At 41.2% G+C, this 288,358-nt stretch overlaps 1 protein-coding gene and 1 long non-coding RNA gene across 11 annotated transcripts; both read right to left on the bottom strand.

Annotated features, from left to right (window-relative positions):
• Nucleotides 1–13,104: 13,104 nt before the first annotated feature.
• SATB2 (SATB homeobox 2) lies at nt 13,105–211,735 on the bottom strand. 9 transcript variants are annotated; one of them, XM_032354415.1, is made up of 12 exons: nt 211,629–211,735; nt 200,802–200,883; nt 196,219–196,446; nt 174,270–174,446; nt 121,522–121,648; nt 120,214–120,337; nt 108,921–109,023; nt 87,151–87,623; nt 68,915–69,127; nt 64,533–64,688; nt 49,423–49,620; nt 13,105–16,291 (listed from the first exon to the last, which is right to left on the bottom strand). In XM_032354415.1, the coding sequence occupies exons 3-12, from the start codon at nt 196,385–196,387 to the stop codon at nt 15,830–15,832; spliced, it is 2,202 nt and encodes a 733-aa protein (XP_032210306.1). In that variant the 5' UTR covers nt 196,388–196,446; nt 200,802–200,883; nt 211,629–211,735; the 3' UTR covers nt 13,105–15,829. The 9 variants fall into 9 exon arrangements, with proteins under 9 accessions (XP_032210306.1, XP_032210304.1, XP_032210305.1 ...); XM_032354413.1 differs by lacking the exon at nt 211,629–211,735 and adding an exon at nt 206,977–207,050; XM_032354414.1 differs by lacking the exon at nt 211,629–211,735 and adding an exon at nt 205,265–205,311.
• A 57,548-nt stretch (nt 211,736–269,283) lies between these two features.
• On the bottom strand, nt 269,284–276,739 carry LOC116597137. Of its 2 annotated transcripts, none has more exons than XR_004288463.1 (3): nt 276,596–276,739; nt 275,353–275,538; nt 269,284–269,332 (listed from the first exon to the last, which is right to left on the bottom strand). It is a non-coding gene; the product is annotated as an uncharacterized LOC116597137 (long non-coding RNA). The 2 variants fall into 2 exon arrangements; XR_004288464.1 differs by having other exon boundaries at nt 276,569–276,739.
• Between the last annotated feature and the right edge of the window lie 11,619 nt (nt 276,740–288,358).

A 288,358-nucleotide genomic window follows, 5' to 3' on the forward strand; every position in this document is an offset into this window, starting at 1 on the left:
AAGAGTCTAGGTAATGCTGGAAAATAATTATGTAGTGGTACATCTTGAGGATCACCTTTATTTTAATAAAAATTCATTTTATCGTAAGTTTATGCAATTTAATTGTTAATAATGGCTGTGTTTAGCCATTAGCTCACAACATTCTCAAAAATGAAACAACCGGGCACCTGGGTGGCTCAGTGGGTTAAGCCGCTGCCTTCGGCTCAGGTCATGATCTCAGGGTCCTGGGATCGAGTCCCGCATCGGGCTCTCTGCTCAGCAGGGAGCCTGCTTCCCTTCCTCTCTCTCTGCCTGCCTCTCCGTCTACTTGTGATTTCTCTCTGTCAAATAAATGAATAAAATCTTTAAAAAAAAAAAAAAAAAAAAAAAAAATGAAACAACCGCTAAGCTGGCTTGAGTAGGCTCCAGCATGCTCTTAAAAGGCAGTGTGGGAGAGGCATGGAACCAGCATTGCAGTAAGCAGGGCCCTAGATTGTAGCCAAGAGACAGTAGATGACCTGCTTAACTTCCCTTCTAGTGGCTAGAATAGGTAGTCTCTTAAAATACATCCATTCTAGCTGTGGAACTCTAAGAGTTTGCCATTACCACCTCAAAGAACTCTACGTTGCTACCCTTTGTGCTTTAGACTTTAAAGTTCTTTTCTACCAAAATGCAAATGAGAAAAGTGAATAATAATTTTCAATAATAATAGCTACAATTTATTGAGCATATACTATGTGCCAGAAATATATTAATTTGCTAATTCCTTAGAACTCAGTGAGATTGACACTATGATTCTGACGGTTATAAAGAAGAGTAAATGCATTGAGAGGTTAAATAAATTGCTAAAGTTACCACATCCTGACCTCTTTGCATTCAAGGATTGCACTCTAGATAAATACACATAATATTCCATTACGGAAGGGTCTTCTTAGGACTATCCAGAGTATGATTTCTAAAGGAAAATACGATAAAACAAGAAGTGTGTCTCTGGGAGCAGATAGACGAAAGAAATGTCTTCTTTTTTCAGAGTAATTTTTTTTTTAATGGCTCAAATTTTGCAAAGTTTATTCATCATGGTTCATGGCGCCTTTCTTCTTTCATCAACTCTCTATAGTACTTCCTCACAAAGGGAAGAAGTCTGTTGATTTTTTAAAATACTCCCCTGCTGTCCGTGAGAAAGATGGCAGCGCCGAGTGATACAAACTTCCATAAACAAATTAGATATTCCTTTACCCCCAATAAAATGTTATAAGAAACCACCAATTACTGTGAGAATTATCTTCATTTTAACCATGTGGTTCTTCTGAATAGAGAGTGCATGAGCCTGAGAACAAGACCGAGGACTGTTGCTATCTTGATCTATTGCAACATGTGAAAATAATTGCTTGTAGTGCGGTTGATACTCCTATCACACACAACACAACTTTAGGGCAAAATTCTTGTCTGTGGTCCACATAAATAATTTGACTCCAACAGTCAACACTCCTTCTAGGTACAAAACTGACTAGACATCCTAAGACTGACTTAATTTTGCATAAAACTTTCGAAACTAACTCAGTGATGCAAACTCATACGCAAGAATAGGGACTTCATTTATTTATTTCCATAATATTCACAAACATGAGACTTGAGTCTCAAGGAAAGGATAAAGTATGTGTACTACCCGTGCTGGCTGTTCTCTCTCTTCCCCTCAGATCTGTCCCTCACCCTCTGTCGCGCTGCTCTGTGCCAGGAGCATGACCTCCATTGTTCCCATCACGTGGACCACTCTGGCCACTGGCTTCAGGTTGGCTTGGGCCAATGGGAGGAAACGAAACATGGAAGAGGAAAAAAGGTTTTATGGACACCCTTCCCCCCGCCCCTCCCCCCCACTCCATGCCTTGCTGTGGTCTTCGGTGTCTGAGGCCAACGATCTAGCCACCCAGCGCCTCTTAACCCTCCTCCTCCTCCTCCTGGACTCTATTTAATACCTATGCGTGGTAGCAGCTGCCCCTGTTGCTCTTCCCTTGGGTGTCCAGCATCCCTTCTTGGTTCTTTTAACACTAACCACACCTCTATAAACAGGCCCTTCATTAACCTCATTTTAGTTAAACACTTTGCATGTGCCATCTGTTCTCTGCCCAGATATTCATGGAAACACCATACTTCAAAGAAATTAGATATGCATATCAGAAATGTTTGAAATGATGAGGTTGATGATTTGTTATATATGATAACTTGTCATTTATATGTGTGTGTATGTATGTGTCTGTGTGTGTGTGTCTGTGTGTGTGTGTGTGTGTACACACATAGATACACATAGTTTCTCGTTTCAGCATTCCTTTAAACAGAGCACAGATCCTGAGTTCTTTGACTCGGGTAAAACTGACTTAAAGCAACTTTTCAGGAGACACACTTGTTGCATACATTGAGGCAACCTGAAAATTTCATTGTAGTTAGATGCTAAAGAAGAAAATGTTTAAAGCTGCATCCTGGTCTCCAGCCCTAGGTCTTGGCTACTAAATGGTGAAAGCCTAGAGTCCGGAAGAAATCAGGATTCGCTGTATTCCATGTTATAAGACTTTGATTTTATGGTTTTCCATAACCACCTCAAAGAACTTTCCTTGCTGTCTTTTGCCCTGCCTATCAATGGACTCCTTTCTAGTCAAACACAAGTAAAATGAATTAATACTAATTTTCAATAAAAATAATAGTAACATTTATGGAGCCAAATATTTCAGGGCATGCAAGTATTGCATATGTACTAAAAATTATTTGTTGTTGATCTGAAATCAAGATTTAACAATATATCCTTTAAAATCGTCTTTTGTTTTTGCTAAATCTAGCAACGCTACGCACGTGTGAGGGGCTACCACAGTAGACAACACAGATGGAGAACACTTCCATCCCTGGGGACTTCTGTTCTTGATTGTCGTGAGTTCGGTTCACATTATGTGTTTATTAATACAAATCAACAACAATGCCATGCATCATCCTTTCGCCATCTGAAGAGCAACACATTTTGATAAAAGCAGACATCCGTGTAGTTGAAATCTTGAATAATTACACTTACTCTATTTGTTTTGGAGTGAAAGAGAGACTGTGCCTGCTGACCACCAACTTTGAAGTGAACACTTTAGGGAGCTGGATAACCCTTCCCCCCCCCCCAAATTAACCTTTTGAGATAGTCTTCCTTTCAATATCACACAAGGCATTTTTTAAAAATTTTATTGCAGAATAATCTCCATACAGAAATGTATTTAGCCCATTATTTGTATAGTTTCAAAAATATCATAAAAGTCTTGAGATTCCTTTGTGGTGTGTTCGAGGCTGGTTGCTCCTATGGGATCGATTCCAAATTCATCCCTTGTGATTTTCTAAATTTGGCCAGAAATATTTTTCTTCTGTTTTAAATTCCCCTTCAATCAGCACCTCGTAAATACGTTGTTAGGATCCTCAATAAATTTTTCAGAAACTAAAGAAATAGATTGTACGAAAGGAAGGTATTAAGAAAATTGACCTCTGTTTCTCGAATAAAAGCGGGAGAGACAGGATCTTTTCACCCAATCGATGCCATTAATTGGTTATTGGAGCAAACGAATGATTCTCTTTACCTGTTCTCCCCCAAGTTGAAGAGGAACTAATCTGCTCAATTAACCTTTGCCATCATGGATTGGAAGCAATTTGGAAGAATGCTATTTTTCATTCCCCTGGGCTATTCTTGTGTCCCATGCACTTTAAGAGAAAACTCTATCCAAGACCTTCCAACAGATCCAGAAGGAAAAATTCTGATTCCCCTGATGCTTGAGAAGTGAGAATCACAAGCAGGCCTTGGGCCTTTATTTCTGGAGGGAGACAGCCGGAGCAAGCTCCCTCTGAGGGGCTAAGAGCATCTTGCTCTTTATTCGGCTTTCTCTGATCAGGCCTTCAGTTGGGCATCAGTTTACCCATTGGTAAATGGAGTTGAATAATATATACTTACCACTCCATAGTAAATGAATATTGAAGATCTTTGGCTAAAGAGGGCTATGAATATGTAAAAGCACTGTGAATACAAATCAGGAATTCATGACTTAGTAAAAGCTCAATATGTTGATAAATCTTGAATTTTTGCAAATGCTGAGATGTTTCACTTTTATTCAGAATATATAATAGTTAGGGATTGAGGTTTAGCCAGAGAGGCTTTATGCAAAGGACACATATGTAACTACATACAGTAAAAAGCTGTACATCTGGCATGTTGGGGGAAATTGGAGGCACCAATCAGTCAAAAGTTCTGACTAACAATTTTTTGTTGCTTTTGGTAGCTCTCTTGTTTCTTGCCTTGGCCTTCCTGCTAAAACTTAGAGGCGGAAACAACGGCGTTGATTCCACTGAGGCAAAGCTCTGTTGTCGCCCGACGTCCACTGAGGCCGAGATGCAGCTTGGCCTCACTCCCCGGTAAAGCCCATGACAGCCCAGGAGAGCACCCTGGGTTCACAGATCACAAGACCTTTAGGTGTGGGATTCTGATGTCAGAGGAGCAGATGCTGAAATAGGATAGGCACAAGCGAACGGATTTGTGCATGAGCGTGGGCGGGGACGGTCCTGGCGCATTCTGCACCTCGGTGCTAATCAGAGAAAAGGGCCTCCTTCTCTGGACAGAAGCAGACCCCACACTGAAGCACGGGATTTGCTGAGCCTCCACTGCCTCTTGGCCTGGACCCAGCACCCCTGTGCTGGGGACAACCTGCACGGTCATAGAAAGTTTCCAGAATATGAACTCGGGGGAGTTCTTTGGTCCCTTCAGATGGATGGATTTAAAAGGATTAATTTTTTAATGACTTGCTGCTAAATCTCTGAACTCTCTAAGCTCAGTTTTCTGGGTAATTTCAGGTGTCACCTGTTTCCTGTTTAGAAATACAGGGTTCATTCTGCAGCTGTGAGTAACATTAGAGTTGACTCTGAGCTTCCTAGTAGCTGGGGCAAAAAAGGCAACTCAAAAAGTTCAACTGTTCCCATTATCAGCAAAAGAAAACAACATACCTGTTCTCCTGGAGAGACAATGAAAGTAAAAAATTACTTTCAACTCTAAATTTCTCAAGTGGAAGTTGACTTGGGAGCCAGTGACAGACTTTATAGCAACAGCTGCATCATTATAGGCAACAGCAAAACAATGGTAAGAGGGCGCCTGGGCGGCTCAGTCGGTTAAGTGTCTGCCTTCGGCTCAGGTCATGATCTCAGGGCCTGGGACTGAGCCCCGCATCAGGCTCTCTGCTCAGCGGGGAGCCTGCTTCTCCCTCTTCCTCTGCTGCTTCCCCTGCGTGTGCTCTCTCTCTGTCAAATAAATAAAATATTTTTTAAAAAGGAAATGGTAAGGTCCACATGGCAGCAGTTTCCTATAACAAACCTTGATAGCAGCAAAGCACAGTTGAATCTATTCTTTGTAGGCTGAGCTCATTTCAGTTTCAGAGTGGGTCTCCTGGCGCCTGACTTAATCAGAAGGTAGAGTATCTGGGGAAGTAAATACCCAGTGTATTCCTCAGACCAGCGGTTCTCAAATGTCATATGGAGTCAGCTTCTGAGCTGTGGTAGAGTTTTCTCTGCCTCCCGCCCCCAACCCGACAACGGAGAAAAAGAAGACCAAGACATATACATTTCATGGCAGACTGGTTAACTTCCCTCAGACTTTAGTCTAAGATTATGCATGCCCCCCATGGCTTCGGTAGGGGTTAAAAGTCCTTTCTCTGATGTAAGGTTGGTACAGCAGATGCCATTTTATATTTAGTACTTTTTATTGAACGTTTTATTTGCCAATATCAAACTTGACAACTCTCTGTGGGTGCCCAAGTCTCGTGGGGTTAGATATTACTGGTCCATCAAATCCAAATGTCTGGCAATGACACCATGGACTATCGTCTCCAAAAGAGCATTTTCCAAAGTAGCAGATAGTTGAGAGCCATCCTTGATGACGAAGGCTTGGCAGAAGTGCTTCAATTCTATGCGGATGCTGAAGATTGCAGAGTCTTCCTGCTGTTCCCAAAGCAAAAGCCCTCCTCACTAGCACTAGAATTGGGCCTCAAGACTACCTGCGGGAAGCAACTTTGATTACGTGTAAGTATTTTGACCCATAAGTGGTTGGAAGCCCGTTGTTCCAGTTTGAGTCTGGAGCCTTTCCACGCAGGGCTATCTGTGAGCAGTCTTTGATGTAGAGAAAGTTTTCTTATGTCTTGATGGTCCTTCTGATGCTCAAGCATCCAAATTTGATGCCTTGTCCATCCTGGAATTAGTTATAAAATGTGTTCCCAGATAATCTAATGAGTCGGCCTACCACTGGGAAACTTTTAGTAATATCCCATCGAATACAAAAATGAAGAACGACTGATGACTTTTACCCTTGACCAAGTTCACACTCAGCCACTCGGAGTCAAATATCAGGACTAAGTATAACTTGAGGCCACTCCTAGTTTCTACTCATAAAAACAGACATCAGCACCTTGGAGGACACTGACCCTCCCATCCACAGTGGAGTTAGGGTTTTTTCCCCTGGAATTTTAGTATTTTGAGGTTTACATGTTACCTGCTCACTGACATTTTTCTTGAAGGCAAATACCATGATTTCCATAAACATTCTCACATTTTAAATAATTGAACATTACACCAAGCCCCATCCTTGGCCGTCGGAATATGAAGATACTGAGAGAAATCAATCATTTGCAGGCAGGCACTATGTTTTAGATGCTTTTAACATGATTCTCATACACAAAAATACTGCAAGATAGGTATGATTTTTCATGTTTTTATCAAGGTGAAAACTGAGATCCAGCTTAAATAATAGCCCAAAGTCATAGAAAACTCAGAAGTGGAGTAGTCAGGACTCATACCAGATCTTTCTTATTTCAAACCAAACACCATGTTGTTTGAGTAAGACACAGGTTCTTTCCTCAAAGAGCTCACAGTCTAGCAATCCCGTTCGGCATGCTGTTCAGCCTGAGTACGTCTGACCAAGTTCCCACCTATGAACTAGTATTTCCCCAAGGTGGAAGATAGAAATTCACATTCTTAACCTTCCCTGCACATGACTTAGATGGCTCCGATCAGTCACACCTGCAGGACACTTTGATTTGGAGAGCAGTGGAACAAGGGAAAGTAAGCTATGTGGATTCCCTTCTGTTAGGGGCAGTAACAGAGCCATGCAGACTTCAGAAGCATGAGAGGCAGACATTCTGCAGGTGGTACCCTTGCCCAAGACCACAGAACCAAGTTCTGACATCTGTGCCCCATGGGGAAGGGGGCAGCAGTGTGGTTTCCAGCAGAGTAGTCTGGGACATTGACTCTAACCTCTAACCCTGATTTTCTGACTCTCCCCAGACTTCAGCGAGCACTCTTTGGTCTGCTAGCAAATTCCTTCTGCTTCTGTGGCTCAAGTGAGTTCTACTGTTGTCAGTTAAAGATCCAGACTTTGTTTCCCTCAGAGTGACTTCAACATAATAGACATTTCATACATTTGGTTTGTTGGTTGATGAATAAGAAAGTCACAGGATAGAATAAGTTAATAGAAAGTAAGCTTTCAAGGCCCTTCACCATCCTGGCTACTTCCTGTCCTCTGACTAGACATCGATTTACCAATATTTTTCCAGAACATGTCATCCAGAACTGAGAATAATGCTGTAATGTGGCCTGATTTGTTTGAAGAGGGTGGGATGATCCCTTTCCTGGATCTCAGCTGTATTCATACAGTTGAAACCACATAGGCTTCCCTGTATCTATATCACACAGTTAATACAAGAAGCCTAAGAGCTTCAGGGAGTTTGCTCCGGCGTGAGCTCACATATGTGAGGTGGTTACTAGAAGAGCAAATGCTGCCTAGGATGGCGCCAGTGGTACCTCAGGGACAGCAGCAGGCCCCGGCAAAGGTGGAATGGGCTGGTTTCCAAAGTCATAAGCTCCTAGTCATGGAGGGACTAGGCTGCATGGCCTCCAGCCAAGAAGGCCTCCAACCCGAGAAGGGATTTCTGTTTGAGTGAGGGGATGTGCTAGACAACAAAATCTGTGGCTCAGCGATTATGTCTTCAACGAAAGCAGAGAATCACAGACCCGAATGAATGACCCAGACGTGGGCTTACAAACATCGGCCTGAGCGGCTGCTGAGGCATCAGGGGCCTTGGTTATGCATCAAAGAAATAGTCAGATGAGGTTCATCTCTATAATGTAATTTAAATTCAAATCCCTAATCCTGGCTGAAGTTGAAAATCGAAAAATCCAACTAGATAAAAACTATGAAAGTTACCCCACTTAAGCGTTTATTGGCTAAAAAAAAAAAACAACCAAACAAACAAAAAACCCAGGCTTTGTGCCTTCCTGGTGTGTTTCACTGGATGGTGAGGGAACTGACAAGTAAACAAAAACCATGAAAAATAAGTAAATTATAGCTTATGTTAAAAGCTAGAGAAAAAACTCAGGTAGGATAAGATAAAAGGGATCCACCAGCAGGAGTGGGGTTGGTTTGCAATTTCCAATAAGCTAGTCCGAGTCTTCCTCCCTGAAGAGCTGATGTCTGAGCGGACTAGAAGGGGTGGAGGGGCGGGACCCGGCTATGGCGGAGGGGACACGGGCTGCTCTCCTAGCAAAGCCAAGAGGTAGAAGGAGAGCAAAGGTGTGAGGGGGCCTGTGTATTGTGGGGAACCTGCAGACTGATGCGGTGGGAGCCCAGAGTGTGGGGGGAGATTGGAAGGGAAGGAGGTCAGGAAGGGTTCGATCCAGGAAGAGGATGTGGCTCCGACCCCGCTGGGAGCCTAACGAAGCGGGGAGCTTGTCCGATTGTGGATGTACTTGGAAAGCAACCTGATGGAACTTTGCTGACGGAAAAGAAACAGAATAAAGAATAAATCCACGGTTTGAGGTCGGAGGAATTGGAAGGTTTGAGTGGCCATCAGCCCAGGGGGGCACATGTGGGAAGAAGACAAGGGGGTCAGTTAGAGCCGCGTAAAGTGGATGTGCTAGGTGGGCAGGAGAACCGAACAGTCCGGAGACCCGGAGTGGACACGGGGGGGTGGTCAGCGCGCGGGCAGGGTCTCAAGACAGTGAATGAGGAAAGAGCAGATCCAGGAAGAGGAGGACCAGAGAAGGAAGCCTGCAGCTCTGCCCGCATCCCCGCCACCCCCACGAAGACCCCAGAGAGAAAAGAAAGGATCCGCAAACATGCACAAAACAAGCAGCGATGAAGCATGAGGGAAAACGAGAGCTCAGTGCCATCCATGTTTCAACAACTCCCTTGGACGATTCCAGAAGGCTACTAAAACATTGCGATCATTTTCTTTCTCCTTGAGAAAGAAAACCACATTTTGGCTCTCAAAGGGAGAAGGGAAGCAAAGAAGTGGGGGGGGAGGAGATGTAATAAGGGAGAATGGGAGAGAGAGGGAGGGAGCGGAGGCACAAAGAAGGGACTAGAACACATGCACATCAGCTTTATTGTTGTTGTAGTTGTGGTTGCTTAAGATTTATTTATTTTGGAAAGAGAGAGCCTGAGTGAATGCCCATGGGGGGATGGGGCCGGGGGAGAGGGCGAGTCTCCAGCAGACCCTGCACCCAGTGAGGAGCCAGATGTGGGGCTCCGTCCCACCGCCCTGAGATCATGACCTGAACCCAAATCAAGAGCGAGACGCTTAACTGACTGAGCCACCCAGGCACCTCTAGGCACAAGAGCTTGAAATCCTCTAAGGTGACTTTTGGAAAACATCAGACTTGATCCTACTTTAAAACTCATGTGAATTATTTTTAAGTCATTTCTAACATTTTATTATATCCTGCATCTCTTTCTTTCTTGGAAGATTGGAGGAAGTCAAGGAAGCGGTTGTTCTAGGTGCTTCTACATATTTAATAATAACAATTCTGAGATATATGAGTTATCAGCTTCATTTCCCACAGAGGAAACTGTGGGTCTGAACACTAATTTAAGCTGCAAAACTATTGAGAACTGGTACTAGGATAAATCTCCGCCTCTTCACAGTCACCTGGAGACAGACTGAAATTGTAACGACTTTTCTCCTTACCTCCTTTTTAAGGTGAGGAAGGGTCCCTAGGAATGCTCAGTCCAAAGCTGTCACCGAGCCGCCCAGAACTCCTTTCCTCTCTGATGTTTTAATGGGATTATGCCTGTTAATGGATAGTGAATAAATTATAGTTCTCTTTAATTAATCATTGCTCTGCACTGTTTATTACAGTGTTAATGGAATATTTTTGTAATTATTTCTCCATATGTGAAGGTAACACTTTCAACCTTTTAGAATGTCACTGAAGAAGCTACTTCTAGATTCTTCTGGGACAGTTTTACTAGCAGAGCATGGTGTTTTTTTGAAAAATAGGCTTTGCTTTCAGAACAAAATTCCATCAGAAATGTCAGACTCAGATAAGATTATGAAAAAGTGTGTTAAGAGAAGTCAAAAGGTCATCTTATATAAAGTATGCCGGCCCATAAATTGATGTTCAGTTCATAGGGTCTCTTTAGAACATTCTAGGACATGAACAAAAAGAGGTGGTGCGATACTAGGTTGAAAGTGCCAGCTGTGGAGGTGCGCAGACCCGCTTTCCAGCCCTGGCTCCACCACATCCTGGCGACAATGGACTGGCAGTGTTGGAAATCACCCGAACCTCACTGCACAGGTTCAGTCTTCATTTCTGTCTCTGACTCCGCGTGCCAGGCCCTGGGTCGTCCTGGGGGCAAGCTCATCCCGAGAAACACTGTCCCTCCTCTCTCCACAGGACCTGTGTCACCTCCCCTGCCTACCCCTGTCCTCTGCATGGACAAATGCAAAGAAAGACTCCACACCAACCACAGCAACCACAATGTGCCACAGGTCCTGTGACAGTCCTGTGACGGTGGGACACCTGGGCGCAGTATGAGCATAGAAGGATGTGTGAGCACACTGGCCCAGCAGTTTAAGAAGGGCTTCCTGGAAGAAGTGACACCTGGGCTGATCCTCAGATTTGGCCGGGGTAAGAGCTCTGGGTCCTGAAGAGAAGGTACAAGGTACAGGGAGTAACAGCAGAGCAAACGTGCCTTTCCCTTATCATCTTCCTATCAGTTACGTTCAACATCCTTCCCTAGATCCTCTGTGGGAGAGGCTGTTAGGTGCCTACCCAATATCCACACTGCTCCTTCTCTCTGGAGTTAATGCAGCAGCTAGAAACGCTTACAAGTCTCCCTTGCATTCAGGTGTACAGCTTGAAGAAGTCTCCACAAAAGAAAAGGAGCAGGGCGTTCTTTACTCCTCCTCCCATCTCCGTGTCTGGAAGGTGGGTGTGATGGTGAGAGCTCTAGCAGTCTCTTTGGACCATGAGAAAGAAGGAACGTGGGCACACCAGTAAAAGCGAAGCTGGGTGTGTGGGAGTCCCTGACAACTTCATGAAGCCAGCTGACCTCAGCAATTACTTTCTTGTAAGAAGCAGGTAAATTTTTACCTTGTCTGCATCATAATTACTTTGCCCCCTTATTATATGCAGCCAGTGCTAAGTGATCCGCCTTTCAAGACCACCCCAGCTCCCAAATAATTATCATTTCTTTCTCCAAATTCATAGCACATGTTTGTACCATTCACCAAACAAATACCTCTCTGTCTGGAGACAACCACTGTATGACTAGTTCACTTTTCCTGGATTATATTAAACCTTTCCAACAAGTTATAAGTTCTCCTTGAAGGGAGAACATCAAGTCATATATTTTCCCCTTGTCACCTCAGTTCCTAGCAAATCATCTGACACAGAGTACATGTTTAATAAACGTTTACTGTTTCATTGTGCCATGATGGGCCTTTAGAAAAAAATGTAGGGACTTTTAAATCTTTGTTTAAATCTTTATAGAAAGGGAAACAACGGTGTAAAGGAAAAGATCTCCTCTAAGAAAAACTTTAAAAAGACAAAAACTCAACCAACGGAGTGATGGCTCTCAGATGTTAACAGGAGAACTTAACACAGAGTCAAGAAACCTCTCACTCCTTGGAAATGGAAGTTGCTCGCACAGAGACGGCCTTCTGGCAGAAGCCCTTCTGGCACAACCCGTCTGTGGGCAGAGCCTCGCACTCTTGACTTTGTCACCTGTGGTGAAGCAGGACCCGTAAAAACACAGCCTCGTGCGTGTAGAAGTTATTTGTGCTAAAAGTCGGTTATCTTACACAAGGCATTCTTCCCAAGTCTTTAACCCCAACGCAGAATTCATTTACATCTGCATAAATACTGTGTTTTGCTTTGTCTTGAGCCTCTAATTTTTCCTTAAAAACCTTCAGAACTCTGTGCTTTGAGGCCATCTGCTTTCCTGGAAATATCCAGGATTCACAAACTGTCCTTAAAACCTATCTACATGGTCTGTGAGCTGTTAACTAAAAAAAAAGGCAAGTCAAACTAAGGAAGAAAGGAAAGAAAAATCACATCTGTATGTCAAGCAAATGCAAAACACACACACACACACACACACACACACACACGCAAGACAATTTACAATATCAAAAGAAAATAAAATCACTTTTTAATTGACTTTCTCTTTGCCAGTTCTGAAGCTAAGCACTAGCTCCTTCCTTATTAACTTTAGTCTTTTGAGCAATTTTTTCCATTGTAAGCACTTTCTAAAAAATCATTTTCACACATTTCTCAGATACATCAATCCTCCCGGCATTCCTCTATGCACACATGATGGTACCCCAGCTCTAAATATAAAAGACTTTTATTATGTCCATTAACCATGGACATATGTGCTCCAAAAGTTTCCTGACACGCAGTCATTTGTGGGTTTTTAATTATAAACAGAAAATATTCACTAGAAAAATAAAGAAGCAAGCCCATAAATATATCTTTATACATTTGAGTTTTGTTTGTATACGACAAAACGTTGGCGCAATGGCTTTCCGGGTTGCCAGCTCCAGAATGTGAGCACGCGTGCGTTTCCAAACACACAGGGATGCACACGCATTCACACGTACAATTAACTCCATGCCTCGTACAGGACGCAAACATCTGTAATTGTGGGTGCTGCTCCCTTATTTCTAAAATAAGGGAGCAGGCAGGCTCTTTCTGACAATCACCGGGTCTCACTCCACATGAAAAATTAAATGGGAAAGAAAGCAATGCCCAGTAAAATACTTGACAAACGAAGTCATATTTATTGAATGCGTTTTATTTTAACAACCAAAAAATTCTAACAGCCTAACAATGCACATAAGTTAAAAATTAATTATCACTTAGTGATAACAAAGATAGTTGATTTACATGGAAAAAAGAACATTTACAATATGTTAATCCTTATTCACATTGTTGATACCGCAATAAAACACAATTTGTTTTTTTCATTTCACAAAAAAAAAAAAAAAGGCGGGAAATTGTGCTTTGTCAAGAGGCACTACAAGAGAAAGTTTCTTCTTCCAAATAGATATTATATGACAGATATTGAATAAATAGACATATATGCATTGTAATTCGCAAAGATCTGGCAAGACCACAGGCTAAAATGCCCACAGATTCACTTAGAATCACTGCAAACTCGGCAGTGAAATTAAAAAATAAAAGGCAAGACTTAGCATTGAAAAATACCTAATAAATTTTTGGTTGAAGTGTAAAAGATACCAAATGCGGATGCCATCGATAGATGAACCACCTTGTAAGAGCTTGGCAAAATCAGTTTCCATTACGTGTACAGAGTGACCTTCAGCAACAGTGTAAGAAGACAATTTGGAAAGAGTAACTCGGAGATCAGCAAGCAGCAAGCGTGGACTTTCGGATTAAAGCTGCAGCATACTACAGAAGCAGAAGGACGGGCCCAGGCCTTAACTGCAAACCACCATCCTTTTGCAAAGGTACGTGACGCTCGCGTCAAGAGAATGTTTCGACATCGTTATCTGAAAAAGTACAGGAAAATGTCCCTTTCAAACCTCCAGAGGTTACTGAGCAGCTAGAATTAGCTTGTATTGCAACATGTCTTCTCCCTGTATAGTGTAAGTTCTGAGTTAATATCTACACATAGAGGTTTTTTTTTTTAACTCCTACCTTTTATACCTTTCAAATATATAAATAGTATTAACAGTTATATTACAATGTTTGTGTAGTAAACAGAAAATAACTTTCAAAGTGATATTGCATGAGGTCTTTGACAAGGTTGCATGAGAGCACAACTCCAAAAAAATCCAACCGGATGGGACTGTTTGATGGCCGCGCGAAGCAGGGATCGGGTCCCGAAGGTGAGGTCACCTCTTGCAATTACTCTAAGGAGAAGTGGGAAGTAATGCTATTGATGCTTCTGAGAGGAAGCCGCAGGAGGTCTGGAGACCCATAGCAGACTGCGGCTTTAATGCTCGTTCCGCTGCACAGCCAGTCGGTATTAGTTCTGCTTTACGTAAGGTCATCGCTATGTAGGTAACTGAGAAGATGTTTTCGTTTATGACGAGCAGGTGATTCCAACTGAAATCGCTTCGCTTACTCTACTGCCTGGAGCTGCACAATGATTCGAAAACGGGTTCTTGTTCAGGCTGCCATACTGGGGAAGGGAGGAGGCATGACAGCAGGGACCACAGACGTTTGGTGAGATGGATGGAATGTGTACGAAGAAGAGGAAGCCCCAAGTGAAAGAGAAATTAAGAAACATCTTTTGGGAGACGGAAGGATGGAGGTTTATGGGAGAGGGAACCCCTTTAAGTGGGCAGCGACTTCTTTTCTAACTTAACATTACATTGAACTATTTTCTATTTAAAAAAAAAAAAAGAGAGAGAGAAAGAAAGAAAAAAAAAGAGAAAACAGCAACAACAAACAACTTTAAAATGAGCAGGCTTATTCATTTTAAAATCTGAAGCCACGGACAGGTAAATAAGTTTCACAATAAAACGTGGCTTGTACTATGAATTCCATACGTCCAACGTCAAAATGTCATTTTATCAAGACTGCACTTAAAGGACAAGTTTTCTCTGTACTGAATTACAGTTTTATTCATTTGGAATTCCACAGAAATGCATCTGTTCACTACAGGAATGACAAGTTGAGTAACGGAACATATCGAGTCATTTTAAGTGTGCATTGTGTCTTATAAGAGCAATTTGACTTGTATCATTTTAAGGTGCCCTGATTTCTTTTCCACTTTACTTTCTTCTTTCTTTTTGGCAGTGTTGATTTATTTTGTTAAATACATACCTCAAAAATTACCCATCAAGCTGCCAGATAGGAAGCCATAGAATTAAAAAAAAAAAAAAATCAGGGACGAACACAGAAAATAAATAGGAATTCAAAAATAGTCACCCCACCCTGAGAGCAGGCCGCAGTTTATCAAAAAGCCAAAGCGACTCACTGTGAAGTGGTTTTTTTTTTTTTTTTTTTTTTTTTTTTTTTAATACATAAACAAGTCTCTTCTTTAAGAACTCATTTCACAGTCTATTCTTTCGGATTGTAAAGTTCTCTGTCCCATGCAATTTAATATATATATGTAAATATATAGATATATACATATACATATACACACACACTTGTAGCTTCCTTCATTTATTTCGTAGATCTTCTCATCCTGGAACTTGCCTGATGTCACTTCCCTAAGTGCAAGGATAATGAAGGCAGAGTCTCCTGTGATTATAATTATTATGATCCAGTCAATTGTAAAAGTGTAACACTTGAGTGTCTTTGCCAAGGCGATGTCTGATTCGGAAATACTGAACTTATTCAGTCTATAGGTGTATCCTGTGCAACAAAAGAAATGTCAAAAAAGGTAAGAAAAACAAAACACACAAAAAAAAAAAAAAAAAAAGACAAAAATAAGATAAAATAAACCAAAAAAAAAAAAAAAAAAAGGAAGAAAATGTTTTTAAAGAAATTAAAACAGAAAATCCTTGGACCGACGTCTTGCTTGGCCTGGTAGGAGTTCACATTATCTCTGGTCAATTTCAGCAGGCGCGGCCTTGCTCTTTTCGGCATTTTCCTCCTCGGCCTCCACTTTGTACATCTCCTCTGAGCCTTCCTCGCTGTCGTTCTCCTCGGACTCCGTCAGCAGCTCCTCGTCCTTATACTCGGCCACGTCCACCGCGGAGCCCAGGTGCTCCTTGAGCTTCCCGTGATGCTTCACGTGATACCGCTGGTTCTGGAAGAACTTGATGATGGTGTGCTTGGGGAGATCCAGCTGCGCAGAAAGCGTGTGGATGGCTTCCTGATCAGGGTACAGGCCCACATCATGGATAAAGCTTTGGAGGATCCCCAGGGCTTCCAGGGAGATCTTTGTGCGAGAACGGGGCTTTTTGGCACAACTGTCTTCCGTGGGAGGAGGTGGGGGAGGAGCTTCTTCTCTGGGCGGGGAGCTCTCCTTGGCCGGCTGAGACTGCTGTCGGTGCAGGACCTGATCATTAAAATTAAGAAGAAAAAAAAATTGAACATTCGACTCAGGATTTCACCTTTCAGAAGCCGTCATCCCTCTGAAGCCTGTGTGGCCTGTCTACCTTCGGACTGCAGTGCTGTAGTCATTTGTAAATTCAGGTCTCTGGCAAACTTGAAAGAATTTCTGGAGATTCAGAATCTCATTTACAAAACCAGAGGTTAATAACAGTAAGGTGCGCGGACATTTATATCCTGAGGCACAAAGAAGTTAAGTTTGTTGTCCCCGGTCATTGGCGTTCAGTCTGGCTCCAGAGCCTTCCCCAGGGTTAACCAGGGTGATCACACCACCTCTCTAAAGCCTGAGTGCAAAGAAATGGAACTCACAGTGAAGGCTCTACAATCAGACCTCACGGGTTCAAGTCCAGAATCTTCCACTTAATTGCGAGTCCCTGTATCAGGCACTAACATCTTTAAACCTCAATTTCATCATCTATAAAAGAAGGATAAGACACTGACTTCCTAGAGATGTTGTAAGAATTAAGTAACATAGTATATGCAATGAATAGTGCTTACCTTAAATCAGAGGTTGACAAACTTTCTCAGTAAAAGGCCATATAGTAAATATTGTAGGTTTTGCAGGGCCATACCGTCTCTGTTGCAATGACTCAACTCTCTTTTTGTAGTGTGAAAGCAGCCATAAGTAATATATAAGCAAATGAGCGTGGCTGTGTTCCAATAAAACTTTATTTACAAAAACAGGTGGTGGATTGGATTTGGCCATGGGCCATAGTTTATCCACCTCAAGCTTAGGGCTAACATCCAAGAAATGATAGTAATTATTACCATCAGCCTCATAATTACCCTTAAGAGTGGAACAGAGAATTAGTTGGTATTCCAGTCAGAAAATCAATACTTCATAAAATTAGGAAGAACTTTTATTTTCTTTCAGCCCTGATATTGATCCTTCAATAATGTTTTTTTTAAAATACATAGATTTCCAAATTAATTTAAAGATATAACATTTTTCTTAAATGAAAAATTTTAAATGGCTATTTTAAACTCACATAGGTGGACCTCAATATCACCACAAACTATTAATATTCTGTTTTGCACACACTCCCTAATTTCTGTTTTTTAATCCTTAATTGTTCAAGTTTTCTAGTTGTTGTAATTAACTTAAATTTCTTTTTTAGCCCTACATATTCCCCACTTACTAAAAAAGGAAAACTAAACAAAACAGAAAAAGCCTCTAGTGTTTACATAAATTTCTAGACCCAAGACAGAGCTGCTCTTACCCATGGCACCGTATCAGCAGGCTGAACTTTCCAGTTCCTGTAATGGCACCCCTTGACCAGAAGCACAGGACTTCCTGTCAGCCAATCCCCAAACACCAAGCCAGTTCAGGGCTCCACACCTTCTTGTTCTTTGACCTTTCTAAATAAGGTCAGGTGTGCAACCCTGGCCACCTGTGCCCTGTTTGTGTTGTCACTTGTAATGATCCATGAAACCTGATCTTGCCCCAAGTCCTTCAGGCATAGTGTTCCACTGTTTGTGAGGTGCCACATCCTCCCAACTCCGGACTGTCTTCCTTGAATAAAGGACACCAAACCCGTAACTGAACTGTTTCCATTTCTGTCAGGCGACCCTAGTTGGGCAAGCTTATGCTTGGTCTTCATTAAATGCTTCTTCAACATCATCTCTCTGCAGGAAGTAATTTCCCATTTTAATATTTATTTAAGAGCCTCTTCAATTTGATGAGAGAGAGAAAGCTCTCTGGAGGAGACTGTCCTAACAGCTTGCTCCTGCTCCCATCATGGGCCTACGTGAGCTGGTCTTCATGGTGAGGAGAGAGGATCCCGGAAAGGAGCCTCAGCCACTAGTCACACTTTACAAAACCAGCAGCAATAGTACATAATTAAAAGGTTTCTGTGATGGTCCATAGTAAATAGCATTATGTCAACTCCAAAGACAAGGACCACATTTCCTAGTCTCACATCAGTGCCTTACTTTTTGGGTCCTCCCAGAGCCTTTAAGCATAGTTGAGTTCACATTTTAAAAAACCTACATTTCTCTTTTTACCATTCTCTCCTATTTTATGCAGTCTCTTTCATGTTAGAGCAACAAAGCACACATCTTCCAGAGTCCAGGGGGAAATCGATCCCACTGGTACAGAAGAAAACACATCTATTTACATTACAGAGTCAATGGTGTGTCCCCATTCCCATCCCTATAACGACCACCATCACACGCTACCCACAAGACCCATTTTCTCTTTTTGGCTGTGAAATAGCAACATCAAAGCAAGCATCTAAGAAAAAAAAATTCCGCCACCTCTTCCAGTCTCAGGGACCATCTGATGAGAATACAATTCCTTACCAATGTGAAAACGTCAGTCTGTTATATGGAATTTAGAAAATATTAGGGCACATGAGATCGTTACCTAAATAAAGTAAGAACAAGCAGAAGAGGACGAAACTTTTCAAATGATAATTAGCAATCACGTAACAATCAAAATAATAATACAAAGAATAATCAAGTGCGAATAAGAATATCTATCATAATGAGCTGAAGGCGGTGGCGGAAAGAAATGTGAAACACAGGGCCATCAAACAGGGGCACTAAAGGTCCATATACTGTTGACCAATTAAAGTGAATGTTCTTGGCATTTTCTTTACTACTTTCAACTAAGAGTAAATTCATGTGGTCTGCTGTGGTAAGCTGGCATCAGCAAAAATCTGAGAGCTCTGTTACTTCAACATCCTAATTATAGCCGGAAGGGAACGTAGAGTTGTGCTACGGGCCTGTTCAGGGCACTTTGATGGCAGAAGATATTTGCTCTGAGGTCATAATCTGGGCAGCCTGACCATTGTAATAAATGAATCCCTATGTCAACAGGTGAGGATTTTGTTTTTTTGGTGAGAAAGAGAGAGAGGCACTGAAATTATATATGAAATATGTACTCAAAGAACCTATATACTCAAGCACGAGTACCTCCTATTAGAGCAATTGCGTTAATTGGAAAACAAAAGAGAATTAAAATGCCCCATTTTCTAAATTATGCTTGCCTTCTGTAGTAAAAGTCAGCATAATGGTTCCATTTAGTTAAATAATTAGATTGGTTCTTTAGGGGTTTTCCATTTTGCACTGGTTAGATTTAAAGAGATTTTCCAAAACTAGACTTTGAAGTTACTATAATCTTTCTGCATGATAGGGTTTGTTCTTCTCCTAGGTCCAACCAACTGGCCGCCCTCACCTTTCCTTTCACAGACTCTTGCTTTGCCAACACACGGAAGCAGGGAAGCCACACATGAAACAGCAGGGCAACAACAGTAAGAACGGCCACTTACTGGACGCTTACGCTGGGCCAGGCCTGGCTAACAACTTTACCCAGACTGGTTTACTCAATCCTCATGGTTCCTCAGTAAGGTGGTATTTGGATCAAGAATACTCTGGAGGGCACCTGGGTGGCTCAGTTGGCTAAATATCTGCCCTCCACTCAGGTCATGATCCCAGAGTCCTGGGATTGCGTCCCGCATCAGGCTCCCTGCTTAGCATGGAGTCTGCTTGTCCCTCTCCCTCTGCCCTCCCCCTGCTCATGCGTTCTCTCAAATAAATAAACAAAATCTTAAAAAGAGAGAGAGAGAGAGAGAGAGAGGGAACCTGGAATAGGCAGCACCTCAAGAAAACCCTTTACCTTGGAAATTATAAACACGGTGACCTGTCAGTGTGAGAAAGTGGGTTTCCGAGGGACAGTAATGTCACCGCCCATCACAGAAGAGGAGATGGTTCTCGGAAAACCAAGAGCAACAGAAACGATCTACAAAGAGAAATGTTTTATTTCTGGTCAGATGATATTGTACAGTGAGTTGGGTGGCATGACAATATTTATAGGAAGAAGCGTAAGTGACATTTTGAGCATCTTCAAGCCGATAAGTAGAGAGCCGTCAAAATCGAGAATGACAAAACAGGCAGCTCTAAAGTGAAACCGCCTTACAAGTCTGCAAAAGGGCCTGAGTTTTTTCAGTCACATGGACACACTGGCTGTCATTCCCTTTCAACTACAATAGGCGTTTAAGACCTGAAACCAAAAGGTGCCCTAAGTTCTGTCCCAGCTAGCTTCATTCCCTCCAAGGTCTTTTCTTTTTTCTTTTTCTTTTATTTTTTTAAGATTATATTTTTTTTATTCGAGAAAGAGTGAAAGCAAGAGAGATCCCAGAGGGAGGGGAGAAGCAAACTTGCCATTGAAGGGAGAGCTCAATGCAGGGCTCCATCCCAGGACCCTGAGATCATGACCTGAACCAAAGGCAGACACTTAACCGGCTGAGCCACCCAGGCAGAAAGTTGTTTATCGTCTGTTGACAATTTTTAAGAAAGAAAGAAAAAAAAAAGGGAAAAAAATCACGACATAGATTTTCTCACTAACCAACTGCAGTGGCTTTTTATTATGACAATCAAGGAATTATAGAGTAAAGCCTAATGCTTATAAAACCATCTTTCTGAGAAAGGATGATCAATGCAACCCCGTCTTAAAACCCTCCCGTCTAAATGGCAGGAACTTTTCTTCATTTTCTTATATCTTGAATATATAATGTCAACTCTTCTAGCCTCATCTTCATAGGACAGGTTTCTGAACTCCCATTTAACTGAATTCTAGTTTTTCTGTTTGAATTTCTCAGAGATGCTCAAATTTCTTGTTGGTTCACTAGATGAATCAAGTCTGCTTCCTGTCCCCTCCACATTCCCTGAGTAACTTAAGTGAGAGGCCAGGCCATTGATTCCTGCTGGATGGGCCAAGAGGTCGTCCTGTTCCTCAGCTCATGTGATAATTCAGACATCTATTTTGTGGCTGATTTTTTTTTTCTTTAAACCAAAAAATTTACAATTACTTCAACCAAGACAGAGAATGATCTGCCAAATGAATCGAGATACATGTTCTTTTCTAATGAGTTCTTTCTTCACACAACTAGATTTACTGTTTTCTGGGACTTTTCTTGAGTTAAGATTGTGAACAGAGCATCTTCCCAGATATTGAAGTAAAAGAAACTGCCCAAGTCCACAAACTTTCCAGCTTCATCCTTTCCCCTCTTTTTTCAAAACGGACCCAGTAGTTGACCCTTTCTATTCCTAACGCCCACCATCTCTCTTCACGTGATTTCCCCAAATGATGGAATATATCCTTCTGTAAAGATAGCCATCCATCCCTTCACTTTTGACCTTTGCAAACAAGCCTGATCATTCATTCTAGCTCTATTTTGGTATAGATTTTTCTTCCATCACAACTGAACTTAAATTAGTTAACTATTCATCTCTGGTAATTTCTACAGAGAGTTCTATTTCATAGCTTCTCTTGTCGATTTTTCAATATGACAATCAGTGTTCATAGCACAGGAATAGCTGAGGATCTTCGAGAATAACAGCAGTGGTAGGAGCAATAGAAGGTAGATGGTAGCATTTGTGTGAAGTTCATGAGCTGAACACTGGCCTAACTGCTAAAAATACATTAATTTTACCTAATTTTATTTATTTTCACAGTAATCCTGCAGGCAGATTATTTTTGCCCTATTTTATGATGAGAAAACTGGAGTTCAGAGAGGGTAGAGGTAATCTGTATGAGGCCATATAGCTTAAAAGTAGAACTAGTTTCCAAAACATGTCTGTCTGATTTGAAATCCCATGCCCTTGAGCATTCATGTTCCCCTGCCTTCTGTTAGTGAGATTACATAAGAAAACTGAACAAACTCTCTAGACTTTGAGATGACAGACATAAATTAAATGCCAAGTAGTAATAAATACTATAAGCAAAAAATTGAGTAACGCAAAAGGAGGGGAACTGGGGAGAGTGAAATTCACTTTAGATACGGTGACTCAAGGAAGGCTCCTTAAGGAGGCTGCACGTGAGCAAAGGTCTGAAGGAAGCCAGGGACAAGCCATGAAGAAGAACATTCCAGGCAAAGGAAACCGTAGCACGGTAGGGAGGAATATATTCGATATATTTGAAGAACATCAAGGAAGGCGGCACGTTGAGGTGCTACAGCCACTAGGCACGTGGGGCTACTTGCATTTTGTTAAATTAATTAAAACTAGAAGCAAAACAAGCCACATTTCATGTGCTCGATTGCCACACTGTGCAATACCATATGGGACAGCACATTTTCACCATGACAGGAAGTAGTGGGGAACAGCCCTGTGCCAGAGAGAAATGATGAGTGGAAGGTCGCCAGGGCCAGACCCTGGCGTTCTACTGTCAAGGTGATAGAAAGCCTTCAGTGAACTGCAATCATATTCTGATTTAGCCACAAATGTAGTAGGGCTTGAAACCACCACTATTGCTAAAGAGAAGAGAGATGTTCATATAGCCACATACTAAGTAAGAAAAACTCAATATATTACTGGATTTTCAAGAGACCGTCCCAAAGAGCAACACTATTATAACAACAACCAGTGCAGAAGAATGCACTGATACTTCTATCCTCAAGAGAACAGTTAATTTACATTTAACTGATGGCTGCCTTCTTCATCAGACGTGCTTATCATGTCTGAAAGGAAATATGTTGAAGACAATCAACCCTAGTTAAAGGAGAAAAAGAACTGTCGGTTTATCAAATATTTATGGAGTTTCTATTATAACGGGACCTATTAATTTACAAAGGTTTCTAATAAGTAGTCTTATCACCAACAATTAAATGTTGATAAATAAGTTATGGATAGGACATCAACAAATAGAAAGTTAAAAGTCTAATAAATTCCTTATTTACTTGCTGAAATCTCTTTGGGCCAAAATATGATATTTAAATATATAAAAGGACATAACAACAGTGACAAAGAAATAAGAGTCGTAAATATATTCAAAAGACGCATCAACTTCAAAACAAAACCTCAAACTTCCTTGCCCGGTGACAAAGCACAGCCATAATACGGGCCCATGCTGTTTCTCTGCCTTCAAAACTGGACATTTTTTGAAAACACAAGGACAAAATGGTACCATGACAAAAGTCGACTAAGAAAGATAAAGCAGCTCTTCTTAAACCTCTCAGGGTTCAAATAGATTTTGAAGGCCTCAATGAAAACCAGCTGGGAGCCATGTGTAAAGTGTAATGGTTTTTGCCTGCAGGGGAGGAAGCGAGATCTTGAATGATTAAGTTCAGGAAAGTATATAATTCACTGTATCATTATGGGGTGAACTGGATTACTTATAATAAGCCAAGACTTTGTGGTCTATTTTATACAGAGAAAATGAGAAATTATTAGAAAGGTGACTGTAGAGGGTGCCTGATCCAGTAATAGGTTAAAACAAAAGTTTTCCCAGGTGGACGCATCCACATCTCTGTGACAAGCCTAACCCAGAGGACGGAGCTTCACCCAGAGCTTCGGGTCCTGAACCGGTGCCACTCACCAGCCAGCGATGAGAACATGGACAAGATGACCTTTGTCTGCCTTTATTTTGCATTAATACTGGAATTATTTTTACTTGTTTAATTTACCTCATCTACAACAACAGAATGTAAAAGAGTTGATCCACAAAAGAAAAGCATTCTTCAGCTAAGAGTCCTGAGAAAATATATTTAACAGGCAATGAGAACAATTGGTTGGAACAACCGAAGAGCCCCTGTGTATAATTCAGTGAGACTTTGTTAAATAAATAAATGAGTGAATGGTGCCATTTAAAAATACATTCTATATAAAATATCATGTAACTGAGATATTTAGGTTTTAGCAATCTAGTTCTACCCCCAATATTCCGTTTTCCACCAAATCAGCATTTAAGACAATTAATTTGGGCTCAAAATTCAGTGGGAAGAACTTCGCATTAATGGTTGCTAATTGATATAAATATTAAGGTAACCATTATATATCGATCTCACTCACTGGACTGCGAGCTGCGTACTGGCACACCATATGTCTGGCACACAGTAAGTGGTCAGTACGTCTTTGTTCTGCTCTACTGGATTAATTCCATATTCTTTCTTCTGTATTTTCAGTCCAGTTATTACGCTTGTTTTGCACAACTTGTTATTATTACATTTTAGTAAAACTATGTTTAAAAAGTAAATAAACTGTCACTCATAGGAACGTATATCTACTGGATATCTGAAAGCAAATATGATTTTTTTAATCATTTATTTTTAAAAAACTAAGGGCACCATATAACCCATATATTAACGGCACGGCATGTAAGCTATGAGGAGTTTTGGGGTCACAGAATTTTGGCTTCGAGTCCAGTCTCCACCCTGAAAAGCACATCTGCTTACTAGCCTTGCAATTCTGAGCTAGCTACTTTGAGCCACAGAGCTTGTTAATCCGTAAAATCTTCCTTCCAGTCCGATGAGGATCCCGTGAGATACTGCAAGCTCAGGACTTAGGAGAGTTCTCCTCATAAGCAAGACTTCTGTAAGTAATAACTACCGTGAAAAAACGCAACGAGGATTTAAGAATCGGTAGTATAATGCCTCCTGTATTTTTCTATCAGTTAGGCTTATTACAAAAATTAGCAACAAATTCAGAGATCTGTTTTTCTTTTCTACTCCAAAGATGGGGAGGTCTACCAGTAAGTTTCCCTATTCCTTTCACTCGTACGCTACATACATCTTTGTTCTTTAACATGGCCCCTAACACAGAGAAGTTGCCTTTTAAGCATCTGTCACATGGAATTATATCTCATAGTCATAGACCCGTTCAAGGTGACACCTTCTATATGCGCAGCCTGGGATCCTTTTAGCAACACACACTTTATCAGTGGTTCTCGAAATGCGGTCCATGGACCCCCATGGAAACCCTGATTCCCTGTCAAGAGCTCTAGAACACCAAAACTATTTTCACGGCAAAACTAAGACAGTATTTGCCTTTTGGGCCATGCTGAAATGTATACCGATGGCACAGAAGCAACGGTGGGAAAACCGCTGGCCTGTGAAAATAAATGAAGTCAGTGGCACCAAACCGCGCTGGTAGCTGTACTCTTCACGGCCACGTGCGCCCAGTAAAAATGCCACTTTCATTCAAGACTGTCCTTGACGATGCAGTAATAGATGATTAATTATATTAAACTCAACCCTTGAGTATACCTCTTTTTAAAAGTCTGTGAGGAAATGGGAAGTGCACATAAAGCCCCTGCATGGGATGCTGCGGGAGATGGCGGTCCTGAGACGCGTGCTTGTGTGATTCTCTGATCTGCAAGCTGATCTAGCCACCTTCGTCATGGAATCTCATTTTTACTTGAAAGAACAACTAACAGACAAACAAATTATGGTTATTTGGACTTAGATATCCGACAGACATTTTCATAAAAGTGAAGTGAGTCTGCCACTCCGAAGAAAATAATCTGAGAGTATTTTTGCCAATGATAAAATTTGATCCTCCCAGTGAAAAATTAAAATTTTGAAAAACATGGAGGTGCTGCTATGTGCTTAACAGCTCCCCAATACTTAAAAGACTCTCCTGATGATAATGGTGGTTAATTTAACAAAAAAAAAATTTTTTTTTCATCTTTTAAATTATTTATTTATTTATATTTTAAGATTTTATTCATTTATTTGACAGAGAGAGAGAGAGCGCGCGTGCGTGCACCAGCAGGGGAGCAGCAGGCAAAAGGAGAGGGAGAAGCAGGCTTCCCACTAAGCAGGGAGCCCGATGTGGGTCTCAAACCCAGGACCTTGAGATCATGACCTGGGCCAGGTGCCCCCAAATTTTTAAATATGTCATACAATGGGGGTGCCTGGGTGGCTCAGTCGTTGAGGGTCGACTCTTGATTTTGGCTCGGGTCAAGATCTAAGGGTCCTGAGACTGAGTCCTGTGTCAGGCTCTGTGCTCAGTGGGGAGTCTGCTTGAGATTCTCTCTCTCTCTCCCCCCGTCTGCCCTTCCCCCTGCTTGTACCCTCTCTCAAATAAATAAATCTTTAAAATAATAAATGAATGAATGAAGTCATACAATGAAATGTGTTAGCATTTGGAAGATCCACATCACTCAGTAAATCAGTATTTTCCAAATGACCAATGCATGATATTACAAAATTACGTATAGGTAAAAGATCCATTCAAAGTGCAAGGCAGACCAATGAATTATAAAGCATGCAAGTTTATCAGTACGACTTTGATTCCACTTTGCAACTAACTTTTACGAAACTACTATTTGCAAGGTTCTTCTGTAGTAATAAAGAAAAATATCACAATTACCTGGAAAGGCTATTAAAATATTCCTCCCTTTCCTAATCACTTGTCTATGTGAGACTTGAATTTCTTTTACTCCAACCAAAGCCACATATTGTATCAGATTACATGCAGAAGCGATTATGAGAATCTAGTTCTCATCCATTAAGCCAAATATTTAAAATATTTGCAAGAATATATATATAAAAAATGGTAACTCTTCTCATTTTTTTTGTTTTGGAAATACAGTTATTTTTCATAAAGATGTAATATTTACATATGTTATTTGCAATTATTTTAAAAATTAATAAACATTTAAAACATTCTCATAATTAATTTTTAATGTGGCCAATATTGATAGATACATTATTACTGGAGTCCTCAATAGTAAGACTGAAAGGGGATAGTGAGACCAAAAAGTTTGAAAACTCTCCACTACATGAATTATGCTCAATAGATAACTCTGTCTTTCTCCTAATGAAAACAAAACATTTAATAGAAAATGCAGAATGCCCCCTCAGTTAAAAAATCCTTACTTGTGCCAAATCACCAAGGAAGGTCTTGGAGAATGAACATAAGAAAAATTAAATGTGCATTATGATTGATCTCTTGAATTTTCGTAGGCAAAACATTCTCCTAGATAAACAACTCAGCACTGTTTCTAACTTCAAATGATGTTACTTGAGTTGACTCTTAACAGATGTAATTTCACATCCTAACTCTATTATAAGACTTATTAAAAACCCTGGTTTAGTTTCGTTGCTTTTTTTGGATTATACAGTATCCTAAGGTCAAAACTCAGGAAATCTGTTATTAAAAACAAACAAACAAAAAAAAAAACACCAAAACAAACAAACAACAACAACAAAAAACAAGTATCCATGAAGCAATGACAAATTGCACTCTACAGGTGTTAGATTACATTTTGACTCCAGGCAGGTTTAATATAAGTTGGTCTCCTTTTACAATTGCTCTTAGCACATACAGTTCTAGGAAGGGGATTTAAAAGAAAAAAAGAGAGAGAGAGAGAGAGAGAGGGAGAATAAGAAAAAAATTAAAAAAGAGTAGTGCTCAATAAAAGAAGAGCATGTCAGGAGAAATCAATACAAACAAGCAAAATGGTAGGAAGTCTGACATGGAAATATGTGTTCAATTTCATCCAGCCTTCGTCTTGAGTTTCCTTTAATATTGTAACCAAGATGGTATTGGAACATCGTGTATGTTTTTAATGCAGTTTAATAATTGTTTCTCAAAATAAACACTTTGGTCAAAGATAAAAGCATAAAAACACTGTGACACAATAATCTGTTAAAATAAACTTAGGGGATGGAGGAAGCATAGTTCTTAAAACAGCCTTTGGCTTATATCATTTCCTCTTTGGTAACAAATTGAGAACAACTATACCAACAACTTTGGTACGGTGTGGAGGGCAAAAAAAGAATGTTGTGGTCATTAATCCGACTATTGGGTGTGGCAAGAATCTGCAAACACTGTGGACGGGGGTGGCTGGGTGAGCTGCTTTTCCGATATAAGGAGATGAGCTGACCAACGGGAAATTAAGCAGGTTCAAGATGACTGTGTCTCATTCAAACAGGTACCATGCCACATTAAAAAACAAATAGAACAAAACAAAACAAAACAAAATCTCTCCTGGCAGAATCCAAGAAAGACAAAACATGGACATATCTGGAACCTAATGGTAATTATACCTTTCCCTCCATCAGCATCATCTGTTAAATTAATGTATTTGACCATCAAGGGCCTAACATGACCAAAAACATTCCACAAATGTGACAGACATAATCCATGAGAGAATCCAGGGAAAATAAACTCTTCAGGATGGTCCAGGCCATGACCATGTGTCCTTCTGCCTGGGAAACCATCTCCCAAACCCCACTCTCATTTGCCTGACCCCCCGAGCATTCATTTCTTCCCTGTTCCCATACACCTCCACTGCCTTTCCCAATGTCTTCTCAAATCACAAAGTTAAGCTGAAAAATTCACGGAGTAAGGCCCAGATTCAAGGTACAGGTATTATCAAAATGTCTTTAGGGACCTTTCCCAATGTCTTCTCAAATCACAAAGTTAAGCTGAAAAATTCACGGAGTAAGGCCCAGATTCAAGGTACAGGTATTATCAAAATGTCTTTAGGGACCTTATATTTGAGTTAAAGTGAGATAAGAGTAAGACAGACATGACCAGATCCGGGATTCTGGTTTTTAAATGAACACATGATTTGTCTCATTGGTATAATCAAGAAAAGAGTGGCTTTTGCACCAGCATGAATGAAAGAAAAGCTCTTAAAACACCTGAAAGACACCAGGGTAACTGAATGAAAAGGGTAAAAAGTTAGGATGCCTTGAGTACCAGGAATTCATAATGGTATTAAAAGAACCAACCAAGCTTAAAAGAAAAGAATACAGCAACTACTTCTGATAAATAAATATCATCCAATAGGTTTAACCAGGGCAGAGTTTTGATTCCTTTTAAGTGAAAACATGTTAAGTTAAACGGAAGTAAGAGAACAGATACATTTTGTAAGAACAGACATCATGTGGCCAGCCAAGAACTGTGTCCATGAAGACTTCCGTCATGATTCCTAAGGTAAAGCTCCAGAGTGATTCAAGCTGCTTCTACAGCAGTGAAATAAACCCTTACTCTCCCCGATTTATACACAGATCGTCTAATGTGCCTTGGTAGTCCTATGTCAAAGTTCTCTAGTTCTTTAACTCCTATAATTAGGGTATCATCAAAGCGCTTCCTACCCTTTGGACTTCTTGTTTCTTAAAAACAATAACAAACTAGTCTCACAATGCCAAAGGCCGCCAGTGCATTTATTTGTCAGAGGAGGAAGTGAATCTATGAGATTGAGCTCTGACCCCCGAATCATACACCCGAGACTAACACGTCACAAACATGCTTACCGCTGTTTAGCTGGTAAATGGGGAAAAATACAAAAATATGTTCTGTTTCAATGTAAGTTTAAAACACACATTCATGTTCATGTGAATGAACATCTAATTAAAATATAAAAATGACACTAAGAACGTCAGAGGATGCTATTCAGTGTTTCAAGTGTAGAGACGAAAGTGAAGACGAAGAAGTTAGGGAAGATCCGGATGCATCATGGAGAAGTTCCTCTCCTAAATATTAATTCTGAGTGGGTTATAAAGGGATTCTTCCTTTTTCTATCTTTGTGTACCATTTTTAAAAAGCAAATACCCAATCTTGTCAAAAATTGCTGGTATACAAAAGAGATACTCTTCCTGATAAAGTTCAGCCAAGACTCAGTTTAACATAAAAAAAAAAAAATCCCCATAATTGTGATAGTATTTATGTGTTAACACAACTAGTGCCACTGCAGTTATGTTGTTTTCCAAGTTCCTTAAAGAAGTGGGTTTAGATTACTAATGGAGAAAGGGGGTATGGATTATATTCTCTACTTGGGCGGAGAAAGAAGAGAGAAGGTAACCCATGGGCTTGAGGCCTGACATGGGCTATTCAGAATCCCAGGATAGGCCACATTTTCTGTATAATTTTTACAGTTGGGGCACTCAGAAGTCAGAACAATCTGACAGTTATGGTTAGTGAAAATATTAGATGCTCGCCAATAAAATACTACCTCAGCATATTTTTCCCTTTCTGGACGTAACCACTTAATAACAGGACTTGAGAAAACTGTACTGTGAGAATCAAACACATAAAAGTACAAATATTCCTTTTATAGAAAGCAAATCTTAAGCAGTGCATTATAATCAACTATTCTGGTAAAAGACAAAATATCTAGGATTACCACACCACTGACATATTATGGTTTATTATACCCTGACGTCCCAACTGGGTAAACAAAGTCAAATGATCAAAGAGGGGTTTTCTCCTCAGACTGTGAGGTAGAGGCCACTGATCTCTAGGGAAGATTCCTAGTGGTTTACCAATGAAAAGGTGTCAAGTGAGAGCATGTCGAACGTAACCGTTACTTTTCAACTTCATTTAATTTCATCAGAGACTGGCTTGCCTTGGTATCATTTTCTTTCAAAAGAAGGAGAATATGGAAAAATTTAATGATGTGAGGTAAAACTCCCCAAAGGTTAATTCTAGAATACCCTTTTAAACTCTAAACCACTTCTGGTTCATTATGTGGACACAGGTTTTGCATCCTCCACATTAATGACCTTACTAACTGAAACCAGGTATGGGGAAACCTTAGCTTCTGAACTCTGCGGTAAGTACACAGGGTGAGAGCTGGAAAGCCAATGGGACCAGGCTCGCTTATTTAGACAGTGCTTTCCTCAAGAAAACAAATCTGCTCCCTGAGTACCAGGGATGGTCACTGGGAAGAGAAATCTCAGTTCCTAATTCTCTGGGATGAGGTAACTAGATTGGCAACTCCGTTCCCCTCAAGAAAGATTCCAGTCTCCAAGCTGTGAACGAACTGTTTTATTTCCAGGAGGCCAGTCATGTGACATCCTTATCTACCCAGAGTCACAAAGCAAGTCCAGTTTTGTCTGTGGCTTTTCTAAACACATTTTTCTTGGATTAATTTTCCCTTCTTCCTATATACCCCATTACTGTTATTCTGTTCATGATAATCTCTCTTGTCTGAATTACTACAACTTCCTCCCAACAGGCCTCTGCCATGGCCAACAGAGCATCTTGCCAAAGGCCTTCAGTGGCCTTAAGATGGGCCGAGGCCTCTCTCATACCCAAGAAGACCCTGAGACCTGACTCGAGCTTTTGTCCCTGTGCTTGTTCTCCAACCCCTGCCTTCTGGGCAGTGCTCTAAAGCTGGAGCCCTACTCTCCGGCTGTTTTGTCCCTCTGACCTCTGTGCCCTCACTTCTGCTGTCTCCTGGACCCAGGAAGCTCCTCTACTGAGGAATTCTGCAAGGGACCCTGAGCAGCACCACTTCCTGGAAGTCTTCCAGGTTCTCCTGCTCACCAGGTCGTGGGCAAACATGTCCCTCATTTGTGTTTCTCTGCGTCTGCACTTACATCCTGTACAGCAGTCGCCTGTCCTCATACCTGTTTCTCCATGAATCCGTGTGCTTCTCAGGAGTAGTTTCTTTTTTTTTTTTTTAATTTTTATTTTTATTTGACAGAGAGATATCACAAGCAGGCAGAGAGGCTAGCAGAGAGAGAGAGGAGGAAGCAGGCTCCCTGCCAAGCAGAGAGCCCAATGTGGGGCTCGATCCCAGGACCATGGGATCATGACCTGAGCTGAAGGCAGAGCTTTAACCCACTGAGCCACCCAGGTGCCCTCAGGAGTAGTTTCTGTGTTACCTTCATCTCCACACAGCACAGGGTTCGGGCACTATGTTTTGAGAGAGCAGTTTATCCTAAAATTTCCAGAATTCTTCTGTATTGGTAGTAGTTATATGCTACAAACCCAAAGACTTCTTAATATTCAGAACACATCTAATAGCTCTAAAGGGAAAAGTGGAAAGTTCACGTAGGTGCTTCTTACAAAATACACTTGTTACTGAACAGAGTTGAATTATAACGGTTTGTAGTAACATGTTAAATTCACACATACACTTTCCTAACAATACCATACCGGGGCTTACACAGTTCTTAATTCCCCCCAAATCCTCCGACGTTCAGAGATATACCATTAGGGGGTTACTGTTCTCAGGGATAAAAACTGACACATTCATCAGTTTGCTTTGCTCTCCCCGTCCCCAGTTGGTTGAAATATTTCTACCCTCAACAGAGCTCAAAAGGCCTACGCAGTTTCTAGAACAAAAAGAAAAGTTGCTGCAGGCAAAATAGAAAAACAGCAAATAACAATGACAGAATCCACATAAGACAAAGAAAGGGACCCTTTAAAAAAAGAATATACAAAAACTAGATACATTTGCTTCAAAATGGATCACCTGTGTCACAAGAAAAGCCTGAGACAAAATGGCTCCCAACTGAGTGAAATGTGAAAGACTGTGGTCTCTCTACAAAATGCTATCTACAAAGCACTATAGGCCTTTTCTAAAACAAATATTAAACACCAAAATTGTTTCTCTTTGGAGTATAATGAATGACATTAACCCACGCATGCAGAAACCTGCCAAAAAAGGAAAGTAACAAAATTAATTCAAAGTCTTTATTTTTTGTCCCCACTTTGATTCAATCTCTGTAGTTCCAACACCACACAATCCAAAAGAATGCAAAATGGTTTAAAGGTAAGGCCACGAATTGCCTTTGCTATTTCCTGTCTGCATTGGTAGCTCATTTAGACTTGGTTAAAATTTGTTTTTAAGAATATTCAACTAGGGGGACGCCTGGGTGGCTCAGTTGGTCGGACGACTGCCTTTGGCTCAGGTCATGATCCCAGAGTCCCGGGATCGAGTCCCGCATCGGGCTCCCAGCTCCATGGGGTGTCTGCTTCTCTCTCTGACCTTCTCCTCATTCTCTCTCTCATATAAATAAATAAAATCTTAAAAAAAAAATAATATTCAACTAGGGACACCTGAGTGGCTCAGTTGGTTAAGCCACTGCCTTCGGCTCAGGTCATGATCCTGGAGTCCAGGGATCGAGTCCCACATTGGGCTCCCAGCAACACGGGGAGTCTGCTTCTCCCTCTGACCTTCTCCCCTCTCATGCTCTCTCTCACTCTCTCAAATAAATAAATAAAATCTTTAAAAAAAAAAAAAGATTAAGAATATGCAACTAAAACTAAATAAACCATGGAAATACAGAAAATCTAGAAGCTAAATATAAGCCATTGCACTGACACTTAAGGAGACCAACAAGCATGTGGCATTAAAGAACGTTTCTGTTGTCAGGTATAGTGTGTGTGTGTGTGTATGTGTGTGTGTAAGGTATTATAGGACCACCCCTACTAAAAGTATCGCTTGTTAGCTTTGTCAGGTTCTCTGTTGGAACTGTAATGCCAGACTGAACAAAAAATTGTATGAAAATTCTATTATCATATTAAAACACTTGATCATGTGTTCCCTCAAGATTCCCAACTTTCTATTTCTGAGAAGAGAACAGATTTAATGAGGTATTTTCAAAGTGGAGCTGGTAAAGGGAATATTTGTGAAAAGCACTGCCAAAAAGACAATTCATTTGGTAGACCCAGAAAAGGCAAAATTTACCACATATACTGGAGCAACGGGTATTAAATAATCATCTCTGAATAAACTCTACAAATCAATATGGTCCTTTTGGTCTAAACTACAGACGGCACTGCCTAAAGGAAATCTCTAAGGTCAACCAGCAATTAACTGAAAGGTTTTGATTGAAAATGGTATTGACTGCTTTCATATCAGACAGCTTCCTGGTTATTATACTGCATGGGCTAAGTAGGTGCCAAGACATTAAACTGTCAATAATCTATTAATACTGGAGTGTTACGCTCACTCCCCCTGAATCTGCAGGCAAAGATACTGAAGCCAAGTACCTGCTTAGAACTCATGCAAATTCCCCAACCCTGATAGGAAAATCGTATCTTTATTACGTCCCAGCTTAAACACCTTGGAGCGTTGACAGACTATAAGAAAAATATTCAGATAATAAATGCTTATTCAGATGCGTTAAGCTAACATTTATTTTTCCAAGAACTGCTAAAGGGATGGCGACCATGTCCTAGAATCTGACTTTCTTTCTAAGCCATATTTAACAGTTTCTAAATTGAATGTAATAAACACTTTACAAAGAGAAATGAGAAGTTATTTAAAGTGGGGCTCATAGGTCCCTGCCACTCAGCATCTGGAAAGCAGTTATACACGGGGGCGGGGGTGGGGGACTTTTAATGAATTTAATAGAGAAAAGCACTTTAATTAAATGCTGTCAAAGTGGATTGTATTAATGACTGCACACAGAGGAATTTAAAGCAAGCCAAGTTTATTTAGCAAATAGAAACTGGGCGCTCGAGGCCTGCGAGTATTTATGTTTCCGTGGTTGCCGTACATCTAGGAGATGATGATGGTGCCAAATGAAACCATTGAGTTATTAGATATGATTTTTATTTATTGTGTATTATTAAAGTTTCAAAGGCCTCGGGGGAATTAACTTCATTTTCAAAATGAAATACCACACTTGATCAGAAAGGGTTAAGAAAATATTGTCCCCCAATTTTTTCTGGGCTCTGGAATTTTGATGCAGCCGAGTGGCTGACAGGGACGACCTTTTCCAGGGTTACCCCGTCAGAATCCACTCCACTGCAGAGCAGCGGCAAAGAAATCGATGACAGTATTTCTTCTATGACTTTTTTTCTGTTTTTTTTTTTCTTCCTTTCAGTGATTTGTCACTAAACATAATTCATTCTATTACACATAGCAATAAGCTGAAAAATGACCAAAGCTCCTAAAAATCTCCATGAAAATTTGGTTGCCATAACTTTCTTAATGAAAAACATGAGTAGCACAAACTTCTACAAAGGAAAAGGTATCAAATGTTTGGCTTGGGGCAATAGGGGAAAAGGGGTCTTCCTCAGTGTCTTCTACTCGGAGGCTGACCACAGAACCAACCTATTATTAATGATAATATTTTAAAAATAAACAAAGAAAATATGAGCCTTAATGCATGAAAGCTGTAAAAGATTGAAAAGCTGGTCTGGCTGGAAAATACTATGTGTGTGTCAAAATGATTTTCTCTACCGTTTGTAAAAATGTAATTATCCATGATATGCTATTATCCATGATACGCTACAAGGTGAGGGATTTCAAGTAAATCCATTGGAAGCCGAGGATTCGCCTTTGGTCTTTAGTTCCTGACACCACCATGTCTGTGAGATCCCAGCCCCCTGCCATGATTTACCACATCTTTCTCGCAGTTTTATATACACCCTCTCAGCCGTCTTTGGATTTTAATTCAAAACATGAGGAAGAGGGAGAAGGGAAACGTGAGGATAGGAGAAAAAAACAAAACACAAAACCCAGCACCTATTTCCTTTCAAGAACAGAGTAATGATCACAAATGAAGACTTTCAACTTTCTAAATAAATAATCTAATTTTTTACCCCCGGCGCCCCCTCCCCAATCCAAGCTATTTATTAATATCATATGTTAGATCTGTGTCTTTGTAGTTCTGGAGCTTATAAAGCAACTCTGCTTTTCCCATCTGTGCCAAGATGTTTCAGACTAGTCTTTGAAATGCTGCAAATGCAGAGGAGGACGCCTAAGATGGGAGCTCAGTCCGCACACGTTCTGTAAGTCACGGCGACACAGAACGCAGATGCCCGTGCATGTTGGCAGTGTCCTGCACAGCCCTGCTTCATATACACAAGTGTGTAGAGATCATCCCAGCACAGCATGCTATCTCTAATGTGTCTGCTCTGGGAGCTTGAAAGAAATGGGTTCGTTCCTTGCAAATAAAATGGCAAGAAAACTTCTCCCCTGGTACATGAGTCGCTCTAATGTGAAGATACAGCAAAAAGAGTCATCGACAGCGCACTCTGGCGCATCTCATCCAGAGTATGTCTTACAAGCCAAAGAATTCATCCATTTGCTTCTCTCCTTTCATTACTAAGTAAGTGCTGTATTCATGTAGAGCACACCCATTTAACTGTTTTAGTTCTACCTCTTTGCGAGGCTTTCGTGTCCCATGCACAAGCTCCAATGAGGATTTCTCTTAGAAGGATATCTTTCAGTCGTGCCTTACGTGGAAATAGTGACACCGGCCCACAAGCCCTTTCGACTCTTCCATTACCACACTATTGAGTACACTGTTGACATGAATTGTCCAAAAACTAAAATGAGGAAAACTTTATTTGAAAAATCATTTGCATTTAGATTTCGTATCTATATAGTATGTGCTCACGTCAGCATATTCTGTTCATTTAGATCACAAAAGAAATAAGAAGATCTCTCCATAGCCACATGTATTTCTTTAGGAATACACGTCATAGGTTTTTGCTCCCTGAGATTAGAATACCTTTTAAAAAAACAAGTGACTTCTTACTGTGGAATAAAGGATTCAGTTTATCATAGCTAAGAAAGTAACCATGTTAAAGTAACTTGTCCTTTTTCCTACCTCAAACCTGTAGGGTGTTCAGCACCAGGAAATCAGACTAGGGATTCATTGTGCTGCGTGGTTTTGATTCTGCAAAATGAGTCTAACAAGATATTCCAGTTAGTCTCAACTATTATATATTCACGAAGAAAAATAAGCTTCCTTGAATACGAAAAAATAAATTTAAACTAAGGAAGAATATGAAGGGGAGAGAGTAGAAGCAAGGACTGCTTAAATGAACTATTTTCTGAAAAAAAAAAAAAAAATGATAAACTACTTCCTGTGTCTGGGTGATCAGGCGAGCTACATACAACCAACCAGCCATTCAGTTCTAGAAACACCTTTCTTTTCCTACAATTGTTTTTGGCATGTCTTTATGAGAAATAAGTATATGGATATCCACAGGGCTTGGGAAAAAAAGTTACCTGGAGTCTTTTCAGTGTTGAGCCTGGTAAATGCGCAACAACTGATTCTCTAGAGAAAAAAGCCCCGAATGGATCATTTGCAATTTTTGTAGTGTGAATACTCCCACCACGGCCAGTGCCATTCTACTGAGGGTTTAACAACTGCCTTTCAAAATTCCTGAAAATTGAACAATCAGTGCCTGTGAGCCAGTTTAAGTTTTATCCCGCGCACCCCAAGTCTGCTATGGAACGCGACACCCATCTGCCTCCTGCCACCCAGACTTGCTCAGTGGAATTCATTTGCCTGGCCCGACTTACCTGTCACTTTCCGAACCCCAAAGTGATTAGGATGACCCTGATGCGATACACAATTCGACAAAAGACTCCATATCAAAAGGTGGAGGGCTGTATGACTTGCAGTGAATTAGATCTAGAAACAACTTGTGAGGAAATTGAACTTATGACCTTAGAACTGTCAAATCTATCCAGTTTGCTTGATCTCCCATTTCTAGGGTTAAACTGAGTAATCATAAAATAAATGAATTTCAGAACTTTGGCAGTTTTCCTTTAATTGAAAGTGTGCTTTTCTATCATTACAAGGGGAAGTTCCAGACTTCGACTTAATAAAAATCAGCGGTAGTTTTCAGCCACATTAGATTTCCACACTAAACAGAAACAGCTGAGAAGCCACAGTAGGTAGGTTTGGTTACAACAGTTTGAAACTCAGTGGCTGGCTTTCTCTTGCAATTGTCATAACTATGAATCATAAGAAAATCAACTGGAACTTTCTGAGCTGATAAAAGGTGTGCATCTTCTGTTATTTTGTTGTTAATTTGTTTTCCCAACATCCATTTGAACCTCTCAGAAGCAATGTGGTTTGGTTTTGTTTTCTACATTTTCATTAAAATACTCAAATGGGAATTGGAAATAAATAAACCAATTCACAGAATGAGTGTTTAAGCTACAAAGAGTCTTCGGGATCCTCCAACCCATGTTATAACAATTTACAAAAAGTGGAAGGAAACTAAGGAATAAAACTCATCATCCACAGTAACATGCTCAGTTCTCATGACTAGAGTCTATGTCACTTTCAGGGCCATTTTCTTTATTGCATCTTCTTTTTTTCTCATTTTATCAGAGTGGTTGTTGGAAAATAGAGACAGAAAGTAGTGGTTTATTCTTTACGAGACAATCGAGCTCCTGAAATAACGACTAGAAAGTTTTGGGGGGAGGGTAACAAACATATACAGTAAAATTTTAAGTATTTGAGAACTTTTTACTTTAATGCCATACTACACTTGAATTTAAGCAAATCCTAAGCATTTATTTTGAGTGTGTTTTTAAAAACTATAACCAGAAGGCCTTCCTTTAAAAAAAAAAAAAAGGCATTTATGTTTGTTTCTACCATGATGTAAGCAAGACATCACCATTTTCCAAAATTAAAATCAAATGGTTGTACTTTTTATCAAGTTCTTAACCCTGTGGCTTTCAGTCACGCAGCCATCACTTAGACGTCTATTGTGACCTGCACTTCAGTTTGTTACCATCAGCAGGAAAAATTTGCAAGTGTTTTACTTTTTTCTTTTGGTAAATCAAAGCAGATTCTATACCCCTTCTACAATGACACTATTCAACGTATACTTGCCTTCTTGTTTACTTGCACACGAGGGAAAGAGGGAGACGTCCAGGCAGTGATGCCAGGAACTGAGTCGCTTATACGAAAACCACCCCTTAACATTTGCTCTATGAGGACCCACGAAAGAGTGAGCTGAGATCTTAGTAAATTTCACATCTTTGCTCAACACATCACTACGCAGCCTGCTCTGTAAAAGCCTGTACTCATTTGCCTGTGGGCCTCCAAGCAACTCAAGACCAGAGACCAGTTATTTCCCCGGTGTTGAGTCCATCGGAGGCCAGTACAGAGCTGCCGAAGTGGCAGACACTCTCCGAACCCTCCGCTAAAGAAACTCCAACGTCATCAGTGCATGGCACCCTCACAGCACTGAGGATTCTAATGCGTTGCATAAAGGATGGCAGAACTCACAGGGATTATACAGAAGGTAAGAGGTCTTCCTGCCTTTTTAAGCTTAAAAAAAAAAAAGTACCAATTTACCTTTAAAATATCCAGTGGCATTTTTTATGCCCTAGAGGGATTTTATTCAGAGCTGAGAAGAAAAGGGTCTCACTTGCTTTCAAGGAACTTATACTTTTTGTTGTTGTTGTTTTAATAATTTTTGATGCGCAGCGAGCAGGGGACACCTCAGCCTCTGCCCTTACCAGGTGGCATCGCTCGCATCATCCCCCACGGTGCAGAGGGCGTCCTCCTGCCCTGGCTCTGGGGGGTAGCAGCTGACGCGGCCACTCCTCTATAATAGTAACTTTTAAAAGAGCTTGGAAATGTAGAAAGATCAGATAAAACCACACAGCTCAGAGTTTCTCAATCTGTCCCAAAACAAGTACATAACATGCACACAACAGAGGCAAGGCACACTCTCACATTTTTCTGTAGAATTCTACATGACACTATCCCTGGTTTCACTCCGAACTCCTCGGAGTAGAATTATTTCACTGAGTAGTATTTTTCATACTCCTAGAGCTCAGATACCACTATTATTTCTCAGGCGCAATCACATTCTCATGTAAGCCTCAAATGATCCTGAAGATGTGAAGTTTTCCAGAAAACTTAAGTGGCCTCTGCAAGACCCAAGACCTCCAAGTCCAGTGGTGGCCCTGGAATTCACCCCAGACCTTCTGAGGATCCAGTCCCCCTCTCCTCTTCGGCCATGCTCTTAAAGACAGAGCTACTGTTTTGATAAGGAACATGACAATTTATATCACTTATATGTAAAAAAGGAAGAAGAGGAGGTTAAAAGAAACCTAACTTTCATTTGAATATTTTACTTTCTCTAGAAATATTTTTTAATCAGACAGTTCAAAATCTCATAAACATGGCTGCATGAGGATGTATCTGTGAGTCAAGTTTGTCAGTTCCATCTGCTTCCCAGCATGAAGCCTCTTACCTCTTAAGAAGGCAACTGGCACTGGGCTTTCCAAGCCCCCTGCCTACCCTGTTTCAGCTGCAACCATCCCCCAGATTTGCAAACTTGTTTGAGTGACTAGGCCCAAATCAAAGGATGTGAAGTTAGTACCCTCACTCTGACCCGTCAAATGAAGAGCATTTCATCCACCGGAGAAGTCTCTCTCTAAGATGTGCACACCCGTTTCCTCTGTGAAGATGAGGAATGCCTTTCAATGACAAATGCTCTGGGAGAAAATTTAAGGAGAAAATGTGAAACAGGCTTCCATGGTCCTAGAACAGCATTTGTTTTTCTGTCACAATAGTCCATTGTTAAGAGACACCTGACCCTCCAAGGACCACAGCTTTATCAACACATGACCAGTGAGCCAGGTAGGTTCACTGAAGGACTCAGTTCAAGTACAACAATGAATTAGCCTATAACCAGCCATGAAGGAATAGGGTTGCTACTTGGAGAAGTCATCCTGGGTGGAGAGAATGAACATGGTCAGGGCAAAAAAAAAAATGAGGGTCTGTGTGGTCAGGGAGAAATTAAGGTGGAGTGGACACACTTATTACCCATTTTTTTCTTTCTTTCTTTCTTTCTTTCTTTTCTTTCTTTCTTTCTTTCTTTCTTTCTTTCTTTCTTTCTTTCTTTCTTTCTTCCTTTCTTTCTTTCTTCCTTTCTTTCTTTCTTCCTTTCTTTTAACCAAAACCACATTTTAAAATGCCATTCGATCAGTAATCTACACAGGTAATTCTTTCTAGAACTGTGTAGATCACTTCAGACTCTAGAGAATAGATTCAGAAAGTCTGTTTTGATACTTTCAAAAAGTCATTTTTTAAAGGTAATATCATCTCTCTGAGAAGCTCAACATGTTTTAAAGATATTATCTGGTATATTCGAGAAACAGTTTGAAAAACCAAAGAGATGGCGTCCCAAGTCAGCTTCAGAGAAAGAAACAGAGCGTATAGATTCCACTAAATCATAGTCTGAGTTCTAGATTACGGTAAGGTAGCCAGAGGGAAAATGAAATCTGTTTTAAAAAATGCAACTTTGCGGCGCCTGGGTGGCTCAGTGGGGTAAGCTGCTGCCTTCGGCTCAGGTCATGATCTCAGGGTCCTGGGATCGAGTCCCGCATTGGGCTCTCTGCTCAGCAGGGAGCCTGCTTCCCTCTCTCTCTCTCTCTGCCTGCCTCTCCATCTGCTTGTGATATCTCTCTGTCAAATAAATAAATAAAATCTTTAAAAAAAAATGCAACTGAGTGGAGGAAAATACTGCTCAATATATGTGTGAAATTTTGTATGTTTCCTTCACTATTGTACACGTGGCACCTAGAATTAATACCTGGGACGTTGATGGAGCTAAACAAATAATTGTTGAATAAATAAGTGAAAATACGAGAATATAAATAGCTAAGCTTCTCAATCATGTCTGTAACTTGAGGCCTAAAAACAGTCTTATTAATCAATTTTAATCAACTTTACCAAAAGGCAGACTTGGCTTGATATCTATACAAGTATAAAGGAATGTATTTTCCTTTTCACAGAGGAAGTTTAACAAGGCCCTTGATTAGAACAATGACACATCAATACCCACAAATGTCTTCATATTAGCTTAAGTTTGTTGTTGTTGTTTTTTGTGGGGTGGGGAGAAAGGCTGCATTTAATGCACTATCTTAATCTATTTGTTTTGTCTCTTTTTTCCATTTGCTCCACACTGCTTGGATTCAAACAGTTTGCCCCTACACAAAATTAGCCATTGCCGGGGCGCATGGGTGGCTCAGTGGGTTAAGCCTCTGCCTTCGGCTCTGGTCATGATCTCAGGGTCCTGGGATCGAGCCCCACATGGGGCTCTCTGCTCAGCAGGGAGCCTGCTTCCCCCTCTCTCTGCCTCAGTCTCTGCCTACTTGTGATCTATCTCTCTCTATCAAATAAATAAACAAAATCTTTAAGAAAAAAATATTAGCCATTGCCTTCCCGTTCTTTCAGATTAAAAGAAAAAAGCATTTCAGATTATTGAAAATTAAAAAAAAAAAAAAAAAAAGGAGGGTAGGAAGGAAAAGAGGAGGGAGGAAAAACAGCCCCACCGAGTCGGCTAGTAGACGAGCAAAAACAACCCCTAACAAATTCCACAGCAATATTTTTTAAAAAGATAACTAAGCTTTACGTTCAAACATAGAATCTTTAGTTTTCTTTTCCTAACAGAAACTTTTAAAAGGTAAGCAAGCAACTCGCCTAAACTTTTCCTAACAGAAAAGAAAAGGCCACGGTGCTAAAGATTTTGTCTTATACCTCGTTTCATTTAATAACAGCAGAAGGAGAAAGACTACAACAATGTGTACAAGGAGAAGCCTTCTGCCCTCACACCTTCAACAAACAGACACAAAGGAAGTAACTTATATTAGTGATTTTAGTGGTTTCTGAGCACCGGGCCCTGCAGACACTTGTATCCACTAGGAGCATTTGTACCAATGGAAATGACACAGCTAATCCCTTCTCTTCCCTTTATCCAGCAGTGTTAGGCAAAGTGCCTTCTATTCCGTTTTAGGATCTAAAAAAAATGAGGAGTGTATCAGTAACCGACAGCATGAGCTAAAGAGACTGTGTTGCCTCTCAAAAATGCAAAATATCAAAATTAGGCTATTATTTAAAGAAACATAGCAATTATAGAACAGCAAGCTACCAAAGAAACCAAGGTTCTCTGTGTTCCCACAGGGCAGGAAAAGACTGGAAGAAGTGGAACCCAGCTGTTTGAAAGTTCACTTCCAACCAGAAGCTAACCCTGAACACTTAATTTGGAACATGGTGTGTTATTAACATTTGGGCACTCATAGGGAGAGATCTGCTTGGCAAAAACACTAGGACAACCCTACGAAGAATGAGAAGCAGTAAGCTAACTCTAATTATTAAAATCATAAGCCTACTAAATTGTTGAACCCACTTTAAAGAAATAAATAGGCAGACCCAGGTTACTATAAAATTCTAAGTTTAATTTCTATCAGTAACTATAGCATGGTGCCTAAACACATGGAAGGAAGCACATGATAAATGTAAGAAAAACGGCCATAAAATAAAAAGGCATAATACTTCGGGTATCTAGAGAACTTAAAATCAATCTTTGGCATTTGTTTCCTACCCCTTACATGTCTATAGCATTTCACATTAAAAAAGTCATATAAATCTCCTTTGATATAAGAATTGTATATGAGATTTGTTAATCATTCCTGCAACCATCTACCCTGATAAATGCGGGGTCATAGGAGTCATGATCTACTAAAAGGCTCTAACTTTCCGGCCCAAGGGTAACCCATTCATAAGTTACCTACAGATGGTCTGTAGCCAGTTAGCTTTCTACTTCCCTTTCCTCTGGAGTTGATCCTAACATTATCCCCAACAGAGCTCTTCTTTTAAAATGCAGTGCCTTCTAAAGTAAGCATTCAATGCTGGAACACCAGAAAGAAATAAAATAAAATGGAAAAATACACAAAAAATAAAATAAAGTAAGCATTCACGTTACTGTTTGGAAATTAAATGTCAAGACAGTTTGCCTTCATGAGGATAAGGTGGACCAGTCAGTTTCCCTGTTATAAAAATTCCAATTAGTAGTAAATACAGAGTGGGCAAAAGGAGCTGGGTTTGAGAAAGGCACAGAAAAGAAGTCCTGAAGTAGAGCAGAGGTCATGGGCAGGTCAAGGTTTTGAGGGGGAAGGATTATAATCCAATAAAAATCACAAGTAGTAAACATAAGTTATATGATAGACAAAGATATAAATGATAAATTAGGTGATGATGGGGAAAAAAGTTTGCTACCAGAAGGAATCTGACATGGGTTAGAGCTAAGTTACATCAAGGTTAGCAAACGAGAGGAAGAACCCATGAATTTCCATGAATGCTGACCTCCCAGTTCCAGGTTCAGAGAAACCTAACCATATTCATAGTCCTACATCTGAATTTTCAGAGGTTTTATCACTCTCAATTTCCCCTAATGTATCTCTCATAATTAAGCTGGAATTCCTGTCTTGCAATAACAAAATAAAATAAAACAAAACAAACCCCCTCCCAAAACTTGAAGAAACTTTTAAAAGGTAAGCAAGCAACTCGCCTAAATCTCTAGAAAAGAACAAAGCCACAGCTAATGGCTAATCTACTAGTTCAGGTGTTCTTAATGAGCTCCTTCAACTTTCTGACAGCATCACTGAAAATAACCTTTCTACTCTATTTTGGAAGAAATGGTCCCAAGATGGAAATGTTTTTTTTTCTAGGGAAAAAAAAAAAGAAAAGAAGGTTGCAAATGACCTCCACACTTCTTTATTCCTGAATGACAAATTAAATCTGAACATGGTGAAAGCTGACTGAGAATAGCAGAAATGCAGAATGTTCTTCAAGTTGAATAAAAACACACAGGATGACATAATGTTAACATGAAAAAGAGCTGGCGTGGCTCCTCATGGACAGTCAGGGACTCTCAAAGTATTCCCAAGTAAGGACAGGTCACTTTTTAGGGGGCTGTCCTGGACACGGCAGCCCACCCGGCAGCACCCCTGGCCCCTGCCCTGTAGATACCAGCAGCACCTCCAAGTTATAGTAACTGGAAATGTCCGCAGACACTGCCAGATAGCCCACGAAGGGCTAAGTCACCCCTGGTTGAGAACCACTGGCTAATGCCAGTGACAGGGAATTGTTGGCTTTGAAAGTAGTTAGAACTCCCTGGAGTGGGCAGCGGTCCAGACGAGCGGAGGTACGACGCTGGTGTCAGCGGTCCCCCACCAGGTCTCACATTCTTCCTCAGTGTATGGCATGGAATTTTAAAACAAGTACGCGTCAGGAAACCACACGGCAGCAAGCTCAGAATTCCTGAACTTACGAAAGAAGCCATGGAAACACTGTGGTGGAAATATAATAAAGCAATAAAGCACAAACGACACAGACAGGAACAATTTGGCGAACGCTCCCCAATCAGCCCCACTCGCTGACCTAGTCAGGGTATGAGCAATGTCCTTTCTTCTCGCTGCATTAAAAGGGGAGTGTGGTCAGAGGAAACACTGGATGCCAAACACGCCTGTGTTTTCATTCAGCTGGTGATTCTGGCTTCAAGCAAGGCTCAGTGTCTCTGCTCCAGTCTTTCCAACTATAAAATGGTAATAATGAATACCCTGACTTAACTAGTTTTTGATTCTAAGTTGAGGATATCCATTCACCATAGGGCCTCAGGTCATCATAACCACTAGGGGGGAAAAATCACTATAACCACGAGAAATAATTTTGTGTCTGACTTTCTGGCAGGACAAAGTGGGATTATTTCATCTTTTTCATGGACTGTTTTAGTTTCCCATGTCATCTCACCTATATTGGTCTTCTTTGTGGTATCTATACAAGGACTAAACCATATGTGTATCAGTATTTTTCTTTTCATTACCAACCCCTGAAGGAAACTTTTTAGACATTCCTCCCCCTACCCCATAGTCATTTCCCCTCTTTGTTAAATCTTAATACCAGAGATACTGAATATCTCTTCAGGTACCATGTCCCTTTGAAAGGCCACAAACCACTATAAAGTGAAGATGTCTATGTTCACCAAGAATCCATTTTTACTCCCTACAGCAATATTACCCCCACTGAGGGTCATGGTAAGGATGGATCTAGTTTGTAATGTGTGTTCAGCCTGGAAAGTTACCTTCTACATAACAGGGATTTTTTTTTTTTTTAAATAATCTCTATACCCACCCTGGGGCTCGAACTCATCACCCTGAGATCAAGAGTCACATGCTCCAGATGGGGCCAGCCAGGCATCCCTACACAGCAGGGATTTCAGTGACAGTTTCTAAGGAGACGGAGTCCTGGAGAGCAAACTGGAGAGAGCAGGCAACTCAGTTATAACAGCACAGCTGGACCTCACCTGGGGGAGTCTGGACTCCCCATGGGGGAAACGCCTCACTCTTCTAGGACCACAGGGCTCTGGGGCGCACAGCACCTCTTGGTGGCCCCAGCCTAACTCTGTCTCAACTATAACCCAGCTTCATCTCTGAAGGGACAGTCCATCAAACACGCATTTCTTGGCAAGCGTGTAAAAAGCTTCTGCTAGGTGTTAGAATTATAAAAATAAATGGCACATAATGGGGACCATGGAAGAAATCAGAATCATGGGCAAAGGCACCTTGGGGTGTAGAGCTGGAGTCACAGGGGCAAGGCAGCCTTTCAGGGGCAGAGCGACATGATAGGGTCTGAAGGAATGACGCGGACAGGATGTGTGTGCGCATGTGCAGGGGGGACAGTGGGGCTCCATCTCACCACAGGATGGTGAGTCCTGAGGGTCAGCTCCAGCCACGGGGCCCAGCGGGTCAGATCTGATTTTCTGCACTGTTACACAAAATTGGGATTGGATGTCAGATCTCCTCATTTTGAAGGGTGGGCTTAAATTTTTAAAACCTTCTGTGGCTCAGAAAAAGAAACACAACCGCAGGCAATGTCACACTATCAATATGTAAACTGTCTGCCAACAAATGGCAGGAAAAATGTCCCGTCTTCCTTACGGGAAGAGGCTGGGATTCTGAGGGACTTCTCACATCACAAAAAACACCCAATGGGGCAAGGGTGATACGATCAATGGGGGCCTAATTCAACAGACAATCTGGTGCACAGTTCAGCATGACAGCTCCTATCTTTACTGTTGAAGAAAACCCAGGAATGGTATACACCAGCTACTTAAAGAAATTTAAATGGCACCCTTCCGTAAGCACAAGTGCAGTGGACGTCTGCATGATTTTCACTATGCCCTATGTATCAAAAGATCTCCGTAAGCATCAATGACACTTCTGCTTAGCAACTAGACAACAGCGCATTTTCTGCCTCACTAGACAAAATGCAACAACACCAAACTAGTATCACCCCACATCTAATTCCTACAACATGTCAATAATTGCATCTCCCTAAAATTTTGTTGATACAAGGGCACGAACGAAGCCTAACCCTGAGTCCAGTGGCTTAACTTCCACACAATTAGACATTTTTTAGTAGTTTGGGATCTTTTATTAAAATGCAGTCATCCCTAAGTCACAGAGGCTGTGCCCACTGCATTCTCCAATCTCAAGAGCTCTGCCACCTAGTCCCATTTATTTTCTTCATTTTTCATATCGTGACTATAATATAAAATTAACCCGAAGTCTTGTGTTTTGCTGACAAACAAATGCAGCATTTCAAACCAGTGTCACTTGAGAAACCGGCAAAACGTAAAAATAAATAAATAAGTAACATATTGAAGAATTTCACAGTAGTTACGGGATCAAGGTCAATGGCTAAGGCAAAGTCAATGTAGAGAAAATTACCTTATTTGTAAACTCTTTGGCTAAGACCTGAGTGATAGGAATAACCTTTTATAAAATAAGTGAATTCTCTTAGTGATATCAGAAGTTCATGCTAATAGCCACGAAGTGCTTAAAACTGAAAAAGGAAAATTACAGGGTGACTCTTTCTTAGCCATTAAATATTGTTAGCACACTCTAGTTTTGACATACCAACATAAAAGATAATAAAACTCATAAATCAATTGGCGGTCTGCTTCTCTGATTTACTTTACTCAAGCTGGTCAGTTAGAATATTATATATTGAATATCTTCTTAGCTCCCTAAACATAGGGATCTCAGAGAGATGAGAACTTCTGGACAAAAAAATGGAGAAAGAAATACATAGGAACCATCACCCAAATGAAGGGAGGTCCTTAATTATAATGGTTTTAGGATTTTATCTCAAACTTCCCTACATTTCCAGCTTTGTCATCATCTTACGATAAAAACTGGACACTCTAAATGTCCACAATGAATCAGTTTTTCACTCCCGTTCTATTTCCACTTCACCTGGGCTGAACTAAGATGGACCCTGAATGAGAAGTCCATACAAAGTTGGTGGTTCCCTGAAGCTAGTCCTCGGCCTGTGTTGGTTCAACACAGAAGTTTTGACTAGTTCACATCAAAACAAGAGAAGCAAAGGTGACAGTGAGTTTTTCACATGACTGACTATGATCTCATAGTTGAGAACTTTTGTCTGAGGCTATTCTTTTCATTAACTTAGTGATAATAAAGAGTATTTTATTTTATGAAATGATACAGATAATAAATTGGAGTACCCCTTCAATTTTTCAAATCAATGAATCCTCCAAAAGAAAAGGTCAATGAACCTATATTAGCACCCTCTTTAATTTCTACCGAATCTCAAAAGCTGAAAAACACGGCTCTTAGCATGTTTGTTTAATTATCTGTAGGAAGGTGTCCTGGTGTTTGCATGAGGCCCCCGCCAGGGAAGAACAGGAGAGGGAAAGGGGAAGGTGCGTCATGAAAGGAAAGCCCTGGGGCTCACCTCAGGGGAAGGGGTTGCCCCTACCACGAGTCCAGGCCCGGAACAGGGGCTGCAACGCTGAGCTGTGTACTATCACCACCCACCTGCTCTCAGTTCACTGCGACTGTTTTAAGAGATTGCTTCTAGCTGTATGAACTCATGAGTCTAATCATTTGGGCAATTCACTCTGTGACTTTGGAAACTGACCAATGACAGCATGAAGGCTCTGACTGAGATGTCAGTATTTGGATGATAAGTGATAGAATGGACCCATTGACTTCTGGCTTCTCCCCCAGGCTCGTGGGAGATCGAAGAGAAAGGAGGCAAGGAAACCTCAGGGTAGAACGTTTTGCCAAGTCCTTCACCGCCTCTCCTTTGACATCTTGATCCAGGAAGGCAGCCCGCCCCGCCCTCCCTTCGCCCTCCCTTCGCCCTCCTCCTGTTCTCTCCCATCTTCACACACACGCACACAAGCATGCATTCCTGCTTCCTCTCGCTAACCAAAGGAGGCTCAGGCAGGAGCCCTGCAGGGGCCTCTTCGGGGGTAGCTGGGACTGCCGGTACTGGACAGTAGGACAAATCTCAAAAGCTCTCCAAAAATTTGTGGGCAAACTCTAAGGGGTCAAAATTTGGGGTATTAGCCTAGTTAATATTTCTTCCTGAAAGTCACTGATTTTTAGACTGCAGCAAGTCTCAGGAACTAAACTCAATTGTTTTCAGAAAGAAATACCATTTCTCTCAAAGAGAGCAAATACTAACTGAACAAAACATGCAACACAAACGAACACAGATTTCCAAAGGAGACGAAACCCAAAACAGCAAACACTCATCTTAAAATTCTGAGAATCTATCATAATTTCGGTCAAAGGTTCGGTTGAGTTCAATGGTATTCTCTCGCTCATGTGCCTATTTCTGTCCCTCAGCCTAGCCAAACTTTCCTTGAGGGATTTTAGATTAATTTATTAGCTACTTCGGAGTTCTTTCTTTAGAAAACACTGGGAACTATGAACTGTGTTTTCTGACTGGGAGATTTAATTCTCCACGAGTGCTCTGGCTTCAGAGTCCCCCACAAGTAAAACCCGTTCAGGAAAGTAGCTGCCTTCGGATTCGACTTCTCACTCAGGTTTCTCCACATGGGCATGCGCGGACACAAACACACACGCGCGCACCTCGTACCCCCCACCCCTAGGAGAACAGGGTCCTCTGTCCTTGGAGACACCTTTCAGTGGGAGGAGGTGTGCTGTGCCCCTCTGACCCTTGACAGCTGCTGCCACCAACCGCCCTGCTCAGGTTAGGGGAAGGAGGGGACGCTGACCTGCACTGGCTCGGGGGGGAGCTGGACCACGTGCTGCATGCGCTCACTGTGGTGATGTCTCGACTCTTCCTCGTAGATCACATCCCTCTCGTGCTGGGGAAGGTTCAGGAAGCGGCGGATGGTACAGAGGTTCTCCCAGAGCGTGCGGTTCTCTGGGCTGGGGTTCTCCTTCCAGCGGAGCAGTTCGCACAACCAGCCCTAGGGAAAGAGAGACAGAGACAAGGTCCCCTGGGTTAATCTGTAGGATGCAGAGCAGCAGAGAATGGCTGGACTGCGGGGCAGTGCTGTCCCAGTGTAGCATGGTTTTCTGTCACAACTGTTCCTCCCGACCCAGGAGGACACTGCAACAGCCTGACAACTCTGAAAAACCAACCAGCGACCACGGAGCTGGTTACCCCGATGCCCCAGAGTCTTCGTGCTTGTTAATTACCTTATCCCCTTCCCACTGAATATACTCTCAATGAATTTACAGGCCCTTTGTAAAAGACACTCAAGCAAGGGGACAGTTACCCAATTCTCTGGGGAAAAAAAAAAGTAATTCATGTTGCTCAGCTACAGTTTTTAAAAATTACACAGCTGGATAGTTTCCATCCTAGAAAAAGAGTGGAAATGAATATACACGTACTACAACATAGTGAATTCTAAAGAAGAGAACATGTCTGAGTGTAAATGGCACTGAACTCTCTAGAAAGGAAACAGTCTTAGAATTATCAGTAACTCCACAAAATAAAATCACCACCTTAGCTAGAAAGAAAAAACCGTATTTTTGCTCCATCTCTGAATGCCTTGGGCTCTAGGCCCCCTACCAATCCCTTCCCGCCACAGCCACACCTGCAGGAAGGTAGGCAGTTGGCCGGGTCACACCTGCAAATGTGTCTCCCAATTCTGGCATCCGGATGTTCTCTCGCTTGAAACTGCACGAGAAAGAAAATGTAATGCAAATAATGATGGATTATATGAAAATAATACAGAGGATGCTGTCAACATCGCTCACTGACTCATGTCAAAATATTTTACCCAGTAGCTTTCTAACCCATCACTTCCAAGCTCCATCGCTAATTTTAAAAACAAGAACTGTCCCACATCACGCCTCTTGCAAAAGAGTCAGAATTTTTCTAAAAAGGTGCCTAAATAAACACAAATAACTTTGCAAAAATTAAATCCCAAATCTCCACAAATTTTGTATCCTAACCTGTAAGCCAGCGAAAGTTCCTGACATGCATTATAAAAACCCCATATAATATCATAAGCCGTTGTTTGTCTAACTCTCCACTGTGTCTTCTGCCTTTACCCAAAAAAAGGCAAGATTTGATTATCTCCGCTGCATCAGCCAAGACAGCAACACCAGCTGTTCTCATTGTGCAGCCTCTTCCTCGCGGCCTCCATGTTAATAACCTGATCATTCCATTTTCTCCTTCAACCGCCGGCTGCAGCACCGCAAAGAGACAAAAACCCAGGCCCATCTGCAGCAGCTGTAAGCATTGAACTGTGAAGCCACTGGGGATTTATAAACTAATCTGTAACACAACACTGCCTTGTTTTTACAAGTGAGAGGCCACATTTGCGCAGACCTGATCTTTTCTTGCAATAAACTGGGAGCTGGGGAGAGTTAGAGGGTTAGGAAGAATGAAAACAAGATATCGAATCATTTGCTTGGAAATGTTTTTCCAAGTATTTTCATAGATTTTTTTTTTTTCCAAGTCAGTTGAGAGACAGGTAAATGCTAATTTTCAAGGTGCAACATATATGAAGGTTGAAGACAATTCCATGTGTTAGCGCTATCAGAAAATAAATTATATTAAAAAAAAATCTCCTAGTCCCATAGTGTTTCCTCAAGGGTTTCTCTGTACAAAGGAAAGAATTCTTGAAATGGAAAATAAACCATCTGTGGAAAAATAAGCTCCTCTTTCTCTGTCTTTTCACAGATCTGAATAAGTCTCCAACTGAACTCTTTCAAATGTTCCAAACAGGTATGTTTAACATCTCCCAGGGGAAGCTATAGCACAGAGACCCATCATTTAACAGAAAATAAAAACAAAAACCTACATCTGGTAAAAGATGAAGTTCTGAGATACCCAGACCTTCAGGAGGACGGCACCTGCTGTTCCGCCTGAGGAGTGAACTGCATTGTGGGAAGCTGCAGCTTGAAAGGGGACAGGTGACAGCTGAGTGGTATCTCCACTTACGATACATGGAATGTCTCACACAACATTCATTGCCGCATTTGATTTATATGCGCTGTTCTAATCTGCACTCATTACAATCACTTAGGACGAACTACAGGCCTCGTTATGGACTGTGCGCTGTCTGCCATCAGTCTTTAAGAAGTGTGGTGCTCAATTTGCCCACTGACATGCAAGGTCCTGACCTTGAAGCTATTAGGGAGCAGATTAGACACAAGTGTGATCATGTGTGCAGACATAAGCAAACCAAATTAATTTCTGGCACAGGGAGGTAGCCAACAAGACCCTGTTCTTCGGGCACCAGAGAACTTCCTCAAATCCCTGATGGAGATGAGCTAATAGCATGTTTAAGGGAACCGGGTTTTGAAGATGAAGCACATTCATGGTATTTAGAGGGTTATTAATCTAGTTTCCCCACAAAGTGTTTGCTTGGCTGATCAGATTAAGGGATGGAGCCTTCAACGGCGCACCCCCACCACAGCAGGCCCCAAGAAATCTGTGATACTTCACAGCCTTGGACATATTGCACCATGTGTACCCAGCTGCTTCAATAATTAGCTTATGAATGTATCAGCTGGTTCTGTGATTTTTATAAATAATAACTAACCTACGGAGCAGAAAGAGTGTCAAGAGCTTTAGAGTAGCACAAAATCGCAAGGCGCTCCTAACTCTAACTCGCTCTTCCTCTAAAGGCCGATGTTCCCCACGAGTGGCGCTCCCATGATGCCATTTCTAAACCTTTATTTTGCACTGGAGATGGCAATGTCGGTTTGTCAGCTTTCTTCATGGCAGCCACAATACACGTTCCTTTGGCTCCGACTTAGGGCTCGTACCCACGTTCTCTGTAGGCTCACCTTCTGGAAATCCATTCTTCCACCCCACTTCCTGTCTCGCCCTCCATCTTTTGTTCACGAGATCCTTCCACCAGCCCATTTGGGATGCTTATCCCTGTTTTCTCAACGGGGTCTCTTATTAGCTTGTTTGGTAGCTAATGAATGTGTGAGAAAGTGCGAAGCGGCTGCGTGAGCACACACGTATGTAGCTGGGAGCGAACCCACCACAGAAGACACAGAGTCCCCACGCTGGGATTTTTTTCATTTATATAATTTTTGCATGCCGTCCAAGAAAGTTTTGCAGTATCAGGAAAAAAAAAGTGTAAATGTCAAATAAAACAGTGACAGATGACAGTATTCTCTATTGAATAGCACTGTTTCTGTCGTGCATGTTCAATGGGAACTCATGAATTATTAATAAACAAATCTCCTTTTTCTGTTAAAAATCTCAAGTAGGTTTTTTGTTGTTGTTCCCTGTGTGTTATGTGGAGAATTCCAGGAGAATTATTATCGTTTCAGAAATGCTGATATAGAAGTTTATCTGATTTCCAGGCTCGGTCAGCTCTGTGAGCAGGCGGCATGAACCGTGGGTGTAAACCGCTCTGTCATTTCTCTCGTAGGCTGGCTGTAAGTTGCGACCAAAGGTTAGCGGAACATTCATATAGTCAGTCCAGTCTTTCTAGTACGGTAAAACTGAGGCTAAGTGAATTACATCTGGGAAGCCCAGAGAATTCAGATTGGAGCCCTGAAACCCAAGTTCCTGCTCTGACATTAAGTGACTGGGTTACGTTTAGGCGAGTGGTTACCCTCTTACGGCTTCTGGAATTTAACTGTAAAAGGAGGGGTTTACAAAAGATGGCCTCTAAGTTTCCTTTCCAGCTCCACATTCCATGATCTGTTACCTTGTTATTTGTCAGAAATAGCAGATAATAATTAGCCATCAGGGTTAAAGTACAAAGAAGAAACCACCCTGGCCAAGGGATTAAGGGCAGCATCACCAGTGATAACATATGCACATCATGAAGCCTGTGGTATGAGGCACCGCAAAGAACACAGCCCAGCATCTGCAGGAGTCTTGCCAAAAGTGCCTAACCTCAGCTGAATCAGGACAAACCCAAACTGAGAGATGTTTAGCAAAATAATGTATCGGTATTCTTCAAAAGTGGCACTGTCATTAAAAAAAAGAAGGAGAAGGAGAAGAAGAAGAAAGGGAAAAGGAAGAACCAGTTAAGAAAAATAATAATTAAATGCAGGATGATCTCTGGATGGGATCATGGCACAGAAAACGCTCATTAGTGGAAAAACTACTGAAATTGGAATGAACTTTTTAGTGTAGATTAAGAGTATTAAAACAACATTAATCTCCTGGTTTTGATAACTGCACTATGGTGATGTAAGGTGCTAACATTAGAAGAAGTTAGGTGAGGCATATATGGAAACTGTACTATTTTGCAACACTTCCGTGAGTCTGAAATTTGTTAAAAATGAAAAATGTTAAAAAATACAAAAACACCTAAACTTACATAGAAAAACATACGTGGTGTTTAAGTGTCATGACGTCAAGGAATTTAGGGCTAAAACAAAAAAATTAGGGTTAAAATATTTAGGGTTAAAACTTCAAAATCTGAACCCAGAGAAGGAATGTAAGTTTAAAGGCTACACCTTTGCAATCAGTGGTTAAACAGTTCCCAAGCATTCAGTGCGTAAGTAAATAATATCTATAAACATCTTATTTTAGCCATCTAATCAGCCTTCTAAACAAATATGTTTCTTTCAGTCAAAAAAACAACTCTGACCACCCTTTCCAACGATGCAGGTGAGGCAACACTCACACAATCCGTGTGTTCCTGAAAAGTTGCATGTCAATCTAAATTTACAAAACAAATCAGGTGCAAATGTATTGGGACTCTTTATGACTTGAAGCCATGTGCCATTATTTGTTTTTAAAAGCTCAATGATAATCCCATAGTTGATCTTTTAGTAAATTGATAGTTTATTACAGATTTACCCAAAAATCTGTTAAGGATTTTTGGGTAAATCTTTAATAAAAATCTTTTAAAGATTTACCTAAAAATCTACCTAAAAATCTAAAAAATGAGAGGTACCCCTCATTCCCAAGTGGAAAGCGTTAATAAGGCAACAATAAGAACCACAAGTTGCTCCTGTGTCTCCCATCAGTTCTTCTATTGACTTTGTGCTCCAGCCGTGCTGAATTACTCACAGACTATGACTATGGCTGGTATTTCCATCCCCATGTATGAGATGATTTCTCTTTAGTTTTAACCAAAGGCAGGTCAAATATTCTTATGGTCAGTTTAACTTTCTTAGTTTAGGAGAATGGAAGCCAAGTGAAGTACAAGGGTTTGAGCACAACTGATACCGCTCATGTTACTCCCTTCGCTGGAAGGTCTCACACTCGACCTTCCATCCCTCGTGAGAAGCTGTATTCCAACGCTCAGCTGACATGGTCTCAGCTGATGTGTAAGAACTGTGTGCTCACTCCTGTAGGACTCCAGAGCATTTCGCTCATACTCTTCTACAACTTGATGATTATTACAGGTGGGATACGTGCATCCCCATCAGCTTCTTGATGGGGGTGGGGGGAAAGGGTTGGTTTCCCACTCATTTTAGCATTTTCACAGTAGCGTGGCTCCTTACACGTCAAAGATGCTTAATAGTGCCCGCCTGTACAGCGTATATACTAAAGAGATTCTTGATAAATGTTCATTGGATTGAACTGAAATTATCTGAGTGCACAGAAATTAGCCTACTGGAATGTTACAGTTGGAGAGGAGCCCTGCTTCTCAGAAGGAACCTGTCCATGTTCTGAGGTTTGTTTTCCTATCTCTAAAGCATAAATATGATAAAGAAAATGGGGTGACCCAATTTACATTATATATTCATGCATTTTATATATAACATATAAATGCAAACAGTGACGGATCTCTCAGAATATTAATTCAAATTGTCCGTAATCTTGTATTGAGCACCTATCTACTACGTGCCATGCAATGTGCTGGTATGTTACATGTATCATTTGTCTTGACTATTTTTCTTAACAAAGTTGAGATCATCAGCAAGGAATATATTCTGACTATGAAGCTCAGGAAAAATATCATCATAGAGAATGACATGTAAAGTGGATCTTGACAGTAAAGCTGGGTTCACTAGGTGGGGAAGTCACTAGGTAGGGAAGGGAAGTGATCAGTAGCACATTCCAAGCAGAGAAAGCACTATCAGCAAATGCGGAGATTTAGAAAATTATCACATCCCAGGAATGTGAAGCAACTTTGTGGGGCTAACACAGTCTAAAAACAGAAATGGGGTCAGATTTTAAAGAATAATATGCAAAGAAATTTCATCTTAATCCTATGGGCTATAGGAGCTATAGAAGGCTTCAAAAATGATATGATAGAGGATTAAATTTCTTTCTTTTTTTCTTTGTTCTGTTTTCCCTTCCGACCAAGAAGTCCTTAGGGAAAAGAATATGTTAAAGTCAAGAACACCACTTATCCTAGCCTAGATCTTTTTTTCCTTTTACAGCATAATCAGGACCCACAATGGCCTGGTAATGGGAAAGCACACACTTGATATGCTTCACCCAATAGGAGTTTCCATTCTAACAAAAAAATGACATATATTGTAAACACCAAGCTATATCAATCATTTAAAAAAAATCTGTTCTCATCATTTTAACTCTTTTCTTTTCTGTGTGTGTTTGTTGTTCTGTTATTCATATGACAAATATTTTTACAGCTTTCCTGGATTAAAAGTGAATCAGTTAGGGTAGTATCTTATTATTTCAGTTATAAAAAATGTTATAGGTTTAAAATTTTCGAGTAGACAATAACTAAATGACATTCTCCAAACTATATGCTAAAGGCTGAGAATGTCCAAATTACCAGGAAGGTCTTTCACAAAACAATAATAAGACCAGTGTTTGAGTTTGGACCCCAACAGAAATGACTTTGAATCCCATAAACTCCAAACCTCACCGGTACGTGATGGGGGAGGGGAAGCAAACGGGAAGACAAAGGCTCCTGTCCGTGGTACTGAAATGTCACTGTGTTCTAAGTTACTTGTATTCCTACCCCAGGACACCAGTAATGACTCCAACTTCTCCCAGGTCCCATGTTTTTTCCCTTAAAAAAAATTAAGTTTTATGTTGGTGACAAATTTCCTGGTTTTTCTAATATTTCAGAATAAATCCAAACCAGAATTTGCTTAGCAACAAGCACAAGTTTACGGCTTAGTCTGATCTACAAAGAGACAGAATACGTAACTGTTCCTGTTAGGTAATTTTTGTACTTGCCTTGGAAGCAAGGCCTGTCACAGTCGCTATGTTGTTATGTTGTAGTACTGTGCTGCTCCAAGTGCCTACCACAGAGCTGCTAAGGGAACTCAGTCTACAAGTAGTAAGTACCCTCCACCCTCTCTGCCCCTCTAGGAACTCCAATGAATGAATAAGTCAGCAAATGAACAGTTCTTCAGGAGACTGACTCAAAGCTTCTTGCACAGAAATGGAAAAGGCCATTTACTCACCCACGTCCTCAATACAGAAAATGTCAGCATATGTAACCAAAAGGAAATGTTTTCTGAGCGTCTCAGAAGAAAACTCACATTATTAACCACAGACAGTCGCTTTCTAAATGGAAGCACATAAAGTCCCCAAACAAACTTTGGTAACTGTGAAAGGATTTCTCTTCCACTGGTTGAGACTCTTCTGAAGTGTGAAATGAGCCAGATAATATTCAGCTCTTGTTTCCTAGTCACCAAATTCTCTTTTCATGAATCCAATAAGTGTCTATTAAAATAAATAAACCCCCTAATGATTCAAGATAACCTAATCAAGAACACTGAAATGGATAAAAGGCAAACTGCAAGGGAGACTTGTCAAGGGCTTCAGGGACTCCCTGACGAGGAGGTCATCTAACCCCGAAAAAGGTTTGTACCAAGCATTTGGTTACAGTTCAAGGTTAATTATTTTATACCTTGAATGTGATAAGTAAAAATGATCTGCTTCTTTTTGTGTTTTTCAAACTATACACCAAGTTCTAAACTATTTTCATGGGGACCAATTTTCAGCTGTCTCTGGGCATGTCACTCACATTTCTATGGATGTGTTTGTAAAGATTGAATCTGTAATTGAGAGTAATGAAAATTTTATTTCAGAGCAACTCCTTAACTTCTGTTATGGAAGTCTTAAGACAAGAGGAGATTTCATAAAATCTTGTTATCCTCCTTACCAAAGATCTATGGGATAAACACAGCTATATAATAATGTAGAAAGTTGGTATGATTTTATACAAATATGTACACAGTTACATACATGCACACATGGGAACATGCACCTGAAAAAGCCATTCATATTTGCCAAAAAGATGAATGAGTCTCAAATCTTGTACTTCCCCACTTAAATACTAGAAAGGTATTAATGGCAGAACGTGTTAGGCTGGACCACCAAGCAGAAAACAACCAAATATTTCCAGTTTCTGACTTCAGGTCCAAATTCTGCATACCTGTGATGTCATACTATATATTTTGCAAACTGCCTCAAGAACTTGTAAGTGCATGAGGGAAAAAAAAAAACCAGACATGGCAGAAAACTTTGAGTGAGAATTTTTTTTTTTTTGAAAGATCAGAGCTGAGACCATAGTGAGGCAAGCAAACAATTAATGGGCAAAACTTAAGGAATGTGGCTCTGAAAGCGTGTGCCTCCTTAAAATCCAAACCAGCTTGCCTCCCCCTGGTCTTGTCCCTGTGAAAGGAACATGATTCAAAGCTTCTACAGCAAAGTGGTAGGAACTCTTCATAGGCACCAACATTCTCCAGTTGTAAGAACATGTTTAACCCCTTGTGCTCTTTGTAAGAGGCCTGGGAGAGTTTGAGAAAGCAGTTTTAATATGTCAACCTGATTTGCTTCACACGCAAGTTTCCAAAGGTGCCGTGTCATCAACTGGCCAAGTAACGTAATTCAAGGATTTCTGCAGTGGCTTGATGTGCTGAACAGCTGTACAAAACCATGAGCGACTGGTAGAGGTATCTGATGGTTTCAGAACTGCATATGGACTCCGTGATTAATCTTTACTGATATCTAATTAAGGGTTTCCTTAATAGTCATCTTAGGGCATGAAACATTAACATAATTAATTGTAGGGATAGTAAAAAGAACCAAATTCTCACTCTAAGGTTGATATAAATATGGAGATCTTGAGGCAATTTCTGCTCATAATCTCTTAACAGAATGTAATCTTTTCAGATTATCCTGAGGGGAAAAAAAAAGCCAAGAGGGTGAAGGGCTCCATTTGATACTTAAACATCATTGTGTTGACCGCCTACTGTTTTAGCATTTGGGGATGTTGAGAAATCTAATTTCTTCAATACTTGGCATAGTAACTTTTTTTCAAATGGTAACTGTAGTGCAAATACATTAATTTTTTTTATTTGCATTTGGTGGATAGCCCTGACATTGGAGTAAACATACCCCAAAGGACAAAAGTAGAAACTGCTCCTTGATGGGCTGTCAGTGTGATTAGATTACTAAGGAACCGGCCCAGCAGGGAAGGGACAGCGCCTCCACTAGGCTGCAGACCGCCTCATTTTAACCTGCCTTATGTGCTGAATAGGACATAGCAAAAGCGAGATCATCACGAGTGAGACTGAGACCACTGACTCATTTTACACAGGGTATCGTGGGGCTATTACTTCCTGTCACTCTTTATACCAGAGAGATGGGGCAGCCAAACATCTTCTTCCAACAGCCTGCGCTATCCCAGCTCCAATAAAGCCATTTCCATAAAGGGCACATAATCAGAGAAATGTCAAACATCTTTCTGAGCGAAGTGGCAAAACTCTGATCTTTGTGCGGTATTTTCTAAAGGCTGAGAAACTAGTAAGGAGATAAAAGGTAATATTTTATACTTCGTAACTCTACTCTCCTAAATGAGAAGTTGGCCTTAAAAAAAAAAAAAGAATTACAGTTTTAACTTGTCACATAACAATGTGTTGTACAGTATGATCTCGATTAGGACATAAACATGCATGTCCATATCCACGCACACACTACGCATTAGTAGGATTCTACAACGTGAATAGTAACTGTGCAATGTCGAATTACAGGTGATTCATGTTTTCACCTTTATACTTTTCTTCATTTTCTAAATTTTTTAAAATGGGGATGCTATTACTTAGTTAATCATAAAATAGAGGTTATTTCTTTAAAAAAGAAATATGTACAACCAAATTGTGCTTGGCACATTTTTAAGAAACGCAAAAGCAAAGATGACTCTGGTAACCCTTGACCAAATGCAGGAAACATGTTAACACACACACTGAATGTCATTAAAAACTCCAAAAGCAAAGAGCAATAAAGCAATAAAAGAAACAAACCAGATACTACACCCATGGTTTTTCTTTATGTAAACTTGTGTCTTTCCTTTGTTTTGGCTTTATTTTCAAAGGACCTGCCATGAAGAGCTGCATATTTGAAATCATTCAGCCTGTTAAGCAAATGAGACCATTATAAGGAGAGATTTTATGATAGGGAAAAAAATTCCTAAAATCTAAGTTTGTAATCTGCATCTAAAGCAAAGTAGCCTTCTACTTAGGAACACAATCTATCAAGTCAGTAGAAATATGGAACACTTTTTTTTTTTGATAGAAACTAAGTGATAAGGAAGGAATAAAGGTCGGTACACAGAATCTACTTAATCCTAATGTACATGAACCACAGAACATACTGAACCCCCGTCACGACGGTGAACACAGCTTCTATGGGGAATGGCTTTCAGAATTGTGTCCTGAAGGCCAGAGGCTCATCTTCCCCAGCTGCAGGGGGATCATGATGATGGCTCCCTCTCTAACTCCGTGCGGGAGAAAGAAGGACTCTCCTATCCCTGATTCCAGGGCTAGCTCCTGCAGCTCGTGGGACTAGGAAAGTGTGTGTGGCAGGGAGGGGAAATGCAAGGTCTTTAAATCTTGGTGGGGAGAAGGACATGCTGGTCACCTCATCAGAGAGCTCCCTGGGTCCCTGTTTGTTTCCAGATGACTCCGTCGGCCGCTGGCCTTGTCATCACCAGCATCTGAGAGATCTCACAGCCAGGTCACGCATCTCTCCTTGCAGTGCGGTAGCCTTCCCCTGCTGTCTTCATGCAGAAAGCAACCCCCCATCACCATCACCAAAAAAAAGGGAAGCAAACCCAGTGCCCCTTTAAAGCTTTAGCTTGTAGGTCTTTTTTTTTTTATTTTTTTTTTTTTAATGGGGACAAAGGAGGACAGAAATTGAAACAAGCCCCTCCTAGTCCTTCTACCTCATCCATCCTCACCCAAGCACAGTAGGGAAAGGCAGTTACCTCTGCAGAGTGGTGTCTGAGTACACAAATAATAAAGATTTACTCTCCCTGCAAACAAAACAAAACAAAACCAGGACACCGACTTTAGATCATCACCAACATTCTATGGGCTGACGTACTACAGACTATAAAAAGGAGAAGAGGTCAGTATAAGAGAGAAACGGTGAATTTGTTTCTGGGGAGAGGAGCAGGAGGTGTCAAGGGAAAGGAATGTGGTTGGAGATGCTGGCACAGAGCACACGGCCAGCGTGGAGGGCTGCGGCGGGCCACGGAGCTTCCCCTCTCTGGACTGCCGCTTCCCAGCTCGTGCGTGATAAGCTGCAGCTGGGAAGGAAGGGGGCGAGCCACCCCATCGAGCGTCAGAGAACAGGGAGGTGACAGGAGCTCCTGCAGCCACGCAGGCCGTGCTCCGGGGCCCTCGCTCCCTACTGGCCCGTTATAGGTAAGGGTCCTACCGAAGTGGTCAGAAAATGTCCTGTAGGATTTTAAATGATGCCTCCTACTAAGGATCCCTCCTATGAAAGTCTTATATTTCACAAAAAATAATCACTGATTACAGTGTATTCTCTCTCATGAAGACCATCAGCAATGTGACCATTTTGAAGAAAGGGGAAAAAAAGATAATCCTCCGAACTCACACATAACACACGCTCATCCTAAATTGAAATGAAGGAAAAGTTAAAGGTGAGAAAAACCTCTATGCACATAGCATACCTTTTCCTGTTCCTGTTTTCTTCCCCTTCCCCTTCTTTGGCTCCTTCTCTTGATGGGAGAGAAAGGCAAGGGCAGACAGACCCATTCGGAGGAACGGGATGACGGACCGCAATACAGAACAAAGGAGCTGGAGCTGAGCGGGACAAAGTGGCCTACAGAGGCATCTAGAGGTGAGCCACACACTAAGGCAACACACACACACTCCAGTAATAAATATATTGTCACCAATGGGACCACAGACAAAACTACACTAGGTTGTCACCTTCGCAACCCCTTTTCTGAAGCCCTCATGCCATTGTGTCCCTAGACACTACAGCCCTCAGGGATCATCTTGGCTCGCGACCTGCATCGCTCTAAATTCTTCCTTTCCTTTTTCCTTCTAACTCATTCGAAGCTTGCCTAACACACAGTTACCGGTGTTATTCTTAATAGTTGATGACAGCAATTCACACCAAAGGGTGGATAAGTTTTAATGGAGGGTTTGTTTTTATTTTAAAAGAAAGGTAAAATGGAAGGGAAGGGGTTGCTGCGCATGTTTGAACTGGACATTCAAGGTTCCAAACCTACTCCAGGTCACAAGAGTTCCTAATTCAAGGTTCTTCTAATTTCACCGCCAAGAGGAGAGAGAGCCCCCGCTAGTCTTTGGCTTCACTCCCAAGAACTTCTGATTCCTCCAAAGAAACAGAGAGAGGGAAGAAAGAAAATGCAGGAGAGGAAGAGAGTATCTTTGTACTCCCCATTCTCACAACCCAATAAAGACGGTGTGGCCACTTCCCACCACAGCTTGGAGAAGATAAGTACTTTGGTCAAAGTTCCACTATTAGTCACACACGGAAACACACACACACACAGAAACACACCTTATGAATATACACCAAATATGTGTGCAAGGTACCAAACTGTACAATTAATTTCACGAAATAAGCTCTTTATGAAATAAATGCTGGTATGTACAAAAGGGAGTAAATATCTTATGTTAAGTTGCCTTTGAAGCTATCAGGTAAGTTCACTTTGTTGGGGGGGAACCATTTTTTAAAAATATTAACATCTGATTTGCCAATCTCATTAGCTACCTATCTTACAATAAGGTTCCCCATTCACAAATGAGAATGAGGTCGCTGTCCCGATGACAAAAGGTAAAAGCTTAAAGCACCTTTTCCCCACTGAGGCTCCCTCTCACCCTTCCTCGTATTAATTCCCAGAACTACATTTTCCTCCGGGTTCCACAAAAGCAGGGCTCCTGAATTCTTCGGGAGGGATCACAAATTTGGCGAGCCAAGCTCACGGCAACAGGCAGATACAGCTTTTAATCACCACCTGAATTATTCTGGGAGGCTGGAGGCATCACCATTTCCAGACGCCATGGTGCCAAGTCAACAGAAAGATCACAGGCAGTTTGAACGACGCTCGAGACGATGCGCTTCCGTTTTTCTTCCACGCTGCTTATGAAAGAAGGACTGAGCAAAACTTCGATATTTACGTCAAGTCACGACGAAGGGGCAGGTTTGCAAAATCAATTGTGTAGCTTTTATACTCACTGCACATTTACCACATATGTCCTTTATTACACAGTGGAAAACCATTAAATGCACAGTAGTTTTGCCAAGTGGCAGTATGCATTTAACAGCTTTATTCGCTTAACAGCTCCAGCTCTCATTATATTCTGCCATGTGGTACACGGGATTTTATGCATTTAACAGTTTAAGAAGGCTCTATGGTGTTTTCTTTTCATGTATTTCATACTATGGTTGGACATCGTATCTTAGCAAACTGGATTTCAGTGATTTCACTGATGAGGGAGGCGTAAGAATGACCTGGAAAAATTGCTACATTGAAATTAAAAAGGGAAAAAGAGTATTTCAAATCTCTCCAAAATGCCTTGATACTCTACGCCTTCTTCTTTATCAACATCTGAAAAATGACTTAAGTAAGGTTACTGCAAAACTATAGGTAAAAAAAAGGCTAATCCCGAAATAATATAATGAGTGTAAATACAATATTTAGCTATCATTTTTTAAATGATAATTTAATTTGCATTGAAAACCTTCCTGCTTAATAGAAATACAATATTCAGTAACTCCCTTTCTTTTCAGCACACAACAGAAGATCTGTTAAGGAGATGCTGGACCATTTCACCATTTACATATGTGGGATGAAAACATTTGTCATGCAAGGCCACAGAGGAAATCAAGCTCAGAATCAAAGGACTCTCAAAATTATGCTTCAGCTAACTTTTGTTTCCTCCACCCTGCACTGGATAATTATTCATCCTCAGGATAAATAACCAAGCTCCTCACCCTAACCCCTTTTAGGATAGGGTCATAGTTATCCCTTTAAACAAACTGAGACGGATAGTGGATCCCATCAACTGTTGCTGTTTTCAGAAATAAAAAACCTAAGCATCTGCTTACCCTTTTCCCAGGAGTGTTCCATTCCCCACGATCCCAGCACTAAGAAACCGTACTGGATAAGCTTCTGTGTTTTCCTGTTATAAATTTTAGCACTCATTCTGGGACCCTCCCCCCTGCCAGATGTGTTTTCTCCTGGAAAAAACAACTGTATTCTACACATAAAAGAAACACCTGACATGGCAAGGTGTCTCTGGGGCTGGAGAAAAGAGGTTATTATAACAAAGTCAGCAGTTGCCCTGGTGGGAATACGAGAGGGGATGAGACAAGGAAGATGCTATTCGGTACACGCTAAGTCTCGCTCATTTATTGAGAGAGAGAAGGGATATATAGCCATGCTTAGAATTATGAGAGAAAGCAGTCAAGGCTGATGCTTTTTAGAAAAAAAAAAAAAAAAAAAAAAAACTTTAAAAGAAAAAAAAATCTGGGTTTTAACTTAGTCTCTATTTTGAACTCCAGTGGGCATAAAAGCAAACCGTAGAGCAAAAGGCAGAACATGACAGGTTCCCTAGGGATTATTATTGTTATTATTATTATAGGAACAGATGTATTTTTATTGGTGGGAGGCGGAGAACGGTCTAATTCCGACCCTCGCTTTCGCTCGTTTAAAAAACCACTCACCTGACTTTTATTTGCGGCCACTTTGGCAAACAGGGCTTGAGACACCTTGGCCCTTTTCATCTCCTGTTGGATCTCGTCATAAATGGCAGCTGTGATGTTGACGTTGGCGCCGTCCACCTTAATGGGGAGGTCTGTTGTCGGTGTCGAGGTTTTGGCCTACCAAGAGACCATGAAAATAATAATTTAAAAAGTGCTGCATTCAGCCCAGCCATCTGTGCTGAAATTATCAAAGGATTTCAGTCAGCTGATGCCAAACTGCGTTAGCTACAAAGGGACACTTCCTGTCCATTATTCTAATCAGGTTAATTGTGATTGGAAATAATTGCAGTGCATTCCTATAGCACAGGCAGAGTCCTGTCGACCCTGCTCCTTTCCTCACGGTGTCCCAGACACAGCCCAGGTAGGAAGGCTACTCTGGGCCCCAAACTGGGAGAGATGACCTAACTGTCAAACACGTGCATGCAGAACACACACACAGTAACGTTTCCCTTTCTAGAAATGGCACACCTTGGAGAAAGAGCCAATTCTTCCAGAAAAAATGAGTAAATGGGTAGAGGTCTCTAAATAATAAATTATTACTCAATTTAATGCACTCCCCTGAGTCTCTCTCATTCTTTATTAAAGCTTTACATATGTCATTCGAGTATGTATGGCTGCCCGTCATTATCATCATTATGCTACCCAGACAGTCACCTAATTTCACCTAGGAAATCAGTGGAAATGAAACAAAATTTCATTTCATAAAACTAGGCTTCAGAATGCCTTTGATGTGCCGTTTTCATTTCCTTAAACTCATATTGTGGTTTTATGTATTCTGCCGTGCTCGTTTTAATTGAATGATTTCCCATCAGCTTCGGAGACAAATGAAGGACAATACAGAAGGTGTCTGTACTTCTTGGGGTTAAGATCAACCTAAAACATTTGCGTCTCCATGATCCAGAAGACCGTCAGGAGCATTTACTCTGGTGTGTAACGGGAAGGGCTGGGAAGGCCTCTCAGAACCCCTGACCGCAGGACTGCAAGAAAAGTCACCCCTGAGTTTTGGTTCCTGAGCACACCTGGCTGATTGGAACTAAACTGTGTATTTTTCTGTCTCCACTTACCCTAGAATCCCAAACCAATCGTTACTTTTTCTCTACAGATGTCCTGAGCTATTCCCCTACTGAATACGCAGCACAAAGATTTCGAGAAAGACACAGCATGCAGTCTGGACACTGTAGGATATGCTCTGTATCATCTTGAGGCCGGCCTGCATGTCCCCAGGTCTCTGTGAAGGCTTTCATCCCTAACGGTGCTCACTCACTTTTGCATTCTCCTCTCTCCCCGCCTCTGACTATTTTCTAATTACCACAAAGTAATAAAAACTACAATGTATGCGGTACTTTTCATTGGCTGGGTCACTCCAGAAAGTATCTTACTTTTGTTATTTCATTTAATTCTTTGAGGACCCCGGTAAGTTGGACTTTATTATTTTTATTTTACTGAGGAAGAAACTGAAAAGAAAAGAGGATACTTCACTTGCTGGAGGGACATGCAGCACCAAGTCAAGGAACTGGGATCTGAACGCAAGTGTCTCGGGCTCCAGACCACAGGCTCAGGACACTGTGCTGGCCCACCTCCAAAATCTCCAGCGGTTTAGGCTGGGGGCTGTTTTAACATCTTCTTGCCTTCTAGTTTGGGGTCTTACCATAGTAATCCAATTTTCTTTCCATTCTTTCTTTTTTTTTAAAGAAATTCCTTCTTCTGCTCAAAATTTCTAGTTAATCCACAGTTCTTTTCCTGTTAAATGCATATTTTAGCATATCAATCCTGCCTTTCTGAACTGAAATTTCTTCATTAGCCTCACTGGTTATCTCATCTTACTTGACTGGTCAAATTGTCTCTAGAAGCCTCAGGGTTAAAACAAAACCCCTCAAGGCACTATAATATCCGGCTAGGAGCTCATGCCTTGCAATCAAAATTACCAGGGTTCAAATCCCAGCTCTACCACTCAGTCATGCAACTTTACACAAATTATTTAACCCATCAAAACCTCAGTTTTCTCATCTGTAAAATGGGAATAACAACACAAAATAGTGAGGACTGAATTCATGCAAAACGCTCACAGCACCAGATAATTCAGCAAGTGCTCAATAAATGTTCACTCATCTTTATATTGTTTTATCATTAAGTACATCAAGAAATACTGGCTAACTCAAAGATTATAAGAAGGGACTCTTAAGGTTTAATTTAACATTCTAAATTTCTTCCATTTGTTTTAAATCAATAATAAAGTGTTGATGGGGTCTGGGAAATATTCTCCATCAACCCACGTAGGCTGCCTGGGTGTTCTAGAATGCTGCCTCCGACTAAAGGCTTCATCAGTGGATGCTCCTCTAACATCTGTTCTCACAACGAAAGCTTTACTAAGCATCTTTACTACTGAGATATGTATGTAAAGAAGTTGGAGAAAGTAGGTAATCAGAAAATGTTTTAAAAGACTTTAATAACTTCCTTTTCTCGATGTTTAAGAGAAAAAGAAGAAAGTTCCAGAGAATATACCAATGCCAGTGCCATGACTGCATTCTAAAAAATATTTTGAGAAAAAAGATTTTATATGTATTCTCAGAAATCTCAAAACTGTGAAATTAAATGATCAATTTCCCTGTTATTCTTGTCCGTAAAGGGCACTTCTACCTAGGAATTTTCTAGATGAGATTTTTCTGTTCTTCAATAAAGCAAAATATTGACCCTGATTGTTTTCCCTGGTAAAATGGTCTGACCCTGAAATCTATCAGGTCTTTGGAAAGACGTCTAAGAAATAATCTCACTAGAAAAATACTACAAAGAATAAACTACCCAGACTTGAGTTATTTTTTAACAAGTAAAAGTGACTTTCTGAGTTAGTTAAATGGCCGTGAAGCATGGCTGGACTCTCTATCATGATTTATTGGGCTTCAAAAGTGGCAAAATTATTGGTGAATTTAACAGAAGTAAATATTAGTGCAAATTAACAATTCGTCCAACTCAATAGCTCAATATGTACACCCCAAGATTTAAAAAAAATAAAAAGAAATAAGCTTGGTTACATTCATCCAAAGTAAGCAGTCAAGAGACTTATTTTTGGTTTAACAGTAACTAAAACCCATAATTCACCAAAGACTAAAGTGTAAGTATCACAATTTGGCACTGCATGATAGAAAATGATCTTCAATTAAAAATCTATTGCAGAGCGGAAAAAAAATGATGATGTGTGAAAAAAGTGGATATACTTGATAAAGCTCAAATATTTCTACTAGAATAAAATTCTGTTTCTATGTTGAATCAGTTCCTTGGAACCTACTAGAAAACACTCATAACACCAAAATCATAGTATCTATGCAAAAAAGCAAAACAAAACAAAAAACAAAACAAACCAAAAAACCAAACCCAGACAAACCTTTGGTTTCAAACTACCCATTTTTTTCTGATTTGTATAAATGTGTACCTGTTAAATATTGGTTTTGAGATAGAACTTGCAGCTATCCTAGCAACAGTGAATGAGATGGCTTTATCATAAATCCATTGACCAGTAAAAGTCTGGGGGAAATAGAAAGCAGGTTACAAATGAATGGGCTCCCATGTGAACTGGAAAGACTGCTTGGCTGACTGGAGACCTTGACCCCTTAATAAAATTACGATCCCTGAAGCACACAGCATCTCTAGATGCACGCATTTGTAGGAAGACCAGATCAGAAGGCTTATAAAGTATGCAAAAAGGAGGGAAGGAGAGCTGAGTCACTGAGTTCCGCCGGGAGGATCAGCCTAGGAAGGAAAACCATGAAGGCCTACCTTCCACTGCTGTGTTCAGCACTCACTGAAGGATCCCCCAAACATTCTGATCTAGCCACTGCGTACGCAGGCTTACACCACACACAGAGTTCTCCCCCATTCTGTCTTTCTTCAGATTGCATAAAGAGGAGTTTGGACTACTCTACTTGTCCCCTGTCCCCAACCCTAACCAACATCCCCCAACCCCCGCTGCCCTCCCCCCACCCCCACTCAGTATCCAAATAAATATACAGTTTAAGGAAAAGCAGTGTTCTTGCTATGCAAACTCAGCCTCAACTCGAATCCCCTGGCCCCATCTTAGTTAACTAAGCAGCCGTGTGGAAACATTTTGGAGCCGACCCTTCCACCCGTGCTTGTCCCTTCTATGGGGAAGAATGGTGTTTTTCTAAAGGGACAGGAACACCACAGGACACAGGAAAGGATAAACCCTATGACATGACCCGGAGCAACATGATCAGTGAGTCAAGAAATCCTCAAATTAAGTCTCTCGGTTTTTGAGAGCAACCCCGTATCAGTGAAGGCAACATGTTTCCAAGGCCCAGAGGGAAAAGTCAGCGGAGCAAATATCTCACCTGAGGGGTTCGGGAGGAGCTGGGACTGCTAGAGGCTGACGAGACCATGCTCACATTGGGGTTCATGCTCCGCTCTCTCTCGTCCTGGTATATGCGGTCCCGCTCCACTTCCGGCAGATTGAGGAAATTCTGCATGGCCCTCAAGTTTACTAAGAGAGACTGAGAGGCTGTCCGAGGGTCTTCTTCCTTACGCAAAATCTCAGACAACAATCCCTGATTACACGGAAGACAAAAAAACAAGAGAACAGGCCAAGTCATATCTGCAGGTGTGTGCGCGGTTTCCGGCGCCTGCCCCCCCCCCCCCGCCCCCTTTATTTGTTCGGTGTAACCAGCTGGCGGTGATGTCAAGAACCTCGGTCTCATTGCCGAGGGTTCTCCAGCAGGGAGATTTTGTGGGAATGTGCTTGCCTTCCAGGGCTGTGCCTTATTCTGGACTGTTCTATTCTGACACTTTATCATCGCTGTAATAATCGTCAGCACACGGAGATGCTAGCTAGCAAGGTAGGCGCTCGGAAGGCTTGTGGGGCTGCAGCTACCACCAGGTGCCTCCTACAAGTATTTCAGGAACTGTTAGAACTCTCTCTGCTTGAAACTGGGAACACTTGGCAGTCCTGCTCGGCTTTACAAATCTGCCAAGTTTGGTAAATTTAGTTCCGACATTTAAACAGCATGGGAGATTTACATCGACTTAAAAAAATAAAAAAAAGTTTGGCTGAATTTCTGTGTGACCGGCCACTGTTTTCAATATAGACGTTTCTCATGGCAAAAAAAAAAAAAAAAAAGACACAAAGCAAATGGCCATTACTTGTGGTAACCCTCTGAAAGCTTCCCAAACCACACATGCAATCGGTACCCTTGTAGATGTACCTGGTGGCACCCAAACCTTTTTTCCCCCCAGGACAGGGAACAGCTGATCCCACCATTAAGGCCATGGAAATACAGTCACATCTGGTGAGGGATCAGAGCACACATCAGAGAATGCCACATATAAGCCAAGATAATTTCTGAATCTGTGACTCATCCATATAGAAAGCTTTAAATAGGAATCTACTGTGTTCATGTGCTCTGATGGCAGGGAACTCGCAAAGAAAAGGAAAACGCTGACGCATCTGGAGAAAAGTAGTATGCACTCAAGAAAATGGCTGGAACACAGAAGTCATTCGGGCAAAAGCTAAAACACGTCTATTCTGCACTCGTGTTAGATGATCACCCAGAGGCGTCCCTTTACACTTCCAACCAGGCCAACTCTTCTGGGAGGAGCACGAGACCAGAGTCTAGGATTATCCTTCCAGGAAGAGCTAAAACGTTCACGTCTGTATCTTGGAACACATGGGGCAACTCCAAATCGTGAAAAGTAGATGCGAAAGACAGTTCCACCGAGGGGAATGTTAATGCAAAGAAAACACTATCAGGTTTGTAAAATATGGCTGCAAGATAAAAAGGTGTTGGAAGCAAGAAGAATATACAAGTTCTGGTTGGGCAGACATCTTCAGGATAAGAGGGACAATTTTTTAAAATAAGTAATGCATTATAATGTAGTCAAGCAAATGTCACTAGAATGTGCATCACACAACGATCAGCACTCCAAGGAGGTAACCAACACTCAAAATACCATGTAAGACAATTTAGAAGGAATGGGCAAGCGGTATGCCACATGATAGTTCTGCAACATGGGTGTTACGTTGCTTTGATTAGAGAAGTCTTTGCAAATAAGAATAAAATATGCCATACAACGAAGCTAGCAGGTATGTTCATAAGCTGTGTCTGTGGGCACGCATGCCCAAAGAAAGGAAAAGGTAGGACATATATGTGAATATACCATTATCGGTAAAATGATTGTAAGAAAATCCAGATTTCTTATCATGCTTTAAGAAGCAAGAGACGTCTGTCTTCCAGAAAATGTTATACAATCGAGGAATGGATTCGTTTTTGATATTAAAAGTCAGTTCGGCCTTAAGTTATCCTACTTTCCACTTGCATTAAGCAACTTGAAATATTAATTATGAATTTGTCCTAAGATGAAAACAATTTCCCAATTAATATGTAGAAGGGCAAGAGGGAAATGGATTTAAAATCAATACCAATAAGACACTGAGACGGATGTTTTCTGAGCTTTCTTTAGTAATGAACTCTGCACAAACAGGATGAGTTGGTCCTTGGTCCCTCCTCCTCCTGTCCCTTTCTCTCTCTCTAGCATAAGCAACTTGAGCGTTTTAATAAATCTCAGGCTATGATATTTGGAGGAATTTTAGGGTCTGCCTGGATATATTCTTTATGCTTATTTGACAATTATAGTTATGGTATCTCAAGGGCAAAATTTGTAAAAGTATTCTTCTGTGAAATTATTTTTGCAAGGGGAAGGAGAGATCTTAACATACAAAATGGTGAAATAACAAAAACTATTATTATTATTGTTATTAACTTATCATTATTGTTCAAAATAGCAAGTTTCTTCACGCCTAATCAATAAAAAAATTATTCCGAGGTCTTTTACTCGTTTCTTGTTTGGCTTGGTTGACTTTATTTTTCCCTCACACAGAAATTGTGGAGTTCCTTCCCTTAATTTTTTTTTTTACACGTTGGACAACCTTACAGGGAAATAAATCCATCTCTAAGAAAAGTCAAGACAAAGCATCCTTGTAAATGATTTTGCTCATCAGCATCATTTCCGAAGTGAATGAGACACAATGTTTGTATTTTGAAGGCCTGGGGGAATATACTATTGCCTCTGTTTCATTTGCCTAATTGAAGATAAAGTCTCAAACCAACAAGGTGGCCAGTGCTGCCTCCATGGACTGCCCCAGAGAAGGAGAACACTGTTCTAAATTATTTACTTAAAGTCTCATCTGTGTAGCCCTGGTCCCAAAGCAGATTTTTTTTTACCTCAGACATTTTCAATAACAAGTGGCTCACTGGTGAGCACAAAAAGAGTTTTAGTTGTTTTGTTGAGTCTTTTTCATTTTGGTTATTTATATGCTCTTCACTCCTTCAACTGGAATTTTTAAAAATATAGTCCAAGTTCCACGGGCTCATGAATGTAGAGTGAGTTTATTTAGTTAGCTGAAAATCGTCACGGGGGAAAAAAAGAATCAGAAGAAAATCTGTGGCATAATTTATAGCGCAAACCACCTTATCTAATTATCAGGGTAAGTAAATGTTTATCATATTGAAACTGTCTTGAATTGAACATGAATTAATAATGTATCTCACATAAATATTCCTAAAGCCCTTGCCACTATGTTGTCTGGCATTTTAATGACCAACCGGCCAGGCAGGAGGTGTCACTTGAACATTCCCATTACCCAGCCCGAGAATCAGAGAATGCGACATGGCACCTGGGCGCTGGGAAAAAAAGGATGTACCTTGATGAACAGAAAGGTCATGAATATTGAGAATGTGAAAATTGAGGGAAATTAATAAATTAACCAGGATATTGCTTATTACATTTTCATATCAGTAATCATATTAAAACATATTGCAAGTCTTGAGTAAAGTGGTCATTAAGAATTTTCCTCATTGTAGGCAATGGAGCCTTCTCGAGGGAAAGATTATAACAATTCCCAGCACGGTGTTAGCTGAGGTTATGTAAGACCAGGAAACATGTTGACTGCAAAGGAGTAGAGGGAGCATCTACACAGGGAAGAAAGACACCTTGCACAATAGCTGGTGGGTTACAAGCCACTGAAAAAAGAAGCGAGTCAGGCAAAAAGAACCTCAAATTGGCCTTCTCCTTCGCCTTTTAATGGGGGATTTTGTAAGTTTTATATTATTTCCAGTACCCACAAAGAATATATGACGTTGGCAGAAAATTCAATAAAAACAAAATAATTAAAAGCACAAGAGATAATATAATGCCATCTAGCTCGGGGGCTAATATAGGCTATCTCCACTCCACAAACAAAACAAAGAATTAGGGCACATTTTTAAAATGAAAAATTGATGTACTTATTATTTCTAGTATTTTTTTTTTTTTTTAAGAGACACAGAAGGAGGCAGAGCGAGAAGCAAGCTCCAGATGGAGCCAGGAGCCCGATGTAGCACTCGATCCCAGGACCCTGGAATCATGACTTGAGCTAAAGGAAGATGCTTAATTAACTGAGCCACCCAGGCGCCCTCTAGTATTTTAAATAATATTTATTTGCAACAAACTAAATGACCTCATAGTTTCTGAATCTGCAGTTTCTGTTGATGAGCTTTTTTGTTTATGGTATTATGATTTCCATATTTCCTCAACATTTTATATAGTTTGCCCCAGATTATTAGTGTGTAAAATCCATGCTGATATTGAGAAATGCTTGGGAAACATTACCACGACTGGCTCTATAAAGTTTAGTTCTAAGTTTCTGCACTAGCCCTTGAGGCCTTATCTGAAACAGGTGAGAAATTGCTTATGATGGGCCCTTAATTCTTTTTTTTTTTTTTTTAAGATTTTATTTATTTATTTGACAGATCACAAGTAGGCAGAGAGGCAGGCAGAGAGAGAGGAGGAAGCAGGCTCCCTGCTGAGCAGAGAGCCCGATGTGGGACTCGATCCCAGGACCCCGGGAACATGACCTGAGCCAAAGGCAGAGGCTTTAACCCACTGAGCCACCCAGGCGCCCCGGCCCTAATTCTTTAATGGAGCAGAAGAGAACCAGAGCCTGGACTGGGTTCTAGGAATACTGAGCACAAGCCTCTCAGGCCTTCCCAAGACTGGCAGGAACAGTTGAGGTCATAACTGCCTAGATTTTAACAAGACACTCATTCTTCACATCTCCCAGACTCCTGGTAATTTTGTAGGCTCTATCTCCCAATGATTATCTAGGGAACCCCCAAACTCTATGTACCTTTTACCAAAAAATGACAGACCAGTCTATTAATTCATTTCTTATTTATGATTTGGTATGAACCTCAGAAAGGGATGAGGATATTAGAAAGTCACAGATTCCACTGCCAAGGAATTCACTGTATGTTGGTTTATAGAAACACAACGTAGAAGTTGACATGTGTCATAAATTCCAGAGAGAATGAGTGCCGGCTCCGTTCACAAGAGAGTAGAAGTACTGCCAAGTGCAGGACTCGGGGAAAACATTCGGAAGAAGTGGGACTTAACCCGGCTGGAATCTGAAATACACATAGAACATGGATATAGCAGAGATAATGAGGAGACGAGGCCAAGGCGGAGAAGCAAGGGAGAAACAGGCCTGTGTTGAAACACTGTTAGAAACAGAAAGAGCATGACTGGTCCAGAATGCCAAGAGAAGTTTCTGTTTCTTTAAAAGCTTTAAAAAAAAAAAAACAAACAGTACAAAAAACTGATAGAGCAGTAGAAGATATTTTGAAGTGAAAATACTAGAGTCCACATTAATATAATTCTGAACTACTGGAGTATACGCAAAATAACCAGCAAACATTACCCCCAAAATGAAGTGATATTAGATAATCTGTTCAGCCTTTTTGTCACCTGCAACAAATTAGGCTTTCAATATGCAAAACATCTTCCTTCCAGAAAAACAAATGATCATGATTCCATTTAATTGTAATTTAATGAGGCATAATTTATTTTTTAAAGTGATATACACCAGGTGTGTACTGAGGAAACTGGCCCAGCAAACCCCAGAGCTCCCCCTTGGAAAAAGCCTCAAGCTAGCTGGAGACTGTTTTCATTTCTGTAAATTACATTTCTGTTTGTGGCAGTTGAAGAGGGAGGTATAAAGGGTAACTTGCAATGTTCACATATTTATGGTAACATATACCTTTAAAGTAACTCAACGAAAGAATACTCATTTATCATATAAGCAAACAGTTCGAAAGCACTGAGTTCCAATCTGAACAAAGATCAATTTTAGAGAACATAAACCCCATCTCCTAATAATATATCTTAATTATTTATTGTTAGATGTATTAACAAAGTATAAAAGCGATTTAAGGATCTTCAGAAATCAACTTACAACTTTTCAAGGATGTATGAGGTGAAACATATGTATCACGTGGTAGTGAGTCGGAAAATATAATTAGTTCATATGTCTATACTGCTTTAAACAAATGATGTCGTAACCAATAAGCAGGTTGAAAGATACACATATCCCATTCCCTGCCCATTTCACAGATTAAAATAGAGAGAGTGGAAGGTGGAAGGGGCCTTGTCACTCATCTCGGCCAATGCTTCATCCTGTCCTGAGCATGATCTGTCTTCATGCACTTCCCTTGAATTACAAAACAAACAAGCAAACAAACAAACAAACAAAAACCCTAATAGCTTTCACAGACACTCTTCCCATCTTACTCATCATGTCACCACTCTTCACGTTTACATGCTTTTTGTTAGCCTTACTTTTCACACACAGTTCTGAAATGTCTGGTTCCAGCTGATGGGAGAGCCAAAAACTGGTATTCTTTTGTGTAAATCAAATAATAACCAAATTCTGAGCCTGATCATACAAAGTGAGCTCTTTCTTACACCTTGGTGGTTAATGCGCAGTTATCGAAGCTATAAAATCAGCTGCATGGCTGTAGAAAGTATTGACATCTTACCATCTGAAAGCTGACCTAACAAAATTGGTCCTTTCCTAATCTCCAATCTCATTTCCTTCTAGACGCTCCTGAGAGGCATTTCCCCCCTACCCCTGCTCACGAATATAAACAGGTTTCCCTGGGTTCCATATTCATAATCTACAACCCCACTATGAAGCTAAATGCTGAAATTCATTTGTGTAATGCTGAAAATACTCACCCCCCCTTCACCCCCCAGAGTACTGCTTAGCCATGAAGCCAGAGTACTTAGGCTGATTTGAATAAAAGGTATACAGGGCACAACAATGACAATTTGATTTTTATTATTAAAAATGATGTGTTAAATCCTTAAAGAAAATGTCGTTATTGCATTAGTTTAATAAAACCTCTCCTTATTACAATATCTCTTTATTAGGAAAGACAGCCTATGCATGTCACATTTTTGTAGGATGGGGGTGGATAGAATTGAGCATCTAAAGGGAATTAATGTACTCCGCAAATATAAATGCTATATACAAAAGTAACATTTGCAGACAAATGTTGTTGCTGTAGAAATGTGTACTGTAATGCACTAAAATGTATATATATGTATTTCTACTGCAGTTGGCAATAGTTTCTCCCTCCTTTGAACTGAGATGGCAGTAGTTCTACCTCCTATTTATGGCACTGTTAACCATCTTTCACATTGTGCTACTATAAATCCTCTTCTTCCCATCATACAGTAAATTCCTTGGGAGCAGAATCTGTACACTTTGTGCTTAGTTGGGAACATACACGAACACAGGGCTCTAAGAATGCACCAAATGCGTTTTTTTTTCCATTTTTCTGAACAGCCAGCAACAGACCCTGGTGGACCACATATTGCACTCGAGATCTTTTCATTCCATCGCCTCTAAACACGAAGATAATGGAAACTGAAATTTTGGGCCACGCAGACTCCACTTCAGAACAAATACTTTATGTACTCTAAATCTGCAATTTACTGAATGAAACACTTCCCTCCAAGACACCTTTCTTCCTGACATACGTAGTAAAACTTCACTTGTGCCCCCCGACACATCAGAATGCAGTAAGCACGCGACGAATGGGTACAGCAAAACCATTCGCAAAACCAAAACTGTCTGGCTCTCTTAACCGCAACCCCCTTGTCCAAGCCACTCTTGAGCACATACAAAGGAGGAACTTAGCCAAAAAGAGACTTCTGGCAACTTTCTTATTTTTACCTACCTACTCAATGCAAAGATAGATGCAATGAGATAAATGTCCCCCCTCCCCTTCTTGTCTTTAGAAAATCTTGGGTACCAGAATGGGGGGCTCTGCGCAATCTAAATCAAAATTTTTTAAACACACTAGTACCCAAGAAGCAAAAGCCAATAGAGAAATGAACAGGTTCCCTTTGAAAACATTTACCAGCGGTGTCCTCAGCTCTGGGCACATACGTGGTTTCTACTAACATCTCAAGCACCTGGCACATGACTATTGCATTCACAAAGTTCTGGGCCCTGGTTATTTCTAGTTTCTATGTGTATTGTGTGAAACAACTGTTGGCGAACTGCCCACAAAATTTACTAGCTTTGGCTACTTTGTCAAAACATTGGCAAAAATAGTGCTTTCCAAAAACAAAACAAAACAAACCAAAAACATACATTCAGTGAATATTTATATCTCAAATGTATCAAATGCATTCAGATATAAAAAGTAAAGCAGTCTGTTAATATATGAGTGGTCTCTGTCCCTCAAACAGTTGAAAAACACTTTTTCCCCTAATGAAATATTTCTGCATTAACTCCAATCACCTGCAAGGTCAAAAACATCTTTTCTCATGCAGCGCAGGCAACACGTCCCAGTACTTATTACGCCACGGTGGGATTACTGGTTTGAAAGCTTGTTTACCCCTCGTACCTCCTTGAAGAGGGGACTGTGTCTTTCATCTTCTGCCCTATGATAACAGAAATAATTAAGACTAAAGTGGTTGTGAATGTGAGTTCTGAGGTCAAAATTGCTGAGCTCAAAACCGGGCTTCAACTGGATAAGGATTAATTAATCTCCTGTGGCACAGTTTCCTCACCGGTAAAACTGATAGAGTAATAGTACTTCCCACATAGGATTCCCTAGAGCTTGCCACTGTACCTGATACACGCGTTCAATAAATGTTAGCCTCCATTATAATGCCTACCACAGTCTCTGAATGCTTAACAAATATTTGTTAAATGAATGAATTAATAAATACAGAACTAATACCAAAATACAATTCTTATTCTGAATTTGCGACTTCAAGTTTTCAAGGCCCTCCACTTACATTTCACTGAAACCTTCCCATACAGAAGGCAGAAAATGTAAAGAATACATTTCAGAAAGGAGAATATTTAAAATTATTTGGGACTGAAGATAATATAAAGAAAAATTTAATTGATTATATAAAGTGGAAGGACCACATGGATATCCAGCATATCACTAAACCAAGATATTCATTTTATACTTCAGGAAAGTAAAACAACTTTTCTTCTTTAAGTAACTCTGTAGTCATTTAAAGAAAAGCCTTCATTTGCATTTTTGTTTAAATAAGGGTCACAATTATCAGTGGATGACAGAATTATTTCAATACATCATAACTATTTTTATAATGAAATACAGTTAAATAGATTGGAAATTACCAGAGTACTTCACACATGATACAAGTATTATTTGATGAAGGCTTTTTTTTTTCCCTTCAAGAAGACTTTGCCTTGGAAACATATAGATAAATAAATGGTGAAAATGAAATGGAGCTCAAGATAGACACACATACGTATGAGCACATGTGTGAGTGTCTGTACCAGCTCGTGATGTACAAAGTACTTCTCATTGGGTACTGCAGTCAGAGAAGTCTGACAGTAAATGCTGTAGTCTACAATGATAATTTTAGGTACAAATCTTGTAGACAGAATGTAAACAACCTTGTAATCTCCAAGTGACTTCAAATTGACTCAGTTATATTTTTCTCACAGCATTTCTGGCCTTTAAATTTAATTTGCTTTATTTGAACAAACATGCACTTAACCCCAGGCCAAATGGTCATCATTTCAATCAATGACCATGAAAGGAACACTCCTTGTATGTTTTTTTATTACTTTAAATAAACAATGGTGAAAAAGTATATAAATAATGGGATGTAAAGCTAGTGGTCCTTGTATTTCTTCTAGAAAAATTCTACTTTAATTGCAAACATCACCTAGGACCAAAGGAGACTAGTTAAACACTAAAATAGGCCTTTACACTTAAAATACAGGTCTATATTGAGATACACTCACTGGAGATAAAAGAAAGTCCTTATTGAAGAGAGAGATTCCACATCTGTATGAAATGAGTCGATCACTCCTTGTTAGAAAATACTGACAAAAACTTATAAAACCATCCCCAGAAGGCAGCCTTTTTTTTTTTTTTTAAGCTAACATGGAGAAACTAGAGTTTTTCTATAATTATTTCAGTAACTAATTTTTAAGAACTTTGCACACTGGTCAGGGATAGGACTAGACAGAACATCGTACTATCATCTTTGTTTCCTGACTCTTCGGTGCCACTTTTGTGAAGAGGGGAGTGTCTTTATATATTCTTTTACACAAAACTCTCCTTCCAAGTAGATTTAGGAACAAGGAGAGGGTTACAGATGTTCGACAGTTACTGAGTCAACCTACTCTCTACCCAGAACACAAAGCCAGTATCTCCTCCATCCTTCTCCATTGGAATTGTCCAAAAGGTGCTAATTAATGATAGCTCTTATATGTACAACAGGAACTACTGTGAGACCACTAGCTAGGGGCCATCCTTAAGCCATCCAAGAACTCTGAGACACTGCTATCCTGAGAGATATTAATATTATTCCAATCTTTAAATCTTCGAATTCCCGCCAGTGGCTCTGAAATGAAAGAGCGCCTGTTTTATGAAGCAAGCGGGCCATCGTTTCCTACTTTATTAATTTAATGTTGAAATCAAAAGAGGTTGTATTATTTGCTTCAAAACCCAATAACATGTTCATGCCTGATCTGCGGCATTTCATATTTAAAGGCCATCTTTCAGTGGATGGACTTCCTTTTTCTCACAGGTTTCCTTGTCATTTTATAACCAGCTCACTGGACCATGGAGTCAAGACCCCTGGGTTTACATTGTGTTCTATTCCTGGATGACTGGCTCAGCGCCCGTATCTCTACTGCATAGTAAGAAATAATGATGGCTGGGACGAGAGGTTGGCCGAGAAATAATTCTGAATATCTTAAAGGTCAAGTTTTCTACAAACATAAACTGTACGTGTAATTAAATCAAGCCTATCTTTGGCCAACAATATGTATAAATCAAACACAAGACTTTCTTCTCCCCCAAATTGACTGGTAATGCACTTAAGTTTAGATTTCCAAATATTTTGGTTGCTAAAATGTTCACACTGTTGCTACATATCTCTTCCTAACTGTGCCACTTCAAAATATAGTGCTTAGCAAGTCCTTAGACACTTTTGACCTTAATAATATAGGCATGCATTTATTATAAACATGGTGCCAATAAAGCCTAAAAGCAAAATCCATGTCATTTCACACAGACATGTACATTTCTAGCCATTGACCTCACTGCCAACTTTCCTGATACAATATTCAATCTAATTTTCCAATCTGTTCAAAACATTCTCCAGTTGCTGAGTCACTTCATAAAATTGTATTTATGACCCTGGCCTTAAAGTTTCTTCAGATGATGTGGCTTTGATGAGTAAACAGCAGATTCTTTACAAAGTCTCATAAAAAATAAAAAATAGTCCCATAAGGACAGGTCAACCAAATGATTTCCCAAAGGATTTTTAAAATCCTTTTCTCTATGAGATAAGACCACGATGAGGAATTATCTCAAGCAAGGTGTCTGACAAAAGCTTGCAAACTGTGTAACTTGGTGACTTTTGCATCAAACTGAAGAAGGAGCAAGATACAAAATTAGGGGCCTACAGTTACAGAATAGCACATTGTGTGAAACACATCTGTGCTTCTGCTGAAACCATGTTTCTAAGAATTGGCTCAGGAGAACTACCTGAAACAGAAAATGGACCTGAACTTTCTGAGTTATGATGTAATCTGCCAGAGGAAAAAGAAAAATAACTCTACGCTATGAATAATGAATGTGGCAAAAGTCTGATTTTCAAACTGTAGAAAGTTCTTACTGCTGATTCCTTGTATAAGGGGATTTCCTGACCTCTACTGTCAAGGAAAGGGGATAGTAACACAGAGATGGGACGTGTCACACCCAATTTCCCTTTTCTGACATTCTAATGCTCCCATTCACGTGGGGCAGGGCATCCGTTCCAATGGATTTAGCCTCGTTTGGATCAAAGCTTCCTCTACTTCATTTAACAGATTTACTCAGATGGAAGGTCTCGGAGGAGAAACTATGTTAGTAAATGGGGGATTTCTGAGCATGTGAATATGTAGGTCATTGGATTTTTAAATAAATTAGAGAATAGTTAATCTATTAAGGAAGAGTCAGTGTACATATTTTATGAAACCATCCTTGTTATAGGTCAGTGGGCATCCCACAACCATTCCTTGCTAATAGTAAGTCTTTTAAAATACGGTCATAAACCTTTTCATAGTGTCACAAGCCTCTGATTTTTTTTTTTTTAAGTCCACAAAATGCCACAGGGCAAAACAACATTCAAAGTTAGGATTCATAATCAAACTGTCAAAAAGCACAAATGGAAACACAGTGAATAGACAAGCAACATATTTAATGTCCATAAGCCTAGTAAGTGAGAGTAGGCCAACTCTAAATAAATTAAGGAAATAAGCACGAGAAAATGAATCACAAAAGAAAGGAAGGTAAAAATCTTTAAAAAAAAAAAAAAGGAAGGAAGGAGAGAGAGAGGGAGAAAGAGAAGAAAGGGAAAAAGAAAAAAGAAACTAGATAGAGCACGGGTCCTATTATTTCTAGAAATTATTAGTCCTACAAACACCATGTGCATCACTGACAGAGCACTGAAGACAGGAAGGGCAAGGGAGCAAAGCTACTCAGAAACTCACATGCATCACGAAATTCAGACTCAGACTCAGGAAGGGTAGTTTTAGTTTAAGTTTGGAAGATTTCACAGGGCTTCAAATCCAGTGTCTGTTTCAGTCTCATTCCCTCTTTTTCTCTTTCTTTTTTTCTCCCTCACATTCACTATCTGTAAGTAAATCTAGACAATATCAGTATCAGTCCACTGAATTATGTTTAAAATAAGAATAGTGACAATATTTTCAAGAGAAAGTAGGCCAGTAAAACATCTGTACTGTTCCCACAGTGCCGTGTGACTTTAGATTTGGAAGGTAGGAGGCATAATATTGAAGGTCAGTTTCATTCAACCTCCTACCCCACGATAGGCCCCAAAGCCGATTTAGACTCGCAGTGGCCTGATCCATGATCTGGGATAAGAAGCACATCCTGAGGGAGATCCCTGTGCAAGGGATTTATTAAGGAAGTGTTTCGGAGGGAAACTGATGAGGGCATGGGAGGGGCAGGGAAGGAGGAAGACCAGGCAGTCCCCGCCTCAGCCTCTCCGCAGACAGCTCTGGAAGAGAAGCCACACTTCCGGGCTGTCCCTACTGCTGCCTGTCCCCAGGCAGGGGAGCTGGACGTTCGTCCTCCTGCACCTGTCAGACACTGGGTAAGTATTTCCAGCTGTCTGTCAGTGTGAGGAAAGCAAAATCCAGTAGCCTGAGGAAAGTCCTTTGAATGAAAAGCTGAGTAGCAGTTGCTAGCTTCTAGGAGTAAATGTACGGGGACAGAAGGTAGGAATTAGAAAGCCAAAAAGAGAGCAGGCATGTCATCTGCCTCAGCCTCCTCAGGTGTACTGACCACACCACCTCACTCTGTGACCACACGTAACAGAAGCGCTTAGAAATAGACCACAGGACTGCCTGAAATGACCAGGTCAGAACACATCTTATGTCTCATTTGTCATAAAATCCTCAGAGACCCAAAAAGTGGGGTTAACCTCTTCCTCCAAAAGACTAATAAAGAAGAAAGGGATGGTGCTCAGAATATATTTTACGTAAGGTCCTAATGACAAGAACAGGCTTCTAGCATCTGGTCGGCACAGTCAATGAAGCTCTGCTATACCCTGCATCTAGAACTCCCTCATCTCGAGCCCAAGCCGAAGACGTGCTATCCTAGTGCCGCAGGATCTCAGGACACACTGATTAACATAAAAATGTATTAAAGCAAGCTCTTGGAAATATAGCGCTATTCCCTCAGTTGTGCTATTTTCTATCACCAGATGATATCCTCACAGGGGCAAAGGATCAGATAGAAACAGTCATTAATAGTTTCTCTTTGGAAAAGTGGCATTTTCAAATGCTGTTTATTATGAATTTGAGCTCTTCATCGGGAAGTTTCAAACATGACAAACTAGGCTGATGCTTTATTTTTTATTTGTTTAAGATTTTATTCTTTTATTTGACAGAGAGAGACACAGTGAAAGAGGGAACACAAGCAGGGGGAGTGGGAGAAGAAGGAGAAGCAGGCTTGCCGCAGAGTGGGGAGCCCGATGCGGGGCTCCATCCGAGGACCCTGGGATCATGACCTAAGCCAAAGGCAGATGCTTAACGACTGAAACACCCAGGTGTCCTGATGTCTATTTTTTTTAGCTTTAGCTTCATTTATGAATGTTATACATGTGATTTTTTTCTATACACAGACACTTTCCCTCTCTAATTACTGGTTATTACTAGTCCAATCATTAAGCACAAAACAAGGAATGTGAACTATAGGGTGACAAATAGAGTTGCTTCTTCTTGAATTTGGTAATAAATGAGTAATAGAGATCATAAACTATTAGAAAATATTCAGTGGGGGAGCCCTGGGGACTTAGTTGGTTAAGCATCTGCCTTCAGCTCAGGTCATGATCTCGAGGTCCTAGAATCAAGCCCCTCATAAGGTTTCCCATTCAGAGGGGAATCTGCTTCTTCCTCTGCCTCTCTGTCTCAAATAAATAAATAAAATCTTAAAAAAAAAAAGAAAATATTCAGTGGACTAAAGATATATGACCTATCAGTAAAGCAACTAAATATAAGACAGATCCTTGGGTATCCATCTAAAAGAAGAGGTTCTAATCCTGTTTGCTTTGAGGAAAAAAAAATGTTGAAATTCTTTTCTAGCCAAAGATTAACTGTTCATTTATGTTCTATAAATGAAGTTAATTTGTGTTTATTATAGCTAGCAAATCATTATATCACCCATCAATGTCTGATTCCACTCAAAAAAGCCTAACTTTTGGAAAATCCATGGTTGGTTTCATGGAGCATAATACACCATATTTTCCATTTAATGATTCTGCTGGTGAAACCCAGCTGTCCAACCTTGATGTTAGTGACTACAGTATATGCAGCAAAAACAATCTGCCTCCTGACCTCCAGCTTAAGTTCAAACTATGTCATTCTGTCAATACCATCTACCTTGATTAGGTTGGGCTTTATACACAACAGGTTATGATCCCAGAGGGATGAAAAGCTTTCCCAAATTAAAAGCAGAATTTTAAAAGGAAATACTCATACATTCCTATGCAGTTTCCATTTGATATCCTCAAGGCTGGCCCATGAACTCAAACTCATGTTGATTGAAAGTGAATGTTCCTTTCTGGGTGTAGCCATCTTACAAATTTAATGGCAGGAGGAAAATAATAAAATGTGTTCCATGCTTCAATTAGACCTTTTATAACTTGGCACTTGAACGATGGCACTGCCAAAGAAAAATCATTAATCCATAAAAATAGACAAAAAGGACTGTGCAGGACAAGACAGACCTCCAAGATCAGAGGGCCTTGGCAGAGCAGGCCCCCACATCAGCATGGTCTGTCTTCTATCTAGTCTCTCTGTGAGTCCTCTCTGAGGCTTCGTGCTATGTGGATGAAATGTATACTGTATTTGATTCTAAAATCCAACCATGCTTTCAGTTTTATCCTTAGCCAAACTGCATATATAACCAGGCAATAAAATGTTGGCTGGCTATGAAATGCCCATTCATGCACATGAATGATAGATGAAAGCGCACACACACACACACACACACACACACACACACACAATGCAAAATAAAGACTAAAAGATGCACCCTTCCACTTTGTATTTAGCAATAACATGCAACAGACTGGTTCAAAAGAACCGGAGATTTTCATAACACGAGTTCAGATAACTGCGGACGCGCACAAATGCTGCTCGAGTGCTTTCGGTCAAAAAAAGAAGTCACAGGGTGCTATCTGGAACATGTGCAGACCTCTGTGAACCTCCAAACACGTTTTTTTTAAAGATGTCAACTGAGTCTGTCAATAATAGAATGTATAAATTAGCTAAGAGTCAAGGGAGCAAGAGATTTCCCCCTCTTGGTCTCCTGCCATACCTAATCTGTCAGCACCAAACCTCACACAGCCCCACTGTGCTTCTTCCCTTCTCCCAGTCCCCTGGTTCCGACATTCCTGGAGTCTCTTACCAAACCACAGTGCTTGGTTCCATCACTAGTTCATGCCTGTTAACTTAAGCCGAGTCCCCAAACTACTGGGTAATTCCTTCGATCTCGGATTGAAGCCCCATCACATTCAAACTGTCAACACACTTCTGGCCTCCTTTTCAATGCCAGCTCCTGGAAAGAGTAATTTTGCAGCCCTTGCTTCTGTATCGTCAATGGTTAGTCACTCCTTAACTCCTAAGTTCTGGCTCCTGCCTTCTCCACTCTAATGAAATTATACTCTCAGTTTGCCAAAGATCTCTCCCAACCAATCGGCAAGTTTCATGGCAGGGTTCAAGCTTCTTGGTCCCAGATGTCTTAGTCTTGCACACATGGACAAGTCTCCCGGAAACTCTGCTCATGTTCTCTGTGCTCTCACTACTACCTCCTTAACCTTCCGTCCACACCTGCTCCCACCTTTACCAGCATTTCTTCTGTCTCTTTTCCAGGGCAGAGGAGTAGTGATGGTTTTTTCTCCTCCCTTTCCCAACTCTCTAAATCTCAGGCTCTGTCAATAAATTTCTAATCTCTTTCTCCAGCCCTGAAAACTCTTTTTAGCACCAAACTCATATTTTCAATGACTTCTGCATCCCTTCATTTAAGAAATCGGCCAGCCCTTCAGGGTCAAAACAGCCTAATCCACAATAATCACTCAAAACTTATTCCAACCATCTCTTTCAATGTTCTCGATACTTGAAGTAATTATGATTTATTCTCCGTCACGAGGCTCAAACCTTGGCATTATGGTGGTTATACTTTCTGTCAACTTTATTTGCACAGTGCTTCCTGACTCTGTACTCTATTTTTACCACCACCAGCCTCGTTCAAAACTTCTACACATTTCAGCTGGACACAGGGCTGCTTTCTAAATGGTATTGCTACCCTCTTGCTATCATGAGATCCGATTCTGATTACTGGATCACAGCATATTCCTACATAAGACCTCCAGTGGTTTCCAGTGCCCTATTAAAGTTCAAAGTTCCTAGCATGGCCCTAAGACATTTTTTGATCTGTTTCCACCTTTTAAGTTTTATTATCTGACTTTGCTATCGACTACCAACTATTCCCAAACGTGCCTGACTTGGCACTTTTCTCATTAATTCCTTTAGCCTAAAATACCCTTCTTTTCCATCTTTTCCTGTTAAATTCCATTTATCCTTCAAGGTCTAACTTTCCAGCATCTTAATACTGAAGTCAGGTGTTTACAAATGCGTTGGCCCCACTCTTTTTCATCTCTACATCTGCATAAAGCTTAGCTTCTTGCCTTGCAATTAGGAGGGTGACAAACTTCAACCTACTGTCCTCTTGAAAGCACTATATTCATCCTCCTGTAAGGATTCCCTGCCCCCAGTTCCTCATGGAGCTATAACGCACTACAACCACAGTTCTTCTCCTACACTATTCACATTACTTCTCATTTTACTTTCGTTATCCAAATACATTTTTTTTTAATTACCAGGTCATTAGCTCCTTGAGATTAGCATTTTAATTTTTTTGTTATTCATATAAGGACTAAATTAGTGGTTTTCAAAGTATGACTCCCAGGCCAGTGGTATCAGAATCATCTGGGACTTGGATACAAATGCACGTTTCCAGGTACTACCCCGGACTATGGAATCAGAAACTCTTTAGATGAGGGGCTCAATAAAACAAGATATACATAAATAAACTGTTTATCTTTTTTTTATCCTTTAGTATTACATTAACATGTAATACTCCCAAAACATCAAAAAATATGAGTAAACTATCCATTACCATTTTATCAATATCTTAACTTTAACTTATATATTCTGAAAGTTTTTTTTTAATTATAGAAATTATGACATTAATGATACTCTTTTTATGAAGTTAAAAAATGAGGCAAATAATAGACTGCATATGCATAAATAGTTTTAGAGCTAGTTTTTAAAACACAAGTGAATGATAACCACAAAATTCAAGATGGGGGTTGCACCTGGGGAAAAGCCAATGGAGAAGATAAAAGAAGAGAGAAGCACATAGGCCCAAGTCACGGGTAACACTGGGTCCTGCGTTGGGCGACAGGTTCACAGATGTTCATTACCCTACTGAAATTAGTTAATTATGGTCATATATGGATCAATGATGACAGTATTTCCCAAACTAAGGATGATTAGTTAATCCTGAGTGCTCTGAGATCCATAAATACTTTTTTGAAAGGGATAAAAAAGATGTCACAATTCTGTCCTCAGTATTACTCTTAAACCACCAATTACCAAGTTCAAAGCTAATCATACCTGTGTGCGGTTGAATGCCACTCTTGCAAAGACAGCTTGGGACACACTTGCCCTCTTCAGCTCATCTCTGACTTGCTGGTAGATATCTGGAGACACTTCTACGGAAGAGTTGGTTGGCTCTGGCTTAACTGCTCTGGGAATGGGTGGATGGTTCAGGAACTGCTGGTTGATGGCTTGAGGATGCTGGTGAGCCAGGAGCCGGCTAACAGCAATCTGTTGGTTTATCAGATGGGCCATGGCTATTTGTTGCCTAACAAGTTGTGGACTGAGCTGGGGAGAAAGAAGACCAGGGCTCATGATGGGCTGTAATGCGGGCACTTGGTTTCGGATTGGAGTACTGTGGTGGATTTGGCTATGAGGAGACTGTTCGTTGGTTTTCCCCAAGGATGCCAGCTGGTTCATATTTGGTAAATGCATTGGACGCTGGCCCAGAACACAATAGTCTGAAAGGTTTTCTCGTTCCACTCTTTCAACTGTTAAGAGATAAAAATGATAATTCATCATTATTTTCATTGGTACTATACCAATTTATTGCTACTATACATAGTACTGAATTATCCTATATTTGGTATATTAATGACGTAAGCTTTTTTCATGCAAAGCTGGAAGCCCCAGAGTAAAAGTGAGTTATCCCTCCCTGCAAAATATGTCAATACTAGATTTTTTCATAGGTGATATGAAAATAATAATATTTACTTCATTTTTCTTAAATTCTTAAAAGTGGGCATTATATTGAATAACCAAGACAGAAACCATTAAGCATGATAAATTCTAATCCTCTCATATTCCCAAGCTCTCTCATCTCCCTCATCACCCTCTGTGATAAAAACACCAGCTGTTCTCATCTTCTGCAGTTTGTGGTTAATGGTGTAGTTCATGGTTATCAGGAAATGACAAGGACAACATCTCCTGCCAAATTAACTGCCACCTCCTAATAAAATCTCACATAGTAAGTATTATACAACCATGGGAACATTCATAGAAAATGTGTACCGTGTAGTATATCCTTTTATCTACTCACTTGTTATCTTTGTTACAGGAATATTTCTTTAAGAAATAGGTATGTTAATAATAGTGATATGCACTAGGATAAGAAAAAAAATCTCATAATATTAATAACATTGCCTTGACTTTCCATTAAGTAAGATCTCCCCCTCCCCTCCCCCAGGATATCTTCCTTATTACATTTTATTGTACTTTACTAGTAAAGATTTAAGGAATAACCTGGAAAAGCAGAAGAAAAAGAAAGTGAGTACCTTATATGTTCAAAAATGAGGCACATGTTTTTCCACTCCCAAGAATATTTCCCAGAGAAGAGCAAATCACCTCACAGTCAAATTTCATTCTCTTTTAAGATTTTGTTTATAAATTTCAGAGAGAGAGAACAAGCATGCGCAGCTTGCTGCCAGTGAGGGGCAGAGGGAGAAGCCAACTCCCTGCCAAGCATGGAGCTGATGCGGGGCTCGATCCCAGGACCCTGGGATCAGGACCCAAGCCGAAGGCAGATGCTTAACTGACCGAGCCACTCAGGTGCCCCTCATAATCATATTTTTATCTAAATCTCAGTATCACATTATTATGTAAAACAAAGGTTGGCTTGGAGAAAATGTACTAGGCTGAAATAACCTTCATCATTACTAGTTTTAAACCCTTACAGATGAAATTTAACAAACTCTGGTATTTTTTTTTTAAGTTTTATTTATTTATTTGACAGACAGAGATCACAAGTAGGCAGCGAGGCAGGCAGAGAGAGAGAGAGAGAGAGAGGGAAGCAGGCTCCCTGCTGAGCAGAGAGCCCGATGCGGGACTCGATCCCACGACCCTGAGATCATGACCTGAGCCGAAGGCAGCAGCTTAACCCACTGAGCCACCCAGGCGCCCGCCAAACTCTGGTATTTTAAAAAACATTTATTTATTTGAGAGAGAGAGAGAGAGAAAGAGTGAGAGTAGGGAGCGGCAGAGGGAGAAGGAAAGGATTCTTAAGCAGACTGAGCTGAGCACAGAGCCTGATGCTGGACCCGGGGCTCCGTCTCACGACCCTGAGATCATGACCCGAGCTGAAATCAGGAATCTGACCCATAACCAACTGAACCACCCAGGTGTCCCAACAAAATCTGCTCTTTTGAGCAAAAATTTCAAACAGATTTAGTAATTATTTCTTACAATTGCAAATGCTGGATATAATCATGTAAAAGCCTATTAAGATTAAAGAACAAGAGATCAAAAGTAGTCACCTATATAGCATAAATTTTACGAATAGCTGTCCCACTATTGTGCAAATGATCCCGTAGCTTGGCATAATGTTTACAATGGCAGAATCATATTTGTATCAAAAGTTCAAAGTCTCAAAAACAACTTGAGAAGAAATGGTGTGTCCTAGAAAACTGGGTGAATGACTCAAAACATGTAATGACAGACACCAGTGAAGAATTTGAATAAAATCAGTCAATGAACTTTAAAAGCAGAAAAAAATAGTATTTCTAATTAATATTTTATGTACTATATGATTTTAAAATACATATGTAGACATCAATTAATTATTAATTAAAATGTTGGTAAATATCTGATCATTTTATCCAAATGTTTTTGGGTTTTACATATTTAAAACTTCTGACTGGGAAAATAAGTGTTAGTGTCTTGGGATCACCTTAGATTCAGACATACACGATATTTATTCCTACTTTGCTTAAAAAAAAACCAAAATGAATGATTAACTTTCCTATGAACCCCCAAATAAGTAAAGTTTATCTTAGACTTGTTTAAAGGCTCAATTTCTAATTTAATCCCTTCAATGTAATTTGTTTAGTAGTATTCACCTTTCTTCCACAAGGTTCAAGGAGAACAAATCATTTTAATCTTATCCTCTAAATGCAAACATTTCTCAGTCATTGTATTAATTAAACTTTAAGGTATACAGTCTTAAAACTAAACCAAGCAAATGGTTGAGAGGCTTCAAAAGGTGATGTAACACAGTTTCCATATGACAGGATTCACTACTATGATTCCCTTACGAAGGAAGGAGAGGAGCCACGCACTGTGTCTGGAGTAAAGTTGTACTTTATAGACAGAAGTACTTGGCATCTATTAGACACTTGGTTCACTTTTGCTTAATTCCTTTTTAAATCAGCCAAAATAAAGGCAAATTCAAATATTAAATTGTGTTTTCAAGTACTTAAGAAGTAAAAGTTTATCCCTTTCTTTTTCTACTTAAAAAAAAAAAATAGAACCATACATTTACAGCATGCACACTTTGATCGAAAGCTAACTTCCCAAAATTTTGGTATTTACATTCTTTGGTGGTTTAATTACACTTTCTTGAAATATATCTAAATATGGTTACCTGGGGGGCTCTGTCAGTTAAACATCTGACTTTGGTTCAGGTCATGATCAGGGTCCTGGGATCAACCATGCCTGCCCCCTGTACCCCGTCAGTCTCCCTGCTCAGCGGGGAGTCTGCTTGTCCCTCTGCCCCTCCCAGATGCTTATGCCTCTCTCCATCTAATAAATAAATAAAATCTTTTTTTTTTAAAGACTTTATTTATTTATTTGACAGAGAAAGAGAGAGGGGGAGAGAGAGAGCACAGCAGGGGGAGAGGCAGAGGGAGAGGGAGAAGCAGGCTCCCTGCTGAGCAGGAACCCAAACGTGGGGCTCCATCCCAGGACCCTGGGATCATGACCTGAGCCAAAGGCAAGCATTTAACCGACTCAGCCACCCAGGTGCCCCCAAATAAAATCCTTTAAAAAATACAAAAAAGAAATAGATCTACATCACATCATTAATAAGAAAACTATGCACAGATCCAGTCATAATTATGCACACAATTAAGCGTTGTCAGAGCTCCAAAAAACTACATGAGTTGGTGCAGTAAGAATCAGCATAATGTCACTTCATCTTCCTTTAAGATTGTACATAGTATGTCCTTTTTCATATGCGTTCTCAGATCCTTATATATTTAAAAACAGGGACTGTGGAAGTTTCCTTAAGGACATGCAGTGACACCATGAAGTACCAATTCCTTAGAAAACCATAACCATAATGAAGCAATTGCAAAGGCAACTGCCTACACCTCCAGGTAGAGAACAAAAGGCAGAGAAGCCAACTGCAGAGATACAGGGGAGTGAGAGAAATCCTGCCAGTCTAAAGGAAGTGGCCGCTACCTCGCCTTGTCCAGTTTTTGTCTTTCTCATGTTGTCATTTCTTCAGATGTTTTCTCAAAAAAATGAAAAATCTGGATTACTACATGATAGTGCCTGTTTTTGAAGGATTGGCAATTAATTCCATTTGCAAAGCACAACAATTGCCAAACAAAGCCTATCTGAAAACCAGATACAGTCTGTAGGCTACCTCTAGGACTAAAGACACCCCTGAAGTTGTTAAAGAAAAAGATACTCAACAACACTCTTTGAAGACGGTAAGACAGATCTTAGACCTTATCCAGGACCAATCGCAATAAGCATAGGGACCCCCACAATGGGATTTTATGACAGGGGAGAGAGACCGGACTCCACCCCAAATACCAAATCAACACATGGGAACACCCTGCCAACGAGCAGGGTGGGGGTCAGTAGACAGAAAATCACTAAGAGGAAACATCAGGAATAAGGGCGGTTCTGGCTAAACTGACCTAACAGGGTTCTTTATGAAGACAGGCCAGGGCGATCAGACATCACCTGGGTGGGGGGGGGGGGGGTGTGGAAGATGGGGAACCCGACCAGATATTGAGGGGTGATCAGATATGGGGGGGTTCAGGTTAAACTGACCTAGCAATGTTCTTTTACAAGGAAGTGCACAGATGGGCCATGGAGAAAATTTAGAAGACTGATTAAAAAATTTGGTCAAATGAAGAAACCTTGTCACTATTTTTCAGTGTCTCTCTAACCTAAAAGCCAAGTTTTTTTACTTCCTAAGAATGAAGAAAGATTTAAAAAAAAAACATCATCCTGACTTTTTTTTTTTAAAGATGTTATTTATTTATTTGACAGAGATCACAAGTAGGCAGAGAGGCAGGGAGAGAGAGAGGAGGAAGCAGGCTCCCTGCTGAGCAGAGATCCCGATGCGGGTCTCGATCCCAGAACCCTGAGATCATGACCTGGGCCAAAGGCAGAGGCTTAAACCACTGAGCCACCCAGGCGCCCCTCATTGTCCTTTTAAGAACTGTCCCTCGTTGACTTTTAAGAATGCTTAACAATCAAATGCTGACCAATATGCTGCCACCTCCACGGACCAGAACAGTATATGGTTTCAGTAACAATTTGTACAGATTTTGCCAAACGTGAAAATCTTCATTTTTTTTCTGCTACCACTCTCACAAAAAATATCAGAACACTATTTTAGCCTCTAAAGTCACAGCAGGTCAAAGACAAATGCTTTAAGAAAAGGTCAGAGGAACATCTCAACTAGTGTACCAGACTCCAACTGAAAATTGAGATTGTATGTTCATTATTTTTCTTTTTTCCCTTCTTCCTTCTTTCTTTCCTTCCTCCTTCCCTCTCTGCCTCTCTTTCTTTCTTTTTAAATGTATTTGAAAATAATCACAATAGCTGAAACGCAGATCTAACAGCAGTGCCTGATTTTGTGCTTTGCTTTGTCCCTCTAATGGAAAACATAACAAGTCTATCTTAAACTAAACCAAGTCCAAAGACAACACCTTGGCTCTGAGGGTCCATTTTATCTCTGCAATATTTGGCTGTGAAAAAGAAATCCTGGAAAAAAGGGGAAGGATAAACTGTAGTCCCATTCTGATGATGAAAGCAATGTCCACAGTCACAACCAAAATTGTTCTCAATAAAGCCAAGACGTTTACTTATTAAAGAGACATAAAAAACACAACTACTTCCAGGGCTTTGAATCAGAGCTGCAATTTAATTCACACTGAATTTGATTCTACTGTTGCTGAAGTCCTGAAGGGGATCTGTGGGGTTGGGAAGTGCCTGGGAAGGAATGATGCCTCCAGCTTCAAGTCTGAATCCCAAATGGGATGTGGCTTGAGGAAATGTCAAGGCAAGAGGGGCTGAAATGGGCTGAAACATTTCTCTGCCTCATAGCTGAGAGGCCTTCTGTAGCTCTCCTAACCCCCGGGAAAGGATCTCAGAGTAGGGGCCTTGCAAGGTGAGCAGGTCAGATCTGGAGTCTGCTCAGGTTTCTGAGAAACTCAGAGTTCCAGGATACCTTACAGATTCCTCTGAACTTTCTGGGAATGAGTGAAAACTTCAGGAAATGGGAAACCATTATCTAACTGCTCTCTGAGTGGTTCTGGGATTCTATTTAACTCCAAAGTAGGAGAGCCCTTTGTAGCCCTGCATTAGAATTGCAGGAGCTTCTAGAGCCTTCCCAAGTTCACAGAGTTGATGCTCTAACCAAAAGCAGACTATGACCATTAGCTATTTAGTGGCTATCGTTGCTGGTTAGGGCTGGTGGTTCATAGACGAGAAAGTCACACTCCTCCCCAGGAACTAATCTGCATTATAATTAAAAGATATTTGGCGCAAGAATCTCATTTTATGTAAGCAATTTTACCGTATACCCAGGAAGTTAAGTATTTATCTTAATTATCACAAGTCCCTGATAGATACTTATATTTCGTGTACATTGTACATTTCAGGTACTATTCAGAAGTACAGTCTTTGAAACATCAAAATCCATATCACCTGGAAGACTGTTAGAAATACAAATTCATGGGCTCCAAATCAGAATCTTAGACTTCTTATGTACACTAAGATTCCAATGATTCTTATGTACACTAAAGTTTGCGCATCAACATCTCTGTCATCTGTGTATTATTGGCTTTTGGAATTCTACCAGATAGCTACCAGGTAATTTTTATGTACACTAAAGTTTGTGAATCACTCTTCTATCTTGTCTTTACATTGTTGTCTCTTTTTTTTTTAAGAATTTATTTATTTGAGGGGCGTCTGGGTGGCTCAGTGGGTTAAAGCTTCTGCCTTCGGCTCAGGTTGTGATCCCAGGGTTCTGGGATCAAGCCCCGCATAGGGTTCTTTGCTCAGTGGGGAGCCTGCTTCCCCACCCCCACCCCTGCCCCGCTCTGCCTGCCTCTCTGCCTACTTGTGATCTCTGTCTGTCAAATAAATAAATAAAATCTTAAAAAAAAAAAGAAGATTTTATTTATTTGAGAGAGAGAGAGAGAGAGAGGATACGCAGGGAGAGGAGCTGAGGGAGGGGGAAAGAGAGAATACCAAGCGGCCTCCATGCTGAGGGAGTGTGGAGCCCCATGTGGGGCTGGAACTCACAACCACAAGGTCATGACCTGAGCCCAAAACAAGAGTCAGACATTTAACCAAGGGAGCCACCCAGGTGCTCCTCATGCTGTTGTCTTTTGAGACTATACCAGACACTTACTTATTCACTGTCAAAGTCTGTTGTCTGTTCTTTTCTCTAATCTCACGTAACATTCACTACATTATACATGTATAACCATTTTTAAAAATTATGTGATAGGGGCACCCGGGTGGCTGAGTCATTAAGCATCTGCCTTCGGCTCAGGTCATGATCCCAGGGTCCTCGGATCGAGCCCCGCGTCGGGCACCCTGCTTGGCGGGATGCCTGCTTCTCCCTCTCCTATTCCCCCTGCTTGTGTTCCCTCTCTCACTGTGTCTCTCTCTGTCAAATAAATAAATAAAATCTTTTAAAAAAAGCATATGTGATAAGTCCTCAGCTTTTGCTGATGGTCACATTATACTAAAGAAGCACTGACTGGACACGGTATTAGAACCTGTACCCAAACCTGCATTCTACGACTTATTAGCTGTGGGGCTTCCTTGAGCAAGCTGGAGGTTCTCCGGCCCTCAGTCTTGCTGTAGGGAAAATATATATTATCTCAGAATTGTATGACCAAAGTTTAGATGATGAGTATCTATGTGAAAGATCTTTGTCAGAGCACTATTGTAAATTTCAGAAAATATCTGTATAATTATGATTAACAGATTAGGCTTCCCATTTCAAAACTTCCTGATTAAGATACTCTGACAAACGTCTGCTGTTTCTCAAAGGTCACCTAAGAAACTGCAGTCTTTTTTTTTTTCAAGTAACTATGCCGTGGCACATCACAGCACTTTTAAAAATAAATCCTATACTTTAGAAAGACTCATTATCAGTATAGAATCGCACACCTCACGGTATACACAGGAAGGTACTGCTATTCAGTTTCTCCAGATCAGGCTTAATAGTGCATATGCTGACCTGCAAATCAGGACGCAGGATATATGGGATATAAAATGATACATCTCACAACTTTTGAAATTAAATTTATAGAACTGCTACACAAATAGTGCTTTAAGCTTCAAAAGTTAATGTGAATAAAAACAAAACAAACAAACCCCTAAGGAATAAAATCCACTGTGAGTATATACATGTTACATTTACATCAACCAAAAGAAAGAAGGAAAATATTCTACTTTTTTTTTAAAGCAAATGTTTAATGTCTTATTTTTATTTCCCAGGGAAATGAGTAGGCATCGAAATGTCCACACTTTAAAAAAAAAAACAAAAACATAGTTTTTCCTCTTTAGTTCAGTTCTTTTCTCAGTTGGATTTCATTCTTTTTATTATGTCTATTTGCTGTAGATGCTATGTAAAGTAAACCTACTAAAATTTCAATACTCAAAATATAGTCCAATGACTAAATGTCCCAAAATATACTTGCTGAGAATTTAAAAGCAAAAGGAGACGTGTCTGAGGGGCACACATCAGATGCCTGACAATCACAGTGAGACGACAAACGACGGATAGAAAGAACAAACAAGGGATGTTTAGGGCCTGGGTTCTAACTTCCGGGGTGATTTGGGAATTACCTGTAAAACAGGGAGGATTATGTGTATATTGGTTTGAATGCAACCTTCCAGGTGACTTACCTAATAGTAACTGCTGCTAGGATTTTCAGAAACAATTCCCTCTCTCAGAATATCTGCTTCTGCTTCTAGACTCTTCGGCAAGAATTTAAGACTTTCCTAAGGTATGTCTCTTTGCAAAACTCCCCGATTGCAACGAGAATAATAGTAGTTTATGTAGTGACACTCACTGTAGATGTAGGATCGCTCCTGCAGGTTTATCTAACAATGCTACTTAAAAGACTGATAAAATTTCCAGAACCATGAACCTCGTGTTTTAATGCAAACCTTAACACAGTTGTTTTGTGAAATAACCCTGGGGGTCTGTCCATACTTAGAAAGCGGTGGAAAGAAATGAACTGGGTAAAAGGCTTTGCACTGAGAAATTTCTGGAATTTCTGGCCTATGGATTTTTCCTAAAACCATTAAGATGCTTATGTAAATGTAAGTGGATTAGCATGAATGAGTGCTAATGGATTCCTTAATAAGATAACAGTCCAGTATTCCCTAGAACATCTCCTGGAAACCCAGGGTAGAAGAATAGAAGCGGGGGAAGAAAGGGGGAGGAGGATGCAGAATTTCCCTGCGACTCCTTCAACTCAAAACGTACTCTGCAAGTGATATTACAAGGGCATGACACAGGTTTGCCTCTGGCACTCTTGGTAGAAAAGTTGCCAATCAAATTGATAATTTCAAATTGACACCCAAACCTTGGAGTATAGACAAAAGATACTCCTGAGTATATCAGTGCCTTGGACCTTCATACCTCCACCCCAAATTCCTTGCTCCCCAACCTTTAGGTCCAAAACCTTGGAGTCCAACTTTAAAGACAACGATCCCATCTAATACCAGAGAGGTCAGATAATTTGTGCAAGGTCAAACAGCTGTCCAAATGCAGATAAATATTTAGGAATATTCAAAATGATTACGGCTCCTGGCACAAGGCCTCATAACCATGATAAACCACAGAACCAGTAAAAACTCGGGTTTTTTCTTCTCTTTCTCTGCGTTACTCAAAGTTAACTTCTCAGAGCCTACAGATGTCACAAATACTTCCTAATGAATTTTCTTTAGAGAAAAATGTGCATTTTAAGTGCAGAAATTCTCCTAACTGTCTTGCTCATATGCCTCTTCTAAAACACATTGGCATTTCCAGGAACATGAAAGCCTACAGTTGGTACAGCAGTTGAGGCACTGAGCTAAACTCCATACAAATCATTGTCATTGAACTCTCACAACAGTATGACAGCGATATTATTATGACCACTTTCCTGAAGACCGTGAAGCTCACAAAAAATAATGTCACATACCTATTCAAGGAAGAGTCACACTCAAACCTACATCTTTAGGACCTTAAAATTTTGTTCCACGGCTTAGGCGAAAAGGCCCAACTGGGGGCATGTGGTTATTATTAATTTTAGGATTTGAGTCAGGACTCATCTCCTTTGCTACAGAAAAGTCCTGCCTTCTATTTGATGCCCGTGCACGCAGCCAGGAGGCATGTATGCCCATCGGTGACATGAGGAGGGATGGGCTCTCTGAACGGCGAAGGTACAACCTGATGCCTTCCCCGTATGATTGTAAACCTTTCTGAGGTGACCCATTGAAAAAGCTAGTCAGTTCTACAAAGAGATTAAATCACTGATTCCTCAACGATGGAATTAGCAAATCACTAAAACAGGATTATCCCCGTTTGTTATTTTAATTCCTATAACAAGTATTTATTAATCAACTATTATGTGCCAGAAATGATGCTAGCCCCTAGAGATACAGTAGTGGGTACTATTAGTTTCATACTCCGCTCTGATTTGCTTCAGACGTTTTAACTCTTTGCTACACATAGATGGGCTTGTAACACCTGCCTATATATATATATATATATATATATATATATATATATATATATTTTATTTCTTTTCAGTGTAACAGTATTCATTGTTTTTGTACCACACCCAGTGCTCCACGCAATCCATATCCTCCCTAATACCCACCACCTGATTCCCCCAACCTCCCACCCCCCACCCCTTCAAAACCCTCAGATTGTTTTTCAGAGTCCATAGTCTCTCATCACCTGCCTATAATTTAAAATGCATTTCTATTTGATGATAATACATAGTTCCTTGCACCCCAATTCTGTTCATTATTAGCAATTTATTCTAGTCATGTATAATATAAATTCACACTCATTATATTTATTTTCATGATTCTCCCCCATTCTTTTTTCTTTTTTTTTTTTAATTTTATTTATTCATTTATTTGACACAGAGAGAGAGACACAGAGAGAGAGGGAACACAGGCGGGGGTTGGGAGAGGGAGAAGCAGGCTCCCTGCTGACCAGGGAGCCTAATGAGGGGCTCGATTCTGGGACCCCGAGATCATGACCTGAGCCAAAGGCAGACGCCCACCAACTGAGCCCGCAGGTGCCCGTCTTTTATTTTTCTTGCAGCCAAAAAAGCTTTGTTCCAAAGTGCGCGTCATCAGCACGAACTCCCACCTGACTGATGAAAAGACTCGAATCACACGACGGAGAGCTCAGGCAGATACCCTTTATAAACTGTCAATATGAAGTGTTTCTTTGAAACATATAAATAATAAGAAATAAAAAGTGGTACGTACACTCACGTAAGAAGGTAATAACCATAAATTCCGGTATGACTGAACCATATGAAATTGGCAATACATAATTTTAAACTACAAAAATGGCAATTTCATATGCTTCAACCTGATATTTACTTTGACTCTTCTCCCTGAACCGGGTTACATACTATCACTAAACAACCAGAGTGTCCACCCAAAGTCTTTCACTGAGTAAAATTCTTTTTCAAAGGTATCATAACACTAACTTCTCTGACAAACCCTAACAGCATCCCACATGCTAATTCTGAATACGCCCCATCACTGAAAAGATTTCTGATTTATTCTGTCCTGGTCGATAACTGAAGTACAAAGTCAATCTGTACAAACTGAGGTACAAAATCCATTTTCTGTTAACATGATTTGAGAGCTAAAGCTAATATTCCGTATATATCAAATATAAATCCCACACCATTAAAAGGAAAAAAAAAAAAACTATAACCAGAAGAGCTCACTAAATATAATTAAAGAAAAATATTAGGAGTCTGAAAGGGCTGAAGGGCAAAAGGAAAAAAACAAAAAGCTAAGTCTTTTAGGACTACAAAAGTTAAAGATTTGTTTTTCTCTAAATTTGTTAAAGACAATCTGTCTCTGGGTTGAGAACTTGCTTGCAAAGTCTCTGCCTAGAGCAAGATATTCAGAGCCAACTTGTTAACTCCTAATAAAACAAGGCTTGGAAGGAAAATGCTTCCAGCCCCATAAGCAAAGTGTACCAGCCAGCCCTGTGATAATACCATACGACTGGTTTTCTTAGGTGTATTTTCCCCTTATTATCAACTTCCTTTTTCCATCATATAAGATCCACAAAAATATATACATCTACCATAAAGCACTTGAAGCTGGACACCTCTGTGCTTTGGCAAAAAAAGCTCAGAGGACCTATTATGTTCCATGGAAAAAGTGTTATTCACTTTCACCCTTATTATAATCTCAGCCCTCCCCATCTGAACACCACTGTCCCTTTGGTTTGATAACGTTGACCATTTCAAGTATTCCTGGAGCTTTCTGTATAGGTTAAAGCTAATTACATCTAATAATATCTTTGTTTTTATTCTTTATTTTAATCTGAAACTGTAATTTCAGAGGTGAGTTCAGCACAAGAGAAAAAAAAAACAGCATTTCAGAAACTTAATATTATTGTTTAGGAGCATTCTACCTTTGCCAGTTGGCATTCTGTGTGTATTAATTCTTTAATTCAACCAATTAAAGAAAAGTTAATCAAAGAAAAAATAAACCCATAATTCACTCTTTTCCATTGGCCTTTCTCTTTGCTTTTTACAGGACTTAAATATTTCAGGCCATTATTTCAAGGAAAATATTCAATAAACTAGCTGGAAAAACCTCAAAGGGATGCTTTTTGTAGGCTACATATATGGTCCCTAATTTTTACTTAACAAAGGTGTTACTGTCTTTTTCAGTGGAATTGACTATTGCTAAATCTTTAGCTCAATAATAACTAATAGAAAAAAAGAATGATTTTAACCCATTACTAATTTGCTAAGGACATTTGTAATATGAATTAAACAAGCAAAGATTGTCTTTTTTCTCTCAACTGAGACATCGGATAGCAAATAAGATTAGTCATAATATCATATGTGTACAAATAAAACTGTCTTAAATGCATATGTTCAAATAAGTTCATATATTCAATTCAATTCGATTACTATTTACTAAAATAAGTCCTTACAATGTTCAAAGTCCTATGTTCATAGGAATCTGAGGAGAGCACAAAATGGATGTGTCCCTAAGATGTTCTTTGAAAAAACCTGCAGTCTAGTAGTGGGATTATTCAAAACTAAGTCAAGGGGTGCCACGGTGGCTCAGTCCTTTAAAGGTCTGGCTCTTGGTTTCAGCTCAGGGTTGTGGGACGGAGCCCAGGGTCAGAATCTGCACTCAGGGGAAGTCTGGTTTAGATTCTCCCTCTAGCTCTTCCCCTCCCTCCCCCACCCCTACATGCACAAATTCTCTCTCTCTCTCTCAAATAAATAAATCTTTAAAAAAAAAAAAAATAAGTCAGGCACCTGGGTGGCTCAGCAGATTAAGCCTCTGCCTTCGGCTCAGGTCATGATCTCAGGGTCCTGGGATCGAGTCCCGCATCGGGCTCTCTGCTCTGCAGGGAGCCTGCTTCCCTCTCTGTCTCTGCCTGCCTCTCTGTCTACTTGTGATCTGTCTCTGTCAAATAAATAAATAAAATCTTTTTTAAAAAAAATGAGTCAAGGTTACTATAGAACATGGAACTTAGAAAGGTGACAGCTTGAAAGGCCTGACGTTAGAACTCATCGCCTGACTTAAATTCTATAGGAGTCCAGATTCATCTACTTCCTTAGGAATTCGGGATTCCTAAATCAGATCATCTCAAATTCCTGCAAAAGGTGAAATGAAGGCCTATCACCAGTCAGGTGAATGACGAGTTCAACCGTGTCGAGCACAGGCAATTCTCACGTTCATCCTATAGCTTCTTACATAGCATTTGTACTTAGCTTTGAGCACCCTGTGAATTTCAGTGCTTTTCAGCTTTTAACTGTAAATCATCGAAGAAAAAATAAAAAATTTTTATTTAATTGATCAGAAAGCTAGAGAATTCTCTGACTCTAACCCACTGATTTTCCCAAAATAAGATGATGTCACCACAATCATACTAGATTTTTAACAAGCCGGACATCTCCTGGTCTACCTAAAAACTCATTTCACAACTCTGTAGGTTCTTCATCTGGGCAGGACAAATGGAAATCTGAAACTCTGAGAACTCTAAAGCACACTGTAAGAAAAAGCTAAGAACTAAAGAGACCTGAACCTCCATAAAGCCCTAACTGTGTCACCTCCTTCAGTTCCCTATGCTCCCACTGTGACCCAAATACGGTTGGTCCAGAATCTGTCTCAGGCATTCTCCTCACCAAACCCCATCCCAACCATTCTCTCTCACTGCAGATAATCACAACAGCCCCCTACAGTGTAAGACGCCCCATTCTTCACCCTTCCCTCCATCTTCAAAACCTGTCTCCTCGTCCATCTTCTTCCCTTTAGGTTCTAAAGACAACATGGCTATTTCTCTTTCCCTTAAAGGCCAAGCATCTTCTGTGCCTCAGATCCCACTTTCCTTGTTTGTGAGCTCCTGCTTGTCACCCGTCTCCCTCTCCCGAGCCTTTGCCTCCACCGGCTCCACTGTCTCTCTCTTGAATATGGGGGACAGGGCAGGGAGTATGTGTTAAACTTAATCCTAATGCTGCAGTTAGCTGTTTTATATCCTTTCCTGACTAAGCCAGTGTCTTCTCTCCTCATTGCCATGCCACCTTCCCTTCTTAGCTGCATATATGCTCCCTTTGTTGTCACACTATGAAGAAACAGCTCCCTCCAATGTAATCATGGTCCCCTTTTTGCCAAAGCTAAGAACCTCCAAATATCTCTTCCCCTTCTCCTCCTCTTGGCACCCTTGATAACATTTCTCCAGTAGTAACCCATCTTGCCTGGCCTCCATGAAATCTCACTTTCTTCCTAACCATATCTTCTTAACCCATGGCCCTTTTCTTCTCAAAGCTTCCAATCTCCTCCTGTGCTCATCTTCTTCTTTTAGCGAATGCTCTTTGGGTGGGATTTTAACTATCATGTCAAAAACACTGACTCCAAAATTCATTCTCTAGTCCTGTCCAATGGTCAGCTAGTTCCACATCTTGAATGGCCCAGTGGATATCTCTACCTAGTTCCCCAACTCTCAATAAGTTATAAGCAATGGATCAATTTATATTGTCCTATCTCTGTCAAAACTATGAAGAGTCACTTAAGCTCAAAACCTTGAATTCTACTTTGATTTATTTTTCTCGCTCCCACACATATCTGGCACTGGCCGTTTCTCTTTCTCACTGCTGCCATCAAAAGCCAAGGCCTCCCTTTCCTATCTTTACTTGCACAGATGGCCGCAATAGATTCTATTTTGCCGACTTCCTCCCAGGTGCACCTACTGCCCTATCCCTCCCACCTGCCTCCTCCCTGCCATACACACTCACCCCCACACACAGAGGACTGCTAAAGAAATTTCTTTTTTATATCACCATTTACATGGTATTACTCCCTTGCTGAAAAACTTTCACCAATTCTCAATATACCTCAACCGCTTTCAGAGTTCCCCAAGGTAAGGTCCCAACCTTATTTTTTCATCATTAGAACACCAATATTACCCCCAGCCAGATGCCCCAAAAATCTCAGCTCCTTTACCAACGTTTGATGCTATCAACCCCACCCCTAGCTTTTCAGTTTCACCAATTAAAATGTTAGCCACCCCGGGCATCACAGGATAGTGCTGCGATAAAGGTACTGTCATTCTAGACAGAGTGAACAACCACCGATATTTTCTAGACATTCATGCTCTTTTGCACCTCTGCCTCTATACCGATGAACTTGGCAACTGCCTGAAGTGTTCTTCCTTCTCCTTCTCTCCTGGCAGAACTCGACTGTCCTTAAGGTGTAACTCATGCGCTGCTTTTCAAATTACCCTCCTCTCCGACCTAACACTTGTTAGGTAAAACTTACGGACCATTCTCTGTGCTACTATAACACAAGTTTATACTACTGCTCTACATTCGCCAGATGGAGGGCTGCCTCCCCTGCTAGGTTGACAGCGACCTAACTAGAGGCTGGAACCACATCTTATGTGCTCCTGGATGTTTCTCACTGCTTTTCGCCGTGAAAATGGCCTGTAGTAGAAACACTCACTAAACATTTAATTAAAATGAGTTCTGTAACTGTGACTAATTATTTCGCAAGGAGGGACTATGCAACGTTCCCTACTTAGAATCCTGCCAGGTATATAAAGTTGATGCTCAAACTAATTTTACAGATGCTGGCTTTTTGAAACCAAGAGCTGTGTCTTAAACTTCTTTCAAATAGTAATTATCTATGATAGATGAATGGATGGACAGAGGAGTAAGGAAAAAACATCATTTTCCCCTTTCCGTCCTTTCAAAGCGGCATCATAAATAGTATAAATATAAGGAGATAGCAAGTTCCTTTTTTTTCACCTACAAATCGTATTGTTGACAAAAGAATGCTTCACATGTTAACACTTATGCCCATTAATGAACAAACAAAGTTCAGGCCAAAGAAGGAGCTGTCAGGACAGCCAGAATGAGCTTCGTAAGATCCAAGCAAGGAACCGACCCGTGGCTCGGGGCCCTGGCATTTCCCCACACGCCAATCTTCCACTCCCGACACTACCAACGTGTTTCTAATCGGGAGGCCAAACAGGCTAATGTGAGTGACGAATGAACACCAGTGACTCTCACAGTAAAAAAAGCACAAGGCTCTTCCAATAACATGGAAAGCGGCTGGGAGTGATGTTTCTATTTCCACAAATATTTGTGTAAAATTTGTCTAAGTTCAAGGGTTTCTGCAGAAGCCAAGGACTTGACGTTGGCCTTACTTCAGGCAAGATACGGTACAGGCAGAGGGACCAAGTTCCTTGCCGCACACCTTTATTTCCATCCAAAGCTGAAAGAAAATCTCTCTCATGACTCAGAAAAATTAGGTAGACAGAAGTAAGTTGCTTTTACCTCATCAGAGCTAAACAACAGCAGAGGGAGAAGTCCCGGCCGTTGATTAAAGACATTGTCGTGACCACCGATACCGCCGTGGCTAAGCGGGGACTGCCTCGTGGAACCAGGTCAGGGGACATGGATTCTTCTATTCAACTCGGAGGCACCACTTTGTAAATGACACAATCATTTTTGGGTACAAGAGGTGCTTTAAATGTGGTAACATTATATCATTTCAGCTATAATGATCATAATTACTTATTTCTTTTAATCACAACCCACTTAACCACTTTAGTACAGAGGACTAGTTCAAGGAGTTTAATTTTCATTCAACATCTAATCTTTGTGTTTACTGAAACCCTTCACGGGCTTTGTTTACTGTCTGCTTGCTGGCCTGGACGTTTGATCTTGCAAGACTAGATCAGACAGGGTCAGATAAAATACTGATTACTAGAATAAACCAGGCTTGGAAAAGTAACACTGGTTTTTACAAATCCTCATGTCTTCCAGCTCTTTAATATTTTGCAAAATAAGTTCAAATAAATAAAATTAAGACAACTAACAATCAGGGGGTTCTTGAGCAATGATTGAGAAAAGAAAAGTGATGAGGATAATTTTGCTTTCTGGCCAAAATAGGGGGTTTGGTTAGGTCCGTTCATTGTAGTGGTGTTATTTTATGACACAAATAATTTTACAATATCCACGAGTATTTGTGTGAACTTGCAATGACCCCTTAATTCTTGTGACCAATGAAATAGTTGAGACTGACCTGACCAAAGATGACACTTCATTTGGCTTTTGGTGTCAGATGAAAAACACTTTAGATATGACATTATTTTAACTTATTAATTTTTAATTAGGAGACATTTAAAATATATGAGTCCTTCTTTGTTGAGGCACTTTTTTATTCTTAGAAGATGCCCTGCAGAAGCAGATTGACAGAGAGTATCATTTCCGATGGTACTTCATACATAATTGCCACTTAGTCTCATAAAAATGATGAGGCAACTTCATATCTACATAGTTAATAGAAAAGAGGTTAAAAAAATAAGTGTTTCATTAAAGTGTGCAGAACTTATGAAAGAAAAACTGATGGGGTAAATTCAACATAATCCCAAGAATTTTTGAAAATCATTTTGTAGCAGCATGAACGTTTCCAGGTCCCTGTGGATTATCCTTGTGTCCAACATTGAAACTCCTAAACATTAAACAACTGTTAATACTGGTCTTTTTTACCCCCTGCTTTTACACAGAATGTAGATTTTCTTTTCCTCATACTTGGGAGCTTATGAGCTCTACACGGTAAAATCGAGGCAAGAAGCAATTACAGTATGAGATGAACAGCAATATAAAATACTGTCTAAACCAACCTACTACCCTATCTACCCACCAAAAATTCCTGGTTCTGGATGTTAAATTCATAGTTCTGGATGTTAAAAGCAGAGGATGCCAGCCGTCTCTCCCCATCCATCCCGAGTTAACACTAACGATAACTCAAAAATGTCTGTGTCAACCATGATTGTCTTTGAAATTAAAGAAAAAAGGTAAACACAATGTACTCTGCTGTGATCACTGGGGAAAATAAAGTTAACAGGCTAAGCCAAACTAACTTAGGACATTTTAAAGAATAAGTGTAAATAGTTTAGCTGTAATAACAACAAATTCAAAAAATGCGCATTAAAATGTTTACTTCCAAATTCAGACAATTCCATTTGTATATCGTTTTTACATCTGTTTTTAATGATATCAAATTATTGATTGTTCATTTTTCTCATATTTATTTAAGCATTAACTATAGAATTTGCAATCTGATCCCTTTTTTTAATCCTACTGTAGACTTTTATTTTTGCCAGGTTTTAGTCGTATTTACTTTGATCTTTCCGAGTATATAATTATTTTACTGTTTATTTATTTCTATGAGAAGAGAAAAAAATTTTGACCTAGGAGATCTATATGTGGCAATTTGTAACAGAATCGCATAGCTTATGTTAGGAAATCATGGTTTTGATTAAGAAGCAACCATTTAGTTCCCACTGTTTTATTAAAACAGACATTAGCAGATAATAGGAAACATATTTAACAATGAATGTAGTTGCATTTAGTTTGGGACATTAGTAAGTTAGCATGAGATTTTCTTCTATACGTTGTATCAGCCAGGCTACATGTAAATTGGTAATTTGGGGGTCGAAACGGGGGAGGTAGGGGGGCAAGGAAGGACACGACACTCCAACTGCCAGGTTCGCAGGAAGAGCCCTAAGGTAGAATGCTGCTTTTGCTATTACTCATTCCCAGATCTGAAACTCATTCCTTGTCTTTCTCATTTTGAAAATGGATGGACACAAACAGAAATGTTACAAACAAAATCATTCCTTTCCCATGAGAAGTGGATTCTACTCGATGGGAACTCCCACGGTGACATCTATTCATAGCACAAAGCTTCTTTCAGATGAAATGTGCCTGGATAGGTCCGACACTGCCTTTTCCCTGAGGGTCGAAAGTTAATAAAATATACTTCTCTGGGTGTTTATTTTCTGTACACCATTATACCTGCCACGAATTCTTTGTTTTTCCTCCCACTCCCTTGGTTGATGAATCAACACCACTTGAACTGTTTTACGGCAGCTTGTGTTTACTTCACACATACCTTAACCTTCCCTTTTCTCCTCCTACTGACACACACACACATGCACACACACACTTCTCAACAGCAATGACTGGCTCCATCTCCTTGAACAGCAAGTGCACAGAGTGTCTGGCAGCCTCTTCAGGTGTGGGTCCTTGACCTCCTGATTGAAATCAAGGTCTCAGTCCGCTTTTATGACACTTAAGATTTAACTGTGCATTTACTATCTTGGGGAAAAAAAGAGCTTAAAGAATTGAATCTCTAAGAGAGAAAAAAAAGTAGAAGATATAAGTGTTCGTGTATGTGTGTGTCGCATGCGCGTGTGCTCGCGCGCGCACACACACACACACACACACACACGGGTTCTGTAGTGGCAATTCTGAAAACACTAGAGTGGAGAGCTTCTGAATCTGGAATTACACTCCAGCCTATTACAAGACGGCTCTCTCTTCCTTTCCTCTTCCGACAGCAAGTAAATGGGATCTAACAAATGACCTTGACGCTGCAGGATTCTTTTGATTTTTAGCCAAAGAGGATATGTTCAAACACTTCAACAGTCTTACTTTAAAAGAAAAACTTGGAGACAACACTTAGAGAAAAGAAACCCTTCTGAACTACACAATCTCGTCTTATAATGAGGAGATATTCATCTTATCCTGTCTGAGAGTTAATATTAGTAATATTGTAAAGCAAGTGCCTAAAGTAGAACCTTCATGCTTCTAAGAATTTTAGGATGCTGAAGAGAAATGGATCTTAATTCAATTTTCAGTGCACTTTAACTCCTCCTGGGTAGTTCAACATCTTGACTTTCCTTATAAACTGGATATTTGGAATAAAATGCTCTCAGTCTTTTGTAATCAGAAATGTGCTGCCGATGCATGTAAAGTTCACGCCCTCAAAAGGTAACCCAGGAAACAGGATCCCAAACACTAAATGGCCAACAAGCGTTACTTCAATCCCACCTCCCTGGAGGACACCGGCGGGTAGTAAAACAAATAATTCATCTTTTACTTTTACCTGCCCACCGTAAATGGTCATCTGAACCTCGGATGGGGGCAGGGAACTTTCAGCAAGGCTGTGAATACCTATAGTAGGGCTTGATGGATGACGTTATAACCATGAGAAAACAGGGCCGGACCCTCGACCATCCAAGAGTCCCAAAGTCCGCTCAGGGGCTGGTGGCATCTGCATTTGAATAGCATCTGAGTTGGGTTGGAACCTCAGAATGTTTCCAACATTGACATATTTGCACAGAAAAAAGATCACTGGTACATTTGAAGGGCTGGATGGTGTAAACAGCACACCACGTATCATACAGGACACTGTATTTTCAGGACCAGATACATCTCCACATTTACCATATTACTGCTAGTACTACCGTTACTATTAATTATTATTTTAGCATTCTAGTGTTACAGATATTATTTATTAAGAGGTTTCTTTATGCCAGTATTAACCTAATTAGTCCTCACAGCTAGTGAATGATTCAGATACTTTCATTGTTTCAATTTTCAGATGAGGAGACTGAATCTTGGTGAAGGTAAATAACTTGCTGAAACACACACTAGCAAAAGGGAGAACAGAAATTTGAACACAAGGCTGCTTTACAACAGAGTCCCTTTGACAGAGCCGAGACCACTGTTCTGGAACTGTCACCAAATAAACACATCAAAACTCCATTTCTAACCAAAGATTTCCTGATACCACAGCCAGCAGTCATTTCAATTTGTTAATTGGTACTTGAACTATCAAGTGCAGATTAATCCACAATGACTGCTTTTGAATTTCCATTAATCTATTAATGGAAATGATTTATTGTTTGAGCTTTTTAAATAGACATGCCTATCTGAAATAAACCATTTCAAATATTTCTAAAAATCTTGGCCTTGCACATGCATCGCTTACGAAAATGGTCAACTTCACGTATTAGGCATCAAATTTTACTTTAGTTCTAATACCATCTTAGTTTTAAGGGAGCTAATTAGGATCTCCTATAGGAAATATTAAGAAACTTACCTTGGTAAAAATTATACATATAATTTTATAAAAGTGTATACAGATAATTAGCATAAACTCCAAAGAACCAATACTTCATTGACCTAAGAAACTAAAAATAGGCTTTAAAAACAAAAATGTCAGTTTACCTTTAATCTTCTTATACTTCTTATACCATCTCCCAAACTCCTGGCACTTGGTTGCTGACACGTTGGCATAATATGTGCTATTTACAATGGATGAAATCATACTCTGAAAAGAAACAGGAAATAGTAGTTATGTTTTCCACCATCAAGTACTTCTTTTTAGGGGTAAGAAGTCTCGCCCACACCTACCTCCGTTGTCTTTTAAATCTGAAGTAGTCATCCTCCTGCAAACTAAACTATCAAACATCAAACACGATTACCAAAATTTACTCTTTCTTTAACTTCTACTTGTATGATGACAGTGTTTTCTCCAAAAAGCCAACCTTGGGGCAATCAATGTCAAAGATGGAGGAGGCAGGACATCTGTACAGATTAGATACAAAGGGAGAGAACAGTTGTGACTTAGGAGCAGAGTAAAAGGTGAGATCAGATGCTCCAGCACTGGTAATTCAAATAATGCCTTTCAGATGTTTCTGTTCTGCTTCCAACTGCAACAAGCTTACACAGCCAAGAATCTGAGAACATCCGTGCTACACACTGCAGAACAACATTTAGGGAAATAAGTTAAATTAATATAATTTATAGAAACGTGTGATTAGCACTTGTGTGAAAATGCACCAAATGAAAAAATTAACAGTGCTATTTTAGAGCAGGAGAAACTAAACATAACACTTGTACTGTGTTTCACCCAAAAATGAATCAAAGCTCAAACTCTCTGAGTGCTTAAGTACCTCATTCCTTCTTGCTTTTCATCCCTTCTCCCTCCTCAGCTCTAGCCTTGAGCTGATTTGTTGGTAAATGGGACGGACAGGAAAGAGAAGAGTATAACCCGACTTGGCACTAAAATATTAAATTATAATTGCACACCTTGAATGCAATTTCCTACAGGTATGTTTTCAGTCAATACGGCATGTTTGGACCAACATTTGTAACAGATGTTAATTTATATACCTGAACTGACTGTGATAATACAGTCACAAATTTATACAGAGATTTTTACTTCACAAACTCTATCTAAAAACAAATGGACATAAACTCAAGAGATCCAAATGGCTTCTGTAAGGTCTTATATCTTGCCTTTGAAATTTCACCGTTCTTCAAAAAGGTATCTCCAGATAAGGATGGAACAGCTGTGTAAAATCTCAAAACTTCGAATGGTATTTCTTCAGAGTAGTCACAATAAAGAAGATAACCATAAATCAAGCCAACAGCAAGTTATTTAGTGAGAGGTTCAAACACCAGCAAATAGTACTGCATAGACTCCCATTTAAAACAGTTCCCTCACTGAGCCCATAAAGTCCCTCTTTTTCAAAAATCACTATGCAGTGCTGGTGGGGGAGGGGAGTTCTAATTCAATTCACAGAAACCTCTTTGGCCCTTTCTACATAGCAGATGGCTAACCTCCCCCGGTTGCTGGTCTCTAAATGACAATTCTGTTCTCTAAGGGGAGATAGTAAGAATCTTTTTAATCTGAGGATCTGAACACAGTCCTGGGAACACAAAGATCCGGTATCACCTGACTGTATCACCAAACTTCCAGATCCTTCTGCACTGACTTAGAGGATCAGTGGACTCCTAATCTTCCTGAGGCAGGTTCTGCTTTGTGTGTTACTAACAAAGAAGTAAAGAAGTTTCTTGGCTCGCTGGGCTAGTTCCCTCTCTGGGCTGAGTTTTTCTCTGTCTTAATCTGCGAAACCCTTGAGGACAGTGACTGTGTCTGTTTCATTCCCCCCCCAACCCCCGCCAAGTCTAACACACTTCTGATGTGGGACATCTGAGTCACTGAAATATAACAAATGAAAAGGGACAGAGATGAAATTTTAAAATGCCAAACTGAAATGTCATAATAATGAACATTTTAACATGAAAGTGGCCTAATAATAGATACCCCAGCTATGCTGGTGTATATGGATAATTGCGGATGTACTTGTCATCTCTGTCTGTTGTTTGTATGAATGTTATCCTCTGGAGAGGCACAGGACAGGTGGTCATTACAGGAAATCGAGGTAAGCCTCCTATTGCAAAGTCGGTCTGAGAGACAGACTAAAGTGTCTCAATTACTACCTGCAGCTGTCTAGCAACTCTTCCTCGCCCCTACCACCAGGCCACCAACCCATGTCATTGTGGCCCCAGATGATCCACATTTCCCACATTCTCTAACCTCCCTATTTTGTCCTTGTTCCTGATGTGTCTTCACTGCACAAAGCCAGTGTCCATCTCTGTGGAAAGGTACTTAATATCTGGGCTTCCATGGTCTCCATCACCAGATCTTTTTTTTTTTTTTTAAGATTTTATTTATTTGACAGAGAGAGAGAGAGCAAAAATAGGCAGAGAGGCAGGCAGAGAAAGAGGGGGAAGCAGCTTCCCTGCTGAGCAGAGAGCCTGATGTGGGGCTCAATCCCAGGACCCCGAGATCATGACCCAAGCCGAAGGCAGAGGCTTAACCCACTGAGCCACCCAGGCGCCCCTCCATCACCAGATCTTATACTAGAATCAGGTTCACACAACTCATTTAAAAAAGAAGTTGACTCCCCACAGACTCAATCAGATTTGCTCTCTTCCGCAGATAATTATAACTGAGTTTCTATCTCTACTGGCCATGGCAGCGGTTGGGGGGGGGGCGGGGTGTAGATTTGAACTAGGAGTTTAGCAAAGGAATTAGGTAGCAGATAAAGAAAATTTCCTAGATAATGAGAATCTTTAGTCCCTCAAAGGCCTCTCTGAGTTTGTGGCACATTTTATTCATATTAATTCCCCGCAGGTCTTTACATCTAGTTGACACTCAAACTAGTTCTACTGATAAGAATTTTCATAATTCATCTTCAGAGAGCTTTAAAAGCAGAAGAGGTACATCTGGGGCATATTTCAGATGAAAGGTCATGTTATGTCTTATTATTCAAGCTTCAAACATGAATATTCTCTAACCCTAAATTAGACTGTTACATTCTCATAGCCTGAGTTCGAACTTCTGGGCCTCACTGGCACACATACACAAGGACATCTAAATGTTAGTGTCAATTTGTTTTTAAAAATATCAAAGTTACTTCACTATAAACAACACTGAAAGGAGCTAATATGGGCCCAGCATATACTGACTTTGCTCTACTTGGAATAAAGTTTTCCAGAGGTCCTGGGGAATAGACAATCTGCATTTACCACATTTCATCCATTTTACAGCCACATTTTTTAAATACTTTAATGTCACCGAAACTGGAACGCATCTTACAATCAGGAGCATCTCAGACCTGATGAGATACAGTTGCTGCAAAAACAGCATGAGTAATGATTAAAATCTCTCCCACCAACCACTCTGCCAAAAAAACCCTAATTTCCATTTACTGCTTTTTTAAAGTATGTACATAGTTTTTTACTTTATACTGCTCTTTTACGTTTTCCAGGGATGCTAGAGCAACCACACAATTGGACTTTTAAGATCTCCACATTTTTTTGACAAATGAAGATTTGAGTGGGCTTTTTTAATCCAGACCACAACCAACTTCTGAGCCTCCATGTTGCATAAAAACAATGTTGATACAAATAAGCCAAAAGAGATGTGTGTTATTTCTAACACTTGAAGGGATAATGTTTCACTGAGTCTCATATGAAAATGACTTTGCACTTATGAAGTAAGCTTAATGGCACGGTGGTGGGCAAAGACAAGGAAAGTAGAGGGCACACACACACACACACACACACTGGGCAATCAGACCGACCCTTCAGGTACTTAGTCACAGCCATCAGCACCAAGGAATAGTAAGTGTAGATAAAACTGTGCTATGAAAAATATTATGTTTTAAAATAAATAGGAAGGTTTAACACATCTTCCCAACTACAGAAACTTTTGGAAAATTTCAGACTTCTTTGTAATTCATCATTACATCTTAAATACAAAGATTTTAAATGAGGAATAAAATCCAGACTTCCTCATTTGCATTCACTCTGACACATAGTTTGCTGGCTGTATTTGAAAATTATTTAAAATAATAATAATAGTTATTATTATTATTATGTATTTGAGGGTTTAAAATATAGCAGAATCAAAATTTACTAGCTGATCTGAATTTGCACCAAGCCAAATTGCAAGAGATTATACTGTTTTAAATATATATTGTTTGGACAATAAAATATATTGTTTTAGTATTTGCTACAGTTAAATAGATGCCCTTATCTAAAAATAGATTTCCTTTCAGGCTCCTGCGACAAATTTTAAATTCACTTGTTTGTTTTTGAGGAGCTCAGAGACTAGATGTCACCTGTGATATGGCTGCATTTTTCTAAATGAGAGCCAGGAAGCTCAGAATGAAGCATCTTGTCCAAAGTCAAATGGCAGTGGAAAGCCCCATAAAAAGACACTAGTACCAGGCCACATTATTTCATGGGTCTCTTACAAAGGGAAAGCAAATTTTCACCACCACCTCCATCAGCTGGTACAAACTCAACAGCGGATATTGCAAACAATTCTTCAGACCAAGAAGATACAAGGTGTGACCAAAGCAAAACATCAAGTTTTGACCTTGGGCCCCTACAGGAGTTAATTAAGGAGTTCAGAAAACTAAGGAAACTAGAGACAGTTTAAGCCTTAATAGGAAGAGCAAAACAATAAACACAGGTTAAGACGATTGGTACAATACATGTGAAAGACAGAGACCTCAGCACTCCCTCCTCCTCCCCAAGAAAAGGAGAAAATAACTGGATATCCTTTACCACACTCTCCTTGGCTTAGCGGGATTTATTTGTCTGAAAAGCAGTGTTCTACTAAGAGTAGCTAAGCTGCAGATACATAATACACTTGCTATAAAAAAGAACATTTTAAAACCAAAGTGAATGGTTACACTTTCTGTCAGTAGGAACGCCCTGTCTCAGCAAGAAGAGCGTCAGGGTGGGGAGAGAAGCTGGCATCTCGTAGCATGTCTACGGGGGAGAGAGCGTGATGCAGGCCATGAATAATATATGCATTTTTTTGCTCGTTTTCAGCCTTTTTATTCTGCTTTGCGGTATGCTAAATTACATATTAAACATGAGATTATAATGATACGTCCATCAAGTACAGTAAAGGGAAAAACCTGATCTGGAGAAATTACTTTGTCATGAAAAATTCAGTTAATGGTACTTGGCAGCCTTCTGCTCTCCCTTTCTGTCCCCATTTCTGAGCTATACGATCAGAATTGAAAACTTGGCCATTCTAGCTGGAGGAAACACTTTTGCTGGGCTCCGAGTGCGGCGGGACGACATCTGAGAGCTCCTCCCTACGGTGCTGCTGGAGGCTCCCTCGTCTGTGAAAGTGGATGTCACTACCTGCCTCAGAGGCTGGGACGATTCAGGGAGATCATTTGTCTAAGAGGACTGGCACAAGACGTGGGGTCCGTGAGCGTCTGCTCTCTCCCCTCTACACCATCACTTCACATGTTCACGGCCATGACCCAGGCAGAGATTCCTTTCAAGCTGTCAGCTGCAAACCTCCTTCAACAAGAGTCATGAGGTTGGGCCCTGAACAGAAACAAGCTCACATGACAATGACTGGAAGGGACGGCTGGCAACCGGTTAACACAAGACAGGACGCATCCCCGCTACGTGCGTGAATTTAAGACAAAATGGAACAGACAGTCGGCAACTAGTTAACGACAACACTGGTCCACACGGTTATCAGCCTCTTGTCTATACATGAGCACATGGTCAATTTGTTTCTTCTACCAACCCAACCGGCTGCTTGAGTTCAGGGCCTGATTATTTCAGCATATTGTACATTCAAGTTGGTCTTTTAAGGGTCCCTCAAGTGAGCAAGGCTTGCTCGGGATGGCAGAAATAATTATCCTACAGTCTATGTCTTTAAAAGACTGTGAAAACACCACATCACTATCATACTGGAAATTCTGTAACGTTTTCCCGGTTCAGTAACTACTGCCAGTCATTTTGTTCCTCAAATATTTGGCAATAAAACCTCCAGTAAGGGCATGGGACAGAGCTGCTTTAAAAACATATCTATATGTTAAATGATATAAGTCAGATAAAAAAAACAAATATTCCATGATTCTACTTTTGAGGCATCTGGAACAACTAAATTCATAGAGTCAGAGAATACAACAGAGGTCACCTGGGGTTGGGGGTGGGCAGAGGGGAATGGGGAGTTTACTACATAATGGTGGTGGACTTTCTGTTTGCGGTGGTAAAGAGTTTCTGGAAAAAGATAGGGGTGATGGCTGTAAAACATTCTGAATGTAATTAATGCCACCAAACTGCAAACTCAAACATGGTTAGAATGATACACTTCATGTTATGTATTTTTACCACGAAAATAAACTTTAAAAAAACCTATCTAGAGTCACAGAAAACCTGTTCTGTCACAGGGGCTGCAGGGAAACCCTGGAAGGGGTGTGCCTTTGCAAATTACTTGTTCTTTCATCTCAATTTTGAGTTAACAAGACTGTCTCTTGAGTCTTTCCATTTGATCATCAAATAACCAATGAGGTAGACAAGGAGGTAGTTAGCTCTGCTTATGTCAATGGATCAAAACCTAGAGGACCTAGGATTCTGTCTTTTAAACCTTCCTTGAGTAAAAAATAAGTAAGCAGGGGCGCCTGGGTGGCTCAGTGGGTTAAGCCTCTGCCTCTGGCTCAGGTCAAGATCTCCGGGGTCCTGGGATCGAGCCCGTCATTAGGCTCTCGGCTCAGCAGGGCACCTGCTTCCACCACCGCCGCCTACTTGTGATCTCTGTCTGTCAAATAAATAAATAAAATCTTTAAAAAAATATAAGTAAGCCACAGAAAGATGTGTTCATAACATTTCCAAATTGGAATAGTCAGTTAGAGGAGACTATTTAATAAGAGACCTAAGACTAAGGTTAGGAGGCTTGGCACAGACTATACGGCTGGAGGGAGAGGCTGGAAGTGGTGACTCAAACGAAAACAAACTCATATGAAATGTGAGGGGGACATCAGAGGAAAAGGAAGAGGCCATGAGCACTAAAACACATCTGGAAAGGTGAAATCAAAAATAAATACATAGACACACAAATACAACCTATACTTTCCAAGCACCTGGCTAGACAGAGAATAGCAAAATCATGACTTCTCTCCCTTTAAATATATATGCCTCAGCCTGCAATTGTTGCCCTTTTACGGACTTTTCCACTTTTCTTCTGCCTTCAAAGGCTGCTCTTTTGAACTGTAGAACACTGGGATGTTGGACAAAATATATACTGGCCATTGAATCATCATTCCTTTATGTAATCACCACACTTGAGTAAGGAAATACCTCGTATGGTTTGGTTTGGAGAGAAAAAGGAAGAACTGTTTCAAAACAGTTTGTTTACTCCTGAACGGTGTCTATCTTACATAGTCCAATAAGTTACTTTTCCTTTTTTTTTTTAAGATTTTATTTATTTATTTGAGAGAGAGAGAGTGAGAGAGAGCACGAGAAGGGAGAAGGTCAGAGGGAGAAGCAGACGCCCCCCCCATAGAGCTGGGAGCCCAATGCGGGACTCGATCCCAGGACTCCGGGATCATGACCTGAGCCGCAGTCGCTTAACCAACTGAGTGAGCCACCCAGGTGCCTGCTACTTCCCCTGCTGAAGTAAGTAGTACTCTTCTTCCTAGGCTGAAAGCTGCACTCCTCTCTCATCATCCCCATGGCAAAACGCCTGACTCCTAACTGGGACCCTGCTGATGTTGGTGGAATACATTGTGCAAGTACTATTTCACCGTTTCAGCACAAAAGTGCATTCCTTTTCACATTATGTAGGTTGAACCTAAAAAATGCATGCCCCTGGCCTATGACAACCACAAACAAAATAGGTGAACTTATCCCCACAGTGAAATGCAATCTAGTTATGCGACTGAAGGGACTAATCGAGAACGTGTAGGGGTAATAGCTGTAGGATTAATGCTGGGACCCACAGGACATGTCCATGCTCACTGAGGACTACCCCGCTAAGATTTTCCATAATCACACAGCACACCAGAATTGAAGTAATAGGACTGAGCCCCGTTTGATTGAAAATGTAACAGGCTTCGACCACCAAATTACTGTATTCACTGTTTCTAGTTCAAAACATTCTAGGGCTGCCAAGAAGCCATAAACATAATAAAACTTTACAGTTTATAGCACTTTCTAAAACATTTTTAGACTTAATTCATTAAACATATTACCATGGTGGTTCTCGACCAAGAGTGATTTACTCCCCTCCTAGGACATTTGGCAATGTGTGGAGACATTCTGGTTGTCACAGCTGGGGCACAAGGGGGATGGTAGCATGCTACTGGCATCCAGTGGGTAGAGGCCCGGGACCTGCTACATATCCTACAATACCCAGGACAGCCCTCCGGCACCTCCAATCTGCACCATCAGACTATCTGATTCCCAAGAGATAAATAAGGCCAAGCTGAGCAACTCCTGCATCAGAGTAACAATGACTTCCAAGACATACACGGTGCCGCATGCTGACAAAGTAACGATCGAGTGGTGGCCGATCGAGTGAGGAGAACTCGCAGGAGCACTGACAATGGGCTGTGAGATGCGCTACGACAGGGGTGTGTACGAGAGGCTCCCAAGGGCAGAAGCAGCAACTGCTTAGACCAGGAGGCCAGGGTATGTCCCCAGCAGTGACTTGCCAACTGGAATGTGCAAGACAACTTTATCAAGCAGAAGCTACCCCTGCATGCTGGCCATGAGAAATCGCAAATGCAAAAGCAAGCGTCAGTCACCGGCATTGTACACGGGGCTACGGAAGCCGGAGAGGAACACGGTGTGTCTCCCTGGAAGGCCAGTCTCATATGAACAGGAGGAGAAGTTAACAGGTAGAGTAATTTCTTTGGCATTTTTTAAAAATATCAAAAATACAGGTATATGGAGTAGAATATAAATTTTGCACAATTTTTAAAAAATAACACAATAAGTTGCGTTGTTAGACTTCTAATGCTGAAGGAACCAGTTAGGTTGCTCCCACCCTCAGGAATATTTTGGTGACATCTGAGCAATGGCAAATGTTCCAAAATAATTAACTCCATGTGTCTGGAGCACATAGAGGATGCAGGAAAAAGGAAGAAGGTGGTGGCTCTGGTGAGAAATCAGGCTGGACAGTATCATCTTAACAATTCTTAGAGGCCGTGTCAGCAGTGGGCACCTCCTTCTGGCTGGGCAGGAGCCGTCACTGGAAGCTTGGAGAGAAGGAAATGGCAAGATCTTGGTGTTGGGAAAGCCAGAGACAGGAGAAAGGTTAGGGTTATGCAGATACAAAGACAGAATCCACAGGATCAAACTTGGTAGTGATGGAAAAGAAACATTTTTAGGCTGAGCAGCCAGGGGAGCCAGTAATGAGAATAGAAAATGGGGGAGAAAGAGGTTTTTATAGTAGGGGTAAAGGTAATCCCATTCAAGCCTCAAGACAACCCTGAAAATTATATGAAACATGTACAGTCATGCCCAGTTTCCAGAGGAATTCAGTAAGGCCCCAGAAGTAGATGGGCTTGCCTGGCATCACACATCCAACAAAAGAGAAGAAAGATGGCGGCCGGGGCTCTCAGCTCCTGATCTGGGTTCTTTCCACTAATGTCGTCTCTAGCCGCATTTTACGGTTGTAACTAACACTGATGATCACAATAGATCAGTTGTGACCAAATTCTCATTGGCTGTAAGAGCGCTGGATACAGTTCCAAATTGGTGATATTAAGTTAGGAGCATGTCTACTTCCAAGCAAAGCCCATTTTGACTTCTGGGTAAATCCAAGAGACAATTACTTGTGACTAACTGTGAAATTCAGGACAAATGATTTAATTTTTTTCCCCTAAACTGTTCTTTATCAATCCCTGCATATGATCGGAATAACTTAAAAATCTTATTTTTATAACTTCAAAAGCAATCGCCCTGGAAGAAATCAAAATCTAGCAACAGGTGTTAGCACCTACACACCCACCTACACAGAGGAACTGAAATGGCCCATGTGCAAGCTGTATGATCAACAGCAGGGCCCCGACTGATGGCCAAAAGACACCTGTGTTCCTTCCTAACCAGCTACCACTACGTGAGCGCATGCCTTCTTGACTATTTGGGAGCAAAAACATTAATAGCATGCTTTATCTCAGAGGATTTTAAAGTCCAAAACATGCTCCACGACACACATCAGAAATACTCAGTTCACACCAACAATATCGTGTCTCTGTATTAATAGCTGATACTATTAATGGAGCGTCATTGTATGCCAGGCACCAGACCAAGAACTTATGTGATTTATCTCATTTACTCCTCCTATTACTCTCCTGGTTTTACTGACAAAGAACAAGGCTCGTAGAAGTGAGGTCATGGAGGCCTGAAAGCCATATCTAACTGATTCCAGAATTCATGCTCTTAACCACCAGGCTTCCTGCTTCCCCCAAAGACTCTATTATCCTAGAACATAGCTCAGGGCACATCGGGTTTCTATGGTTCTTGTCACCTTCCCTTGAACTTGACAGACATGTAATTAGTCCATTGTCTTAAATCAAGTGTAGCAACTCACAGAGGAAGTGGATTTCCATTCATAGCTTGAAACAATGTCAACCTGAGTTCATGTCCTAGCGGTCCTAAGCCACTGACCCTAGCCACCAAAATATTACCTCCTCATTAGAAAAAGTGGATCCCTCACCCATGAACACAAATGGAAAAGGCAGCCCTTTCCCACTCTTATTTTCCTGTCTACCTCTTCTTTTTGTGGCTTGTATGAGTTTCTCACGAGTTCATTAAAAATGGAGTATCGCTTCTTCTCAGGATCAACTTTCACACACAGTATACCCACTGCAGAATTTATACAAATGTCGACGATGTAAAGATCCTGTCTCCTTGCTGGCAAGGGAAACGTTCGATAAACAAGTAAAAAATAATTAAGATGGGCCTGACACGGTTGACTCCTCCCACTGACCATGTAAAGGGATGGTATGGAGCCTGAGACTTTGCCGGGGAGATCCGAATCTCAACTTGCCCCGGAGCCTCCTGAGTAAGCTTAGGATGGTAAAGTGCTTCCCTGAGTCCTGATTTCTTTATCTGTAAAATGGAGACCCTGGAGCCTACCTCCTGTGGTATACATGAGAGGTTAAGGACTGCAAATGTGAAACGTTTTAATACCTGCTCATGACATCAAAGCCCTCGGTAAGTGAGAACTTCCACTCCACGACAGAAAGCACCACAACCTCTGCATTTCTCCCCGCTGAAGTGTGGTGTAACTAAACTAAAAGACAGAAGACAGCTCTCTGAGCAGGACCGCCCCTCCTCCCTCACCGCCCACCAGCGGCTTTCTAGGTTCCCCCGAACCCCACTCGGGTATACTGACCTGGGAGAGAGGGCATTCTTTGGCTAATGTGCTCTGGTTCATCTCTTTGAGCAGTTCCTTTAAGGCATTGCGGACTGTGGCGTGGTTCCACTGCTCCGCAGGCAAGTCTTCCAGCTTCGAACAACTGGGAAAACAGGACAAGAATGAACAAGGCGCAAAGCTGAACGGAGGGCCCTGGCTGCAGAGGGTACAGAGCGCGACCGTCACGCCGGCCCCTCTGCCAGCAGGGGGACAACTGCTGAAGTTCCGGCTCCAGGGCAGGCCCTGGATGAGGGAAAGGGAGCGAAACTGCTTCTCCAGGATGCACCCAGAGCTCAACTCGGCTCCTTTAAGATTGTTTTCACACTCGCCGAAGAATAGTCACTTCAGATGGGAAGAATTGCTAATAATTTAAAATATGGTTTTTCCAGTTTGTTGATGAAAATACCAAGGCAATGTGATTATAAACTTCCACTGTATGAGTTTAATTACTGGACACCCCTAAGGTTTAATGCAGACAAGCGGTCCATTAAAATTCAAGGCATGAAGGTCTACTCTTCACTCTCCCAGAACAATTCGGAGCATTGTCTTCCTAACCCAGAGTAACTTTTGGGAGAGGACACTAAAGCCTTCCTAGACAAGGATGGGGACGTTGGGGGCCTACGAAGGTGCCAATTCTCCAATATGAGCGAATTCAAAACCCTAACACTAAGGAAAAGCATTTCTTAAATCCCATGACTTACAGGCACTTTACACTTTACACAAGACACTGCAGAGAACTAGATGCTTTGGAAGCATAACTTGTCCTGGATGCTGTACCTGAAAAGAATCATGTCCAGAACCTCTGCAGGCCACACAGTGTGCTCCTCTAAGGCAGCCACCAGAAAGGGAAGAAAAAGATGCCCGGTGCCAGCACCTTCCCGGTAAGCCTGCTACCCAGGGACAGAACTCAGCCCTCAAAACACACACCTGAAAACAGCAGAAGTGTTTATTCTTCCAATAGTATGTTAAGCATTTAAACAGAGAACCCATTAAATTAGGGGCTGTGGAAAGTTCCCCTTTAAGGGCCACAGATTTTTAATGATTTATCAAGCTCCCCCCTAGGTTCCCACTTCACTGCTTCTGAAAACAAAACATAAAACAGTTGGAATGTGGACGGCAAAGATGCCTGGTGAAGTGTCCCTCCTTGCCTGCTCTCTCTCCCCTGTTTTTTTGCTTTTTCATCTCATCCAACGTCTAGAAAACAAAGGACATGCCAGTGTCGGCAGCAACTCTGACGGACGGAGTAGCTGGGCGCGTAAGGAAGGGCCTAGGTCCAGAGACACCCACCTTTGTAACTGGATTTTCAGTGTCACAACATGGTAGACGTCCTGCAGCATGTCGGCCACGGTGGCGTCGGGCGCGTCTGTCACATAGCTGAGGGGGAGAGGGTTCCACCTGCCCAGCTTGATGATTCCTGCAGCGAGAAGAAAAACACCGTCAACACATTTCTGCTATTTATTAAACTCTCTCCTTGTTTGCTCAGTGTTCAGGAGGTCATTCAATAGTCAACATTCAAGGCCCACTCAGAAAATATTTTACAACCCAGTGCAATAACCTATTTCTTTCTGGCTGACAGCTGAGTTAACGATACAGGAAGATGGGAATGAAAGGGATGAGGTTTAATCACGGACAATCAGTTCTTTTATGTTTTCCTGTTTCTTAAATTACTTAGAAAACCATACGGATACTTCCTTCCCCCAAAGTCTTGTTTCACATTCTAACTTAAGACTGATGCTAAATATACTGGACTGCTGATTTCATAGATTAAAAAAAAAAAAAAAAAAGCAAGCCTTAAGTAAATATAAGATTTGGTTTTGAATTGTACAAGAAAATTCCTGTGTGTGGGCTCAGCACACACACAGTCACATCCTGACTGTGGTGTGATCCCCAGTGCAAACAGCATTTGGAGCTGATGAAGCCGTTCGAGTTCATTTCCAGATTCGTGTTTCACAAGGCAGGGGGGTTATTTTCCAATGGCACAATGACTGACCACAGATCAGAAATAGCAGAGATGCCTTCGACTTCCTTTTTTAAATTGTATTCCTCTGCTCTTTTTAGAGAGACAATGGCACCATTTCGCTGTGGGTTTCCTGCTGCACATGGTAAACGTGCATGACAACGGAGAGAATAAAAATCCTGGTCAAACTTGGGCTACGAAGAGCAGTGACTTTAGGAATACCCCTGTGACAAGCAGATTTGTGAGACAGTTTCAGCAACACATGCTGAAAGTGCGAACTTGTTCATAAGATGAACCCATCTTATCTGGCGCATAAGGGCACATTTAACATTGATGAAGAAGAAGAAAGAAAAACCCATTCGAAAACACACTGTAACACCATTTTTATTCATAGGTAATGAAAAACCCAACGGTCCCCAAGATGGCCGAAACTGTCACACCTAAGAAACAGATGTTTTAGTGAAAAGAAAAGGAACAGAATCTCTTTTTTGACGATACAGTTGAGTCCAACCGCACTGTTCTTTCAAAATATTTTTTATCATCAAAGAGAGAGAACACCTGTACACCCAAGTGAACTTCTAAAAGCTTTGCAAAATAATGCCTTGTGGCCGTGGAGTAGAACTCCAGTAACAGGAAATGAACTTTCTGGTCAGGGCACGTCCTGTCCAAGATGAAATAAATGAATGCGCAATGCTTGACATAATGCTTGAAAACAGGGAATAAACAGAACAAAAATATTAAAATGATGCACTGTTTCAGTATTAAGATCTAACAATCTGGTGCTGAATATGCCGCAGTATAAATAGCGCCTGGACCCCGATCCAGTAAAGCAAAAACAGCTCTCATTCATAGCACCGTATGTCTCCAGCTCGGGCTCCGTAAGTCACATTCCACTTGCCAAGAAAAGCTGTTTTCTTGTGGGGATAGTTTTGCTAACGTTCTCTCTCATGACAATGAAAAGTGCACAGCAACGCGGCATAAAGTAGCCAGGAAATGAGCATCCAGGGCCCACCGGGCAGCCGCCGTGAGACGCCGGGTCAGCGGCTTGGCGTCTTTGACTCCTCCCGACATTTCAAAATTACTTAAAAAGATGACATATAACGTGTCTAACGTATTTCCTTTTTTTTTTTTTTAAATCACTACATAATTTTAAATTCCTTCTAAAAAATCACTATCCCGATAGCCTGTAAGTTGAGTATCAATCGACCATATTCTAAAGACGTGGTATATTTCATTGTAAGAGATTGGAAAGAGGGGAAAATGGAGTCAGCAATGGCCCCCTGTGACAGTCAAGGAGAAGAAGCCGACTGTGTGGGTCGTTCTGGTGACTAAGAACACAAAGGTGGGGGCACCTGGTGGCTCAGTGGGTTAAGCCTTAGTCTTTGGCTCGGGTCATGATCTCAGGGTCCTGGGACCAAGCCCGGCATCGGGCTCTCTGCTCAGCAGGGAGCCTGCTTCCCCATCTCTCTCTGCCTGCCTCTCTGCCTACTTGTGACCTCTCTCTCTGACAAATAAATAAATAAAATCTTTAAAAGAAAACAAAACCAAAAAAAAAAAAAGAACACAAAGGTGACATGAAGCCCACGATTCGGGCCGACGGCTGAGCACAAAGCTAGAGAAGGTTCCTCCATGCTGCTGTGAGTGTGTCACTGTTCATTCCTTTTTATTGCTGAGTAGTGCTCCGCTGTGAGAACAGACACAACGGAGTCACACACAAGAGAATATCTCTGTATGACACAAGATACAAGAACAGGCAAGACTACAGGGCTAATCTATGGGGACTGAAGTCAGAAAGTGGTTACCTCCAGGCAGCAGGGGCAACTGACTAGAAAGAAACATAAGAAGATTTTCTTGCTTTGGCTGCTGGTTGCATGGGCATAACAACTGTCAAGTTCATCAGATGCAACACTTAATATGCACACATTTTACTGTGCAAAAATTGTACCTCAATACAAAAAAGGGTTTGGGGGAGGGAACTCTGCAGGAAATGGCAAACAAATCACTCGACTGGAAATAGTAATCTCCACTTGGAAAATTCTCTCCCCACCTTGATGAGCTTGAAGGAGACTTGTCTGGGCCGGAATGAGACACACACAGGTGTCCTCACAACACTTCATACCTCCACAGGGAGCAGCTGCTACAGGTTGGTTTCTCCATCTTGGAAGAGAGCTGCTGACACGTGCTATTTTCAGGCGATGGGAAGCAGCGTGTGCTTTTTCTTTTTCACACCATATTGAATAACCTGCATGGTCCTGGGAGTCACTTTCTTTGCTCGACACTCTCCCAGGCTCTGAGTGCAGGATTTGCTAGCACAGCTATGTCTAGAAGGCCGCTCTCCTCCAGCAGGCAGGGACGTGGCATAACTCTTTCTTAAAAACCTGTCCTTCCAAACAGGGTCTTTGTCTAAAGTATGAACCCTCCTTTGGAAATACATCCCTTGGGATCAGTCTTCCTTTCCCAACACCAAATAGACAGAAATATTACTCTGGTTAAAAATCAAATGTTAACTGAGGAGATCAAGCTGGGAAGCACTATCACACGGTGACTAAGAACGCAGGCTTCCAAGTGACACTGCTCTGTTCACACCCTGGTTCCTCCGCCTACTGTGGCAGGTCCTGGATCTCTCCATACCTCAATCCTTTCTCTATAAAATGGAACAATAAGTATTGACCTCATTGGAATACTGTGCAGAGTAAGTGTAAAGCCCTTAGTACAGAGCCTGGATATAATGAATCTCAACAATTAGCTGTTTACAGCAATAATTTGACATTCTTAATGCTTCTTTATAAAAAGACATAGTCGACTTATGACTCGATTTTTTTTTTTTTTATGACTTCATTATCTTTTGATCTTTAATTGGGTCATGTGCCTGTAAAAGGCCTTCCTTATTTTAAATCAGAAAGGCAGACTGAGCCTCAGTCAGTCCCTCCCCCCCCCCCGCCTCCTCCCCACTCATCTCGTCCATCCTTGCCCCCCGGTGTCCCCTCTCCTCTCACCTACAAGTGGGTTCAGATCTCCCCTACTTTAAAGGAACAAAAACATGACAACAGTCTCGCTCCCTTCAGTCTCGCATGCTCCTGCACCACCAGAGGTATACCAGAAGTTCATGCCCAATTCTCCATCAGACTTTCACCACTTAGATATTTATTTTTCAACTCTTTCCAAGAGGAAATGGAGGTTCAGAAAGGTTGCCTTGCCTTGAGTGGTCCTACCAAGGCGATGACTAAACCCAGACTCACTTCAAATACTACGCCCTCGGTCTTCTCAGTACCCCGTCAGTCACAGGGGTTCAAGTGAGAAGCACAGAAGACTGGAAAAGAGCCTGACTCCATCTCTGGGAGGCCCTGAACGCCCGACTCAGAAGCACACCGGGTCAGAGGGGAGGGGCGAGGCCTGGAGTCAAAGAGCAGCCTTCTCTGCTTGTTAGCTGCCAGACTTTGACGGAATTGCGTCTCTCTCCAAGTCTCTGTTTCCATTATCTGTATGATGGGGATAAAAGCAATGTCTACCCTGGGCGGGGGGGTCATGAGGCTTTGAATGAGAATGAGAATCGAATGCTAGAACTGACCCACAGTGACTGCTCAGTAAACACTGGGGGGAAGTAGGTCCTTGGGAGTGTTTTAGTGTAGACGTAACACCACCAAAGCAAAGTGATAGGAAGGTTCATCGACAGCAAATACAGGTGTATTAAACGAAGGCAACCGTCTAAGGGGGCGATAGAGCTGAGCAATCCAGATGGATGTGTCTAAATACAACTATTAATGGCCTCTTCCATGCTCCCTCCATGGAAGGATAGAGACCCCACCCGATGCTACAGTGTGGTCAAGGAGCACGAAGAAAGAATAGGCTATGGGCCTGCTGGGGATATCTGACTTGCTGTGCTGGAGAAACCTCAATGAAAACAGCCTATCTGTAAGTATGCGCACAGAATTTTCAGCCCTCACACTTTGTGAGTAGGCTTTACAACCCCTATGTGAAAAGTGAAAACTAATCATTACATTAGGTAGTACTACATACACACACACACCCCTCCAGCCCAGCCAGGCACACAGTAAATGCTCAATAAATGACAGTTCCTATTTCTTCCCTGAATACACTTCACACTCTTACTGTGAAGCACTGATGCCCAACATTCATTTCTAGAAATAGTACACATTCTTCAAATTCTCCCTGAAAATAATTCCAACACTGATCAGCCCAGCCTTTTCTCTCCATGGCATCACAGCAAATATTCTTGGTCAGTCTGTGTATCTTACAAAGAACTTGCTTTATCACAATACGCTTTTATGTTACTTTACAGTTTGTGAAGCGTTTTTTGGTTTTTTGTGGGTTTTTTTCCCCCAAAGCATTGGCTCATCCTCAGGAGGACAGCAAGGGGTCAGTATTATACCTGGAAGCGAGCTGAAGCCCTTTCAAGAACATCAGATGACGAAAGCCAGGCAAGTCTTCTAGCTACTGGACCAAAAACTCTCCTCAGCTCTGCTCATGTGCCAGTGCTCAACCACACGATGGGCCTCTGGAGAGCTTGGTCACGGTTCATCCACAGTCACACATCAGACAAGGTCTTGATATTTAAACAACGAAATATACGAGACCGAACAGGTGACAGGCCCAAGAGACTGAAAAGCCAGCTACACTTGAGACTTCTCGAGAAAAAAATGATCTCTCACAACAGTGCCATTTCAGACATAAACATTTCCCAAATCGTCTTCCCTCTTTCCAAGGAAATTATCATCTGCAAACATTTACAAAACGCCTTGTGCTGAGGATTATTACAGATGCAGTTTCAAGGTCTCTGAGTCACAAATTATGGGACTTTATTTGGGGTTTTAAATTCATAAAAATGTTAACATGATTGAATCGAGCACAATATAAATAAAATTGTTTCTATCCAGACAAATCTGTTTGCTAAAATACAAAGGACCTATATGCATTCTTTGTGTAATGCCTTTAGACCAAATAACAAAATGTGATTGTAGGTAAATTCCTCATTACTGACATAAAATTAGGTTGGGAGTGGAGGCAATTTTCGTCTAAAGTTAAAAAGACACAGTAATGGAAACCAGTTTTTTACTCTCTCAATGCAGTATTCTGCCAGAGTCAAAGAGTTGATATATCACAAAAAGAAATCTCAAGAAAGAGGTTTGTGTTCATGTTTGTTATTTCTAATCGTTTGTAACCTATCTCAAGGAAATCAAATATTCTTCTCAGTAGATATATAATTCATATCATTAGTATTATTTACCTCTATTTAGTATAATTAACCTCTCATGAAATTGAGAGAGGTGATAATGCATAGTATAGTTCATCAATATTTGATTCAAGTTTTTAGAAAGCCAATCACTTTTGGGGATAAAATAAAATGTGATAATACAATATAATCAATAAAGTAGGAAGACTGTATTAAGCACTAATAATCCATTCGTTCAACAAATTTTTCTTTTGTTTCTCTAGCACAATTCACTAAGATGCAAAGAAAACCCTTAGACACACTCTCCCTTGTAATTATGGAGCTCACAAACGAGTAGAGAAGCTTATTACTAATATATATATCTACATAGCTAAGTAAAACCACTCCTAAAAGAAACCAAAATGACAGCATTTACCCCCTGTGCCTCAAAAATGAGAAATGTTTTCTTCACGAAGACCTGCAACAGACGGCCTGGGAAGTATGTGAGAATAATTCTCACTGTTTGCCGAGGCATATAGATACATACTGATAAAATAGGTATAATACTGGGTGTACTATAGAATAAAGCCCACAAATCAATCTGTAAGACAGATACAGGAAGCTAGCAAGATATCAGCAGTACTCTTACAACACAGCTCAATAAATAATTTTCTTTTATTCCAGGTGCAGTTCTACATTAATTTTCAAAGCAAAGTGAAAACCTAGCCTGGGTGAGGGGGAACCGGGACAAAGGCCGGGGTTTATATACCTCATAACTCCCTGCAAAAGATCTTAGCAAAGGAGTATCAATAAAAACCCCAACCTCAGAACTAAGCCTTGGGGCTTCTGGTTCACAGTATTATTTCTGCAATACACCAAGTGCTGACGGGGCCCCTCGCAGAAACGGGAGAACTCATGACGTTGATTGCATCAGTTTATCCTCCTCAGTGGCCGCGTCCCTACGGGATAGCATATAATTTTCTGTTGTTCAGCTATGCTTTGTTAAAGAAATTAAAAACTGTCTGTCCCATATAATAAGAACATAGAATTATTTATCCATAAATCAGTTCACATGAAATCACTACCCAGCAGTACATAATAACTCAGCCTGGGTTTCTAACCTGGGCCTGACTGTGGCCCAGTTGGTATATGTGGTATATCATCAAACTGTAGCAGCATAAAGGCATAAATTGTAGTTATTATTGTTAAACCGGGGTGGGAGTGACTTCTCGATGAGGGAAGAGAAAAGAAACCAAACAGAGATGGTTTCTGAAGTATCCCGGTCTTCCTCAATGCGCCGCTCACCCATACCCCAAGAACACTTCATGAGACTCTCCCACACCTGCTTTGATTTTAAAGACTGTGTTTCAAATGTTTTGCGTTGGGGTAAAGGCAAATAGAAAGTGAAATCACATTCTTCTGGCATTTTACATTATTCAGGTGCCATGATAACTTAAGTGAATTAATGAAACCGTAAAACACAATTGTCTGGGAACCTACAATACGCTTAATCCTGTGTTTGTAACAATACAAAAGAAATCAACAGACAAAAATAAATAATTCAGTGATTCAGAATACACGTTGAGGCCATACTGCTGTATAAATTAATCTAAAAATCAATAGACACACACACCACACTGAATGCTCAGCTGCAACAATTCAAGTATTTTTGAAAAACACAAACAAAGTGCCTTTTTTTTTAATTCTTTAAGAACATTAACTTTTATTCTTTTTTTTTTTTTAGGATTTTATTTATTTATTTGACAGACAGAGATCATAAGTAGGGAGAGCAGCAGGCAGAGAGAGAGGGAAGCAGGCTCCCTGCTGAGTAGAGAGCCCGATGTGGGGCTCGATCCCAGGACCCTGAGAACATGACCTGAGCCGAAGGCAGAGGTTTTAACCCACTTAGCCACCCAGGTGCCCCCATTAACTTTTATTCTTAAATAATATCTGTATCTTTCAGGAGATAGTATTATCAGGAACAGCACTAGCATTAAAAACCTGAAATATGGGGCTCCTGGCTGGCTCAGTCAGTGGAGCATGGGACTCTTGATGTCGGGGCCATGAATTCAAGCCCCACTTAAAAAAAACCCGAAATGTGAATTTCAGAGTACTTTCTGAATAAACTATACTGAGATATAGCTGTCTACCAATCTTTTCTGGAGCTGATCACCCCCTTGTGCTACAGAAACACTCTATTTAAAAAATACATACAGTACCATTTGGTGCCTTGTAATTCTATACACGGTTTTTACATTTTCAGCATAAAGATTTTGTCTCATGTAATAGATGCTGCTTCACATTTGGGAAACGTTATGTTATAACCCTGACTTTTATTAGATTATTTAATATAAGCACTAAGTAACTAGACTAAATTAATAAAGACCCTATTAAAAAAAAAACAGAGAGAACAAAATTATTCCACAAATTAAATAAAACTTTCTGAAGTTTGTATTTTAAAAACCTTTATTTAATTTTCAAAATTCCAATTCTTCTGAAAAACAGCCAAAATATTGGTCAGGATATGAAAAAAATATGGTTGGCATTTAGTTATTTGTTTCATAAGAGTGCCATTCAAAACTATTACATGGGGAAAGAGGACAAATGAGAAAGAAAAGTGTTATGAGAAATTATTTGGGATCAGTTCTAAGCTTCTGACACTGGTTAAAAATTATTTCATCTGGTATACAATTTATTATTGTTCTCAATTTAATCATTATCTAAAAGAGTTTCAAATTAAAGGATTAATTTTGGCAGGTAACACAAACAAACTTCTCCCTTTTTTCCTCCTTTCTATTCAGAAATACATTTACATAAAGAGATTTCCCTGTAGCATTTGTCCCCCTAAAATATCTTCAATAATCAAAGACACAAGGGAAAAAGTATACTCTTTTAAACATACTTTGCTACATTCTAGCAGATGCTATTCATAACTTATGTTTAGCCAGGGTTTCTGCATCCTCTGGGGTAAGAAGTATCCACTGAAGATCTAAAAATACAGTTGCTGCACATATTTCCCATCCTAATTAATTACATGTATTCTTTTCAGACAGGAACTCCAATGCTGCAGTAAGTTTTCCTGATGGCCTAGCTTTCCAGGTACATACTCCACCACTGGGCTCAAGACCCTTGGAAACGCTATCAACTGCATGCTCCCAATTATATATTCCAGAATTGTCCCTCAGGCATATTCTGTTTCCTATAATTTAAGGTTACATAATATCTGATCTTAAGGGCAATATTATGATGGCATGTTGATTATCAAAGAAAATGTGGCCATATAATATGCAGGCAAAAAGTATACTCATTAATGTTGTACATTTTTATTCATGTGCCAACTAATCTGATTTCACAGTAATTTGTTAAGAAACTACAATACATGGAAGTAAATATGGCTATAACTATTACAAAATGGCAACTGCTTTTGGTTTGGAGGCGTTTTGTTTTGTTCCGTTTTGTTTTGTTTTGCTTTGGGTTCCTTGAAGAAATTTGAATAATTTTTGCTTTCAATACATCTTCATACAGACTCTACCATTACATCCAATAATGTCCATGGTTTACCGGTTTCAGAATGCTCCCCCTGAAAGAAGTTTTGAAAATTCCTTGATTTCCATTTTTGGGGGAAATGTCCAGCAAACCACACTTCTAAATATGGCACTACCATTTTGATGGCTATGATACAGAAGCCAAGAGTCCGATACATAGGTGCCTGGTCATTGGGCAAATGTTTTTGAATTACAACAAAGGTAGATCTGTAGCACAACATACATGGTGATGAATAATGATAAGAGTCTGTCTTAGCACCCTAAAATATTCAGCCATTTTAGAAAAACGCCATAAGAATCCATGGGAAACTGAACTGTGATGGACACCTAGCCATCATTCCTGACAAGATGTCTCGTTATCCCATGGTAGCTGGGCCAAGCAGCTGGAGATGATCTGGAGGACTGGTGAAGGTCAGAAAGGATTATCTGCCACCCTGACCCCCATTTCCAGGACTTTGCAGTTTAGTGAGGACTGTAATGTTGAGAGTGGTCAGATGAAGTGAATGGGTTCCAAGCTTATCTCTAGAGCAGTTGTGAGCGCTACCCTGACTTCTGGAACATAAATCTCCAGGGGTAGATCCCAGGAGATGCTAAGGATCAACCATGTTTGAAAAGCACTGCCCAAGATGTCCAGTAAAAAAATGAGGACCTGCAGTAGGGAAAAAAAAAATCAATCCTCTGACTTTCACTAGAAGGGCAAAAAGACCACAAGGATCCTAGGTTCCTTTTTTCCCACTCACCAGCAAATATTCTCATTTATCAAGTACAAAAAGTGAAGAGAAAGGAGAAAGTTATGGCATGTGAGAAGAAAAATGGGGTCAGGAGTCCATTGTAAGTATTTCTTTTTGAATTTGCAGGATTCGACAGGGCGCCTGGGTGGCTCAGTTGGTTAAGCAACTGCCTTTGGCTAGGGTCATGATCCCAGCATCCTGGGATGGAGCCCGGCATTGGGCTCCTTGCTCGCCGGGGAGCCGGCTTCTCCCTCTCCCTCTACCTGCTACTCTGCCTGCTTGTGCTCTCTCTCTCTCCTTCTCTATCAGATAGATAAATTAAATATTTAAGAATAATAATAAATAAATAAATTTGCAGGATTTGGCATAGGCCGAATAGGTAAAAGCAGGAAAAAAATGGTTCCCCATACAAACATAAACTCTGAATCTCTTTACTTTGTATAGACTATATACCACCGGAAAGCAAGGGCCATGTCATTAACTGCTTTATACAACACTAGCTACAGCCCCATAAACATAAGGAGACCTAAAATTGTGTGGGTGTGTGTGTGTGTGTGTGTGTGTGTGTGTGTGACAGTCATGTAACAAGAGAGCCACTTCGCCTGGAAGAGCGGCAGACCAAGAATCGGGATATTCAGGGTTGGCCTTAGATATGCCCCCGTCAGTTGTAGCTCGCACCTACAGACAACCCATTAATTTCTCGGAGCCCCTAATTTCTCTTCCATAAAATGGGGATTTAAAAGCAAGAACAATAAAAACACAGTCACCAATAACAACAACAACAAAAAATGCCCTTGTCTGCCTCACAAAATGGTAATTATAATAAAAGATGAGCTAAACACTCAAAATTATCAAGTGTAGTATAAACACTCGCTGGTATCCATGAATTGTTAAGTTAATACGAAAGAGGTAAGCTTTGCATTGTCTTAGAATGCTTTTAAGGGAAAGTTTCCTTTACTTAAGCAAAAACATGAATCTTCTAAAATGTCACTGGCTACCATGGCGAGTCATTTGGCATAATGAAAAGAATCTGGGGCAAATCACTTAATCTCTCTGAGATTTTACCTTTTCCCACCGCCTGCCTTACATTGCAAAGCATCTCGGAGATGGATGGATATATAGATGAAACGTAGGAAGGTAGGTGGGTAGGAAGCCAGGAGGAAGAGGGCTATGGGGAGGGAAGAAGTGGGGAAGGAGGGTGAGCCACTGACTCTACCCGGGGAGTACTAGCTCACTCTGCAGGTTCACCTGACGTTCCCTACCAAGACTCTGTCCTCAGCCTCCTGCTAGCCCCCAAGAAGCAGAAAAATGAGCTTCTACCCTCTTAGCACCTTGGATATCCAGGAAGACGAGCACAAGAGATACTCTAGACAGCTACTGAAGGCACAAACAAAGAAAGGCCTGAGGGGCTAAAATCCTCAAATCAAACTTTCTCATGGAATCCATGCCACCCCCAGAGACTTATTGATGATCTCCCCCCTTGTAGCTCTGACATTCTAAATCAAAATACTACCCGAATACTTTGGGGCCCAGTAATGGTGGCTTTGATTACTGTCATTTTAAACACACATTAAGCCCTGTGAAAATAAACTCAACATTGAATTGGTGGGCTGATTTTTCTTTCATTAAAATTCTACTTTTCTATTAAAAAAATGGCAAGCACCCAGCTTTTTGTTTCTCAGGGAGGGCTCATTTTTAAACTTTCAAAGTATAGTAAACAACTTCTAAATTCAGGATAATTGAAGATCTGCCAGTTGGTGAACAAAACAACAATGGCTTTCATATCAACCAAAAAAGGGAACGTGGCTCAATCAGGATTTTTTCTAACCGAATATCGTTTTGCCAACTGTACTTCTCACTAAAATCACAAAAGCTGCAGCCTGCAGACTACTAATGGACCACTACATGAATAAATAGAATTATGATCATCGCCTCTTTACATTAAAATTATTAGCTAAAACTAACTTCCCCAGGGATTCTTTTATGTTAATGAAAGACAGTAACACAACCGTTGGCAAAAGACACTCTTGGATCAATTTTGTACTTCCTTAGACCAAACAGAAGAAATAAATTGTTTATATGCCTCCAAAAATAAGAACTTTCCTCTCCTTGAAGATACATTTGTACAGATCTTCCTCCATTTACAACGGGGTTATGTCCGGGCAAATATATCTTGAGTTGAAAATACTGTAAGTCGAAAATGCATTTAAAACGCCTCGCCTAACAAACCTCCTAGTTCAGCCTAGCCCAGCCCACTGTGAATGTACTCAGAATGCTTACATCAGCCTACAGTTGGGCAAAATCACCTAACACGAAACCCACTTTATAATAATGTTGACTATCTCGTGTGACTTACTGAATACTGTACTGAACATGAAAAACATCACGGCTATCGGGGTATGAACAGTAGTAAGTATGTCAGTTGCTTACTCTGGTGATCGTGGCAGCTGAAGCTTGCGGTCATTTTTAGTTGTTCAATAGTGTATTATTATATTCACCTTATAACTATCCATCAAAAAACCAGGTGTGTAGTTTATGCTTACTGTGGGACTACTACATTAGTACACTAGAAGAAAGTAATTGCCCAAGTTATCCAATTAAATGATTAACCAAATTATCACATTAAATTTGTCACACCAGAAACAAATACTAAGTTATTAGTTTTTAAGTTCTGATAAAACACTTTGCAGTATGATTCATGGTAAGTTATCTTAAGTTAAATGCTCACAGACATTTATTTATCAATTTGTGGTTCTTACACCCTTGGAAACATCTCAAAACCAGTCATAATCAATCAGGGACTATCTCATTCATCTGAATGCCCTAGCCTTGTAACTGACACTTAGCAGAGGCTAAAAAGAAATGCTTGCATAGTATTGTTGAAACATGATTATGTTCTAAGAACTATGAATCCAATAACGATTGCATATTTCCTCCCCAACCACATCTATGTGACATATAGCTTTAGCATTTAATTTGTATTTTTGTCAAGTAAAGTAAAAAAAAAATTGAAGCAAGAGGTTTGCAATTCTTGTCCCTGTTACTGAATTACCTGACGACACAAAATATTGGATCAGGGTGGTACGTGTAATAATGCTTACAATAAACCAGAATAAGACTCCTAAACCAAATCTTTCCTTTATCCACGAAGCACTCCATATGAGGCAAACCCATATAAACAAGTTATTATGGTACTGACTTTGGGGCACAGTGACTTCTTTTGCTGGCCTCGTCATGATGATGTGGACTAAGTCAAACCGCTTCATTCATTTCTTGCCCCTCTGCTGGCAAGAAATAATTTGGGTTACAAAATGACTTCACACGAGTTATTAACCATGCTAAATATCCAGCAGTTTTCAACATGGGCTTGATTTAGACAATTGACAAACATAACTCTGTTTTCTATAACTCTTTATGCACCCATACCCAGAGATAAAGCCCCAATTCTGTCTTCTTGAATTTCCAGCTCCTGCTTGGTTCCTACAAACCTTTTATTCTTTTCTCACAAAATGCAGTCATTAGTATCAAAATATTTTCTCAAGATCTGCTCTAATAGAGTCATAAGAGATGCTTGAGATTTCCATATTTACTGTCTCTATTATCTTTTTGGAAGACAATTACGGTTTCACTCCAGGGCATTCAAAATAACTGTCGCAATAATCCAAAAATTCAATTGCCCAGAGTGAGTATCCTTATACAAACATTCATTCTGGACAATTTAAGGTATTTGCTTTTACAAATGTAAGGCCTACAGATAGATATGTTTTACAAAAAGCGACAATAACATTTTGCATCTGGAATGCACAGGAAAATGACCTTTCAAAGTCACCACAGCGCAAAGTCACAGTCTCTCCAGTCTCAGGAAAGCCCTAAGTCCTCAGGGAGAAGCCAGGAGTGGAGAAAACCCTAAATGCCCAGGCTAGTTTGCCGCCTCTACACTGAGACCCTGCCCAAGTGTAACCTGACCTGTGGTTGTTAGTGAGAATATCACCTCTATTGTTAACTTACTCCCAGCAAACACATCTCTGTTTTAATGGAAAAGAAGATCTAGGTTCACACTAATCAGACCCAACGGAAGGCCATATTAACAATTTGGCAGGTGCCTGAGGGCCATACCTAATCTGCATAAAATGAAGCAGATTGCAACCGCCCTCATCTTTTTTATTTTTAAACTGGTTTTTGAAGCCGAGCATACATAAAATCTCAGAGGGAGAGACAAGGAGATGGTAGTGCATACATTTTCCTTCATGCCTTGATTTTCATTACAAACCATCTTCCTGAATGGCTATTTACTGATACCAAGATAACAAAATAAAAGGTGCTAGGAAAAGGAGCAGGCAGGGATCACAAATATTATAAAAAAAGAAAAAAAAAGAAAGAAAGAAAGAAAAGAAAAGTCTTATATCTTATAATAGATCTTCACAACCCTCCATAGTATAATTTTAAATCAGTCTGAATTTGAATTTGGTGTTCTTATATTTGGTAAAGACATGCTAAATGGAAATATGCTCCAAATTTGGGAAACGGGCTGCAGCTAACAGAAATTCCAAGACTAATAATTATTTGTAAACTTCTGATCTGTCTAATAGAGAAAAAGTTTATATTAAGTATCACCCTTATCATCTTAACACTGGTTTCTGCTGCTCATAGAATAATTTAAACTGACAGTGCTCTTTGTATCCTAGGAATTTATCATCAAAGTCATTCTGATCAAGACCGCGTGAATCTGAAAAAAAACTAAGCAATAATGAATGGTGGGTAATGCGCTCCACACAAAATCTGGAAAAGAAGAATAAACACACAAAGGTAAGTGTATCAGACAATTTTTCTAAACTGAGTGAACGTCGACATGGAAGTTTCAAGAGAGAGCCATGATGGAATGTGGCTTTTGTTGCTTTAGAAAGACATACAGAAAAGTGCTTAGCAGGATGCTAGGAGCACAAGGATGTTACAAGAAAATGGTTCTACCTCAGAGAAGCCATAACTTTATCTTAGGTATTGATGTCATTAAGGGCAAAAAATGGGAATGCCAGGTGGTTTTGAGGGAGAAGATAAGAGGATCTTGAAGTTGCTTCACAGGGAAATAAGAAGCCATTGGAGAACATTAAGAAATGATTGAGAGTTATCAATCTGTCAATATCAGCAATAAAGTCAGGCACCAGCTTTCCCAGAGCCATGGAATCTAGGTCATAGGAGCCTATTGCATGACCTGGACTTAGGGGAACCAGACAACTGTTGCATTAGAAAGCAGAGAGGGTGTCTGCTGGCCACCGTGGAAGGAATGACACAATCTGAAGACAGGCAAGACAGAAACGCAGGGATGCTATGGAGTGAAAGTACTGGGTTAGAATCCCAAACCAACTCACCCAGCTCTCAGTAGTGCCTCTTAGACTCCTCCCTATAAATAAGCTCACAATGGTCTCCATCTTAAGGACTGTTGAAGGCATTAAACGAGGGGATAGGAATTCAGGTTCTCTGTAAATTCTCAACTGCTAACCAAAAGTAAGTTGCCATTGTTGTTGACATTACAAAGGATAAACACAATGACAAAGAGTTTCAGATGACTGATTTTTTTGCTTAGAATCTTAAGAGTCAGGAGGACTTTATTTTCTTTCTGACAGTAAGAGTGAGATTCCTAAAGAGCTAAGTAAATGTTCTAACACAGTTTGAGTGGTGATGAATAGCCAATCTTTGAACTTTTAAAGAGAAGGATATAGATAAGATTTAACCAAGTTAAAAAAAAAAAAAAAATCATGTTTGACCAGGAAAGGACATATAATTATGGACTCTTAAGAATGGAAGTTATTTTGTAATTCCCTGTATACAGAAAAAAAGGACAAAATTCCAGTGACTGCAAAAAACTCACACTTTTAAGTTCTTACTATAAGCTGGACACTTTCTCATTATGGTAATTTTCACAAAAATCTTATGATATAAATAAGAGTGTTTCTGTTTCAGATCAGGCTAGATAACTTGCCTAAGGTCACAAAAACGTTAAATGGAAGATACCTGAAGCCAGGTTTGCGTGACCCCAGAGACCATACTCCCAGCTCCCGACCCCTGTATCATGGCACATCTTACCCTTTGGAGATGTGCCTTTTCAGCGTATGAGAGCAAACTCAAACCATCCCTCCAGCAGGGACAGCACTTTTCCGAACCACACCCCTACCCAACTACCATGAAGAATTAATCTCACTGCAGATGTATTTGTCCATGAACCAAATAACTACAGTTCATGTGAAATCTCCTTTCCCCATTAAACTGCAGGCTACTCCACGAAGCCTCCTTTTAGTCATCCCTATAGCTCAAGCACTAAGCTGGGCACCTGGCATAAAACAGGCATCCAATAAACATGCGGTGAATGAATCAGCAGAATTTAAAGGCTCCAAATGGCCACTACCTGGATACCAACCTTTCATGCTATTATTTTTATTAATCTCCTGTATTCATTTACGGAGGGTCAACGATGAGTCACACAGAGTTGCTCTAAGTGTCTTACATCAATACACTGATTTACTCCTCAAATTATATCTATAAAGTAAGAATTATCCCTATTTTAAAGATTAAGAAATAGTAGCAGAAAAAGATTAAGCAACTTGCTGTAGGTGCATAGCTTATAATAATGATAATAAATCTGGGAATTAAGTGCCTATTTGGTGCCAAGCACAATTCTAGGATTTAACATATATTATCTCCTTTGATCTTCACAACAAACTAACAAGGTAGATGTTATCATCACATTTTACAGATGAGAATACCAGGGGACAAAAAGGTTAAGTAGTTTCTCAAGTTACACAGCTAACAAACAGAGAAACCACTATTTAAACTCGGGTTTTTATGACTCCAAAGCCCACATTCTTTCTACTATATCAAGATCCTTTCTACTACGTTATGTTGCTGAAATCTTTCTATTTTAAATACCTGAGATAAGCACTTGAGATAAAACAAATCCCTAATAGATTATCTAAATCTAAATTACATTTTTTTTAAAGATTTTATTTATTTATTTGACAGACAGAGATCACAAGCAGGCAGAGAGGCAGGCAGAGAGGCAGGCAGAGACAGAGGGAAGCAGGCTCCAGCTGAGCAGAGAGCCCAATGTGGGGCTCTATCCCAGGACCCTGAGATCATGACCTGAGCCAAAGGCAGAGGCTTAACCCGTTGAGCCACCCAGGCGCCCCTAAATTGGTTACATTTAATAAATAGCACCATCAGAATTAAAAATAACACACACGTAGGGAGGAGGTCCAGGAGGGTAGGCCTGATTCAATGTACTGAATCGGTTGTATTTTGTTGGACCCCAAATACCGTACATCGCTGTGAACATAAAGAGCTTTACCTTTCAAATGCATCGTTAACTTTTTTCACTCACTCATTTGTTTTAACATTTATGTTGTGTTTACCAGGTAGTACAAGTACAGGTGGATCAGCCTGGTTCCTACACTCGTGAAACTTAGTCTCTACTCAGTCTAACCAACAAGCAAAGACATCATCAAAAATTTAACAAGTGCTAGGCATGAAAATAATAGGATGCTGTGAGAAAGAATAATCAGGGCATCAGGGAAAGTGGCCCAAGGGATGAAAAGGAACCTGCCTTGTAATGAGTGGTGAAGAGGGCGCTGTGCCCAAGTGGGGGAAAGAATGTGGGACGGCCATGAAGAAGGGAAGATGGCCTCGGCCGAGTGAAGGCAGCCAGTGCGGCCGCGAGCCGGAATGGAGGGAGGGGGTGGTGCAGGACGGAGGCCGGGACAGATGAGAAAGGCCTTCACAGGTCACAGCAGGTGTTTGGATTTTACGCTGAATTACACGAAAAACCAGGTTAGGGTTTTAGAAAGGTAACCAGCAGTGTTCCGTCTGTACGGAAGCCACCACTCAGGCTACAGAGGTCTTGACTTTGAACAGACGTGAAGCAAGTTCTAGAAGCTGCTGCTGCGGGTTAGGTGAGAAGGCAGGCCAGACTGGACCAGGGGTTTCCAAATCTTCCCCAATCCAAAAATCACTGAGCTCTGTGCCATTAAAAATATTAAAAAATAATTTTAAAAAAATAGAGAGAGAGAGAGAGAGGGATTGAGAAAGGCCATGAAGTAGTTTCAAAGGCCCTGGGAATGTTCTTTCTATTTCCTTCACAGGGTAGTGAGTGCAAGGGTACTTGTCCCTGGTTTACTCTTCAACGTTAAACATGTATGTTACTTGTATACACATGGCATATTTAATAATGAAATATTTAGAGACTATTAATGCTGTGAGTTTTAAATGACAGCTATATCCTCAAATACTCAGATGTAGCAGTCTTGTCATTTTAGGCATCCTTTATAAATTCTTTGGTTTGACCCTGCATCTGCCCAAATTCTAATGAAACAGGTATTTTTCTAACCCCAGGTTAGCTGTAATAACAAGAAAACCGTAAGTTAAATTTAAAGTCCAAAGTTTTGAAAATTCAACCTCTTAAATATTGGTGAAAACTGTGAATTTCTCAATTGGGAATATAATCTAGAATTTTTAAAGATGCATTGTCCACTACCAATTAGTCATAAACATAGAATGACATACAAATGCAAAGGTATTTATTAAAGAGTTGGTGGGATGCCTTGCCAGTTCAGTCCATGGAGCACCTGACTCTTGATTCCAGGGTTATAAGTTCAAGCCCCACATCGGGTATAGAGGTGACTTAAAAGTAAAATCTTAGGGATGCCTGGGTGGCTCAGTTGGTTAAGCGACTGCCTTCGGCTCAGGTCATGATCCTGGAGTCCTGAGATCGAGGCCCACATCAGGCTCCCTGTTCAGCAGGGAGTCTGCTTCTCCCTCTGACCCTCCCACTTCTCATGCTCTCTTCTCGCTCGCTCTCATTCTCTCTCTCTCAAATACATAAATAGAATTTTTTTTTAAAAAAAGTAAAATCTTTAAAAAAAAATCTTTTAAAAGAGTTATCAGTAAAAATAAAAAAAAATTTAAAAACCTAAATGCCTAAAACAAATGGGATGCTTAAGCAAATTATGGTATACCCACACCATCAACCATTAGGAAGTCATTAAAAATTAATGCCATGAGAAACATTGGCTATCTTGAGTGAAAAAAATGTTATACCAAAATATAGTTCCGTGCCAATGAGGGAGGAAGAAAAAAGAGACTTTAAGGGGGGATGCCTGGGTGGCTCAGTCGGTTAGGCATCTGACTTCATCTCGAGTCATGACCCCAGCGTCCTGGGATCAAGTTCTGCACAGGGCTCCTTGTGCGGCAGGGTGCCTACTTCTCCCTCTGCCTGCTGCTCCCCCTCACCCAACCCCTCTCTCTGACAAAAACAAAAACAAAAAAACTATGAGGGATGGGGAAAAGACTTTGTTAAGATAAGAAATATCTTGGACTGGGATGCCTGGGTGGCTCAGTCAGTTAGGTGTTTGCCTTCGACTCAGGTCATGATCCCAGGGTCCTGAGATCGAGCCCCATGTTGGGCTCTCTGTTCAGTGGGGAGCCTGCTTCTTGCTCTCCCTCTGCCTCTTCCCTTGCTCGTACTCTCTCTCTCTCTCAAATACATAAATAAAATCTTAGAAAAAACAAAAACAAAACTTTGACCCTACATGACATGAAATGAGTATCTTACTATATCCTTCATACTGTTTTGTATTTTTCAAATTTTCTACAATGGGTGCATTTATTACTATTAAATTACTGTGCATTCCTTGTAAATTATTAAGCAAAGCAACCTACCACAAAAAAAGAAGTTATTTGCATTCAGAAATCTCTGTTCTTTTATAAATTCTTGACTATTTTCAGGTAAGAAACCCTCCAATTTAGAAACCCTTACATAGAAATATGAACAACTCTGGTTTTGTCTAAAGGGACATTAAGCAAAAAAGCCCTGATTTTCAAAGTGGCTGGATAGGAACACCAACAATTTAAATCAATCTGGTCACTTAGCAGAAATTAAGTCCTCTCCTATTCTTTACCACCTATTCAGCTAACATCCACGCAGGGCCTTCCAGAAGGCAGAATACTACAGCACAAGGGGAGAGAGGAAAACAGAAGGCAGTCCCTGTCGATAGGGGTTTCTCATCACCTGGCTGGAGAAAGAGCAGGTAAGGCAAGACATCAAGGACAAGTCAGCAAGGAAATGGTCCCCATGCAGGTGCCCAGGGAAGGCAAAGCAGGGGACAGAACCACCTCTGACTGCGGCAGAGAAGTTGTGCCGGATGAGTAACACGCCCCCTTCTGAAATGCTCAAGAGGATTGCCAAAAGGAACAAGCAGCCCATGCCTACTCGGTGTAACCAATGTCAACACCAAGACAAGGAAGGAGACAAGAACTCTCACACGAAAACAACCATCTCAGAGCCTGGCACTCCTGCCTCCTGATCTGGACTTGCTTGCTCTGATTTAGCTCACTTCCCCCTTTGTGGGCTGCCTAAGGAATAATTATTATGTTAACAGACAGAAGACAAAATGTAAGTGTCAGCTCTAATTGACATAACCAGTAACTCTCAGCTAATGGTTACTTACCTTAATTAAAATAGTACACATTATTTAGAAGAAAGTTTTAAAATACCATGACAAAGAGCAATACAGGACGTAAAAGGGCTCGGTATAATTTGGGGTACAACCGCAAAAGAAAAATATGTCATTTAGGCCATAGATTATTAATTTACCATGTATATTTAGCATAAAGAAAGTATATTCACTTAAAAAATAAAAACACTGTGTTCGTTTAATGCTACGTGAGTCTTTTCAGGCCCCCCAAATAAATAACACTTATAAAAACACACTTTAAATGACATTTGAAATAAAATCACACAAATCTCAAACAAGTAAATTTTTAAAAGTAATTTGGCATTCTTTATTTTTGCTTCCAGCGTCTTATATTACATCAATTAGAATACTGGACTACCCATTCTTTTTCCTTTCTGGTTATGCTCCCATAGCTAAGAGCTTTACACTTGTAAATAGCCCCTCCCAGAAACCCAAATCTCCATATCTTAATATCATGAAAGCTGGAACTGTAAAATAAAATCTGTTAGCAGCTGAAATCTTAATGAGGTTCTACAAAGAAGCGGCTTTTCTGCAATGACTCAATGCATGGAAACAGTTGAGTGATTATAAATGCATGGGCTGAATGTGAGTTGGCAAATATAATACCACAGAATGTACCAGAACTAGGGTTGTCCCAGTTCAAATGAGACTATATTCCTTTACCAGTGCAAGCACACAACTAACCTGAAATGTCTTTGGCTGAGAGATAGGTGTGAGCCTATAAAATTATGTCCCTTGACTCCCCATTTACATGGTGACAATCTGTTCTGGCCCACCAGCAGCCTGTTCTTAAACAACAAAGCACTTCGGAAGGAACACTGCCGAACACTGGTCTCATCTGACATAATAAAGGCCAATGACAACTGCCTGGAGAGGTCGTTCTCAAAATTTGGGGACATGAGACCCTCCCCCCCCATAAAGAACTTATGAAAATGAAGATTCTGGGATCTGCCACTGAGGGCCCAGATGCAGGCTAGGATGGGCCCAGGAACACCGCACTTACATAAGCACCCCACAGCCAAGCAGGCCTCTCAAGGAAATACTAGAAGACGGTATGTTCCCCTAGGAAGGCGAGGGGGGAAATGCAAATGATGGGTGCAGAGAAGGGAGCCACGTTTCTGGGGTTTTTTTATTTTGGTTTTTGGGTTGTTTTTGTACTCTACCACTATCGATTTTTCAGGAAAAAGGAGACATTTCCTCAAAAGTATTCTGTGCACCTTCACGCATGTAACTGCAAACTTAAAACATGTCCTAGAAATATTTTGGTATACTCCTTCATGGTGAAGAAATCAAAGTCCACATGCTTATTTCTAGTTTTACATATGTGTGTGTGCATACACATACATATGTACACATGTATATCTGTGTATATTCTTTTTTTTTCCCCACTCTGGCCCCCATCCCCCTATATGTGTATATTTTTTAAAAGGAAAAGAAAGCAAGAAAGCTCTTAAGCACTAAACCCCCTCAAATCCATTCTCATTTAGGAATTCCAAAAATTTAGAAATGTTTAATTAAATGACTACTGCACAGTCCACAGCAACTACCATTATTTATTCTGCACACAATGCACAATGAAACCTTTGATTTTCATGATGATGTCTCCACAATTCTCACTTACTTCTTCCCTAAGTCCCTTAAATTCCAAGACCTATAGGCTAATAACATGTGTGGTTCTAACAACACGCAGTCCTTTGTCTTCAGCTGACAATCTACCCCCTCCCCAAGAAGAGCACTTTCCAGTGCCTTCTGAGTGCTTTTAGTATCTGGAGAGCTGTAGGGTCTCACCCAAGTCATCTGACTTGTGGGATTTGCCATGTACAGCACAATGAACACCTCTACACAGATGGGACTATGCCAGGCTTCAATCAGAGCAGACCTGAGAGATATGAGGCCACAGGAGTCTCAGAGGCACAAAAGCTGGCTTCTTCTGATGCTGACAGTAGAGTTTAAGCAATGGTGTTCTTAAAAGAGCTATATATTCTATGGTCTGGAAAAGCAGATGTCAAAAAGCTGAAAAAAAATAATGGGTGTGTTTCTATGGTTAGAGTGACTTTAGAGGAGATGGTTTAAAAGAGCCATGAGGTTGGGGTACCTGGCTGGCTCAGCTCGGAGGTCATGTGATACTTGATCTTGGGGTCATGAATCTGAACCCCACATTGGGAGTAGAGATTACGCAAATAAAATTTAAAAAGCAAGAGTTGTGAGACTGTGAAAATTCTTGTATAACCACAAAAATATGAAAGAATATGAGTAGGCATCAACACAAGAAATAAGAGTAATAACAGTAACATTCACTGATTACAATGTCAATTTTTAGCCATTAAAATAGTATCTCACTTAATCCTTAGAACTACTAAAGTAAGGAGGGCTCTTAACCCATTTTACAGTTGAAGCACAGACAAACTAAGTAACTCTCCCAAGGTGAAATGCTCTAGTAAGGAATGAGGCCAGGATCTCAATACTACCCTAAAAACCCTTCTGTGTGACTGCTTTTGGAAATTTTCCCATGAGCTTAATTTTTTTTTTAAGATTTTATTTATTTATTTGAGAGAGAAACAGTGAGAGAGAGCATGAGAGGCAAGAAGGTCAGAGGAAGAAGCAGACTCCCCATGGAGCTGGGAGCCCGATGCAGGACTCGATCTCGGGACTCTGGGACCGTGACCTGAGCCGAAGGCAATTGCTTAACCAACTGAGCCAACCAGGCACCCCATAAGCTTAACTTTTTAAGACTCCATAAAAATTGTGGAAAGTGGAGCAGAGAAATAAGCAGGAATTTCTAAGAATTTTATCAAAGAGGTCACAGCTCAGAAAGACCTAAGAGACAGGAACTTGCTAACTTTAACATAAAAGTTTTTAAATGAATTCAGGGACCAAATGATGATCTAAGAAAAGATAGGCTGACTGTTTAAGGGAGACGATAGCCTGTTAAAAAAAAAAATGCCTTATCTCCATTTTATTTGCTAAAGCAAAAGAAGCTTCAAACCAGAAATACTAGAAAAAGGGCTAAGAAAGACCTGAAAGCTAATATAGGAAACAAAGCCATAAAAGAACATCAGATTGCTATAAATACGAGGAAGTCTTCTAGCCCAAAGAATTTATGTCCCAAGGTATCAGAATTTGTAGAAGTGATACCTGATGGTAAAAATAAATAAGTAAATAAGTAAAATCATGAAGAAACAGAAGAATTCCAAAACAAGTCAAATTTTAACTCGAAGTTCCAAATTTAGAACATAGAAAGGTTCAGTCCACAAAGAAAGTGTAACATCAAACTAAAATCAAGTCTTAAAAAGTCTTTTGGCCAAGGGTGCAGGAATGGCAGAAATATTTGAGAACATCTTTCATCATACCTTATCGACATGACAGACGGTAGAGCTAAGTAGTTTGTGCCTTACTGAAATAACTAGTCTCAAAGTAAACAATCAGCCTTACTAGTGCTTCTCAGGATTATGACCCAGTGTTCTGTCTTTGGCCTTGCCGATTCAACACTGTGCCGATGATTTGGACAAAGATGCTTCTAAAATGTGTAGAGTTCATGAAGCCAGTATAGTTCATTCGGTAGGCTACTAACACTTGAATCGATAAAACAAAAGGAAATTTAAACAGGAATGAAGACATTAATAAATATATATGTATGTAAATTTTTGTCATCCCTAAATTCATGTGAAAAACAAGAACCGGGGCGCCTGGGTGACTCAGGGTTAAAGCCTCTGCCTTTGGCTCAGCTCATGATCCCAGGGTCCTGGGATTGAGCCCCGCATCGGGTTCTCTGCTCAGCAGGGAGCCTGCTTCCCCCTCTCTGCCTGCCTCTCTGCCTACTTATGATCTCTGTCTGTCAAATAAATAAATAAAATCTTCAAAAACCAAAACAAAACAAGAATCAACCTTGATTACTAACATGAGGTTACTAATATGAGCCACTGTTGGATATCTGCTAACCATAATTAATGCACTGATAAAATCAAGATCTCATGTGAGGTCACGAGATGAGTTAGCTTCAGAGGGCCATGGATAACTAGAGAGCAGCCAGATACTAGGGTGGATACTGAGGGAGAGTGGAAGGACAGATATAGGACCAAACGTACACACAGAAATCCGGGCTTGCGTAGCCTGCAAAAAAAGGAAGTCCTCAAGAGGGCATTTTATTGTTATCTTCCAATTATCTGAGTTGTCTTCTAAACAAGCAAAGGAAATAGTATACTTTGGTCACTATTTCTTTTACAGTGTCCTGGAATGATAAAACAAGAGCAACTGGAAACAGACGCCTACAGCCCACAAAGAAGTGCTCTCCCTGTCCCAAGAGCAGGCTAGACGATGCTGTGCTGGAGAAGCCATAGAGGAAATTCCTGACCATGGTGGGGGACAGGAAGAGATGATGGTGTCTGACTCAACTATAATCCCAGTAGTTCCTTCCAGTTTTCCTCTTTTCACAGTCAATCCCACACACTACGCAGCTATGTTATTTTAATGGTGATCTACACTGCATTGGAAAGGAAGGACTTTACAGTAGATTTATTGATGTACGAAAGGCACTGAATAAAATAATAGCTAGAAAGCTGAATTCATTTTTTTTTGAAAGCTGAATTTAGATCGTATGTAAACTTCCCACCGTTTACAGAGAGATATAGACACGGCACCATTAATACCACCTCCCAGAAGAAAAGCTTTCTGCACGGACTAGATGGTGAATTAACACATTTATCATGGCTAAATTAATCTGTGCCCTACAACTGTGCCCACTTTATATTTTCAAAACCTTACTCTAACAACCAAGACTAGAGTTTTCTATGCCGCCGTGTCATAACGCCACCTGCAACAAATGTCAACTTTTCTTGCAGGAGGAATCTTTGCTCGGAATACACATGCTGTTCCGCATTGTTTTGTTTTTAAAGACTGGTCGCAGCGCAGATGCCCTTTCTACTGCAGGGGGCAATGTTAAGAAATCCAACTTCAAAAGAGTCACTAGCTCATCTTCGCAATGTAATGATACTGCTGCTAAGTCTGGATTTAATTACAAGTGCGCAAAGGGTAAGGGAGGGCGGAAGTCTGTCAGCGCGGCTCCCTCTCCCCCATCACCACCACCCTTCTCCCTTGACTGACTCTTTCCTGGTTTGTACAAACGCCATAGCCCAGGGTGGTTCCTGAGACTACTACAGAGACGACGAGCTGCTCCTTCTTTGTGTGTATGTTAGTGTTGTTTAAAAAAAGAAAAAAATCAAGAGCAGGTTGTTTTACTTGCTCCCTGAAACTCGGCTAGCACGCCTTGAACTCTGCCCTGCGAGGACACTTGGTCAGCCAAACTTAATCACAGGATCTAAGATTAGTTTAATGATATTTGAGGCAGCTGGGACAGACCCGGCCGCATTTCATGGTCCTGCTGTAAACTGAGTCATTGTTCCATGGGCGGAGTATGCCCATCTCAATCGGTATTCGAGTTAAACTGCTATTATCAATCCCTCATTCCCAATGCAGATAAGTCAACGATCAGGATAGGACCGTATTAATGTCTCAGTATTTCAGAACTCAGTATTTTCCAGTATCATCTGTAAACTTTGCTTCTTCCTGAAGCATCGGACAAAGAATGCTGAGAATTACCATCCTTACCAATCTCCAATCTTGAAGTGAGATTACACTGAGAAATTGACCTCCCAGAGCACATTGCTGTAACTTTAACTGCAGAATATTTTAGGCTGCAGTTCAAGAAAAATGAATGCTCCATTATTTTAACCCACTGCTCGGGGTGGTCACTCTACGTTTTAATGCAATGTGCTACACAGAAATGACATCATAAGGCTATCATAAAAGCAAGTGTTAAAACCTATGATGAATTTTCCTACTATAACTAAGCAGTTCATTAGTGTAAAAGTAGATCAAAACATACACTTATGGTCTGGTAAAACATTTACATTCACCTTTGTAAATACAAAAATAAAAAGTTTTTTAAAAAGCTATAAAAGCCCTTTTTGCCTCTTACTTCTAAAGCTCCATTAGTGATCTTAGACACCTAGAGACTGTTGTCCTAATTAAAGAAGCCCAAATAGTAATTGCTAGTAAATGGCATTTCTTAATCTTGGACAGTGTCTTTCTTCTCCTGATAGAGATCTCATTCGGGCCAGTTTACTCTGTATCAAATTCAAATCACATTGAATCACCTCCTCTCCACCACATACTTTCCCTTTTCATTCTCTAACAAAGCTTCCTTTGCCACGTCTCACAAGGCTTCCTTCCAAGTAATTCTTTATGTCTAGAAACCCATTTTTTCCCCTTCCCATTTATGTCATTCTACTCTCACTTAAAACTTGCCTGTGTCCTTACTGAGTACAGTCTGTCATCCAGAAGCTCACCAAGTATATAATGACACGATGACTCCCTTTATTTTTCCTTGCTTATATTTATTTCAAACAAGATGGGAAAGAAAAGGGACATGGTATCACCAACAAATGAGTATCATTCTGTTTATTAATATATTTTTAAAGTATTCTTTTTATGTGACTACCACCATGTTGTAGACAATTTCTTCTTCACAACAGTGTGAGGGTGTAGGTTCTGTTTTTCTTTACAGACAAATAAACGGACGTTCATGGAGGTTTACACACTTATCCAATGTCACAAAGCAAGCGAGCGGTCCGTCGACTGATGAGCTCCTGCAGTGTGACTCCCAAACCAGGACTTTGGTCTCGAGAGAGGTTCCGGGGTAGTACGAATAATATGGCAACATCCTGTCCCGTATGGACAGGACATGGTCCCTAGACGCGAGTCACTCACAGAGGAGAGGAGAAAAAAATAAACGGAAGGATGCTCCTTCTAGGATAATTCTAAATGGGCCTTTTGTGTTGCAGGTGAACCGGAAAGGGAGCAAGCACTTCCGAGAGTGCGCGAGGACAGAGATTCATGAGAGAGTCCGGTGCACCTGAAGAACAAGGAGAAACTCTGCTCCGAATGAGGGGCGAGAGGAAAGCAGCCACATGGCTGGAAGCCCAGGAGAAGGAAGTAAGGCAGAGTGTGCGGCCCCTAACTGTGGAGAATACTAAAGCACTGCTGACCTGAGAGTGAAAAAGCAATCTGAGGCCGATGAGAGCAAGGCTGTAAGGATGGCGTGTGAGGCAAACTTCGAAAACATCTAACAAGGAAAAAATCAACTATGGCAGTGGCCTGAGTCTGGGACTAAAATACTGAGAATTTCTGTTTCCGTTCGGGGCAACGCTGATTGAGCATTTCTGTACAGCAAACACAAAGAGCCCATGAAGAGGGAGAAATCAAAGACACAAGAACTCTAGAAACAAATCACGAAGCAGGGTCCTGAGAAGGTGAGAGTCCGTGGCTGAGCGAGCAAGGAGGGGGCACAGCACCTGCAGGGAGAGGACCCCGCCCAGAGCCACAGGCAGGGAGAGGACCCTGCCCAGAGCCGCACTCCCGCACCAAGCCGGCCAACACACGAAGAGGGCATCTACTTAGGACTGCAGTATTTCGGCTTCTGTGCTGTTCTCTATTTGCTCTGTGGGTCTCTTCATTCTCCTCCCAGAGCTAAAGTAAGTCCCCCGCGAGTCAGGGTCAAATCTGGTATTGTTTGGTATCTCCCTCCATATTTAAAACAACGTGGACACATCTGATCTGACCGTATGTGCCTTATCACGGTGTGTCGAGGGCAAAATCAGGAACAGAGCAAGAGACAACACCTCTTCTAACCGGGACAAGTCACAGATGAAAAATAGAAACTGTATCTTCGCTTTATATGGTAAGAGCTGCCCCAGATGGAACTGTAAAATACATGAGGAATGTAACTGAGGTATTTATCAGGAAAAGACCGTGTAATAAATTGTCACATTATAAATAACCCTGTTAGAGCAGGGGATCAAGAGTGAATCTGTTACCTTGTACTTTCCCTATAGTCACTAAACACAAATCTAGTTGATAGCAGAAAACTCCAGGGCCATGGAATATTATGGAGTGGTGTTATAAAAAATATTTTAAAAATTAATACATGGAACACTTTGGCTAGCCCTTTGGTTCCTCAAAGTAGGAGAAAACTTTTTTTTTTTTTAATTTGTATCTTTTCATAATCAGCATGTTTATCTTTATAATTTATCCAGTGTTTAATCTGAAAACAGTATTCAAAAGCACGTACGCAATCATTTCTTAGCTTCCTAGATCTGGCCTCACACGTTTTGAAGTCAATTTTACAGATAAGAACGCTCAGGGTCAGAGAAATGACTTCTTCAAACACACACATGCTTAACAATGATGCCAGATTTAAAGCCTACTTTCCCTAACTCATTGTCCCATAGTCTTTCATTAAACAAACCTAAAATGGAAAGCGAACTCTGAAGTTATTCTCTCTGAATCTAATCAAAAGTCCTTGCTGGCACGGTTAGCTTTCTGCCCCTCTGCTCTCTGTCTTCCCTGATTTCCCATGATAGATTCACAAACAAGCTGTGGCCAACACTGCTACTTATCTACCCAATACCCACTCTCCCCTCCTTTCTTCCTAAAAAAAATCCCATTTTTTTTTTCCCTGAGTAGCATTGTGTCAAATAAAAAACATGATTTCCCAAGCTCTCTAGACCCAAAACCGAGATAAATGACGAAGTCCTGGGGGAAGACGTTCCTTCTGGAATAGTAAAGACAGAGCTTCACGAGAAAAAGCAGTTCATCCTTTGCCCTTTCCCCCACCCCCTTCCCGCCTGGTATCCTAACTGGATGCCTGGAGGTACAGCAACCATTTTGCAACTACAGGAAAAGAGCCAGAGTCCATGGCCCTGGACGCACTGGGAAGTACTGTACTGGCCTGGATCTGTCACCTGTGTGAGACCAGTGGAACCCCTATTTGGTTAAGCTCCTGTTGTAGAGTTTCTGCTACACACAGTCACTCGCAATATTAAGTGATTCGTATCTAAACAAACAGCCTAGCTGTGTCTGACGTCTTCCCACCCTGACATGAGGGGAAGACTCAAGCAGGAGACCACGGACTGAAACACTGGCTCTTCAGCCTGGCGTCCGAGGCTCTTACAATAGATTCTCGAGTCCTGATACCTCCTGAGCATATCCTGCGTATCAGCCAAACCACTTCCCTGCCAACTGTCTCTCTCACCTCATCTCTGTCCATCAAAATCCTACAGCCTTGTCAAGGCCCCTGTCACACCTCACCTCCCTCGCCGGTCTACACGGGCCCCTCCAACCTGCTGCGGTTTCTCCCTCTTCTGAACTCTCAGAGCAATGCTGTTTGCCCCTCTCCTAGGTCACTCTTCCTGACAGCCTCTGCGCTGTCTCTCCAGGGCAAGAGGTACCCTGAGGGCAGGACCTTGTCATTCCAGCATGGAAGCCCCACCCCCACCCGGGCGCAGTGCCTGACACATAGCAGATGATTAATAATTGCTTCTTAAATTGAATTAATAAACACTTCCCCCTCTCCTAATGCATCTCTGACTGATCCCGGAAAGAGTCCACGCCAACACTCTAATGACTTATGAGGGAGCATTTGTGACAGCAGGAGTAAGCCGAGCGGCAGTTCAAACTGCTGTATTGTTTTGACACCAGTGCAAGTGATAATGGGCTGTTACTCGGTGTGTCAAAGCGCTCACTCAAGACTCCTGCGCCAGTTTCTCCTGCCTGTCACAACCCCCCCACCCGCCGCCGGCTCCCCCCACTGCAGAAAGCCTTTCCCTGTGAAACACCATGTGGCTTCTGCTTAAGAAAAGCCTCTAGCTGGTCACTCCTCTCCCCATGGATCACACATGAAATCGAATAATTCCAGCAGGTGCAGGGCCTCGACGGCCTCCATCAACACACACCTGTCCCTTCAGAAATGATCACTGGAACGTGTGCAAGAGAGGGGTAAAGGAGCAGGACACTGTGGCAGGCGACCCAGTCCCAAGGACAGAACAGCCGTCTCCCTGTTAAGTACAGGGAGGGTACCCTAGAGCGACACCAGGAAGGATTCATCTCAGACTGCAAAGAGTTGGGAACAAGCAGAGAAGGAAAAATCTACAGGATGAGGGTCTGGGCAATTTGAATACAATCTAAAAAACAAAATAACTCAAATAAGAATGAGAGCCATAAAATTTGCATATTCAAATCCGGGGCCTGAAGTGAGAAACATGCTGTCCTTCATAGCAGAGTTAAACTGAACTAGCTCCCTACCTGAGAGTCCCAAAAGAAAATGTTCTCTTCAGGGACAGAACAGTTCTCTAAATTTGCCATCCACCCACGGGCCAAGGTCTCGAATAAATAGTTGCTCAAAATAGGTGAAAGCAAAGTAATTGCTATATACACAACTAATTGGAATGGGACACAGTCATTAATATTACAAACCTCTGGGAAAATTGCTAATAATTGCCCATATGAATCACTGAAAGCTATAACCTATTAGCTACCATGTATACTATAATTAAAAATGATACTGCTTTAACAAGTATTTAATACTCATGATACACTCTGGTTAAACTGAGTAAGCATTAGCAAGATCATGTATACGGATACCAAAGTTGCATTAAAGTGCTATAAAGGAGTTATTTAATTTGATGTGAAGGTGACTACTTCATTCCTGAGAAATTAGATTAAATGAATTAATCCCTCACTCTCCCCAGTGAGACTGCGCTTGCTTGGTGCCCAGTGGCCCGTCGCCTCTCGAAGGCCTCCCGAGAAGGGTGGGCTGTGGTCACGTAACCTTTATAATTAGATGCTAGACCCGGGGTGCCTGGGCCAGCACTTCTCCTCCTTCTCGACACGACGCTGCACCCCACCCGCCAAGGCTCCTGAGGGCAGCCTCTTGGCTGAGCACCCTTCCCTGCACGCTGTCCTCTCTGTGGGATCACAATGGACCCGCCAAGCCCCTCTGCCAAGGGGTAGCGCCACCAATGCCCTTACCGCGACTGCAAAGGGCCACAGGGTAAAGGCGAAGCTGTCATATGCACTGGCCGGGGCAGGAGTGAGGACTGGGCCAAGTTAAAACTAGAAACAACTGGATCCAGAAGGAGTGGGCACCAAGACTTGGCGACAGTTACATTATAATATTTGGCAGGAGGAACATTATATTTCTATTTTAGTGTGTTTCAGTTATTTCCATATAGGTGTGGTCCTATTATACCAAAGTGGGTTATTTTGCCTAAGATCTAGTGGATTATACTTTGTGGGAAATAGAATGAATTTTTGAAATGCACAATTTTAAAAACACTCCTTTATATACAAATCTATGAATGGATAATGATCAAATAAGAGACTATCCACTAATAATTATATTTGACTTTGAGGTACACCATGCAATTTTTGATACAGATTTACCTTCGTAATTATACTTTTCTTAGAGTATTATTAGCTTCCAGTTGGTAATTCTAATATTAAAATAAACACACACCAAAACACAGTGGGACCACACATCTACTAGCTGGCAGAACAGAGGTCTTTAAATGCTGTTTTCCTACAGGTAATTCATACCATTTTTTTTTTTCTTTTTAAGAATAGAATTGCTCAAAACAGGGCAGGGAAGTTGGGGGGAGACAGGAATATATTAAATACTAAGAAAAGGGAGAGAACCCGTGCAAATGGGAGAAGACTGCAGGAGGTGACGGAAGGAAATCAATACATCAAACATGTGAAAACTGCTGCTTTGGAGCTCGCTGTCCTTGTAGTCCTTGTTGCCCTGTTTACTAGCTAATTGCACTTTGCTGGAACATGACTGAATATAACACAATGTCTTTGTGTTCTAACTAATAGATAACTCGTGTCTTTATCTAGTTGGGCTTTTCAGTCACACAAATATGACCACTCACTTTTTGACTGATTTCTTTGTAAAAAAATGTTTTTAAAGATTTTATTTATTTATTAGAGAGATGGAGAGAGAACACAAGTAGGCAGAGCAGCAGGCAGAGGGAGAGGGAGAAGCAGGCCCCCCCGCTGAGCAGGGAGCCCGATGCGGGGCTCGATCCCAGCACCCGGTGATCAATGACCTGAGCTGAAGGCAGCCGCTTAACCGACTGAGCGACCCAGGGGCCCCGACTGATTTATTTCTTGAGCCGTGGTCATGTGGTCCAGTGAAAGAGCTCCAAAGTAACGGGATTCAGCCATGAAGCTATCTCCTGTGAGCGGCTCCGGGAAGGGGGTAAAAAGAAGGAGCCCTGATGCAAAGGTGACCTTACATTCAAATTTCCCAGGAGACAAATACCACTGACCACCAGTCCCCAGGGGAAAACATTTACATTCCTTCCACTCCGCAGTCCCAGATTTGCTTTGAGGCAGCTCCACAAGTGAAACGACGTCACAAGAGAAAAGATACGAGCAACTGTTTCGGAGGAGGCGCGGAAGGGAAAATAGTCTGGTTTTCAACACAACTGCGGAAAAAGGTTGTGCTAAATAAAAGGGCTTCGTGGTAGTTAGGTTGCTTTTGTACTTAGGTAACTCGATATTTAGAACTCCGCAGAAGGAGAAGAAATTGAACACATGCAAATTATTTGTCACCTGACTAAAAAACTAGCTCATCTGATTACAAAGCCATCAGTGAACATCTAAATTTCCATTTGTCATTAATAAAGGTGATTTCATTTTTTAAAAAACACAATTTCAACAGATGACGTGGGGGGGGTTGTTCATTATCAGCATGTATAAAATATATATTAAATGCTTTGAATAAAACTGGAAAGAAAAAAATGTAGTGCAGAATGCCTTGTCTACAAAAAAGAAATCTTGGTGAAGAGATATGGAATAGGATTTTGTTGATCCAAACACATGAACATAAGCGGATCTCTTCTTCCTATACTCCACGAAAATCAAAAGGATAACGGAAATAATACCAGTAATTCACATCCGGTTATCTCTGAGTGGCAGGCTTTATGAATGGAAGCTACAGAAAACAAAAGAAATTAACATATCATATCTGGCTTAACATATCATCTCTGGTTTCTGCATTGCAAAACGATTGCAACGATAATAATTATAATAGCAACTAACATGTACACAGCCCTCGCCCTGGGTAAAGCACTTTATATGGATTATTTTGTTTAATCTTCCTACAAGTCGGCAACAGACTGTCGGTATTATCCCATCTTATAGATGAAGGAACAAGGCAGAGTCACCAAACTGGGAAGTAATAGCGCCAAGTCTAAAAGCCCAGTAGTCCAACTCCGTAACACCTAGCTGTCACACTCTACTATCCTGTCCTCAATGAGAACAAGATTGTAGAAGACAGAGAATCGGAGGCCCACGCCTCCGTTAACACCACGCTACACAGCTCTCTGCTGATCTGACAGTTAGATGAGCTAAGCCTGCAGGATCCGTTATGCACCGTAACCAATTCCTGACTGCCCGGGAGAAAACAAACTCGCAAGTCCATATGCTTTAACCATTTACGTTCACTAGGCTGGGAATTAAATACTTTTTTTAAAAAAGCTCATGTACGATTGTTTAATTTCATCGGTGACTTTTACTTCCAAATCTTGGTCTGGCTTACGTCTACATTCTCACAATGTTGTACAATACAATTGGTTGTTTCATTTGGTTTAATCAATTCTAACATTTAATTTGAATAACCATTTTCAATCCGCTTTTTGTTACACGTAATAGAAAATACATCTAGAAAAAGAAATTACATAAAGATTCTAATGCAAGTCCCACTTATATAGAATAACAACAACAACAACAAAACCCAAAAAATGTTTTCTGAACTCACTGGGCTGGAATCTGGTAAAAAAAATTTGACCATGATGTGCCTTATGGGATTAAGTTTTGTTGTTGTTGTTGTTTTGTTTTGTTTTTTTAAATATTTTATTTATCTTTTTCACAGACAGAGACACAGCGAGAGAAGAAACAGAAGCAGGGGGAGTGGGAGAGGGAGAAGCAGGCTTCCCACTGAGCAGGGAGCCTGATGCGGGGCTTGATCCCAGGACCCCGGAATCATGACCTGAGCCAAAGGCAGACACCTAATGACTGAGCCACCAAGGCACCCCTGGGATTCTGTTTTTATCTCTGGCCCAAAGTTACAGTCTCCACTACAATTCCTTCCCACCCATCATCACAGATCAGCTCTCACGGATCACAAATGGGACCTCGTGAGCGATTTCAGCAGACTTAGTGAAAATCCATCACTGCTTAACAAAATCCAGTACCACCAGCAATCAGCATGTATCAATCTCTCCCCCAAAGAAGATGACACTCTCATTTTCCCAGAATCCCTACTACTACAAACAGAACTATTTTGGTTCCACATATTGCAAAGCCTTTTTTTAAATTCAGAACAAACAAATGACTGTGGCAGCTTGGGGACACAGGTTCTTTGAGAAGTGCTTAAACTCACAACATCCAAATTTTGACTTTTAGCCTTCCACCACCACAGAGACCTACAACAACACACTCTGTTTTCAGTCCAGTGGAAGGAAAAAAAAAATTCTTACTCAATCTTACTATGAATAAATTACCCTCCAGAAGAAGTCAACACATACCTTCCAGGAAACTATTAAATGCACTTAAGAAAGAATTTTCTAAATGCCACCCCCAGAGCCCTGAAAATGGTCCATTCTCTCCACAGAATAAAAACACTTATTTGTGAAGTGTAAGTTAATGCTAAAGAAGGTCAATTAAAGAAGACATATCTGCATTCCATGACTTCAGAAGTTCAACCTGGGCTGTGCCTGACATCATATTTAAAAAAAAAAAAAACAACTTTAGTGTGTGCCGTAAATCAGCTCGGGCTGCCCACGTGAAGGCAGTGCTGCCTGGGAACAGTCTGTGTCATACTACGGCACACTCAGCTGCTCCAGCCCCACAAACGGCACTTGGAATGAAAACATTGCTATATATCTTGATTTGTCAGAGAACAAATCAGTTTTATCTGTTCATTTTGTGGTTTAGTGTCGTAGGTATTTTAGAAAACATAATTTATAATTCCTCATGCAATTATATAAGAAATTAAATCATCTCACTTTTCCAGAAGCATCAAAATATTTCAGATTAAGTAGAATGCACTTGTAATGTCTTTAAAGTTCTCATCTCCCAGTCTAATATAAGAAGAAGAAAAAAAAAAAAAATAAAGGGAAAAGGGGGGGGGATATGCAAGCATTTTAATGAGTCAGTCTAGTCGTATTAGGTCAGGCCCGTAGAAGCATTACTTGCGTTCACTATCACAATACCTAATAGGCCTGTGGTGGCTAAGCCACTGCCTCAAGAAGCAGAATGCCTGGGTTGAACACGTTTGAATGCTGGCTCCCTCACTTAACTTGATCTGTGCCCTGGGGTAACAGCGAAGCTCTCTGTACATCAGTCCCCTCAGCTGAGAGATGGAGAGAAGTGTACCTAGGTCACACACAGCTTGGGACTATTAAGTGAGTTTTTCTGCATGTAACATACTTAGAACAACGCCTGGCACCTAGTAAGCACTGCATTTGGTGGCATTATAATTAGCAACAATATGAGCTTCACTTTTTTTTTAAAAGACTAAACATCCAGGAAAACATAACAAGACTATATCTTATGGACTCATCCTGAGGCATTCCAATGAGAGACAAGAGAAATAAGTCCTACCGGTGGGTCCTTGTTTGGGTGACAAATTAGTTATTTTAGTAAATTTCAAAACACTGTAGCCAAGATCCCTTATTAAGTACTACGGGACACCTCAGTCTCCTGGAAGAACACGCCGCCCCCACAAGTGTGCGATTTACAACAGAGTTGGGCCTACTCTTTTTTAACTAATCTCTACACCCAACATGGGGCTCGAACTTATGACCCAAGATCAAGAGTGACATGTTCTCCTGGCTAAGACAGCCAGGCGCCCTTCCCCCATTTTTTTTTTAATTTACCTGAATAAATTAATATCCCTTTAGAAACTCAAACAAATTTATAATCTTATCATGAGTCACAACAGGAAATTCCCCCTTAATAGTAAGACAGAAAAGCAGTTGTTGATGTTAATTGCATTAGTTTCAACTGCAAATGTGGATGAATTTTAATACCCATTAGGGGTTACAAGTAAAAAAGAAATACAGCAGCAAATTATAACAATGTGTTACATAGAGTATCTGACATATACTTATTTTTATCATAATGAGACCCTGACTTCATAATTAAAACTTTTTCATATAATGGGCATTTTGGTCACATGAGTACATTTCAATGGATAATCTAAGGTATATCAATCCTTGCTATGACTATTATTAAAACCCACGGAAATATTTATTGAAAGCAAGCAGCTTCTCTCTATCAAGGACCACGGTCATAAACCACATAGGAAAAGAACGGTCCCTAATGCTGAGGACACACCTCAGTGTGGGCTGAATGACTCCAGAAAAGCACATAAAAAGGAGCTAATCAGAATGTGGCCAATGATACTATTGGGAAGGGGTCCAGGATAGGAGGCCAAATAGATCTGAATTCTAACTAGACCTTTGCACACCTGCTAAGCTACAGGGAAGACTATGAAAGGAAATTAGGTCAATCTTAGAACTATAAAATACAGGGCGCCTGAGTGGCTCAGTTGGTTAAGCAACTGCCTCCGGCTCAGGTCATGGTCCCGGAGTCCCAGGATCGAGTCCTGCATCAGGCTCCCAGCTCCATGGGGAGTCTGTTTATCCCTCTGACCTTCTTGCCTATCATGCTCTCTCTCACTGTCTCTCTCTCAAATAAATAAATAAAATCTTAAAAAAAAAAAAAAAAAAAAAAGAACTATAAAATACAGAAGGGAGCCAGAGAGCTGCTCATCTCTTTTCCCTGCCCAGCAGGGACTAAGGTCCTCTAGAAACCAACTACCAAAGGGACGACAACCCCCTGCTCCTGCAAGGACGGGAGCTTTCGTGATTTTTCCACAAATTCCCTAACTCCAACAGTGGGCTATGCTCCATCAATTCAAGCCCAGGAAAAAATCTTCCCTGAGAGTTTCCCCCAATGATTCGCACATAAAATCTCCATCCTACTGTACATGGCAAAATCCAGAAGCCAAAAAATAGACAAACTGTCATCAGTTATTAATTCCTGGGCCAAGGGACATCTTTAACACAGGACTGTCATTGTAAAACTAGTAAGCACTCAGTAACTAACCCACACAATGCTGTGTGTGTGTTTTTTTAAAGAGGAAAAAGACCAAAATGTGGGTAAGAACAAGACTATTACAAAAACAAAACATGAAATCAATTAACTGAAGTTTCCTGAATGACACAACGATTTTTTATTCTTCTACCACATTCAAAAACTCAACTCTTTACCACAAGGCAAAGGTAAAAGAAAGCAGCGGGTCAACGCCAATTTCTTTCTTAGTAACTGGCCTTTCACCTGCAATGAACAAAATAAGAAAAAAATTATTTTCAAAGGATAACTACATTCTCATGTAAATGCTGGAATAAGTCACTCTGATTGTCTAGCATGGACTAGGTATATTGTCTATACCTAATAGCTCCCAATTTACTGACTGTGCCTAAATCCTTCTAGATAACCAAAAGAAAGACAGTATTTCACATTTGATTTGAAAACCAAAAGCTTTACTATTTTGTAGTACTAAAAATAATAAGACATATGTAAATTATACATTATCATATTCAGTAAAAAACCACAGGTGGAAGTATTGCATATATACAATCTCATCTGTGTAAAAGAGTGCCTTGAACCAAAACTAAAGGGGAACGCCTGAAAATGGTATCTACACTTATCTCTAGGAAGTCGGTCCTCAGGTACCTTTGTCTTCTTGCTACTTTTTCTGTATTTTTTAGTTTTCTATAACTAACAAGCATTAGTTTACTACCAGAAAAAGGGTTTTTTTTTTTATTTGAAAGTTTATAAAGAGCTTAGATATACAAAAATGGGGTCTCATAAAATAAGTTCTCATAAAATGCCATCCCAAGACAGCAAGTTCAGTTTTGTTATTTAAACTGAAAACAAGCTCCCCACTCAATTTAAAAATAGATATGTTCAGTTACCAATTCCAAAATGTCAATCTTTAGTTCATGCTTGTAAAATATAGTTACTATCAGTTTGAACTGTAGACTAAATTCACAGACTGTTAATATAATGCCACTGAATGGGATACTGGTTAAGTACACATTCTCTGGAGCCAGTTCTTGGTCTCAGCCAAGCTTTTCCCCTCTCTGAGGTAAATTTACCTCATTACCTCAAGGTGTCTCAGTTTCCTCATTGGTAAAATGTGGACAATGATTATGAATTTGGGGCGCCTGGGTGGCTCAGTCGGTTATGGATCTGCCTTTGGCTCAGGTCATGATCCCAACGTCCTGGGATCAAAACTTGCATGGGGACCCCTGCTCAGCATGGAGCCTGCTTCTACCTCTGGCTCTGCTTCTGCTCCTCCCCAGCTTGTGAGCACTCTCCCTCTCTCAAATAAATAAATAAAATCTTAAAAAGGGGCGCCTGGTGGTTCAGTGGGTTAAGCCTCTGCCTTCAGCTCAGGTCATGATCCCAGGGTCCTGGGATCAAACTCCACATCGGGCTCTCTACTCAGCATGGAGCCTGCTTCCTCCTCTCTCTCTGCCTACTTGTGACCTCTGCCAAATAAATAAATAAAATCTTTTAAAAATATATATATTATGTACTTTATGGGGTTACTATAAGAATTGAATGAGTGAATACATACGTAGCACCTAGAACAGTGTCTGGTACCTAAAAAGTACTGGATATTAGTGCTTAATGTTAATTAATAATATCACTTTTATTAAATATACACATAACATGTCTATCTGGTAAAAATTATAGTTTCTCTTAAAAAACTTAAACCATGGCTTAATATAAGCTAATTCTGACAATATTACATTTATCCTACTCCAAAAATAAAAGAGTCCACACAGGTAAAATTTTCAGAAAACTGAGACTTCACCTTTTAAGTTCCTACACCATTTTATTTTTAATCCTCAAATCCCATTCGAGATCTTCAATTTTTTCTGGGTAAGGAGAAGCCTAAATTTGCCAGACTCCCTTATGGACAAGATGGAAAGATTAAAGTCAACATAGCATAATATAATGTCAGATCCTTCCTAACACTTTATTACATATTCTGGCTTATTTTTTTATGTCCCCTACTGGAAAGTACCTTGAAGACAGGGGCATTGTGTTTGGCTCTTTCCTGTGTCCCCAACACTCAGAACAATGTCTGGCACAAAATATCTGTGAAATCAATGAATAACATGACAGTGTGCAAGAGAACCAGAGAATTAAGAGAGACTAAAGATCTTAATAAAGAGGGTTTTTCCCCAAATAACTCTGATATATTTTCCATTGCAGAGTGTTTAAAGCAGGCCCCCTTTCAAATAAGTCTTTTCCTCACCCCACAGGGAGTCACTGTATTACAGCAGTAAAACAAGGGATTTAAAATTGTTCTTTATTGCTCTGTTTCTGCAGCACCGCTCCTCAAGAAGAACCACCATCTGAAGTTGGTAAACCGCTCTGAGCTTTTGATCAAGAACAGACCGCCCTCTTAATCTGCTCCAGGGAAGGGAGGCCAACCTCTACCTGGGAGATTTTCGAGTTTGTAGGGCCACATCTTGGAGGACAGAGGTTTGCCTGTGCTAGGAGTTTTCCAGCATCTCATCCTCTGATTCACAAAGCTGACAGAAAGGGTATGTCGGACGTATTCACTTCTCTGCCGACAGTGCAGCCGGGAGAAGCTGGGAGGAACCTCGGGCACTCTCTATTTGCATATAGCCTGCAGCGATCTTTTCAAACCCTAGTAAGGGGCTTGTAAAACAGTAGTGCCAATTTGCTGTTCTGTCCTGGGTGATATTTCCTCAAACCAAAAAAAAAAAAAAAAAAAAAGGAAGACAGAGGAAAAGCTCTGTATTTTTTCTCATTGACACACAAATAATTTTGCCAATTACCGTTTTTGAGCGAGCAAATGGCACTCACTCCAGAGCTTCCAAAGCAACCATAAAGGAAGAAAACCAAAAACCAAAAAAACAACCCACTGAGTTTCAAAGTGATGGGTTTTAAATGCTCATCACAATCCTGTGAAATCTCTCTAGCACCTGGGAAACCCCCAAACGACCAGGAGGATGCATTTCATCCCTCCTCCAAGCACCACCCCTGAGCTTACCCTAGTCACACTGTAGATAAGAGAGGTCCCTGGCATCTCAGGACCCCACCGGCTGCCTAAATAAATAATAAATAAACTGCCCACTAACTGATGCTATGCAGATGAATGAATTACTGAGTTGAAATGCCGCAATCATTTTAAAATACAATAAGACTGCATCTGAGAAAATCTGGCCATCCTAAGTATAAATTACAATGCGCACTAAGATAAGAAGTGAAAGACCCATGATTCTGAAATTTCACAGTTTCACAAAGAATTAACTGAAATTATAAGATTTAGATGACAGAACCCTTATCCATTTAAAGAAAGAAAAAAGGAAACAAGGAATTTTTAAAAAGCATTTTAATATTACAAAATGGTCTACGGCCAAGAATTTTTTGTTGTCTTTCACAAAGATCAAAATAGACTCTTCCTAGAGTTGCAATATGAAGGTATAGCACCAAGACTGAGAGTTTTATCATTGGGGAACTTTAAATATAAATGATCTACCCAAAAGGTAATAGCACTATCTATTGTAGCTCCTACAAGTATTCCAATGAATACGCTTTTATTAAATGAATTTCTTGAATGGAATCTATACTACACCTTCTTAAGGCACAGAAAGACCTGGGAATTTCAGTAAATGACAACCTTACATTTAAAACCTTTTACCAATGTATTGGTAAAAGACGGTTATGCTTTAGAAGGATAGAATAAAAAATTAATCACAATATAAATTGTATCACAGTATCACCAATTTTAGGTTGTAGGTTTCCTACTCATAACTCCTCAAAGCTATGTATTTTTAATGAGATATACTTTAATTATTAAATAAAAGCTGTATATCACTGTGGGTCAATCTATTTAACCTAGATCATTTTACATGATGCCAAAACATAGAACTCCAGTGATCAGTCCCCTCCAGCTCATGGGCATTTCACATCTATCCCAAAAAGAGACCTGCCTTCAGCTCAGGTTATGATCCCAGGGTCCTGGGACCAAGCCCCGTATGGGTGCCCTGCTCCGTGGGAAGCCTGCTTCTCCCTCTCCCACTTCCCCTGCTTGTGTTTGCTCTCTCTCTCTGGGTCTGTCAAATAAATAAATAAAAACTTAAAATATTTTTTCAAAAATTCACCAAAGCGAATGGCCACCATGTCCAATTGCCCCAAACAAACAGCTGACTAAAAATATTGCTAAGCACTTCTCTCATCATGGAAGAAATAATGAGCTAGGTTTTTAATGAATTATCTTCACTGATATGATTCTTTTAAATAGGCGTTAAAGTAGAAATTGCAAGGTTGGAGGTAAAGTGAAATCAGACTAAAATTTTTTTTTTTTTTAAATTCACTGCCCTAAACAGTTTTTATCAAGTATTTCCTACTCAACTTCTAGGCATCCTACATGTCAAGGTGAATGGGGTCTTCATCCTCTGCAAATTTACAGGTAGACTATAATTCAGTTGACTTTCATGTGAGCTGTAATTATCCATATATTTTAAATAACCCATATTTGTGCCAATATAAGCAAATATAAGGAATACAGAACTACAAACATGTATATTGATATTCATCCTTTTTTTTTTTTTAAGATTTTATTTATTTATTTGACAGACAGAGATCACAAGTAGGCAGAGAGGCAGGCAGAGAGAGAGAGGGGAGGAAGCAGGCTCCCCGCTGAGCAGAGAGCCCAATGCGGGGTTCTATTCCAGGATCCTAGGATCATGACCTGAGCCAAAGGCAGAGGCTTTAACCCACTGAACCACTTATTTATTTATTTGAGAGAAAGTGCATGCCCATGTTAGGGGAGGGGCAGAGGGAGAGTGTCAAGAACACTGCGCTTAGCACGGAGACCCATGTGTGGCTTGATTTCACGACCCCAAGATCACAACCTGAGCTGAAACCAAGAATCAGGGGCCCGTGGGTGGCTCAGTCACTTAAGCCTCTGCCCTGGGCTCAAGTCATGATCCCAGGGTCCTGGGATGGAGCCCTGCATTGGGCTCCCTGCTGGGTGGAGAGCCTGCTTCCCCCGCTCTCTCTGCCTCTCTGCCTACTTATGCTATCTTCCTGTCAAATGAAAAAAGAAAATCTTAAAAAAAAAAAAATCAGTTGCTGAACCAATTGCACCACCCAAGCACCCCTCATTCTTAAATATATATTGGATAAGGAAGTGAAGTGGCATTATTCTTCTTTTGGCATTTAAAAGTAGTATTTCAGGGTTTGCTCTGTGCAGGTGAATAAGCGTATGTACACATGCATATATGAAGACTCAATTTTATGTAGTAGAGGAGGGAAGAGTACAGAGGGCTGTTAGAGATTTGTATCAGCACAGCCACTGTTTTATATTTTGGCCCGTCCAGCTCTAATGAGGGCTGAGACATGGTTAACAGCAATTTTGGGTAGCTTTTTTAGCTCTCTTTTGAGAGCCACAGAATTTTTTAAAAAGCAGTTTGTTTGTTAAAAGATTGCTCCAAGGCCTAAAATTTCTAAATATGCACCTTTTTTCAACATTGCCCTTATTAAGAAAAAACTGCTGAGCGTCTCCCAAACATGAGAGTTTAATTAAAGAAGGAAAAGTGGGGTGGGGAGGAGTAGAAAGAGCCAAAGAAAGAAACCAAGAAAGCAATACAAAGCAAGAGATCATTTGAAACATTTTCAACAGGGAGAATATCAAACTTTCATTTAAAAACAAAAACAAAAACAAAAAACTCTGGGCTCCAGGAAACCTATGCCTTTTAAGCATCCTCCCTCCCCCGCCCCATCAAAAAAAGTGTAATTTTTCTGAATTCCATTACAAGGTTATGATTGAGCTTACTAATTGTTTATTTAAAATCATCATATTTGTAGGCATTTATAGGGTTAAGATTTTCATTAAGTTCAGCAAAACAAAACTAATTCTGTATTAAAATGGCAAACATGAGTTTTTGGAAAGAACTTTATTTCTTATTTATTTATTTATTTTAAAGTAGGCTCCATACCCAGCATGGAGCCCAGTGCAGGGCTTGAATTTAGCTGAGATTTAAAGTTAGATGCTTAACTGACTGAGGCACCCAGGTGACCCTAGAAAAGAATTTTTAAGAATTTAAGAGAATGAAAGAGACACATCAACCAAGTGCAATATATAGATCTATCTGTATGGTTCTTGACTTGAGAAAAAAAAAAAAAAGTAGAAAAGAAAATTATAAAACGGGAAATTTTTGAACATTGGATATTTCAGGACATCAAAGAATTATCTGCTTTTTAAGACTCATGCGGTATTGTGGTTATATTTTTAAGGTTGTCTCTATCTTTAAGAGGTACTTAGTAAAATATTTATGGATAAAATATGAGGTTTAGGACGTACTTTAAAATAATCCAGTGAGAGAGAAGTAAGGTGTGGGTAAGGGCAAAAATGAAACAAGACCAGTCATGAATTGCTAATCGTTGATGTTACATGATAAATTTTGAATATTTACTACACGAATCTATTTTGTATATGTTGTTGTTCCCAGGATAAACATTTTAGAGAAAAGAAGAACTGAGCATTTCAAGCACTGAATAATCTAAAATGGAAGCATATTCATTTCTAATGATAAAATTTATCTTCAAATTAGCTTCTTTGTGAAGTTTTTCCCAATAGTAGGCTGTAAAAAGCTAGTTCCCTGAAAAGCATATAATAAATGAATGAATATACAAAACAATAATAAATAAGTAATAAATAAATTGAGCCATTCCTTTAAAAAAATATCCTTTACTATTTTGGTTTTAAGTCTGATTCTATATATTCTCACCACTGTTTCCAGTTCCAGACTGAAATCACTCTCCCTGTACAGACTGCCTTCAGAGAGATGAGGCCCAGATAGACACTGACAAAATACCTCTATGTTTTAATCAGAAGAACTTGGATCCCAGCAAGCGGTAAGTCTGTTTTGAATAAGTAGCTCTTTTGAGTCTAAAATCTATTATTCGAAGTGTTTTGCCACCATGAATGGAGCCAAAACAGCACTTCCCATGGGATGATGACTTGGAATAATTTGGAAATGGTGAAGCTGATCGCTAAGGAGTCAAATCGTATTTTACTTCAGATAAAAATAGCTAGTTCATAAATAGGAGCCAACTTCACAGTGATACACAAGGAAAAAATAAAATTCATAGATAAAGTTTAGTAAAAATGAACCTTAAAAATACCTGTTTTCACTGTCAACAAACATTTTTGAATTCTGTAGACTTAACACTGTGCTATGCATCACTCTGTTTTAAGGGAACAAAATAGTTTCTACTTCATGAGTCCAAAGACAATTATTGAAGAGAGTAAACTGGCACCTTTTAGAACTGCATATATTTCTCCAAGATAATCAATAATACTTTCAATCCATTTGTTCAGTCTTTCGACATTGACTAAATGCCTACAGGTACCATCCTCGTGTTCTAAAAAAATGGGCCACTGAGAACACAAGAGTTTCACCAATAAAAAGCCAACAACAGGCCTATTTTGAAAATGGAGACAACAGCAGTGGCAAATAAATAGCTTTCTTTTAATGAGGCGAAGCAAGAATATTCTGGAAATTTAATCCATATTTTCCATCTGGTCACCTACTTCCAAAAACTAAAAAAAGTAATTATTATTTTTTTAAGAATAAAATGAACATTTAGTTATAAATTAGCACTAAACTTGTAAACAGATCTTACAGGTACTTCAATTCTCTGAACCTCAGTATTCGATATTTCTGAACTCAGAGGATCAAAAATCAAATAATAATCTATGTACTAAACCATTCTTATGTTACTGAACTACCAAATGTAAGCTCAATGAAAGCAAGACTCTTTTTCAATTCCTTATCCCCAGAACCTAGAATAATGACAGGAACGTAGTAGGCATTTAATACTATTTAATTAATTAATTTGAAAATCAGAATTGCTGAGGGATATGCTTTATTTTCATATCAAGAATCATTCATGCTTCACAAGTATATCTGAATTACTCAACCTACTATAAGCCTTCTATTTCATTTTAGGAATTGTCTTCAATAGACAACAATTCTAGGAGATTTGGGTTTTTTTGTTTGTTCTTAATGAAGGGTGTCTCAGTTGCCTTGAAAAAGTATCTCTATGTATAATTTATCATTATCAAATATATACAATCATTATCAAATAAATATAATCCTGGGGTGCCTAGGTGGCTCAGTTGGTTGAGCATCTGACTGATTTCAGCTCAGATCTGGATCTCAGGATGGTGAGATTTAGACCTGCATAGACTGGGTGGGGTTGGGATTCTTTCTCCCTCTCCCCCTGTGCCCTTCCCACACTCTTTCATAGATAGATAGATAGACAGAGAGATAGATGGATAGAATCCTTATGTACTCAGTAAGCACCCAATCTAAAAGTCCTGCCTTTTAGGGCTTATGTCAAAGAGTAAGGAGCAAGCATTATTATTTTTTTTTAAAGATTTTATTTACTTATTTGACAGAGAGAGAGATCACAAGTAGGCAGAGAGGCAGGCAGAGAGAGAGAAAGGAAGCAGGCTCCCTGCCAAGCAGAGAGCAAGATGGGGGCTCGATCCCAGGACCCTGAGATTATGACCTGAGCCGAAGGCAGCGGCTTAACCCACTGAGCCACCCAGGCACCTGAGAAGCAAGCATTAAATAAGAATTGCCTCCTACCCCAACTCCAAACTCCCACTGATCATGGCTATCACAGAACAGCCCTGACTCTGGGGTTGGATCCCTGGGCTTCAGATCTCAGCTCTTCCATCCATAGCCCTGTGCACCCAGGAAAGTTAATTCCCATCTTTGTCTGCCTCAGTTTCCTAATCTGTGAAATGGGGGAACATATGACTTACTTCAAAAAGCTGTTGCAATATTTAAAGGAGTCAGTACATACAAATCTTTTAGAATAGTGCCTGGCATACTATAATCGCTCAATTAATATTACATAGCACTATTAAAACTCTTAAGAAATCCCTTGGTTTATTTATACATCACAGGGATTCATTAAAGACGTATTCTATTTTTCATCTTAAACTGAAAAAAAAACAAAAGAAATACATGTGTATCATAGACAAATTTTCACACTTATGGATACATAAGTGAACTGCTTATCAAAATTGGGTAATGAGGTAAAAATAACAAATTCCTACTTATTAAGAGAACTCACGGAGAAAGTAGAATTTCATACTTATATATTCTTACTGATTAGAAAAAGCAGGCAATCCCACTACCATATAATCCCCGTACCCACAATGATGACATCTGAATAGAGTTCCTTTGTCTTTTTTCTATGCATATATGTATAATTTTACATAATTATGACTGAATCTGGCACTCCTTGATTCACATAACATGGTACTAAATGCACTTTTGCATCAATTTTTTAAAATAACATTTAAAATGACTGTATAAATTTAATTATTCCAGCATAAGAAAAAAATGGCAATTAATACACCTTCTTTTCCAGAATTTTTATATACTCATGAACCCAAAAATAACAAGCCAGAAAGAATTTTTGCTTATTTGTTGCTCAGCATGTTTGCTTCTAAATAAAATTTTCTGGTTAAAATTAAATTTTACAATCTTAAGAAACAAGAACTAAGCTGGAGACAACACATTCCTGATCTCAAACTATAGTACAAAGGTATAGTAAGCAGTATGGTATTGGCATAAAAACAGACATACAGATCAGTGGAACAGAATAGAGAGACCAGAACTAAATCCTTTTGTATACCGTTAATTAATTTACAAGAGAGAAGCCAAAAATATACATTGGAAAAAGCACAGTCTCTTCAACAAATGGTGTCGGGAAAACTGGACAGTTATATGCAAAAGAATGAAACTGGACCACTACCTTACACCACACAAAAAAATTAACTCAAAATGGATTAAAGATTTGAATGTAAAACTTGAAACCATAAAACTCTTAGAAGAAAATACACGTAGTAAGCTCCTTGACATAAGTCTTGGAGATTGTTTTTTGGATCTGACACCAAAAGCAAAGACAACAAAAACAAAAATAAACGAGTGGGGCCACATCAAACTAAAAATGATCTGCACAGCAAAGGAAACCACTAACAAAACAAAAAGGCAACCTGCTGAATGAGAAAAAATATTTACAAATCATTTATCTAATAAGGGGCTAATACCCAAAATATATAAAGAAGTCATGCAACTTAAAAGTAAAAAAAAAAAATAAAAAAACTGGTTAAAAAATGGGCAGAGAATGTGAACATGCATTTTTCCAGAGACATACAGATGGCCAACGGGGACATGAGAAGAGGCTCAGCACCACTGCTTATCAGGGAAATGCAAACCAACACCACGGTGAGATATGACCTGACACCTGTTAGAATGGCTAATATCAAAAACACAAGAAATAACAAGTTTTGGCAAGGATGTGAGTAAAGGGAACACTTGTGCACTATTGGTGGGAATGTGAACTGGTGCAGCCACTGTAGAAAACAGCATGGAGGTTCCCCCAAAAAATTAAAAATAGAACTACCATATGATCCAGAAATTCCACTTCTGGGTATCTACCCAAATAAAGAAAACACGGAGAGAGAAAGAGGGAGAGAAAGGAGGGAGGGAAGGAAGGAATGATGGATGGAAGGAAGGAAGAAGAAAGAGGGAGAGAGAGAAAGAGAGAAACAGAGAGAGAAAAAAGAAAGAAAGAAAGAACGAACGAATGAACTTGAAAAGATCTGAACGGCCACATTCACTGCAGCATGATTCATAAAGCCAAGACATCGATGTGTCCGTCAGTGGGTGCATGGATAGAGAAAATGAGGTATACACATATGCACACACAAGAATTATGGATCCTTAAGAAAGAAAGAAACCTTGTCATTTGTGACAGCATGGATGGACCTTCAGGGCATTAGACCAAGTGAAATAAGTCAAAGACAGTATAATATGATTTCACTTCTAACTGGAATCTTAAAAAAATACTAATAACTAAAAAAAAACAAGACAGCAGATGGGTGGCTGCCAGAGGTGGGGGTGAGGGTGGGCAAAACAGGTGAGGGAGTCAAAAGGCACAAGCTTCTGGTTATGAAAAAAGTAAGTCCTGGGGATATAATGTACAGTGTGGTGACGACAGTTAATAACACTGTATTGTACGTTTGAAAATTGCTAAGAGAGTAAATCTTAAAAGTTTCCAAGGAAAAAAATTCTATGACTATGTGCGGTGATGGACATTAACTAGACTTATTGGAGTGATTATTTCACAATATACACAAATATCAAATCATTGTTATATATTTATGTCAATTATGCCTCAATAAATACATATAAATAAAATTCTAAAGGTTACTTTAAAATTTATAGGAAGCAGAGGAGAAATAAGATGCCCACTTACAATTTTAATCATATGTGCACAGTGAGAAATCACGTTGCTTTCACTGCCACCTCCCCAAACCCACCATCCATGTTAATACCTATAAATAGCTTTAGGATAAAGAACTCTCAAGAGATCCATAGCTATTACCCAAAGCCATGCGGGGCAGAACTGAAAGGATGAAAAGGAAAGAAAGAAGGGAATGACCAAGTTTAATTTGGGGGAGTGGGGAGGGTTACTATGTAGTAGTTCCCTAGGTTAACACCCCTCTTCCAAAACTGGAAGGCTTTTGATTCAGAGACACGAGTCAAAGTCTACCATAACATGTGCTTGCTATTCAGTAGTTCTTAGGCTACCTATGCCAGGAAAAGCAAAAAGCCTGGCATCTTTTCACTTTTGGCCTATGCAAAACAGCAGGTCAGATATATCCTGGATCTCTCTCATCCCTGAGAATCACAGAGTTAATAGTATGTGTCCTGGGAAATGGAGGGTTTGGCTCAGTTAGAAGCACCATGCCCATCATTTATGACAGTATCTTTTGCCCTTATCTTCTCTTGAGTCCCAATATGTGGCTTCAAATAAAGGCTACTGTCCCTGACCTCCATTTTAGTGGAACTTCTATCATCCTTTAGAAGCAAATATTCTTTCTTAATAAAGTCTCTCAAACTCACTTGGAGGGAATGACTCTCAAAAAAGAAAGTGACCATCCCACACTCACAAATGCACAGTATTTTGTCATTAGGACCTAAGTATCAATCCAAAATAATGACATTGCTAATGTATTTTCTCGTTTCAAGGCAATTTGAATACTATCCAATTCAATATTGAAACTCTTTTCTGGTCATGCCAAAATTTAACTAAAAAATGTCTCATGAACCTCAGTTTTTAAAACAGGCTCGGGTGCATGGGTGGCTCAATCAGTTAAGTGTCTGACTCTTGACTTCGGCTCAGGTTATGATCTCAGGGTCGTGAGATCGAGCCCCACGTCAGGCTCCACTCTGAGCACAGAGCCTGCTTAGGATTCTCTCCTTCTCTCTCCCTCTGCCCCTACCCCCGAACCCATTCATGTGCTCTCCCTCTTTAGAATAAAGAAATAAATCTTTTATAAATAAATATTTTATAAATAAATACATAAACAGATAAATGAATAAATAAAATTGGCTCAAGCAACCCCATCTCCTTGCAGTTTAGTTCTGTCCAAGTTTTCCAACATAGGAAGAAGTTGTTCAGAAACGCTCAGTTTCTCTGCTGCAAATGGATTTGCTAGGTCACCCAATGACTCCCCCATCTTGGGGCAATTACCTGAACAATGAACAAACAAAATCAAAACAAAACAGGAAACTAGACCCAGACAAACTCGGACTTCGAATAGGCAGTCATATTTTGTTCTACCTCCTTCTCTGGCTTTCTCTCACTCTGCTGCTTGTCCAGCACACAGATGACCAGTCTTTTTTTTTTTTTTTAAAGATTTTATTTATTTATCTGACAGACAGATATCACAAGCAGGCAGAGAGGCAGTACAGAAAGAGACGGGGGAAACAGGCTCCCCGCTGAGCAGAGAGCCCGACGCGGGGGGCGATCCCAGGACCCTGGGATCACGACCCGAGCCGAAGGCAGGCCTCAACCAGGTGCCCCCAGATGACCAGTCTTACCATGTACTCTGTTTGGTCTATAATAAACATGCAGCAAATTGCCCATGTTTAATGGTCTGAATGACAACATATATCTAATACATTCACTTCAAAATAAACAATTCCAGTTTTTCCCTTTATCCAAAACAGAGATCAGCAGCCTAATATAAACCTAAACAAACTGTAATTTCTTCCCCTCTAAAATTACAGTATGGACCTAGGGCTAAAACCTCAGTTTACCTACAAAAGAAGGTATTGGCTGTGATCTAGAGCTAACCTTCAGAATGTTGCTTCAACTTTTTAAGAGTGTAATATTCAGTATTTTTTAGCCATGGTTTTCAAAAACTTTGAGGAAGTAAATATTTGCTTTTGACTTTTCTGCTGTTTAATCTCCGCTGGAGACCGTATCCCTTGCTCGTGTGTCTGCCTCACCTTGCTGGGTAGAACTCTCAGTCCACATCACTGAACGGAACAGTGTGGCTCCCTGGTGCAGACTTCCTGCGAGCCTCCTCCCTGAGCATGTGCCAAGAATCAAATCTTGGCCACTTAGTGCTCTGGGCTCCACATGTGAGCTCACGGCGCGTTGAGCAGCCGTGCTAACTGAGATGGATAGGCCTGTCAAACAGGAAGCTGGCGCACCGGGACGCAAGCAGTGGGACACAATGACCTTTACATTCAGAAAAAAATGTCCCTAAAATGGCATGAAAAGTTTATGGGGGGGAGCAAGGGGGACTCCTTTATTTCATTTAGGCACATGGCATAAAATAAAAGCCATGGTGCCCAGTATGCAATTTGCTCGGGATCAAATCTTGAATCCCTTACACAAGAAAGTCGTCAGAGAAAGGAAATGAATCATCCTTTATCACGCTGCTTTGAAAGCAATGGACTCAACAGTTCAGCTGTCATTACGGCACCCGACAGGCCAAGCGCTCAGTTTCAGACCACGCTTGGGCTCAGGGTGATCCATGGGGTTACTGCCTGCCCTGGGAAAACATTCTTGCCCCCTGGTTTCAGATGGGTCGCTCTCTTGGTAGAATTAAAATCTAATTTAAATACTTAAGCATTTTTTAGACAGTGATGATCTGCTCACAGAATCAGAGTCAAGAGCTTGGATATTAAATCCCATGTCCTTGGTCGCCATGTTTGTAACTTTGTATATATCTCTTAATCTCTTATCGTTTTTTCATCTGAATAAATGGAGACTCTGACTGACAATTCCTAGGAATTTTATGAAGAGGGACTCATAAAAAAAATTTGCAAAATCTGTGGCACATATACCAATGTTAAGTAAGAACAGTAATATAGAAAATTAATATATGAAGCAAGACCCGAATTTAACATATTTTTCTCCTTTGGTTATAACCATTATCATAAATTGTACAATTCAATCATTTCAGCTGAAATACAATAATCATCATTCCATTGGGTCAACTTTTTTTTTCCTATTTTTCAAGCTTTGGGGGATGTTTTTATGTTATTTGTTTTTTCAGTTCTTTGCCATGAAAGAACCATGGGCTTTGCTTCAGAGTTAAGCAACACAAGCTCACAACGGGCTCGCCAGGCCTGTACAATACACGCAGAAACCATGATGCAATTTTAATGATTAGTTAAATAGATAAAATGAACGCTCACAAAGACACTGAGATTTTTGTTGCTGTTGTTGTTGTTGTTTTGTTTCGTTTTGGTTTTTTGCTTTTGTTTTACTGAATGGACTACCCTGAATCTACAGAGCATTTATCAAAGATACAAAAGTTTGGTAATTTTTTGTACTTAATTAGAAAGCTGATTTTAAAGCGCAGAAGCTGCAGGCCCAACGCAAGAAATAAATTTAGAAAACCAAAATCTTATAAATCATGTATTAAAGTTTGGATAAGTTAGGATTAGACACCTCCGCACTCTGAGAACCCCACTGTAGGGACTTAGAGAAAATAATAGCAACTCTCAGTGCCAACAAACCTACGATGATCACTTCAACATACGAGTTTATTTTGGTGGCTCTAGAGGTGCTGGTCAAATGCTTCCCGAAGCACTCTAACAATACACTGCAAGAAACATTCCACGGCTAGCTGTTTGGAAAAGATCTTAGACCTGACCATTCTCCTCCAACCCTTGTTTGGAGAATTATTTCAGGAATTGCATTCTTCCTCAAATCATGACACACAGAGGCACCAGGAGGGGAGGGGACACGCAGTAATACCTTGTGCCTGAGCTGCAGAGCTGTGGGAGTACCCCAGGGCCAGGAGCGCGGTCTCCACCAGCTGGCTAAAAAGCACATCTTTTCGAACCAGGACGAACTCCGCGTGTTCTTCTCTGTTGTCATATTCAAGAGAGCCATCCAACTGCTCCACCACACAAAAGACAGGAATCATCAAACCTGGAGAGACAAAATTCAAGAGCAAAACACAAACATTACAAAGCAAATCTCAGTCACCATGATGAGAAGGGAAGAGACAGTTATAAAAGTTACTCATCTGTGATCGACAATGGTTTAGATTAAACAAGCCTCTTAGTTGGATGGGCCTAATGGGAAAGCTGTGGATTTTTTTTTTTTTTTTTTCCTTCCTTATTACTATCAGACTGCAGCAGAATTGCCCTGGGCAAAGGCAGAAGCCCTCAGATTCCAGTCATTAAAATGTGGAGTGTGGGGGCGCCTGGGTGGCTCAGTGGGTTAAGCCCTCTGCCTTCAGCTCAGGTCATGATCCCAGGGTACTGGGATCAAGCCCCGCATCCGGCTTGATCGGCAGGGGGCCTGCTTCCTTCTCTCTCTCTGCCTGCCTCTCTGCTGCTTGTGATCTCTGTCTGTCAAATAAATGAATACAATCTTAAAAAGAAAAAAAATGTGGAGTGTGCCCATCAGAGGTATCCTGACTGAGACCCTGACTCCAGAGCTGGCACAAAGCAGAGGTCAAGGTGACCTTCCAGACCCTCTTATCCTTCATGTCTATGGTTTTATCATTAACTATGAATCAGGACTAGTATTTCCAGATCAGATCTGCTTTTGTCTGCAAATGCTGTAAGATACCTAGGAGAGAGGAATATTTGATTTCTGGGCCTAAGCTATCATGTGACTATGTCTAAGAAAGTCAATGGGAATTTTTTAAAGGTCCCTCTTGTATCTTTTATCTAAGTCCTGGCAAATAGTCATCAGTGAGCCTGAAAATATCTCGCTCAGGAAAATCTTAACTGGCATTTAACTTATGTCAAAATATACATCCAAATGTAAAATTCTGTCCTTTTTAAATTATTATTTAACATATTAACACCAGTTACCCCTATTAAGGGAATTATCTCTTCTTGTGTTTTCGGAGAAAAGAAGTAAACTACTCTAAAAAATAAAGCAAATTAGTCTAGTTGAAAATCTGTTGAAATCTGTTGTCACTGAAATATTTCTCTGCTTTGTATCAAAGTGTGAAAAGCTAAAAAATGTTTAATTCGCCAAAGATTTTTTATAAACTGTTTTTTATTTTTAAAAAAGTCATACAGGCATTTAAATCTAAACATAGCCAAGGCATAAGAAGATCAAAGTTTTACCAACATACAAGTAATAAACATGGACTCTGCCCCATGTAATTCACACAAATTAGTATGTTATGGAATAAGATCTGTTCTGGGTCTTCTCTCTTCTTGCAAGAAAACCAAAAGTTATGAAGGACAGGTGGGCCAGCCGAGGGGGGAGCGGTGGACAATTGGTTGGTTACTGCTGAAGACACTTCACAATAAAGATAAGACCTCTGTGTAAACGACATGCGGGAGTTCTGCCTGTGAGACACAGACGACACAGGAGTTTCTGTAAAAGCCCCTCCCCTCTGCCTAGCCCCTAGAAGCCTCCTGACTCACTCTGATCTGGAAAGCAGAGGGTGGGAGCAGACACTCTGCAAACTACCAGGTCACAGATGTAGATTTTTGTTCTAAAGATAATACAATGGTGCAACTGGTTCCCATGTGCTAATTATTATTATTAAAGATAATAAGTATAGGGTGTAATTATTAAATATAATCATTATTAACAATAATAATACTCATTAAGAATTGTTATCATTAAGGATCACGGTAATTATTATTAAGCCAGCACAACAGTCTAGCAGGTCACACCATACCCATTCCCCGGGACAACTACCAACTCCGTGTTCACTCTTAAGAACAATAAGACAGCATTATTGTTTGTAGCAAATACACTATCTAAGGTATAGATTTATGGCAAATAGGAAATAAGGGTGGAACAGACTGATCATTTTAGACAAATAAGGGAATTTAGCCTGGCCCCCTGATGCCTTATAAAATATTTTTTTTTAGAATTGTGACCAGTACTTGCCTATCAAATGCTTACTTATTTATGCCCAATTTATTCCCAAATGTAGGTAAGACATGAAATGAATATATAAATTACAGTGCCTCCAAATTATCTTTGTGCTCATTCATTTATCCAATTTTTATTCCCTGAACACCTATTGTGTGCCAGGTAACCCCTGTGGCCTCAGAATACAAGTAGGAACAAGTCTGATGTGGCTCCTGCCCTCAATGCAGTTGAAGGGGCTGTAAAATCTTCCTGAGCAAGCATAATGGCATTTTACAGGATCTATCCATCAGAGTCCTTCCCAACAGGGAGTAGCCCCCATTTAGACCTTTTAACTCTTACATACTGGTATATGATCTTTGTCCAAGGAAGCAGGTTGATTTCTACTTTCAATGATTTCAGCATATGCACACATAGGGCCATACAGTCAGTGGTGCCATAAGCTACCTCATCACTAATACCTATGTGTACATAAGTTTCAATGCTGAAAATCATGTGCGGTTCCTAATGTCAACATCTGAGTGTCACACATCTGGGAATCACAGATAAGGCCTTTCAACGAATCCAGCTGCCCCCATAAGCTATCATGGATCCATTACTTAGGAACCATAAATCATTCTCAAGTCTATGATCAACTAAAAAAAACCCAAGACCCTATTAATTTTTGAAAATAATATTAACAGTTCATTGAGTGAGATATGAGATACAACATTAAAGCACAGGGGTCTATGCCATTCAGGAACTTATTTTTTGAAAGTGTCAGTTACCAAAATATTTCCTGAACATTTCAGTTCAGTGATTAAAGAAAGCAATTGTTATCTGACATCAGAGCAGTAACTTCTTCCAGTCAAAAAGCATCACCTATTTTGAAAATAAGAAAGAGAGAGAGAGAGAGAGAAAGGGGGAAAGAAAGAAGAGGGGAGGAGGAGAGGAAAGAAAAGGCCTTTGAGGTCATGTATAAAATAAAATAATATTAATCATACATGTCTGACAACAGAATTTACTCTGAAAGCACATAAATATGAGCATTTAGAAAATAAAGAGGTTATATAAAAAAGTACTTTTATAGAATTTTATAGATCTAAACAATTATGAAATTTGTACAATGAAACACAATTTTTACAAAAGAAGAGGCATGAAAAAAAATAGGTATGATTACTAATGACAACAGCAAGAGAATTGAAAAATGGTAAAACAATTCAGTTGGGGAAAAGAAATATGAGGAAATATGAGGAAAAAGAAATTAAGGCATAGGTTTTAAAAACTTAAAAACAGCAAACCCCTGGGAAAGAAAACTAAATAAGGGTGAGTAGGTATAATAAGAAAAGACATCCATTTGGTGCCCCCCTCACTCTCTCCAGGCAAAAAAAGAGAAAAAAAAAAAAAAAAAAAGAAAAAAGAAAGAGAGAGAGAGAGAGAGGGAGGGAGAGAAAAAACAGACAGGGAGGGAGAGAGAGAAAGAAAGGAAGGAAGGAAGAAGTGACACAGGCTGAAAAGATGGGGAGAGTATTTGCAAGCAATTCAAAAAATAAACTAAGAAAGAAGAATTAAAAGGCAGGTTCCAATAAAAGAATAACAATGTAAAACTGAAATGTATTTATAACAAAATTTAGAAATGATCAAGAAAAAAAAGAAAGAAAAAAAAACTCTTATTCTAGCGCTATATCTGGAACTTTTGGCATTATTTCTCTTTTATTGTAGCACAGACCCACTTCCATATGATCAAGTAGGGAACTTTGAACCCTTTGATTATAAGCCCCGCTAAGCTTTTTACAATTGTGGCATGTTAAGCAGGTAGTTTCCTCTAAAGGACAGATACACAGTCCCAGCCATTGGCTAAGAATTAAGAGTTGTTCTGACAGTTGGGACAAAAGAGAATTCTGTTGTCACAGGGACAAAGTAAGCAGGAGATTCCTTCCACTAGAAAAATGTATTCTCCCAACTGTCATTAGTTCCAATGCTCAAACTGTCATTTTCATTGTGACATTATTTCTGAAGAAGTGTGTGTGATGATAAAGGTAACCTAATCTTCAGCACAGCAGCGGCCATGGGAATAGAGACAAAGGGGAGATGCTCAACTGTGGTGGTGATTAGCCCTGCCACAGCAGGCAGGAACTCTAGGATCAAATCCTGGCACGGTCATTCTTTGCCTATTGTAGTGACCTTGGGTAATTTATTTGACCTCTCTGAGGCTCAAATTCCTCCCAGGTAATATGCAAATAAAAATATCTACATCACAGAGTTGTTGTGAGGATTAAAGCACTGTGAAATAGTTTTCTGGCCTCTCTCAAACAATGGAACCTGTTTTCCTTTTTTTCTTGTTTTTCTTTTTTTTCAAAATCAGTATTCATACCAGTAATTAGTGCCATTAACACAAAATAAGAAACAATCATTTTTTCCAGGGTCCATAATCAATGATCATGAAACTCACTAAAAAGCTTTTCTTCAAAATAAAAATGATACTCATAATCATTGAATTACTTAAAATGTTCAATGCGACCCAAGCAAAAGGGCGAAAGCTTTAAAAACATTCTATACTCTAAAACTGTTTGCCCTATACTACGATAGCTATTAGCCACATGTGGCAACTAAAACCTTGAAATGACTAGTGATGAATGGAGATGTGCTGTAAGTATAAAATACACACTCAATTTCAAAGATTTAATACCAAAAACCAAATAAATATAGCATGAATAATTTTTTTAAAAATCAGTTGCAGGGAGAAATATTTTGGATGCCCTGAGTTAAATAAAATAGATCACCAAAATCAATTTCACCTGTTTAACTTCTTTTATTTATTTTTTTTTAAAGATTTTATTTATTTATTTGACAGAGATCACAAGTAGGCAGAGGGGCAGGCAGAGAGAGAGAGAGAGAGAGAGAGAGAGAGAGGAGGAAGCAGGCTCCCTGCTGAGCAGAGAGCCAGATGTGGGGCTTGATGTGTGGCTGGATCCCAGGACCCTGGGATCATGACCCCAGCCGAAGGCAGAGGCTTTAACCCACTGAGCCACCCAGGCGCCCCTGTTTAACTTCTTTTAAATGAAGCTACTAGAAAATTTAAAACAGTCCAGGTGTCTCCTATAATATTTCTAGGAGAGCTGCTCTAAGCAATCTGCTAGCACGGACATATACAATGGTTTTTTTGACACATGATAAAGTCATCACAAGCTGATAACTAAGACAATTGTGCAATTGTCTTGAGCATTCTTGGATGCCCCTCAGTTATCTTTCCTCAGTGTTCCAGATCTTAGGAGACCTGAGGACAGATGTGCTATTGGTTAAACTCCAAAATCTAACGCGACATCTCTGCATCACCAAGGGAAGTGTGGGCCATTGTTTTATTCCTAACTCTAATAATCCAACTTCTCTCATAAGGGAAAGGCTTCTCTCCCCTTCCCTTCATTTTAAAGAACAGCCTTCAGGAAATGCCCCAACACCGCCATCAAAGTGACCCAAGGAACAAATATCCTGTAGTGCTCTGCAGAGCTCACCTCCACAGTGAAAGTTGAAAGAAGGTCCAGTGGCCAGGGTCTGGAGGACAGGATTACACCGCTTTCCACAACGCCACCCAAAACAAACCTGTCACTGGCATGGCACCTGCGGACACACCCCACACGCCAGCATACACGCGTACCTTTATCTTTCTCCCCACCGTTAGACATGAGGGAACAGCATTGTTCCCATCCAACAACTGAGGAAACCAACCCTGGGAAAATAAGTAACATGCTCAAGAGAGGCACAAGGAGAACCCTTCAGGTTAGCCAACTCTAAAGCCCAGCCATGCTGCTTTCTTGGGGATGGAAAACTACACTTGGAAACCCACACCCACACAAATTCAAAGGCTTGGCCTTCTAGTAAATGCCCCTTCACTGCTCGTGAAGTCCAATGGGTGACATGCATCGCTTAAAAGTAAATTCCCCTTTCGACGCGGGAGGCACTGAGCTAGGCACACAGGAGGAATCAGACAGGAATCTGCCCTTAGTCACTCACAGACAAAGGAAGGCTCAAATAATGAGTCATGCTCAAGTGGAGGTGAGTGGGCTCCAGCCTCTACCCTGGTCCCTTTGTCTCCTGGGTCCACCCTCATTCCTGGACCTGCCCCCTGAATGACAGAAGAGTCTAAGGCGATAGGCGCCCAGCCTTTCTCCTCTCTTTCCGGGGGCTCCTGAAACCGTCTGTTTCCAGAAGCAGGGCAGCCACAGGGCCCACTCCCTTCCTTGAAGCTCACTGCATATCTGGTTCTATCACCTGCGAAGGTCCCAGGGCTAATTGAAGATTACAAAGGCTTGAGGGCAGAGCCTCTCATATCTGCTCTTTGTATAAAACTCAACCTGGAATCAAGAACACACTTAGCAACCACCACAATCAATAAATCACAGAACCCTGAGACACTGAGACAAATTCTACCGTGTGAACCGAGAGTGCATACAGGGTCTACCGGAGGACTGGAGAGAACAGAGGGGCGCCAACTACCATTTCTTACTGCCGATTTATTACAAGAACAAAACAATTTACTTGCTCTAAAACCTCATTCTCCCTCCCCTTCCCCCTTCCCTCTCCATCTCCATCTCTCTCTCTCTCTCTCTCTCTGTCTCTCTCTCTCTCTCTCACACACACACACACCCCTGAGTCACAGACAAGGAGTAACTTCAATGTTAACCTTTAGGATTAGCTTCTGGACTCTTCCTTCCACCCTAAAACAATAAAGGCAAGTATCAAGATTGCAGGGAGAGGGGCGCCTGGGTGGCTCAGTGGGTTAAAGCCTCTGCCTTCAGCTCGGGTCATGGTCTCAGGGTCCTGGGATCAAGCCCCACATCGGGCTCTCTGCTCAGCCAGGAGCCTGCTTCCTCCTCTCTCTCTCTCTGACTGCCTCTCTGCCTCCTTGTGATCTCTCTGTCAAATAAATAAATAAAATATTAAAAAAAAAAAAAGATTGCAGTGAGAAACAAAAAGAAAGAATAGGGTGCCCCTCACCTCCTTCTAGGGGTCCCAATGGATCACGTGTGTCTTTCTCACTCTCCTCTCTTCTGCGCCTGAGGCCCCTCCGGGCATCGAACCTCCTGAGCTAAGGGAACCAGAGGCTCCACATTCCGCCATTCCACTCCAGCCTCCCATTCTCCCCAGGGCTGAGCTCAAAAATTCCAAAGAGATTAACAGATAAAAAGATGCTACAGTTGACTGTTCGAATGGTTTGGCAGTCCTTTAATTTCCTTGGATATATTTTCATTGTAAAAGAAACTCACTGTATCCTATATGAACTTCGAATGGAAAGAATTTCAGGTAATGGGATTGAGAGAGAAAAAAAAAAAAAGTTTTCACCAGGCTTGGTGTGGCAGGGGAGCAAAACCATCTGGGGGCAAGGGAGACTAGCACAGGTGGACAGGAGGTCCTCTAGGCTCCCGTAAACTGCTCCACTTGCCGAAGTTTCTCTCTGATCCTTGCTTGCGAACAAAGATTCTCTGGAGGATTCATTCATTTGTCTTTGTTTTGTCTTTTTTAACTCTTACTGAAGAAGCAAGAGCTGACAGAGGGGAGGCAACCCGCATCATTCAGAGGAGGAGGAACACAGTTAATCCTACATCGATGGAGAAGGGCAAAATTTGCCTTTAATAATAACAACTCCAAGAGCATACTAAGTCATATGTGCAGAAATTTTATTTCATGTTCATCCATGACCCAGTTATTTGTAACTCAAGTTTAGATCTCCAAATAAAGTTTCAACAATAAGGCTCCTTGACGCCTCTCTCCCTTTAGGGAAGTGTGGTAGGGAGGTAAGATTACCAAGAAATACTTTATTCTCAGAATCCTGTCTAGTAAAACCAGACACTACCTTAAAGCCCCTGAGGCAGATCTTAACTTGAGGAGATAAGAACAAAAATAGGCCAGGGGTGGGTCAGCCGCCTGAACTCTGCTGCCTCTCTCACTTACCACCACCCTAAAGGCTCAAACTGCGCTTAAAGCGGTAGGGCGAGGAGTTGGCTTCTGGTCTTCCAGGCCTGTCCCCAGACTGAGAGATCACAATCCACCCTCAAGTCGGATCTGAAGCTGCAGGATAAACTCTGTGTCTCTCAATACGCCTCATTTATAGAAATGTGGTAGCAGGATCAAGTTGGCCAGGCCGTTTGCAAAACAGGATTTTTCAGGCACACAGGAGGCACAGTGTGGCTACTTATCTAAACAGAGACGCCTGAGCTACACCTGGGAACCGGGCCATCGCAAGCCTGACCCGCGGAACTCCATTCCCTGAGGTCAGGCATGTCCAGTGGGAGCGAATGAGAGGCCTGCCTTTTCCTTCTCCGACGTGGGCTGGGATGAGAGAGTCTGTTCGCTCCCTCACTGCCCACCCCATCCCTGAGCCTGACTTACAGCGAGTCCAAAACAAATGTTGGTGCAGTTTAACAAAATGTTAATTCCAGCTAGACCTTCATAACCACCATTAAGAGGTAATGTCAGCTCTGGGTTTTTCCCGTGACTTCCCCGCTGAACGTGTCACACCACGGTAGCCCACTGCACTGCTTTCAGCATCAACACAAGAGAAGAGCTTTCTAAGAAACAATCCACACGAGTGGACTCAGGAGCTCACTCCATGCTCTCCAGGGGAGGTCCGGCAGACCACAGGGCTGCATGGGACCTCTGTGGACAGACACTGTTGGTTTATTATCAGGAAGGCATCGCAGTCTATTGGTGTAGGACTCAAGTGGCTAGGAGCACTGGGCTCTGGGACCGGACACATCCTGGAACCCTGGGGGTCTGAGCCAAAACCCCACAGAGCCTGCACTGAAGGGCCACAACATCTTTTCTAAATCAGACCAACAAAAATGTTTACTGACCCAGAAATTTTTAAACAAAAATTTTTTTAAAGATTTTACTTATTTATTTGTCAGAGAGAGAGAGCACAAGCAGGGGGAGCAGCAGGGAAAGGCAGAGGAAGAAGCTGGCTCTCCACTGAGCAGAGAGCCCGATGTGGAACTCCATCCCAGGACCCCGGGATCATGACCTGAGCCAAAGGCAGCCACTTAACCAACTGAGCCACCCAGGTGTCCCCCACTCCAAAAAAAATTTTTTAAAGAAAAAAGTAGAATATGTAAGTTTGATGATCACAGAGGAGTTCAAACATGAAGTATCCCTTAGTTCAAACTAAATTTTTGAGGTTCTTTTCACAGTGGGTTATCAATGCATTTATGGAGTCTTGAGACTCAATGGCTTGTTAAAATAACTATACCATAATTCATTAATGCTAAGATTTCTTCTGCCTGTCATAATGTAAAATATTATTTTAGAGGTCTCTGAGAAGATCACTTTTCAGGTAGTGTTTAAGTGAGATGTAGGTGCTGCTGCTTCAATCTTACTATCCTCTCTGGAAATCTATTTGCAACTTAGAGTCCCAAAAGTCAGAAATAGAGTCAATAAAAACTATCTTTGTACCAACATTCGCTTTATCATCTCCAGTTTTGAGATTTGCCTAAATGTTATTCTATCTAATTTAACAATTAAAATAAAAAAAACCTTGATTGATTTTCTCCAGTGTAGTGTTAAGGAAAGGTTAACTGTACTGAGGTTCACTAGCAAGAAATTAATAAAAGAATCAAGCACTCAGCTCTCAATAAGACAAGACTACCCAGATTTTCTAGTGGGAATATTTCATAGCCACAAGCATGTTTTCTTTGGGGAGTTAACTCACCAAAATTATTAAAAATTGAGATCAAACACTGGTGCAAAGCCCCAAAGGAAATCATACTAGACTGGAGAGATTTTTATCAAATAAAAACCTGAAAAGGTGAAGTTTTTATAGTAAAAAAAAAAAAAAAAAAAGGTTTTCTCCTTACAAGAGGAAATCCTACTCTCTATGTTTAGGGATAAAACAGCAAAACATGTAGGGATGTCTATTTAATAGCTGTGTAAAAATCATCACTGTGAAGTGAATGCAGATTTCACAAAGCTGAGTTTAGCCATCACCACTATAAGCCACTCTGGTTCTGGTACCCAAAAATGCCTCCTCCCGGTAGGTAACAGCAAGCTAGCCCTTGAAGGGGCTGACACTAGAAGAAAAAGGAAAGAATAAGGAGAGAGCAAGAAAGTCAAAATCATAGTGTGTATTCTGCAGTTCCCTAAGGGAACACCGAGATCTCGGGATTGCAATACGTACGATATTATTATTGTGACGGAGACGAGGTTAATAAAACCCAGCATACGGACTGGGGAAACTCGGGTCCCTACTGGTGGAATACTTCCAGAAAAGATATTTTAAGTATATATGTACCTGTGAAATTTACAGCAATTACTTAAATATAAGAAAAAGAGAACAGAGAAAACTCATTATTATTTTTTCACTTATGATTCTTTAGCCATCCCTTTGTAATGTATGTAATTTCCAAGAGAATGTTAATTTAATATTTAGAAAAAACCTAAAGAGATCACTTAAGCTACAGCACATAAATCCACTGAAAATCTTATTTTCATCCTTAATGTTATCCAAAGGATACCATCCAGCCACAGGAGGAATGTTATTCCCCTTTAACTATCTTTGAAAATTGTCACCGAAGCCTAAAGTGATTTATTTGGTCTCCTGAGGGGGTGGGGGGGGTGGGGAAGGGGGAGAAGGATGAAAAATCTTCATCAGGAAGATAATACAAGTTTCTACCTTCATTAAGCAAAAGACCCTGGAAAGAATACCGCACCTTTTAAAATCTGGGGTAATCTCCGATATGAAAACAACTCAATCTCAAAGATTCCACCTCTAGATTCCCTGGACTCTGGATTTCTTAACTCTCAAATTAACTTCTGAGCCTCCAAATCAAGCATATCAATGTAGTTCACCCCCAAAGGGTCAGTTTCAAAACAGATCTAATCTCACCCACTCAACACAAAATAACAGAAAAGACAAGACTAAGACTCTTTCTCAAACTCGGCATTCGATGAGAAAGGGGTTCCTTTTGGGGTGGAACTGAGGTTCAGATGTGTGGGTGAGCTCCAGTGTGACGGCGGTGCCTTGCCCATCACCGAGAAAGTGCCCCTTCTTCTGGCCATCACTGCCTGCATCTCTGCAAAGATGATGGAAGAAACTAGACCTCACAGTTTTTGTGCACATAAATGCATCTCCTTATTTTGTTAAGAGAAGTAGGACTGACAAAGGGATATGTTTTCAAAGAGGGAGCCTGTGTTTATTACATATCTGAGAGGCCGGCGGCAAGAAAGCCTTGGTGAGTTGTATCAAAGAGAGGAGAGAGCTGCACCTCCGAGGTTTTTTCTCGGGGAAAGAGAACTGTCTCCCTCAAACTTGCTTTCAAGCTATACATCAATCTTCATATAATTATGTTTGACAGAATATAAGCTCTTGGCAGTTAACTTGTTTACAATAAATGTTTAGTTTGGGTACATGGACTGTATTTCAGTTTTATAAATATCAAACACAAACCTACAACAGTCCCATTATGGGGCTGAGAATTATTCTGCTATAAATCTTTTTATTGGGGGGCCAAGGGAATGACTTTGCAGCTTGTTTTCCACTAACCACTCGGAACAGTGTGAAAAGAGGTACATTTATACCCTGACCCTGTGCTAACGGGAATTCTACACATTTCCATGGGAGAGCTTACAGTATCAATCCTGAACACGCAGGCCGCCTCCCTCCCACTCATGGTTTCGCCATGGTGGTAAAAAAAACACACGTGCAACAATGGTTATTACCAAAGTCATGGCATTTTCGCATGGCTCTTATTCTCAAAGTCTCCTGGGAGCTCATGGCCATTTGTGACAGCAATGGCAGGCCTTCAATGGTAAGCTCTAGTTTTGGGGGGTTTATAAGTTAGCTATAAAAATGCACGTAAGGCTCAAACTTACTATATGAACGTGCCTGTAAATAGAGTGAGTTTTGCTGAATGTTACCTGGAGATTCATTTGAAAAGGGGGGAACAAAAAAAAGGGTCACCTTAGTTACTCTTGTAAAGTACCTTTACTTGGGTCTTAAATGTCTATAACTTACTTGGAGAGAATAATATGCTCTTCTTATACCCCCTCAATAATAAAGCGTGTTAAGTCTAATACTACACCTGCCACCCCTAGAGCACAAAATCTTGTCTGAACAGAGACTGAGAAGCTGAACACTGCACAAAGCCTCATGAGTACACTGCCCCACTCTGCTCCTTGAGCGCTTTTCTCCCCGCCTGCACCCTCACTAGTGCTTGGAATGCCTTCTGGTTTTCAGAGAATGACAGTTCGCCAGGGCTGGTTTCCTCAATTGTTTTTAATTTCACAATTATCTTGTAATCACATATCTGCATAATATTTCAACTCCAACATAGTATTAACATACAGAAAAGATCATTCTTAATTTTCCAAAATACTACTGGGGTACTGTCACTTTATTATTTAATAGTGAGATCCCACTTCCTTCCCTCTGATCAAGGTTACAATTTCAGGTGATGTAAAATAATTTTTTATCTCTCACCTTCTAATAAAGAAGATAAGAAATTGATTTGTAAGTCTCGTGGGCCATCAAATTTGATTTTATTTAAAATTTTACCACATGAATTTCATACATGAGAGACAGAAGAAAAATATTTTCATTGCATTATCAGCCTCACAGGTCTTGTTAATATCAAAAGCACCAGTTTACAATGTGAACTAATGGAAAATTGTTAAATTCACCTAAAATAATCAATCCTTTTTTTTCCCTCTTAATTTAAATAAGCCCTTTTAAGACCCTCACTATTTAACTGCTATTTACTTGGGGAAGGGGAGACATGGAGAAGGTGACTGCATGAAAAGGAAAAAAAAAAAAAAACACTTTTTTTAATTGTACAACAAAAATTCCCTCCAAGGCAAAACGACATTATGCCAAGTTCCACCCAGAATTAATGTTTAGGTTTAAATTATAAAGTCCAGAAAAAAACGGAACCACTAATAGACCCTTAAAGCTCCGTGGCATTCGTCACTGCTGTTAGGTTATGTAAATGTTAAAACTGAAAACCCTTTGCTGACAAAAGTATTTTAATGAAGGTGCTATTAAGTAGACTCTCTGAACTTATTTAAAAAAAAAAAAAAAAGGCTTTTGAGCTGTTTGATATAAATTCCACTCTAATGGGGATTATCCTTGGGACAGTTCTGGGATTATGAGGCCTCGGCCAGTAACCGTTGACTGCCTATCTTTTTCCTTTCGCTTTACCATTCTCAGAAAGATTTTTAAATATTGAACCCAAGAAAATTCTTAGTTACAGATCAAAGAAATATTGTCCTCTAACTCTGTCAACAGAGTCGAACTTTGGGCTCCAAATGTTCCGATGGCCAACATTATTTGTGGCTTCAGTATCCCCACAACAAGCAGGCGTTAAGGCCACTGGCTGGCCAGCTCCACCGTCATCAAAGTTGCCAGGAGCTCACAGTTTCTATGAGCAGAGTAAGAAATATAGCCCAGAGTGAAAGAAAACTAGCCACTGATGTGGGCTGCTGCCGGCCGGCTCACTCCAAGTTGCTGAAAGCTCCATGCCGGGGAATGAGTTCTGGAGGCTCAGCAGTGGAAAGGATTATGGATTTAATAATGGCTCCAGTGACTTCCAATAGAGGCCGGAGCCTATGCATCCCAAGTGACAGTCTCTGTGACCTGAGTGACTGTCCGTGAGGAGCACACATGGAAACTCCCCCAACCCCATGAGTGCAGAGAAGAAATAAGGGTGTTCATGATTCACCTTCAATTCTCTCTCCCCCCTTCAGCCTGGTTATGACTTCAGAGAAGAAAGAACAGCAGGCCTAGGGATCACACCTAACCTTTACTGGGGAGAGTTTATAGTAAGAGAAATATGCGTTACTTTTGTCTTCCATTTACACAGGTTTAAAAAAAAAAAAAAGGTATTTCTATCAGGTAGAATTTAAGAAAATTTGATTCCTTTCTCAAACATCATACCAAGACAAAATCAATGAGCACTTTTAATTGTCTCCTGAGTAACCACCTCCCAGGGGCTCCTCTCCCAACTTCCCAGGGAGGATCACCAACCAAATGGTCTCTCCCCCAAAACAGATTTTAGCTAATAAACACAACAAAGTAAGCGAAAAGCATTTCAGTTATTCTGCATCCTCTCCAAGACTAAAAATTTGTACATTGTGTGACAGGTCCACCTCATTTTTCTTAATGATGTTTTTATTATTCTTTCACTCAATTAAAGCAGAAATGGATATTGCATCTTCTGACTGTATAATTGTTATTGTAATCTGTTTTCGATCACTGCTTGGGAAATAGGTCCAAAACAACATAAACTCTCCACTGCCTCAGAAGGCAAGTCATTTTCTTTTACTACGACACTTAAAGAGACATTTATCATGCTGCTCTGTTAGCATCTTTGGATTATGATAAAAGAAGTTCTTGTTCTGTTAACCAAAAAAATATAATATTTTGAAAACACTGCCATTTAAGGAGTTTTGATAGGAATGCCTTTTCCTAATAAGCTACGAATCTTGCCTTTCCTTATACATACAAATAACTGGAACAAATGCAATAAAAATATGCGATTTTAATATGGGGAATAATCAAGAAATTTGAAAATCAATCATATTCAGTTATAAAAGAACTGATACACTTGCTTTCTGGCCAAATACAAAAACAAGTTAAAAAAACTCTTTTGAAGAAAGAAAAAGATAAATCTTTTGTAAAATGTGCTGCTGGGCACATTTCAGTAACTGTGCCACCATCAGTGGGCACCAAACAGTGAGCGTGCTACAAAATCCCTACTTTTTTGTAAGTGGTAGCTTGCAGTGTTTCCCCTGAACTTTTTAATCTCTGTTGTTACATTAAATGCTATCACTTAATAACCCTCTGTGCTAAGACAGAACTCCAGTCCAATGATAAGAAAACTAGTTAAGGAAAGAGCCAAATTTGCCTTATACCGTGAGCAACTAAAATGGAAATCTACTTCCCCCAAAGTTTTCCTAACGTGTCATAACCACAAATAAAGAACATTCTTACTACAATATGGCTGCCATAATTTGCTGATAACTTTACTTGCAAGGTTCAAATTCTTAAAATTTCTATTAAAAATTTTTTTTCATTTTAAGCATTTGCCAAACTAGTAACTACAATATTCACTAGTTTATCTTTAAAGTTTTAAAGGTACATACATCAATGAAAAATGGAAAAAATACATCCCATAAACCCCACTGCTATAATTATATATCTAAAGCACATTTATTCCATATTAGGTCATTTTTAACCTAGTTCTTAAAAAAATCTATAATAAGTAGAACTTTGCAAATGAGAAAAAAAGATACAAGTTGTAGAAGACCATTTCTGATGTAGCCTTTCACTTTATTATACTGATTTTGCCACAATTTTAAAATCACTTGCTACTAAACAGCAAAACAATCCTGTTAATTGAAAACAAAAAAAATTACACAGATAGAGTTCCATGCTTTTGAAAACTCCAGCATGGAACATTTCTACATAAACACTGCGTAGTGTGAGGTGCTCATAGGGCTTATTTCATGTAAAAGAAGAAAATAAATGTTTGGCTGATCACTGACAATAAGGGAACCAATGTGACTTCAGAAAATGGAAAAGAACACACTATAGAGGCTACGTCCGTGCTTTTCTGGAAATCTGTAAGTACTCAACTGGGTTTTGTTTTAACTCATACCTCAATTCCACTCAGGGCCGTCTACTTGGACTTTGAAATATCTATCACATTACCCGTAAGTATTAGGATGATGAATCCTTTGTATATAAAAATCCATTTTTAACACAAAGACATTTTCAAACTTCTATCGCACTTTAAAATAAAAGGAATTCACAACTCTCTTTACTGGCACCCTAAATTAATGCTGGACAGCAGTGGTGATTGGAAGTGAGAAAGGCCCCATATAATCAAAGTCAGCAGATGGAAATCACTCATTTTAAAATCACTATAAAGAAAAGAATGGAAGCTAAAAGGCAAACTCTCTTCATTTTTCGAGCTAAGCATAAAGGTCTTCTACTTGAAACTATTTTCACTTCTTTCTTTCTTTCTTTCTTTCTTTCTTTCTTTCTTTCTTCCAAAATAATGAGTTAAAATGTATGGGTTAGATCCAATATTTCACTGCTGTTCTTATTCTTGGGGGTGGGGGGGGGACGGTACTGCCAAAGCTTCTGAAAAGAGTTTGGGCTGCTAATTTTCCGTTCACAAAATCTAAATTCCCCTTATGCATCTCACACAACTCATGAAATAATATGAAACAGTATTATATCACTGCAAATTGAGACATTTTTATCAAAATAAAGAGCTATGATGCCAACATTTCATTTGTCATTTCCCACTTGTCACTTTTCACTGACAAACTGTTACACATACAACTTTTGTCAAATGCTCCGTCTTTAAATATGTTCCAAAATGCCATTGTACCTCAGCATTCATATAAGGATGATAACAAAAAGTACTGTTACCACACCTTAGTTACATAGGTTTTTTAAAAAGCCTACTTATTAGATAAAAGAATATAAAGGACTTTTTATTCATTTACAGGCTGTGTAGGATAAAGTTTGGCTTTCTGAAATAAGAAATTATGAACATATTTTATGCACCTAAAGTGAGATTATTAATTATAAGAAAGTTTTTTAATGGTGAAGAAATGGATCATTTTTATCTCAGCAGAAACCTAAACACTCTAAAAAGACCTAAAAAAATAATACAATTTGGAATTCATCTAGCCCTGTTAATGTCTTTTTTATATATGCATAGAGTCTCTACACTGAATTCTCTTTTAAAAAAATAAATAAAGGTTTTAAACTATTAAAGTAGAATGACCGAACTTGACAGCTTATCAGATACACCAAATAATTACCCTGTCTTGCCTAGAATAAAACTGACTTCCATACTCTTAAAATAACTCAAATTCATATTCCTACATCTTTAAAAAATGACAATAAGTCTGTTTATATATACATAAATATAATAGTATATATACAAGATATCTAAGATGTACAGACTGATTCTACTAGACACAATCCCCTGGGAAAGGATTATATTGCTTATTTTCTACAGGGGTTAAAAAACAGATGCTTGAAGGGACATCTATGTATTGCAACACACATACACACACATTTCACTGCAGATGATCTTGAATATATAATGGTCAGTGGGTTTCTGTTGATGGAACACAAGGCTTCCAAAATTACTTGAAACATCAAATTATGCTCAGGACTTTGAGGGCGGATACCCTATGTTCTGTTTAATGTGTATGTTCCATTGCATATATTTTTTTTAACCAAGTATATCTTTATTTTAATAACAGGCCAAGGGCTAAAAAACACTTTAGAGAAGGGCTATTTTTCTACCTCAGCAAAACTACAGAGGACATGCCAGATTGTTGGATGACCCCAAAGCCTAAGTTCATTCTATTTAAAAGATCTTAAACCCTTAAAAAAAAAAAAAAAGAAAGAAAGAAAGAGAGAAAGAATGTAAAAGAGAAACACAAACTTTTCTCTTTTGAAATAACAACATTGAGTCCTCCCTATAAGTATAATGGGTATCATCCAAGTATCATCCTTGGCTAAAATGAATTTAATGAGTTTTTGTCATTTCACCCAGGTTGACAATATGTTTCTAAATTTCCAAGTATTTTATACATTTTAGTATGTCAATATGATTACTCTTTTGTATCTGCACTCCTTTCAAAAAGTAAAATGTCTCCCTACAACTGCTAATATGGTGACTGCACCTGACCTGAACTGCATTTCTTTTAATCTAAAAGGAAATGTTCCACATGTAGACAATTAAACTAACTGTTGTTGTAGACAATGTTCAGCTCTAAATGAGGCCCTGCCCAACAATCGTGATCACATTTGCTTCCCTATTTGAATACATCAGTGTGTATTGCATAATGATTTTTTTTTTCCCCTTCTAACAAGACAGTTATGTTCTTCAAAGGGCTGCCTATTAGCAAGAAGAATAGGCCTACTTTGGGTCAACTAGTTTATAAGATAAATTTAACAGGCAATTTCTCAACAAAATTGAATCATTATTTTAAAAACAAATTCTTAAAAAAAAAAAAAAAAAAAAAGCAAACTTTTTTCAAAAACAGCAAATATCCCTAAAAGATATTCCCAGTTTTCAAACATTTTCTCCTAAAATATAGAACATTTAACACCAAAAAATTATCAAAATTCATAAGAAAATGAAAAATATCAAAAAGATTTCTGATGTTTAATGCCTCCCATCAGCAAATACACCATCTGGTATACTCAAGCGCTGTTCATTCAGTTTAAATAAAGCTGTCTGAAAGTTCTTCTTTAAGCCAAACATTTAAAAATGAAAATGCCTGTGTTAACAATGAATGAAGCACAATAATTTATTGCTGTTAAAGCACAACTGGCCAGAGCCTTTCAGCAGTCCAGGAGGAAAGCAGAATGCCTTGCTTCCTCTGGAAACTTGACTGGCATCACTTTCATTTTAGGGTGTACGTTTTGTGGCTAAAGCATCACACACAGCAGAACATTTTAGGTACTTATGTTAATGGTGGTAAAAGAGATCATCTGATTCTTATTTTCGTCATCCTTAATAATCTTCTCTTTTTCTAAATCTTCAAATAGATCTGTAAGTTTTAATCAACAATTTCACAAATATAAATTTCCCCACCATTAATCATCCTTTCTCAAAATCCTTATGGAGTGAATTACTAGCTGAGAGAGGACGCCAATTCTAGTAAGTGAATGTTACCCAGCAGGGATATAAAGCTGTCAACACCACGGTGCTCTTGCTTGCTCTAAACTCTCTCCCAGCCTTCATATGTTTTTTAAAGAGATATTAGCCTTTTTTTTTTTCCGGGGGACCTTCTACAAAAGCTGACTGTCATACACATCTGAGCACTTATTTTATTACACACATGCTTTAAAACACACTACTTAGATAAGAACAAAAACAGCCGAGAAAAGTGTTGTAAAGACAAAGCAAAACTGATCTACTTTCTAATTGTCTTCTAAAGCTAACCACATTATAAACAACACACTAACTTTTAAGTCCCCTATTAAAACGCAACCTTGAAGACTGTGACAGTGTATCTACCATCTCAACTAGTTAAATCCAGACACTAAAATAATTTCTTTTTTTTCTTAACAAACACATTCTCATCAAAAACATACCAAACTGTCTCTCTAAAAATGTGAAATAATGGAAACAGAATTTACTATTGCAACCAATGTATTTAGAAACATTTATTCACCACACTGCTTATCAAAAATAGTAAGATAAATTTCCATGTTATTGGGCAACCAATTAACTTAATGATCTCCCCTATTTTTAGGGGGAAAGCTTTTAAGAAAAAGCATCACTAAAGATTAATGAATACACCCTCCCAAATTTTGAGCTCTATTTTTAAAACATAAATTATTATAACCATCTTTACAACACTGACAAGATTATAATATATCTGAAAATGGCAATAAATGATAGTTATAAATGTTTTGTAGTTGTCTATGCTTATTTTATTGCTTTATAAAGAAAATTTAAACAAAGAAAGGAGGGGAGAAAAATATAATCTATTTTATATTTACTCTATGTTCCAAAAAGTCTTTCAATTACAAAGAACTGCTAACTAGAAATGTATTTTAAACATTCTTTTAAATTTAAAAAGTGTATTTTTTAAAAGGCTTTGCTTTTCTTTAATCTATACACATTATTAAAAGTTATAAAGAAATGGAATTATTTCTATCTCAAGGTACATTAGGAAACTATAAAAACTTAAAACCCAAAACCAATATTAACATTCAGTGAAAAACTTTACACTACCAAAATATTGTGTTCTAAGTTGTTATAAAGTTTTCTAAATTAAAATTATTCCAAATAATCTATTGTGCTATATAGACCAAAATCCTCCTTTTAAAAAATATTTTAAAACCCACCACATGTAAACTCTTTTAACCACTTTATTATTAAGTATTATACATAGTACTTATTGAGACAAACTAATGACATCTATTTTCAGTTTGGAAAGCAACTAATAAGACCTTCGATATTACTAAATTAAAGTTCACAAAAAATGACTAAAGCAGCTTGTTGAAACAAACCCATTATTCTTTCTGAAGACTTAATTTTGCTTTATATCAAATTTATAAGTGGTCAAATGTAAATCATAGTCTCAGAAAATAAGAAACGCAACCACTCTTTTACACAAAAGGTATCCCTGGTCAACGAAATTGATATGCTATAGGGAAAAAACAAAAAAACCACTTGTTTTAAGAAATCACAGTTGTTAACAAACGCGTTCTAAAATGTAATTTAGTGGATTTTAGTAGGTCTTCAGAAAGAAACCAAAATTTCAAGTCCAGGTTTTTTTCTATGCGCATAAGGCCCCTTGGAGAACACATATCCTCCAAAGATTTCCCAGTTTTTCAATCAAACAGTATCAGCACTTATACCCCCTTACACTTGCTTCTATCATATTTGCTATATATTTCTCTCTCATATATGCAGACACTTAAAGATGTTACAAGAAGTCTGAAGTTATTGTCCTAGTGTCAAGATAACACATAATACCACTTATAAAAAGTGGGTAGCACTATCAAGTTTTCTTTTGCTTCATTAAAGTCTATCTTTAAGTGCGTAATATTTTAAAAGATATGTAAGCCACAATGTATAGCCAAATAATTTTTTAAAGCTTTAAAAATTGTGAGAATGAGTACTTCTGGAGGGAGATGAGTAAGATAAGGAACTAAGGCAAACCATTCTGAATGTCTACCATGAAGAAATAATAATAGCAAACCAAGTAAAAATAGAAACATGTTATTTTATAAAACGTCTGTTTTAACTCTTTAAAAGGGCATAGACATTTAGACTTAAGTCTGTACTTTGAAATACATACTATGGCTATATAGAACATGGGGTTGGAGCTTATCATTAAGTTTTGCCATGGTTTTGCATCATTTCAGGCAGGCCAATGTAAAGAATTGCGTTAAATTAGCTACTGCTGAAAATATTAGGGGGCAAAAAACCCTCTAAAAGTAGAAAAAGATTTAAACTGATGATTGATCTCAAACACAAAAAACTGCATGCCATGTCGAATTGTGCATTTTATATGTAGAAAACAACCAAGCAAATGGCATAAGCCTTAAAATATTTTAATAATGTTTACAATATGTATCTTCATTTTGTAAAATTTTTTTCCTAATCACTTTAAAAGGAAGTGGTGTTTAAATGGTAAAATCTACAAAAGCTTTTCTTTAAATAATATTAAATTCTTGGGAAGGTAAAGCAGCATGTAGCCATTAAGACTACTTTGCTATTTTTACCTGCTGTGCTATGACACACATGTAACAAAGTTACAAACGCATATGACTTTGAACTTCATAGAAAACGGTGACCTTAAAACCTCTAAGGGCCTGACAGATTCATAATGATTCCTTATTTCCCACTTGCAGTGTGGCAGGAAATATTCCCAGTTGTTACTAATCTATCTCTCCAAGCACTGTCCTAACGACAAAGTAACCCCAACACTCTTGCTCCTGTGCATTAGAAACTAGTCCACAAAAGCGATCGCACCTAAACTTCATCTCTACAACAGACACTCTGAGGCAAAGCAAAAGAGTTAAATCACTAAAAAGCTCTCTAGGAAAATCTAGAAACAGTTAGCTGGCTGTGACATAAACCTGCCAACACCTCAGCACACAGTGGCAAAGTGCCCAAAAAATGCCACCCTCTGGGTAAACCACTTTCTTGTTTTAACTCTAGATGAAGCTACCAGTTGCAGAGGAGAGGCGACGGGGGCATTATTTGGCAACCTGGAATCCACTTCCTGTAATCCTACACCGCGACAGCGCCTAATCAACCTGAACCCTGACACCCGGGCCATTATCGCCGGGCCGCGGGGCTGCGCGCGCCTCCCCGCTCCGGGCTGTTACCTCCCACGGCCTTGGCCACGGCGCCGTTGGGCCTCCCGCGGGCTCCCATGGGGCTGCCGTTCTGCTCCAGCCGGGCCACCTTCACCGGGGGAGGCCCCTTGACGTCGGGGCTGCCGCTCCGCCGGTCGGGGCTGTCCCGCAGACACGGGCTCTCGCTCCGCCGCTCCATGCTGCTCCGACTCGGAGACAAAGTTCCCACCGGCAGGTCGCAATAAAACGCGCAGGGACCTAGGGAGGGGGCGGGGGGTAGGGAAGGGGGAGGGAGAAAAAAGAGGGAAAACCGCTCACACACGTGATAGACGTTCAGGCCAGTGGCAGAGCGCTGCACCACAGCCACACAAACTTCCTCCCACGCTGCCTGAGGGGCCCGAGCCGGGAAGCGGGTCCCCACCTTACACTGGGCGGCCCCAAGGAAGCTCGAGGAGCTGCGACACTGCCCAGTCCCTCTCCAGGAGTCAGCTCTCGGCGAAGGCCACCAGGCCAGCGCCCGGGGGCGCCCAGAAGTGGCCCATTCATTGGGACAGGGTTGGCATAAGCCGATCTCGGAGGAGACAGCCTCGCCGCGTGGGGGTCAGGGTTGCGGAAGAAGTGAACTTCATAAAAAGACATGTCACCCACTCGAGGAGGGAGTGGGGGATGTGCCCAAGTCCGTGAGAACCCGAATTAACCACATGAGGAATGGACTGTGAATGGCGGGGCAGGAGCCAAAGGCCTGGCATAAGGACTCCTGGAATCCCCGCTTTCACCTCTACCGAGCAAGTCTTGAGACACAAACACACTTTGCACAAAACCAACCCCAATTGCACACTAAGCGTCCAAAAACGTTTCGAGGTATTCACCAGAATACTCTCCGTCATCACCTTCGCCGCGATGGCGGGGGCTACCATCGTTATTATTTTGGAACGTCCTCCTGTTCTTCCGATCTTAAGTGATTTTTAAAAAGCTCTTCAGCATAAAACACAGAAGCCAAAAGCATTTAAATTATTAGGTCAAGGAGCAGCCGATGAACCCCAATTTAAAAATTTCTCCAAAAAAGTTTTCCTCTGGGTCTCTTGGCTGGCAGCGCGCTCCTCCGGGAACCCGCGGGTCTCGGCACCCCTGGATTTTTGGGGGGCGGCGGAAGAGGAGGAAACACCTGATGAGACGCACTCGCATCGCCACCGCCATCCCCGAGAAGCAGGAACCCTGCACTGCAAAGTGCGCTAGGAATCCTCGCGGGCGCTCTCGCCAGGAGGGGAGCCGCGTGTGGAGGAGCCGAGGTGGGGGTGGCAGAGGGGAGGTGAGAGCAGAGACGCGAGAGACGCACGGACCGCGCGGGAGGGCGAGGCCGAAAACGCCGCCCGCACTCCCTCGGCCGCGCCGTCCGAGAGGGCGAGAGCTGCCGGGAGGGAACTTAGCCGGACCCGGGGCTTCCCCGAGCTCCCGAGCTTGGCGTGGGAGTCCTCGCCCTGCGTACTTACTGCTCACGGTCTGTCTGTAACTTGGCTGGCTGAGGCTCTGTCCATGGAGCAAAAGTAGAGAATCCAGGGTGGAAAGTTTCTGGTGCTTTGCCTTGCGGTGTTCTCCTAGTCTTCTTGCCTCTTTACTCCTTCCCCTTTTCCTCTTTCCCAGGTCCTAACGTTTAAGGTCCTGGGTCAGGATGTCTTCTAGTGCAGAGATGGTTGTTATGATGATGATGATGGGGGGGGGGGGTAGGGGGAGGAGGAGGAGGAGAGGGAAAGGAGGGTTCCTCCAAAGGGGCACCCGAGCGAGCGGGGGAGGAGACGGCGGAGGAGGGGAAAAGAGAGAAGGAGACTGAAAAAGCCTTTTCACACCTTCGGGAAGGAGACCCGTTCTGGAGAGAAAGGGCTGAGGACTGGGAGGAGGCGGAGGCGGGCCGGTGCTGCCGCTTCGCGGGTCTGCTAGTTCGCGAGGAGGCGCGGCCGGAGCCTTAGGGCCGGTGTCACCGAGAGCCGAGAAGGCGCAGGGACCCGAGACCGCGCGCGGGAGGAAACGCGGCGGCTGCCCAAGCTGTCACCTCCAGCCTCTCCCCTCTCGGCCGCCGCCGCCAGCAGCCGGAGCCGGACTCACTGACAAGCCGCAGAGAGAGATACACTGAGAGGGAGATGATTATTAGTTGCGTTGAGTCATCAGGCAAAGTGAGTCCTTTTGGGTTGTCCTCGGTTTCCGATTTCTCCCCCTCCCCCTTTCCGTCCCCAGATCTAGCGCCTTCAAAATAATAATTTGGGGTGGGGGTAGGGGAAGTCTCTGGGTTATTTCGGGATGGGGGTTGGGGGGGAAAGATCTAAACCCAAGCCCGACTGGTCCACCGCAATGAAGGAGGAGAGTGGGGGGCGGGGAGGAGGGCTGGGGAGGTTGCGGGGGGAGGGGGGCCCCGCCTGGCAGGAAATTAAACATCAATCAATCAATCGCTGTGAGCCCGGCGACCCAAACAGCGGCGGGGCTGAGGAGGAGGCAGAGGGACTGGCGAGGGGCGGGTGGGAGGCAGGGAGGAGGGCGGAGGAGGAAGGGGAGAGTCGGCTGCAGCAGAGCGCTGTGGCGAGGACCGCGCGCGTCGGGCGGCAGAGAACCGATGGCAGAGCAGCGAGTGCCGCGCGAGGCGGTGGCCGAGGCCGGCGGGTGGGTGCGCCCGGGTGCAGGCGGGCGCCGGGGCTCGGGTCCGGTCCTCCTCCCGGTGGCGGGTCCTGGGCGCGGCCGCCTCGCCCAGCCCCGAGGCGCACTCGTCCCGGCGCGGAGGCGGCGGCGACAAGGCAGGCGCTGGTTGCCTCGTTTCCCGGCGGAGGCGCAGACCGACGCGCAGTCGGCGACCGCGGATGCCTCGGCTCCGGGTGCTGCTAACTGCGCGGAGTACTTTCGACTTTGGAGATAGGAGGGCTATCGCCTCCCCCACCCACCGCCTCCGCCCACCACCCACCGCCTCCGCCCCTCCGAGCAACTTTTCCCGATGCCTTTGAGCTCCCCCTTCGCGCGGAGCCGGCCGTCCGGGCCCGCCGCGCCGCAGGACGCGCGGCGAAGGCCGCTTCTCCCTCAGAGCCGGCGCGGCCGTGGGTCCAGAACAATAGCCCGGGTGTCCTGAGTGGCAGGAGTACCGGCACGGCCCGCCGGGCTGCGGGTGGGACAGGAGAGGGGGCTGCGTGGGGGGCGCAGGGCGGGGGGCATCCCTGGATGACGTCCCTGGAGCGCTCGCGGCGCCGGCGACATCTCGAGCAGCTCAGCCCGGGCCGCCTGGAGGCCGCGACGCGGAGGCTGTGAGGGCGGTGGGGCTGCCTGTCCTCCAGCTGCGGGTCGGGGACTCCTGGGACCCAGGCGGCTCAGGCACGAGGCTTCGAGTGCGGGCGGAGCGTGCGATGAGGACCGGGTCTCCTCGTCCCGGAGGAGGCCGCGCGGGGGCGTCCACAGCAGGTCCCGCGAAGGTGTAACTGAGCCACAAACTTTTGCCGACTCCCGCGGCCGCCCGCAGCCCGACTCCAGCCGCGGTGCTCATTTAAGGTGGCGCAGGCACTAGCGGAGCAGGCCGAGCTCCGGCCACGCTTTTGTCCCTGAGGTCCCGCTTCGGCGCGGGACCTCCTTAAAGAAAAGCACGTGGGCAGGGACCGCGGCCCCCGCAAGACGCCCGGGGCGCCGGCTTACCCTCGCTGTGCCGACCTAGGGCGGGAAAACGAGGACGCGTCCCCTCCCGCCTTGAGGCCGGTGAAGCCCCTCTCCTGGCGGCACCTCCAATCCCTACCGCGCACCTTGTGTCTCCTTCCTAAACCCCTGGACGCGGAGAAGTCCGCACCATCTCGCTGCCAGAGCCGCCGGTCCCCCTTAAGAAGTATGGGCTGTACGGCGGCGCCAGAGGGCCAAACTAAATTCGGTTTTGGGAAACGCGCTCCGGGGGTAATTCTGGAATTCTTGGGCCGGTGCACAGACAGCGGGAAGCCGCGTCAGCCTAGTGTGTCCGGAGGTAGGCCGCCGTCTACGCGCCGCACCTACCCGGTGGGCGGCGTGCGCGCAGCCGTCCCCTCAGAGCGGAGGCCTGGGAGGCGAGGGAGCCTCTGGAAGAGAAAGGGTCCCAGAAACCAAACCTGCCCCGGCCTAAATCCCAACGCCCAGATCCCGGAGAACCCCGCACCCAGGCGCCGCCCACCAAGTTCCAAAGGAGCCCGAGGCGACCCGGGACGCGGTCGGAGCCCAGCGGAGAAAGGAAGCGAGCTTGAGAGTAGACCTTCGGGGAGCCACCCTGGGAGTTTTAGGCAGCATTTTCTTTCCCCTGTTTTTTATTCCCCAAACCCCATCTCGCCCACTTCCCAGAACGAACGGGTTAGAGAAAATGCACAAATCGAAGTCTGTGAGAACAAAGTGGCTCAAGTAAACCAACTCGTGGTGGTATAGCTAAAAGGTTTTTGGCTGCAAAGAAACAAACTGTAAGTTTGATCAACAAACTTTTTTTTTTTTTAATCTGTGCTTTCACGTCGGATTGGGAAGGGGGTTTTGCACAAAGCAACTACCACTGTCAAAGTTTGAGCCCGTTTTCAAAATGGGGAGAGGCGCAATTCTTATAAATATCTTAACAACGATAATAATGCTGTTTCTTTCCTTACCTTGGTGTTGAACTGCAGAATCCTCCTGCGGATCAGTGTCCAGGAACTTAGAAGAAATGGTGATATTAGGACTTCAGTACTTCTGGAAAAAAAAATGCAAATGGTTTAGCCAGGATCTTTCCTGTCTGATTCGTCACTATTATTATATCTGATGATGCGAATGGTTGGAGCGATTCAATCTTAAGTCATTAATGAGCTATTTTATAAACACCACTGTCTGAAGATCTTCATTTACATTTTGCGAAGGAGATCACTTCGCTAACCTCACATGCTTATGTCAACAGCATAATTATGGGACTTCAGTCACACTCTTATAAACAACACAGCGGTATTGTTAATGAGTTAATATTTTATAAAGTGTAAATATTTTATTATGTTTTGAAGAGAACTATTGATTCTAAATTATTAAACCCCTGGGAAGGGGGACTTAAATAAAGTATACAATTAAGTACAATTAAATGTACATGGTGGCTAGTTTGTTTTCAAACTCTGCACCCTTTTAAATTAATTGATTTTCTCATTATTAGAGTTTCTTCTTGTCCATTTTTGGTAGTGACCAAAACTATCATTTTGGGCAAAAGAACTCAAAATGTATAAAGGTGCGTTTAGCATGAAAGAAAATATCGGAAACTATGAGTTATTACCAGAAATATATTTTTAATATTTGCAGATTTGTGTTTACTAACACATTTTACAAATTTCTTCTGATTTAAAAAAGGAGAATTCTCGAAAGTTTTGTGATATATGCGTGGTATGTTTTTCCCCCCTTAAGTTTTGTCCCTAATAAAGGCCTTTTCTGTTTCAAATTACATAAGCTTTTTACTGCACAATTTTTGTATTGACCTTATTTCAACTGAAGTAAGCAATTATTTTCACCATGTTTAATTTTAATAAGAAATTTGAAATAACATTTTTATCTTTTGCTAAGACTTTCTAGTTTTTAAAACAGTAAATAAATTATGATTCAAAAGTTTTGTTTGGTTTCGTTTTATATTCCTCAAGTGGTTTATTTCCAAACATTTTTTAAAACAAAATCACACTCAAGGAAAGAATTGGTTTTAATTACGTGTTTTTTTAAATAATTTGATCGGAAATGCATTTTTATACAGATAGCTTGCCCCAGTGCTCAAAGCATTAAGTTCACATTGGGGGACATTTTTATCCCTCGTCTTGCTTCTCACTGACGTTTCTGTCGGGAATCTAAGACTTTTTCCCCTCTCCTCCCCACCCCCAATTTTTTTCATATGTCATTTAGTCAAAGGTCGCCTGTCTTTCATAATCACACTGAGATTTGTTATTTTAAAAATCAACGGATCTTTATGCGCTGGGCTTCAATATGCATGGTTTAGCTTATTTTCATGTTCTCCCCTTTTTTCTCTATCTCTTGTCAGGCCTTTCTTCTCCTTTTATGGCCTGCACTTTTAATGGCAACATTTCTTGATTTCTCTCTCTGGACACCGAGGTTTCTACTGTGCTAGCTCTTGACTGTGACCAGCCCTCCTTCCCCAGTGACCAAGCAGGACGGCCTAGGCCCGACTGCCCGGGCGTAGGGTACCGGGTGCCGGGAGAGGAACGCCGGCCCTCAGCGGGGCCACCCACACCTCTGAGGGCCCAGCATCCATCACCAGGCTTCCTGGGTTTCAAGTCCGGTCGCCCAGGCGCCGAGGCCCGCCCGGGGGTGCGCTGCCTCTTAGAGAACACCGGGAAGTTGTGCCGCGTTTTCCCTCCACTCTCGTACGCACAAGAAAAACTCCACGGGAACTGCCAGCGTCGAAAGCCTTCTATGGCTCCCAGGAACCCACGCAGGCCTGCCTCTCCCCCTCTCCGCGCCCCCCCCCCTCCAGCCCGGGGCGCTTGCTCTGCTGGGGGCGAGAGGAGGGCGGGAGGGAATCGTTCCTTTCAAATGAAGCCCACACCAGTTCGGAAGCCACTTTCCGCCGCGGACTGTCCGGGGAGAGTTGGGCGACCAACATTTTCTCGGACCGCATAACTGCCCCAGGCATGGATTGGAAATGGACGTGCCAAGGGGACTGGGACCCGGGGCCAGAACGCCCCGAGGGGAACGCGCCTAGAAGGCGGATCAACCAGGGTGGGCTCGAGCCCTTTCCCAGACTGCCCCGGGGCTTCTGGGGACTGACCAGAGCTCAGGGGCGGGGGACACTTACTTCGTTATCCGCACGCCTTCCTCGTTGGCATCAGAGCCCGACAAATCCCAACCCGCGCCAGGCAAAGATAAATTACTGCTGGCTCCCCAAGCGGCTCTGGGGCCTGGGCGGGGGCGGAGCGGCGAGGAAGCCGTCGGGCCGCCTAAGGTACGGGCGGTGAAGGTCCTGCTCCCATCCTCAGATGAACGAGCCCCCGAGGCCCGGACGGAGAGACGAGTCCCAGGGAGGCGGCGGACTGGGGCTGCGTGGCGGACAACTAGTTTGCATTAGATAGTGAGCTGAGCGCCCAGGAGGTCGGAGGGTCGGGAATCGGGGGAACAGACAATGCAGACGCCCAGAGGGCGGGAGGCGACACGCGAAGGTCGGCCCAGGAGCTGCCTTAGGCGAGGACTGGGAGCTTTGTGCACTGGGGTCCCAAATACAGGGGGTGGGAGAAGGCGTCGGGGGTGGGCACTGCCTGCCCTGAGTACGGAAAGCGAAGGGACATGATCTGAAGGTAAGGGAGCCTCTGGCTGAAGGTGTGGACGTGCTTTCTCCGCGGCCGCGGGCTGGGAAGGCCAGGAAGGCGGAGGCCTGCGGCGCAGAGCACAGCTCCCAGCGACACATGACAACGCCCCCAGGCTCCTGGATCCTTTCACTCTTTTTCAGAGTCTAGAGCTTAGTAGCTGGATCTCCTGCAGCATCGCGGGCAGAGACGGACTGCCCTGCTAAACTAGTTTTTTAAAAATAGAAATCGGCTTTAAACGACCAGTAACAAGGCTATGGGGGACCGAAAACGGAAAACGCCTGAGGAGCTGTCGCGGCCTCCCCGCCCCCACCCAGGGGCGGCCGGGGTTTGAGCCCGGAGTCTGGCTCCCGACCCGCTGCGTTTTCTGTCTGGAAACACCGAACCAGGAGGACGGGGTCTGTCCCATCTCTAATCCTGGGACCCGAGGGAGCGACGAAGAACCCCGCGACCTCGACTCATCCTGACGGTCCTGTCGCCTCGGAGCCCGGGTCACCGCCCGGGTCCCGCACCGGAGATCAGGCGTCCTCTTCCGACAGCGCCACCGCGTGGGCTGCGACAGAAACCGGCTGCGCCTGTTCAGTCCGCGGCGTCCCGGACCCGGCCCTTCCGCGCCACCCCAGTTCCGCGGGTTAAGGATGCGGCGGGGGATGGGCAGGTCCCCGGCCGGGATCGCAATCTGAACACCCTACACAAAAACCCGCCCGGCGAGCAAAACCTCGGCGGCGTCCCAACCCCTTGTAATGAAAAGCATATCTGGAAAGTCCAGGCCACCGCGTCCCACCCGTGCCCTAAACTACAGGCAGGGCAGCCTGCGCGCTGAAATTGGCGCCCACCCGCAGCAGGGGCGCGCGGGCCCAGGTGCCCGGTGCGGGGCGACCCGAGCTCCCAGAACCGGATGCTCCGGGAGCGTCCAGCGACCCTGGGCCCGCGCTGGTCTAGAACCGGGCGGGAGAGATCGAGAAAGCCTGCTGCGGGACCCAAGGTGCCAGGCACTTACTGGGACCGAGGACGAAGCGGGGGGTCGGTCTGTTTGGCGGTCCAGACCTTTCTGGAGTGGCGAAAACACAGGGGGTTTCCTGGGCTGGTGACTCGCCTGTTCTCTCCGTCTCACGAAGCCCCACGGAAACTCTCTTAGCCCGGCCAGGCTTGACCCCCGGGTTAACTCCCGGGTGCCTGTGACAGCGGTGTCCTGGGGGCTCGGTTCTTCCCGGCCCCGCCTCGCCTTGCCTCGCGGCCCCGCGGCCAAGGCCAGCTGAGCTAGGCATCACCTCGAGCTGCCCCAGCGCTACGTCCGATTTGGAGAGAGCCCCCATGTCGGGCTCAGAGGACTTCAGTGGGTAGGCTGGGGCTTATTTTTAATAAATTCAACTGTTAACACGCGCGCCCGCACGCACGCACACACACATTTTGGGACTGTCAGCTACTAAAAGGGACAACGGCCCAGAAAGGTGTAAATTCACCTGGTGCCTATCCAATTACAAAACTCTTAGCCCCACACAGAACTGAAGTCTGCTCTGGAGGCCCGAGCGATCGCACTCTTGCAGGTCGCCAGGTTAGGGGCGAGAACCGGGAGTGCTGTCGCCGGGGCCGCAGGGGCCGGTGCCCAGCCATGCCCGCGGCGCAGCAGCTCCGCCAGCGCGCTGAGTTCCGGTGCCCATTGTCCGCCTGGCCTGCTCACCCACACCATCATCATTGGCCGTGACCTGTTCGCTTCTAAATTCTAATACCCGTAGGCCACGCGGAGCTACCTCCAAGCGTGCCAGGCCCGGCACTCGCGCCAAGTGGCTCACCTCAGCTCGCTGCGCCCGCCTTTGCCCCCCGATGCCAAGTGCCGGGCGAGAGGCGGCGGGTCAGGACGCGGACGACGTCTGCTCACCTCCAGAAGCCGACAGTGGGTGCCTGCGGCGTGGCTCGTCCAGCCCTGGGGCTGATTTAAATAACTAATAAGCTCAGAGAAATTTTACGAGGGGAACTTTTCCTTTTAGTATCAATAAAGCCTAGTAATTGGGTTCGTTGGTTACCTAAGCTCGAGTTTCCTAGTCTGTGTCTCTCCTCTCTCTCTCTCTCATTCAAAAGCAACGTTTAAAAAAAAAAAAAAGGCAACTGTGTGTGCGTTTGTGTGGGGTGTGCAAGTGTGAGTATGTGAAAGAAGTTGTTTGTTTCAAAAGTCCTTCTTCGCCGGAAGAACAATCGTCATTGTCGCTGTGCGGTGAAGAGTTTTGAAAGGTGAACTGTTGTTATTTCAGAAGAGAAAAATGTTGACAATAATTCAAGTCTAACAACACAAGTATGAAACAAGGGAGGGAGGTTTCTAAAGATTTTTCCTTTTGGATGTGACAAAGACATTTGCAGTGCTTCCCTAATAGTTTGCATTTTAATTAACTTTTACTACATTTTGACTTCAACTCCTGGATGGTAGTGGTATCTGTTGTTTTCAGTAAAGACTTCTATACTAGCACGCACTCTAAATTTTTGTTTAAATTTTCTAATCTTTTTGAAAGCATGTTCTTAGTCATAAAGAATTTTTCCACCTGGGAACCATGCCTCCATTTAAAAATATAAAAGACCTTTCATGAATAATAACTGCAAATAGCCCATTCGTTTGTGTCCACGGAGTTGTTGGCGCCTATACAAAATCTCAAAAATCTAAAGGCAATCTAAGCATGTTTCTCTCCAATCTTATATATGTATGTATATATATACATATATATATGTTTTCATTTGCTATATGGAAGTAAAAAAATCTTTTAAAAGACTTTTTCGAAAAGCATTATGCTAAAATTTAACTGAACTTAAATTCCCTACCAGATACAACATAACCAGTGCCTGCCAACGTCAGCCTAACGAAATGAAGAGTATTTCTGAATCAGATTACTCTTGGGGTCAGAAGCTAGTCAATGAAAAGCAATGAGAATTCAAGTTTGCAAACCGTGGAGGGTGGAGGAGGCAGCTCCCCAAGTTCCCAGGAACACACCCAAACCTGTGCGCTCCTATCTTCAGTGTTTACATATTATGGAGAACTTCTCCTTCTCACTTTTAGTTAGAAAATCCATGAGCTCCCCTTAGATCGTCTGGTTTCAGGCTGTGAGACCCAAAGTCAGCTCGAGGGTCCCTTTCTGCCAGGTAACTTCCGGAGGCCCCGAATTTTTCGGAGGTAGACCCAGCCCTTTGCATATTCCGGGCAGAAAGGGCGTCTTGCGGGCCCTTCCCAGCGCCGCCACTTCCCCAAGCTCTCCTCTGCACCCACGGGCTGATGGTACCAGAGCGCCTGACCCTCATCCAGCTCCCCGAGATCGCGCCGCGGTGTCGGCACTTGGCTGAAGAGGGAGTGAACCTTGGGCTATGGGTGTATACGCCCCGTTTCCCGCTTTCCCAGAGGATTACAGACAACTTCCCTTCCCATTTGCTCGCGCTGAGCTCCTGTTCCCACCCATCCCCTCCAGTCTTGCCCTCACTAGGCTCCGAGCGCCCCACCATAGGGCTCCGTGCTAAGGGCACTCACCGCAGCGGCCCCTTGTCCCCCACGCTGACCACCTTAAGGGAGGACGTGTCCTCCCCGCGCTGTCCTCCGAGTGCCAGAAGTCGAGAACAGTGGCAGGGAAAGATGGAAGGATTGGGAAGGAAAGCGCAGGGCTGAGTGGGGTAACTCAGAGCCTCAGCGTTGAGCACCTCAGCCTCCCCAAACAATCTGGGGCCTCCCCTTCCCTCCCCGGGCTTCCCCCGCGGTCTCACCCTGGTCTGCGGGTCCCCATGGAGCTGCTCCATCAACCAGGTTGTCCCCAGCTTTTAAGGATCTCCCCTTACCCCATACCTTCTAGCTGATTCGAGTTTGGGTTTCAGTTAAGCTGTTTTCTAAGGTCGTAGAAGCTGCACTTTTTTTTTTTCTTTGCCTCATTTACACTCCTTTCTTTAAAGAGCATCCCTCAAGCCTAGCTTCTGCCAGACCCTGTGCGATCTCCCAGAGCTCTATGTGCAAGAGGAGAAGTGATTTGTCTGTTTACAGCAGGTTTAATTAAGACAGTTATGTGCCGTGAACTCTTCAGGCCCCAATCAATGCATTTTGATTTGGAAAGTCAAATAGAATCACATCTTACTCTTGCGGGTCCCGGTTGCCTGCCCAGGCTGGCGATAGATGCTGTTGTCCATCTACACCCACCTCACGGGAACTGGACAAGTCTCTCCCACAAATCTAATCACCCTGCTTGTCCCAATGACCCCCCAGTTGGGTCTTTCGGCAAGAGCAAGGCCTTCTTGGTCTGGGCAAGAAAGGCTGAACATACGGAGCACTGCTGGGAACCTTTAGCTGAGGGGCCTGGCCCTGAACTGGATATTGCTTCCTGGCTACCAAACCGTTCCCCAGCTCCATGCCCTAGTCCTCTGCTCTCCTTTGCAGAGACAGCCAGAGAGGCAAGACTTTCCTTTTCCCTAGTTGTGCACCCAGTATCCTATCTCCCCCCAACTCTGACTTGGGTGCTGGGCTACAGCGGAAGCCTCTTTCTAATTTGTCGTCATCAGAAACCTCAGACAACTGGAGTGTAAAACTTTAAGGGCTTCCAGGGATACAATGACTTCAGGAGCTCAATGAAAGGGGGGTGGGGAGGCTGAGGGTTGGGGACAGGGACGTCTGACAGACGTCCCAATTTGCCCTCCTGAACTTTCCTCCCTTGGCAGCCGGGATGCCCTTAGCGTGAGCAGTTATCTACCCTTCCTCCTACCCCCTCCCAATCCGCTCGCTCCCTCCCCCCTCCCAGACTTTCTGGAATATCCCACCACTTATTCAGCCCTCGAAAATGAAAGGGGCTAGTGAGCGTGTTAAAGGTCGCTCAGCCTCCTCCCCTCCCCTGATGTTGTCCAGCTACCCAGGACTCCCGGAGCCAGAGCCCTGTGTTGCCTGCCCTACTTGTCCTGACACCTTATGGGGTGTGTGCATCTCATCTGCTCCTCTCCGTTGCCTGCGTCCATCCCCCAGGAGTAGCACCCACGTTGCCAGCCCCGCCCCTGAGGTTCTGACCCCCAGAAAGCTGCGGACCCGCCACTAACTTCATCATAACATCTATAATCAATCCCCTTGGTTTTCGGTAGATTTGGAATCCAACAAGGGTAACCATAAATATGTAGATAGATAGGATTTGGGGGCTTGAAACATTCTGAGCATGTTGGGGGAGGTGGGGGGCAGTCTCAGGGGAGTTGTCCTGAAAGCTGATGGGAGCAGCGACCTTTGCTGCTGCCAAGGCCTTGACCGGGTCAACTTTGGCAGGCTGTATGTACTAGGGCTCCCAGGACAAAGCCCCTCCTTGGCCTCCTGCACAGAGGACAGAATTAGGTTGGAGAGTTGAGTTTTAGGGGCCTTTTTAAAAAAATTGTTTTTATTTCTGTAAAGGACTAATGCCGGTACTAGACGGGTGCAGCATTTGGCCTCAAAGTAGCCTGTGACTCGCCCCTCCCCCCCTGTTGTCAGGCAGCAGAGGGTGAGTGTCTGGCATTAGCTCCGGTAAAGCTGCCTGGCAGGGCTTTGGGCCTTGGCATCCAACTGAGGCCCAGTAACCCCCATAATGCGTGCATCTTGCCTGGGGTGTTTGTGTGTGCGTGTGGGTGTAGGGAGAGTTGGGCTAGTGCTGTATTCACCGTGTCAGCGCCTTCCCGCGCTGGGGCTCAAGTGTGGACGCAGTGGACGAATCCATGAATCAGCTCCACAGCAGAGGGGTCGAAGAAACACCCATGTCCGTTAAATGGGCTGTAGGCAGCTGCGGATGCTGCCCCCTCCCCTCCTCTGAGCAGGCGTGAGGTGGCCCGGGAGCCCTGCCAGCAGCCCCCGCCCCTCAGGCGGAGCTCGGGTCCTGGCAATCTCTGCACTTTGTCATCACGCCCCAGTATTTGACATTCGCAATTATCTGCAAATACCCTGATCGGTTTGTATATGAAACACTTTTTTTCCTGCCTTAAGGTTGGAATCTGGTAAGTTTCAGACAAGTGGTTGCGGGGGGAGGTGACCCGGGGGACCGCAGGGGACCAGCCCAGTGAACCGGGCTCGGCTAGGTAGGCGACGGGAAGGGACGGATATGCATGTCGCCCCCTCCTCCCCCATTCCTGCTCAGATGCAAGGCCACACGGAGCTAAGGAAGGGCCAAGGCCGCGACCCTCCGGTCCTCTTTTGAAAGGAGCGCCCCCTAATCCGCGTGAGAGAAAAGGTGAGAGGGGAGCGGAGATCCGACCAGAGGCAAGGCCCGGAGGTTAATCATCTTGATAACCGGAAAGGGTGCTGCCCGGCCTGGTGGCTGTCACCGAAAGTGTCAGTCACCAGCTCTCGACCCCGCCGCAGAAATTACCTGCTCAAAAAGACATTCCGAGGAGCCCTCCGCTCGCAGCTCTCCCCGCCCGCTGCCTGCGGGAAGTAAACCGCGCCCTCGTTCGAAGGAAGCGGATGCCCCTTTGACCTTCCTCCTCCCCCAGACTGCTCCTAAATCCAGAAGGGCCAGCTCCGGGATCTCTCACAACTCCCACATCGCAGCTTCGGGGCTACCTGCCCATCACACAGCCCGTCTTACAAAAAGGAAAAGACAATACACAACAAAAAACAAAAAGTGGTGAGGGGGGGCGAGGGAGGATAAAGGAGTGAAATTACAAGTCTGCGTTTTCCTACTGCCTTAGGAGCCCCATCCTGGCTCCTGGCTGATTCCAAGGGCCTGGAGCCCACAGACCGTAAGGCCAGACCTTCCTCGTGCGAAGTGCACACCACTCCAAGGCGCCGGGACACGGCGTCTGACTGGCCAGCAAGCTCAGCTACTTTGCTACGGGTATATTAGCAACTTTAGAAACACCAAACCGTGCAGGGAAGCCTCTTCGCACTCAAATTGCAGCTCTGCTACAGACACCGGGCTAAGTTGCTTTTCCCACATATTACTCACAGTTTCCAGGAAAGTGGGAGGAGGAGCAGGTTAGAGAAAGGTGGTGGTTGGGGGATATTGCAACACCTTCAAGAAAAATCAGGGAGGGGGCTGTTATAAAGTCCGTCTTTTTAAGAGCCCAACCTTCAAAGCCTTGGTATATTCTGAAAAGGAAAAGGGAAGACAGAAGCAGGTCGAAAACGAATCTCTCCATCCCCCAACTCCCAAACCCCCCAGAGACGCCCAGCCTAGTTCACCCCGACTGCATACACACAATGTGTTGAAAAGACATCAGTTCTCTTGGCTCCTGCTCAGTGCAGGCGGGCAAGGAAGCACCGGGGACTGGAAAGGTCCTTACAGTCTACCCTGGTGCCCTTGACCTAGGGAGAGCCCCACACTGGAAAGGCCGCGGAGATCGGAGCTGAGGTCACCTTCTCCACTCTCAGGTTGCAAGGCCTGTGACCCTGTGCCCAAGGCCTCCCCGGGGAGCAGCCTGCCACACCGGAACATTGGCCTTCCTTTCCCTGGACTCCTTGGAATTTGGTCTGAAGTGGGGCCAACTGCGGACACCCACCAGGGCCCTTAGATGAGGCCCTGTGTCAGCCGTAGATGCCAAGACTGGGCATAAGGGCCTCAGGAGAACCAAGCTGGCCGGTTTCCACCAGGGTCAGGGGGGTGGGTCACGACCTCAGAGGTGCCAGGTGGTGGGGTGACACCCACTGCGCCTCCTGCCACCTTCAGGACAGCCCTCCGCCTGCAGAGAAGGCAAAGGCAAGACGCAGTATGACGCATCAAACCTTCACCCTTTTACAGTCTTTTTTTTTTTCGTGTCCTTATCTTTGTGGATGGGTGTATGGCTGCTATATTCCAACAGCTTATTCTACACGAAATGCCCCGAGGATTGGACCAGACTTCGCAGATTCGGCTTTCCAGGTGACCGCTCTTAGGTATTCTGTTCCCTACCCGCGGTCGGCGCCCGGAAGAACCCAGGGCAGAGCCCACTGTGGCAGGACCGAGAGCCGTTCGGGCCCAGCAAAATCCTCCTCCTCTGAACCTGCGCCAGAGCGGCTACCTCGGCCGCGTTCCTGCGGCGCGCACCCTCAGCGAGCGGGCGTCCCCGAGCACGTGCAAGCATCCCCCCACTTGGAAACAAATTCGCCCTGCGTCTGTCTCCCCAAACGGCTTTGCCTTCGGGGCTGTACTGGGACCCAAGACCGGGGCAAGAAGTCGCGAAGACAAGGGCCGGAGGCTGGAGGTCTCCTCTGCTCACCTTGACTTGAGACACTCGAAGACCCCAATTAACTACCGATTGTATCAGGGCCGACGGGTGCAAAGTGGCTGCGCCCGGCAGAGGCACTCGCTCCCCGAATCCGGGTCTCCAAGGGCATCTGGTGTCGGGGTAGACTGCACCGGCTACCTGCAGCGCGCGCGCAGATCCCGGGCGGGGAGAGGGCGCCGTGTCACCGGACGGTCGGTTGCCTCTCCGGGGGTCGGCCCTGACTTTGTTGGTAACTTAAGAAGCGCCTCTGAACTCGGGGAGCGCGTGTCGGGGCACCTCCCTGCACGGTCCCCCACCCCCTGCTTTCCCTGGCCTCGGATCCTACCATCCCGCCCCACCCCCCACACAGCCCCGCCCGCTGGAGGCGCACGGCGGGCCCCGGGTTTACGGAGCCGCCGTTTCAGATGTTTATTCACAGTTAATTGCTTATGCAGGAAAATGCTCGTTACCCGGGCCGAGCGCTTCCGCCCTGGGCTGGTCGACCCCGCCGGCGGCAGCTCGCGGATCCCACCCGCGAAGCCGCGAAGGAGCCGGCGGCAGGGAGGCGGCTGCGTGCCACCCGGGGCCCGGCCGCCGGCACTGCTCCGGACTCCCGGTAGGGGGAGCACCTCGGGCGCCGGGCCAGCCCGGGTCCGGGCCGCTCCGGTCGGCCCCGCTGCCGGCCGCAACCCGGACCGCGGCGGCCTTTCACCTGCGCTTCCGCCGAGCACTGCGGGCCGGGGAGGGAACGCAGGGCCGCGCCTTGCTCCTGGGTCCCGGTTGTTGCACAGCGAAGAAGCTAGACAAGACCCAAGTATATTCTTTAGGTCCAAATAGAGTCAAGGAAGTTTGTAGGTGAGGTCACCTCCTTTGACCATATCCAACGGGAGGAAAAAAAACATTGCAGCGGTTAAGAACTGTTCCTGAGCTCTTAATTTTTTTTATACTTTAGGTGATCTAATCCCTTCTCATTGTTTCCAAGTCGTCCAGGAAGCTTTTAGATGGTCCTAGCACAAAACAGCATCTCAGAGGACACTTTCCTGCAGGAACAGCACCAAGGAGTTCTGCCCCTTCTGACTACATGTACTTAAGTCAGGACTCAGAACTTTCGTTTTAAGATATGACCAATGTCTAGAGAACACCCCGAATCCAGGGCCAAGGGAAAAGAAGTTAGCTGGGAAAAGAGTTAGACCACTCTACTGTGCCCCGCGGGGTTGAACACCTGAGCCTGAGGGCCAGATTCTTTCTGGAGAAGGTTCCCCCGGTCTGCAAGCTCTCCTTCCACAAAAAGCCATCCCTCCCACCGGAGCCCGCAACTCAGAAGGCCAGGGCATCAAAGGTCTTCAGACAGAATCCTATAAGCAAAGACTTTCACAGTTGGAAGGAAACTTAAAGACCAAGTAGTCTAATGATTGTAGTTTACTGGTGAGAACTTGCGCTGAGTAGAGACTAGGCACAGATTCACACTCGAGGTGAGAAAGCCCCCGAATGCTGAGGCGAGACTAACCCTCCTTTTCGGACTCTCAGTCCAGTTCAGTTTGGACCAGAAATGCCTTTTTTTTTTTTTTTTTTTTGCTGTTGTCACTATCCTTGTCATTATTAATATATTTGCACATATTTAAGGGTTCTCAGTAAGACATACTCCTTTAATAATACTGCAACAATAGCAAAATCTGCCAGGTCTATGTGAAAAGAATATTGCAGTTGATTCAAGGGAGGTTGAATTTTAGAACTGAAGTTACATATAGCATTTGAAGCATTTTGGGGAAAGACTAAACAAAATAGTTTTATCCCAACTTAAGAACATGGGGTATATGCAAATATATGAATGAATGAACAAAACAGTACCAAAAAAACAAAACAAAACAAACAAACCAGGATGTCTGGTATTATAAAGGCATTCTTTTTTTAAAAAGGCATTCTTCTAAGTTGTGTAATTTACCTCCAAAAAATCAGAGCTAATTTAGTGCATGTGTTTGTTTATAGGGTTCAAAGGTATTAAATTCTGATGTCATTTCTAAGGACCAAAGGGAAATAATACATATATTTCTAAAATCAGACTTGAAAAAATAAAAATCTAATTTCTAAGAAGTTTAGTCAGCCACAGTAGAATTTTTTTTTTGAATAAAATATAAGTCTAGAAAACACTCCCCACTGGGTTTGTAATAAACCCGGTGATATAAATTATATGCTATCATTCTCTCCACAATTTATTTTTTGATAAGGTCAACATAAACATTTTTATTTACACGGACACTCCACAATTCCTTTTCTTTTATCTGGTTCAAAAAGGCAAAGAGATACATTATCAAATGGAAATGTCTCGGTCTCTTTCCGTAACTCATGTCTGATCTTTAGCAAATGGCGCTGTGATGTCATTGAAATGGGTATTGGACAAGGTACCAATTGATTTATTGATTTCCCTTCTTCAAAGTCCATTGGGAATTAGGGAGAAGAAGGAAAAACATAGGTTGGCTGAGATGTGCAATATTTATACTATCACACACATGCAAACATTTATTTGGCTGATAAAATTGACAATTCAGAAGCATTGCTTACAGAAATTCATAAAGGAATGACACAGAGACCACTCAATTGATCAACTTGCTTCTCCCCCACCCTGTTGTTTTATTCGTCCTTCCAGTTTCAACCTTATAGAAGTTAAAAAAAAAAAACCAGATTTCGGTTACCCTCTAGACAACAATGGGAGCAGGAGGGATAAGGGAGGCTTGTTGGGGTGGGGGAAGGAAACAGAACAGCTGCATTTGCATTCAGATGCAACCTCATGAATCCTGCTCCGGGGCCCTGACAGCTTGGCAGGGTCCCCGAAGCCTAGCACTTGCTGTGGATCTCGCAAGGGGTCTCCGTGGTCTGAGGGTTCCAGTGACCTCCCACCAGGGAGGGGCTGAGACCTTCCTGTGGCCTACACCTGCGAAGGTTTACAGCCGATTCATGAAACTAATGATAATCATGCTGCTCTAAATAGTGACAATATTGCTGCTCAGATTGTGTTTGGTTTCGCAGGAGAGGATTTCAAAGCCAGACTCCTTCCAGCCTTAATCGCTGAATCGGTTTTTGAGGACAAAGACTTTTAATCCAAGTCCCATTAAAAATGCCAACTAAATCGCCTGGAGAAACTCTACATTGTAATATTTGCCTAGGAATTACCACACACAACAGTATCTACAGCAAAGCTGAAAATAAATGAATAAAAACAAATCTCAGACTTCCTCTCCCCTGGCATTCCTTATGGGTGAATGGCATTGAATGACAGGGAAGATTTACTATCATGCATTCTAAACCCAACTGTGTATCGGCTACTTCGTTTTTCCTGTTCCCTCCCCTTACTCCAAGAAAAATTGAACATCTTTGCCTTCCAGAGCTTTCTATTCATTTAACTCAATCCTCTGGGTTTAGCATCATGATCTAGGTAATCCCTGCTGGCTAAGGTGAGTCGACTTTTTCTCTGCCTTGTGCTTGTGGGAGTGAGCGGAAGGATATGGTGAAGCAAGTCTCTCTTGCTGGCCACTCTAGAAGAGGGGTGTGCTTCCAGAACATGTGGTTCATTTTGCTCTAGTCATGCCCCCTCTCCCTGAAGCTGGAGTCTAGAGATTCTTCTCTCCAAGAGAAACTGGATGAGGATGGCAATAAAGAAGGATCTGGAACACTGCCTACATCCTCCTCAGAGAAATCTCGTGTCAAGAAGATGTTGGGTGTAGGAGTGTGATGGAGAGAAAAGTAAAACTATGACCACTTTTGAGGAGGTTATGCTAGTGTGGGCTTGGACCTAGTGCAGAAAATGCTTTCAAAAATTTTTATTTAGACAATAGTATCCATCATCCTACAATGGTAAGTTCACTAACTATTGAACATTCTTAAAATCTAAATATTGGGGGGCTATGAAGTAGTGTGCTTTGGGACTTTTAACGTATACAGTAAGTCAATTCTGTCTTTACTGTTTACTAGCAGTGAAACATGGGGAAAGTTAACTCACCTTTCTGAACTTCATTTTCCCTTTCTGTCAAATGGGCATAAAATCAACAGCTACGTCATCAAACTGAGGATTGAATGAAATACAGCATATAAGTTGCTTAAAACAACTTAACAAATGTTCACTCTATTCTGATGTGGGAATTGCTGATCCTGCTGTCTCTGTCAGCTCATGTTGCAGATCACTGAAGGGGACCTAGAACTTGAAGCTCAGATCACATTATTCTCTGAGAACCATTTCTTAAGATAAAATAACACAGGGAACCTTACATGACTTCATCACCAATGAAGTTTTTCTGAATTTTAGAAAGGATTTCCTGAAAACATTTTCATCAGCTGCTCTACACTCCGTCCCTACACCAGAGGCTCCTAAGCTGGGCAAGATGGGTAGAGATGACAAGGACTATCTACCCAGACGTCACTTCAAAGCCTTCCACTCAGGGATCTGCTCAGGCAGGTGGAATTTTCATCACACTGTCCCTCAGGTGTGACATTGTGTTGGTTCAGGGTACAGTAAAAGAGACTCAGAGACCATGTCCTTTGGTCTTTGTTTGCTGCTTCAGGGACACATGGTGTCACACCAAATGCGGAGACCCCTTAGGATGACTCAGAGAAAGAGGTCTCTTACCCCTCTGCATTGAATTTGCCCAGGAACCAATGTTGTTTCATTTGGTGATGGCCAAGAAAACTTTGCCATTTCCCTGTTACAGTCACCTGATTTTATGAAAGGATTACACCTTGCTAGGTTAGGCAGTCTTCTCCGTCCTGTGTACACATTCCCATGCTATACTCTTTGTGGTCTGGTTTTTCTCTGGGCCATGTTCTTTCAGTGATACCGAGAGCACCAGCAGCCCCAGAAGAGGGCAGTGGGAAAGCAGAAGCTTCGGGACCAGCAACGCCAAGCCATTCCCTTCACCTGTCTGGAAGACCAAATGCAAAACGGGGGAATTATGCTTGAAGCCTCTAAGGAACTTTAGCAAAAGTAGAGCAGATGGTAGGAGTTATGGCCAAAGACCCACTTTCTCCCTCTTGTGGCTTCGTGTCTCTCTTTTTGAACGTTTCTCAAAGTCCACACATGAAGCCAAATGAGTTCCATTTATGCAGACTCGTTCTATACCTGGCCTACCACGGCCTTTGACTTCAGACGTAGGTATTAAAATGCAGTCATGAGGCCCAGGAAGAGAATGTCAGAAGGAAAACACCCAAGATGCTGTTCTGTCTAGTTCTCTCTTTGATTCCAAGTTTTGTTGCTTAAGAGCTCAGCCTCGTTATATACATCAGTTTGAAGCATTCATACAATAAAATTTTGATGACCTTCCAGACCGTGTTCCCTCCCACAAACCAAACATAAATTGATTGCTTTTCACCGGTCAGTTCTCTACTGCAGCTTAAGGGAAGATGTCATCAACGGTCTGGGGACCCTTGTCCCAGATGAAAATCCTCGGGCTCTTTGGGTTGGGTTGGGTTGGGTTGGTTTATTACAAACCACAGCTGACCTGTGGAGCCCGATGTATTAATGCTCTCTTTCCCTCCCCCTCCTGCAAAATAGCCATTTGTTTTTATATTTTCTATAGATCCCTTCAGTCCCAGGGAAGGGAGAAGGAGAAAGAAAGAGGAGTGGATAAGGCTAACAGCCACCAAACCGGATTGACTGAAAGGCTCAGGCCTCTGTTGACATCAGGAACCCCCAAACCCAGGTCACTGAACCATTTCAGTTCAACAAATACAGGGGGAAGTTACCGATTTATACATCCTTCAGCTTGGCTATCCTACTTCAAGGAATAACTACGACTACAAAAATAATAAAAACAACTACAAAAATAATAGCCATGAATGTTACTAGGCACCTCACATGTATTATCTCATTTAACACAGTATTGGACGACACGTACTATTATCATCCACTTTTCATTTTCAAAAGTGAGGTCAGAGGGATGACTGAGTGGCTCAGTCAGTTAAGTGACTGCCTTCAGCTCAGGTCATGATCTCTGGGGTCCTGGGATTGAGTCCCACAAAGGGCTCCTTGCTCAGCAGGGAGCCTGCTTCTCCTTCTGCCCCTCCCCGCTGCTTCTGTACGCTCTCTGTCTGACAAAAAAAATCTTAAAAAAAAAGTGATTTCAAAGTTAAAATAATTGGTACGAGATCACATTGCTTAAGAGTGGGATTTGACTAGTAGATCCGAGCTACTCAGACTTCCTATCTGGTTCTGTCATCAGCTTAACAGCAAGAAGTGAGAGATACGTTTTTATGCATGTGACCTTATTTAAAGGTACTATTTAGCAAACATTTTGAAGTGTGTTTTCAGGCCAGGAATGGCCCCTGGCCCATCAAAAAATGCACCATGTGCACCTTCAAAGAACTTTCAACCTAAGATCAACTATTGAAAGGAACATATGCTGTTAGACCACGTAGATGGAGGACAGGGGTAAGCAAACAGATCTTATAGCCAAATATGGCACATGTTCATGTTTTAGAGGGCCAACTGCAGAGGCGTAGCCTATTTGGAAATCAGGGCTTGGAGAAGAAGTGATCACTATCTCAGTGACAGTATTTAGGGCCTGCTTCTTGGATAAAGGGCTATCTTTGATGCTGACGGAATTGAGACAAATCAACAGAGTTCTCCACAGGGGTATGGACAATGAGGTTCTACTAAGGACATACAGTGGTCTCACCGGGGGCAGAACAGCCAACAGGAGTCACGTGGAGAGTGACCGGCAAGTCCAGGCAGAGGTAGTGTTTTCTAGGACCTCACAGTCAGCTTGTTGCTGATACCCCAAACTCCCCCCATTAGATTTTGGTTCCTCTGCATTCATGATTACCTTCCTTATGAAATCCTCCTCCAAATATTATGCAGGAAGGATGGCACAGTGGTCTGACACATGGGCAATCTTTCGGTTACAAAGTGAATAAAGCTCTCAAATATGTATCAGTGGGTTATGTATATTATGTGTTCAGAACTACGCCCGATGGTATGAGGAAAGCAAAGAATTTGGAAGAGTACCCTCGTCCTCCAAGCACTTGGGATTCACTCAGGAGACAAGATTTGCTCAGGTAAAAGACTTAGCAACAACTAAAAGGGCGTCAGAAGGAATGTGGTATAGACAAAATAAAATGTCACGGAGGTGACAGATGAGTTTCCGAGTTAAGTCCAGTAAGGTGACGTGTCAACTAGACCTGGAAAGACGGCTGAGACTTAAGTGGGCTGGGGGCACAGAATGTGGCAAGAACAGGAGCTGCCGCAAGGAAACAGTACCACTCTCCACAGAAGGACTGAAGGAAGGTACGTTTGGTAGCCTAAGTAGGACCGCCTCTGGAGGCCTTTAATATTCCCCAAAAGGAAAGAGACTTGATGAAGAAGAAACGAGAGCCACGCTACTCCCAACGTCCCCCCTTCAACTACTGAGACATTTAAACCTGGCCCTATCTTTTCATTATTATAAAAATCATACATATTTCTTATAGAAGCATTTAAAAACACATGTAAGGAAAACCACAGCTCAACACAACAACAACGGAAAAGAAAGAGTTAAAAAAAAAAAAAGAAATATAAAACATCCCTAATAACTCTATTTGGTAAATGCTGAGGTAAAAGAAGGTTCACAATGAAAAGGATTTTGGAGGGGCGCCTGCGTGGCTCGGTCAGTTAAGCATCTGCCTTCAACTCAGATCACGATCCCCGGGTCCTGGGATTGAGTCGCGTGTTGGGCTCCTTGCTCTGCAGGGGCACTGCTTCTCCCTTTGCCCCCTGCTATGCTCTTTCTTACTATCTCTCTTTCTCTCTCACACATAAATAAAATCTTAAACAAAAGAAAGAAAGAAAGAAAAGGATTTTGGAGAATTATCACGACAGCTATATGCAGGATGGCTTTGAGGAACAGAAGATGAATGGCAAAGAGACAGATTAGAAGGGTGGCAGGATTAACAGGCCTGTCTTGAGGGTCAAGTCCAGAGCAGGAGTAGTGGGAAGGGGGAGAAAGGCTGAATCGGAGAAACTTTCCAGGGCAGGCCACCATCGGGCATTCTTCTGATGACTGAAATGCTACAGAGAGTCCCCCCACCCCACCCCGGCCTACTGGAGCCCCAGCTCTGGGGGCATCGTCACTGGAATCCTTGCTTGGATTTTTCCCATCTCAGTCACTCCCTTCCAGAACCTGGATCACCTACCAACTCACAAAATAGTCTGATCCTAGTTAAGTGGCCCCAAAGCCTAAGGGGCTGTTAATATTCTAGAAATTACTTTTTGAGAAGACCCTGGAAACTGTTTTCCAGGTTTTCAGAAATTGTTTTATGAATTCAGACTCTTAGACTGGCCTCCTGAGCCTTCTCTAGATCGAGCAGGCGTAGAGGGGCTCCAGGTCAGCCATGTGCTGACCAAACCATCTCCTTCAGAGGAAGAAATGTCACCCCCAAACTGTCAAAACAGCATCTCTATTTCATAGTGCAGCACACCATTGCCTTTTATGTCTGTCTCTCTCTCTCTAACAGCAGTCACCTTCTCAGTTGCTTCCATGGTTCTCCACTCATTTTCCAGCCCTCCAACCAGCAGCAAAGGCCCCACCTCTATATGACTTGAATCACAAACCAAGAACTCCTTTGTATTCAGTAGAGACTTTTCTAGGTCTTCTGTGAAAAGGGAAGTGGAAAAATCTTCAGAAAAAATTAGCACTTACATTAATAGCAATTCCCATAGATGTAACAATAAAGAGCCTGTGACAAGCCTCGGGTTTTCATCTAATATTGCTCATTTTCCTCTGTCACATGCCTGTCCAGCCAAAGCCTACATTTTCCAGCTCCCCCTGCCATGAGCTGTAACCACGTGAATGACTTTTGCCCAATTAAAGGAGAGAGTGATGGGTGCTACTCTTCGTCTTAATTTTGAAAGGACCAGGCATGCACCTTCTGGTCCACTTTTCACTGTGGACCAGATTTTCATCTGGTCCATTTATGCATTCATGCCTGAGGAAATATAAAAACTAGAGGAGTCACTTTGAACCTAGATACCAGATTCGAATGTGGAGGATAGCTGACTGCCACTAGACTTGGGCTGCCAACCTCTGGACTGTTACATGAAAGAGAAATAAGCTCCTATCTCGCTTACCCTACCTAGGAGTCATTTTGTTCTATCAGCCAGCCTGGAGCCTGACTAGTGTTATCCTACATTATTGGTAAGGAAACTGCAAAGTCAAATAACTCCCTTAATACCATTGATACACTCTTCCATGAAGATACCACAACAGAATGAATACATAGGGAATGGCATAGGCATGCAGAAGTCTTGAGGAGGACTGGGGGAGACTGCCTAGGATAAAGAATGAGTTCCGGCCTGAAGGTCAGAAAAGCTGCATTCTAATAATCACATCGTTATCACTTACTGAATGTTTACATGATGTTTATAATGAGCAGCTATTATGTAAATGCTCATGTTTATTATCTGACTTAATACCCTTGAGGTAGATACCTTTTTTTTAATCCTTAGTATGCAGATGAGAAAACTAAGACCAGCAAAGTGAAATAAGTTGCCTAACATCACAGAACAAATGATTGTTAGAGCCCAGATTCGAAGCCAGCACATGATTCCATCAGCTGTATTCCTGACCGTGATACTGATACTTCACTGTCTTTGGTTTGTACATGAGGCCACCACTAGCTATGGGACCTTTGGCCAGGAATTCTCCACCTCTGGATCTCATTTTCCTTAATTACAAAACGAAGGCATTGACCGTCAGTTGGGCCTCCTTTAATTCCTTCACTCTGTTGAACGATTGTGTTCTAGGTCTGACCGTGCGGTGATTTGCTGGGACCTAGATAAGGAGCTGGACCTATTTTTCCAACATGTACCATGTCACTGATCATGGTGATATGTCAATATAGCACCAAAGTGTGGCCAAGCCCACGGAAATAATCTGTGGTATTGACCAGAGATCACTGCGACTACCTCCGCCAGCCTTCTGGTTCCTTCACTTCTCTGTCTCCCACTTCCCGCTCCTCGTTGGCTGCCATTTCACAACTAACAGCCTTAACACAAGCACACGGTGGAAGCTGAGGGCTTGTCCTAGATCTTCTAACATTTCCCAATGATACCATACCTACCATGCGTATCTCGGCTTTTATTCATATCATTATCACGATCACCATCATCACCACTCTACTGACAGGAAAGCTCTTGTTTCCTCCTCTCGCACAGCCGACCTCGGCAAGGGGCAGCGTTCTTGCCCGTTCCACCCTGAAGCGGTGGGCTCTCAGCATCCTTCCCTGGGGCTCTGCCTGCAGCCCAGAGCCTCTCTCTGCAGAGGGACCGTCTGGGCCTCCCTAATGTGGACCAGGGAGGCCGCCCGAGGGAATTAAACAGAGGCACTGACTTCAAATGCATTCCTGCTGAGAGGAAGGCAGTGCTCCAATTTTGCTCCTTCCGTGGATGCCCAAATGGCGGCTTTCCAGATCTTGACATCTGGACCTATATATTATTTTCCTGATCTTTAAGGGGGCAGAATTGTTTGAATTCAGGAAGCTGGGAGCCACTCATCCCACGGCCCACCTTGGGGACCCCTCTGTATACCAGAAGAGGCCACCAAAGACAGGAAACCATGCTTCCCAATTAGACTGTTCATGATCCTTCCCTGATGCTGTCATTTAACAGCTTTCAAATGCTGGTCAAGGCAACTTTTTTTTTTAGTTTCTTAGCTATAACATATGGATAAAAATCTATACATGCTTCGCCTGCCTCACAAGATGTTGTGACAATAAAAAGTGATAATTTGCTGAAAAGGACATTGAAAACTGTAAACTACTATGCAAAATCCAGTTATTCCTGCTTTGAGATCAATGTCTCTGCAGTGATCGGCAAAGTCCGTTTAGAAAAGGAATAAAGCAAATTCCTACCAAAAAAGGATTATCTGAAATGTTGAAATCAACCAAATCAGTCAAATTATTCACCCTCCCAAGCCTGAGTGGGACATGGAGCTCGGATGAAACATGATCAGGGACCTACCAAGTATGTTCTGCCTGTGGAACCTGGGATCGGAGCGTGCAAGGATCGCTCCAGAAGCTAATCCCAGGCCAGATCTCATTAGAGACGTAGGGACCTGCACCGGGTCCCCACTCCATCCTCCACACTGGAGTCAGGAGGTGGGAACTTAACCAACTAACTCGAAGTGCCTGGGATGGAAGAGAGAGTGGGAGTTCTTGACCCCCCAGATACACTGGGGGAGTCTTTCTAATTCCCCGGGCATCAAGGCTCCTCTTTTCTTCTGGTGATTTTCCTGCCTTTGCAGTCTCAGTCCTTTGGCCCCTCTGCCCACGCACTGGACTACAGCACCTGCTAGGTGGCGTCTGGCCTCCTAGCTACCAGAATGGTGCTGTCCAAGAGCAAGATGGTGACTTATAGATAATTACATTTTTTTCCAGCACCCATCTTTAAAAAAAAATACAAAGAAGCAGATATAGTAATTTTAATAATAGACTTTAGTTATCCCAATAGATCCAAAATATTTTCATTTCCGCATGTAACCACAATAAAAAAATTTACTAACGACATGTGTCTTATGTTCTTTTTTTTTCAACGATAAGTCGTTGAATACAAGTATGTATTTTATATTTATAGCCCTTCTCAATTCGGACTAGCTGAATTCCAAGGGCTTAAGAGCCACATGTGGCTGATGGTGTCAGATTAGACAGCGTAGCACTAAAGTGTATCACCCAGTGCCATTTCATTTCCTATATCCTCAAAGCCAAGTTTCCAAGGCTTACAAGTGCCAGTAAATGGCCTGATGGAAGCTATCTGTGGCTCAACGGTAATAAGAGGAAATTAGAAGCATCCAGCCTCTCTACTCTTCCTTTTCCTTTAATAACTACCACACCACACCACACACACACACACACACACACACACACACACACCTGCATACACACTTGAACCAGCACAACAGGTCATTCCTCTCCTTGTAGTAACTTAGGCATTGGAATAAGAGCAGTGGCTTAACCTCCAAGCGTGCTGCTAAGGTCAGCTGCAGAGGGAGAGTGACAGACACGCTGGGTTTACCGGAAGCCCTTGTCTGGTTCCTCAAAACAAAAGGGGTGGGGGAGGCTACCTACCTCTTTTTGAGTAGGGACAGTCCTCTCCAGTGCAGTGGCCAAGACAAGGGCTAACCTCGGGTTTGGGGGATTTCAGGGCAGTGGAGTTCGTGGATGTAATCACCTCCAACGCTTCTTGGCTCTTGACTTAATTCAACAAGCATGTGTTGAGTACTTACCAAGTATCCCGCTAGACAGCGAAAACTCTGAAAATAGGACCATCTCTTCGTCATCTCCGTATGGCCAATGTCTCAACACTTGAGTTTATACAATTTCAGCCAAAAGCAAAAGACATTTGATGTTTTCATGTTCCTGTGCAGCTTTAGTTCAGATAAGTAAACATTTGGGAGGCTTTCTTAAGCACAGGACTCGGCTGCTGGAACTTCATGCCTACCTAGAGCTCTCCCGGGTGTGTGCGAAAGGGGGCTCCAGAGTGAAGACCACAATTCTGTCTCCATTGTCTGACAAAGGAGGGAACTAAGGTCACCAGACCTTGAAAGATCTATAAAGAGCTTTTTACAATCAGGTACTTTTCATGGGGAGAAGGGCGGGGAGCAGTTGGATGATGACTACAGTTTTATAGAGCTTAGGGCACTTCATCTTTAAAGAGCCCAAACACAACTCCACGCTGGGCTGTGGGGAAGAAGGCGTCAGAGAAAAGGAGAAAAGGAAGACCCAGCAATCCCTAGCAAGGGAACCTGGGGTTTTTAGGACCCAACTGGCCAGCAGAAGTCTGTACTCTTAGAAATTCATCTCAAGCTTTTGGTCCTATAAGCTGCCAAACTTTATGGATCATTTTGTAAACTACAAAATTACCAGCTTAAAACAGTATAAAATAGCCAGGCCAATCCATAAGCATCCCACACAGTACTTTGTAGCTTGTTACAGAGGAACCTGGAACAAAAAAACCCTTGGCCTGGGACATCTCCCAGAGAATCACAAAATGAAACTTTTGGAACACAGAAATGTCTTGTCATCTCATCTGTGGTCCATGGGAACAGAGCTCAATCAGGAAAGGACTGTGCACAGAGTTGCGTCTCTAAGTCCACTGCTGGTGACCTGAATGCATTTTCCCATGCATCCCACAGAAACGTTGTTGATTAGGGCCTCAGCCTATCCCAAAAGGACCGTTTAGCCCAAGGTGCTGCTGAAATAGGATACCTTTACAGTGAAAAATAGCGGGGTGTAATGTCATTGCCATACTAGAAATTAAGCACTAGAGGCAAATAAATACATTGAAAAAGAACTTGATATTCGGACTAAAACATGAGGCAGAGGGAGAGCCCATCCATCACTTCTCCCTCACCCCCACAACAGAGAGTCTGTGACCCAGAGCCCCTGACCTACTGTCCCACTGAGGGCGTGGGACCATTCCTTCCAGTCTCCCACCGTCTTTTCTCTCCTCCAGAGGACCAGAGAAAGAAATTTTCCCCAGCGTTTGCCAGCAGTTTCTTCCCCAATACTGCCCCCTCCTGGAGAAAGGAGCTCTCTCCCCAAAGGGCTGGCCTAGTTCAACTCGCCCCATTTCCAAACAACAGCACAAAGGAATCCCCATACAAAGGAGCTGGAAGGAAGGAAGGGGAAAAGGAAACTCTGAAATTATTTTCTGGGTGAATCTCTTCCTTGGACGAGAACAGGAGAAACCAAGAGAGCTGGTGTTGGTCCCTCGACCTAGGAGGTAGAGCAGGTCACAGATTCAGGAGAGTTCGCGGTTGTTCAATAGCAGAACATTTATGAATACTAAATCTACTATCAGTGACATCGACACACGCTACATTTTATAATTATTTTATAAACCTGTGTTAATTTCAATGTTCTAGTTTTCTTTTTATATACTGAAACAAACGTTTTTGTCAGATCTCAGACCTTTCAGTAGGCCCCAGAAAAGGTGTATAGAGCCTTCAGAATTAGGACACAACACAATTACCAGCACTGAGGGCTGGGCTTGTCCTTGGATTGATGTTAACCTTAGTATGGCTCTTGTCAAGATTCAACTGACTTTAACATTTCAGGACAATTTTTTGTTTCAGTACGAACAGCTGGAAGCACATGGTAAAACGGAACAGCCTGAAGCAAAAATAAAATGAAATACCCTTAGGACTGCCCACCACTTCTACTTCCTGGGATCTCCCACCGAGAAATGTTTGCGAAGGTATGCAAAAAAGAGTGTTCAGAGGTATTCACTTTTTATAGTCTTGGGGCTCTGGAAGCAACCCAAGCATCCTTCAGAAGGGGAATGATTAAATGGCAGACATACATCTTTGTCATGGAAGACTACTCAGTAGTTGAAAAATAAAGAAGTGGATTTATATTTAATGACGTGAAAACCTTTGAAGACAAATTTTTAAGGGGAAAAGATTTCAGAGTAATCTGAGTCCAAAGACAACGCATAAAACTACATATTGTTTCTGTGTGTGTGTGTGTGTGTGTGCACGTGTGGGTACACGGCCAAACACATACTCTGAAGCACTGAAAAGAGATACATTATACTTATAGGAGGGAGAGTAGTCATTTTTTACTTTTCAAGGAAGGGGAAAGAAAGGAGCCTGTCAAAACTTTGTGTATTTCTGTGCCATTTGCATTTTTTTTTAATAATGGGAAAGTATTCATGTATGAGTTGAATAATTTAAAAATTACATACAAATAGTAACAAAAATCCAATAGTATTAGAGTTAATATAGCTAAGGTAGGTCCAGGCTTAAGTCTTGGCCCCTCTGGGATTTCGCATGCCCGAGCATGTCCGGTGGGGCAGAATTGCTTGGAATCTATTTTCAAGACAGACAGAGCACCACCTGGGAGACATTCTCTCCCAAAGGAAGAGAGAGACACGCTCCCATGTGTGGCCTAATAACTGCGACTCAGTGGGCGGAAGGGAGGAGCATGTGTGAGCCCACTTTACTGCAGAACCTGGCCAGGTGGGCTCCCCCATTCACTGATGGTTGGAAGTAGGAAACCACCATTCAGGGGCTTGGAGAGGAAGGACTCTACTACCCTACTCCTTGAACGTGTCTCCTTCTACACTGCTTACCAGGATACATGCCATTGGGCCATCCAAGTTTAAAAATATGTGCAGTCCTGTTTCTCCTGTTCCATTGTTCAGCACACCTAGGTCACAAGCCCTCTCAACCTTCCCTCAAAATGGACCTCCTGTTCCTCAGCGTCTCTCGCTTCTTTCTACCATGACCTTGCTCTGCCCAGGAGAACAGCAAAAACTACCTGCCTCAAACTGTCGACCACACAGCTGCCAGTAAAATCTTTCTTAAAACTCTGAGATTATTTCACCTTCTTTAAATCCAATGGCTCTTCCGATGTCCCCAGAAAGTCGCTTCCATCTCCGGGCCGAGCAGCGCATTCTGCCACTCTTTCTTTCTCCTTCTATGCCGCGTCTGTGCCTCCTGCTCCCTGGGCACAGCAAAATGACTAGCTTCCCCTATGCCCAATGTTTTTACAGCCAGACTTCTGCACACACGATTTCTCTGCTTGGAACGTTCTCTGCAGACGTCTCGATTCGGCAAACTTTCGCTCGTCTTTCAAGACCCAGGTGAAAACCCAGCCCTGCCTTCGCTACACAGAATCAGCGACTCTGTTCTCTGTGTCCCCCCACAGCTTACGCATGCGTCTGTCACAGCATGATCATGCTGTATGGCCGTGGCTGTCTCCAAGGCTGCCTTCCAATATGATCAGAGATCTTTCAGGATAGGTTTCATTCATTCATTCATTCATTCATTCATTCATTCATTCATTCAACAAATATTATGTGACAGGCACTGTTCTAGGCACAGGGATTACAGCAGTTAACAAGATGGACAAAGCTCTTAGAGCTTCATTTTAGCGGGGAAGAAAAATGAAAACAATGATGAATACTGAAAAAGGCTGTGAAGATTAAGAAAATATTAGGACAAGGGGAGAGAGAAGAGTTGGGAGCCTCTGCTGCGTTAGATACTTTAGGTCAGGGAGGACCGCTGTGAGGAAATGATATTTGAGCAGAGACCCAAATCCAGTGACTCTCTGGGGTCAGGCGTCAGGGCAAAGAGAGGATGAGTCCGAGGAAGAAAGAGCTGCTGCAGAGTCCCTGGCTAGCAATGAACAAGGGTGTTCAAAGTACAGTGAGCAAGTTGGCGTGGCTGGGCTGGAGTGAGCGAGACGGAGAGCAGATGACGGAGGACAGAGAAGCCGGAGACTTGAAGGTCCCAGCAAAGGGTTTGGAGTTTTTAGCATTTTTGAAATTTATTTGACAGAGAGAGAGAGAGAGAGAGCAAAAGCCGCGTGAGCAGCAGAGGGAGAGGGAGAAGCAGGCTTTGCATGGAGCAGAGAGCCCGATGCGAAACTCCACCCCAGGACCCTGGGATCCTGATCTGAGCCGAAGGCAGACATTTAGTGAACTGAGCCACACATGCGCCCCAACAGTTTGGATTTTATTTGGGGGTGTTGATGGGGGTGATCTGATTTAATTTTTAGAAAGGTCGTCCTGGCCGCTGTGTGGCGAACAGACAGGACAGGGTGGGAATGGTTAGGGGGAGGACAGTTAGGGGGCTGCCGCTGTAGTCCATGAAGGAGAACAGTGGTCAGGACTAGAAAGGGGGCACGGAAGGTGGCGGGGAGGGTCTGGATCAGACGGTTCCGGGTAGTAGCTTCCACAGCACTTACTGAGGGCTTGGAAAAGGGAGAAGCCAAAGTGTTCAGAGTTTAGCTTTTTGGATCAAGCAACTAAGGGATAGGAAGTGAATTATTTTATTTCTTTTCATACATCCTCCTCACATGGTTCTGAGCATATAGCAGGTTGTCAAGAAATACTTGCTGAAATTTACTCTGCAAGTCTTAGTTGTCATGACATTCATCTTAACAGTGCTACTAATTTTTTTTTTTTTAAATAGATTCCACACTCAGTGAGGAGCCCAACACAGGGCTTGAACTCATGATCCTGAGATCAAGACCTGAACTGAGATTAAGAGTTGGATGCTTGGGGCACTTGGGTGGCTCAGTAGTTTATGCATCTGCCTTCAGCTCAGGTCACGATTCCTGGGTCCTGGGATCAAGTCGTACATGGGGCTCTCTGCTCAGCGGGGAGTCTGCTTCTCCCTCTCCCACTGCCCCTTCCCCTTGCTTGTGCTCTCTCTCTCTCTCTCTCTCAGATGAATAAATAAAATCTTAAAAAAAAAAAAAAAAGAGTTGGATGCTTAACCAACTGAACCACCCAGGCACCCCAAAGCTGCTACTAATTTAGTCAGTCTTATACAGTATTTTTATGAATGATCTTACCCTGATTTGGAATTTTAAGTCAGAAATCTGGTGTGACGACCCACCCTTCAGTGGCGGCACTCAAGTTCTGAGTACTAAATTCTCTGTGTGTGCATGTGCTTGTGTGTGTGCGTGTATTTTCAGAGAATGCAGCCAGAAGAAAAGTCAATCCCTTAAGAACAGTATTTGGTTTCTTTATAGTGATCCTCTGTTTTAAAAGTACTTAACAAAGGGGTGATGAGGGTACAGAGTAGGCACAGGAAGAAGTCAGCAGAGCCTCTGAATGACAGAACACCCTTTGTCACCCCCCAACTCCCCCTCTCTCTCTCCCTCACACACACCCCACTTCCTCTGGGCATGATGCCAACTGAAATGCCTTACATGTCTTTAGCTAAACTTATGTGCAGTTCTCCATCGGGCCACACGTGTAACAAGGTGCTGAATTACTAAAACACAACAATGATCCGAAAAAACAATGATCCCCCCCCCAAAAAAACACTTTTCTGATTTCACCCAGAAATCAATCTCCATCTTCAGTATAGAAGATCAGTTTTATTACTGCTTCGTTGTGGCAGCTTCTGCTTGAAGAATGAGCATTGTTTGATGTAACAACATACTACATTGGGATCAGAGTTAGATAAGAACCTGGAACTCCTTGAGAAACGCTGGGTCTAAGCAGAGGCCTGGAACACTCAGTAAAGACCCTCGGACCATAAGCACATGCATTTACAGATGTTTCTGTTGGAATGGTGTATATGTGATGAAGTCGTCCTGAAAATACTGAGTTCTGTGTAAGCTTGCACTCAAAATAAAATATTTGTGGATAAAATATAGTTCAGTTGACCCAAACCATTCAAAACTTATGGAACTTAAAAAGAAGGACCATATGGACCCCAATGTCCATAGACGCAATGACCACAGTCACCAAACTGTGGAAAGAGCCAAGATGCCCTTCAACAGATGAATGGATAAAAAAGATATGGTCCATATACACAATGGAATATTACTCAGCCACCAGAAAGGATGAATACCCAAATTTTGCATCAACATGGATGGGCCTGGAGGAGATTATGCTGAGTGAAATTAGTCAAGCAGAGAAAGTAAATTATCATATGGTTTCACTTACTTGTGCAACATAAGAAATAACATGGAGGACATTAGGAGAAGGAAAGGAAAAATAAAGATGGGGAATCAGAGGGGGAGACGAATCAGGAGAGACTGTGGACTCCAAAAACAAACTGAGGGTTTTAGAGGGGAAGGCGTTGGGGAGGACAGGTAAACCCATGGTAATGGGTATTAAGGAGGGCATGTATTGCATGGAGCACTGGGTGTTACATGTAAACAATGAATCTTGGAACACAACATCAAAAATTAATGATATACTGTATGGTGACTAACATAACATTTAAAAAAAACCCTACGGAACGTAATAATTAGAACACCACTTAAGTCAACAAGCAGCACAATTTAAAATGAATTTACGGGGGCACCTGGGTGGCTCAGTGGGTTAAGCCACGGCCTTCGGCTCAGGTCATGATCCTGGAGTCCCAGGGTGGAGTCCCCCCGTTGGGCTCCCGGCTCAGCTGGGAGTCTGCTTCTCCTTCTGACCCTTCCCCTTCCTGTGATTTCTCAGTCTGCCTCTCTCAAATAAATAAATAAAATCTTAAAAAATAAAATAAAGTGAATATACCAGCACAATTTAAAGTGAGAATTTCCCAGTAAAAAGTACTGTAGTAAATAGGGAATTTGAACTGAAAAAATAAAATTATATTGTTGAAAGGGGCTTTTGATAGATAAAAGATAGTTAACGATTTTTTTTTCAATATTCCTTCCATTGAGAAGCAGAGTCGAGCTCCCTCTCCTTGAATCTGATCTAGCCCTGGTGACTTGCTTGGCCAACAGAATGTAGCAAAAAGAACGTGCGAGGACTTCTGAGTCGGATTGTAAGAACGCGTGAAGCTTCCACCACAGGCTCTGGGAAGGCTGGCATTTAGAGAAGTCTGCTGGCCTGGAAGCAGTCCAACCACTTGACATGGGTGTGCTGTGAGGAAGCCTGAGCTGTTCACATGGGAGGGGAGAGACAGAGACAGGGCAGAAACACAGAGAGACAGAGACTGAGAAAGAGACTCAGCCAGCCCCAAACTACAATACTGTACCCTGTTGTCATCCTAAGGAAAGCCCCAGATCCCGTGAAGCAGGGAGATATCCCTTCCAAGCTTTGCCAAAATTGCCAGTACATGAGTAAATTCAATATTTATGTTGTTTTAAACCATGAAGTTTGGGGGTGGCTTTTTATAGAGCAACAGATAAATGAACAGAGCTGGAAGGAAGAGTTAAGATTGCTGAACTATGGCAAAAAATGAAAACCACACAGTGATGGGCAGAAGCAGCCAATCACATTGGTGGACACAAGGAGAAGACTGTGGGCCTTGTGCTCACACCTGTGGCTTTGGGCTCTCCAGCTGTGTTAGGGGCTTTACTCTCTGCTTCTGTGACTTACTGGCACAAAATGTCAAAATGTTAGGGAAAATCACATTTAAGTAAGCATGACTTCTGCATGATACCCGAATTACTAATAGCATCTGACCTAATTCCTACTTTAAAAATATAGGCTGCAGGACAACAGAGTGTCTTTGCTTCGGAAGCCCATGGAGTCCACAGTGTAAGCAGTGAAAATGACTTGACTGTTTCTTTGGGTTTTTGTACTTCAGATTGAATTCACATGAGTCACTGAGGGTAAAGGACAGCAGGCAGGAAAAGGCTGCCGAGCGCAGGAGAGAGAGGAAGAAGAGTTGCCACAGACAGAGCTCTCTTAATTATAATCAGACGGAGACTCGAAGAAAACATCCTCAATCAGGTAAAAGACATCTATGACAAACCTGCAGTTAACATAGTATCAACTCGTGAAAGACCAAAATCTCTCTCCTGATAGCAAGAACAAGGCAGGGATTTGCAATCTCACTGCCTCCATTCAATATTCTACTGTGGGTTCTAGACAGTATAGAAAGATAGAAAAAAAGGAGTTAAAGGCATGCAGGTAGAAGAAGAAAACTGATTCTGATTCACAGACTATGCGATGCTTTGTGTAGAAAACCCTGGAGAATCTACAAAAGCTATTACAACTAATCAATGAGACCAGCAAGGTCGTGCTATAGGAGATTAGTATACATTTGTTTCTACATGCTACCAATAAACAGTATGAATGTGAAACAATTTCATTCACAATGGCATCAAACTTAGGGATAAGTTTAACAAAGTATAAGACCCATATACTGAAAACCACAAAACTTTGCTGAGTAAAGTGAAAGAAGGTTTGAGTAATTGGAGAGATGTTCCCTGTTAAGATGTCAGTTCTTCCCAAGTTCATGTATAGATTCAACACATCCCCATAAAAATCCCAAGAAGGTCTTTTTTTTTCTATTTTTAGGAATTGACAATCTGATCCCATAATTTAGTTGAAATGCAAAACTTGAAGTAACCAAAACAATTTTTTTGAATTTTATTTTTTTTTCAGTGTTCTAAAATTTATTGTTTATGCACCACACCCAGTACTCCAACCAATACATGCCCTCCATAATACCCACCACCAGGCTCACCACCCCCCAAACCCTCAGTTTGTTTCTCAGAGAAACCAAAACAATTTTGAAAAAGAACGAAACTGCAGGACATCCACTACCTAATTTTAAAACTTTCTGTAAAGCCATAATATTCAAGATATGTGTAATGATAAAAATACAGATCAATGGAATGAAATAAAAAGTCTAGAAATAAATGCTTACATTTATGACCAGTTGATTTTCAACAAAATAGTGTCAAAATAGTGGCATGGCCAAAGGACACTCTTTTGAATGCATTGTGCTGAGACAATGAAGTCTCCACAGGCAAAGCAAATACTTGCATCCATACTTCATACTATATACAAGAGAATGAAAAGACGACTCTTTGACTGGAAAGAAATATTTACAAATCACATATCTGACAGAGAATTTGTGCCCAGAATATATAAAGACCTCTTTTCCTTAAGAAAAAAAGAAAACCAGTGAACAATGAACAGTATGTTCAGAGACATTTCCTCCAAGAAGACATGAAGATGGCAAATAAACTCATGAAAAGACTCTCATCATCATTAGTCAGTAGGCCACTGCAAATTAAAACCTCTCTGAGAAACCAGGACCTTCTGGCTTAACTGACTAATGTAACAACACAGAGAGAGAACACAGGGGATGGAGTTGGATGTGGAAAGACTGGAGCTCTTACACTACTGGTCAAAATACCCCATGACACCACTTTGGAAAATAGTCCTCTTGTAAGAACCACTTACTACAGAACCCAGGAATCCCACCTGTGGGCATTTACTCAAGAGAAATGAGAACTTATATTCTCACAAAAGCCCACAGTAAATGAGTTTAGCAGGTTCATTCATATTTGTCAGAATGTAAAGAATCCATATGTCCCTCCCCTGGTGAATGGATAAGCAAACTGCGGTATGTCTCTATAATGGAATACTACTCAGCTACCAAAAGGAAGGAACTACTGATAAATGCAACAGTTTGGTTAAGACTTAAGAATCTAAGTCCTGTATTATTTCATCTGCATAACACCCTGTGAAAAGCAAAACCACAGGGATGGAAAACGCATCAGTGATTGTGAGAGCATGTCGGTGTAGGTGGGTGTGACTACAAGGGAATGACACCGGGACTTTTTTGAGGGGAAAGAACTGGTCTGTATCTCATTTGTGGTGCTGGTGGTGGTTACATGATTCTGCATTTGTCAACACTCACCAAACTATACACAAAAATAAGTCAGCTCTTCTCTGTGTAAGCTTAAAAATAAACAAACCTGGTAACATTCTTATTTCCCATCCATTGTGTGTGACTTTTCTTTTTTCTTTTTTTTTTTTTTTTTGGAAATTTTTAGAATTTTCTTTTTGCCCCAAATATTCTAGAATGTTTCATTATTGTGCCCTAGTATGTATATTGTCTTCACCGTTCTATGCCCTACTTAGGTCTTTTAATCTATATATGTATATCTGTCAATTCTAGGGAATTTTCTTTTTTTTCTGATTTTTTTTTAATTATCTAGGGAATTTTCTTGAAATACTTCTTTTGAAATATCATCCCCAATGTTTTTCATGTTTTCTCTTTGTCTTTCTATTAATAAGGCATTAGCACTCCTGGACTGATATCTTTCTTTCTTCTTGCTTTTCTAAATCATTGTACACCATGAAATTCACCTATTTAAAGTGTACAATTCAAACTGTTTTTAGCATAGTCACACAACTGTGTAACCATTACCATAAATTAAGGTTATATATATATATATATATATATATATATATATATATATATTTTATTGTGTTGTGTCAGTCACCATATAATACATCATTAGTTTTTTATCTAGTGTTCCAAGATTCATTGTTTATGTATAACACCAAGTGCTCATTTTCACCATCCCACAAAAGAAGCCACAAAATAGTTAATAGCCACAACTACCCATATTTATTATACAATTATCTTATCTTTTCTTTTATTTTGCATCCTTTTGTGTACAACTTTCTGCAGATTTTCTTGGCATGTACTCACGTATTCCTTCCACTGATTTAAAAAATTAGGTTGGCTGTTGTATTTTTAATAAAGCAACTATACATGCAGTCATAAAGAACTAATACAGAGAAGTGTCATATACCCTTCACTCCATTTCCCCCAATAACATCTTGCCTTACTGTAGAATAACATCAGAAGCAGGAAACTGACATTGTTATCACCCACCAGTTTGCATGAACTCATTTTTTAAAAGATTTATTTATTTGAGAGAGAGAGACATCCAGAGAGGAAACAAAAGTAGGGGGAGTGGGAGAGGGAGAAGCAGGCTTCCTAATGAGCAGGGAGCTCCATGCGGGGCTCTATCCCAGCACCCTGGGATCATGACCTAAGCTGAAGGCAGACGCTTAACGACTGAGCCACCCAAGCACCCCATGAACTCATTTTTTAAACTCTACTTATTTATTTGTTTGAGAGAGAGAGCAAAGTGATAGAGAGAGAGCACCAGCGGTGGAGAGGGGCAGAGAGAGAGAGAGAAGCAGGTTCCCCACCAAGCAGGGAGCCCAACTTGGGGCTCAATCCCAGGACGCTGGGATCATGATCTGAGCTGAAGACAGGTCATGTCTTTGGCTTAACCGACTGAGCCACCCGGGCGCCCCATGCATGCATTCATTTCTGTGTACATTCAGTCCTACGTCAGTTAACCACACGCCTAGCTTCAGGTGATGACATCACATCCAGAAACAAGAGCCCCATCCACAGATCTCTCAGGCTACACGTTTATAGCCACAACCACCTCTCTCCCCACACTCCTTGAATCTTGGCGCCCACTTATTGGTTCTCTTTCTCTATAATTTCATCATTTGAGAATGTAGCCTTTTGGGATTGGCTTTTTCCACTAAGCATAATTCCTTCAAGATCCGTCAGAGCTGCTGCATGTGTTAAACAAACAAAAGTTTGTTCTTTTACTGATGAGTAGTATTCACGGTGTGGATTCACTACGACTTGTTTCATTCCTCACTTGTTGAAGACCGTTTGAGTTATCTCCAGTTTGGGGACTATCTGGATATGGGTTTCTGTGTGAATGGGTTTCGTTTTCCTGGGATAAATGCCTAACAATGCAATTGCTAGCTCATACAATTGTTACCCCCAAACGGTAATGGGGACTTCGTAACAACCAAGGACAGATCACCTGACCTCTCTGGGCCTTACTGTCCTCATCGGTAACAGGGAATGCTACACCTTATCCATCCTCGTCCTGGAGTTGCTGTGATGACTAAGTGGGTTAGTACATACAAGGCCCTGAGAACAATGTCTAGTGTACAGTAAGTGTTGCTTGAATGTAAGTTATTATTATAAACACTTTACCATTCAAATGATAGATGTGTTGATGGGTCATCTAAAATCAACTCGCATTATATTAGGGCTGTATATTCTATACTAGCCCACGTGATCAATTATTCCCTTTCCTCCACTGCTACCCCTCTCCATGGAGGGTCTTCAAGCAGTGCTTTCAATCTTTGAAGCTGCTTGAATCCAATTCAGTAAGAAACTGCTTCTGCCCAGGAAGCCTCAGTTACGGCCACCCCCCAGCCCGCAGGATGAGTTGGAGAACCATTGGTTTGCAGGGAGGAAGGGCGGGCTGTAAGAAGACCCAGCATTTAGAATTTCTCCCTGACTGATCCCCAAAGGGCTCTCTGGCAGAAAAGCAGCAGAGAAGGTCTACCACTTCTGGTCTTTGTTCCTCCTTAGCACCACTTCTAAACTTCAAATTTAATAGAAGTTACACTCCAAGCTGAATTGGCCTTCTAGACTTCAAGTTTGCAGCACGGGTTCGTTACAGGCTTGAAAGAGATCTCGGCGTGCTGCTGAGAGCCTGACTCCTGGAGGGCAGTTTTACATGGGGAGTCTGACCCGGGGTCCTCCTATAATAACTGCTCTACACGACATGCACCTAGTTATCTGTAATGTAAGAATAATCCTGTGATTTAACTGCTGATAATACTTGTTTTGTGGATGAGAGCCATGTTACAACTGTGTTTGAAAAGAATTTTAAACTAACCCTACTGTGGGCAGGGCCCTTGGTGGGCGCCTGAGTGCTAGTTTGAAGGGAAAAAATGTGTGTAAGAAGCATGTGATGTTTTTGCAGTGGTTTGAGGGCTGGGTTTGGTAATTATACTCTCGAATGCGAAAATCCGATGTGGCATAATGAAAAACACACCTCTGTTCTGCTTCCAAAACTAATTCCAAATACAGGGACAGTCTCTGCCCAGACCGACTGTGTTCCATAAAGTGTAAATTTTCTCCGCTTCTGGGTATATAGGAGCAGCAGGACAAAAATCAGACCATAAAAATGTGTGCCACCGCCTTCCTTTTGTTTCTAAGTCTTTTCCTCATGTTTGTTGCTCAGTCTACGTGTTTCAAAATGCACACAAAACTAGTCTTAACCGAAGAAGAGAACAGTAGACGTGTGGGTAGTAAATCAACGGTGTCGCTCGTATTACTATCACAATAAAATATTGCGCATTAAGTACCCTGCCGAGTTACAGAAAGGGTAGTTTGTACTGGGTAGGAATAAAAAGCCAGCAAAGAATTTCACAGAGTTTTGCTGTGAAAGTCCTTTTTTGCTACTAAATTCTTATCCAAGCCCTCCTAGCTACATCAAACATGTCACTACAGGAATTCAAAGGAACCAAAATTCCCCTCATGGATCTTGAACCACACGTCATGGCCATTCAGAACATCTGTCTTCCTTTATCTAACAGAATCTGCTAATCAAGAAACAGGAGACATTTTCAGTCATTTTTATATTAGAATCAATGGGTGTAAAAATATTCCCTTAGCTGCCTACACAGAAGGCTCGTACTGTTCATAGTTCGTATGTTGCTGAGGGCTGGTCAACGAGGTTACAGGCATTATTGTCTTTATGCCTCTCAGAACTCAGCATCAGGAATGATGGTCCTTTTCCTGAAGAACTTTCATGGAAAGGTTTCACTCTTTTTGCTTTCAATGCTAGGAAGCGGAGTTGAATTCCTGACCTTATTTCACAAATTATACTAAACTCTTAGATGCGTATTTTGTGCAATAATGTTATCCCCGGTTTTAGCTTATTGGCCTACTCTAATTTTCCCCTTTCCACAATTTCTTCACTTACTTTTTTCAGCTTGTACTACGTTTTTGCATGTAAGCAATTTCAAATCCCTTTTTGGGAAAAGGCATGATTTAAATTGCTAAATAAAGTGTCTAGAAAAAGAAGTGACTGTATTTCTTTAGCAGTTATGCTGACCAGAGAACAACTTTTGCTTTCTTTGTCGTGTGACACATTTCAGAGGATACCAGACTGGTCTGAAATTCTCACCACTGCTAGCTGGACAACATGGCTGACAGGTTGTCACATGCAGCCTGTCACATCCTGTCACACCACAGGACAGAGGCCCCATGACCTAAGTCACAATAGCTGGAACCCATCCTGGCTTCAGGGCCTAACGAGCACTGTATCATGTGGTACAGGTGAGTGGAGGTAGATACAGTCAACCCAACATCATGGATATATTTTGGTTCATCTTAAACATTCCCAGCAGGTTCAGATAATGATTATATGTTACTTCAATCATCCTGAAATGTTGACTTTTACTCCTACTATTACCAGCTTGGTAACTTATTTGTACCAGTATCAGCTGGTCCGGCTCTGTCATGGTCTCAGGGTCGTGGGATCGAGCCCCGCATCGGGCTCTCTGCTCGGTGGGGAGCCTCCTTCCCCTCTCTCTCTGCCTCTCTGCCTACTTGTGATCTCTCTCTCTGTCAAATAAATTTTTTTAAAAAATGGTCTTATTCAGGATACCTGGGTGGCTCAGTCAGTTAAGTGTCTACCTCTTCTCAGGTCATGATCTTAGGTTCCAGGGATCGAGCCCCTCATCAGGCTCTCTGCTCAACAGGGAGCCTGCTTCCCGCCTCCCTCTCTGCCTGCCTCTCTGCCTATTTGTGATCTCTGTCTGTCAAATAAGTAAATAAAATCTTTTAAAAAAATGATTCTGAAGTTTATCTGAAAAAGATTGACCAAGAAAACATTTTAAGAAGAATGACAAAGATTACTGATTTATTTTTTACCCTATTAGATATTAAAACCCATGACTAAGGTAATAAAAGAAGGGATGTGTAGATGTGCAAAGGGAGGTAAGGAATATGAAGTCCATAGGCCTGAATTCCTGGGGAGCTGCAGCACTGAGATAAGAGGCAGGCTACTTGCTTAAGAGTCTGCCCTCAGTGGGAGGCACCACTGGAGCAGGAGCCCCCACTTCTAGAAGAGGACTAGCAAGTGACTGTGCTCTGGTGACTAAGATGAGACAGAGGGAAAAGTCAACCTATACTTGTAGCTTTGAGGTGGTGAGTTTGAAATTCTTAGATAAAACTTTGGTAGATGGCAAGATGGCTAGTTAAAAAGAATTTTCAGGAACCTGCTTCCTCCTCTCTCTCTGCCTGCTGCTCTGCCTACTTGTGATTTCTCTCAGTCAAATAAATAAATAAAATCTTTGAAAAAAAAATAAAACATAGTGAAACATCCTCAAAGAAGCACAACCAAATGAAGGTTTGACTTCTTTTTTGCATTCTCTTTCCAGGCTATATGTTTCCTCACAGCATATTGTGTAATTTATGATTGTATATTATTTATATAATGATGTTACTCTTTAATAGATTTTAATTTTTAGGGTGGTTTTAGATTCACAGCAAAACTGAGCAGAAAGAACAACTATTTCCTATATACCCTCTGCCCCCACATATGCATAGTCTACCCCACTATCCCCACCAGATGGGAAATTTGTTGCAATAGATGAGCCTGCACTGACACATCATTATCACTCAAAGTCCATGACTAACATTAGGGTTCACTGTGATGATGTGCATTCTATGTGTTTGGACAAATAAATGACGACAGGCATCAACCCCTATGGTTTCCTCAGTGCTCCTCGATGCTCTGCCTAGTCCTATAAAAAATTTGAGATTAAAAATCTGTGTCTTGCTCACTGCTCTCCATCACAGTCCTTCGTCACAAGGAGGATATGAGTTTTCATCAATCTGTGATTTTTTGAGAGTTTTTATTATGAAGATGCATCGAATTTTGTTCAATGAGTTTTCTGAATCTGTTGAAATCATAATATATATATATATTTTTTTCTTTTATTCTGCTATTGTGGTAAAATCTATCAAATGGTTTTTGAATGCTGAGCCAGCCTTGCATTCCTGAGATAAAACCCAGTTGATCATGACATATCATCTTTTTATATTTTGCTTTGAATCAATTAGTTAATACTTTACTAAGGGTGAAGTGGTGAATTTTTAATTGCTGTTTGTTTGTTTACTCCTGCTGTGCCACAGAAAAAAAATGCAAGTGACAGAAGGATTCATTTCCTCAGCAACTGAAATTACCCTTCATAGTCTCTATCAAATAAAATGTCACCAAAATAAGACAAGGCAAACAAAGAAACAAGCAAAACCCCAAATATCAAGAAAGCAAATCTAAGACATAACATCAGAAAAATACATAATGAAAGTAAAATACATGTGTGTTTAAAACCATAGATACTAAAGCTCTGGGAATTAAAAAATTGGCTACATTTATTGAAACATCAATCATAATTGTTATAGGTTAAGTTAAAGACAAAAGAGGGTGGTTGTAGTATACTATGTTTCAAGTGTGAAAACTGTAAATTAGAGATCAGTCAGTTAAATAAACCATATGTTTTTAGAGTCTTTCTTGGAAATGCTCTAACATCAAAAATGTGTTTTGCAAATACCGTCTCCTTTGGTTTGGTTGGTTACTTTCTTTCCTGGTTGCCTCGATAGAATTAACGTTCCTCTTAACCCCTCTCTCCCTTTTCCCCACTTCCCACCCCTCAACATATAATTGGATTTTTCTGATTTTTTGCTCTTAAGCATTACCTCCAAAGCCAAAACCATAAAGAGACAGCTACAAGGCCAAAAGCAGACCAAACCAAACAGCAAACAAACAAAAAACCAAAAACATCTCCCTTACCACCACCAGCGATACCATAATAAATGAAATTAAAGACAAATAATAAAATGAGAGAAATATCTACAATATATGACCACAGGTCCATTTATTTTATTTTAAAGATTTTATTTATTTATTTGACAGATAGAGATCACAAGTAGGCAGAGAGGCAGGCAGAGAGAGAGGAGGAAGCAGGCTCCCCACTGAGCAGAGAGCCTGATGTGGGGCTCGATCCCAGGACCCTGGGATCATGACCAGAGCCGAAGGCAGAGGCTTTAACCCACTGAGCCACCCAGGCGTGCCCCCACAGGTCTATTTGAATATAAGAATACTTCTCAAAAATAAAAAGAAATAGGAGCACCTGGGTGGCTTAATTGGTTGAGCACCCGACTCTTGATTTTGGCTCAGGTCCTGATCTCAGGATCATGGGATCAAGTCTTGTGTCTGGCTCCTTGTTTAGTGGGAAGTCTGCTTGAGAGTCTCTCCCTTTCCCTCCTCCCCACACTGCCACTCATGTGCTCTCTGTCCCAAATACATAAGTCTTAAAAATAATAATAATAATAAAATACATCCCAGAAGAAAAGTGAATTAAGGGCAAGAGCAAGCAGTTGACTAAGAAGAAATACAAATGAATAAAAACAAGTATGAAAAAAATGGTTTAATCTTACTAGTTATTTAAAAATGCAAATGAAGGCTATATCAAGAGTGTTTTACTTATGAGATTGGGAGAAAATGAAAAAGAGTTATAAAACCTGATGGGAATGTGGCTGAATCTTCCTGAAAAAAAAATTGATGATGAAGATGAAAAGTCTGCAAACTGTGTGTAATCAGCTCTCTCATTGATCCAAGAAGAAACTTGTATAGTCTGTGACGGCAAGGAGTGGGGGGCAACCTGGATGTCCATAGCCTGGGCAACGAATCAGTAAACATGTGCATACACACAGAGGAATGCCAAGCAGCAATGGTAACAAGCCAGTTGTATTTTCAAAGTGCATGGATATATCTCAAAGTCACATTATTTAAGTCTAATATGTAAGAAACAAAATGAGATTTTTAGCACCATGTCATTTATACACATTGAAAGCACATAAACAAAAAAAGCAATTAAACACAGCACCACCATGAATTTCTCAAGGATATATACGTTTCTATATAGAAAAATGGACAAAGAATTGAAAGGCCCGACATTAAATACACTAGGATGGCTATGTGGGAGGGAAAACAATGAGGAATGAGGAGAATAAAAATAACATGAAACAAAATGTGAGAGCAGTCTTGTCTGGACGGCTGAGCCATGAACCGAAGGGCAGGAGAAACTCAACTTTGGGCAGATAAGGTGCATTTCTATGGAATCAGTAGTTGTACTTCTGCTAGAATTTACCCTAAGAGACTAAAAGTCTTTGTTGAGTTTTTACTTTTTTAAAAACTGAAGTACAAGGGCACCTGGGTGGCTCAGTCAGTCGAGTGAACAACTCTTGGTTTCAGCTCAGATTGTGGTCTCAGGGTCATGGGATCCAGCCCTGTGTGGGGCTCCCTACTCACCGGGGAGTCTGCTAGGGATTCTCTCCCTCTCCCTCTGTCCCTCCCCTCTCAATAAATAAATAAATCTTTGGGGAAAAAAACTCTGAAGTACAACATATTTCATAATTTTAAAAAATCCTAAGTAGAAAGTCTGATTTTTCACACAGTGAACACATTCGTGTAATCACGTCCCCAATGAAGAAATACAGTATTTTCACCTCCCAGAAGTCCTTTCAGTCCTACCAAACCATCACTGGCTCTCCTCAAAGGTAACTGCCGCTCTGATTTCTCACACCATACATTAGCTTTATCTGTTTATGACCTTCCTACAAATGGAATCTTGGAGTATGTATTCTTTGTGTTTGCTTCTTTCATTCTCGATTATATTTCTAAGATTAACCAATATTTTTGCAAAAGATAGTATAATATTTTATGGTATAAATGTACCACAATTGAGTCATTTTACTAATGATGAATGATTTATTCTGTTTTTGGTTATTAGGGATAGCATTGCAATGAACATACTTGTCCATGTCTTTGGGGACACATGAATGTTTCTCTCTTTGGAGAAGACCAGTACGGAGAAGAGGAATAATTGGATGGTACTATTTGCATACGATCAGTTTTTGCAGATACTGCCAACTCATTTTCCCAAGTCACTGTGCCAATTTTTGCTTCCACCAACAGTATACAAGGATTCAGCTCCTCCACAACCTCACTAACACTTGGACTTGCCAGTCTTTTTAATTTTGACAGTTCTGGGGGCAGATGTCTTGTTCTCATTATTTTTTTGTTTAAATTGGTTTCTGGATTTCATTTCTTTTAAAATCCAGATTAGATTACGCAGTCTGACACTTTCATCCCTTTCTCAATAGTCCTAAGCCTCAATGTCGTCCCACTGTACTTGTTGGTCAACGTCCCAAGTGCAGCTCCATCATTCCGCCTTCTCTGCCTTACGCATCGCCTACTATTCACGGCCAGAGGAACCCATGCAACAGTACAAAATCGGTACATCTCCGTGTTGAGGACCAACCATCAGTGGGCTCTCTCTCCATCCCCATCGCTACTCTTTTACTCCAGACCATCTTCATCTTTTATGCCTTACTACAATAGCCACCCGTGCCATATCCTGACACTTCTTTAATCTTTTCATTAGTGGGATCTTTCCAAAACACAAAGCTGATCACAACATTCCCTGAACTGCTTTTCAATGACTCCTGTCTTTGGGGTGTACTACAAACTCATTTCAGATCTCATCTTTAACACTCACTAGGCTGCCTCCCCCCCATACCCTTGACACTCCAGCTCAGTGTTTCTCAAATATATTTTTAACTTGGTTCATGCACAAAATGAAACAAAAGTTTTTTAAAACAAGATTTAGCCTTCTGACAGTGATGCACTCTGGTATTTTCCCTTCCCTTTTAAATAAGATTGGCGTGACCAACAAAACTGGTTCCATCATTGACTAAATGGGTTGTAACTAACACTCTGTAAGATATATTAGTCCTACTACACATCTTTTTGTTTTCTGTAAACCCCCCCATTTCTCCTCTCCAGGAACTCTCTTGCCCCATATCTCTACCAGTAGTCTCTCATCTTTCAGGACTCTACCCCAGAAGCTTTTCCTGATCGCTCCTCCTTTGTACCTTGGTTATATACCCGCTCTTTATTTTAATTGCCTGTCTACTTCATTTTCCAATGCACTGTAAGCTCCCTGAAGCCAAGGAATAGGAATTCCTTGCTCATCTTCTGAGCTCTAATACCTGGCACATAACAGGCACTCAACAAATGTTTGTTGAATGAATGAATGATATACAGAAAATGTTTATTGTAGCACATAATAAACACACATACATGTTATTATTTATCCTTCTAATTTTATAATATTGAAAACAGTTTAACCTGACAATATTAAGACATTTAAGATTATGGAATATTGTTGTGATACAATGTAGGTGATGAGTCACATGAATATTTATTACGATGAAACAACATCATTGGTCTTTTGGGAAGATGAAATGAAATAGAGCAGATAAAATGCTCCTTGGCACCTTGCAAGTACTCATCCAATATTCAACAGCCACTTTTGTTATAAACTAATGAGATGCATTCACAACAGACAGATACTCGGATAAAAGAAAAGTTGGCAGTGAAGAAAGGAAGGCGGTTCCAAGAGTCCAAAAAAGAAAAAGGAAGGAGGCAGAGTCAACACCTCTGGAAGTTGTCTTTGTGTTTTAGTTCCTCACCCCCATCTTACAAATGGAGAGATGAAGTCCAGAATGCATAGACGGTCCATCTCTGGACATATGCCTGGAGCTCAGGTCCTGTTCTCCAGCCTGAAACTCTTTAAAATACTGAATGGAAAGAGTCCCTGAAAATATATCTTTCAAAAAAATATTTCTGAAAATGCCTATTGGAACTGAGAGAAACATCCCGGGAAAGCTAGGTAGCAACTTTACCTTTGTTAGGACACAGATATTTACAGGGTTCAGTGCACTGCCGAATCCAGACTCCCCGAAGTCCCTTTAATATGCCACATTAACTTATTCTCAGATGGAATGCAATGCAATTATTTTGATTTAATCTTTCTTAGTTATAATCATACTTTAGTCCTGCCTTTTTGTGGTCACCTTGCTTCTATCTTGCATGCTTTTTAATCACATAGTGACTGATTTGTATGGAGACAGTGTTATCAGTGACTCATCACATCTTTTACAGTTTAATCCTTCCTAATTTCAACCTGAAAGGATTCATACTTTTTTTTAATTGAAGTATGGTTGCCATACAGTGTTAGCCAGTTTCAGATGTACAGCATAAGTCTTTACATGACCCTGTGCTCACCATGACAAGTGATCTTTCACCATACAACATTGTTCCCTTATTCCCTACGCTGTCCTTTTTATCTCTGTGACTTACTTATCTTTTAACTGGAAATTTGTACCTCTTAACCCCTTTCCCTTATTTTGCTCATCCTCCCAAACCTCTCGCTTCTGGCAACCACCAGTTTGTTCTTTGTATTTATGACCCTGTCTTTGTTTTTGCTTGTTTGTTCATTTAATTTGCTTTTTATATACAATATATAAATGAGATCTTATGGCATTTTTCTTTCTCTCTCTGACTTATTTCACTTAGTATAATACCCTCTGGTGTCCATCCACATTGTCACAAATGGCAAGATTTCATTCTTTTTTTTTTTTTTGCAGCTAAGTAATATCTCTCGCTCTATCTGTCTATATGTCATATTTTTTTTAGCCATTCATCTATCCCTGGGCACTAAGGTTGCATCCCTATCTTGGCTGTTGTAGATAATGCTGCAATAGACGTAGAGATGCATACATCTTCTGGAATTGGTGTTTTTACTTTCTTTGAGTAAATACCCAGTAGTGGAATTACTGGGTCATATGGTATTTCTATTTTTAATTTTTTGAGGAAACTCCATACTGTTTTCCACAGTGGCTACGATTTATATTCCTATGAACAGTGTATGAGGGTTCCCTTTTCTCCACATCCTCGCCAACTCCTGCTATTTCTTGTCTTTTTAATACTAACTTGTTTTGAGACATACAGGGTGATCTCTCATAGTGGTTTTGATTTGCATTTCCCTGATGATCAGTGATCATGAGCATTATTTCATGTCTGTTGGCCATCCGGTTATCTTCTTTGGAAAGAATGTCTAGTTTCTCTGCCCATTTTTCTTTTTCTTTTTAAAAAGATTTTATTTATTTGAGTGAGAGAGAGAGATATCACAAGCAGAAGGAAGGGTAGAGGGAGAAGTAGGCTCTCCACTGAACCAGGAGCCCAGTGTGGGACTCAATCCCAGGACTCAATTCCAGGACCATGGGGATCATGACCTAAGCCGAAGGCAGACACTTAACCACTTAATGCTGAGCCACCCAGGTGCCCCTCTCTGTCCATTTTTAAATCAGATTATTTGTGGGGTTTTCTGGTGTTGAGCTGTCTAAGTTCTTTATATATTTTGCATATTAGCCCTTTATCAGATAGAGTATTTGCAAATATTTTTTCCCTTTCAGCAGGATGCCTGTTCATTTTTTTTTTTTTTTTTTTTAAAGATTTTATTTATTTATTTGACAGAGAGAGATCACAAGTAGATAGAGAGGCAGGCAGAGAGAGAGAGAGAGAGAGGGAAGCAGGCTCCCTGCTGAGCAGAGAGCCCGATGCGGGCCTCGATCCCAGGACCCTGAGATCATGACCTGAGCCGAAGGCAGCGGCTTAACCCACTGAGCCACCCAGGCGCCCTGCCTGTTCATTTTGATGGTGGTTTCTTTTGCTGTCTAAATGAAAGGTTTCTTACTCTTAGTTTTAATTTGGAATCACTTGGTGATGCCACATTTATACATAAACACTACAGTATAACAGCACCAGTGTTGTTTTTAAACAAAGCCTGATGAATGGCAAAAAAATTACTACATCTTATTGACACAGGCTTATTAAACATATTCCTGAGAAATGTAATTAGATCCACCCACATAAAGTGTAAAATATTTGGGTTGGGTTTTTAGTTTTAGTTCATTAGTTTATTTGTTTTAACTTTGGCAGGACCTAAAAGACTGGTTTATATGGCTCTTAAAATCCAATCTGCAACTGATTGGAAAGAAACAGCATTCAGACAACTTTGTAAGGAAGTCAAAGATCAGCTGTAAAAAATGACTTAAGTTTTAATTATTTTTGTATTATTAAAGTAATACAATGGGAAAACATAGTAGCCATATGAAAGTCATATGAAGGGGTAAATATGCAACAATGATTTCATTTCAGCAGATACCTACAGGGTAGACTCTGAGGACAGCTTCTCCTGCTACTCCAAAAACCCGAGACTGGGAGGTTGGAGTCTCTCTCCTGTTTCTGCCCTCCGTCTGACTCCGTCTCAGCTCCTCTGTCTCAACGCCGTCCCCACACTCGTTCCTTCACTCTCTGCTTGCTCCGTCCCTCTCTGTACGTCGTCTGGCTTCCCTCCTGACTTTCTTACATTGTCCTCTCTCCTCCCTTCGTTCTCTCCATCCTAACGTGGTGGCCCATTACCCACCTCTTGGTACTTCTTGGCAGACACGGCCTTTGCTCTGGTCCCTACTGCAAACCCAGCCTAAACCTCTTATTTCAGAGTCCTGAGCCCCACGACCCAGGAATCCCCTTCGCTGTTAGGATTTAAAGATAGGTGGTTCGTTTCTTGAGTGAGAGGGCTTTTTGACACCATAGGAAGCAGCAGTTCGGCAGACGACCTTGGCCATCTCCGCATGGGTACCATGAAAGGGAAAGCAGCAGCAGCGGTCTTAGCACCAGGCCTCTTCCTTGGGGCTGAGAAGAGATGGCTCGTGGCTCCCAGTTTCTTTATCTCCTTAGGTTCCCGTCTAGAATGTGAGACTGGGCTGCCCAGGGTAATCTGCTCCTCCCTCAAAAGAGGGCAATTCTGCATTCATCCACACGTGAGCAGCAACTGACGCGGTGTCCCCCGTACACGGAGCAGACTGCTGGGGTGGCACAGGAGGGCTGTCTAGTCCTTGGAGTGCTTCTCGGGCTCTCCTTGTTTACTCTGTGTGGAGAATGGGCTCGCCTCCCTCTTCGTTCAATATAATTAGCTTGATGGGGGGGAGGGAGCCTTCAGACTAGTAATGCTGGACACACCATGTCCTCGGATGCTTTCAGCCAAGAGAAAGGAGAATGTGAACCCTGAGTGGGGACTGAAGCTCAGGACTGCCCCCAGCATCGCTTAGTTCCCTCGCTTCCTCCCTATTCTCAGGGAGGAACGCTGGGCTTGACTTTTTAAAATAATACTAATTACCGTCCTTTACACGAACTGCTTATGCATTGAAATCTAACTAGCATGTTAGCATCTAGGAGGCTGATTATGGACACCATTACATATGTGTCAGACTAGCACTGTTCGTAAGCTCTATTTGGTTTCATCTCTCCACTATATTTTCCCATGCCTGGTTATTACAGTTTTTGCTTATGTAGTATACTCATGTACTCCAGTTTGAACAACTAAAGGGAACCTTAGCCTATACTGCATTATTCAAATCAGAATAATTTATTTTATATGCTTGGCTTGATCATCTGAGAATTAACTCCACCAGGATTTATGTCAAAAAAATGAATATATAAACCATCCCTTCTAAGTATAATTTACTTGTGTGGGCATTTAATAGAATGCCTAGTCTCATAGATAAAGAATCACTGTATGACTTGAGCATATATAATTATACAACGTACATATATATGTAGAGGAGAGAAAGGAGTGTGGGAGTGTAGAAACTAAAATTCAGTTGCTACCACAACTGTATGTGTCCTAAACTTTCTTGCATCTTGGGTATTTTATCCTCAAAACTAGTTTTAAAATTTGAATATGTAATTACTTCCATTTCTTTATGGTTTGTAGAAGAAGTTAAAAATATATATTTATTCATTGGAATCTATTACACAGAATTTTTAGATATTGTGAAAAAAATTCCTATTCCTCCTTCATTTAAGTGCATTTTTGTTTGCTTGTCATTTAATAAAATGTGGGGAGAGAATGAGTTGAGGATTTAGTCTCTGCTGAAGTTCTACTGTGCTTTCTTAACTTGTGTTATATGATTGATAGAATGTTCTGGAATCTTTCTATAACTATGGCTATAAAGCTCCTGAGGTCAGGGATTAGACCCTCAATGCATTGCCCCCGGACCCAACATTTAAAGTGAATCAGGAAATATTTCTTGAATGTAGGATTCTATATACTACCTATAGAACTGATTCATTTATTTAAGTAGCCAACCAAACCAGGTTACTCAATTTCATTGACATCGCGGCCTTCTTTAAATATAATCTATAAAGTAGAAAGTCATAATGAGGGAAAGGATAGAAAGGTTTCCATTGTTGTATTGTAGTAAAAACATCATATGAAATATTTCATTGTATTTTGTGGCACATAGAAAAGAAGATAAAAACTTTCAGGACTATGAAGAAAATACTCCTTAAACTTTTGAATCCCTGAATAGCACTGAGCGGGGGGCGGGGTGGGTGGAAACTCTGAAGACAATAATTTTAAAACAAAAACAAACTAGTCCTTTAATTATAGCATAATTATCCAGATTTCAAACTGTGAATTCACTTTTGCTTTGGTCTTTTAAATAAATTATGCATGTTTTCCATATGGGGACCCACACCAAAACTTCTTTTTAATCTGGGAAAACATTTCCAAAATCCAAGTTAGTATCCATGCTCTGGCATATTAATTTGACTTTGGATTCTTCCATAAACTTTCCATGTTTAGCAATCTTTTTGAACTGTCCCTTGGGATACACATGTTTGTATTACACATATTCTATGTCTTTTAATAGTAACGTTTAGGAATTCAGTAGGAAAAAAACAATGCCCTTGTAAATTTGATCTCTTTTGCAAACATCAGAACATGAAATGTTCTTTGGCTTACCCCCTGCTAGGTTTACATTAATAAACCATAAGTTGTGGGCCCAACCACCCAATTCCGAAGAAACTTCCAACTTCATTATTATATGCTGTTTTATTCTTTTGTGCATTTAACAAAGGATTAAGGCATAATGCATTTTTAATTAACTGAAATATTAATGGCAAAAGGCTTTTAAGAGAAAATTTTTAAAGAATTACTCATCATGAGCATGGTTTCAATAGAATTTATTTATAATGCTGGGTAGAGGACCAGGAATGGATAATTAGAACTTTAAAACAATGTTTTCCTTTCATATAAAATTGTTAACTTAGGGAACTTCATAGATAACAGTAAAAATGTGGGAACACTCTTGGGGGCTATGCACTGGTGTCGCTCAAGTGTCACACTGAGATTTCCTACTTTTTGGCCAGGTTTTTGTGAAACAGCTTCTATCAAACGTGTAGAGCCTGGATTGTGTTAAGCCAACCAGATTCCTTCATAAACTCGTATTCATAAATGCCTTTCTCAGTAGACACCAGGAACCTGCAACTGCAGCTAATGAGATGATGGAGAGGAACAGGACCTAAACCACCACACCCATCAAGCTAGCACCACACTGCTTTTAATTCTACTGTCTACACAATACAAAGCAAAGTCAAGATTTTGATAGCACTTCAATAAGGACCATGGCCTAATTTTCATGGCTTTGAAAATTTTGAAGTCAGTTAATCCAAAGAGGTTTACATGTAGCTAAATTTAACAGAAACCCACCAACAGTATGGTTGAAGCAATTGAGTTTTTTTTCTTTCTCAAAGGAATTAGAAGCCCAGAAGGAAGCATTACAGGCAGGGAAGTCACCAAACATTTCAGTGTTCTGTCCCATCTTCCCCAGTGCTGGATTCTCAGGATTATGAGATAGTCACTTCATCGTAAGGCATCCTATCTGTGTTCTTAGCTGGAAGAAAGAACCATGCATATAGCACCAACGTGCATGCCCACTGAGTCAGTCTCTTTTTAACAAGGAAAACGTAGCATTCCTACAATCTCTGCCAGTAGAATTCTGCTTATATCTCAATGCCCAGAACAGTCCCACATCGGTCACCTCTAGTTGAAAGAGTAGCCTGGGAATTCAAATTATTTTTTGTTTGGGTACATTGCTTCCCCCAATAAAATCAGCTCTCTATCAGTAAGGAAGAAAGGAGGAAAAAGGATATTGGATAGACAGCTAGGAATCATAATATGTGATGTGGATCATCATGATGACCAAATAAATTATCTACTCTCTACTCTATTTCACGTTATATAGCTACAGCTTCAAATACGCTCTCCCACAATTAGAAGAGCCAAAAAAATTTTATATCACAACAGACTTTAGTTGTGAAATATTCCATTCTTTTATGCGGTCCTTGCCAGAGCCCCCGGGACTTCCCAGGTGTCTTTCTGTGGAATTTGCAGGAGGGGGCGAGCACGGGAGGAGTGGGTCCAAAAAATGGTTCGGGCACATTAGTCTTAGTCATTCTTTTCACTCATTTTGACACAGTGAATTAAAGGCTGATGACTGCACATTCTTAATTTCTGGCCTACTTATGTTTCTACATTAAATTAGGGAACCCCTTTACCTCGCTCAATGTTTGTATGTCAGGCAAGTCTACAGGACATACATGATAATGAATGACCTAGATTAGGTGTCTGTAAACTAGAGCCCACAGGCGAATCTGGCCAGTGGCATTTTTATAAATAAGGTTTTCTTAGAACATAGCCACACCCGTCCTTTATGTATTGCAGATGGCTGTTTTCACACCCCCAGGGCAGAGGTGGGAGTTGCGACAGAGACCATCTGGCCTGGAAAGCCTAAACAGTTTTGATAAACACTTTCTATATGCAAGAGATAGAAACATGGATTGCTTCATTATTGTCATAGATGGCATCTATGACTTTGGCACCACTTTTATCCCCATTTTATAGATGGGGAAATGGAGGCTTTAAGATCAAGCAGTTAGCTAAAATCCTAGAAGGTGGCTCCAAGTTCAAGCTCCGTGACTCCAAAGCCCATCACCCAGCCACCATGACAAGACCATGCTCCTTCCTTCATGGCACAGAGGGGAGCAGCCAGGGTTAACCTCCAGTGAGGTCTCCGCACCTTCCATACATGGGACAGGGGCTACCGGGGTGATTACGGTGGGAACCACTGGCTTCAGAGCAAGATATGCTCTTTGGTTTTGGGCAGTTCCATTTCTCTCTTTGCCCTTAAGAGCTTCTGTGACAGGTTTGTAACTCCTCCTAACCCACGGTGTCTGTTTCCTCTTTCACAGAAGAATAATAATAGCCACGTAGACAGCTGGTCTCATCCTTCCTGATTAAACATCCCAAGGAGCCAAGTCAAGAATCTGCCTATCCAGGCTGGGAAACTGGGAAACCCAGTGACTCGGTGGGGCTTAATAAGGGTAGATGATTATTTTTCTTCCTGCTGGTAGCTTCAAGGTCTCAGGGAGTGAAGGGAAAATGAAAGAGGCCTGGAATCTTGGGGCCTGCCCCCCAGGCAGTAGTACAGAAGGGACACCGGTCTGCCATCTAAAGTAGGTTGGTCAAAGATGCCAAAAACTCTGCTCTCAAAGACTGCCACCTCAGACTGAAAACATATAAATGGCAAAGGCAGTGGCTGCTGTTTGTGTGCTGTTAGGAGAGTATTTAAGTTAACCTTCCCATTCCTACCCTGGGAAGCTGGTGGTGTCCAGCCCCAGAATGTGAGTCAGAGGCAAGCTTATGCAGCCTGGAGTCCAAGTAGATCACAGACATGTAAAAACAGCTCTTCCAAGATAAAATTAACTTTTCTTTTCCTTTTCTTTCCTTCCTTTCTTTCTCTTTCTTTTCCTTCCTCCATTCCTCCTTCCTCTCTCTTTCTTTTTAGATTTATTTATTTTAGAAAGAGAGAGAGCATGAGTGGGAGGGGCAGAGGGATCAGGAGAGAATCTCAAGATGACTCTACACTGATCCTGGAGCCCAGCACAGGGCTGGATCTCACCACCCTGAGCTCATGACCGGAGCCAAAACCAAGAGTCAGCCTCTTAAGTGACTGCACCACCCAGACGCACCCCCACCCCCGCAAGAGTAAATTTCAATGGCACTCTGATTCTAAAAATAATTATTCCACAAATCTTTAGTTGAAATGCTAAGATTCGCTCCAATTCTTTTTCCCCCTTATGTCAAGCACAATGAATCTTACACCACTCAGGACTAAAAGACAAATTCAAAACAAGAAGACACAGTAGCTGCTATTCAGGAAGCCTAAAAAGCAAAACGTGGAGACTTTGATTTTTATATCCATTTACGAATATAATTCACTCTTTGACCAAATAGATTTCTCCTCTGTTGTCACATTGCAATCCAAATATTGGACATTTAGAGTATAAACCTATGTGGCAAATCTCCAACGTCAATATTCCTGAACAGAAATTTGATCTCTGGTCTCTGCTTTTTCCTGAATGGATCTTTTCTAACCATCCAGAAAGAAAGGTCTTTGATTTATTAGGATTGGGCCAGTCAAATAAGGTCGAGCAGTCACCACAAACATAGGCCCTGTGGATTCATATTTGAGATGATTCCAAAGGCCGAGTTTAGAAGTTCTCATCAGGTTGGTGCCCTTTGAACAAGCTTTGCCTGGAATCATCCTTTAAAACCTTATTAAAGTATTTAGTCTTGTCTTTGTGCTCCCTGAGAACTATTTTATTCATCTGCCTCGAGCAACAGGTTTGTCAGTCCCACCTTCGTGACGGTTGGCCTTTTTTCATATTTCAGAAACCTGAGACTGTAGAAACACCATTCTTGCTGACTCCTACAGTGCCCATGGGGTGGTCTTAATCTAAAGTTCTGGTGTCTCTGGGTCAAACATCTAATTTTTAAATATTTTTTGAATTATACTTTTAATTCATGTGCAACTTTCAAAATGGCATGATTTAATCAAGGACAATTTGAAAGTAACAGTGGCCATTTTGGAGAACTTTGAACACGAACAGAAAAGGAAACAAAATCTTAACTATCCTTTAGTCTTTATATTTTAATTGACATAGGAAAACTTCCAAATGCAATTTGGATTCTAAAATTGCCTCCCTAAAAGATTTGCCAATAACCAGAATTTTAAAGGAAAAGAGGCCTTAAAAGTTCGGGCTTATCATAGTCCCATTCATTCTAGGTTTCCCTGAACTCTACCAAAAATAATAATAAAAAAAAAGAACTAGAAAGCTCTATGGGACTATGAAGAGTCTACAAGCAAGACTTCAGCATCCAATTCCCAATGCACCCCATAAACCAACAAGAATTTTCTCTAAAGACAAGACAGAAGAAAATTTTTTTTTTTTAAGACTCTATTTATTGGTCAGAACGAGAGAGAAAGGGCACAGCAGGGGGCGCTGCAGGCAGAGGGAGAAGCAGGCTCCCCACTGAGCAGGGAGGCCGATGTGGGACTTGATCCAGCGACGGTGGGATCATGATCTGAGCAAAAGGCAGACACCTAACTGACTGAGCCACCCAGACGCCCCAGAAGCAAGGCTTTTAACAGATTCAGGTACTGCACTTCTAATAAGTCCTACCACAGTGACTACACTTGAACCTGGAGTTAAGACATTACTTAGGGAATGGGGGTTCTTAACACCCCCTCAGACCCTCTCTCTCTCACCCAATTTATAATTATAACTTCTATATTTGTCTGTAGCTGGTCTATAAGTGGTCTTTTCTCATATAATTTCCACCTACCCCCTGTCTTTGGAAACTTTAGAAATTAAAGAGTTGTAATTGTGTATTCCTTTAGAAATATCTAGTTCACATAGCCAGATCTAACCACAAGGAAAAGATATCAGAAATTAGGTTTAATGGAACAAGCTCTTGCTTCAGTTGGCTTTTAAAAACAACACTGATACAGTTACCTTTTGGGGAAAAAAAAAAAATCCAAGACTGTATGGCCCTTAGTTACTGGGTTTTAAGAAGGAAAAGAATTGCCAAGAGCTTTTAAATATGATTTATAGTATTTAAAATTTTGGTTTATAAAAACACACATTTGTAAATTATATTTGCAAAAATTTTATGTAACATTGCTATTGAAATGACTCCTTGAACAAATACCTAATTTAATAATTCTAGGCTAAAACTGCTCTATGTTCTGCCCCATATTAAAAACAAAGTCAGCGGGGCGCCTGGGTGGCTCAGTGGGTTAAGCCGCTGCCTTCGGCTCAGGTCATGATCCCAGGGTCCTGGGATCGAGCCCCGCATCGGGCTCTCTGCTCAGCCGCGAGCCTGCTTCCTCCTCTCTCTCTGCCTGCTTGTGATCTCTCTCTGTCGAATAAATAAATAAAATCTTTAAAAAAAAAAAAAAGTCAGCAAAGCATTCTAGTTTATGCTAGCCTTTATTTTTCATATAAAAGACCAATTTAAATTTCTTAAATTTCCTTTATTGGTTTTGCCAGCCAGTCCTATAAAGTTATAAAAATTGAAATTTTATATTTAAGCCAATGGTATCAAAATGTCTTTATGAAAAGAGATACATTTATGTAAATTACAAACAGTTATGAGGACCTTCTGTTTAAAATCATATGTATTTTATTTTGAGTTAACTGAAAAATAATCTTTGGATACTTGAATACATAATTTGAATAAATTTATGATATTATTTATTTTATTATTTTTAAAAAAATTTAGAGGGGTGAGGGGCAGCAAGTTGGGGAGAGAGATAATCTTCAAAAATTTTTTGTTGTTGATATTAGAGAAAGGGAGAGAGAAAGAGAGAGGGAGGGAGGGGTAGAGGGAGAGAGAATCTCAAGCAGGCTCCATGCCCAGTGCAGAGCCTGGTACCGGGCTCCGTCCAGCAGTCCTGAGCTCATGACCTGAGCTGAAATCAAGAGTCAGATAGTCAGATGCTTAACCAATTAAGCCATCTAGGTGCCCCATTATGATATTATTTAATATAGAGTAGTTCCTTAACACATTAAAAGGGTATACAAATGCCTTTGGTTTATGTTAATGTCTGTGTTCATTTTTATTAAAAAAGTATTTTAAAATACACTTAAGATATAATTTTTAAAGTCTGTGGTATTGGATGATGGTTTTGCATAGTAAAATTATATTTTGGTTTACTATGCAAAAAATGGATAGTTTTGCCTTAAAGTAAAAAAAAAAAAAAAAAAAAAAAAAACTGGTCCAAATAAAAAATGATGGTAAAACACAAATTTTAACATATCTTATAAGTGTAGAAAACCCCTTCTGAAAAGTAAGGTTTATTATCTTGGGAATTACAATGTCTACAGATAAAGAGTTGGAAAAAACTGCTAAAGATTTTGATCAAGTTGTTTAAATTGATGGGTTTAGTCAAAAGAGAAAAAGAGTTAGATCTTTATCAACAAATTGTTCTTGGGTGACATTTTTTTTTTTAAAGTTTATTTATTTTAGAGAGAGAGAGCAGGAGCAGGAAGGGTAGAGGGAGAGAAGAGAATTTCAGACTCCAGGCTGAGCACAGAGCCCAATATGGGGCTCAATTTCATGACCCTGAGATCATGACCTTAGCTGAAATACTGAATACTGAAACACTTAGACACTCAACCAACTAACTGTACCATCCAGGTGCCCTGTGGATGACATTTTTAAGAGTGAACTAGAATGGGTTTTCTGTTAAAATTTCTTAATTATTCTATGTCCAGATAACAAAATTACTCTGTTAACTCTCCTTGGCTTTGACATCCTTTTAAATAATTTAAAAAGGTTTTACTTTCAAAAAAGTTGATGTTCTTAATGATGGCTTTCACTAATTGCTGTTTTAAACCTATGTAACTTGTAACTGTTTCTTGCCTTAAGCATATCTTGCCCCTAAAATACCTTTCCTTGATTTTGTCTTTCTCAATCTTCGACACCAAATTTAGAATAGTAAAAATGTTTATGATAACTCTTACCCCTAAATACCTTTGAGTTTCCTAAATGGATATGGGTAACAGAAGGATTTGCTCCTTCACTCTGTGAAGAAAGGATACTAGGCATAACTCGATTTGCTGGTTACTTTTAATTTTAATTAAATCAAAACTATTGGAACTTTTTCTTTATTAAAGTTAGGATAAATTTTTTTAAGTTGACAAATTCAAAGAGAAGTCCAGCATTTCCATGTTAATTATGTATAAATATGTTATAAATATGTACTGATTATTGGGTACTCTGTGAATTGTGTTTTATGTTAAAGAAAACATACTCATGTAGATACAGTAACAGTATACACAAAGATTTTGTAAGGTTTATATATGATATGTCAATTGGTGACTTTCATAGTACATATTTTTTGATAAGTTAAAAACTTGGGTATTTATCACCGTCCAACTATTGATAACATGTTCTTCTTCCTAGGACAATCATTGACTCCTTCCCTTTAGATTAATTTTGTATGATACTTCAAAAGAGAATTCTACTGTCCTTCATTCCAATACAGTATTGTAACATAACAAATTATCATGCTATGTTCATTTTTATCACCAGAAGATAAGAGCAGTCTTCCCTGCCAGCCACCTAATCCACATCAGCAGGACAACAGACCCAGTGAGCAGACATTTTGGAAGCACCATCAGATAAGGACTTCACTTAAACCTCAACAGAAAAGACCTTATCTCATACTAACAGAGTAGTAAGGCCGCAATGATCCATATCTTCCAGATAAAACATCATCCATTCCTCAATATTAAAATGTTTGGAAAACTATACCTCATGGAAACATGAAACTGTTGTTCTCTATAGAATCTCATATACACAACCTCATGATCCCTGGACCAAGCAGATGACCACATAGGACAGATTTTGTTCACAGCATCTCTCTCCACCAAAACCAGATGTCCCAAGCCACTAGCCCTGTGCTTCTTCACACATTTGTTCTTTATCTTCCATCCCATTCTCTCTCACTGCTCTCATTTCTAAGCTGTTAGTAGACACCTCTGTGGCCTTCATGCCAATGCTCTCATCTTAATTTCCAAATACTGAACCAGTTCTTCAGACTCGGCAAAGCTCAACAACCCATATCCAAATTAAAGAGGAAAAAGAAAAAAACCCAAACAGGTATATACAGAAGATTCAAATAGTTTGTAGGACCTTTAGGACATGTCTTAACCATTAATAATCCTGGGTGTCCATGTTTTTCTCTGTTATAGTTGCCAAGTGCATAATCTCTGGAATCTTAAACACTCACTACCATACTAAAGGATTCAATCAATAATCACCCCCCACCAAAATAGCCAGAAGGTATGATGTCTATAGTTATCAAAACATCTACCATTACAAATATCGAATATTTGCAATATACAAATATTCAATATTTATAATATACAAATATTCAGTCCTTTAAAATAGATTCAAACACTATACTCTCTTTTTTTAAAAACTGAGATATAACTGACAAACTTGTATATATTTAAAATGTACAATGTGATGATTTGATATAGATATACATTGTGAAATGATTACCACAGTCAAGTTAATTAACACATCCATCATTCCACATAATTACCTTCCTTTTTTTTTTTTTTTTTTTGGTGAGAATGCTTAAGATCTACTCTCTTACTCCCAGCAAATTTCTATACAGCATTATTAACTATAGTCACCACACTGTGCACTAAAAAATCCTCAGAACTTATTCATCTGGCAGCTAAGAATTTGCTAGGCACTATGCTTTCAACAAAGGTGCAGAACTAAATTGATCTTATTCCCCAAAGAAAATAATCTATCACCAGCAAGTAAAAAATGTCCATACTGGTAATTAGGCTCAGAGATACTGAGAATTGGAACAGAAGGCACAACTTTCAAAAACGCAAAACAGATAAACTGTATCAAGCCTAACCATCTTGTGCATCATTGAACATCTAGGCTCAAACTTCTGTAACATGAGCTCATTCGGCCCCATATGGTCTGAAATAAGACCATGAACAGTCATCTCATGGTTACTGCATAAACTCACATTTAAAGACCATGGATTGTTCGAGCAACTTGCCCTGTCAAGGCCATTGTTTGATTAATCTAACCCTGCCACCATCTGCAATAAGCACCCTTTTAAACCACTCCCTCGTGAAATATGCCAGGGTTCCTCTGGAGTATCTTCTTCCTTATGCACCAAACTAAATAAATATTGGTTTCAGATATGTTCCTGGTGGTCTTCGCTTGGTAAGCTTTAAAAATCTTATGAAATGGGTATTAGTACTTTTCCTGAAATATTTCAGATTTTATTGAAGAAGAATTTTATCTTAAAGCAGCACTGTCCAACAGATCTACCTCTGACGATAGAAATGGTTTATAATCTGCACTGTTGAGCACAATAGCCACTAGCCACATGTTAGCATTGGGTATTTGAAAATATGGCTAGAAAGACTGAGGAACTGAAGTTTTAATTTTGCCTAACTTTAATTAATTAAAATCTAAATAATTACATGTGACTAGAAGTCATCATACTGGACAGTACAGTCTTAGAACATGGACCATGGCTGACCCTGCTGGGATACTTTATCTAAAGGCATTTTCTTTAGATAAAGTTTCATTTCTTCAGTGCCCGGATCACCTCCCTTCTCTACAAATCCCTGTAACAGTTTCTGAAAGAAACTATTTAGTAATAGTTTAAATAGACGTAAATAGACGTAGAAGGATGAGGGAAGGAAGGTAAAACTTGAGCTTTGGTCTTTTAAGGGAAATGTTTGGTTGTAAGGATATAATTTCTGCCTCATTTTCTGATTGGACTAACTTCTGCATCACCGAAGAGGGATTAGCAATAGCATTCTTCTAACTACTCATCAACCAAAGAGGTCACTCTGATTCAAGCTGTACAGAGTTGGAATGACACCGTCCTTATGAATTTTGCCTCCCAGCACTCTTATGTGTGGAAATTCCATGAAGATTAGGACATGTGACAATTTCTGTGTTTGTTTTCCTTTGTAATGTGACTTTTCATCATTTCACATGTCCTACTGAGTAATTTAAATACTGAGTAAATTACATAGTCAGCTGGCAGACTATGAACCAGAGGCTGTTTAGGTTGATACTTTCTTAAACTAGAAGTCCCAATGTCACTAGAATACTTACGGCAGTATTTGGTGGTGTACAAGAATGTCTACCGCTGAGGTGCCTGGGGGGCTCAGCCAGTTAAGTGTCTGCCTTTGGCTCAGGTCATGATCCCACCGACCTGTGACTGAATCCCGCACTGGGCTCCCTTCTCAGGAGGGAGCCCGCTTCTCCATCTCCCTCTGCCTGCCACCCCTCTTGCTTGTGCTCTCCCTCTCCCTCTGTCAAATAAATAAATAAATAAATAAATAAAATCTTTGGGGAAAAAAAAAAGAGCGAGAGAGAGCACAAGCAGAGAGAGCAGCAGGCAGAGGGAGAAGCAGGCTCCCAGCTGAGCAGGAGCCTGACGCAAGACTCGATCCCAGGCTCAAGTGGGATCATGACCTGAGCTGAAGGCAGACACTTAACTGACTGAGCCACCTAGATGCCGTAAGTAAATAAAATCTTAAAAAAAAAAAAAACCTCTATCACTGAGCTATTTTATTGTATTTTGTTAAGATATAATTGATATGACATAGTGTAATTTTAAGGTGTAGAATGTGAAGATTTGCTCTGTATATGCTGGAGAACGATTTCCGCAATAGGAATAGTTAACACTTCGGTCATAATCATCTCTTCACGTGTGGTAAGAACATTTAAGATTGACCCTCTTAACAGCTTTCAAGTACACAATATGGCATTTTAAACTACAGTCATTATGCTGTACATCGGATATCCAGAATTGATTCATCTTACAAATGGAAATTTGCGTCCTTTGACAGCTCTCATTTCCTCCACCCTCTAGCCCCTGACACCCACCATACTACTTTCTGTTACTAGGAGTTTGGCTTTTTTTCAGTGTCACAGATAAGTGAGAAGACAGAGTACTTGTCTTTCTCTGATTGATTTCACTTAGTATAATGTCCTCAAGGTCCATCCATGTTGTCAGAAATGGTAGAATTTCCTTCTTTCTCATAATAATGAATAATATGCCACTGCGTGTGTGTCTCACATTTTTTTATCCATTCACCTGTAGATGGACATGTAGGTTGGGTCTCTATCTTTGTTAATGTAAATAACGCTGCAATGAACAGAGGGGTACATATATCTCTTCAAGATCTTGATTTCATTTCTTTTGGGTATGTACCAAATGTGGGTTTGCTGGATCGTGGGATTTTTAATATTCTCTGGAACTTCCATACTGTTTTCCACGGTGACTGTACCAATCAATCCCCACTCCCAGCCATAGTGTACAGAGTTGCCTTTTTCTCTACGTTCTTGCCAACACTTGTTACCTCTTGTCTTTTTGGTAATAGTCATTCTAACAGGTGTGAAGTAGTAGCTCATTGTGGATTGCTTTTCATTTCCTTGATGATTAGTGATGTTGAGCCCCTTTTCATGTTCCTGTTGGCCATTTGTGGGTCGTCTTTGGAAAAATGGCTATTCAGGACTTCTGCCCAATTTTTAATTGGTTTGTTTTGTTATTGAGTTGTATGAGTTCCATGTAAATTTTGGATATTAACCCTTTATCAGATAGATCACTTACAAATATTTTCTCCTGTTCCATAGGTTGCCTTTTTTGTTTTTGTTTTTTTTAATCATTTCTTTCACTGTGTAGAAGATTTTTAGTTCAATATAGTCCTGCTTATCCATTTTTGCCTTTGTTGCTTGTGTTTTTGGTGTCTTATGCAAGAAATTGCTGCCAAGACCAATGTCATGGAGTTTTTCCCTATGTTTTCTTCTAGGAGTTTTATAGTTTCAGGTCTTATGTTTAAGTCTTTAATTTATTTTGAGTATATTTTTTGTGAATTGTGTAAAACAATTCAACTCAATTTCAATTTCTGTTGGTGTTTATCCAGTCTTCCCAGCGTTATTTATTGAAGAATTATCCAGTCCCCCATTGGCTCCCTTGTCAAACACTAGTTACTCTATATGCAAGGGTTTCTTTCTGGGCCCTGAAGACTGTTCCATTGGTCTATGTTTCTGTTTCTGTGCCAATATCTTACCATTTTGATACTGTAGCTTTGCAATACATTTTGAAATCTGCAAGTGTGATGCCTCCAGCTTTGCTCTTCTTCCCCAGGATTGCTTTGTCTATTTGGGGTCTTTTATGGTTCCATACAAATTCTAAGATGGTTTTTTCTTTCTGTGAAAATGCCATTGGAATATTGATAGAGATTGCATTGAATCCTTAGATGGCTCTGGGTAGTACAAACACCTTAACAATATTGATTCTTCCAATCTGTAAACACAGGATGTCTTTTCATTTATCTTATCCATCAATGTTTTATAGTTTTCAGTGCACAGATCTTGCCCCTCAACAGTTAAATTTACTTCTCTTTTGTGTCTTAACACTATTATAAATAACATTGTTTTCTTTTACAGGTATTTTGTTATTGGTACATAGAAATGCCACTTATTTCTGTATGTTGATTTTTAATTGAATTATTTTAGAGCACTGATTCCCAATCTTGATTGCACATTAGAATAAGTTGAGTAGTGTTTCAAAGTTCCACATGCCCAAATAAATAATCCAGAATTTCTGAAGGGGAGACCTTGGTATTAGTGTGTTTTAAAGTTTCCTAGATGATCCCAATGGGCAGCCAAAGACTCATTTTTAGTGAGTGGCTTAACACAATTAATGATTTCATATTAGAAACAGAATGAAATGTTTCTCAGATAATTCAAAAGGATCATCGTCATCATCATCATCTCTACTTGGTGACTTCTTAGCACACCATAGTATCTTCAGTCATAAAGTGTTTCTATGAAGTAGGTGTCATTATTCTCATTTGTCATTTAAAAAAAAGTGAGTAATTGATTAGGGATCTGAATTTGTAAACCCTTGCCCTGCCTTCCTTCCTTCCTTATTTCCTTCCTTCCTTCCAACTCTCCATCCCTTCTCTTTCTCTCCCTCCTCCTCTTTCTCCTCCCCTTCCCAGGTCTCCTCCTTCTTCTTCATTGTCATTGTCACTAGATTATTGGTTTATTATAAAAGGACAGAACTCAGGGACATCCAGATGGAAGAGATGGATAGAACAAGGAGGGGGAAAGAGTGTGGCAACTTCATCCTGGGGATGCCACTTCCCACAAATTTCCACGTGTTTACCAACCTGGCAGCTCTCACCTCTTGCTTTTTCAATATGCTTTACTGTTTCCACAAAGTCATTTGAATCACTGATAGTTTTAATACCATCAAGGTTTAATATTCTGAATATTTATGGTATCCCATCTCACATTTCTCTTTAAAGAAAATGTATTTTGGCACATACTAGATTATCATTTATCAGAGACAAAAATTAAATATCATGTGCTCTCATTTTAAGTAGTTTTTTTTTCCTTTTCATTAATGAATATTTATTACTGCAGGTATTCATTGAAAGTCAACTGGTCATTTTTCCTAAATTTTATTTTCAATTGATTGACCAATCCTGTATTTGAGTACCTTAAGTTTAAAAAGAAAGTATTTTAATTCTGAATAAAACCATAAAGTTGAATATGTAAATTTTAAGACACTATATTAAGAATAGGGAAAATACATGCTGGCTTTAGGGGGAAAAAGATAGATGAAAACAGATAATTAGGCTGAGAGCACCACCAGGTTTTTCCATATGATAACAGATTTTTCTGTGAAGCTATGCTCAACTTTGCTTTTGTTTGGGATAATCTCCTTTATTTCCTGACTCTGAATAAAATCCAGCAAATACCTATTGAGCACTTTGACCATGCTATAATGAAGAGGAAGTTAATCATCATAATTTTTTACATTTAGTAAAATGAGTTGCAAAGCTATTTCCCATTGTACCAGATATGGCAATGCCTGCTATAGTGAGTGAACCTTTTTTATTTTGTATTTTTGTAAGAAGTTTAGCTGTCGTGCACCTTAGCTATATATGACAGATATGACAGGGGACTTAAAGTTGTCTCTGGATTAAGGAAAATGGTGAGATTTGGGGGGCTGGTGAGGGTTCACATTTGTGTCTCCTCAATAACCCTGGATGTTTAAGCAGACACATGCATACAGCCTGACAGAGAAGTATGGTTTTTGAGTGTAGACTTTGTGCCAAACTACAAGAAGTTCAACCTCAGCTCTCCCAGCTATGAGATTTTGGGAAAATAACTTAAAATTCCTTGTGCCTCAGTTTTCTCATCTGCTGAATGGGGATAATGACAATAATAGCACCCACCTGATAGGGTTGTCATGGGGTTCAGGTAATTGAGACGGGCATATTACGGAAATCAGTGTCTGGCACAGAGTCAGCATTTGCTGTTACTATGATCTAGGCTTCAACTCTGAGAATCTCAGATAATTGTTTTCACACGAGGGTTCAGAAAAAGAATGCAATCACTGACTTGCCACATAGCCTGTTGCTCATCATGTCAGTTAAAGACTGTTGATCTACTATCTATTCAGCAGTAAAAAGCTTTCGGCATTTACTCTCTTATTAAAAGAACACTGGAGTGTTGACCATGTCAGAAGGCATCTTAGAAGGCATTTTTCCTCCCCAGCTCAGGGCAGCTGTGAATCCTGGGACCTCAGACATCCAAGGCAGATCCATCCCCCTGTCCCTGCCCAGAAGCGAGTTTCAGACCGTGAAAAGGACAGAAATGCTTGGTAGTATGGTTGGAGAATCTGGGCATCCATGAGCAGCTTTATTTGACAATGAATCCCTTGGAATATAAACATTAGGGATTTGAAGAACTTCTAGTTATTATAAGAAGGCCTTCAGCAACCTGCTTTTCCTTTCAATGACACAACTGCACGTTTGTGTAAAACTTCAGTTTTCAAAGTAAGAGATGCTTTGGTGTCATGATATTCCTTGTTCCTTCCTAATGCTGCCCTTCCCCTCCCCCGCTCTGGAGAAGTCTGAAAAAAGGACATAATGAAGAGGGTGATAAAAGGTCAACTCCAGGTATAAGCGAATAGATGGAATCCTCAGAAAGCAAAATCTGGGTCCACAGAATGTGACTGAGCTGAGCACATTTCAATTTAATTACTCATGTCCTTAAATGTGTGAGGTGAGCAGAATTCTTGTCTCTCAGTAAGTAGCTAATTTGAGGAATATATATTCTCTTGTCAAGGGAAACCTAGAACAAGGACAAGAAATATATCTAAGATTTTTAAACTTTCCTTCGCAATTGGATCAATTTGGCCTCATATATAAATCCCTCCATGCAGGGCTAGATCATGAGACCTTATGAATTATGAACTGGTAGGAACCGACCTGTGGGGCTGCCTAGAGACGATGTAGTCTGAAGGTCTGGGGTTTAGTCCTTGCTTCTCCGTACAGAACATTCCACGGTTGTCATTTTTTTGCTGTGTAACTTTTTCTTTTTTTCTTTCCAAGTGTCAATATTTAAAATACATAAACTGATATTTTATTGTATTTGAAGTCGTATGAGGTCTCTCTTTGGAAAAGTGCTCTAAGGGTTCAAAGTTCGATTACGTCTTTTTTTTTTTTAGGGTCATGGCAGTAGGTCTAAGCTATCATTGCCTCATTTGGGCTTCTCTTGGCTGCTGTGTGGCCGTTGACTTATTTCCTTGCTCTGCGCTCTCTCTAGGTCATCTTTCATTCTGTTGTCAGAGTTCTGAAGGACAAACTTACTCACATCTCTGCCTTAAGAATGCTTACTGCCTCCTTCTAGGCCTAAGCATGAAACCCTAGTTCCTCAGGAAGATGTACGAGGCCCTTCCTCTCACTGTTCTCCAGGAAGTCTTCTGCTCAGTGTGTGCTCCACGCCAGCAGAATCATGGCTGGTTTTGTTCACCCTTTTCCAGCAGGTTCAACGACGGCCAGCACATGGCGCGGAGAGAAGGCGGCTGGGCCGAGATCGGGGTGAGCGGGCAAACACGTGCCTCTTTCAAAGAGGGAGGCGGCCCGGGAGCTGCTACCCCGCTCCAGTCGTTCGTTGCCATGTGGGAATGTAGGCCCAGTGTTGCCAGATCTTCTGATTTTTTTTTTTTTTCAAGAGAAGCCAGAAATCTGGAATTTTATGAGAAATCTTCCAATTTTTAAATCTTGGCAACTAATTCAAAATATTTTTAAAACACTGTATGGGCCAAAAAGAAAAAAAAAAAAAAAGAGTCTGCCAGCTGAGACTGTGACCTCTCTGGTAAGAGCCAGAAAGTGTTTGTTCTTTACCTGTCCTTGGGCTCTACCCACACCACACTTCCTGCCCTTCCCCACATATGCCATGTATTTTGCACTCCTCTTCCGCATTGATCTGGCTGCCAAGAACAACCACCTCATACTCTGCTTGGAAACTCCTACTCATCCTTCAGGACCCAGCCCAAACATCAACTCCCCTGCTGAGGTTCACCTTCCACGAGGAGGCAGAGTCTGCTTCTGCCGGGAAGGTCATAGTGCGTACCGAGTATATGGCGATCCTTACAGACCGGGAGGGGCTCTCTTATGAATCTTCTCTGGCACCTAGAACAGGGGTCTGGCACATAGTAGGCTCTCACTAAATGTTTGTTGAAGGATGTGTTCCCATCAGAATGAATATATGAGATTTCCTGAGGAAATAAACACTTTTCAGTTCCTCTCATCTTTGCCATGTTGATTTCAATGTGGTAGGCAAATCCATCTGTGGATGTTGGTGTCCTTTTTCAGTTCTACACTACGTGCAGACTGTACTCTTTTTGGAGCTCTCCACTGTTACCACACTCATTGGCTTAGGGTTAAAGCATATCTAGGCAGATGGCTATATAACTATTTGTCTTAGATGGGCTAAATTATTCAGATTGTTTTTCAAGAACTTAAGGTATAATAGAAAAGTTGTTTCTTCAATGACCTGGAAGTCAGTTTTATAGAAATGAAATGATTACATGCTGAGTCAAATAGTTCCAATTTTAAAAATATGCCTACTAATTTTGTAGTTTTGTAAGCGTACCTTCTTTGTGAGAATTTCATTTCTTAAAACTGTTTGAATTATGTTTGATGTATATTATGAGAATAATGCCAGCCTAAATGATTTCATATGAAAAATGAAAGCCACTCCAATCCATCCTTACCTCTGTTAAAGTAAAACCATAAGGGCTTCTAATTCCTAATTTCCTGTATACACCCCATACTTCCCAACAAACAAGCCCATCCACATAATTTGACCACATATCCACCCACACAAAAAAGCCCACAGATTCCATACACATACATGCATATAAACAGAGAAATATACTAAGCAATTTGCATATAATCATTCTGTCTACACAATAATATTCAAAGTAGACTTTCCTCCTCTGGAATTCAATACACTCAAATGTTAATTAGGAAATTGCATTTCTCCTGTTTCCATAAATCCATACACTCCCCTATTTTATTTTTCTGAAATTTTCTACTTATTCTAGGATTAAGGCATAACTTCTCTGAAAATGTGGAAGGGTTTTGAACAAAGGGCAAATTGAGTTCTTAAAGTTATCAAGAGAAATTTACTTGCTTATTCAGGACCTGACTAATTAGCTGAATCCAGTAAGATTTGAAGGAAGATCTCCCCACCCATTACTACTATCATCACTATAAAATCAGAAAGACGGCAGAAAATCAGTTAAAAAGAACCCCAAAAGACAGTAACTTTTAATAAGAAAGTTCAAATTTGAAATGATCCAAAGAAAAACTAAAATTCATGAACTAGAAAAGTCCAACTAACAAAAGATGAAAAGAATAAGACTTTCTAATGATTTGTTTTCCACGTCAACAAGATATATCATTTTTGCATTATGATTGACAATAGATTACTATAATATGAAGTTTACTCTACATGTTTATGGACAGTATTTGTTCTTTCTTCTGCAGTATTTCTCCTAAGATATACCACTAATAGGATTGCTCAATTAGGGTCTCAAGAACTCCAGAAAAAAGGTCAGGATAACACATGATGCTATGCTTGGCAGTCAAGTCCAACCACAATTCCAATCTCCCTCCTCTGCCGTCACACACAAGACTCCAGGGGCTAAAATTTTGCCAAGTCATTAAAGTGTCACCAATTAACTAAAATGGCCTCCATGACAGTAGGAATCCAAATGAATGAGAAACTAAAAGCACTAGGCAATGAACTAAAAGGTCAGGACTCTGAACTCCAAGCTGGTGGGACCTTGGTCACTGGCTAGCAGTAAGGCATCAATCCCTGTTCCCGTTTGTTTGTGTTCTCTCCTAGACCCTGTGGATGCAAACATGACTGGCATGTAGGCTTTCAGAGCACAGGGCTCCTGGTGTGAAGCCAGAAAGGGCGGGCCCCCTTGCTTGGGGGTGTGATGGATTCCAGGCTCTCCTAAACTGGGTGCTTCCTTCATCCATCCAGGACAGGTGCACTGCGTGAAGGCCCTATCTAGCTATTCCCTCATTATAAAGCATTTTCAGGAATAACTGTGCTGGCAAAAACATTATGAATGCCTAATATGTCAAATAGAAAACATGGCATCTACGAATCAAAGGACAGATGGGATAGGGATATAGTGGGAGAGGATGGAGTCACCTATTAGCGAAAAAGGAAAGTCCTATAACCAGGACTCTCCTGCTCTCGTTCAATGAGGGCTGTCCATGATTTTCATTTTCGGAGACAATAGGGAAACACCAGACAATGAAGGTAGTTAGAATTTCCAGATGGGAAAAGATAGCAGGTCATTTTTAGACTAAAAAAATCCTGCGTCTTTCCTTTTAAGGAAAATAAAAATCTTTTGGTATGGTACGGTCATAGACATGGTTCATTATTAGGTTATACATTTTAAACCCTTATTAGGGTCCCCCAACCAGGAATATAAAAGTACAGTTTATCCCCTTCCCCATAAAGACATATTTATTGGCATCTACAGTGAAAAAAAAAAAAAAGGCTTCTGAAAGTCCCAAATGTATCTAAATAAGCAGTTAAGAATACACAATGTGCATATGCCACATCAAAAGAGGTATTGTAATTTAAGGACTGTAGGGTAAAAATAAAACCCAAATCTGCCACAGTTGCATAGAAATGTGTTTAATCCTCTGTCTGAGTTATTTGGTCTGAAACATTACCCTGCCCCCACAAACCCTGACGCAGACTTTGGTGCAAAGTTATCCAGGCCACGGGGCTTCTGCAAGCTCTGTGGTAGGGTTGGCCGGTCTTCATTCCCTCCCAGGGCTACCATGCCTTAAATAAACTCATCTGACTTTGAAGGAATGTTATGCAGACAGATTGTTTGTTTGCACTCATATTTCTGAAATGGAGATGCTTCTGCTTGAGTTAATATGGGAGCAGAAAGCTTCCCAACAAAGACCAGAGTCAGGGAAATCTCATTTGTACCTGACAAAAGGACACCTTAAGGCTCCCATACTAAATTCTCCTTTCTTCAGGACTACAGTTGTCCTTCAGACCAGTCAGGAACTCTGGGCCCATGAGGCCTCCACATGGTTCTTGGAGAAATTAGGGGCATCTCTCCCCAAATTATATTAGTTATGCTTTGGTGCCAAATGAGTGTTATTTTGTTTTGTTTTGTTTTTAGTCATATTTGCACATGCATCTAGTGATCCTAATGCTAAGTAAAAATTATTGACACAGCAAGAGAGATAAACTTGGTCCTCTCCACACTTTCACATGTTTATTAAACAGCTACTTCGTGCCAGGCTTTCTATTGACTCAAGCAGAAATACGAAAAGAGTGTGCATGTGGGGCACTCAAAAGAGTTCACAGGAGCTAGTGAGTGCTAGAAGAGAAGGGCAAAGCAAGAGGAGGGAACTCAAAAGCATTGTACTAGAATCTCAGCCAAAAAACAAGTGGTTAAGGCCAAAAGGCAGAGAGCAAGGCAAAAATCTCAAAAATGTCATCATCCTTGGAATCTTTTATGAAGGCGCCATATTGGCGTCCATGCGCCAGCTCGCCGTAAATTCATCCTGGACAGGCTTTCCTCCCACCTTCAGAGAGAAAGCTGTTTCTCCTGCTGAGTACCAGATTTAAAAAAAAAAAAAAAAAAAGCTTCCATTTTGAATTCATATTGTACAAGAAATATATATATATTTAAACATTGTTATCCCATTCAGTGTGGCAAGATGTCCCTGCCCCAAAAAAGCAGGATGAAGCCCTTAAGTGAAGGAAACACAGAGGCATGTCTCCCACCTGCCGCCTTCACCGGAGCTCTCATTTAGTGAGCCGGAGTGTAGGTTTTGCCTGCAGGGTTTCTGTCCTGAAATTGTACTTTCTATCACTCCAGACTCTTCTGTTGGGTACTGATAGTTGATTTTTAGAAAATTAAAGGCAAGGGTGTGAACATTAGTGGTTGGCCAAGGGCAATTCAAGGAGTTTAGCATGAGCAGATGAGTGATCTAGAATGGTGGCGGTAGCTGAGGAGGTATGTGAGGGAGGCGGTAGATGCGTTTGGATCCTGCTGCAAAGGTTTGTAGTCAAAGAGGGGCTGTGGAGATGACAAGGAGAAATTTCAGAGAGAAGAATGTGGGTGGTGAAATGACAGGGTTTGTGATGACCAGATACAAAGAACGAAGCAGGGAAAGGTAGGAGTTCTAATAAGATTGGTTTTTGACAGGATATGTAAAAATCGGATATCATCCTACAAACAGTTTATAACTTAGGCTACTTACCCAGAGTCACGTATAAAAAAAAAAAAACCCTGACATTTATGGCGTGGACTGTACTATAATATCTTCCCCCAATATCTCTGCTGTGCAGGACGTACAGATTAGGGTTTATGATGTATTTGTGTACCAAAGTTTTCTATAGCTAGGAAATAATTTTTTTAAAAAGCCAGATTAATTTTGGTAACAAGGGTATCAAACTGGTTCACGAAGGCACGGTGCCGGTAGCTAACTGGCTTATGAATTCACGTTTCCCATCAGTGCCACCACTGATGAATTATGTGAATTATGGGTTCTACCAGGTACAAGAGAATCCTGTTATTAGCAAGAAGTAATTGGGGTCAAAGGCCTTAGTTGGTCATTATGTATAATACAGCAGTTTTCATAAAAACAAAAATGTCAGCCCTGACTCAAATTTAAGGAGACATGCCATTTCGGGTGTTTTCTTTCACTGTGGTTTATTTCTAGCATGAATTTGAATCCTTTAGGATTAAGATCTGGTATTTGTACTTGCGGCTAGAGTGTGTGAGAAATAAAAAATCAATAGAATCCTATCTCAATGTTCTGACTCGTTAAACTTAATACTACCTGCATTCTATCTGTTGAGGACTATATTCTCATTCCTCCTATTTCTGAACCCTCCGGGAGAGAGTGTCTGTGTGTTTGTTTGTGACACTGTACATTATAGTCAAAGTGAAATTAATTGTGTTTGTTCAACTTACTTCTTTCTAGCTCTTCGGTGATTTTAGTTGAAGAAACATGAATGACTATATCTTATACTAAGCAATAATGGTATGTGGCAATGCTGAAATATTAAGCTTCTTGTCAGGTTTCCTTTTTATAGCATTTTTTCTGGGGGCTCAGATACTACAGAATATCCTTAAGGTTAAACTTGCCATGTATTTACTTTCTGATTATTTTATTTTTTTGATTTTTTAAAAAGATTTTATTCATTTATTTGACAGAGAGAGAGTGCACAAGTAGGCACAGAGGCAGGCAGAGAGAGAGGGGGAAGCAGGCTCCCCACTGAGCAGAGAGCCTGATGCGGGGCCCAATCCCAGGACCCTGAGATCATGACATGAGCCCAAGGCAGAGGCTCAAACCACTGAGCCACCTAGGTGCCCCCCTTCTTAGCCTTTTGGTCAAATTCTAAGAGACACATCTTTTTAGAATAAATAACATTTACTATCAAATCATGTTATAAAGATCTTTAAAAAAATAGACACTTCATCTATAAGATGGTTATAATAATAGATAATATTACTCCCTAAATTAATAAAAGATGGGTAAAATTTAGGAAGAACATTTTAAAAACCTAACAATTGAGGAATATTAAAGGCTGAAATAAAGTGTATCTCTCATTTTCAGGTCCCAAATTATTGTGTCTTCAAGAAGATTTGAATATATTCTATAGACTCCTGAAGTCTATTCAACACAATGAGAAAAAAAATGTTCCATTTGGCTGTAGTGAACAATTGCATTAAAGTAAACACTCTCTTTTAATGGCTGAAAAGGACATTAGCATAAGTCCCTAAAGGATGCCAAGTTAACACAGTATCTGTAGCAGGTATGCGTAGGTACAGCCAATTTTGATTTCTGCCTTTTAGCAAGAATATATCACAGGCCTGAAGTAAAACCTTCTTTGGGGTCAAGTGCATTTCTGGAATACAGTGGTGGGAGAGGTAAGAAAATGGTTAGTACCTAACTGATAACTGCACATCCAAAAAGAGAGATCTCGGTTTTGGCCAATCCCTTATTAAAGAAAAAAAAAATCATACATGCACGAATGAAAAAAAGCTAGAAACATGTGAACACAACTGAAAAGATTTCCCAGAGCATCTGGCCCTTGGCACAGTGATCACAGAGGCTACTCTGGATGGCACAGGGCGCTGAAAGCCAAGGCACAAGCCCCATTTCTCCTGAACTTAGGCAAGTCCTGTGTTTTCCCTGAAAATCTGGGCCCAACTCTTGCCTTTCTCCTCAGAGGATTCTATACCCCAAGTTTCCTCTGTAATGCTAGAAGCTGGCCTGGATTTCCAGCATTTCAACATTCCTAATTAAAGGAGGATTGTCTTTATCAGGCTGGCAGATGGTGCTGTGGCAGAGTCTGCTCGAATGGAAATGTTTGCAAGGCCTTCCCTGTTGGAGATTTACCAGGAGAAGCAAATGTATGGGGTGTATCTTCCATTGCAAGTAATAAGATGACTGGACAGGTCCTCAAAGAAATAGAGAGAGATGCACACACATAGAGAGAGAGATAGGAAGGGGAAGGTAGAGATAGAGAGAGGGAGATGGGGATAAACACAGGGCTAACAGGACAACTTTGAGATCTTTCCAACATGAAGCCCTGTTCTAGTGCACTGCAGGGCCAGTAAAGGGTAACAGCTAATAGCAGAGACCTGAAGTCCCATAGAATCCGTTCTTGAATCCGTTCCACTACTGCTGGAAGGGCAAGGTCTGTAGCTTCTCTGCGATTCAATTTCTTGATGGATAAAATGCAGAAGACACAGTTTTCCCAGAGGGATATTATCAGGATCCCATGAGGTAATGAATTGAAGGAGATTATTTTGCAACTGACATTGACACAGTGTCCTGTGTCAGTGTATAATTTTATATTAAATGTAAGTTAACTGAGTTTTATAACTATACAAGACATTGGAGATCTAAATTCCATCATTTTTACAGAGTGCTAGCCTCAGAACTACTCATTTTGGTAAGCTCGTATCGCTCCCTGTAGCACACGAACACTGGACCAACTGGCTTCTGTTTGGAGTACAACCTTAATGCTGGGTCTAGTACCAGCTAAAGGTTTTGCTTTCAAGGAAATCTACTCTGAGTTTTAAATATCAACATCAAGGTTAAGTTCTCTGACAGTTTGCTTTCTTTCTGGTTTTACTATAATTCTATAGGCCAAGTGAACATTCTAGGAAAAAAATAAATGATAAAATGCTGAAACTACAGACTGGCTCTTGGTCCAAGTGTGGGATGATGGTGTTCTTTGTCCTCATCCCTACTCCTGATATCCTTTTTGCACCTCTCTTTAGAATTCAAGTCAGTCTTTTAACAATCAGGTTGTCCCAGAATGGTCAGCTGTGGTGTTGACTGACAATTATCTTTGCTTCTCAACAGAGCGCCATTGAACAGGCAAAGGCTCTAGGAGGCAATACAGTTGTCTTCAACTGTAATATTTTAGCAGGTGTGTAGCCACTGAGCCTCCCAGGAGCTGCCCTCTCTGCCTCTTCAATTAAACTCCTGTAGTCATCTACCTGGTAATCCTGGGGCAAATGGAAATTCTGTAGGGGACGAACCTGAAAAGTCTCAAGAGAGATGAAAAATGCAACAGAAACAGGGGGACAAAAGTCCTCTTTTTTCGTCTCCTTCCAACTCTTCCACAAGTGGAAGAAAAATAACTAAATTCATCTCTCAAGAAAGGCATTACTAGTGGCAAATATTGGCAGGATGTGGAACGAGTGAAACTCTCATATACTGGTGGTAGAGGTGTATGTTGGTACAATCACTTTGGAAAATCGTTGGGACAGTTCCTACTAAGGGTAAATTATACATACTCCTTGATGGAGCAATTCCTCTCTCAGAGTAAGGCGTACATATGCCCACCAAAACCACATATAAATGTTCCCTTTAGGTATAATAAATAAAAACTGCAAGTAATTCAAATGTCCATCAACAGTAGAATGGATAATAAAATTCTGATATTCATACAACGAAGTACTACATGCCAAAAAATTAAAGAAAGCAAGCATTGCCACAAAGAACACAGTAGATGAATTTCATGGACATAATGTCAAATGAAAGAAGTCAGATACCAAAGGGTACACACTGTATGTTCCATCTCACCTAAAGTTCAAGAAAAGGTAACGTGAATTTACGGTGTTGGAAGTCAGAACAGTGGCTACTCTTGGTAGGATAGTGACTGGAAAGGGCCCAAGGTGGAAGAGGGCTTGGAAATATTTTGTTTCTTGACATGGATATCTGGTTATACAGGTGTAACCCACTGGGAAAATGCACTGATTTTAAACTTACGATCTGTGCCCTTTGTGTACATCTGTGTTATAGTTCAAAAATATTTATACAAGAAAACAAAACAGCCTCCTGTACAAAGACGAAAAATGTGGCCTATGGTTTGGAGAGACGTTTCGCTAGTCGAGCCAGTCCTCTGAGAAGGAACATCAGAAGCAAGATCAGTATGACTGCTTTTCACTTTAATATTTGAACGGATCGTTGGTTCTCTCTTGGTCTCACTTTTCTCTTCTAAAAGAGGAAGGATGTCACTAGAGGTCCCTAGGATTCCTCATGGCTCTACCATGGGCATACCGACCTCAGAACAAGCACACGTAACCACCAAACCTGTTGCCTGCCTCCACTGGACCACAGGCAGATGGCTTTCCCTAACGTTCTCCCAAAGGTGAAGGCTGCTTCCTTCCTCCTCAGACAGATTCTTGGGCAGTCTGACAGAAAACTACATTAGAATAGATTTCTAGAAAAAGGTATTTTTTTTCTCTGGTAGACTGTGTTCTATCAACGTTGGGTCTCCTTAAGCAATAATCCCTCAAAGAGGATTCATCCTTAATCCTAATACAAGTGAGATGGGTTAAAGCAATGATTCCACTTGAGGTAACCAACCCAAAGACCTTAAGGAAGCTGTTCGGGGGGAGGTGGGGTTGTTCTTGGAGCTGCCAAACGCAGCACTGGGTTTTTGATTACCTATTGCATTTGACCTTCTAACAAACTGGGATTATCAAGGGCCCCTTGCCAACTAAATTCTAATGAGGAGGTCTGAACTGAAATTAAATGCAGATAGTTTAAATGAGGCCTTATTATGCTAACCACGTCCTTCAGCTGGGCCAAAAACTTCCCTAAATTGGGCTTTGAGATGGCTTTTCCCATGCCCCACACGGGGAGGGGGAGAGGCCCATTTCATCAGCCTCCCTCCTGTGACCCCTCTCTTCTTACCTTGGGACAATCTAGAAAAGATATTAGGATGGAAAATGTTTTGCTGAAAAAAAATTTTTTTTTGCATATAATTTCCGAGAAATTTCCAAAATAGCAAGGGGATGCTGACTTCCCACTAGGACTCAATAGAGTGTAGCAAATCAAACAATTTTCCAAAAGGCATTTTCCTACCACTCATCTGACCACATTTCCCACCCCACAGAGAAGTCCTGTGGCTGCAAGCAGAAGGAGCTCTGAAATTTTCGGACTGAAATAGGTATATTTTCAAGTGTTGGAGGGAGAAAGGAGCAGAGAAAAATCCCAGTCGGGATTCTTGAGGTGGGGTGGGGGGCGGGGGCGGGGGCGGGGAGGAAACGGCGAAGGCCAGCAGTGTGATCAGGAGAGAAACAAAGTCACTTACTTTCTGTCACTGAGCAGAGGCGGGGGGAAGCCCTCGGCCCCCCGCCCCGGGCAGGAGATTTCTGGAGCAGCACGAGGGCCGGTTTCGGATTCTACCCTCCGTGATCTGCGGGTCTTGTCTAATCAGGGAAGCTTGAGTTTTCACCGTTGCCTGCTGAGCTGTGACACATGAGAATAATTACCGGGGCTGGGGATGGAAACTATTTATTAGGTCAGCTCGACCGTCCTTCCCACGACGCGCGCCGGCTCCCCGCCGGGCCGGGCCGGGCTGGGCCGCCACCGCTGGGACACCCGGCCGGCCTGTCCCCGCCTCCCCGCACCTGGGAAGCAGGTTATCATCGGGCTGGGTTTGTGAGCGCCGAGGAGGAGGAGGAGGAGGAGGAGGAAAAAAGAAGAAGAAGCAGGGTCCAGGCCGGCCCGGGAGGTCGGGTCTCCGGGCCTCTGACCAACTACTAAGACGGGAGAGTGTCCGATGTGGTCTCAGGAGGCCGGAGGCCGGCGCTTCCTCGACGGCTCCCTGACGGCTGTGTGTTGGGAGGAAGGCACGAGGCCCCGCGGAAGGTCGGGAAGGTTCTGCGGGTGGGCCGCGTCCTGTGACCCGGGGAGGCCCGGCCTCACAGCGGGCAGCGCAGCACATCCCCCGCCCCCGCCTCCGCACCGAGGGCCCCGCACGCCCCACTGGTCGTCACTCAGCCAAGGAGGAGAGCGCGGGTCCCTCCCGGCCGCGAGCCCGCGCTCTCCCACAGCCGCCTCCTCTCCGCCGTTTTTCCTGCGCGCGGCTTCCGGCCTGCGGACCCCGAGCCTGTCCCAAGGAGGCCGGCGAAGCCCTGAGCAGCCCGAAGAGGGTCTCCTCCGAGCCACAGAGGCCCAGCTGCGCCCTGGCCCCCCACCAGCCCCCGTCTAAGCGCCCTTGTTTCCTGCGGGAAGCCTCGGGCTGGTTCCCGACAGGACTCGGGGCCCAGAGGAGCCTCCTGTGTGGAAAATAGTGTTTTCTGCCGCCCCCAGCCCCCCACGTGACCGGGGCGCGTGGGGCCGCGGGGGCTTCCGTCTCCTCAGAGCCGCCCCCACACAGCGAGAAGGAGCCCAAGGGCCCCACACAGCCCCGGTCTCGGAAAACAGCACAAAAGGAGTGGTTCAAACGCCCACCCAGGCCCCAGAACGTGTACGGGGGAAAAGGGAGCCCAACTGGCTATAAAACCACGGAAGTGACTGCGGACCCGGTCAGAATGATTGAAGAGACGCACACGGAGGCGACGGTTGCTTGTACAGGTGGCGGAGGGCGGCCCCGGCGTCCGCGGAGACAAATGATCCGTCCCGTCCGCTGTCCGTGCGCGCAGGGCCCGCGCGCCGTGGTGGTGAGGTAACCCAACACCCTCCCGGTCCGCGCGGCGGCCGCGGGTCTGACGAGGGGCAGGTCGTTCACGCGCCCGCAGCGGGGCCCTCACAGGACGCCAAGCTGCGCGCGGCCTTCAGGGCTGCCCGGCGGGCGCGGCCCTCAGCTCTGCACCGAGACGCCGCGTCTCCTCAGGAGAGCGGTTTTCCACACAGACCTTCTCGCACAACTTCGAAGACGCTCAGTTGTAACGAGGCCCCGTCACTGGCCTCCTGCCTCCCTCACCCACCTCCGGGGCCAGCGCGCAGCCCCCCGTTTGGCTAGGAACACGCCGTCCCCCCCGGGAGGAACGTTCTCTTGATGGGGAAACTGAGGCACCGCTCTTTAAGGCCGTGTCAACCTTTCACCGAATAACTGGCCAATTTAATCTTAAAAAAGGGAGGGAGGTCACCTCCACCATTTACAAAAGTCCAGCTTGTTCCTTTGACCACACGGATTAGCCAACTGTAGGCTCTTGAGGCCTGTCCCCTCGACGTCTGCTAGTAAGAATTAGGATCGTGTAGGAACCTGGGAAACACACAAATGTGTCCCACTAACCAGATGTCCCAAGTGATGGGATAGGGGTCACTCAAGAAACACCTTTAAGGGGCGCCTGGGTGGCTCAGTGGGTTAAGCCTCTGCCTTCGGCTCAGGTCATGATCCCAGAGCCCTGAGATCGAGCCCCACATCGGGCTCCTTGCTCGGCCCGGAGTCTGCTTCTCTCTCTGTCTCTGCCTGCTTGTGCTCTTGCTCGTGCCCACTCTCTCTCTCTGACAAATAAATAAATAAATAAATAAATAAATAAATAAATAAAATCTATTAAAAAAATTTCAAAAAATGTAAAAAAAAAATAGTTTTAAAGCCAAAGTTTCTCAGATTCAAAAAAGGAGACCAATTTCAACTATATTTCAAGACTCTTCTACTCTGTGTCAAAGCTGAATTACATCTCTTTTGGTTTTTCCTTTAATATCTTTTTTTTTTTCATTGCTCTGTATGCACTGAGCGGACTGTAGCAGGGGACTTGCTTGCCATATGTCAATAGATTCTTCTAATTCATTTTCATATCCATAAACATCGATTTTCTTTCTTATTCTACTGCAAAAAAAAAAAATTCATGCTTTTCACTTTTTCTTTTTGGAAAATAAATGAACCAAAATGTAATATGATATTTAAGTGAACAGTGCAACGAACCTTAAATGGTCCACGTGGCGTTACATTATGTTTTCTGTTTTGTTCCATGCATCTTTCTAATACAGGCGGAAGCTGGTGTTCATGTAAATTGCTCTGGTTTTATGGAACAGGGTGCCGCATTCTTTTTGAGACTCAGGGCCCTGGTGCAGTAATAGAAATAAAAAGGCAGCAACAAAATAATGGGCACTGGCAATCAAACTATCATTATAGGTACATTATGTGCGGGGTGCTAAATTGGTAGAAGGCCTTTATTTTTAATTTCTGCTCATCTGTTCACCATTATTAAGCGAGCTTAGACACCAGAGGAGATTTAAGAGTGACAGAGGGTAATTATACACTTTAGGGAAAGATATTTTTCATCATAGGGTTAGAACCGCACCAAGAAAAAAGCCCCTTCGGGATTTTATACAGATCCTCAAGGTACATTTTTGTTTGGACAGGTACATATTTTTTATTTTATATTCCAGTTTGCATTTCACAGAATGCTATTCCTGTTATCTTTTGATAGTCTGGCTGTATATAATTTCAGTGGTTTTCAAGGGCAGCATTTTAATAAATGATTGTTCGTTTTGTACTCTGTACTTAAAAATAATTCACAATGCAGCTAATGAATTTTCAATTTTCCAATTATGGTTAGTGTCATTGGGATGAAAATGTGAGCATTTTAAACATAATTGGAGACTTTGGTTAACTGGAATGAGGGCACAAAGTCATAGAAACGACACAAATTTTGGTGGTTTTATTGGTGTATAACTGACATGCAATAAATTGCCTATATTTAAATTGTACACTTTTGTAACTTTTGGTATCTATGTGATATACATATACACACACAAGATACATACATGTATGTATACACACAATCTAGTGAAACCGTCACCACAGTTACAAAAAAGATAGTGGACATAGTCATGACTCCCTCTAAATTTTCTTGTGCCCTTCCTTTGTAACCTCTCCCTTACACTCCTCCCTACCTTCTGCCCTAGGTAACAATTATGGGGCATCACTGAGGTTTAGTTTGCATTTTCTACAATTTTACTTAAATGGAATCACACAGTAACATACTCTTTTTCTGGCTTCATTCACTCAGCATGGTTATTTGGAGATACATTCATGTTGTTGCAAGTATTAATGGTTTATCCCTTTTTATTGCTATCCCATTACATGGGATTATCACAATTTGTCGTCTATTCACCTGCTGATGGACATTTGTATCACGCCCGGGTTTTGACTATTAGAAATGAAGCTGCTCTAGACATTCATGTACAAATCATCGTATAATCAAAAATTTTCTGTTCTTTGGGGTAAATACTTAGGAATGTCTTAGCTAATTCATATGGTAGGTGAGTCTTTAAATTTCTTAAGAAACTGACAAACTGTTTTCCAAAGTGGTTGTACCACCTTCTATTCCCACTGCAGTCTCTGAGAGTTCAAGTTGCTCCTCATCCTCAACATTGCTATGGTCAGTGTTTTATTTTTTATTTATTTTTTTAAGCTTTTATTTATTTATTTTTCAGAGAGAGAGAGAAAGAGAGAGCGAGCAAGAGAGAGAGAGGGAGAACACAAGCAAGGGGAATGGCAGAGGGAAAGGGAGAAACAGGCTCCCTGCTCGGCAGGGAACCCATACAGGGCTCGATCCCAGGAACTCTGGGATCACTACCTGATCCAGAAGCAGATGCTCAAGCAACTGAGCCACCCAGGTGTCCCTGGTATGGCCAGTCTTTTTAATTTTAGATATTTTATAGGTATATAGTGATCTCTCATTCTGTTTGTTTGTTTGTTTGTTTGTTTTGGAGTAACTATAGACTTAATTTTTTTTTTAATTCCAGTATGGTTAACATGTAGTGTTATATTAATTTCGAGTGCGCAATGTATGGATTCAAGAATTCCATACCTCACTCAGTGCTCATCACAATCAGCGCACTCTTAATTCCCTTCATGTATTATACCCGTCCCCTCATCCACGTCCCCTCTGGTAACCATCAGTTTGTTCTCCATAGTCAAGAGTCTGTTTTTTGGTTTGTCTCTTTTTTCCTTTGTTTATTTTGCTTCTTAAATTCCACATATGAGTGAAATCATTTGGTATTCCTCTTCCTTTGACTTTCACTTAGCAATACACCCTCCATAGCTTCCCATGTTGTTGCAAGTAGCAAGATTTCATTTTTTTTTTTTTTATGGCTAGGTTATACGCCATTGTGTGTATATATACCACTTCTTATTTATTCATTCATCTATCGAAGGATACTGGGGTTATTTCCATATCTTGGCTATTGTAAATAATGCCTCAGCAAACATAAGGTGCATATATCTTTTTGAAGTAGTGTTTTTGTATTCTTTGGGTAAATACACAGTAGTGGAATTATTGGATCATATGGTAATTCTATTTTTAATTTTTTGAGGAAACTCCAAACTGTTTTCTAGAGTGACTGCAATAGTTTGCATTCCCACCAACAGTGCATGTGGGTTCCTTTTCCTCCACATCCTCACCAGTATTTGTTGTCTCCTGTGTTTTTTATTTTATCATTCTGATAGGTGTGAGGTGATAGTCCATTGTGATTCTGATTTACATTTTCCTGATAATGATTGACGTTGAACATCTTTTCACGTGTCTGTTTGCCATCTGTATGTCTTCTTCAGAGAAATGTCTGTTCATATCTTCTGCCCATTTTTTTAATTGGGTTTTTTTTTTTTGGTGTTTTGTAAAAGTTCTTTCTCTTTCTTTTGTTCATTCTTCTTTCTTTTCCTTCCTCCCTCCCTCCCTTCCTTCCTTCCTTCCTTCCTTCTTTCTTTCTTTTTTTGAGAAAGAGACTATGGGCAGAGGTGGCAAGGGGGAGACAGAGAATCTTAAGCAGACTTGTTGTTGAGTGTGGAGCCTATTGTAGGGTTTGATCCCACAACACTTGAGATCAAGACCTGAGCCAAAAGCAAGAGTCAGATGCTCAATCAACTGAGCCACTGAGGTGCCTCAAATTATATAAGTTCTTTATATATTTTTGGATACTAACTCTTTATCAGACATGTCATTTGCACATGTCTTCTTCCATTTTGTAGGTTGTTTTTTCATTTTGTTGATTGTTTCCTTTGCAGCACAGAAGTTGTTTATTTGGATGTAGTCCCAATAGTTTATTTTTGCTTTTGTTTCCCTTGCCTCAGGAGACATATCTAAAATATGTTGCTAAGGCTGATGTCAGAGAAATTACTGCCTATGCTCATTTTTAGGATTTTTATGGTTTCAGTTCTCACATATAGGTCTTTAATCCATTTTGAGTTTATTTTTGTGTATGATGTAAAAGAGTGGTCCAGTTTCATTCTTCTGCACATAGCTGTTCAGTTTTCCCAACACCATTTGTTGAAGAGACTGTCTTTTTCCCATTGGATATTCTTACCTCCTTAGTTAAAGGTTAATTGACCATATACCTGTGGGTTTATTTCTGAGATTTCTATTCTGTTCATTTGATCTATGTGCCGATATTTGTGCCAGTACCACACTATTTTGATTACTACGGCTTTGTAGTTTATCTTGAAATCTGGGATTGTGATACCTTTAGTTTTGTTCTTGTCTTTCAAGATTGTTTTGACTATTGGGGATCTTTTGTGGTTCCATACAAATTTTAGAATTGTTTTTGCTAGATCTGTGAAAAATGCTGTTGATTTTTGATAGGGATTGCATTGAAAGTATCAATTGCTATGGGTAGTATATTTGAACAATATTTTTCTTCCAGTTCATGAGCATGGAATATCTTTCCATTTCCTTGTGTCATCTTTAATTTCTTTCATCAGTGTTTTATAGTTTTCAGAATAAAGATCCTTCTCTTCTTTGGTTAGGTTTATTCCTAGGTATCTAATTGTTTTTGGTGAAATTGTAAATGGATTGTTTTCTTAATTTCTCTTTCTGTTACTTTATTATTAATGCATAAAATGCAATGGATTTCTGTATATTGATTTTGTTTCTTGCAACCTTAGTGAATTCATTTATCAATTCTAGTAGTTTTTTGGTGAGGCCTTTGGGTTTTATATATATAGTATCATATCATCTGCAAATAGTGAAACTGTTACTTTTTCCTTGCTGAATTGGATGCTTTTTATTTCTTTTCTGTTGTCTGATTGCTGTGGTTAGGACTTCCAATACTATGTTGAATAAAAGTGGTGACAGCAGACATCCTTGTTCTGTTCCTGATCTTAGGAGGGTGAAGCTTTCAGCTTTACACCACTGAGTCTGATGTTTGCTTTGAAATTTTATGAATCAAAATGCCTTTATTATGTTGCAGTATTTTCTTCTAAACATATGTTCTTGAGAGTTTTTATCTTGAATGGATGTTGTACTTAGTCAAATGCTTTTTCTGCATCTTGGAAGATCATATGGTTTTTATCCTTTCTCTTGTTGATGTGATATACCATAATGTGATATCATGCCGATTGATTTGTGAATATTGACCACCCTTGCATCCCAGGAATACATCCCACTTGATTGTGATGGGTGATTTTTTTTTAATGTATTGTTGGATTCAGTTTGTTAATATTTTGTTGAGCATTTTTCTCATTTTGGTTTTAGTTTGCATTTTTCTAATGGCTAATGATGAGCATCTTTTCATGTGATTATTTGCCATCCATCTATTTTCTTTGGTGAGGTGGCTATTTAATACTTTTGCCCATTTTTTAAAAAAATAGGGGTTTTTTCTTATTATTATTGAGTTTTGAGAGAGTACCTCATATTTTACCTAAGAAATTATTGACTAATTCAAGATCACAGAGATTTATTTTATAATTTTTCTCTTTAATTTTATGTTTTACATTTAAGTCTGAGGTCCATTTTGGGTATACAACTATGGATGGGGATTCATTATTTTGCATATGAATTTCCAATTGTTTCAGCACAATTTGTTGGAAAAACTGTATTTTCTACACTGAATTGCCTTTGTCCTGTGGTAAAATATCAATTGTTCATGTATGTGTCTATTTCTGGACTCTCTATTCTGTACTATTGATTTATATGTTGTCACATCAATTTTGAGTCTTCTGAGCTTTGAACATGGTTTCTCTCTTCATTTACTCAGAGTCTCTTTAATTTCTTTCCGCAATGTTGTGTATTTTCAGTACACAGGTCTTTCAAATCTGTTGCCAAATTTATTTCTAAGTATTTCATATTTTTGATGTTATTGTAAATACATTGCTTTTTAATTTCAATTTCTGGTTGTTTGTTGCTAATATACAGAAATACAATAGATTTTTGTATATTAATATTGTAAACAGCTACTTTCGTAAATTCACTTATCCTAGCTGTTTGTAGATTCCACTAGATTTTATTCATATGTGAGTATGCAGTCTGTCAGATACAGACAGTTTTATTTATTCCTTTCCAGCATGGGTGTGTAATATTTCTTTTTCTTGTCTGATTGCACTGGCTGGAATCTCCAGTAGAATGTTGACTAGAAGTGGTGACAGTGAGCATCCTTGCCTTGTTCCTGATTCTAAGGAGGCTTTCAGTCTTTCACCATTAAGTATGATGCTAGTTATAGGTTTTTCAAAGATGACCTTTATCAGGTTGAGGAAGTTTCCTTCTATTCCTAGTTTTCTGAGAATCTTGTTCAAGAATGGATGTTGGATTTTGTCGAATCTCTTTCTGCATTTATTGAGGTGATCATAGTTATTCTTTTACAGTTTGTTTGATTTTCAAATATCAAACCAGCTTTGCATTTTTGGGATAAACTCTACATGCTCATGAGGTATTATCCATTTTTTATATTGTTGGATTTGAGTTGATAAAATTTTGCTCAACATACAGTGTTACAGGCAGAATGTAATGAATTTTTAGGGCAGTGAATCTATCTCTGGAAGACTATCATAGTAGATACATGTCATTACACATTTGTCCAAACCCACAGAATGTACAACACAGAATGTACAACACCCTAATAAAAACTATGGATTCTAGGTAGTAATATTGTGTAAATGCAGGTTCATCATTTATAACAAATGTACTATTTTAGTGGGGGTTATTGATAATGAGGGAAGTTACACATGTGTGGGGGAAAGAAGTACAGAGATATCTCTGTATCTTCCACTCAGTTTTGCTGTGAACCTGAAGATGCTCCAAAAAATAAACTACTAAAAAAAAGTTTGGGAGATAGTGGTGGATAGTTGTGCAACAATGTGAATGTACTTAAAACCACTGCATTATACACTTTAAAATTGGTTAAAATGCTAAGTATTTACCACAACAAAAATTATTATAAGGTCTTTCATGAATACAAAGGAATAAAACACGTAAAGATAAAAATGAGCACCCATGTGCCCACCACTAGATTAGAAAATAAATCATTATTATACATAAGTCTTGCGCACTCCTCTGACTGATACTTTCTTCCTCTGAAGATTAACCACTTTTCTGATTTTATGTTTACCATTCCTATGCTTTCCAGTCTTGACATATCCTTAACTAATATATCAGTTATCATATGTTTCTAAACTTTATATATATACATAATATCTGGTATATATCTCCCCCGACTGGCAAGTGACCCTTCTTACTTACAGCTATGATTTTCAGATTTATCCACATTGATACAAGTAACTACTCATTTTCCTTGCCCTTGGAATGCATTAAGTAAATATAACGTATTTTATTTATCAAAAAAATACAGTGTTAATTTTTTTTAAGTAAGCTCTATGCCCAATGTGGGGCTTGAACTCACAGTCCCAAGATGAAGGGTCACATGCTCCACAGACTTAGCCAGCCAGGCGCCCCAATACAATGTTACTTTAAATAATGTGATATTATTTTGTTAAAATACAGTGAATATCTTAAAAAATTTTGAACGCTGGTTAATTCTTGATTGGTTCAGAACACAAAGTCTATAGGATCCACAGAAAAAGAAAAGAAAAAAAGAAAAAAATTTCTTTTAAAATAATGGCTGATGTTGAACTCCTATAACATTTATTATCTGCTCTACACACATTAAGTAATTCTACACTGTATGTATTGTTTTTAATTATAGAACTTATTTAGTATTGCTTCTCTAATTAAATTCTATGTCTTTTAGCTGGAATCACATTTATTCTTCCTTTTGTGCTCTTCTCAGCACCTAGCACAGTAGATGGCTACCAAGGCCTAGACTTTTTTTTTTTTTTTTAAGATTTTGTTTATTTATTTGACAGAGAGAGAGAGAAAGAGAGAAAGATCACAAGTAGGCAGAGGGTCGGGGGAGGGGGAAGTGGGCTCCCTACTGAGCCGAGAGCCCGATATGGGGCTCGATCCCAGGAGCCTGGAATCATGACCTGAGCCGAAGGCAGAGGCTTAACCCACTGAGTCACCCAGGTGCCCCGTAAGGCCCAGACTTTCATTAGCAGGTGCTTAATTAAGACACTAACTGACTGAGATAGACTGATTGGGTTAATTAATTCCCGTTCCTCAGTGTCCTCAGCACTGATGATTTCAGGATTGGATTTTTGAGAGTGATGGAAAAAGAATGAAAAATTATACATTTCTATCTGTCCCAGCTCCAAGTCTTGATTTGTCTCCGAGCATGAAAACAGCCAGGGGAGAAAGAGTGGGAGGGGCTGAAAGTCAGAGATCACGGCAAGTACAATGGCTTCTAGGAAAGGCTGCCACCAAGTGCTCTCATATCTTGGGTTCAGGTCACCCCTGCATACAGATCATTTGTGTGTGGAGAACCCAGGTCTCACCTATGAACATGAGAATGGCATTTGCGAGATGAGATCACTACTGCAGTTTAAGTCTATTGAATTTATACTCATGCTTGAGAAGTAACAACCAAGAATTGATGGCATTTAAAACTGTTCTTTTCTTGGGTACTGAATAGGAGTTTGGAAGTTCAGAAGAGCTAGATTATCTTATGTACAGTGCAATCCTACTTGTATAGGCTTATACTACTACTTCTTACGTTCTTATCAGTAGATGGATATAATTTTTATATTCAGCCACTCATGAAAATGGAAGACAAGAAAAAGACTGGAAGTATATAATACTAAACTTAGAGAATTAACTACAGGTATTTTTTCTCTGATCTTGATTTTCTATAGTAAATATTTATATTTGCTTTCAGAAACAAAAAGCATTTTTAAAGATCCAATTAAATAATACCAATGATTATAATGCTAGCCATGTCAATAGCCAAGTCCTTGGACTAGCTTACCTGCTAAAGCCAATCAATTCCCATCTTATGTTGTTCATAAGTTCTGCTTCCCAGAAGTCTCCAGTGAATGATAAAATTTTGTCACATCTGTAGATAAAGTAAAATGGTAGTCTGGAATATAGTATTAGAATTTACTAAATTCTCTTTACTGAGCAAAGTAAGGGTCCATGAAAAAAAACAGTAAACCAACCTGAGTTCCTTGCCTAGAATATAAAAATTCAAAAGCAAAAAAGGAAGACATCCAGTCAACATAATGGGGATCTGGAAAAGCAGTGGGGCGAAGGTGATCACTGAGGTCAGAAGTTTATCAGCCGAGCTCAGAAGGAGCAGCATTAGTGACTGGGGTTGATATCACAGGTCAGTTGTTATTATCTCTAACTAGCCAGTTAAAAACAGGTATCTTTGTCCTGATTCAGAATAATAACACAATAATGCTTATCCTTCCTAAGGATGGCAGAAATTCTGGTGTTACCCAGTAGACGCTGGTATCCAATGGCACTGAAAAATGAGTGACAATGATTCACACAGGTTTGTTAATAGTCACCGTATTTCTCTTATACTGGCAAAGGTTTTTTAAAGAACATGAACACCAGAAAGTATACCCTCAACTATGGTAGATTAGGCATAATTTATTCTTTTACATTTCAAAAGACTTTTCAGGTCTTAACAATGACTAAAAGTCATTGGAGCGTATGAAAATTCTAAGAAAGTGTTAGTTATAGGATGTTAGATTGAAATCATGTTGAAATCTGCTTTGAAATAAAGTATTTTTTTGCATTTACACAACTCCATTTCTTTAAAATATATAATTATGAAACATAAAAATTAATATATGTATAAACATAAAAATATATGTTTAAACATAAAAATATATGTATAAACAGCTAAAATAATAATAAACAAAAACACCTGTGCACTCACTACCAAGGCTTTGAAGCCCTTATGTAGCTTTCTGAAAATGTTTCTCCCCATGATAATGCAATCCTGAATTTTGTGTATAGGATTTCCTCAAGTTTTATCATATAGGTATGTCTCTAAATATTATGCTTGATTTCCATGTTTTTGAACTTTATATACACTGAATCATTATGAACTTGGTTTTTCTTTAATTTTTATTATTTACCTTATTATTTTTGTTTTTGAGGGGGGAGAGAGAGATGGGTGGGAAGAAGGACAGAAGGCAAAGGGAGAGAGAGAATCTTAAGCAGGCTCCGCACTGAGAGTGGGCTCGATACCACAATCCTGAGATCACCTAAGCCAAAATCGAGAATCAGGCGCTTAACCGAATAAGCCACTCAGGTGCCCCGATATTTGTTTTTTTCTGAACTCTGCATTAACTTTGTGACATTCACCTGTGCTGATAGTTAACTGTAGTTCATTTTTCACTGCTGTAGAGTACTTCATCATTGAATATACTACCGTAGGCATTCTAGAAATAAAGACCTATTTGCTTTTTTTAATTGGCTAATAATTAGACATTGTGCCCAAGTTAGCAAAAAAAAAAAAAAAAAGAACAATCATTTTCTTCTTGAGAAATGGTGCAGGGTATGTGGCTAAGAACCACTCCCAAGGTTCACACCTTGGTTTTAGCAGTGTGACTTTGGTTTGGTTACTTAACCTCTCTGATCATAAGTTGCCTCATTTGTATCATGAGTACCTATCTCATAGAGTTGTTAAAAGGGTAATATGAGCTAATACACATAAAGTGTTTGGAATAGTGTCTGGCTCGTATTTACATGTTCAGTAAACATGATTCTGCCATAAGAGACAGAGATTTGGAGTGAAGTCTAGCTGTTTCTATAGAGTTACGTGTATAGAAGAAGGTATTTTGAGAATTGTCAATTAATGAGCTAATGAGAAAAACATCGTTCCTAACACTTTGGAAGAATAGATGACAAATCTCGTCTCTTCCTTGTATGGTCTCCAATATGAAAGATAATGCTAAGTGGACCAAAAAGAAAAAGGAAAAATGACAAGCTTTAAGAGAAGAATATATTATTAGGGTCCAGTCCTTAAATAAAAGAGGTGAATATCTCTTATTTACATTGGAATCACAGACTTCATGTAGCAAGTCCATTAGGATATAAATTTATGATGTTCTTTAAGGAAAATTTATCATCATAAAGACTTCTAAGTGAATTGAAAGCTCGATGAGTAATTGGAGATTAAATCATCATCTTATGGAATGAAGCCAGTATAGTGCTAAAAACCACAGCTATCTCCACCCTTAAACCCTCGAGAAAAAGCAAACAGAGGGAAGGGGAGGAAATCACTTTTGACTACGGGATACA

This window comes from Mustela erminea, chromosome 8 (assembly GCF_009829155.1).
Source record: "Mustela erminea isolate mMusErm1 chromosome 8, mMusErm1.Pri, whole genome shotgun sequence".
NCBI lineage: Eukaryota > Metazoa > Chordata > Mammalia > Carnivora > Mustelidae > Mustela > Mustela erminea.

What these genes read in the sequence shown, in the direction of transcription:
- SATB2 (XM_032354415.1), bottom strand. Translation starts at nt 196,387, where the DNA reads ATGGAGCGGCGGAGCGAGAGCCCGTGTCTGCGGGACAGCCCCGACCGG. An exon ending in CGTGGCCAAGGCCGTGGGAG is followed by an intron (nt 174,447 to 196,218) that starts GTAACAGCCCGG and finishes TTGTCTCTCCAG; the next exon opens with GTTTGATGATTCCTGTCTTT. An exon ending in TGGCATTCAACCGCACACAG is followed by an intron (nt 69,128 to 87,150) that starts GTATGATTAGCT and finishes CCGTGTAATCAG; the next exon opens with GGATTGTTGTCTGAGATTTT.